At 46.2% G+C, this 245,627-nt stretch overlaps 1 protein-coding gene across 1 annotated transcript; it reads left to right on the top strand.

The window, feature by feature from the left end:
• The first annotated feature begins 12,000 nt into the window (after positions 1 to 12,000).
• On the top strand, positions 12,001 to 240,923 carry LOC144689342 (NHS-like protein 1). Its single transcript, XM_078556375.1, has 9 exons — positions 12,001 to 13,009; positions 193,894 to 194,046; positions 218,234 to 218,361; positions 220,275 to 220,334; positions 223,108 to 223,300; positions 226,544 to 226,675; positions 232,658 to 235,834; positions 236,954 to 237,071; positions 238,838 to 240,923. The coding sequence occupies exons 1-9, from the start codon at positions 12,604 to 12,606 to the stop codon at positions 239,631 to 239,633; spliced, it is 5,163 nt and encodes a 1,720-aa protein (XP_078412501.1). The 5' UTR covers positions 12,001 to 12,603; the 3' UTR covers positions 239,634 to 240,923.
• The last annotated feature ends 4,704 nt before the right edge of the window (positions 240,924 to 245,627 follow it).

The raw sequence follows: 245,627 nt of genomic DNA, 5'->3' as shown, positions 1-245,627 counted from the left end.
CCCCTGTTCTTCTTTGAAATTGTACATCTACTTGAGATGGAAAATGGGGCTTCAATTTAAAGTCTTATCTGAAAGATGGCACCTCTCACATTTCTGCACTGGAATGTCAACATAGATTTTATGCTCAGCTCTGGAGTAGGACTTGAACCCACAACCTCCTGCTACCTTTCAGGTGCAAAGGAACGCAAGCTCCAACAACTCATCGACACCAATGCCCATCCAGGACCCTCCACCCCTGCCCGTCCCTCTGTCTCTATCAAGTCTTCCAATCCCAGCCCCGGCCATGTATTCGCCATACCCCCTGACCTTCCCCTCTCTGATGCTGAACGTTCAGTGCTCAGCAAAGGACTCGGTTTCATACCCTTACGCCGTCATCTCAATGAATTTCGGGCTCGGCACGATGCTGAACTCTTCTTCTGCCGCCTTCATCTCCGTGCTCACTTCTTTGGGCAGGGCTCCTCTCCCCGATCAACAGATCCTTTTACCCACCTCCAATATTCTCCCTCCACCTGGACCCCTCCCTCTGGATTCTTACCTTCTCTTGATCTTTTAATTGAGAATTGTCGGTATGACATTAGTCGTCTCAATTTCTGTGCTCCTCTCACCCACTCTAACCTGTCTCTCTCTGAACTTGCTGCACTCTGTTTTCTCAGGTCCAACCCTGACAACCTGCTGACAAGGGTGGTGCTGTTGTTGTCTGGCACACTGACCTCTACCTCGCAGAGGCTGAGCGTCAACTTGCAGACACTTCCTCCTACCTCCCCCTGGACCATGACCCCACCACTGAACATCAAGCCATTGTTTCCAGGACTGTTACTGACCTCATCTCCTCTGGAGATCTTCATTCCACAGCTTCCAACCTCATAGCCTCCCAACCTCGGACGGCCCACTTCTACCTCCTACACAAAATCCAGAAACAGGACTGTCCCAGCAGACCGATCGTGTCAGCCTGTTCCTGCCCCACGGAACTCATTTCTTGCTATCTTGACTCCATTCTCTCTCCCCTTGTCCAGTCTCTTCCCACCTACATCCGTGATTCCTCTGACACCCTACATCATATCAACAATTTCCAGTTCCCTGGCCCCAACCGCCTCCTCTTCACCATGGACGCCAATCCCTCTACACCTCCATCCCCCACCGGGATGGTCTGAGGGCTCTCCACTTCTTCCTCGAACAATCCCCATCCACCACTACTCTCCTCCGTCTGGCTGAACTTGTTCTCTCACTGAACAATTTCTCCTTAAACTCCTCTCACTTTCTCCAAATAAAAGGCGTGGCTATGGTTATCCGCATGGGCCCCAGTTATGCCTGTCTCTTTATGGGGTATGTGGAACATTCCTTGTTCCAGCCCCCTCCTCCAACTCTTTCTCCGGTACATTGATGACTGCTTCGGTGTTGCTTCACGCTCTCGTCTGGACCTGGAAAAATTTATTAATTTTGCTTCCAATTTCCACCCCTCCATCATTGTCACATGGTCCATCTCTGACACTTCGCTTCCCTTCCTTGACCTCTCTGTCTCAATATATGGTGATAGACTGTCCACCAATATTCATTACAAGCCTACCGACTCCCACAGCTACCTCGACTACAGCTCCTCACACCCCGCTTCCTGTAAGGACTCCATCCCATTCTCTCAGTTCCTTCGCCTCCATCGCATCTGTTCTGATGATGCCACTTTCAAAAACAGTTCCTCTGACATGTCTTCCTTCTTCCTTAACCGAGTTTTTACACCCACGGTGGTCGACAGGGCCCTCAACCCTGTCCGGCCCATTTCCCGCACATCCGCCCTCACACCTTCCTCTCCCTCCCAGAACCATGATAGGGTCCCCCTTGTCCTCATTTATCACCCCACCAGCCTCTGCATTCAAAGGATCATCCTCCGCCATTTCCACCAACTCCAGCATGATGCCACCACCAAACACATCTTCCCTTCACCCCCCCGGCGGCATTACACAGGGATCATTCCCTCTGGGACACCCTGGTCCACTCCTCCATCACCCCCTACACCTCAACCCCCTCTCACAGCACCTTCCCATGCAACCACAGAAGGTGCAACACCTGCCCCTTTACTTCCCCTCTCCTCACTGTCCAAGGGCCCAAACACTCCTTTCAAGTGAAGCAGCATTTCACTTGCACTTCCCTCAATTTAGTCTACTGTATTTGCTGCTCCCAATGCGGTTTCCTCTACATTGGAGAGACCAAACGCAGACTGGGTGACCACTTTGCGGAACACCTTCGGTCTGTCCACAAGCATGACTCAGACCTCCCTGTCGCTTGCCATTTCAACACTCCACCCTGCTCTCATGCCCACATATCCGTCCTTGGCTTGCTGCAATGTTCCAGTGAAGCTCAGCGCAAACTGGAGGAACAGCACCTCTTCTTCTGACTAGGCACTTTACAGCCTTCCGGACTGAATATTGAGTTCAACAACTTTAGATCATGAACTCTCTCCTCCATCCCCACCCCCTCTCTGATCCCCCTTTTTTCCAATAATTTATATATATTTTTCTTTTCCCACCTATTTCCATTATTTTTAAATGTATTTCCATCCATTGTTTTATCTCTACCTTTTAGCCTATTTTGATCCCTTCCCCCCACCCCACCCCCACTAGGGCTATCTGTACCTTGCTCGTCCTGCTTTCTACCCTTAATGTCATCTATTAGCACATTTCTTAGCTAATATCACCACCGTCAACACCTCTTTGTCCTTTTGTCTATGACATCTTTTGGCAATCTCCACCTATCACTGGCCCTCTATCCAGCTCTACTTGTCCCACCCCACCTTGAACCAGCTTATATTTCACCTCTTCTATTTTTCCTTAGTTCTGTTGAAGAGTCATACGGACTCGAAACGTTAACTGTATTCCTCTCCGCAGATGCTGTCAGACCTGCTGAGTTTTTCCAGGTGTTTTTATTTTTGTTTTGGATTTCCAGCATCCGCAGTTTTTTGCTTTTACCTCCTGCTACCCACTGAGTCAATTAATGTTAGCTAATTAAGCTCTGGAAGTCTCCAAGTGCTGGCCCTTTCTAACCTTGTGCCCAAACACCCTCGATTTAGGTGGGTATACGAAATGCTGTATTTCGCATTGGGCAGAAACCTGTCTGGATGACTCAGTTGCTTGATTTGGAGACTTACAAGTATGATGACTTGTCAGAAATAAAAAAATATAAAATGCTGGATGACTTGTCAGACCCTTGTTGAAACATGTTGGAGCACTGCCCTATTGCTGCTGGGAACCCTCCACCACCCCTGCCTGCCTGGCCATCCTTAACATGGGCCCAAAGAGACTGTTTGATTGAGGGTTGACCATTGAGCCCGACCATGTCCTCACCTGGAATCAACGTATGTGTAATTTTTCGTACTGACCATTGGATAGTGATCAGGAGAAGGAATTTTGGCTACTTTTCCTCCACTGTCCCTCGAGACACTGAGGGCTATTGTAGTCCTTGTACCACTGTCCTGATTAAGGAAAACAACGAAGAAATGGACTATCATTGTTTCCCGGTGAATTTAGCCGCAATATCTAACGATGGTAAATGTATCAAAAATGTTCATTTGCAGGAATACGTAGTGAATAAATGCATAGGCCTCAATTTTCAACTGCGAGTCAGGTGCGCAGAATCAGGAGAATTCCTGGCTCCACGAACCCAACTTCTAAAAATGGCTGTCTGAACTTCTGATTTTCAGTCCGGGGGGTGGGCTAGGTTAGGAATCAGGCAGGTGACCCCGGAAGAAACGAGGAGGCTGTGGTGTGGAGGCAGGTTGGATGAAAGACCTGCCTCGGAACTCTGGCACTGTGCCCGAAAATAGAAAGAAAGAATAAAACAGCCCTCACCCCCTACACACTCCCCATGCTAACCTGTGCCACCTCATGCCCTGTACCCACCACCCATGGCCCTTTATAGCCCCCATGCCAACCTATGCCCTTGCACCCAACCCAAGGCACTTTATGGCCCCTATGCCATAGTGCCAACTCATGACAACCCATGCCCCCCCCATCCACCATTCTTTGCTGTTATACATACCATGCCAACTCACCCAGTATCTACCATGGGCAGACAACATGACCCATGCAGAGATTAGATAAAGTTCTGTAAAATAAAGTTCTGTCTATTGCAGACTTTACTATATTGAAAAAAAAATCTCATTTCTGAAAACCCATTTACTACATTTATATTCCTTCAACTATGTAAAGCCTTATAACAACAAGCATTTTATTCAAGTGTACAATCCCTTATAACAATAAGTATTGGAAATCATAGTCCCACTTCAAAGAGTCTATAACCACTTGTAGCTGTCAATCAAACTACATACATCCCATTGTGATAATGGATGATTGTGAAATCAGTCATGCAGCACTAATCCAGTCATGGAAATCCTCAGACTTAAGTGAGCAGACAGAATGAAATAGCAAACAATAATTTTCTCTGAACACTGCAGACATTTTTTTCAAAGATTTAGGAGCAGGACTTTTAAATGCTTTGACAGTTGTGACAGGTCCTCTTGATACTTTTTACAAGTCCTATTGACCAGTCCTCTTCGTAGTTTTGGCAGGTCATTTTGACAGATTTGTTGATAGTTCTAATGAGCTTGACAGTTAATAAGTTTATGCACATTTTACGCACACTCATGCTGACTTTTAACACTTTTACAGGGCACCTGACCTCCGTCAAAGGTGTCCCGGGAACACATTCGGCCATCCAAACAAATCTACCAAGTTCAGACTTGCTCTTACCAGGTCCACTCTGCAACTTTGGGTTTCACACTCCTGAGACCACAAAAATCCCACTTCACTGGAGGCATCTGATGATTTAAGTGGCCAGCTGCTTCTGTACACAGCGCATACGCGAAATGCAAACCGCCTCCAAACCCACTCCCACGAAAATGGGAATAGGAGATCTCTGATCATGGTGAAAATCTGGGCCATACTATCAATTGTGGGTGAGTGGGCAGTGCTCTTGCCTCTGAGTCAAAAGGTTATGGGTTCAACTCTAGAGTCTTGAACACACAATGTTCGCTGGCACTTCAGTGCAGTACCAAGGGAGCACTGCACTGTCAAAAATGCTGTGCTTCAAATAAGACGTTAAACCAAGACCACATCTGCCCTCTCAGGTGGACACAAAAGTACCCACAATGCTGTTTTGAAGAGCAGCAGAGTTTGTGGGAACTCACTGTGCGCAAATTGGCTGCCACATTTCCTACATTACAACAGTGACTGCACTTCAAAACATACTTCATTGGCTGTAGGGCACTTTGAGATCCCAGAGATTGTGAAGGTGCTATATGAATGCGACTTCTTTCTTTTCCTAAACACACAAATTAACCCAAAATATTAACCAGAAGTAAATCATCTTGTTTTAGGTCTCTCCTTTTATCCCACTTCATCACTGTGGGAAATTAATTCTCAATCACTTGAGCAAAAATAAATCAGGTAAAATACATAAAGGTTAATTTTTATCTGGTCCTTGAGACCGCAGTACAAAATATATTAAATTAAACATTTGGCCTAACTAATTACAAATATAATGGACCAGATGCACACATGGATTTTTAAAAATTCTATCTACCCAATTATACTGTAAAACTCCCAGGGTAGTGTGGTTAATGATGACACTCGTTTTATCTGATATCTTTTTGCTGCCTTATTATTAGTACAAGAACTCATTAGTGGTGTTAAATTTCTCCAGATTAATTATATTATTTGTCAAGCTTCATTTTGAAGAACCCTGTTTAAAATGGCTCTGCCCACCAAGTAATCTATCTGCAAGCAATATATCAGATGATGCCTTGCTGGAAGCATTAGCATATTCATGACGTTTTTGTATCAGCTTTATGATGCGCTACTCCCCAGATTTGAACTCCCATCCACTCTTGTGTCATATTCAGGCCTGGTTTTTCCACTCTTCTGCTCACCAGCCTGTTGAAATGTGTCCTACATCAACTCATTCAAAAATCTGCTGTCCTAAGTTTGCCACAGAATCATACAGCATGTAAGGAGGCTGGGTTTTCTTATTCTTTCATGGGATGTGGGCTTTGCTGGCTAGGCCATCATTTATTGCCCATCTCTAATTGCCCTTGAGAAGGTGGTGGTGAGCTGCCTTCTTGAACCGCTGCAGTCCTTATGCTGTAGGTACACCCACAGTGCTGTTAGGAAGGGAGTTCCAGGATTTTGACCCAACGACAGTGAAGGAATGGCGATATAGTTCCAAGTCAGGATGGTGTGTGTTCCCATGCATCTGCTGCCCTTGTCTTTCAGGTTTGAAGAGGTTGCAGGCTTGGAAGGTGTTGACGAAGGAGCCCTGGTGAGTTGCTGCATTATATTTTGTAGATGGACTGCTGCCAATGTACATTGGTGGTGGAGGGAGTGAAAGTTGAAGGTGGTGGAAGGGGTGCCAATCAAGCAGGCTGCCCTGGATGGCGTTGAGTTTCTTGAATGTTGTTGGATCTGCACTCATTCAGGCAATTGGAGAGTATTCCAGCACACTCCTGACTTGTGCCTTGTAGACAGTGGCAGGCTTCGGGAAGTCAGGAGGTGAGTTACTCACAGCAGTATTCCCAGCCTCTGAGCTACTCTTGCAGCCACAGTATTTATATGGCTGGTTCCGTTCAGTTTGTGATCAATGGTAAGCCCCCAGGATGTTGAGTGGGGGATTCAGCGATTGTAATGTCATTGAATGTCAAGGGGCGATGGTTGGATTCTCTCTTGTTCGCGATTGTCATTGTGTGGCGCTTGTATGGAATAAATATTATTTGCCACTTATCAGTCCAAGCCTGAACGTTGCCCAGGTCTTGCTGCATATGGGCACGGACTGCTTCAGTTCCTGAGGAGTCACGAATGTTGCTAAAGATTGTGCAATCGTGAGCAAACATCCCCACTTCTGACCTCATGATGGAGGGAAGGTCATTGATGAAACAGCTGAAGATGGATGGGCCTAAGACACTGCCCTAAGGAACTCCTGGGACTGTGAAGATTGACTTCCAACAACCACAACCATCTTCCTTTGTACTAGGCATAACTCCAGCCAGTGAGAGCTTACTCCCCTATTCTCATTGACTTCAATTTTGCTAGGACTCCTTGAAGCCACACTCGCTGCCTTGATGTCAAGGATGGTCACTCTTGCCTCACCTCTTGAGCTCAACTCTTTTGTCCATGTTTGGACCAAGGCTGTAGTAAGGTCAGGAGCTGAGTGGCCCTGGCGGAACCCAAATTGAGCATCAGTGTTTATCTCAACGTACCTGTGCCGGCATCCAATTAGTTCACTGCCCTGCTCCATTACCCTTTCCCCATTGCCCTGTGAATATCCCCCTTTCAAGTATATATCAAATCCCTTCTAAGCATTACTATTGAACCTGCTTCCACTATCCTTTCAGTCAGTGCATTCCAGATCATAACTTGCGGCATAAATGTTTTTACCCTCATCTCTCATCTGGTTCTTTTGCTAATTACCTTGAATTTGTATCTTCTGGTTACTGACCTTCCTGACAGCAAAAAGTGTTTTTGCTTATTTACTCTACCAAAACCTTTCAGAATTTTGGACACAATATTCAATCTCCCTTTATTCTTCTCTGCTTTAAGAAGAACAGTCCCTGCTTCTCTGATCTCTCCACATAACTGAAGTCCCTTATCCTTGGTACCTGCCCTGCTCACTCATCACCCCTGACCATACCAATGACGCGCTTACCACAGTCACACTAATCTCTCACTTACAAATCCTTCCATGACCTTGAAGCACTCTGCAACCTCCTCCAGACCTGCATTTCCCACTTCAAATGCTGGTCTTCTACCTTTGTTCTACTTACCATCGGTGGCAGAACCATCTCATTGGAATTTTCTTCCCAAATCATTCTATCTTGCTACATCTCTCCTCAGCTTCAGAATCCTCTCTAAAACCTACTCATTCATTTTGCCTTCATCTCTCTTACCTGCTCAAGTCTGATGTCCAACTCTCTGAAGCACCTCTGGTCAATTTGGCTCTAATAAAGGAGCTATTTAAATGCTAGTTCTTCTTGTTCTTTCTTGGTCTGTGTTGAGCTAGCTGACCTTAGCTTGGACTGGTTGGCAGTAAATTGGTAATCCCGGAGAAAACTCAAGAGTGGAATTTGTTAAGTCATAATGGTGCAGTAGTAGGTGCTTTTTCATTTTTGGAATTAAAGCACTTAAATGGAGCAGAGGTAAGGGCTCTTTACAATTGTCAGCCATGGCTCAGTAGGTAACACTCTCACGTTAGGTTGCGGATTCAAGTCCCAGACATAAGAATTCAGTGCAAAATCTAGACTGACCCCCTTCAACAATTATTTAGGAAGTGCACAGTTGGAAGTGCTGGCTTTTGGCGGATACATTAAACTGAAGCCCTGTTAGCCCTCTCAGGTGGATGGAAAAGACCCCATGGCACTAATTTGAAAAAGAGCAAGGGAGTTATCCTTGGCGAATATTTATTCCTTAACCAACCTGACTAAAAAACAGATTATCTAGTCATTCTCACATTGCGCACAGCAAACTGGCTTCAATGTTTCCTACATTACAACAATGACTAAACTCCAAAAGTGCTTCATTCACTGTAACACACTTTGGGGCATCCTGTGGTTGTGAAAAGCACTCTGTAAATATAAGTTATGTCTTTCTTCGCTAATTTAACGCATATGATCAAACAATGCCTGATAGTGACACTAATGGCACAGTGTGGAAAGGCTACACCTTGCAATTGAAACATTAGTGTCCACCTTGAGTTGACAACATCATTTTATCTCTGAGTAGACATGGACAGAGGCTAACTCCGCTGATTTAGGTAGATGTTAAAGATCCGGTTAGTCAAAAAGAATGGAGTTCTTTGGATCTTCTGGGCAACATATCACCAAACCAAAACTGCTATTTGTCTTACTGTTGTTTATGGGACCATGTTGTGTGCTGCTGTGTTTGCCCATTGGACTTCAAGGTAACTCAATGTACGCAAAGTGTTTTGAGATGTTTCTGTGAGGGGTGATGAGGTTCTATATGAATGTGAATATTTATTACAAAACAAACATGGACTTGTGCATCATCAAATTAAAATGACTGCCCTTCCATTGTATTTGCCATAGTCTTATCACTCCCAACAATAGAACAGATTTACTGTTTTAATTGCATAAAAGCCAATTAAACTTTTTTCTCAAATTTCTGCCAGTCTGTCGTAAAAATAGTGCGAATCTGTGACAATCATCCCATGACAGTGCTGACACCTTAGGTAAATTGCTTCATATATTGCATACATCTGACCATTGTGAGGTCAATATATTATACAGGATCAGGAAATGCTGCTTTTCAGCCAACAATCACAATCCACTCGTCAGTCCTGCAATGTCTGGATGTTTTTTAGAAGGTCACCTTGTGCAGCTTTATAAATGGTTAAATTTCCTGCATAAATCGTGAACATTAAAAAGTCCACAAGCTGTGAGGCCTGTGAGCAAGTGCTGAGTTTTCAAGTTTCGGATGGATGAAGACTAATCTTGATCCAGTTATTTTACCCCACAAATGATGAGGTATGCAGCAGCCAGTAACACGTTTTGCTATGCTCCAGAAATGAAATGTCTGCAAGGCACTGGAACAGACAGGATATACCCTGCAATTGTTAAGGACTTGAGTGAGGAAATAGGCAAAGCTGTGACAGGAACGTCAAGTGACAAGTGCACAATAGAGAATGTTATCACAATATTCAAAAGAAAAAACAAAACAATCATGAAGCATGAGCCTGGAAATAATGAGCCACATAGCTGCAAAAAGCGAGATGTCAACCATATTTGTGTGAATAGCACAGCAGCCATATAGGGAATAGTCAACGTGGATGCAGAAGCATGCGGTCATAATGATTTACTGCATTTCTTTTGGGAAGGTAACTGAACTATGCATGAGGATTTAATCTACTTATAACTTTTGAAAGCATTCCACATTCTACCCTCCATAAACTTGAGTCATCCAAAACAGCTGTCCATGTTCAAACTCACACCAAGAACCATTCATCTATTATAGATAAAAGCAAAATATTGCGGATGCTGGAAATCTGAAACAAAAACAGAAAATGCTGGAAAAACTCAGCAGGTCTAGCAGCACCTGTGGAGGGAGAAACAGAGTTGATGTTTCAGGCCCACATGACCCTCCATCAGAGCTGAAAAGAATTGGAAATGTGATGAAATTTATACTGTTTAAGGGGGCACTATTAGCACCTTTTTCAGCACTAACTACTACCATCAACACTCCCGTTGTCCTTCAGCTCATGACATCTTTGTTAATCCCTCCTTTACCTCCACCTATTGCTGGCCTTCTATCCAGCTCCACCTGCCCCACCCATTTGATCTCCTGGTGGATAGCTCCAAGTAAAATTTCCTGACTCCCCCAAAAGTTAATTTTAGCTGCTTTATAATTTGAAGCAAACACACGTTAGATCATAAGAAGACTGTAAGAAATTCGGTCCATCAAGCCTGCTCTGTCATTCAATAAAATCAAGGCTGATCTGAATGTGACCTTAACTCCACTTTCCTGCCTGCCCACCCCCCCATAACCATTGACTTCCTTGTAAATCACAAATCTGTATAACTCAGCCTTGAAACTATTCAATGACCTAGCCCGCACTGCTCTCTGGGGAAGAGAATTCCAAAGATGACTGACCCTCTGAGAAAACAAATTCCTCTTCATCTCTGTTTTAAATCGGAGACCGCTAATTTTGAAACCGCGCCCCTTAGTTCTGGATTCCCCATGAGGGGCAACCTTCTCCCAGCACCCACCCTGTCAAGCCCCCTTAGAATCTTATATGTTTCAATATGATCACCTCTCGTTCTTCTAAACGTCAATGAGTATAGGCGCAATCTGCTCAACCTTTCCTCATAAGACAACCCCTTTCTCGCAGGAATCAGCTTAGTGTACATTTTCTGAACTGCTTCTAATGTAAGTATATCTCTCCTTAAGTAAGGAGACCAAAACCATCTTTAAAAGCCTCACATGTGAAGCTTTAACAAGTGTCGATCAAAAATCTATCTAACTCAGCCTTGAATATATTCAATGACCCAGCCTCCACTGCTCTCTGGGGAAGAGAACTCCACAAACTAATGACCATCTGAGAGAAAAAAATTCTCATCTCACTCTTAAATGGGAAACCCCTAATTTTTTAACTTTATCCCCTAGTTCTAGACTTCCCCACAAGGGGAAACATCCTCTCAGCATCCACTCTGTCAACTCATCTCAGGATCTTGCATATTTTAATAAGATCATTTCTCTTTCTTCTAAACTCCAATAGGTTGCTATAGATTTCTGTTGTTTTCAATGTTCTGACTGATTCTGATTCCTCTGCTGGGTTCAGTTACTAATATTACCAGTTTTCTCACCAGCTCATGGATCCTCATGTTGAGTTTGATTGAACTTGTTCTCAGATTTCTTAATGGGGCTGATCCCTCGTGTTGAGAAATTAAGTTGCTTGGAAAGACTTGGAAAAACACGAAGGAGAGAAGACCTCACTGGTTGACGAGATATTTAATCAGTTCAATGTGGTAAATCCCCTGTATAGAGTTCAGGTCGCTGTTCACAAGATAGTTATAGATGAGGAAGACATATGTTAGTTCATCCACCCGGAAAGATCCTAAAGTTCCACCATTTTGGAATCTAATTGTTTCTGTACAAATTCCAGAGTCTTTGCCTATTCCTGGGATTTTATTCCATATGTTAGATCCCTATGATTATAAGAGACAGCTCTATGTCTTCTCCAATTTCCATCGATCCCTCAAGCATGACTGTGCTGCCAGACTACACCACTTGTGTCAATTTGTAGAGAAAAGCTTTTTCTTCAACCTAACAATAGGAGGATTGAAGCCATCATTTTTGGTTTACTTTATAAACTATGTTCTCTTACCAGCAACTCAACTCTCCTCTTAGTCACTTGCCCAGGCTGAACCAATCTTCTGTTTAGCCCATAGTTGAGCTTCAAGCTCCATGTCCTATACCTCACTAAGACCTTATATTCCCACCCCCACAACATCTCCTGCCCAAAGGCTAATCCCACTGAAACCTTATACATGCCTTTGTCACCTTTGGGTTTGACTTGTCTAATGTTCTTTATGCCAAGCTCTCATCTTCCACTATCCATAAATTCCAACTTGGTGAAAGGCAGCTCTGTATATCCTACCCTGCTTTGTCCCTTCCCGCCCCATGTGAATTGCCTCGAGGAATGTTCTGTGTTGAACTAACTACAAATGCCAACTATTGAAGTTATTCCTGGTTTTCCCAGTGACAGTCCGATCCTCGTGTAGGAGTTCAGGTTGCTGTTGTTCCTGGTTTTCTGAACGTCTCTGCTCACTCACTGTGTTTGAACTCAGGTTGCTGCTGTTCCTGGTTTTCTGGAGCTCTCACTCCCTCCTTCCTATGTCTCTGGCAGTAAAGTGAGTGGAGTTTTCTTTCGGTTTGTGTGGCTTTTATTTCTGCAGTGGCTCTGTGCAACATTAAGTCTAAAAATATGGCGGATGTGGCTGTGGAGGGAGTCCTATTGGAAAGTTGGAGTTGCCCAATTCATCTTTAAAAAAAAATCTGTTTTATTTTAAAAACCAAAGCTGTAGCAAAGAAGTGGGAAGGAAAGTTTCAGGAGATGCCTTTCTACAAGAGGATAGTGGAGCCCAGGCTGGTGTCTAGGTTCAGAAGTGAAGACTTGGGAAGAGTTTGGGAAGACGGTGAGGATGAAGAGGGGGTCGAGGAGGATGGACATGGGCTGCAGAGGAGGAAGAGGAGGAGGAGGAGGAGGAGGAAGAAGAAGCTGGAGCAGGAGCCCCCGCAGCCAAGTGCCTTCCTCTTCGAGAGCCTGCAAGACGTGTCCGGTCACACGCTGATCTCTCTGCTCCGGCAGCTGGCCGACCTCAGCCGCCTCGCGAGCGGCATCTTCCAGGAGCTGGAGGTGGAGGCGAACTCGCTGTCTGTCCGCTGCAGCCACCTCCACAGCCGGCTGCACAGCGTGCACCACCGCACCCTGCGGCTCGACGCCAAAAAAGTCGCCGTCCGTAAGTGTACAAAAAACTGCATTCAAACACGAGAGAGCTACTTGGTACAAAACATTGCAACATCTGTTTCTAGTGTGTTTTGCTGCTTTCCTTTTGAGTTAACGTGTGTGCTTTTAAAAAGTTTCAAAATAGCTTTGCTCGGTTCTTGGCCAATCCCTTATAAAAGTTTATAATTTGGGATGTCGCATGTTTAGTCTGTCATTTAACTGCAAACGCGTTTATTTAACTGTAAACACATATAACTGCAAACATACCAGACACTCAATTCTAAAATTTAATAGGAAGCAGTTCAGGGATTATTAACATTCCCTTTTTAATTCATTTGGGGCAATTCCCTTCGGACTGTGAGGCCTGGGCGCTGTGTTTTGGTTTAAAATAAACCTGTTTGAGAAGCTAGGGAATATTCAAGGTGTCATCAAGCTCTGTTTTTGTACTGGGAATTTGAACGATACACACGTTGCATTTTTAATGTGACTGGTTTGTTGGGGATGGTCTGGGTGCAGTCTATATCAACACTAGGTAGACTTGACTAGTGACAAACATCACTTGTTTTTGACTTCATGTAGTCTGTAGTGTTTTTAAATACATTTTTACTGGGCAAGAAAGCTGTAATTTTGTGTTGTGATCTTTGGTTTCCCTGGTTGAAGCCTATGTTTATTGTACTAAATAACATATCATTTTAAACTTATTGTTCTTTTTCCACCCATAAGTTTGGGTTCAAGAGTGACACTTGTGTTTGTTTTCTTTTAAGCCTTGTAACTTTTTGGTTATTTTGTCTCTTTCTCAGGTAGTCAGTGTAATGAAAATGTTCTTGAATAGTTGCTAGCAGAATGCAGCATCTAATTTTGTTAAATCTTTGAAATTAAGTATCTCATATTGGCTCCGAGTGTTAGCCATTTGTGTACCTAAGGCATCCAGACTGAAGTGATCCCATGGTCAATCCAGATTGTTGCCACCTTTGATCCCCAGTGCTCTGTAGCCATATAAGCATTTCAGTATAGAAGGAGGCTACTCAGCCCATCAAGTCCATGCTGGCTCTTTGTTGAGCAATCCAGTCAGTCCCATTTCCCTTGTAGCACAACAAGTTTATTTGCCTCTAGTGTCCATCCATTTTCCTGTTCAAATCATTGGTTGTCTTTGTTTCCACCACCCTTGTAGGCGGAGAGTTTCAGGAGTCATGGAGGAGAGAATTATCCAGGAATCCCGGATGTGATTATCATCCACTGACCTCTACTTGTACATGAGTGTGAGGGATCAGTCTTGGGGTGTGCTGCCTCATCTTGACACACAACCTGCCGACTTTCATTGATGAGGCTGCACTTGGGATGTGCCTCCCAAGTTGGAGGGCCTTGCAAAGAACCAAAGCCTCCAGGATAGGGGAGGGGAGCAAATAAGTAATTTTTCTTGTATTGTCTCCACTTATTTTAAAGTTGTCTAATTTCTGGATAGTGTGACTTTTATTTCCCTGCAAAAAATCTAGACTAATCAGACATTGACCATGTTTGAAACCAGTTCAGTGTTGTCACCAGGATTTCACTTAAAAGGAGAATGGCGATTAAAAATGTTTGGATCTTTCCACTTACATGGTACATAGAAATGTACTATTATGGAATTTGCTGTTCCAAATATGTGGAAATGTTTTGAGTAACTTAGGGAGAAGGTACTGGTGATTACAGTTCTGTCATGGGGAGGCGGATGGTGTTTGGTGCTGTTGGTTGGAGGGGGGGTGTGCGAGGGTTGGAGAGCTAGGATGTTTTGCTAAATGTATTTGCATAGGTAAAAGAGCTGTGAGCACCTAAGCACCTGCCACTCAGCAACTCCCACCTGGGAATGTTTGTTTGTGTAGTGTAAACAGGGTTTGAGATGCGGATTCATAATTTTGCATCTGGATTGAAGCATTAGAGCTCCCCTTTAACTCTTTTATTTCAGTATTGATGTGCAAACTAAATTATATCCTACTTTCAATTTTAATCTACATTTCTCTTTGCACTGGATGGCTCATTAATTAGAAATTCCTTGACTTAATAACTTTTGCACCTGTGTGACAATCAGAAAATTCTCATACCGTTAAATCCACTCCTGCCTGCTTGATTGGCACCCCATCCACCACCTTAAATATTCACTCCCTGTATCACCGATGCATAGCAGCAGCAAGATGCACTGCAACAACTCACCAATGTTCCTTTGATAGCATCTTCCAAACATGTGATCTCTATCGCCTAGAAGGGTAATGGGAACGCTGCCACCTCCAAGCCACACACCATCCTGACTTGGAACTATATCGCCGTTCCATAACTGGGTCAGAATCCTGGAACTCCCTTCCTGACAGCACTGTGGGTGCACCTACACCACATGTACTGCGATGGTTTAAGAAGGCAGCTCACCACCACCTTCTCGAGGGCAACTATGGATGGGCAACAAATGCTGGCCTAGCCAGTGACACCCACATCTTGTGAAAGAAGAAACGTTTAAAAATCCAAGTCTATTAGAAATCCACTCTGCTTTAAGTGCCTGATTTGTGAATGTTTGGGATGAGAGACCTCAGTTGTGTGGAGAGATTAGAGAAACAGGGACAGTTCTCCTTGGAGTAGGGAAGGTTAAGTGGAAATTAATTGTTTTTATACAGCATTGCCCAAGGGGTGGTGCAAGCAGATTCAATAATAAAAGGAAAAAAATTGTAGAGCTGTGGGGAAATAGTGGGAATAATTGGATAGCTCTTGTATGGAAGGAGGTATTCCACACTCAGAGATGCCAGCACTGCCCAGAAATTGATGGACTTGGCCAATACTGACGATTCTTGTTGGTTGCCTACTTCTAGAATTCCCTATTGAACCTATTCCTTGACGTGAGAGGGAACCTGAAACAGCTCCCCTGCAACAGAACACAACAAAATGAGTACCTTAGGATGACAGCACAGACAGAGGCCATTTGGCTCATTGTGCCTGTGCTGGCTCTTTGAAAGAGCTATCCCAATTAGTCCCACTTCCCTGTTGTTTTCCCCATAGCCCTACAAATGTTTCTTTCTACCCATTGGCACTAGTTGCTAAATTATTTTTTGGCATTACTTGAATATGAGATGGGGGGTGGTGGGTGCGCAATACTTTACAGCATTCTTTTAAAGAGGGGGGTATCATTGTGGTGAGGGCAGGTTCTGCACTGAAATTCACCAAACCTAAAATACTTGCTCAAACAAACTTGCTAAGCTCCTTTTGATGATATATTCCTCCTCGCCTTCACGTGACACTATTTGAAGAAGAGCAGGGGAGTTCTCACCAGTGTTCTGGCTAATCTTTATCCCTCAATCAACCATCACTTTAAAAAAACACCTCCAATGATCTGTTCATTATCACTGTCAGACATTTTTGACTTTTCAGCTTGTCGCTCAGTTGGTAGCACTTTTGCCTTTGAGTCACAAAGTTCCAGGTTCAAGTTTCAGTCCAGGATTTGAGCAGAAAATTCAAAGTCACCAGGCAATGCGACACATGGGTGCTACCTTTTGGATGAAATGTTAAACTGGGGACCTATCTTCCCGCTCAGGTGGACGTTAAGAATCTTGTGACACTATTTCATAGAGGAGCAGAGGAACTATTCATGGTTTCCTGGCCAATATTTATCCCTTAATCAACATGACGAAAGCAGATTATCTGGTCATTATCACATTGTTGTTTGTGGGAGCTTACTGTGCGCAATTGGCTGCTGTGACTACACTCAAAAGCACTTCATTCACTGTAAGGTACTTTGGGATGTCCAGTGATCATGTCAAGCACTATGTAAATGCAAGTTTTTCTTTGTTTTTTTCTTTTAAATTGGTTGCCAAGATTCCTATGTTAAAATAGTGACTGCACTTCAGAAAGTACTTCATTGCTTGTAAAGTGCTTTGGGACACCCTGGGGATGTGGAAAGTGATATATAAATGCATGTCTGTCTGTCTTTCAATGGAATATGTTTGAAGTGTAGCCTCTGTTGTAGAGAAAATTACGGGGTAAGCTTCGCCAAATGCAGGCTGCAGGTTAGTTCCCTGCCTTTGCTATCTGTAAATCTGTGCCTGCTAACTGTACGACTTTGTACAGGATGTGGATTTTCTCCGCAATTAACTGCATGCTATTTCTTGATGTTATTTAAAGGTGACAGTAATTGCTCGGATAAATGATTTTGTTGTTGTTCAGATCTGTGCAGAAATGGGTATTTTCAATGCCTCCACGACTTCCTATATGTAATTGTGGTACTTAGCTGGCAAGGCATGCGGTGTATTCAAACCCGTGGGGTCCTCTGCTCGACATTAAAAGTTCAGGCGTTTTGAAAAAGTAGATAAGACAAAATTGTTTCCACTGGCAGGAGGGTCAGTAATCAGAGGACACAAATTTAAGATAATTGGCAAAACTTAGCGAGTTATGATTTGGAAAGCACTGTCTGAAAGGGTGTTGGAAGCAAATTCAATAGTAACTTTCAAAAGAGAATGGATAAACAATGGAAAGAAAATAATTGCAGGGCCATGGGAAAGAGCAGAGGACTGGGATTAACGGGGTAGCTTTCCAGGAACTGCACAGACATGATGGGCCAAATGGCCTCCTTAGTTTTTCAGCTTGTCTGCTTTGAATAGCAGAGCTTTGCTTCTGCTGCAAGAGTCTTCAAGTATAAGAGTCAACCTGAGGAAGAATCAAGGCAGTAGCACTTGAGACAAGACAAAGCAGAGACCAAATTTGTTTTTTTATGATGTGTGGAACTATGTCAGAAGACCTTCCCAGTGTGATCAGCTGGACAGTCCAGAGAGCTCATTAATTAAGAATGAGAGATCAGTGTTAAGAGCTGGCCATTGATCAGTTTTTAGTTAAGATTTGTCTCCTGGGTCTACAAACAGCAATGGCCTTTGAACCACTAATTGTTTGTCTCAGCACCTCTTCCAGATGCGTTTTTCTGTCCTGTAGTGTTTTTGTTGTTTTGTGATGCTGGTTTATTAGTTTGTTTAATTGTTTACTAATACAGTTCATCTACTTCAATGATTCACTTTACTATTCAATGTATTAGATGTAAATGGGCATAGAAAAGGTGGCCCAGTGTTAATGTTGTACATGAAATTTAATGTAAAGGCTAGCTGTGATACAGTGGGTGGTACTCTCACCTCTGAGTCAGAAGGTTGTGGGGTCAAATCCGCTTCCAGGGACTTGAGCACAAAATCCAGACTTTCAAGTCATTGCAGTACTGAGGGAGTTCTGCACTGATACAGATGCATCTTTTGGGAAAGACACTGATGTGAGGCCCTGTCTGCTCACTAAGGTAACATAATAGATCCCATGACATGATCGTGAAGAAGAGCAGGGAAGTTCTCCCTGATGTTCCGACCAATCTTGGTTTCTATTACTGTACAGCTTCTCAAATCCGGCTGTCCGAAAACCAAATATTTTGAGAATGTGCCAAGCATCAATTTTAATTGAGCAAAATAAAAAACTTAGCTGGACAATTTGGCAAGAGGCTGCATTGGCACAATGTGGTGTCTGACTAATTATCCCTTTCGCTGCTTGCACGCTGGTCTATTCCTGTGCTCCGAGCAACCCTTGACCCCACCCAACCCGGCTTGACCCGAACCACCCAAACCAAAATCTGGCAAGATCTGATATCCGGCATGGCCTAGGACCCGAGGTTGCCAGCTCTGAGATACTGTACCTGTAATGGTTTATCTGGTCATTATCGCGTTTCTGGTTGTGGTTGTTTGCTGTGTACTTTGCTGCTGTGTTTCCTACATTTTTAAAATTACACACCAGAATTAACTTAGTTGGCTGTGTAGTGCTTTGGATCGTCATGAAGTTATGCATCTAATGTAAATCTTTCTTCATTTCCCCCTTCATTTTTTTTTTCCTCGCAACCATTCTACACATGAGCTTTGATGTACACCAGTGGCTATTTAACCACAGAACACATTACAGTCTCCTATTCAATCAGTGTGAATGAGGGACACTTTCCAACAGGAGGAAGAGTTGGATCAGAATCAGGAACAGGAGCTCTGTTTGATTGTTCTCTTCCTAACTCGGGAGGCTCTGCGGCCAATTGAAGCCCCACCCCCACCCAAGATTGACTAACTTATAAACAATGACTTTTACTTCTCATTGGGATGACCAGATCTGACCAGGTTTTGAAAAAAAAAGTAATATTGGAAAACTAAAAATTGTAATACCTTAACTATTTTTAAACTTCTGAAACAAGCTAGCGTACGATATTCTTTTGCAACTCATGATGGAGAAATATTCTTGTTTGCCGACCCTAAACCCTGGAACTCTCTCCCTAAACCCCTCAGGCTCTCTATCCTCCTTTTAAAACACTCCTTAAAATCCACCTCTATGAACAGGCATCTGCCCTAATACTTCCTAATGTGGCTGTGTGTCAGTTTTCGTCTTTTAATGCTCCTATGAAGTGCCTTGGGGGCAGTTAACTACTTTGAAGGCGCTATGGAAATGAAGTTGCTGTGATGAAAAGAATTTGGTTGTGAACTTGACTGATTGTGAGATGAATATGGTATTGTTTGCGTCACCAGCACTACAGCTTGAAACGTGTCAAGGTTACAAACGAGTTCTGTCATTGGAGGGCGAGGGATTGGAATATTGGACGACATCATCAACTTGGCCCAGGCGTCTTGGGGGGGGGGTTGTGGGGTCTTTGGGGGGGGGGGGGGGTGGATAGGGACGTGGTATCAAAACTTCCGTGAGATCTATTTTAAACAGTTTTTAATATGGGGAAAGAGAACACAGAATATTGTTTTCACACAGACATCTTAATTTAAAGTCTAAATCAGATTTTAATCCTCTGTTTTAAATGGGTTTCTGTTGTGGGCGGGAAAGCTTTGTTTGTGATCGTAGGCCAGTGGAGATACAGTCCTCCTCCCACCCTGCCTATTCTGCCTGTGAAGTGACGCTCATGTTAATACCGATGCTACCAAACAGATGGGGCTCTCCATTTGGGTTTAACCCAGCAGGAACCAGCCACCCTTGTACTTTGTGCCTCTGAGCAGTGCGTTATGCTTTGCGTTCCCACAGGGATGAGAGCACAAAAGGCTTTAACAAGATGTGGCCTGATTGTGACTTCAGATGTGTAATGTTTTAAAAAAAAAACAAAAGGAGAACAGACTCGCAGATGCTTTTTGAGATGAGGGAATAATAATTACAAGTTGAATAAAAATAGGCGGTGTGGAGTTTATTTTTTTAAAGACAAGTTTTCAGAGAATACATTGGGACAGTACTGTGCAAACAGCACATTGAGGCAGCTGGAGATCTGACCAAGGAGGCATTTTCATGACTTTCATTCAGCCACTGGTTCTTTATTGCCAGTCAATGAGGTTTGAACATTTCAGCCTGTGTTCTGTGTTAGATGCTGGTGGAATATTTGTATTTTGGGAATTCTGGAGCTTTTTCTCCCTATCTCTGTAACCTCCTACAACCCTGCTGGATTTCTGTGCTTCCCCCAATTCCAGACTCTTGCACACCCGCTACCCCCCCCCAACCCCAATTTAATTGCTCTACCTTTGATGGCCATGTCTTCAGCTGCCTAGACCTGAGTTCTGGAATTCATTCCCTCAATCTCTCCTCATTTTTCTCTCCTTTTAAGATGCTCAAAACTTACTTCTTTGACCAATCTTTTGATCACCTCTCCCATTATGTGTCTAAGTGTCAAAGTAATGCACCTGTGGAGCACCGTGAGATGATTTTATTGTATTAAAGAAACTGTACAAATGCAAGTTGCTAGGTGCATCTTTTGAATTTCTTTCTTAAAAATGAATCCTTGGCTGGAAATGATTTGGCCATGGTGCCATACTTTTGGGCTGTGAATTCCCAAATCATATGTTTCAATCTGAAGGGTTTCCTGCAATGGCTGAACCTTCGAGTCTCTCAGAGTAAAGGCCAGACACTGCTCAAATGGGACAGTGTGCTCAGATGTTGTCATCCTTTTTCTGGTCTTTTGCCTTTTTTTTTCTTTATTCCCTTTTGGGATGTGGGTGTTGTGGGGAAGGCCAGCATTTGTTACCCATTCTTAATTGCCCTTGAACTGATTGGATTACTAGGCTATTTCAGAGGGCAGTTAAGGATCAACCACATTGCTGTGGGTCTTGGGTCACATGTAGGCCAGACTAGGTAAGGATGGCAGATGTCCTTCCCTAAAAAACGTTAATGAACCAGATGGGATTTTACGACAATCGATGATAGTTGTCATGGTCACCATTACTGAGACTAGCTTTCAACTCCAGATTTATTAATTGAGTTAAAATTCCATCAGTTGCTGTGGTGAGATTTGAACCCATGTCCCCAGACCATTAGCCTGGATCTCTGGATTACTAGTCCAGTGACATTAACACTAGGCCACCATCACCCCCCCCCACCAAATCTGAGGTCACACAAATCTCCCCCCAATCACAGCCTTATTTAAATCAAATTTCTTTAACAGCAGTGTGCCTGTAAGGTGGGTATGGAAATAAGATATGGCTTAATGTACATCAATACAAAATGCTTTACAATTACACCTGGATTAGAATGGGTTGGAGGGAGATATAGGCAAGTAGTTTGCAGTTATATAGAAGTGATGTGGGATACCTTGCCACATCTTAAGAAAGAAAGAACTCGCATTTATATAGCACCTAGATGAGGTTGGTGTACAGAACTTGGTCTGCTTGGCAGGACTCTTCCAGAGAAAACAGGCTTCAAGGCTTAGACTTAATGCAGGCTGTTGGTCAGCCTGGAGCCCTAGAGCTTTGATGTTTGCAAGCTGGAGTTTAAAACTAAGCAAAATATCTATGACGAAGCTGTGTTGTTCTCCGTCTGCTGGTTTCATTTCTTTAGTCGCAGGTTGTCTTTTGGATTAGACGGTGTTAGTTGACCATATAGCAGTCAGAGAAGGGAAGGGGCCTTTAGAGCTGAACCCAGTACATTACTTGGTAGTGATTCACATGGAGGAGTTGAGAGCTGAAACAATAGTTTTCTCTTTTTCTGCTCTTGTTCTCATGCTCTCTCTCTCTCTCTTGATCCTGCACCCTCTCCCAAAATCCCTGGAGCTCTTGGACTCAACCTAAATCTTGAGCAAGGCCAAGTGGGTATGTACGTGACAGGCCAGAGCCTCGAGCTTGTATTGCTGGGTGTATAAGTGAGCCCTGTTAGGCTGGTAACTATCTGGGACTGAACAAACAGAAGGCAACTCAGTGGCCCCCACATGTGCTGACCCCAGCAGTACACAAGCAACTATTTCACTGGGAAATGTTGTGCTTGGAGCAAGGTTCTGCTGGAATCAGCTTTTCTGTGAACTGTAGATTAAAAAACAGCCAAATGTGCACATTCTTTGTTTCACCCCAGCCTGTTAAGTCATTCATTCAATCCAAACACAATCACAAAATGCTGATTAAAGATCTCCTTTACACAGAGGAAAGCCCTTTTTCTTAATGGAGGTAAATTTTATTCCTTTCCTTTCCTTCCCCTTTTTGCTTGTGCCATCCATTACTGGGTGTCGGGCCTTGGCATCTGTAGAATTCCACGAGCTCCAGTTGTTCTCAGGTACCTCATTCAATTAACTATTCACTGTGCCAGCTGTGGATTAGTGCGCTACATGAGCGTCTCTGAGTTCGCAGGCCGTGGGTTCAAGACCCACTCCAGGCACTTGAGCATAGGATTTAGATTGATACTCCAGTGCTGTGCTGAGAAAGCTGCAATTTTGGGGTTATGCCTTTCGGATGGACGTAAACAACCCAATGGCACTATTTCAGAGAAGAGCAGGGGATTCCCCTCTGATGTCTTGGGCAATATTTATCCCTCAACCAATATTATGAACACAGATGATCTTGCTGTCTGTGGGATCTTGTTGTGTAGACTGGCTGTCACATTTCTGACATTGCAAAGGTGGCTACACATAGCCAAGCCAATAGCCATCAACTAACTCTGTTTCTCTCTCCGTGGACACTACCAGACCTGCTGAGTATTTCCAGCATTTTCTGTTTTTATTTCAGATTTCCAGCATCTGCAGTGTTTTGCTATAGTGGATGCTTTTCTTATTTGACCCGCTCAGTTATTCACATTAAGCCACGGTGTTGATAACAATTCAATTATTCACATGTTACCTCTTCTGCTGTCATTTTGTTTTTCATTTCTGACATTCTTTGGTTGGGATACTTAGTGCATGTGATTCTCTCAATGGCTCAGAATTGTAGCTCAGTGGGTTGAGGGAGTCCATTGCTGAGATCGTGTAAGTTTGAAAAGTCTTGACGCTTTGCTAAATTAACTGGTTTTGGCACCACAATTATTCCTCCTGGATGAGGGAAGAGGAAGGATTGTTGTGTGTCTGTTGGGTGAAGATGGTTTCAAAGCTTATATAGTGATGGTTATATAATTGCTAGTACTCACTGTTTAGGATCAAACATGTATCGGCAAGGTACTGCTGGGTGATAGCACACATGGGACTGAACCCTATCGAGGTGTAGAGAACCCTATCGAGTGTTCAGGAGGAGGAGAAAGAAAAGAGCGTGGAATGAAAGACTAATTGTAACAAACTACAGAGCAAAGGAATAATGTTATTACGTTAGTTAAAACCTCGCTATTGAACCTAATACTTTGGGTGAACCCAGAATTTTTCTCCAATGCCTCTGATGGTGAAACCCTGAATACGATGGTTCTAATCTGATCTAAGATGAAACCGTGGGTGCTGCTACAGCCCATCCACTATCCTGCTGAAACAGTGCACGTTGGATGCCAATGGAACCATAACCCAATGTTGAGTTTGCACTTTCAAGGGAGCAATGAAAGGACATCTTTAGAATTTGAGGAATGTTGGAGAAGTGAAAAGGAAAGTGTCCTTAAATTATTCAGTTATCCAATCATTTTGCTTGAAGTTGGAGAGCTATCTCACTGCGTTGATTCCTGGGATGAGAGACTTGTCCCTTTTGAGATGAGATTACATAGAATGGCTTCTATTTTCTGGAGCTTAAAATGATGAAAGATAATCTGATTGAAACATAAATGTCTTAGCGAGCTTGACAGGGTAGATGCTGAGTGGCATTCCCTGGTTGGAGAGTCGAGAACTGAGGATCCTAGACTCAGGATAAGGGGTCGGCCATTTGGGACTGAGATAAGGAGAAATGTTGAGACCACATCTGGTGCACTGTGTACAGTATTGGTCTCCTTATTTAAGGAAGGATGTAAATGCGTTGAAAGCAGTTCAGAGAAGGTTTACTAGACTAATACTTGGAATGGGCGGGTTGTCTTATGAGGAAAGGTTGGACAGGCTAGGCTTTTATCCACTGGAGTTTAGAAGAGTAAGAGGCAACTTGATTGAAACATATAAGATCCTCAAGTGACTTGACAGGGTGGATGTGGAAAAGTTGTTTCCTCTTGTGGGAAAATCTAGAACTAGGGGTCACTGTTTAAAAATAAGGAGTCGCCTATTTAAGACAGAGATGTGGAGAATTTTTTCTCTGGGGGTCGTGAGTCTTTGGAACTCTTTCCCTCAAAAGGTGGTGGAAGCAGAGTCTTTGAATATTCTTAAGGCAGAGCTAGATAGACCCTTGATAAGGGAGTGAAAGGTGGGAATGTGATGGTGTTACAATTAGATCGGCATGGAATGGCAGAGAGGCTCGAGGGGCCAAGTGGCCATCGTCTCCTAATGCGTTTCTAACTTCTTTACTCAGAGGGATGTGAATCTTAGGAATTTTCTACCCCAGAGGGCTAGGATGTTCAGTCTTTTAGTATATTCAAGACAAATGGATAGATTCTTTAGGCACGCAGGGAATCCAGATAAATGGGAGTAGGACAAAAGAGGAATTGAAGTAATAGATTAGCTATGATTTTATTGAATGGCTGAGTAGTGCGAGGAGCCATGTGGCTTATGTTGTTGGGTACTATAAGCTACCCCTGGATGTTTCAAGGGAAGGTTAGTCCCCCACATAGTCAAAACAATCACTCACTATCAATCACACTTTTGATTGTTTTCCAAACACTTAATGACGTTGGTAAGTGGTGGCTGCATAGAAAATGTGAACTTTTCTTGACAACCAGTTCATATTGCCCTGATGTTCCTGGGGTGGGGGTGGGGGTGGGGGGGGGGGGGGTGGGGTCTGGGAAGGGGCAGTAAATTCCACTCAGTGTGAAATTTTTAATTTAAATTAAGAAGCTAAGGCGAATGCCCAAGGCTGTGGCCACTGGATGCTGCCAGAATTGAAATGGATAAAGATGAGGCAAATTAGTCAGGAGTGAGACGAGCTCAATTTCTAAAAGCTTAGGGAGCGGCGGAAGCTAAGTGTGTAAGAAATTTTGAGGTTGAGAAAAAAAATAGGTTGGACGAACTTTTGATTTTACCAAACAAGATTTGGGAAGAGATTGAATGTCACGTAGCGTGTCGTATCAAAAGAATCACAGAAAAGTCTAAGTGACCACAGTAATATCGGCACAATAGAGAGAGATTGGCTCTAATGACAATATTGTTTCTCATTGTATTACATCAAATGAATTTAGGAAATGTGTTGTATAGGCTTTATTTTTAAAAGCTGTGCAAACATAATTTCTTGGCTGTTTTTGTTTCTTCCTCCTGGCAACCCAGCCGAGACAGGCAGAGTCAGCCCCTGGGACAAGTTCAATTGTTGCCTTGGACCCAGTCCACCCCTGCGGTTGAGTTCAGCAGTCTGGTTTTTGCAGTCATAAGTTTATTTTTCTTACTCCCCTGACTGTCCTTGTCTTGGAGCCAATTGGGTGGATGGTGAACCTACTCTCCGGCCTCCACTGGTACTGTTCTAAGCTGGCTGCTAAGAAAATGTTCTCAGCAGAAGCTGCACTGTGGCTCTGAGCTTTCATTGAGAACAACTCCACTCCCCTTTCTGTAAGGTGTTACTGACTCTTTAATATAGGAGCTATATTATATGCTATATTATGTGTATAAAATAGTGCCATAGAGTCATTTATGGCTACCTGAGAGGGCATATGTAAAATGTGTAGAAATGTACATAATGTGAATAGAATCGTTAGTGCACAGAAAAAGGCCTTTCGACCCATTGTGTCCGTGCTGGCCCTTCTAAGGAGCAATTCACATGCTGCAATTCCCCTGCCCTCTTCCCACATCCTTGCACATTCATCCTTTTCAAATCTTTGGAAAATTTAGAAAATGTGGAAACATTTACAGCACAGGAGGCGGCCACTCTGCCTATCGTGTCTGTGCCAACCTGAAAAGAAGCCACCCAGTCTATATCATCCATAGACTCCCCCTGTCCATCTCAAGAGTGAAATCCTGAAAAAAATCAACCTGATAATTGCAGATGAGTTACCTTTACAAATCCCCAGTGACTGATCAGGTCATATTTGATCGAATGCTTACTTTGTCTCTAAGAACAGACTCCAGTCAGTTCTTCGCAACTGACATTAAACAGACAGGCCTGTTAGTTACCTGGTTTCTTTCTCCCACTCTAATTAAATATCGACAGATTAAGTGAGTGGGCAACAAAGTGGCAAATGGAGGTTATTCTCTTTGTAAGTGTTGATGTTCAAAGGAACCTGGGTGTGTTTGTACAAGGAACGCTGTTAGTATCAGGAACAGCAAGCAATTAGGAAAACAAATGGCATGATGGCCTTTATTGCAAGGGGTTTAGGGTACAAGAATAAAAAAGTCTTGCTACAATTGTACATGACTTTGGTGAGACCAATTCTGCAGTACTGTGTACAGTTTTGGTATCCGTATTTAAGGAAGGATGATATACTTGCATTGGAGATGGTATAGAGAAGGTTCACAAAATTGCTTCCTGGGATCAGGGGGCTGACTTATGATGAGAGGCTGAGTAAACTGGGTCTGTCTTCGCTGGAGATTAGAAGAATGAGAGGTGATCTCATTGAAACAAACAAGATTCTGAAAGGCTTAAAAGGGTAGATACTGAGGGTTGTTTCCCCAGCTGGGTAATGTGGAGGCACGGTTTGTATTGAATGGCAGAGCAGGCTCAACAGTCCCAGTGTTTTCTCCATTACCATTTTGACACATATATTGAATCCGACATATATTGAATCCAGTAAGTCCCTCTCTTGATTTATTTTGAGTTCTTGATAGATGGTACTTTTTCTCTTTCTCTGCTGTGAAAACAGTTACAGAGTACTCATTTAATAAATCTACCATTCCCTTATCCATTACAGTATCACCTGCGAATGTCTTTAAATGAACTTGGATCACCCTTATTGGGATACTCGTTTTAATATCAATTTTATACATACATATAAATAATATGCATTTATATAGCACCTTTCACACTCCCAAGACCTCCCACTACAGCTTATGAAGTACTTCTGAAGTGCAGTCGTTGTTGTAATATAAGAAAACCCTGCCATCAGTTTACACACAGTAAGCTCCCACAAACAGCAATTAAATAAATTACCAGATAATCTGTTCCAGGTGTTGGTCAAGGAACGAACATTGATCAGGTCAGGACACTAGGAGAACTTCCCGATTGCTCTTTGAAATAGTGCAACAGGAACTTTTATTTTCTGGGAGGGCAGTGAGGCCCTCGATTTTAAAGTCTGAAACAAAAGACAGCAACTCCCCCATTCCCTTAGTGCGAGGCAGAAGTGTCTGCCTAGATTATGTGCTCAGGTCCACAGAGTGGGATTTAAACCCACACCCTATATTGCAATGCAACTGTCTGGATATATTTATATCTTCTGTGCTCATGCACACACACCCTTTGACAGCAGCAGGCCGTACGTTTCAAGATTCGAAATCCCCAGGTAATACTTGCCTTACAGTAGCTAATTAGTCTGGCTTGTATGGAAAAATTTAACTCTTAACCTGCCTCGGGTCATTTTTTTGGATCATTAGCTAACAGCAGAATTTTTAATTCCTTCATGGGATGTGAGTGTCGCTGGCTAGGACAACAGTTATTGCTCATCCCTAACTGCCCGTGAGAAAGCGATGGCGGGCTGCCACCTTGAACCACTGCAGCCTATGTGGTGTAGGTACACCCCCAGTGCTGTTATCAAAAGACTTTGTCTCCGGGCGTGATGTCCGGTGGAGGCAAAGGCGGACAAGGTCTCGGCAAAGGTGGTGCTAAATGGCACCGTAAAGTCCTCCAAGATAGTATCCAGGGAATCACCAATCCCGCCAGTTGCCACCTTGCTCGATGTGGAGGCAGTAAACGCATCTCCAGCCTCATTTACGAGGAAACTTGCGGTGTTCTCAAGCTAGTCTTGGAAAATGTTATCCGGACTTGGTCACCGACACGGAACACGCCAAACACAAGACTGTTACCGCCATGGATGTGGTCTATGCCCTGAAACGCCAAGGGCAAACTCTGTATGGGTTCAGTGGCTGAGAACTGTTAACAAAAACATCTCTCAGTGCTGTTAGGGAGGGAGTTCCAGAATTCCGACCCAGCAGCAGTGAAGGAATGGCGATATATTCCACGTCAGGATGGTGTGTGGCTTGGAGGGAAACTTGCAGGTGTTTCCATGCATCTGTTGACCTTGTCCTTCTAGGTGGTAGAGGTAACATGTTTGCAAGTTGCTGTCGAAGGATCCTTGGTGAGATGCTACAGTGCATCTTTTAGATGGTACACAGTGCTGCCACTGTGCTTAGGTGGTGGAGGGAGTGGCTGTTGAAGGTGTTGGATGGAGTGCCAATCAACGAGCTGATCTGTCCTGGATGGTGTCAAGCTTCTTGAATGTTGGAGCTGCACTCATCCAGGCTAATGGAGAGTATTCCATCACACTCCTCACCTGTACCTTGTAGGTGGTGGACAGTCTTTTAGGAGTCAGGAGGTGAGTTACTCTCTGCAGAATCCCCAGCCTCTGACCTGTTCTTGTAGCCACAGTATTTATATGGTTGGTCTAGTTCAGTTTCTGGTCAATGATAATCCGCAGGATATTGATAGTGGGGGCTTCAGCGACGGTAATGCCATTGAATGTAAGGGGGCGATGGTTGGATTCTCTCTTGTTCGAGATGGTCATTGCCTGGCACTTGTGTGACGTGAATGTTATTTGCTACTTGTCAGCCCAAGCCTAACTGTTGTCTGGATCTTGCTGCATATGGACATGGACTGCTTCAGGAGGAGTCGCGAATAGTGCTGAACATTGTGCAATCATCAGTAAACATCCCCACCTCTGACCTTATGATGGAAGGAAGGTTAATGATAAAGCAGCTGAGGACACTACCCTGAGGAACTCCTGCAGTGATGTCCTGGGAGTGAGATGATTGACCTCCAACAACTACAACCATTTTCCTTTGTGCTAGGTATGACTCCAACCAGCGGAGAGTTTTCCCCTAGATTCCCATTGACTCCAGCTTTGTTAGGGCTCCTTGATGCCCCACTCTGTCTTACCTCACCTCTTGAGTTCAGTTCTTTTGTCCGTGCTTGGACCAAGGCTGTAAAGAGATCAGGAGCCGAGTGGCCCTGGCGGAACCCAAACTGGGTGTCGGTGAGCAGGTTATTGCTGAGTAAATGCCACTTGCAGGCATGTTGGTGACCTCTTCCATCACTCTGCTGATGTTCGAGAGCAGACTTATGGAGCGGTAATATGCCGGGTCCTGCTTTTTGTGTACAGGACATAACTGGGCAATTTCCCACATTGTCAGCTAGATGCCAGTGCTGTAGTTGGTACTGTAACAGCTTGACTAGGGGCGCAGCTAGTTCTGAAGCACAAGTCTTCAATACTATTGCCAGAATGTTGTCAGTGCCCATAGCCTTTTCAGTATCCAGTGCCTTTAGCCGTTTCTTCACGTGGAGTGAATCGAATTGGCTGGAAACCAGCATCTGTGATGCTGGACACCTCAGGAGGAGGCTGAGATAAATCATCCACTTGGCACTTATGGCTGAAGGTGGTTGCAAATGCTTCAGCCTTATCTTTTGCACTGATGCGTTGGGTCCCTCATCATTGAGGATGAGGATATATGTGCAGCCTCCTCCTCCAGTTAGTTGTTTAATTGTCTATCACCATCCATTACTGGATGTGGCCGAACTGCAGAGCTTAGATCTGATCCATTGGTTGTGGAATTGCTTAGCTCTGTCTATCGCATGCTGCTTCAACTGTTTGGCGTGCAAGTAACCCTGGGTTGTAGCTTCACAGGTTGACACTTCATTTTTAGGTGTGCCTAGTGCTGCTCCTGGCATGCCCTCCTGCACTCTTCATTGAACAGGTTGCTTCTCCGGCTTAATGGTAATGGTAGTGTGGGGGATATGCTAGGCCATGAGGTTAAAGATTCTGGCTGAGTACAGTTCTGCTGCTGATGGCCCACAGCACCTCATGGATGCTCAGTTTTGAGTTGCTAGTTCTGTTCGAAATCTATCCCATTTAGCATTGTGGTAGTGCCACACAACACAATGGATGGTATCCTCAATGAAGACAGGTCTTTGTCTCCACAAGGACTGTGTAGTGGTCACTCCTACCAATGTTGACATGGACAGATGCATCTGCAACTGGTAGATTGGTGAGGACGAGATGAAGTAGGTTTTTCCCTCTTGTTGTTTCCCTCACCACCTGTCACAGACACAGTCTAGCAACTATGTCCTTAAGAACTTGGCTAGCTAGTCAGTAGTGGGGCTACCAAGCCATTGAAGCCCCCACCAGAGTACATTCTGTGCCTTTGTCACCCTCTGCTTCCTCCTAGTAGTGTTCAACATGGAGGGGTACCGATTCATCAGTTGAAGGGGTGGGGGGGGGGGGGGGGGGGGTGGGGGGGGGGGGTGGTGGGGGGGTGCGGGGTTGGTAGGTGGTATCCAGCAGGAGGTTATGTTTGACCTGAAACCATGATATTTGACGGGGTCCAGAATCGATGTTGAGAACTCAAAAGGGCAACTCCCTCACTCCTGACTGTATACCATTGTGTTGCCACCTTAGGTGAGGGATGATGATGGTGGTATTGGGGACATAGTCATACTTGCGGAATCACATTTTAAAGACATTGTCAGGCTGTTGCTTGACTGGTCTGTGGTGCAGCTCTCCCAATTTTGCCACAAGCCCAGATGTCAGTAAGGAGCACTTTGCAGAGTCAACAGGGCTGGGTTTGCCATTGTCGTTTATGGTGCCTAGGTCGATGCAGTGTGACCCGTCCAGTTTCATTCACTTCTGTAGACATTGTTGTCTGTTCGACACAAGTGAGGGGCTTGCTAAGCCATTTCAGAGGGCACTTAAGATTCAGCCACATTGCTGTGAAAGGCAAGGGGAAGTAGGATTGGATGGTTGTAATCATGCATTGATTTGCGCAAGGTGCTCAAGTGAAAAAATAAACAGATCAGATAAAAATAGTTTATTTCCACTGAAAGAAAAATTGGCAACAAGAAGTCATGATCACGAGATAAACTTGATACATAAAGGGGGAAAGTAGAAGAAACTTTCTCCTGCAGAATGTTACCAGTATGTGGAATGCTCTGCTATAATTGATCAACATTAAATTGGCTACAACTTTTCAAAAGCTACTATCTAATTGAATAAAACATGTAGAAGGGAGTAGGGAGAAAGCAAGAAATGACTATTAAAATTAGCCCCAGAGATCATCTTTACTTTAGTGCAGGTATTTTAGTTTCAGGGTTTAGTACAGAACCAAAACTTTGGGCAACTTCCGTTTACTATTTACTTCTGTCCTTTTGTGGGCCAATTTAGCAAACCGTGGCAGATGAGCATGGGCACGCACAGGAAGCCTACTCTCTCTGCTTTCTGAATTAGCCTTAAAGGATCGCTAGGTGATTGGAGGCCAACAATCAAATATATGAAGGCAAGCACCTGGATATAAATTCTAAGCTATTTACTTGCGTGCTAGCGCAATGTTAGTGTATGACACAAGTGTTCAAACATGCTGAACTGGCTCACCATGTGTAGTAGGCTAATGAGAGGAAGGGATGTAGGGTATGTAGGGTTGCCATCCCACTAGGATTGCCCTGGAGTCTCCAAGAATTAAAGGTTAATCTCCAGGACAATGCAGGAGAAGATCATAGGGTCATTAAAAAAAGTTGTAATTTTGGAAATGAATTCTTTTAATACATTAGCTATAAAAATGTTGGGATAAAAACAAAAAACTGCGGATGCTGGAAATCCAAAATAAAAACAGAAATACTTGGAAAAACTCAGCAGGTCTGGCAGCATTGGCGGAGAAGAGCAAAGTTGACGTTTCGAGTCCTCATGACCCTTCAACAGAACTAAGTAGAAATAGGAAAGTGGTGAAATATTTATGCTGCCAGACCTGCTGAGTTTTTCCAGGTATTTCTGTTTTTGTTATAAAAATGTTGGGCATGGGGGTGGAGATAAGGCTGTTTGAGCTTTGAGCCTTGCCAGTGTCCAAGAAAGGAAAAAGATCTCAGCTCTTGGCAAGCACGATAGTAAAGAGTTATCCAGTTGGGTATCGGAGCATCTGTAAAAGACTTTGGTGTGGGAAGGCAGGGCACCATGAGGTGGATATGTCAGGTGACCAATAGTTTTGATTGGATAGGTTGGCAGCAGGAGGTCATGTAATGAAGCCTCTGGGAATATGTCCAACCAGAATTGGCAACCCGAAAGGCAGTGGTGTTCCAGGTCACCAAACAAATGGGATCACTCCACCTTTAGTCAAGTGGAGCTTATGTTTACCTGTGCTTTGAGCTGCACAATGCTTGCCACCAGCAGTAAACTGTGCCTAGCAAGATATAAGGCTGCTGTAACAATCCTGAAGTGGTGAGGTGATGAGGATGGAAGAAAACAAAAAAGCTAGTCCTGTGCCTCTAACAAATTTGATGTCTTTCTAAGCAACTTTGGGAATTGCACAATGTGACTAACTGTGGGAAGGTGACTGAGCTTTGAGCTAATTTGTTTGAAGTCCAGTGGCATTGCTCAAAAGTAGCAATTCACACGTATACAGTGAGGTCAATTGGACAAAAGTATTCATTAGGTTTCACAAAGTTGGCAGGTGCAGTAAAGAAGAGGAAGGGAAATAGATACTGAGCAGTTTGAGAGTCCAATTTTAAAAAAAAGTCCAGTTTCAAGAGGTTCAATGCTATGCTTTTGGGCAGGAAACCTGCTGTCCTTATCCAATCTTTCCTGCATGTGATTCCAGTCCCACAGCATCGTGGTGAACTCTTAACTGTTCTTTAAAGAGGCCAAGTGAGCCACTTGGTCACATCAAACCACTTCCAGCACCTTCCCCAGGCACAGACTGCAGTGGTTCAAGAAGGCAACGAGGACATGAGCAATCAATGCTTGGCCTTGCCAGCGATGCCAATGTTCCAAGAAAGGGAAAAAAAAATCTGTTCTCAGCAAGCACAGTTGATGCAGAGTAGCTAAATAAGCATTAGAATATAAACTGGTTAGCCTTCCAAGTGAAAGCCTTCAACAGAACTGCCAGGCAAGAACTTTATCTGCTGTCTGGCATGATCTACTGGGGCCTAGGGTAAGGTTTACTGTGTGATGCAGTGAGATGGCATGCTACATTTAGTGGGTAGGGGAGGGATGTCAGTCCCCAATGGAAGTAAGTTCAAAAGCCAGTGGCAGCCATCTCTTGGCTCTGTATTATTCTCCTTGGCCCTTAACAGCCTTCTGAACAGAAGCAGGAGTAAGCCATTTTTCAAACTCCCCCCTCACCGCACCACCCCCCTCCACCCCAGCCACACTGCCGTGATGACCAAGTCTTTCAAAATTTCTAATGGAAGCAAAAATCTCCAAGTGTGAAGTTATGCAAGGAGAGGAAACCTGCCTTTAGCAAAGGGCGACCATTCCTACAATCAACCTTTCTTCCTGAACTATGCGGCAGCCTTGTGTCTATGCTACTGTCTGCTCTGTTTTAAAGAAGTTACATTTTGTGCCTCCCTTTCTTACCCTCCATCTGCTACCCCTCACCAAATAATGACCTTAAATACATTGTTTAGTGTAATGTACCCTTATTTGGGATGTTACTGTGTTCCAATCCTCAATTACCTGCTAGGGCGTTTTGCCAAGAGATGGGATTAGGGAGGGCTTGCTTTGGATAAGGCACGCAAGTAGTGCTGCCTGTATTAGCATGATTATCCAATAGCAGCACCCAGTTGGGGAAACTACAGTGACCCAGCTGAATATGAGGAATGAAAGTTAGGGTTGCATCATCGCTTGTTGAGGCCTTTATATTTGTTTAGATTTTTCCTCACTGGCTCTCTGGCCTGGTGTCTCCACACTTGGTCAAGGTTAATTATAGTTAACATTAAAACCTACGTCGGTTTTTAGTCTCGTGATGGTAGCCATCCTCTGAACAGTTGGTCAGAAAGAAGGAAAGAACTTGCATTTGTATAGTGCCATTCATGACCTCAGGATGTCCCAAAGTATTCTATGGCCAATGAAGTAAAGTTGAAGTGTAGTCGCTGTTGTACTGTAGCAAACGCAGCAGCCAATTTGCACACAGCAACCTCCCACAAACAACAATGTGAGAATGTCCAGATAGTTTTTCCAGGTATTTTTATTTTTGTTTTGGATTTCCAGCAACCGCAGTTTTTTGCTTTTATCTTAGTGTTTAATTGACTGCCACTTCTCTTCAAGGAATGCCTACCTTGAAGAAGTATTGCTCTTCTCTCCGACAGGATTTCCGTCTCTCTCTTTTGCCTTGTTCACCTTCATTGCTTTCCATTGCTGGTGTTTGCTACTTGCTCCAACCCCCTTAAACCAGCTTATATTTCACCTCTCTTCTATTTTTCCTTAGTTCTGTTGAAGAGTCGTACAGACTCGAAATGTTAACTGTGTTCCTCTCCGCAGATGCTGTCAGACCTGCTGTTTTTGTTTAGGATTTCCAGCATCCGCAGTTTTTTGCTTTCATCTTAAGTGTTTTTTTTTGGACTGAGGTTGGTTGAGGAATAACTATTATTAATAATAACTATTACAGGGATAGCTCTCCTGCTGCTCTTAAAAATAATGCCGTGGGATCTTTAACTTGCATGTGAGAGGACACTGGTTTAATGTCTTATCGAAAGCCAGCAAACCTGCAGTGCAGCATTCACTCTGTACCTCACTGGCGCATTAGCCAAAGTTCAAAGTTATGTGCGGAGGTTCCTGGATTAATTCCTGCCAAGTCAGAGTTCCGAGTAAAGCAGTTGCTTTGGAAGTCTGGCGTCAGGCATATGAATGACATGTCCCACCCAGAGGAACTGTTTTTTGGGTGGTGAGCCAGCTTGGCATTTCATGGCTACCATTTCTTTATATTCATACGGTTTGAGTTTGGCCATTTCGCCAGCTGTGTTTTGCGTTCTAATCCCTGTATGGTGGTCAATATAAGCTATCCAGGTCCTGTAATCCCCGGTCCAGTCCCTCTGTGGCTTATGGCTCTGCTCCTTGCATTTAAAGTGTCTGACAAGCTGAGGCTGTGATATGTGCTGTAGTTTCCCATTCTTTCTGACCAGATGACTAAGCTCATCTTTACTGCTTCACATAATGAAATGTTTTCCTCTAATGAAGCATACTTATTCAAAGAATGAGAGAGTACTTCCAATTTACACACCAGCCTAGTTTGGATATATAAAACTGGCCCTTCAATCAGGAGGCTTTTTTTTTTAAATGTTGAGGCTGGTCCTTTGTAATTCTACTTGATTATGTTGCAGACTTAGGGAAAAAAATAGCTCAATGATTGGGTGATTGGGCACATTATTTATATCTGTCATCTACCCTATTCTAATCAGTATACAAAAGCAACAGTCTTACCTATTGTAATGGCTCTGTGGTTTCCACCTAGTAACGTTAAATATTAATACCCTGTTCACGAGAGCATGTCGTGTCTAAAGTGCATTTTTAATCTTCCCCCTTGTGACAATGTTTATATTGAATATATCAAAAGCTGTTTAGTACGGTCAGACTTATCTTATGCGTTGAATCCAAATCCTTAAATACGCCAGTTTTTGTTTCCCCGGATACTTCTGGGGCTGAAACCTATAGGTTAGATGACTGTGTTGTACTTAGTGTGAAGTTTTCTTGGGTAGGCTTGCCTCCTGGCATCCTGCAGACTGTGTTTCGGTGAATGCTTCCTGTGGTTCAGTGCACCCTGTTCCCAATCCCTTTTTCCTTTCTGTCCTGAACGCTGATCTGTATTGGGTGGCTTCAGCATTTCAGCAAATTTGGACAATAAATGATTGCAGTTGGATTTAATCCTGCCCAGGATTATGTTTTCTGGCAGGGCTTGTTGGCTAGGATTCAGGATTGGCCATATCTCTTGTTCCTAAACCCAGGAGTGCTGACACCAGTTCTGGTTTCCAGGCCAGGCTCGTTTCATGTTCCACTAACTCAGTATGGAATGTGAATTGTCCCTTCCCCTGGGAAGTGCCACCATGGAGATTCGGTTTTTCTTAAATTAGAAATCGCAGTGGTATTAGGACTGTTTGCTTGAATCAAATTGCTGAGTAACAAATGCCAGCTGTTTCCTATTTGGATTGTATGGGTTTCAGGATCTGAAATGTTTAACGAGCAATTCTCATTAAACAAACTGTGAGCATAATCCCTGGAATTAGTGCGTGGCCAGTTTTTCATTGCAGAGTAATTTGCTGTGTTGTTTAGAGAGCGTGGACTAGCCTGAATGCACCAGAGGGGCTGCAGCCTGAGCGAATTCAGCAGGGACACCACAGGAAGGGAGGCTGTGTGTCCAGCAGTTTGTGTTTCTCTGGAGATTGATGGCTGAAAAGCCTCCTGACGGGAACCCGGCCTGTGTCTGGCTGTCATGTTCATGTGGAGAGTGTGCAAAAGCTGCTGCCTTCGAGGGTTTACAATTGTTTAATCGCACAGGTGCAGCCATTGTTTACCACCCCCGCCCTGCCTTGTCTGCGTTCTCGATCCAACCAATTTTGATTATGAAGTCCAGTTTTTACTCAGTGATAGAAACCACCTTATCACTGCCAGCACATTTACAGTAAGTGACTGTGTAAAGTTCATCAACAGCTCCAAACGCTTAGTTAACTTTCTTTTAGATCAACCTCACTGATGTTTCTGCCCCCTCCTCCCCATCGTCACGCATTTTCTTTAATCAGGATTTTCCTGCTTTGTACCTGCCACCAGTGTGGAGGGTTGCACTTGGGTCTTTTCAGTGCACCTTTGAACTAACCCCAGGAACTCCCTGATGAGGAAAGCAAAATACTGCGGATGCTGGAAATCTGAAATAAAAACAGAAAATGCTGGAAAAATTCAGCAGGTCTAACAGCACCTGTGGGGAGAGAAACAGGGTTAACGTTTCGAGTCAGTAAAGAGAAGTAGAAATGAGATACTGTTATACTATTTAAGAGGGGGTAGAACAGTTGTAGCAAGATAGAAGGTCAGGGATAGGTGGGAGCAAAGGAGAGTGTCAGTCTCTCCTTAGCTCCCACCTATCCCTGACCTTCTATTTTGCTCCATCCCCTCAGGTTTTTCCAGCATTTTCTGTTTTGATTCCAGGTAACTCCCTGCTGGGTTTTAACTTCTACTCTTCTCACAGAATAATGTGAGGGCACATCCTTTCAGCTTCACCCACACCGCAGCAGAAGATTGTGCGTTTGGAGTCCCACTCCAGAAATGTGAGCACAATCCAGCTTGATGCTCCCGTGCAGTTCTGAGGGAGTGCTGCACTTCGGGAGGTGTCTCCCTCTGGACGCGGCATTAAGATGAGGCCCTGTCTGCCCTTTGATGTGGACATAAATGATCGCACAGCACTATTTTGAAGAAGAGCAGGGAAGTCCTCCCAATTGGCCTCAATAATAATTATCATGAAAGCAGATTATCTGGTCATTATCACATTCTGCTTGTGGAAGGTTGCATAGGCAAATTGGCTGCCACATTTCCTACATTACAACTGTTTTAGAAGCACTTGATTGGTTGTAAAGCACTTTAGGTCAACCTTCTGATATGAAAGGTGCTATATAAATGTATGTCTAAATTCTTAGTTCAAAATTGAACATTGAATGTAAAATCTACATTATAACAGTGACCATACTTCAAAAGCGCTTAATTAGCTGGAAAGTGGTTCGGGACGTCCTGAGGTTGTGAAACATGATAGGCAAATTTGTTCATTCTAGTGTGAACTGGAGTAAAAAGGTTGTCACTGTCAACCACGGGCAGGGAGCCAAGAAGAGCAGCAACACCTACAATTAAGACAATTATGAGGAAGTCAAAAGTCTGAGAATAAAAGGAGGACAAGAGGCAGGTGGAGCTCTCTCGCGGCATAGAGCTGCCATCCCCTGAGCATGTCATAGGAGCTTAACTGTGATCCTGGGAAAACCATCCTGTTGCTTTGGAACTGCAGAATAACGTCTTAAGCTAGGTTGAGCCCTGCTCAGTGCTTCGAGTGGATCCTCCAGGCTGTATATATCTAATTTGTTTGGATCTCATTTGAGCCTCAATGTGCTTTTGTTTCCCTCATCCTCCTTCAATGTCGTTCTTTAGCAATAAGTGACGTCTACTTTTTTTTTTCAAAAATAGTGGGTAATATTTAGAGCACCGCCAATTAGATTTTCACTGGGGGGAAAAAATGTGTCCTCTTAAAATACTTGCAGTTTACAATGACCAGTTACCCCTCTTGCAGTGTCAAAATGGTGACCTTTGGGTGTGGCAGCAGAGAGCTTTAGGTGTTCCTTAGAATTAGATCAGTTTTAAAGCAACAAAAACAGGCCATTCGGCCTAACTAGTCCATGCTGCTGTTTGTGCTCCACATGAGCCTCCTCCCATCCTGTTACATCTAACCTTATCAGTGTAAGCTTCTATTCCTTTCTCCCTCATATACTTACCTAGCTTCCTGTTAAAGGCCTTTTGCCAAAGTGCCCTTTCCTTTTCCGAACACTCCTGAGTTCTTTTTGGATTTATTAGGAACTCTTTTAATGTAAAGAATGTAGAGGGGATTTGGGGGTAAGGGGGCGGTATTGGTGGTGGGAAATTAACCAAGGGCCCATCTCCTTCCCACCTTGGGTGTCTGTGATAGCACAACTTTGTGAATGTCTGGATGAGGCCAGTGGAAGTCTTGTATTGGGTCACCTGTCAACCTTCTCCATTCATTCTACAACTCATCACATGTTGCTTACAGAGGGATATGTTGGGATGATCAAGTGTTGACCACACAGTGGTAATGGAGTGCTCTTTGAAGGTTGGGGTTATTTGATCATGGTCCTTGGGATTTGTCTGTGTCATGAGTTATTGAGTCTGAAATATCATGCTGGACTTCGTAGAGTTTAGGCATTGCCCACTGTGGAGTGCTAGGATGGAGTGGTGGAGTTGTTCATAAGTTTATGGCGTGAGCTGGTTATTATGAGCTGATTTCTGGTAGTACTACTGGCAATGCAAGTCAACAGCTCTGGTCACTCTAGATGGCTATCATTATAATGGACCTTGATTTCACTACCTCATGTCTGCTTGAACAGGAAAATGCCCCAATCAACACAGGAGGATGATGAAAGAGCCAATGCCATGCTTCAAGTATAATCTTTGGAGTGAAGTTGAATTTGCCCAGGAGCAATTGGCTCAGGATTCAGAATAACTAAATTAAGGGTAACTAGAGCAGATTTGATTCCCGCCCCCAGTCTGTTTTTAGTTTGCCTCTCGCAGCAATAGAGGGCCTCTAGGTGAGGAGTGGGGAGGTCAGCCAGATGCCTCCTCGTGGTCAAGTAGTTTGATGACCAGGTACAGGAAGGCACTCAGCACCTGTTGCCCACAATCCAAGAGAAGAACCCAGGACTTTGGAAAGGGCAGGGCAAAAACTGTGATTTTTGTCTTTACAGCAAAGTCTTCTACAAATACTGATTTTTGTTTGTGTGTGTGTGTGTGTTTGTATGTGGAGGAATCCTTTCCCTTGGCACAGTAACTAAATAATAGTTTTCCATGTATTGTAAACACAATAATCCCTTTAGTGTGTGAGCTGAAACCTGTAGCAGCAGTGTGACCATGAGCTGACTGGGTGACAGGACTTCCTCACTTTGTTTTATCTGCTGAAGTGATGCCAGAAGCAGTGGCAGGTCCTGACAGAGCATACCGCTTAATCCATGAAGGGCTAAGGGGAGGGAAGCTGGGAACTTGGTCAATAGAAAGACGGTGCTGGAAATGTTCATCAACATTGGAAAAGAGGAAAGGCAGGGTAATTCTGAGGTCGGTAAAAGAAGGCAGCTCGTCACCACGTACCCCAGGGTAACTAGGGATGGGCAATAAATGAGGCCTGATCACCGTCACCCACATCCCACAAACAGACGATTCGGCCTCCATTCCTGAAATGTCAGCCTGCCTTCCTCTAGTCCAGTGGTTCCCAAACATTAACATCTGTGGAGCCCCTTTCAAGAAAATGCCGAATCTCACGGACCCCCCTTCCTTTTATTAATTATTTATTTAAAATTTTTTTTTAGGGATTTTCTCCCTTGCCTGTGAATAAATTATAAAAGCATTGATCTTGGAAATATAAATTATAATATAAAATATAAATTATAATTATAATATAATGTATTTTGGATATACATTCAGCCACTTGTCCATTGTGGGGTGTGAAACAGTTAAAATAAAATAAAAAGCGTGAAGGAACTAGAAAATGAGAACATCCACTCCCATCTCACCGGAGCAAACCATGACACCACCCAGAGTGACTGAAGGACTGCGCCCACTGTGGCCTCCGGTCCTCAAGGCGCCAAAACAGTTGTCTGTTATCGAGTGTATTCGCTTATTTGGTGGGCGCCAAACCGACAGCTATTTTTAAACGCGTGAATGAAAACCCAAGTAGCTTGGTTGTGCTGGTGTTACTTTTATTAGGGCTTCTGTAGTCGTGTTTAATTAGTTATTTACTAATGCACATCAAATTAATTGTATCCGCAATGTCCGTCAATCCCTTTTATGCTCGGTGAAACAAAGTGCCAATTGGCGCTTTCCTGTAAATTTGGAATTTTGCTGCGCAAACACTTCTGGATCCGCCATTACCTCTCTGACCAAGCTTTGGGCACCTACCCTAATATCTATTACTGCGACTCAGTATCAGTTTCTTTCAGTTTGATAATGCTTCTGTTAAGTGCCTCGGGACCTTTTATTGCATTAAAGTTGCTTTATAAATGTAGCTGGTTGTTGAAATGGACAGACAACTATACTTGTCACACCTGGGGATTGCACTCACTGCCGTGATCCAGCAAAGTTGTTGCTGTTTCAGTGATACCATTCCCTTTTTGTCTGCTGTGGGGGAAGATGTTGATTGATGACGGTGTACAGTTGTGTGACAAGGTTCTGGCCTTACTTAAGTGGACATGCTTCATGTGTTCGGCAGTGAGTTATTGGCACTCTGCTCTACCTTGGGTAGGGTTCAGATGCAGGGGACGTCACCCGAGCCAGACCCAGTACTGTACAGATGCCTAGCCCACTCTAGTAAGGGACACTAGGTTTGCAATCAAGAACAGTAATTTTTGCTGCTCCCCTGCCTGAATCAAGCTTTAGGTTTTGCGAACGCCTTGTTTCTGGCCAGGCAGAGATCCATTAATTTAACAAAAGCCATCATGCTTCATTATTGCATGGCGGGTAATACAATTACTCATGCAGTGGGAGGGTTGGGGAAATTCCACTTTCAATCTTACACCAAAATTGCTCACCACAGCAGAACCGTCATTTGCAGGTCCAGATTGGACACAGCTCGTTGGCTGGTGGTTGGAGGGAGGTCGCTCTGTGGCCTCTTCACACCTTGTCTGCGCTCCAGGCATCTGCCAGTATGCTTGAGGCTGTCACTGAGTAACAGGCACCACAGGGGCTGGTGGGCAGAGTGGATACCCAGAATGATACTGCCATTGAGTTTGTTTACTTGTGTCATCTTGTCTAAGTTCTGTTCTTAGTTGTGCCTTAGTTCGAGAGGGGCCCCCTTCATTTATTTGGCTTTTAGTTGACACTGGGGACAGCCCAGGGCATCCGCTACTAACCTGGCAGCAGCGGCTCTGTTGGTAGCACTTCTGCTGCTGAATCACGAGGTTCCGGGTTCAAGTCCCACTTGAGGGCTTGAGCTCAAAGATCAGGGCTGACGTTCCGGTGCGGTACTAAGGGAGCGCTGCCCCATCTTTCAGATGAGATGTCAAACAGAGGCTCCATCTGCCTGCTGGAGTGGTTGTAAAAGATTGCCTTACATAATTTTGAAGAAGAGCAGGGGAATTATCCCCAGTGTCCTGGTCAACATTTATCCTGCCACACCGCATTGCTGTTTGTGGGAGCTTGCTGTGCGCAAATAATCTAATGTTTCTTACATTGTAACCACACTTCAAATGTACTTCATTGGCTGTAAAGTGCTTTGAGACTTCCGGTGGTCGTGAAAAGTGCTGTATATAAACACAAGTCTTCCTTTTGTTTTTGGAAAGTCACAAGAATGAGCTGAGTTTTTGTTTGGATGGCAGTGAAGTATTAAAATTGCAAGACTAATTCATGGTCTCCTCCCGACTGTTCAGGTGAACCGTTCCACCCAAGAGCAGGTTTCCAGCCTTCCGTCTGTATTACTCCATGAATGAGCTGCTGGGAGACGCACAACAGCAGCAGCGTGTGCACTGATCCTTTTAACCTGTCTCGCTTTATATTGTTTGCACAGTTCCAAGTAAAAAAAAAAATCTGAAACAAGTGGCTATTGTATTTTAAATGGACATTTTAAAACCAATCAATTTCCGTTATCAGTGCTTAGTATTGACCAAGACCACGGTGCTCAGATTAATAGCCACTTAAAAAGTCAAATAAAGGAAAAATGGTGCCAAACTGGGTATTGAATCTCCCTGGTTACAGTGAGTCACAGCACGAGACAGGCTGAGGATTTATAGTCTGTTGCTGACTGAAGTGGCACCTAACTTGGGGGCTTGAGTGCCCATAGCAAATGCACTTTTGCGCCAGAACAGTGCCTGAGTCCCAGGTTGGCATCTTTTTTTTTTGGGAGTATATTGAAAGCAGCCACGCTGAAGCCAAAAGCTTTAATTTTGTTTGATGTATTACTTGTGCAGCCCAAGAGAGTGAATTAGAACCACAGGGAGCAGTTGAGATGAATAGCGTAGATGCATTTAAAGACGAGTGTTATGATCCTGGACCAGACGCCACCGTTTTTGGCGAGATCCAGTTGGGGACCGATAATTTTTTTGTTTAAAGTGGACAAAGCCTGAGATTCAAGACACTTGCTAAGAGAGCCTTAACTAAATCAATTTTACTGTGCAAGATCAGAAAGTTTTCGAGCAGTCTTCTTCTTGCGCAGGTGCACTGGGCCCATCTTGGGGGAATTACAAAAACGCTGGGGTACGCGCTGCCTGTTTCCGGCCCACACATGCGCAAAACTTCCAAGGCATGCTGGGTGCTGTAATTCCTGGCCTTTGGCCTTGATGAAGTTTAGATCTCAACGCAACCTAGTTAACCACATGAAGGAAGAAAGAATACAAACAGTCGCTTGGTAGTCCAGAGCTTGAACATTGCTGGAAAGAGAGAAAGAGAGACATGTTGGCAAAGCTTTTTGTCTTGCATCATCAGGACAGACGCAAGAATGTCAAATTTTAAGCAATCACAAATTATCCTGCTATACAAATTATAAAAGGGCGCTGATTTGTTGGCAAGACGACCCTGGCTGAGGTGTTGCCATGGATACAGCAATAGGCTCCCCAAACTCCTGGGTAATTTAAAAAAAGGCTTGAACATATTCCTTTTGTTTGCAGAGAGCCCTGCTTGTGAATGTATGTCACTTCTAGCAAGCGCAAATGAGCCAAGTTACAAGCTTGACTGATTATGTTAAATTGGTTGTTAATGTAGCTATTAGTGCACTCAGGATTATTCAGCAAGTGCTGTCCAATTACAGAATCACATATGACAGGTGTTTTGATTTGGGCTTTGCAAAAAAGGAATCGAAAGCTGAACAGGATGGCACAAAATAGAGTCACAAGAGATTAATGTGGAGCATAAACGCCTGGATAATCCATTTGGGCCCCATGACCTGTTTCTGCTGTAAATTCTGTGAATGTAATCTTAATTCGTCACATCAGATTGCTCAAGCCACCTTTTAAGAGAGCTGCATCCATCAGTACTTCAACCTAGCGTTATACCACTCAACATTCTCTCTCCAAACGCAATCCAGGCTTGGAATAAAAAGAAAAACTTGCACTTGTACATTGCCTTTCACAACACTGGATGTCTCAAAGCCCTCTCCGGGCAATGAAGTATTTTTGAAATTAAGTCACTATTGTAGGAAACATGGCAGCCAATTTGCACACAGCAAACTCCCAAAAGCAGCAATATGATAATAACCAGGTCTTATTTCTGTGATGTTGACTGGGGGATATATATTGGCCAGGACACAAAGGATAATGCCTCTACTCTTCTTTGAAGTAGTACATGGGATCTTTTACATCCACCTGAGAGAGCCTTGGTTTAATATCTCATCTGAAATGGCATATCTGACCATGTAGTACTCCCTCAGTACTAGAGTGTTAGCCTTAATTCTTAGAGTGGGACTTGAACTCACAATCTCCTGGCTCAGAGGCGAGAGAGCTGTTTACTGAACCATGACTGACATTGGACAAGGCAAGAGCAAAGTTGACTAGGGTCCCCATTCTTAAAAATTATACAGCAACCTCTGCTAGAATGTGTGCGAACAGGTAACTGCAGAAGGACCTGATTAAGTTTAACTGTGACACCCTTCACAGTTGAATAGGTTTATATTACTCACTCACTGTCCAAGCTCCTACATGAAAGACAGTTTCTTACGCTGAGGGCTTTGGAGGGCAGTCACTGCCTTAATAACTGTTTCCGCATGAATGACCACCTTCAGGAAATGGTCCACGAAGTGTGAACATTTGGTTATGGAATGGACAGACTAAGAAAAGGGCATCTATAGAAGATTGTAAATCGTATCATATCACTGACTACCGTTGTGCTGTAAAGTTTTTATTGGGATATGAAGTCCCTTCAGTGTGATTAGATTGAGGACGATGACCTCATCATACAGCAGAAACTAAAGTAGGGTAATAGAAGATTGTCTTCACAACAACGATAGCAACAACAACTTGTTTTTATATAACACCCTTAGCGTAGTAAAACATCCTGAGCACTATCAAACAAAATTTGGCACTGATCAGGAGACATTAGGCTAGATGACCAAAAGCTTGGTCAAAGAGGAAGGTTTCAAGATGTGTATTAAAGGAGGAGAGGGAGCTGAACACTTAGACTGATGTTAGGGCCTTTGGAAGCAAACTCTGAGTCACTTTTTGAATCAGTGTCAATCATACATTGATTTCAAGTTTCGGTGCATTGTATATGGGCTTTAGCCATTCATGAATTGAGTCATTCATTTCTTGATACAGACAAATGCCACAGCAGCTGAGATATCATTTGCGAAGCTTCACTGCACAATGGACAGACCTTATAAGGTATTGGAAAATCCTGGACACCTGGGTACTGAAGGAAGTGACAGCATCTGGCACTTAGTTCAAGTCTTTTAAATGTAGACAAAACAAATCACAGGATTTCACAGGAGTTGTGTGGAGCAAAGTGCTGAGGGAAGTGACACAAAGTGTAGAGAGGAGGTGGTAAGGCAAGTGAGTGAGACGGCTGAATGTTCTGCATTGGTAGCAGAAAGGAGGGAGGTGCAAAATTTACAGATTTGGAGAAAAAAAAGAGGGTGCGAGTGGGATAAAATGGGTTCAAGGAGGTTGCAAAAATAGGTTGGGGTACAGCAGAGGAGAGATTTGCAAACCAGAACAAGAATTTTGAAATCCATGCACTGAGGAACAGATGCCGGTGGGCATTATCAAGGATAGGATAATGAGTAGGCTTTGTGTGGCACAAGGTGAATGGGCAGTGGAGCCTTAGATGATTTTAAGCTTTTTCAAGAGGGAAGTTCAAGGAGGCAAGAGAGGGAACTTGGAGATAGCAAGCTGGAGGTGGAGTGTCTCATGGTTTTAGCTATGGTGAGAGGTGTGGTGTGGATGCAGGCATTCCAAAGGCCAGTAGTTTTGACGATGTACTCTTTATGGGTGTGGAGATCAGTTGCCGGTTGAATGGGACATCAGCGTTGCACGTTGTTGGGTTCAGCGTGAATGGGGAGCCAGGGAGAAGGTTGGATTTATGACGGCGGGCTAAGATGTAATGGCTTCAATGTTACCAGCCCCTGGGTGGCCAGAACGGAGACATGGGTCCAGTTAATCAATGGGTTTGCTCCCAGATGCAGCCCCGTGCCAGGCAGGTTTCCCAACAGCGGGCAGGAGATGGGCTGGGGCACAGTTCAGTTGTCCACTCCATGGAGGCAGGCAATGCATTTGCGTAATTAAGACCCCCGTTAGGTGCCAGGCTGCGAGCATTTTGCTGGCAATGTGGCAGCCGCCCTGCTGTGTGGGGAGGCTGCCAGCTTCATGGAGGCAGCCTCCCTGTAGTAGCATGGTTGGGGGGGAGCAGTGGTGTGGGGCATTGGATCCATATCCCCCAAAGAGGGGGCCGCATGCAGAAAAGGCATCCCCCACAGCTGCAACGATTCTCTGATTGAGAGGGCCTTTTGCCCTCTGCCATCCTGAAATTATCATTTGTACTGACCTGTCCGAGGGTGCCTCCACACTGAGGTGTCCTCGCTGTCTCGGACCTACCCCAGCAGCGCCCATCTCTTCTGCTGCTGAGGCTTCAGAGCTCTGTGCCCTCTGATTGGGCCGGCAGCATCGGGTGCCTACTCACCAACCGTAATTCGGACAACAGGCCCGGCGATGACCAATTAGAGCCTCCTGTAAGATTGCCAGTCAGGTTTCACTGCAGGTGCCCGGGCCCTGAAGGCTAGGTAAAATTCAGCCCAGTGTTTCTGCTAGAAATTCAGCAGGATGGCTCTGCTCTCCTGTTGCTGAGCTGCGGAGAGTTCTGACTCGTTGTGTGTTTGATATTGCACAAGCAGCTGGATAGCATAACAAAATCAATGGAATGAGACACTTTGAACTGTACTAGTTCACCCAACAGTTAAACACGCCACCCGTGTACTATTTCAGATGTTTAAGTAGTTCTCCCACTAATATTGCTGCAGGGGCCTTGTCATTTCAGGCCAGTTAATAAGAGAAGGTGGAAAGAGAAAAGGCCGTTCGGCATATGCCCTAATACAATTATGGTTGGGGACCTGTGATTCGATGCACTTCAAATTCCACCATGCACCATTGTTTGGGATGGGGGCGGGGGAGGGGGTTGCTGTCCGAATACTTCTGCAGCCTGTGTTACTCGGCTGTGCGAGGGCACTGTCGGACTGCCTTTGGGAGTATAGTTTGCACAGTCACGAATGTAAAGTGAGGCACTAAAATAGGCTTCACTCAATTTGACATGAGAGACTGTTAAAGCTTCTGCTACCGTGGCCTTGCTGTGGAGGAAGGCCAATACTACTGATAGAGTCAGCGTTCACTGTGGAAGCTGGCAGAAAATCACTGTAGTTTATGGATGTTTCATAAATACAAGTGCCTGTTCTGTTTTGCTTTAAAAAGATAAGTCCTTAAGTCAGTGCTGGAGATTGACAGTTGATCAGCCGAGCGCTGATTAATACCCTGGATAATGCAGCGGCGCTCTGCCAGTGAAAGGCTGTTTTGTGCTGGGAGCAGCAAGCATATCCTTCAAGAGTTTGCAGGATGGGATTGTTGGAAAAACAAGACATTCTTAATTGTCCTACGAAATTCCATCTTTGACTGCCTGGTTTGTTTGAAGGGACAATGTATACAGGCAATTTTTCTAGCCATTAGCGAATCCTTAATTTAAAAAAAAAACTTTATAGATTAATCCTTTCTGCTAATTGCAATGTGCCTGAAGTGCAATGTTTGTCTAAACGAAAGAATTGACTGGATTCCTGATTTTAATGTATTGATGTTGGCTCGTAACTTCCAGGCTCCCAGGCCTTCTTAACTGTGGTGGGGGGTAACCCCAAAGAGGCACTGGGGAACCCTCCCTGGATGTCCCCAGGTAAGAATTGCCCAGAAGTTCAAATTGCAATTGGGCAATTGCCCTGCGATCGGAACCATCTGAAAATACAATTTAAATCGCAAACTTCAGATAGTTCTGACTGTCTTATAGTAACAGTTACCCAGGAAAAGTTAGAATTAAAACCACTTCTAATATAGTACTGAGCGCACCCCCGCCTCAAAACCACCTGACTGACCTTACACCACTGATCACCCAACCCCCACTGACCATCTGACACACACACCCCCACCCCCCACCTGACCCAGCGACCTCCCCATGACCGACTGACTGGTTGCTGTTGTGAACTAGACAGGATCTGGGCTCCAATTCAGCCTGGATTGATGCTGTGAAAGTCTCCTTGTCCATATGGGTCCTAAACAAATTAAATTTAAGGAGCCTCAATCTTGTTTCTAGTGGATATAGACCGACAGTAAAATACTGTGATGCTGATGGAAATGCAAAAAGCTAGTGAGCAAATTGGCTGTGGGGGTGGGGTGAAGATTGATGCAATTTTAATATTTCTGTAAGAACAAGGGACCTGGGGGGGGAAAGTCAAGTACTTTTCTTGTAAAATTTAGTCCTTTAATCATCTTTTTGCAAAGACCCATAAGTTACCATCATGAGGTCAGAAGTGGGGATGTTCACTGATGATTGCACAATGTTCAGCACCATTCACGATTTCTCAGATGCTGAAACAATCTGTATCCATATACAGCAAGATTGGGACAAAATTTAGTCTTAGGCTGATGGCAAATAAAAGTCATGCCACACAAGTGCCAGGCAATGATCATCTCCAAAAAGAGAATATCTACCAGCCCATCTTGACATTCAATGGCAGTTCTATTACTGAATCTCCCACTATCAACATCCTAGGGGCCACCATTCACCAGAAACTCAACTGGACCAGCCGTATAATTATTATGTTTACAACAGCACATCAGAGGCTGGGAATTCTGTGGAGAGTAACTCACCTCCTGATTCCTGAAACCTGTCCACCATCTACAAGGCATAAGTCAGGAGTGTGATGGAATACTCTGCATTTGCCTGGATGAGTGCAGCTCCCACAACACCCGAGAAGCTCAACACCATTCGGGACAAAGCAGCCTGCTTGATCGGCATCCCACCTTCAACATTCACTTCCTCCACCACTGACCGAAGCGGTGTATACCAATTACAAAATGCTCTTCAAAAATTCACCAAGGCTTCTTAGGCAGCACCTTCCAAACCTGTGACTTCTACCACCTAGAAGGACAAGGGCAGCAGATGCATGGGGACACCACCACCAACAGGTTCCGCTCCAAACCACATACTATCCTGACTTGGAACTACATCTCCGTTCCTTCACTGTCGCTCTCTTCCTGCCACCATTGTGGGTGTACCTACACCACATGGACTACAGTAGTTCAAGAAGGTGGCTCACCACCAGCTTCTCAAAGGCAATTAACGTAGCCAGTGATGCCCACATCCCATGAAAGAATTTTTTTAAGTGTAAAAGCATTTGGTGCAACTCGAAGCGTAATTTTGGACAGTTGGCCATGTGCATTAGGAGCTGGATTGTGACCATTCCAGACTTTCTCATCTCGGATTATTTCACACAGCAAAGGGGAGCCTTTCAATCAGCCTGGCCTGCCTTTGAATACATAGTTGAAAGGTCAAGCGTGTTAACCGGTGGTTCTGAAAAGGTGGTCCACAGACAACTGAAGCCCCGCCAGGCGGTTCACGGGCTGATCAAAAATTCAAGTCACTGCCGTGCAACACCACAGCTGAAGCCATACGAGACAAGAAGCCCGAATCCTCATTCCCACTGCTTGCATAATGTCACACAACCAGACCGGCTCCCGCTTGTGTGGCACAAGTCATCATGAGCATGACAACAACAATGCAGTTTTATGAGCAAGAGTTAGTTTACTGTTACAACATGCAATTGCGATATCAGATTTACAACACTTGTGGGGCTGAAACAAAGGGAGAACCAACTGAATGTGGAGCCTGAGATGAGACTGATGCTCTCCAGCTTGGAACCTGACATCACCTCATTGGTGTCTCATCGAAAGCAGCTCCGTTTTTCCCATTTTGCGAAGAAAAGTGGAAGTGGCTGGGGTAGGACCGGTAGGTGGTCTATGGGGTCTTTTGCCCAGTCTAAATGGTCCACACATGAAAAAGCTTGAGAAACATTGTGTTAACCCACTGTGCCATTGAGCTTGCTACTGTAAGGCCCTATTGCTCAAGTATCATGCCAACAGCCTCTCATTAGTGGTCACTGACTGAGGTGCCTGAATGGCGCTACCACATGTGAAACCATATCCCTGCACCAGTAGTTGAACTCTGCAGAGCAGGGGTAGGAGGGAGGATTACTAAAGGAATAGAGTGAGAAAAAGGAAGGTAAACTGTAAGTATCATCTAACTTCTTTGAGAGTCATTACAGCATTGATGTAGGCCATTCACCCTATTGAGTCCATGCCAGCTCTCTGTAGAGCACTCCAGTCAGTCCCGTTCCCCTGCTCTGTCCCCGTAGCCCTGCAAGTTGGTTTCCCTCAAGTGCCCATCCAATTCCCTTTTGAAATCATTGATCTCTATTTCCACCACCCTCGTTGGCAGCGAGATTCAGCTCAGTGCCACTTTGTGTAAAAGAGTTCTTCATATTTCCCTTGCATTCCAAAACATTAAACCTGTGTCCACTAGTCAATTTAATCCATCATGACATTGTTTGACCAGTTGAAAGAGCATTGTAACCCAGTAAGATCTGGTTTTGCCGGCATACTCACGAAAATGCACTTTCTGTCATAGACAATACATAGTGAGCAGAAGGCGGGCCCTTGGCTAATTTCTCCTCCGGCACCCCGCCCCCCCCTTTACATCTTGTAATCGAAATATTCTAGAAAGGGCTGAGGGTAACCTAACAGAGGTCTTCACTATTATGAAGGGATTCCTTGGGTTCGAAGTTGAGAATCTGTTTTCATATGCAGGCAAGACCAAAACGAAGGGTCATAACCATAAGATAATAAATCCAATAGGAAACTTGGGAGAAACATCTTTACCCAGCAAGTGGTGAGAATGTGGAACTTGCTGCCACATGGATGGTTGAGATGAATATCATAGATGCATTTAATAGGATGCTAGGTAATTACGTGAGGGAGAAAGGAACCGAAGGCTGTGCAGACAGAGCTAGATGAAGGTGGAAGGAGCTTGGTGTGGATCATAAGCACCATCACAGATCATTGGCTCAGTGGCCTGTTTCTGAGCTATAGGTTTCCCACAATACAGTACACATCACAGACTGAACCCGAGGCCTGCCTGTTCTGAGTGGCCCAGTGCAACAATGCATGGTGCCCTTACACTGAAACATCAGTGAGCCCCACTTATTCCATTTCTTAAAATAATTAAAATGACTGTGGTTTAATCAATTGCTATTACTCACAGTCTGCAGATTTGGGTTTCAGTGCTTAATTGCAGCACCTGACACCTGGTGAGGTATTAACCGACCCTCGCTCACCAATGATTCACCTTTGTCTGCATTCTTGAGGAATGCTGGAATGTCTAAGACACCACTGCATGCTCTGGGGGCTTTCTGTGGAATGAATTTTACTGCAAAGATAAGTTCTGTGTCTCGAGTTTTTTTTTTGAAGCTTTGCCAGTGCGAACAATTTGCAACAGTTTTATTAAAATCATTTCACTTCAATGAGCCGTGCATAGTACATTTGAACATCCAAGAAGTATCAAAGCTAATGCATCAATTTTATAGCATGGCCACTGTTAATTGGACAAACACAAGCACTGACAAACAATAAATGGGAAGCAGGCCCAGTTAATTTGCTCTTGGTGCTGTTGGTTGAGAAGAATGTTGGTTATTGGAGTTCTAGGAACGTTCCCTGCTCTTTGAACAGTGGTACTGGATCATCCGTGTCCACCTGATTTGGCAGCCGGGGCTTCAATTTAACATTATCTTCGAAGGACGGCACGCCCCCAACAACATGGCAGGACTGCATTGAAATATCCCCCAAGATGTTGTGCTCAAGTCCTGGAGCAGTGCTTGAACACAACCTTCTGACTTCGAGGTGAGAATCCAAGTTCAGTTGATAATTTAATATATATGCAGATAACTGAATATTGATGCTTTCACGACGAGCTCCTTATCTTGGGTGAGCTGCCTGGCAGCCATCAAGTACAACGGGGGCATTTTTTTATTAAACAGGGCAATGGCAGAGTTGGGGTGAGCCAGCCAAAATATAGCATGCTGGATTTCTGAGCTGGAAGCAAAAAGAATTTTAAAATGGGAAGGAGAAAATAAAGGGGTGGGGAAAGAGATGAAAGTCACCAACGACGTATAAAACATGTCTTTATGAACACATAATGTGGATTATGGTGAGTGAATTGTAGCTAGAGGATGGGTTAATCTGCCCCCTTCATAAAGGGAAGCAATGGGATGTCACGTCTCCATTGCGGTCATCATCAATGAAAGAAGCTCCCCAACCCTTTCAGATTCGGAGCTCTGATTAATAGGAACAGGAAGAGGCCATTTAGCCCCTCGAACCTGTGCCATCATTCAATGAGAACGTGGCAGATCTGTGACCAAACTCCATGTACCCGCCTTTGTTCCAGACCCCTTAATACCTTTTAGTTATTAAAAGTCTAGCAATCTCAAATTTAAAATTAACCACTCCTTGTAATTGCCAAAATGAAGCACGCAATCCAGGGTGATTGATGCAGTACTGAGGGAGTGCTGCACTATCAGAAATACTACCTTTCAGTTGAGATGTTAAATCGAGGTACTGTGTCAAAGAAGAGCAGGGGAGTTCTCCTCAGTATCCTGTCCAATATTTATCCCTCAGCAGTACCTAAAAACAGATTATCTGGTTGTTATCACATAGCTGTTTTGGAGACATCAGTGACCGCACTTCAAAAGCCCTTCATTGGCTCTAAAGTGCTTTGGGAGGTCATGAGAGGTGCAATATAAAAGCGAGTATTCTACATCTTTTCCTCTTAATTTTCTCTCTTCTTCTGATGGTGTGAATTTGCAGTGAAGTTATTGTACTTTTCAGCAAGGGTGACTGAATAGGAACCCAGAGGCGGAATTTTCTCTTCCAAATATTAAGTCTGTTAGGGCCAATTGTCATGGACTACTGCCATCCCTAGTTGACATCAGCAAACTTGGCACTCAATAAGGGTTGAATCAGAGGGACCTTTGTGATGGGCACTGCTCAGAACCACAACTGACCCTGCATTCACCAAGCCATTTGTGGGGTCCTGGAAATTTCTTTGAATTATATGTAAACTCTCAGTCAAATCAGCAGCCCATTTCAAAGCTTGTTTGGAGTAATAATGCAGTGAGTCACTCAGTGTTTGTATGCTGCTGGAAATGTCTATCATCTTCTCATGTGCCAACTTTTCACTGGCAAGGAATCAAGAGTGGGAGGAACATGTTGAAGAGCAAATAAATGAGGCAAAACCTGTGGAGGCTGTGCTCTGAGTCAACAGTCTGTGTTTGCAGAGAGTGGGAGATCAGGTTGTTGCTGCTATGACCTTGAGAGGGTGAGATGAAAACCCAGAGCAAACCAGTGAACACAATAGACAGGAACTTGCATGATTTCCTCCGGTGACGACATTTTGTGAAGGCGAGGCCTTGACCTGTGTGATCACTGAGAATGTGATCTTGTTAACTCGTTGTTCGTTGTGGAGAAAACAGAATTTTCCCTCTGCTCTCACCCGGATCATAGCATCTAGGAACTGCAGTGTATAAACTCTCTTTTTGCATGAGAATTAGTTTGAATCAGTAAATGGGGTTTTAATGATTCTCGCTTCCCCTAGATGTGCTCACTAGTTGCAAGACATTGTCTGTTACAATCACCTGTGTCGACTCAATTCAATACATAATCAGCTGAACTTGTAAAAAAAAATTAAGTCTTGTTAGCCAGACATGAACTACCCTCACCAAACTTTTGTCTGTGGGACAACTTCAATGAAGGAACAGAATATTGTATATCCACGTTTGCAGGGGACACAAAGTTAGGAGGAACATTTAAGATGCCTGGTAAAATAACCTTTCAAGACTGAGTATTTAAATAAAAACTGGTTTTGATAATTGAACAATGATGTAAGCCTCAGATGCTCTTTCAGAGTCTCTGTCTCCATTAGAGTGGTGTACCGTACCCCATCACAACAACAACCTGCATTGATATAGCACCTTTTATATAGTCATAGGTGTTTTAAAGGGGTATCACAAAGCAAAGTTTGACATCATCAAGCCACATGAGATATTAGAACAGGCAACTAAAAGCTTAGGCAGGAACGCAAGTTTTAAAGAGCGTTTTAAAGAAGGTGAGAAAGACGGGCAGGTTTGGAGAAGGAATGCCAGAGTTTTAGATTTTTGCCAATGGTAGAATGATAAAAAAAAAATCACACGTGTAGGCGGCTAGAGTTAAAGGAGCGCAGGTATCTCAGAGGGTTACGGAGCTGGAGGAGATTACAGACATAGGAAGGGGTTTGGCAATGGAGGCTTTTGAGAACGAAAATGAGATTTTTTAATATCAGTTAAATCACAGTGTTGTACAGCCCTGGCACAGTGCAATGTTCATGAGAATATGGGGAAATTCAGGTGTGTGGTTGTTCCATTGCCATTTGTTAAGTGTCCAACTTGCCACTGTTTTTCCTCTGTTATCCATGTTTGGGATGGAACCATTCAGCTCATATCATTGAGTTAGCAAAACTTGGTGGATGGGTTCAGCACTGAGGTGTAGTGCCCTGGAAATGGTATTGAGCTGGTTGAGCTGGCTTAGGTTATCCCGAGCATCCGACTGCTGTTTGATTACCTGGGTGTGGTGTAACTTATTCTTGACGTTGATCGTGTATCTGTAAGCATTTCAGAATCTATACTAATTCCCTTTCATACTGAAACTGCAGTGTGGCAATATTTTGGTTTTAATTCCATTGCTTGTTGTTCTCCAGCGTGTGGTTAGCTCCCAGCTCTGTGAGGAATTTTGGGAATGAGCGAGAGAGCTCATTTGCATGGATGGTAGCGCAGTGGTGGACTAGCAATCCAGAGACATGAGTTCAAATTCTACCATGGCAGCTTTGATCAATTCAGTTCATTCAATAAATCTGGAATAAAAAGTTAGTCTCAGTATTAGTGACCATGAAACTACTTTTGTAAAAACTCGTCTGATTCACTAATGTCCTTTAGGGAAAGAAATCTGCCATCCTTACCCAGTTTGGCCTACACGTGACTCCAAGCCCACAGTTATATGGTTGACTCTTCACTGTCCTCTGCAATGGCTTGGAAAGCCACTCAGTTATCAATGAGGTGGCTCACCACCACCTTTTTCAAAGGGCAGTTCAGAATGGTCAATAAATGCTAGCTTTGCCAGCAACACCTATGTCCTGTGAATGAATAAAACAATGTTAGAGGAGAAGACTATTTAATATACCACCTTCACAATGGACAAATGGATATGGGGGTGGTGGGGGGTGCAAGGCAGAATGAAGGAGGAGTTGGCCAGTCAACCTTGTGAAGAGTTTATTTAAAACTTGCAAGCCTTTATGACAGTACCACACTGCCCATTGCATTAGCAGCTGACAGACTTGTTGGGAGCCCAATGCTTTTGAGCCCTTGTCTTCCCAATTCAGGGGTCAGCACTAATGTGTTGTGCTGTTTGCCTGTTCCTGGTCCCTGATGATTGAACTCGGGCAAAGCTCACTTTTATGTGCTTTTCTTTTCCAAAAGCTTTGTCTATTTGACAGCTCAGGGCTGAATTGATGGACTTGTTGTCCTGGCATTTGTTCTCAAGTATCATGTGACTGACGTCTTGCTGCTCTCATTAAAATTGGTTGTGCTAAGTATTGAATGGTTAGAATTTATCAACTTCAGTGTGGAATCTGACATTGTGCTGCCTGGGGTCGTAGGGGTCCAACAGGTTGAAATAACTGTGATGTGAAGCTCTTCAGGTTAATTTTAATTTAAATCTTCTTTGTTCATACGGTTTCTCCCACTCCCCCCCTGTTTGTTTTGCTGAAGGTGATGATTTATACTGGGCTAATTTCATGGCTGCTTTTGGCGATTTTCCAAAACTTGGGACCCAGGTTGTGGTTCTTAATAGATGAGCCCACACAGTAGTGGTTTGTTCAGCTCAGATCTGGGAGCAGTGCAGGGGCAACATAAACCGTGTGTTCTCACACAAGACCTCCTCGCAGGGAGCATTCACCGGATATGGATAGGTTGAGCAGATTTTTGAAGGCGGGGCTCTGAGATGATTGACACGTTGGGTAACCAATGGCAAGAGTCTGAGGGAAGGGCAGTTGAAGGTTGTGGGGGGGTGGGTTTATGTGATGACATCTCCCAGAATACGTCCAGCCAGAATTGGTGACCCAATGCTGTAGACTATTTAAAAGGCGTCATCAGCAATGGCACCATCTGTGCCAAAAGGTTGGTGGCACCTTTCTTGCAGAAGTTAAGGGGCTGGTAGGGGTGGGATACAGGTCAGCCGCGTGCACTGCAATGCAATGTGATGGATGTTTACAGGAAGAACCATATCTCTCAGATTCGCTCCCGTCCCAGGTCCAGTCTATATTTGGCAGTAAAGGGAAAGGTGAAAACCCGGGACATTTGAACTATTTTTAGGAAACTGTCAGGACACTGGGACGTTTAGTGCAAAACCAGGACTGTCCCGGCACAATCAGGATATGTAGATATCCTAGCTGTGGATCACCAGGGGAGCAAAACCTGGTCAGAGTTCTCTCCCCCACCCACCCCGTCAAAACTCACTCCCGCCCCGGTGTTCGCTGTTGTCTGCCGCAGTTCTGCACTCGTAGAAGTGAGTTCAGTCCCAGTGCAGATTGAGACAACGATCGGTAAAGGACAATACCAGCAGGCAGCAGCGTCTGCTGCCGTTTATACTCTCTACTGGGACAGATCACAAAGTTCAGTTCTTGTCCAGTTTGTTGTCAGTGCCACAGTTTCAGCTTGACGCACGGAGGGATATGATATGTGAGCTCGCCTTCTGGCCCCTGTTGTCATTTGTGATGACTTGAGTTATCATTAGGCATATTTGCATTTATTGATAGATCTCCATGGAGTCCAGCTGTTAGTTTTAGGTTCTGGATCGAATCCTCTGTACATTATCTGTACTGAACAGCTGAAGAAGAAAGAACTGGCATTTATATAGCACCTTTCATGATCTCGGGGCGTCCTGAAGCACTTTGCAGCCAATTTACTGACTTTTGAAGAGTAGTCATTGTTGTAATGGAGAGTAAATGAGTGATGCCTCACCTTGTACAGACTGCTGGTCAGTTTTCTGCTCCTGCAACAATCAGTTTACACACAGCAGAGTTCCACAAGCAGCGGTGATATAAGTGACCAGATCCCCTTATTGCTTGCTGGCCTTAAAAGGACTGCAGCAGTATTCCCACACCCAAGCTTTGGGGATTCTGTAGATTTTGTAATGTTTAATGCTTGTTTATTAGTTTACTTAATAAAGAAACAGCCAGCTTCCCTTGGGTCCCAGTGGCTGAATGCCCTGTGTTGTAAAACTGAAGTTCCCAAGTTTAACTTTTGGTTTTTGGTGAGCTAACAGATTTCACTGGGACACTGTAATGGAAGGAAATAAGCAGGGACCCTGCTTCCTGGCTCCAGCAGCTTTCAGCACTGATAACAAAAATCTATAAGAGGCCAGAATTAGAGGAGCACAGATATCAGAGAGTTGTGAGGGGGGGGGTGGGGGGAGTGCTCGAAGAGGTTACAGAGATAGGGAGGGGTGAAGTCATGGAGGAATTTGGAAGGGAAGCTGAGACTTTTTAAAACCAAGGTGTTGCTTAACTGAGCGTCATTGTAGGTCAACAAGCACAGGGATGGATCAATGGGATTTGTGGCGAGTCAGGATAGAGGCAGACAGCAGAATTTTGGATGAACTCAAGTTTGCTGGAAACCATGTTTTAAGCCACGATGAAGCTGATTGACTTTCCCATTCTCTGCATTTGATTTTTAGTTAAGCGCCCAAAAGCAAGCAGTGCAATCGTTGGAGTACATTGACCTCTTTTTGGCCTTTTTTCTAAACCTTCTTGCTGAGGGCTTTACCTTTTTAAAAGAGTCAGGTCTCCAGGGACTTCACACTTCAAAAGATGCGTGACGGCAATTGGCTCATGTTTTCGAAAGGAAATGATAAACATTTCCTGCTGCTGTATTCTTTCCTCAACTTCAGTGGGAATATCGGCCATCCGATCAGGCAGAGTGGCGGCGGGGAGTGCAATTTAATAAGGCCGAAAATTGCAGTAACGCCCGAGGGACCAATAACAAACTATCTGCGCAAGAGATGAAAAGCTGAGCAGTAAATTTTCACCCTGAAGGACGATTAGTTTGGAAGCTGAGCTGTGAAGAATCACGCTCGTTTAAAAATTAAACTGGAATTCGGTTGTGCTGATGGCCTTCCACTAAGATGTGTTTGCGCAGAATTCATTGGTGTTCAGAGGAAAAACGACACCGTCAATCACTGTCCTCTGCCAACTCCGCCCCTAAACCAACATCTACTACTTTCATTTATATAGCACTTTTAATGTAGAACAGCATCCAAATGTGTTTCAAAAAGGTGTGATCAGTAAAAAGGAAACATTCCCTTTTGCCACCACCACCTCAGAAAACAGGGTCTTTGACACCCACTCCTGTCTGTCCATCCTATTTTCTTTTTTGCCCCTCCTGCCTGTCATCCCACATTTTTTCCTTCTCTATGTAAAGTACGATGGAGGCCTTGTAGCACAGTGGGTAGCCAGAAGCTGCAGGTTCGAACCCCACCCCAGGACTTGATGGCCAAGGAAGGTGCGTGCCTAACACAGCCGAACGGTATCGATCTGCAAATCCTTCCCAACATAAGCCACTGGTAGGCTGGGTAAGAGCAGAAGAGATTCCTGGTCAGCCGTGTGATGGAAAGAAAGTTGGAGACTCTACCATCACTACCCATAGTTCCAGACCATAACATGCATGTGTAGCAGTGCATGTTGCCACAGCAACTCTGACTTCCTGAGTGACCTGTAAAACACCACCACCATGTAAAGTATACTACATATACGCATTATGTAACAGCGAGAGGAAGAGAGAAAAGTTAATGCTATGTGGCCTGGACACCCTGGGCGGATGGCTAAAAACCACCTCCCCGACCCGACCCTATTCCCTCAACTCTCAAATGGCCAACATTCCAAGAAGGACAAAAAAAAAACATTTAAAGACACTCTGAAGCTCTCCTTGAAGTGTGGCAGCATTTACCTTAATGACTGGGAGGAGCTCACTACCAATCATTCAAAATGGCGACCACTTGTCCATCAAGCTGCATCACGCTTTGAGTCCAGACGTAGTAATGGTGAGGCAGAGCGATGACAGAGAAGGAAGGAAAACAAAGCAAATCCTGCAGTCCAGATTCCACTACCTCATGAGCCTGCCCCATGTGCCCAAAGGTCCGTGGGTCAAGAATTGGCCTGTTCGGTCACATGGCAGAAACTCGCAGCCTTGAGTTGATGTCGTTATTGAATTGAAGGAAAGCCACACGACTATGTAGCATTGAAAACAAATTGAAGGCAACTCTCTGAGAGATGAGTGAAGTATACTTTTCTGCATAATTGCTGTAAGGAATTCCTGTCATTGAGTAAGCTGATTTCAGTCTGGGTGTTGGTTTTTGACTATCAAGAATTCCTCCCCACCCCTCAACCGCCCCACCCCTCAACCACCCCACCCTAAAATCCTGATGCGCAAGCAGTCTGTTAATTTGATTTTGTTCTTTGTCAAACCCCAGAGAAAAGGCATCAGGAGGGTGGCCCCAGTTTGTGCCACTGATTTTCCACTTCTCCCACTTCCTATGGGGAGAAGCTAGTTGCATCTTACAATGGTGCAACGACAATGTGGTGGGGATGGGTGGTGGGAGGGTGGGAGGGTGCTCTAGATTGGGAGTTAAGCAAATCCCCTATTGCTCTGCGGCAAAGTGCCATTTTCTCTTTTTTTTAAAGACTCTCCTTAAAACAATTGGTCACCTGTTTGGTGTTGCACTTGTGAACCGCTTTGGGACATTTGACTACGTGAAAGGCGTAACATACATTCAAGTTGTTGTTGCTGCACGGAATGTACAATTTGTTCCTTGTGCTGTAAGATGACAAATGAAATGAAATCAATCCAAGGATCATTGATAATGATGGCCAGGGTGAGCACAGGATTTTTTTTAATACTTGTTCTGGGGATGCGGACACCACTGGCTTGGCCAGTATTTATTGCCCATCCCTAATTGCCCTCGAGAAGGTATATTTAGTATTGATAAAAGCAAAATAATGTGGATGCTGGAAATCTGAAACAAAAATAAAAATAGCTGGAAAAACCCAGCAGGTTTGACGGCATCTGCGGAGAGGAATACAGTTAATGTTTCGAGTCCGTATGACTCTTCATCAGAACTGAGCTATTTTTTTCCTCAGTTCTGATGAAGAGTCATATGGACTCGAAACGTTAACTGTATTCCTCTCCGCAGATGCTGTCAGACCTGCTGGGTTTTTCCAGCTATTTTTATTTAGTAATGAGTTGATTTGGGCGCCAAAACCTCCCGGGATAAATTGTATGCTAAACGACCATCACAACTTGAAACTTTATTTTCCTGTGTTCATCTCTCAAAATGTTACAGCCAGGACAGTGGCTTGCATGGATATAATGTCTGGGTCATCTCAGTTTGTCTGGGTCAGTGCAAGGTTGCATTTGCTATGCAAAAGACCATTTATACTCCTCATTGTTACTGTATGCAAATTGTTTTCTATGAAATGCCTTGAAGTTTCTCACTTCCCTAGCACCTAGAATCATTGAATTATCAAATGATACAGCGCAGAATGAAGCCATTTGGCTCCATCAACCTGTGCTGGCTCTTTGAAAGAGCTATTCAATTATTTCCATTTTCCTGTCGCCTTCCCCATATGCCACCAAATGTTTTTCTCCAAGTGTTTATCCAATTCCCTTTTGAAAGTTGCTATTTCATCTGCTTTCACCACCCTTTAAGGCAGCGCGTTCCAGATCACAACAATTCACAACATTTAGAAAAAAATCTTGTCATCTTGCCTCTGATTCTGTCAGTGGAAATAATTTCTCCTTATTTACTCCATCAAAACTCCTCAAGATTTTGAATGTTTCTATCAAATCTCCCCATAACCTCCTCTGCTCGATAGGAGAACATTTTTTTCTTCTTTTCCCTCCCAGGACAGTAACGTATCCTTGAAAACCCGCTGGTACTCTGTCTCATTGTGGTGATTGGCTGTCCAAGGGTCAAAATTGTGATCCTCCTGTGCTGTTGTGCCTCACAATGTGATGCACTGAATGCTCAATACCCACTGAACAAGACAGCTGTTGATTGCATAATTTCCCCATTCCCCCTTCCACCCACCTTCCCTGCCCATAAACACTTATGCTTTTCTTACAGTGTAGGCTTGAACTGTCAGGGAAATGATCTGGAGCACCCCCCCCAAACCGTGCACCCGGGGCTGTTTTTTATTGGGAAAGCATTTCAAACAAACCTTCTGTTTGAATGATAGACATCTGTCTTTTGCCCCAGCGGAGTATGGTCTGAAAATCTGTATGCCAGCTCTCCCAAATTAGCTACATCCTTCAGATGTCATTGCAAGATTTTAAAAAATTAAACAAATTCTTGATGGCCAACAGCTGCCATTAAACTAAGAATAGATCTTGTTTTTATCCTCCTGGAAGAAGGAAACTGTTCACAGATGCTGTATGTAGTCACGTCTATAGTGGTCACATTTTCTTTGCTTTAAACCCCCTGAATTTGTGAGCAGGCTATGGAGATATAGGAGGTAACATATTGGCATGAATAGAAGTTTGGCTGGCTAACAGGAAGCAGAGAGTAGGCATAAATAGGTCTTTTTCAGGTTGGCACGATGTAACGAATGGTGTGCCATAGGGATCAGTGCTGGGACCTCATCCATTTACCGTTTATAAAAATGACTTGGATGAAAGGATTGAAGCGATGGTTGCCAAATTTGCTGATGACACAAAGATAGGTAGGAAAGTAAGTTGTGAAGAGGACATAAGGAGGCTACAAAAGGATATAGATAGGTAAAGTGAGTGGGCAAAGATCTGGCAAATGGAGTATAATGTGGGAAAATGTGAAATTGTTCATTTTGGCAGGAATAATAAAAGACAGAAGCATATTATCTAAATGGTGAGAGATTGCTGAGTTCAGGTGCAGGGAAACCTGGGTGTCCTAGTGCATGAATCACAAAAGGCTAGTATGCAAGTATAGCAGGTAATTAAGAAAGCTAATAGAATGTTATCATTTATTGCGAGGGGAATTGAATACAGAAATAGGGAGATTATGCTTCAGTTATACAGGGTACTAGCGAGACCACATTTGGAGCACTATGTACAGTATTGGTCATCTTATTTAAGGAAGGATGTAAATGCGTTAGAAGCAGTACAGAGAAGGTTTAACAGACTCATACTGGAATGGGTGGGTTGTCTTATGAGGAAAGGTTGGACAGATTAGGCTTGTATCCACTGGAGTTTGGAAGAGTAAGAGGCGACTTGATTGAAAAATTCAAGATCCTGAGGGGTCTTGACAGGGTGGATGTGGAGAGGATGTTTCCTCTTGTTAGAGAATCTAGAACTAGGGGTCACAGTTTAAAAATAAGGGATCGCCCATTTAAATCACAAATGAGGTGAAATCTTTTCACTCGGGGTCGTGAGCCTTTGGAACTCTCTTCCTGAAAAGGTGGTGGAAGCAGAGTATTGAATATTTTTAAGGTGGAAGTAGATATATTCTTGGTAAGCAAGGGAGTGATAGGATATTGGGGGTAGGTTGGATGCAGGTTTCAGGTTACTGTCAGATCAGCCATGATCTTATTAAAAGGCGGAGCAAGCTCAAGGAACTGAATGGCCTACTCCTCCTTGTGCGCATGTTCTTCAGTCTTGGTTTCTTGAATATTCCCGACTTTAATCACTGCGCCATTGGTGGCCTCGCTTTCAGCTGCCGAGGCCCTAAGCTCTTGAATTCCCTCCATAAACCTCTGCTCCTCTCCCCTTTTAAGGTGTTCCTGAAATCCGACCACCTTGACTCATATTTTTAGCCATCTGTCTTTATGCGATTTGGTGTCAAATCTTGTTTTATAATTGCTCCTGTGAAGGGCCTTAGGCGATTTTATTACATTAAAGTCACTATATAAAGACAAGTTGTTATTGTTGCCAGGATTCACTTCCCAAACCATTTGTTGCTCCTCGGTATTGTCTCCCCTCTTCAGGCAGTTACATTCTGGCACGTCACCCGAAAGACCATTAATTATGTATAAATCTTGACTAAGGGTCAGTTGAATGTTTGGGGAGGACATCACGAATGAACTCGATTGTGTTTTCATACATCTACATATTGGAGAGGGTGCTGATTAGTGAGCATCATGGCTGATCCTACTGCCCCAAATCTAGCTGTTTTTTTTCCATATTCCACCCCCACCCGCACTCGGCATCTCTCCTGCTTTATATGACTTGCCCTTTATAGCTAAGGCTTTAAAGTTTCTGTCGGTTGGAGTAAGACTAAGCTGCTTCAATCCTGCTCCCATCCACCCACCCCCACTCCTGCCCACAATCAACATGGACTCAGCCAGCTGTAACAAAGATGTCCTTTGTTTGGCACAGGCACTAGAGAGGCTTGTGTTGCCCGAATCCCCAGACACTGCACTCTTTCTGTCTGCGTAACCGAGATGTTATTGGTGTTTGCATTAGTGTTCCACTGAATTAAAGAGGGCCTTTCGGAACAAAGTCTTGGAATGCTGGCAAGTGGCAGATTGAAATCTGAGCTTTGTCAGGCTAGAGAAAATGTTTTCATTTGGGCTTTTGCTGTTGATGTAAATGGACCTTGGCTATGTGTTTGTGGTTTTATTATGATGTTAGTTTTCTCCTTTCCCCTCTCTGAGCGAATTTACAGCACAGAAAAAGGCCTTTCGGCCCAGCTGATCCATGCCTGTGTTTATGCTTCACCTGAGCCTCCTCCCACTCCTCTTCATGTCACCTTATCAACATAACCTTCTATTTCTTGCTCCATCTTTGGTTTCTCTAGCTTCTCCTTAAATGCATCCATCTACTCCTTGTGGTGGTGAGCTGCATAATCCAACTGCTCTCTAGGTAAAGGAGGTTTTCCTGAATTCTTTATTGAATTGGTTACCGCCTGTCTCATATTTATGCAGCAAAGAGTCATACGGACTTGAAACATTAACTCTGTTCCTCTCTACACAGATGCTGCCAGACCCGCTGAGATTTTTCCAGCATTTTCCATTTTTATTTCAGATTTCTGGCATACGCAGTATTTTGATTTAATCACCTTAATGCACCTTAGTTTTGGTCACCCCCACTAATGGAAACATCTTCTCTACATCTACCCTAGCAAAGACCCTCATAATTTTAAAGATCTCTATCAGGCCACTGTTCAGTCTTTCCTGGTAGTTGTTATTATTAGTTCTAGTATAACTGTAAATATTTCTTTAATACGTTTTCTTGTGCCTCTATATTCTTTTTATAACATGGAGACCAGAACTGTGCAAGTGAAGTCTAACCAAGGTTCTATACAAATTTTTTGTATTATCCTCATTGATACCCCTCCATCCCTCCTCCTCAATGTCATAAATTGCCATTCTTGAGGCCTGGGTAGCAAATCCTGGTGGCAAAGTCAACCTTAGAAATACTGAACCTGAGTTCATCCCCATACGTGTCTGTACATGTTCTACATCTCTCTCTTTACATTGTTTAATCCCTTTTTCTCTGCCTCTCTCGCTTTCACTCTTTCTTCTTTCTACTTCTTTCTTTCTTTCTCTCTCTTTCTCTCTCTCTCGCTCTCTCTTTTTCTATTTCTGTTGTTCCCTCTCCTAATTTCTATCAGGAATTGGCTAGCTTGGAAACAGCAGCAAGGTCTCTGATTTTATTTTTTTTCTCTTCCTCTGGGATGCTGGGTCGATTGTTTTGTCCCATTCACTGTCTTGGTTGAGGTTAGCATTGCACACTTTAATTCTGAGGCTCAGTTGATAGGACTCGCGCCTCTGAGTCAGAACGTTGTGGGTTCAAGTCCCACTCCAGAGACTTGAGCACAAGAATCTAGGCTGACACTCCAGCACAGTACTGAGGGAGTGCTGCACGGTTGGAGGTGCCGTCACTCGGATGAGATGTTTCAAGGCCTCGACTGCCCTCCCAGGTGGACATAAAGGATCTCATTGCACTATTTCAAAGCGGAGTTCTCTCTGGTGTTCTGACCAACATTTTTCTCTCAGTCAGTGCCATAAAAACAGATTATCTGGCCGTTAATCACATTATTGTTTGTGGGAGCTTGCTGTGCACAAATTGGCTGCTGTTTTTCCTGCAATACGATAGTGACTACACTTCAAAAAGCGCTTCATTGGTTGTGAAGTGCTTTTGGATGTCCTGAGGTTATGAAGGGGCTATATAAATGCAAGGCTCAGCATGTTTAACATCCCAATCCCTCACAAGAAAAGCAGTTTAGCTTTGACAGTCAATTTTCCTGCCGGACATTTTCCACTACTTGTGTACACTTTGCAAATGCTCAGATGGAGGTGGCAAAATCTGTGACAGGATCATTGACATTTATTGATCTCTCAATATTACATGGGAATTGCCAAACCTCCAGATGTTCCCATCTGTGGCTGTTCTAGGAAACAAGTGCATCGCTCACAGGCTTTTCCATACTTTGACACCTTAGGCCAAATCTGTCCACACTTGGTATTGAATGTGATTTGTGACATAGTACTCACATACAACATACTCCAGGCGTGTACTAGCTCATCTCTCGGTTACGCCATGTTGTTGAGTTCGGTCCTTTTGGGCTTTGAGGGCTGGGGAGGAAATCAGTCAGGGTTCCTGCTCCTGTATTTTTTACACATATATTCTTTCATGGGATGTGGGCATTGCTGGAGAGACCAGCAGCTGTTGCCTATCCCTACTTGCCCTTGAGTGGCTTGCTAGACCATTTCAGGGAGCAGTTAAGAGTCAACCACATTGCTGTGTGTCTGGAGTCACATGTGTGGCAGACCAGGAAAGGGCGGCAGATTCTCATTCTTAAAAAGGACGTCAGTGAACCAGATGGGATTTTACGACAATCGATAGTTTCACGGTCACCATTACTAAGACAAACTTTATATTCCAGATTTATTAATTAAATATAGATCCCACCAGCTGCCGTGGTGGTATTTGAACCCATGTCCCCACAGCATTGCTGTCCTGCAATGGCCTTTAACTGGAACATGGATATGAGGTGAGGGCCTTGTTGGACTGGATTTGAATTTCCTTGCCTTTGGTAGAATGGCTCCTTGGATGAAGTACTGTAGGACTTCTTGCATAAGTGCAGCTCCAAGCCTTAAGCAAGATGAAAACTTTTCTTAAAAGCAAATTGTCAGTGTCGGCCGCAGACTCGCCTCTGAATCATAAAGCCTCAGGTTTAAGTCAAGCCCAAAAATCAAGGCGGACACTCCAGTGCAATACTGAGGGAGCATTAGCCTGTTGGAGGTGCCATCTTTCCGATGAGACGTTAAACTGAGGCCCTATCTTGAAGAGGAGCAGGGGAGTTCTCCCTGGTATCCAGACCAATGTTTATCCCTCAATCAACATCACAATAAACATTACCTGGTCATTATCACATTGCTGCCTGCTGGAGTTTGCTGTGTGCAAATTGGCTTCTGCATTTCCTACATTACAACAGTGACTACACTTCAAAAAGTACTCCAATGGCTTTTAGTGCTTTGAGATGCCTACTGACCATGAAAAGTGCTATGTCAATACAGTTTGTTAAACTGAATGCTCTGAATAAATCCCCTTTTCTCCCTTGCTCTCACAAAGCAGGGGCCAAAGCGATGGACTCATTCTCCTACCTGCCAGTCATGTTAATTTGTGCCCATTATGTACCCAGGGTTGCCAACTCTTCAGGATTGGCCTGGAGTCTCTAGGAATTGAGGATCAATCTCATGGACAATGTTGCGAGTAACCCTGGAGGGAGATCACAGAAGCATCTAACAACATTATGCTTCCTTTTTGTTTTCTTTGGACATTTTCTTTCTTTCATCATAGAAATATTGGCGATCGGCGGAGGGGAGGATAAAGGCTTGCTTGGTGATTCTTAACTCGTCAGTCAGTTACATAACGGAAGTGTTTGCTATCTAATGGGCAGGGGTAGATGGGGCGTCGTGAGATTGGACATGTTGGGGGAAAGAGGTCATGTGGCTAAAACTCCAGGAATGCATTGAGCCAGGGTTGGCAACCCTATGTGCCCCTCCATGCCAGTTGTACTAATGGGTGATGGCTGAGTGCTTCATAGCAAAGAGAAAACATGAACAGACAAGTCACCTCGAGCTATTGTCACAAAGGCTCCCAGCATCTTAGTCCCCTGGTTAGTAGAGGCAGGAAAGGATCTTGCCCATTGAATGATGCAGGGAGAAACTAGAGGAAGGAGAGAAGTCCCTGCAGTTGCCCCAAGATTCACCCCTTTCATGTGTTGTTGCTTCTGCTCTCAGCTGGATGCACAGTGCTCTACAGTTGGCCTGAGTGTCTCTGAGTTGCGATGTCTCATTCCATTCTCTCACCTTACCTCGAACTCACTCCCCGCCATTCCTCCCTTCCCAATTTCTCCCTCCAACATACACAGCCTAATTGCCCTCCCAGTGAGTCACAGCCACTTCAGCAATTTCAGCGATAAGTACCCGTGGAGCTGCACCCCAGATATCATCTTCAGGAGACAAGGGGGATGTCAGAAGGTGTACCCACCCCCCAAAAGAAAGTAAATAAACTGGCATTAAAGACATGGTGGGTAAGATAGCTCAACACACTCTTGTCCGCTATAAAAAGCGTGATAATGAAGGAGTTCTCAGCCTAAGGCTTAGACAATGCAGTAGTAATCACAAGGATGACAAATGAGCTGAGTGAGGGGGCCTGCCCACATAATCAGACCCCCGCCTGGCCTGATTACCAAGCTGCGCTGCAGAACTTCAGATGAAAGACAACTGCCTTTCACCGACCCACTGGGCATTGGTGTAAGGAGCTGTACAATGGCAACCCCCACCCAGCCTGTCCCCGTGCCTCGAGAGATTAATTAAAAAGAGCTATTATCAGGAATCAGAAGAGTGATGGCTTGCTGAAAGGTTCCCTTGTGATCAGTGCATTGCAACGTCCTTTCTCATTACCATCCAGCAATTTGGTTGAAATCTGCTGCAGAGCCATTAAAAGTATTCGAAGGGTTTCCCTCCCTGCTTCAACTCCGAAATGACTTTCTCCAGAGTCAGCTGTTCACAGGTGTAGAAGTCAGCCAACAAAGAGCTAGTCTCTTCATAGAAAAGGTATTTCCACTGAAGCAGCAATACACCTGGAACTATTCGGAACAAGAACAAGCACACCATTATTTTCCAGAAGAGTCAAATTTCCTCCTAACCACACCGCAGTTTATTAGCCTGCTACTGTGTGTGAGTGTCTGTGTATATGTGTGTACGTACGCGCGTCAATAGGGGTTCCAGTGGCTTTTGGTGGATATATACATTCTCTGGTTGTAGTTCTGGAACTGTGTCTCACTGGATAGCACTCTCGCCTCTGAGTCAGGCAGTTGTCGTTTTAAGTCCCCACTCCGGAGGCTGAAGCATGAAGATTGAGGCTAACACTGCAGTGCAGTACTGATGGAGTGCTGCACAATCAAGGAGCCGTTTTCACAATGAGATGTTGAACCGAGGCCTTGTCTGCCTACCTAGGTGGATGTAAAAGTAGACTGGGAACAGTTACCTGTGGGGAAATCTACAGAGGAGCAGTGTGGGGGGGGGGTTCAAAAAGGAAATGGGGAGGGTACAGGCTCAACATGTTCCCTCTAGGGTAATAGGAAGGAGTAACAAGCCCAGAGAACCATGGATGACCAGAGATATTCAGGTTATGCCTGGTGCCCTGGTCAATGTTTGTCCTTCCACCAAGGAAGCTGACCAGCTCATTATCTTCGCGCTGTTTGTGGGATCTTACTGTGCATATATTGGCTGCCATGTTTCCTGCATTAGAACAGTGACTACACTTCAAAGAAAAGTGCTTAATTGCCTGTAAAGTGCTTCATGATGTGTCCCATGGTGGTGAAAGGTGCCATATAAATACAAGTTCTCGTTCTTTATCATAGGGAACTCTTGTCTCGCACAGTGTTTCATCTCAGTCACATAATTGCATGTGCGCTTCCCGACCGGGATGATGGATTGGCTTTTTGTAACCCTCTTTGGGAGAGCTGGGATGGAGGATGGAAGGAAGCAATAAGCCTTCGTAAAACGGTACCACTCAAAACTGCTGCCCGTGGAGCTGAAACAGTTTAATGAAGTTGCCTCTATGCTCATGTACGGCAATTAAAAATTAAACAAAGTTCTCTGTTGGACTAGAGCCACGTTTCTGCTCCTCTGTGGGACTGCTTCACGTCTCCAGCTTAGTGCTGTTCAGCTCACTTCCTGGTATTATCTCCACTGTCACAGCTCGCTCATAAAGGGTGATTGGCTTCACATGCGCTGAGACTCTGAAGTGCCGGAGATAAGGGGCTGAGTGAGCTTCAGGTTTTTGGCAGTGGCTGCGCTTGAGGGCAGGTTGCTGCAGGCCTGCGGTGGTGCACAGGCAGAGGATAAGGTGGCAGCTTGCTTGGATGCAGTTGAGGCATGGGAAGAGGAGATACAAATTTATTTCCCACTTAAACACTATCAGATTCTTGTTCCATTTGAAATCTGAGTGTGGTCTTCGCTTTGATTTTTATGAATGCCGGAGCCACCCAAAGAATGGGGAATGCATCCTGGCAGGTACAGGCTGCACCGCTCAACTGGCTGAAGAAGGGACTTCCTCCCCTCGCCTCGGAGGGAGCCCCACCTAATTGGCCAGCAGCTTTGTAGCCCCAGCAGTGGCCAGGACTGTGACTGCAGACAGCCCCTAGAGTCTGTTCAGGAGTCCAGGACCAGGTAAGCGTGGGTGGTCTCATGGCAGGAAGGTGAGGCCCAAGGAGGGGGTGGGGGTCTTAATGGAGAGGCCAGGGGAGGAGGAAGCACCTGCAAGGGGCAGACTCCATTGAGGGACTGAGGTGCCCAGTGTGGAAAGGAGACGGTTGAAGGGTGACCCCCTCTCCCCCAAAGGCCCAAGACTTTCCAGGCTCAGCCCCTGCTCTTGAACTGCTGACAACTTGAAAATTGAGGCCGGGCATGGTCATGAATTGGGGCAGGATTGGGCGGGCCGGCTTAAGCCTTGCCTGCCCAATTAGTCCTGCTCTTTCCTGCCATCCTGCAAATGTTTTCCTTTTCAAGTATTTATCCAATTCCCTTTTGAGTTGCTATTGAATCTGCTTCCACCATCCTGTCAGGCCGTGTATTCCAGATCAGAATGACTCATAGCATAAAAGAATACTTCCTGATCTTGCCTCTGGTTCTTCGGCCAATTTCCTTTATCCTGTATCCTCTGGTTACTGACCCTTCTGCCATGAGTGGAGGACTGACTTGTACCAGGTTATCCTTTGTCTCAGCCACATGCTTCCTGCACCAATGTTGCACAGCACCGTCCAGGCCATCAGTAATCCTGGCACCCTGAGGCTCATTCGCATGTTCAGGATGTAAAGGGGGAACTGGTTTCATAACAAGCTGCACACGTGGGTTTGCCCATTACCTTTCTGCCAGCTTTCCTGTGCCGGCCCAGAGATGTTTGAGGCCAGTTGTAGCATCCCTTGCCACATGACTGAGAGCAGACAACTCAGCACAGACTCTGGATCGATCCTGGAAGCCACCTTAACCGTTGCAGCTTTGCTACTCACCTGATACTCTCGGGGCTATTAGGAGAAGCCAACGTTATAATTCCCAAAACAAATTCATCCTGCTGTTGTGTTGTCACACATTAACTCTTGCATTTCAGTGTCGTAGTGCCACCTATCATTGACGCAGGCTGAGAGAACGAGAGAGTGAAAGAATGGACAGAAAGAAAGACTTGCATTTCTTTAGTGCCTTTCGTGATCTTGGGACATCCTGAAGTGCTTCACAGCCAATGAACTAAGCTTTGAGTGTAGTCACTGTCGTAATGTAGGAAACACAGCAGTTGGTTTGCACATAGAAAGCTGCTACAAATAGCAATGAGATCCTGGTCAGATAATCTGATTTTAAATGTTGGTTAAGAGATAAATTTGCAAAACCAAGGATAGCATCTCTTTCCAAAAGAAAAACACTACGAAGTGTTTGTGAAGGTTGGCAGTGAACTGTGACTAATTAACTCCTTACGGTGTGCCTTAAAAAATACACACACATACATACCCTCTCTGCTGGTGCAGCTTCCTAATATAATGACATTGACACAATGCCAAAATTGATAGCATGCAATTTCTTATAAATAGCTTCTCCTCTCCCCCAGGAATCTCATGGGGTCTTCATGTGCAGCCAGGCAAGATAAGAGGCAGAATTCTGGGATGCCGGAGTCTTATTAGTGTTTGAACAGAGAGTGGTGTTGGAGGGGCAGGGGGGTGGTGTGTATGTGTGTGTGTATGGTTTGGGGGAGGGAAACAGCTAAAGTGGGCAGGGGCGGCAGTGGTGGGCTTCAGTGTGCTATGGCAGTGGAGGAAGTGTGAGCGATGCCAGTGAGTGGAGTTCGCAGATGGAGCTGCAGAGAGATGAAAAGTCAGTATTGCCTTTACAGTTTAACTGGTTTTACTCACTCATCGAGTGCTTCTTTTGTATTGCTGTTCTTTTAGCTGAATTTCTTTCTGGCAAAGATGTACATCGAGAGAGAGGGAGAGAGAGATAGTGAGCTTTAGCAACAGTCTCTGGAGCTTTTTATCCCAAATGTTTGTGCGCGAGTACTCAGTGAACGGCTAAGCAGAAGGGGGAGTGGAGCCTGCCCTTGTGTTCTGTGGAACCTTGTCTCAGTCCGAGGTTCATGATGCAGAAGCTGGAGAACTCTCACTGGTAACTGTGGTGGAAATCTGGCCTGACTTACATTGGAAATGCACTTTCTCTTGTTATTGTCCATTTCACTTCAAACACCCGTCAGTGAGCTTCATTGCTATCGGGTGGAGGGGAGGGGAAGCAAGGAGTAGATTGTGTTTCAGTTGTGAAGAGTGGCTGGAGCTGGATTGTGGTCTTATAGGAGGCAAAGGGTGCCACTGAAAGCGAGCAATTCTGAACCTTGGATATAATGGACATAAATCACATTCTTTCACAAGAATAATGTTTTGAGAGGGCGCGAGTGGATCATACCATCTTGTATCTCATAACTGCCAAAATGATGTTAACATTTTATAAAAAATAATTCTTGCCTGTCCAACTATTCCTTTCCCCACCCTTGCCAATCTGACTCTTTGCTTCTTACCTGTCCAATTCTTACTTCCATTCCTAGCACCCCCCTTTTCCTACATCACCTGGGTGGCACTATGCAGTGTTGAGGGGTCAGTGTTGGGATGATGCACAGTTTGACTCCTTGGGCTTTAACTCAATCTGTTGCCAGTGGTCACACATGCAATTCTGAATCATTTCTATTGAATTTTCTCCATGCAGAATATTTGAGTTTTTGGCTCCCATAGAATCTCCATTTATCAAAATCCAGAAGCCTTCAGTTATAATGCACTCCAAGTATAACACCCAACCTCTAAACTGGAATACGGTCGTACCTCTGTGTAATGACTTCCTCCCGGTTTGACCTGAGAGCTGTTAGCTTGGACATATTTGGTTAGGTGCTGTCATTTGGACTATGTTAAGTGGTTAAGTACACTGAGGCACACTACAGCAGGGCTACCACAGAATTAAGTTTGTAGGACTAAGGGGAAAGACCAGGGGAGTGGGACTAATTAGCTTTTGCAGATTGCTGGTGCAGACACGATGGGCCGAATCCAAGCACCTTCTGCACTTTATCACCCTGTGACTTGGAGGGTTCTAGGTGAGTGGAGCCAATGTTTAGCTTTGGCAACGTTCCAAATAAAACAGAGGCTGAATTGAAATGCAGAATGATACAACATTTAATTTCAATCATATACAAAGTAATTATGGAATCTTAACCTCTGGATCATGCTTTGTTCTAAAAAAAAAAGCACCCATGGGGCGTGATATAAATAGGGAAGAAATTTAGCAGCTTGACAATCTCGCTGCTTCTGAAATGTACTTTTTAAAAATAATAAATGGGTCGCCAGCGACTTAAAGACTTGTGGTGGACATCAGAAAATAGAGCAGAACTAGTCTTGATCCAAGGAGGGAAAGTAAAAAAGCAAAGGTAATAATCTGCTAAACAGGGGGGGCAACAGTTTTTTGAAATACAGGTGATTGTAGTAATCTTTCAAAAAGCAAAGGTAGAAGTTGGTTATTGGTGAAATGTGCCAACATTTATTTGCAGTCTACCCCTGATTTAGTGAGCACCTTGGGATGTTTTATTGTGCTGTACGCATTATATAAATGGCAGACTTAATTCAGGCATTTTTCAACTCAGAACGTTATTTGAATTTTTTTTAATGTTTCGAAAAGATTGAATTATCCACTGATTTAATAAAGCAACATAAATAACACAGCAAAGTGGTAATTTAGTGTAGAATTTTAAAAATTTAAATGATCGTGTAATTTGAGTTAAATGACAGTGAATTAAGGGGAGCAGACAGTGATTTAATTACCATTATTTTCTGACATGTTTCTGAGGCATCTGATGAAACTCCTGGAAGCTGACATTTTGCTACGTTTACCTACATCAAAGGTGCTCTTTAAATACAAGCTTCTTTTTACAGAATGATTTCTCACTTCTGAATTCCTGTACTGAGTTCATGCAGTAGTTAACTTGTCCAAAATGAATTAGCCCATAAGACGTAGGAGCAGAAATTAGGCCATTCGGCCCATCGAGTCTGCTCCGCCATTCAATCATGGCTGATAAGTTTATCAACCCCATTCTCCCGCAATTGCAGCCCTCAATTTGTCTCATCAAATGTGGTGACTCTGCTCAAACACTCCTGTCCTCAATTAAAGTCTCAAATGGGAGCTATTCCAGTCTGCAGCAGAACACTGCTCTTCATTCCTTTAGGAGATAAGTGTTGATTGGCAGTGAGGCACAAGACACTCTTTCAATTCCAATAGCTCAAACCATCAACGATTTCATTCCCATCAGTGGAACCTGGCGATTGAATTATATCCCTGCAGCTGTCTAGTTTCTCTATTGAACGGTGGATTCTAACATTCTGTCTTGCCCTGTTTTTGTAGCAAGCACAACAAGTAGATTAGGCGTAAGTCAGAAGGGTAAGAAAGATGTAAATAGTGCCTTTCCCAACCAACAGCCAAAGAAATATTTTTGAAATGCAGTCCCTGTTATACTGTAGGAAATAAAGTGGCTAATTTTTGCACAACAAGTTACCAAAAAGAGCAGTGTGAAAATGAACAGACAATATTTGAGCGACGTTGGCTGAGGGATGATTATTGGCCCGGGAACTGGGTAGGGGGAGTACTTCCCTGCTCCTCTTCAAAATAATGTTGTGGGATCTTTTACATCCTCCTGAAAGGGACCCCGCTTTAATGTCTCATCTCAAAGATGGCACATCCAACAGTGCAGCACTCCCTCAGCACCACAATGAAAGCAATGTGATTGGGATGCAGAACCTTAAGCTGTGTGGCAGATTGCATCCCAGGATGTTCACAAGCACCCTTCCAGTTACAGTTTTCACATTGCAATCAGTAGCAGAAACCCTGGCCAAAATTTCCCTCCCTTAACCTAGGATAGTCGAGGTCAGTTGTATCACCACCTGCATCGCCACAGCTAAGAGCATCCAACTTGACTAGAACCTCGTGCTCTGCACCGCTCACCTGTTCACTAGATAATCTCTCTGAGCCACTGAGGAAGCCTGTCTTTTATTTTCAATAATGAAGTGATCACAGTAGTGTGCAGAACTCACCCACTCTGCAATGTTCACCCAATACCTTGAGAGTGACACTTCCTGAAATGTTACTTCCATTCTGCTTTCAATTATTTGCAGTGCAAATGTAGGTGTCAACTGTGGCTCAGTTGGTAAGTACTCTTGCCTCTGAACTGCAAGGTTTGGGGCTCAAGTCCCACTCCAGGACTTGAGTGCACAAAAACTGCGGGGAGCACTGCACTGTCGCAGGTGCACTCATCTTTTGGAGTAGTTGTTAAACCGAAGTTCCATCTGCCTGCTCGGGTGGATGTATAAGATCCCATGGCACCATTTTGAAGAAGAGCAGTGGAGTTATCCCTGGCGTCCTGGCCAATATCTGGCCGTCAGTCACATTACAAAAACAGATTACCTGGTCATTCTCACATTGTTAACCATGTTTGAATAAGGATGTTAGTCTGTGATTCTGACACAACCAAAAACAGAAGCCACAGAGAGATTGTGGGCTGTTATTCCAGCCTAAATCTGCCAGGTATGAAGTAGCTATTTCTAGCTGAGCATGCTAATGTGCCAAATCTGTGTGAAGAAATCATGTCTGGTTTCTAGATTTGAATTTCATTAAGATTTCCCATACGTATTAAAAAGTGATGGTTAGCGAGGGAGCTATAGTTAGCCACGGTTCCTGCTCCTGATGGCTATCTTGTGACCCCTCGCGTTCAGGTTCCTGAGCGTTGGAAGCTATCACAAAGATCGCCTATTTCTACCTCCATAATATTACCAGAATTTATATCCTACAGAAGCTTAGTTCTTAAAGGGACCATCACCTCATCACAAAATATAAGCTCATCCCCCAAAGCACATGGGCTATCACCATAAGAGATTTAAAAATTTTGAATGGGTTCTGTGAATGGGAAGTTTTTTTCACTATCAAATGTGTAAGAGTGAGAGCTTTATTGGATTGTTAGAAGTTTATTTTTCTTCACCTCTATATGGCTTCTGAGGTCTGTCCATGGTAGGTAACAGGGTGTTTTTTTATTCATTCACGGGATGTGGGCTTCGCTGGCTAGGTCAGCATTTATTGCCCATCCCTAGTTGCCCTTGAGAAGGTGGTGGTGAGCTGCCGCCTTGACCCGCTGCAGTCCATGTGGTGTAGGTACACCCACAGTGCTGTTAGGGAATTCCAGAATTTTGACCCAGTGACATTGAAGGAACAGCGATATATTTCCAAGTCGGGATGGTGAGTGACTTGGAGGGGAGCTTCCAGGCGGTGGTGTCCCATGTATCTGCTGCCCTTGTCCTTCTAGATGGTAGTGGTCGTGGGTTTGGAAGGTGCTGTCGAAGGAGTCTTGGTGAATTCTTGCTTCGCATCTTGTAGATGGTACACACTGCTGCTACTGTGGAGGGAGTGAATGTTTGCAGATGGGGTGCCGGTCAAGTGGGCTGCTTTGTCCTGGATGGTGTCAAGCTTCTTGAGTGTTGTGGGAGCTGCACTCATCCAGGCAAGTGGGGAGTATCCATCACACTCCTGACTTGTGCCATGTAGATGGTAGACAGGCTTTGGGGAGTCAGGAGATGAGTTACTCGTCGCAGAATTCCCAGCCTCTGACCTGCTCTTGTAGCCTCAGTATTTATTTAGCTAGTTCAGCTCAGTTTCTGGTCAATAGCAACCCCCAGGATGTTGATAATGATATCACTGATGGTAATGTCATTGAATGTCAAGGGGTGATGGTTAGATTCTCTCTTGTTAGAGATGGTCATTACCTGACACTTGTGTGGTGCGAATGTTACTTGCCACTTGTCTGCCCAAGCCTGGATATTTTCCAGGTCTTGCTGCATTTGGACATAGACTGCTTCAGTATCTGAGGAGTCGTGAATGGTGCTGAACATTGTGCAATCATCATTGAACATCCCCACTTCTGACCTTATGATGGGAGGAAGGTCATTGATGAAGCAGCTGAAGATGGTTGGACCGAGGACACTACCTGAGGAACTCCTGCAGGGATGTTCTGGAGCTGAGATGATTGACCTCCAACAACCACAACCATCTTCTTTTCTGCTAGGTGTGACTCCAACCAGTGGAGAGTTTCCCCCCTGATTCCCATTGACTTCAGTTTTGCTAGGGCTCCTTGATGCCACACTCGGTCAAATGCTGCCTTGATGTCAAGGGCAGTCACTCTCACCTCACCTCTGGAGTTCAGCTCTTTTGTCCATGTTTGAAATGGCTATGGAGGTAGCATGGAGAGTTTGAGGGGCCATTGGGGTGGGTGGGGGTTGTCATTGAATTGGCATGAAGGGTATGAGGGGCCATAGGGTGCCTTCTAACCAGCCTGCCATGGCACCTGCCTGCCCCCATCAGTGCCTACATTCTGACTCCAGGTTTGGTGGGCACAACTGAACCCTGCACCCGCACCGTGCCCTGAAGTGTTAACCTGGATATTTTTGCACTAGTCTCTGTAATCAGCTGCGACTTGAACCAACAACCTTGTGACTCAGTCGAGAGAGTGCTACCCACTGAGGCGTGACAAGCAGAAGGCCAGCGGTCTGTTTTCTGAATGAGCATAATCAATGTGGGAGAGTCGAGGCACAGGACAGCCTGTTAAGTGTCCTTCTTTATAAAAGTAAAACTAGTTTTGTGGTTTTGGAGAAAGGCACTGAGCTGACTAAGTGTGTCAGGGTGCTTGACTTGTGCAATGTTTGTCATGTGTTGACCCATTACAGCGCTTATAAGGCCAATTTGGGAACTCTGCAAATACCAACAGGAGGCGGAGAGATCGAGGACAGACTGGGTCCACATGTCTAACATTGCAGTAATGGAAAATTCCTTGGTTCCTCTCCAATGCTGTGCTGCTGGTATTTCCATCAAAGACGTTGATTCCCATTCCTTCTAGATTTCACCAAAAAAACAAGGAAGAGCTGTTGGGACATTCCAGAGGCTCTGACATGAGTCAAAAATCAGTAAAACTGCCTGTGTAAACATCTCTGGTTGTAAATTTGCTGAGTGCTGCCATTCCCACTCTTCAGGGATGCCTGTAGGGCAAGTACAAGTGTCCAGCTATCATTCTCTGGTGGCACTACAGTGATGCTGACCACCTTGTTGCTGTAGTTAACGTGCAACCCTGGTCATTGTTGGAAGCATGCTGGAGATTGCATTCACTTTACCCAACACCATGGCTCCAAGCAGCAAGTTAACCCCAGGGGACATTGGGAAAGCAGGATTAAGTAGACGTGGAGTGAGAATTCTGGAGTGGCAGAGAAGGTGGGAGGGAGGAGATCTGTATGTCTTGCAAACGGGCACCTGTTATCCTGATGGGAAAGTATGAATTAATGTAGGCTCCGCTGTTTCTTCCTTCCATAGTTTGCAATGGAGGAAGAAGGTGGCAGGTCAGTCAGTCACTTTCCGAAGCTCTTGTCAGTGGTACTGATGCTGGAGCTGGCGAGAACACTTGGAAGTGAGACCTTTCACTTTTCCATACCTGCCCAACTCCTATCAAAAACAGGTTGTGAATGTGTCCCATACGGGAATGCAGGGCACTTCTCCGCAGGCCCAATCTGTTGGTTCACCAACCTGCCCCACAGTAGGGACAACATTCTTGTGGAATGATTCATGAGGACCTGGTCAGCTTTGTGAAGATGGGTAAGCCGCCAGGGTGTGAGATTCCCCTAGTGTCTTTTTAATTCTTTCACGGAATGTGAGCGTCGCTGGAAAGGTGGGATTGCCTTTGATGAGATTCAGGAGGCTTTTTTTTTTTGGCTTTCTCCACCCTGCTCCCGACCACCACCACCTCCCACCAAGCAGTTAGTGTGAGCAGGAATTGCTGCTAATTTCAACAAACTAATGAGCACATGTTTGATGCAGTATCATATTATTGGCCGAGTGCTCTTCTAGTTTAACCCTTAGCTCCTTTCTCCCTCGCTTCCCTTTAAGTGGCACATTGCCATCCTCTTCATGATTTCACCTGGCACATTTAAGCAAATATATGGAATTGAAAAAAATAAATTCCTTTAATGGTTTTCACAAAGATGACTTGGCCAAGGATTAAAGCACCAACGAGGCTGTGCTGTGCTGTGCAAGTGTATGCCTGTGTTCAATACTTGGCTGCTCTGTAAAAGCCACAGGACTGTGCTATAAGAGCCCCTTAGTTTAGTAGCTCTCAAACTTTTCTGATTGAAGCACCCCTTTTCAAATGGATTAGTGACCATGTACCCCCACCTCTACCCCTCCAATCTAAATTACAATGGCACCCTGGGCAAACTTGTATTTGGCTCCCTTTCTTTGAGTTTAGTACTTAAATTTTTTTTTAAAGACTCCCCTCTCTTGAACAAGGCTGAACTCACCTTGTCAGCCTTGGTAATTGCATAGCTACATGAAAACTTACATGCCCCTCTCAGTGCGCCTCCATGAGACTGCCAGCCTACTTTGCGCTGCACGTGTAGTGGCCGCACTTTGCTCCCGTTTCCCGGCTCATTCATGGCTGTTGCATGTTCACGTACTGCTCAACTGTTTTGTGGACACCTGGAAAGTCTCTACAGATCCCAGTCTGAGACCTCCTGCATTCATGTATATAAAGTAGTATATTCTCAATAGACTAGCCATGAATACAAGGTCCAATTGTTGAATAATTTTTGTACATTAACTTACATAGAATGCACAGCACAGAAACAGGCGCTTGAGCCTAAATGATCTATGCTGGTGTTTATGTTCCACATGATCCCAAATTACTTCATCCAACCCTGACAGCATACCTTTCCATTCCTCTCCTTTCTCTTCCTTTCCCTTAAATGCACATATCCAATTTGCCTCAACCACTCCACGTAAGTTTCACATTCTCTCCTCTATCTGGGTAAAAGAATTTTTCCTGAAATCCCTGTTGGATTTGTCATTAACTTCTAGATACTTCCTCCATAAGTATAAACGCCTTCCCTGTGTCAACCCTATCGAACCTCTTTAAAATAAATTTTCATCTTACTTCCTGCCCCCACTCTCTTGATGCCTGAAAGCCCACGCCCTCGCTCCACGGCCAGATAGAGATTTGTGGCTGTTCCTGTTCATGTTGTCCCACATCTCACGGCTCAGAGGTGTACAGCGTGTCTGGGACACAGGTTGAGAGGTGAGGGCGGGTTTGACAGACCTTGTGTGCTCCTTAGCTTATCTCTGCCTGCTTTCGGTCTATATGGAAACAGCTGAGATTGGACCTGTGAACAGTACTGAGGGAGTGCTGCACAACCAAAGTACCGTTTTTAGGATGAGTCATTAAACCGAGGGCCCATCAGCCCTTTTCAGGTGGATGCAAAAGATCCCATGGCCCTATTTCAAAGAGGAGCAGGAAGTTATATCTGAAGCCCCGGCTAATATTTATCCTTCAATCGACATTGCCAAAACAGATTCTCTGGTCAGGAAACATTATTGTTTTTGAGAGTTTGCTGTGTGCAGATTGGTTGCCAAGTTTTCTACATTACAATGGTGACTACATTTCAAAAGTACCTCATTGACTGCAAGGTGCTTTGAAACATCTGATGTTATGAAAAATGCGACATCAATGCAAGTCTTTCTTGACCGGACTGTGCCTCTGATTGGTGCTCACTGAGATTGCACATGTCGCTCACGAGATCAATACGAACAAGGAAAGCCTTTAAGTCCATTACAGCTCCCTCAGAAAGAAGCTACAACTTCCCCTGTTGTAGTCGGTGACTACAAATGTTTTAAGTGATTTGAAGGTTTTTGTCCCCCATGACACGACTTGGAAGCCCATTCCACATTTTAAGAGCTCTTTGAGGAAGAGCGCCCTGACAGCAGTCCTGCAGTTAAAGGTTTGAATCTTTGTCTCCTGGCGCACTGTCAGTTTAACTTGAAGAATCATTGCAGATTTATTTTTCTGCTCAGTATTGTGTACTTTCTCAAGTACTTCAAAGGTGCCTTCTCTTTTGGAGTGCTTCTTCCTCCAGTGCAGTCAGCAATTGGTTTGACCCAGTTCTGTGTGAGGGTAGTATAAGAGAAAAGTGCTGCCAAATTAGTAAGTGAGCTGTTCTGGGGAGGAAGCCAGGCAGCCTTGGGTCTGTGAGCAAATAAGGGAAACTGATGAGAATCGACAAGCAAGGGCCTGGTAAGGCAGAGTTCAACTGCTTTGAAGCTATGTATGTAGTGCATGGATTGGCACTTGGAGATTATCTGTTGGACCGAAAATTTTCAGTTTTCAAGAAATGAACTTCTCTGGGCCCGAATCGCTTCGTCCCGAAGACTGTGGAGTGAGTTCACAAAATTTGCCACTGGTTGAGGTAGCAGTGTTGCTGAGTTTGGCTTGCGTATCAGACTGCAGGCTACACTCCGGAATGCTGAACAGCTCCAATCAACATGCTAATATCCGACATACCAAAAACCTCTTCAACTTTGTGCAAGTTGATTATTTTTTCACCAGTTACCAACTGCCACCCAGTATTGAGTTACACCTTGTTTAAACCTGTTACATCTCCTAATTTATCCCAACTCTGATGAAAGATCACAGACTTGAACTCTGTTCCTGTCTCTGCAGGTGCTGCCAGACCTGTTGAGTATATCCAGCATTTTCTCTTTGTATTTGAGTTACACCCTGTGTAGTTTGCCCTTACGTTGGGTTCATCACCTCAGACTTTCAAATCTAGAAATTTAAAAATAACGAACTGGTAAGAGTGACCATGAAATCGTCAGCTTGTCGAAAGACTTAGCTAGTTCGCTAATGCCCTGTGGGGAAGGAAGCCTATCACCCTTGCCCAACTCTAGATCCGCATAATGTCTTTGACTCTTTAAGTGCTCACGGAAGTATCTTAACAAGTGAACTGTGGTTCAAAAAAGCAGCTTGGGATGGGCCGTAAACGTTGGTTTTGTCACAACACCCACATCCCAAGAGTAAGAGGAAGATATGCTCCCCATTATTGAACAATATCTGGACTTCAGTTGCTTTCTCCCTGTCACCTTTTCTGATCTCCTGATGCGCAGGCTCTCGCTGGGATACTTTCACATCCATTCGCAGGTAGATCTTCCTCTTAGAGCTCAGACAGTGAATGTTGGCTGGCTATTCTACACTGACAACCAGGTGGGAGTGACTGCCCTTGACACCAAGGCTTAATTTGACAGAGTGTGGCATCAAGGAGCCCAAGCAAAACTGGAGTCAATGGGAATCAAGGAAAACCCTCCGCTGGTTGGAGTCATACCAAGCACAAAGGAAGGTGGTTGTGTTTGTTGGAGGTCAGTCATCCTGGAACTCCCTCCCTAACAGCACTGTGGGTGTACCTGCACCACATGGACTGCAGCGGTTCAAAAAGGCGGCTCACCCACCACCTTCTCAAGGGCAATTAGGGATGGGCAATAAATGCTGGCCTGGCCAGCGAAGCCCACATCCCGTGAATGAATAAAAAAAAACTCTGTCCCATTGTTGAAGGCATTTACACATGTATGATTCAGTGTTATTGCAATCTGCTATACCACAACTGCAAAGGCCCTAAATAAAAGCTTGAGAGAATGCTTTTGAAATGCCTTTTAAAATCGTTTGTGGTGACGCCATCTTCATCAGAAATAACAACTTCTTCTGTGAGGAGAACTGTGGAAAGGGTCGGAGTGTTGCAACTTCCCACTGTTTCCTCTGTACACAGGGCATTATTCCCTTGAATACAAACTCAGCCATTAATCGCCGTGGGGGCTGGTTGGAAGGCTCCAGGGCTCATTCATTTCTCAACTCAACACTTTACCCACTGGGTCCTGTCAATCATAACTGGCCCTGAGAGTAGCTGAATTGGTGTTACTTAATTCCGCTTAATTGGACCTCTTTGCTCATAACGTATAATGAGATCGGCAACCCTGTTATATGCTTACTGCCTTTGTGTCGCTCTGTTCACCATTGGCGGCTGTGCCTTCAGCTGCAGAGCGCTAAGATTTAGAATCCCCTCCCTAAACCTTTTTGCCTCTCTCTCCTTGTTTAAGATGCAGCTTAAAACCTACCTCATTGACCAAACCTTTGGTCACTTGTCCTAATAACTCCTTATGTGGCTTGGCCTTAAAATTTTGCTTGATAACACTCCTGTGAAATTCCCCGGGACCAACATTCCCTCGAAGCTGCGCGCACGCGGAATGCAGCAATCAGAATCTGCCGGCCGGGAGACAAACAGGCCACTTGCAGGCTGTGGTCCCTTTAAGACGGGCACATGCGCAGCGACACGGCAATTTTAAAGCGTTTTGAGCCTGTGTGACTCTTCAAAGCTCGGAATAAGAGTCATATGAACTCGAAACGTTAACTCTGTCCCTCTCTCCGCTGGTGCTGCCAGACCTGTGGATTTTTTCCAGCATTTTCTGCTTTCATTTCAGATTTCCAGCCTCTGCAGTATTTTGCTTTTATCTTAATGTTGCTTCCCCCCTCCCCCCTTCCCCTTCCCCATTGCACCATAACACACTCCACATTGGTGTTTCCCCCTACTTCTTGATCACTGAAAGGGACAGACTGTTGCTGGGGTGCAGTTTTGCTATGGGTCATGCAACCCTTGCATCACCCCTCATGCTAAGATCTGGGGCTCAGCTGACGTGACAACACATCAGAAAATGCTGGCAGGTGCGTTTAAAGATCCCTAAAACTCATACTCTGCCTCTTGATTTTGTAAAAAGCAAAATGTGGATGCTGGAAATTTGAAATAAAAATAAAAATGCTGGAAATACTCAGTGAATCCGGCAGCATCTGTGGAGAGAAACAGGGTTAGTGTTTTTAATGTTTCAGACTGATGACCTTTAGTTGGAATTTGTAGAGATTTAACTGCGAATAAGCAAGTGCAAGAGCCAGGGATGACGGGGGCAGGCGGAGAAAACTAAAAGGCACATTTGTGATCGGATGCAAGCTTCCAGTGTTTAAATGACAGGGGGGCTGACGGTGCAAGACAAAAGGGGATGGTAATGGGACAAGTATGGTAACAGAAGATGGGTCTTGAGAAGGTGAAAATGACAATTTTAAAGCTTTCACCGGCAGCACTGTGCAAGAAAATGGGAGCCGTGGTTATGATCTGAACTTGCTAAACTCATTTTTGAGTCTGGAAGGCTTGTAAAGTGCCTCATCGAAAGACAAGGTGCTGTTCGTTCCTCTTGCTTACGTTACCAAGGCGACTATCGGCAACTCTTGTCATCGGCCAATCGCTGTACACCCAATCTCCTGACACTCCAGCGTGCATTCCTGTTTAGTTGCAAGCTGAAATCTGACTTGGGTTCCGAATGACATTGTGCAGCCTCACTCCATTCCTTCCACAATGTCCTCAAGGCCAATCCTAAAATCCTCTCTGATTCCTGCCTGCTCACCGCATCGCAGTAGGGAATACAAGCTATAGAGCCATTAAGGCACAGTGTACTCGATAGTTTCCCACACATGCCACATTAAAACCAATCAATTATCACTGAATATTCATTCGAAATCGTTAAAAAGAATCCGCTCCCTCATTTTCCCCCACATGCGCTTTATTTAGACGTTTGTTCTTCATCTCGAATTGATGGACACACTGAGGGAGCCCCAGCTGCCTCAGTTTCATTTAATACAAATAATAATTGGCAAGCAAAAGGCACCAGGGATCACAAATGTGTTGCTGTGGGGTTTTCTCATTATGATTTCAATTCTAAATTAGATTTGTCCCTTATGTCAGATCTTGCTTGGTCTGGACCTGAATGGTTTATGTTCAGCTACTTCTCTGGTTAGCCAGCTGGTGATAGACTGGTGAGAAAGAAACTGTCTTCAACAACAATTTGCATTTATACAGCACCACACCTCTAACATCCACAAATTTACTTAAGGGAGCGCCTGAAAGGACAAGGAAGAAGCAGAGAGGTTTCGGGAGGGAATTCCAGAACTAGAGGCTGAAGTGGCTGAAGGCATGGCCACCAATTGTGGACCAAAGTTGGATGAATGCGAAGATTCTGTAGGGCTGGAGAAAGCTTCAGGAATATCACCGTATTCATTGACGCAAAAGCAAAACTCTGTGGATGCTGAAATAGAAAGTGCCGGAGACACTCAGCAGGTCAGCTGTATCTATGGAGAGTGAAACACAGTTAATATTTCAGGTTGATGACCTTTCTGGGAAGAGTGTCCTGCAGTCAGCATCTCAGTGAAGCAGTCTGGGAAGAGTGTCCTGCAGTCAGTATCTCAGTGAAGCAGTCTGGGAAGTGTGTCCTGCAGTCGGTTCTTGTTGAAAATAACAAGAGTGACATCACAAGACAGCGCGAGAGAGCAGCAGAGAGATCAGAACTAGCACGAGTGCAGGGAAGCTTCAAAAAGCGATGTCAGCAAAAAGGTGATTGGTGAGTAGTGGCTCCAGTTTAAAATAGATTAAGCTAAGGAAAGGTAAGAGTTCTAGTTTTTATTTAAAGTACATAAATAATTTAACTTTACTGTATTTAATTTAAAGTAGGGTTTTTTTTTCAACTAGAGGCATGGCAAGGCAGCTCATTCCCATGTTATGTACCGCCTGCAACATGTGGGAAGTCCTAGACGCTCCTTGCGCTCTGACTGACCACATGTGCAGGAAGTGCCACCAGCTGCAGCTACTTGAGCTCCGAGTTTCGGAGCTTGAGCGGCGGCTGGAGGCACTGAGGTGCATCCACAAGGCTGAGAGTTTTGTGGATAGCATGTTTTTAGATGTGGTCACCCCACAGCTTACGGAAGTGCAGACAGAGAGGGAATGGGTGACCAGTCAGTAGAAAGGTGTCAGGCAGGTAGTCAGGAAATACCCAGGGTGCATCTCGCTTGAGAACCATTTTTCTGTGTTGGAAAATGGTGAGAGTGAGGGTTCCTCTGGGGAGTGCAGCCACACTCATGGCACTGAGAGTGGCTCAGCTGCAAGAGGTGGGGGGTGGGGGGGTGGGGGGTGGTGGGGAGGAAAAAGAGGGGGAAGAGCAATAGTGGTAGGTTACTCGATAGTAAGAGGAACAGGCAGGTGTTTCTGCAGCTGTAGACGTGACTCCAGGATAGTGTGTTGCCTCCCTGGTGCCAGGATCAAGGATGTCACTAAATGGTTGCAGGGCATTATAAAGGGGGAGGGCAAACAGACCGAGATCGTGATACATATTGGTACCAAAGGCATAAGTTGAAAGAGGGATGAGGTCCAGCAAGCAGATTAAAAAACCTTAAAGGACCTCAAAGGTAGTAATCTCTGGATTACTTCCGGTGCCATGTGCTAGTGAGTATAGAAATAGGAAGTTAATCCAGATGAATGCGTGGCTGGAGAGATGGTGCAAGAGGGAGGGCTTTAGATTTCTGGGACATTGGGACCGTTTCTGGGGGCAGTGGGATCTGTACGGGTTGCACCTGAACTGGAATGGGACTAACATCCTTGCGGGGAGGTTTGCTAGTGCTGTTGGGGAGAGTTTAAACTAACTTGGCAGGGGGGTGGGGTCCTGAGAGGAGGTTCAGCAGGGGGAGATGCACAGCCAAAATGAGAAGAGAGAGCAAGTGAGTCTGGAAGGCATAGAAATTATAGGCCAGTTAAGGCACAAGGGAGTTTGGCAAGGTTGGATGGTATTTATTTTCATACAAGGAGTCTGACGAATAAGGCAGATAAGTTGAGGGCACAAATTAACACATGGAAGTATGATGCCATTGCTGTCACAGAGACATGGTTGAGAGAGGGGCAGGATTGGCAGCTCAATATTCCAGGATATAGGGTCTTCAGGCGAGACAGGGAAGAAGATAAAAGAGGAGGGGCTATCGCAATATTGATCAAGGAATCAATTACAGCAGTAAGGAGGGATGACATCTTAGAAGGCTCCTCAAATGAAGCCATATGGATAGAACTCAAAAACAAAAAAGGAGCAATCACATTGCTGGGAGTGAACTATAGGCCCCCAAACAGTCAGAGAGAAATAGAAGAACAGATATGTAGGTAAATTTCAGAAAAGTGTAAAAGTAATAGGGTAGTAATAGTGGGGGATTCTAACTTCCCCAACACTAACTGTGTTAGTAACAGTGTGATAGGTTTAGAGGGAGCGGAATTCTTAAAATGCATTCAGGAGAGCTTTTTAAGCCAATATGTAGAAGGTTGTACAAGAGAGGGGGTGGTCCTGGACTTAATTTTAGGGAATGAAGCTGGGCAAGTGGTAGAGGTATCAGTGGGGGAGCATTTTGCAGATAGTGATCATAACTCCGTTAGATTCAATGTTGTTATGGAAAAGGACAAGGATGGGCCAGAAATCAGAGTTCTAAATTAGGGGAAGGCTGATTTTAATAAGACCAGATATGATTTGGCCAGAGTGGACTGGGAGCAGCTAATTTTAGGTAAATCTGCGTCAGACCAGTAGGACTCATTCAAGAAGGAAACAGGGAGAGTACAGGGCCAACATATTCCAGTAAAGATAAAGGTAAAGATAAAGGCCAACAAGCCCACGGAACCCTGGATGTCGAGGGATATACAGGATTGGATAAAGAGAAAAGGGGAGCCTTATGATAGAAACCGAGGGCTCAAAACAGTGGAAGCCCTGAGGAGCATAGAAGTGTAGGGGGGAACTTAGAAAACGAAATTAGGAGAGCAAAAAGGGGGTATGAGAAAACATTGGCAGGTAAAATAAAGGAAAATCCAAAGCTATTTTACAGGTACATTAAGAGTAAGAGGATAACTAGGGAAAGAGTAGGGCCTTTTAAGGACCATAGTGGTAATTTGTGTGTGGAGCCGGAAGACGTAGATAGGGTTCTAAATGAATTCTTTGTGTCGGTGTTCACAAGTGAGGGGACAATGTGGATATGGAAATCAGGCAGAGGGACTGTGATATAATTAAAGAAATTAGCATAGAAAGGGAGGAGGTCCTAAGTGGTCTGGCAGGCTTAAAAGTAGATAAATCTCCAGGCCCGGATGAAATGTATCCCAGGCTGTTGAGTGAGGCAAGGGAGGAGATAAGGGCGCTGGCAATTTTCAATACCTCTCTGACCACAGGAGAGGTGCCAGAGGACTGGAGGACAGCAGATATGGTACCATTATTCAAGAAGGGAGGAAGGGATAAACCAGGGAACTACAGGCCAGTCAGTCTAACCTCAGTGGTGGGGAAACTATTGGAAGCAATTCTGAGGGACAGAATTAATCTACACTTGGATAGGCAGAGATGAATCAAGGACAGTCAGCATGGTTTTGTTAAGGGGAGGTCATGTCTGACCAATTTGATTGAATTTTTTGAAGAGGTGACCAAGCATGTAGATGAGGGCAATGCATTTGAAATAGTCTACTTGGACTTCAGCAAGGCTTTTGATAAGGTCCCACGTGGGAGACTGGTAATGAAGGTATGAGCCCATGGGATCCAAGGCAATTTGGCAAATTGGATCCAGAATTGGCTGAGTGGCAGGAAGCAGAGGGTGATGGTCGAGGGGTGTTTTTGTGACTGGATGCCTGTGTCCAATGGGGTTCCACAGGGATCAGTGTTGGGTCCCTTGCTGTTTGTGGTATATATAAACAATATAGACTTGAATGTAGGAGGGTTGATCAGTAAGTTCGCGGATGACACAAAAATTGGCGGGGTGGTAAATAGTGAGGAGGATAGCCTTAGATTACAGGAGGATATAGATGGGCTGGTCAGTGGCAAATGGAATTTAATCTGGATAAGTGTGAGGTGGTGCACTTGGGCAGGACAAACAAGGCACGGAAATACACGATGAATGATAGGACCCTGGGAAATACCGAGGATCAGAGGGACCTTGATGTGCATGTCCACCGGTCCCTTAAGGTAGCAGGACAGGTGGTTAAGAAGGCATGTGGGATACTTAGCTTTATTAACCGAGACACAGAATATAAGAGAGGGGAGGTTATGCTGGAACTATACAAAATGCTGGTTAGGCCACAGCTAGAGTATTGCGTGCAATTCTGGAATCCGCGTTATAGGAAGGATGTGATTGCGCTAGAGAGAGTGCAGAGGAGATTTACCAGGATGTTGCCTGGGCTGAAGAGTTTTAGTTATATGGGGAGTTTGGGTAAACAGGGGTTATTTTCCCTTGAGCAGAGGAGATTGTGGGGGGACATGATTGAGGTGTATAAAATTATGAGGGGCGTAGATAGGATAGGCAGGGAGGAACTTTCCCCCTTGGTGGAGGGATCAGTAATCAGGGGGCATAGATATAAGGTAAAGGGCAGGAGGTTTAGAGGGGATGTGAGGAAGAATTTTTTCACCCAGAGGGTGGTGGGAATCTGGAACTCACTACCTGAAAGAGTGGTAGAGGCAGAAACCCTCATAACATTTAAGTAGTATTTGGATGTGCCATGGCATACAATGCTATGGGCCTAGTGCTGGAAAATGGGATTAGAATAGTTAGGAACTTGTCTGACCGGTGTATATGTGATGGGCCGAAGGGCCTTTTTCTGTGCTGTAGGCCTCTATGACTCATCAGAACAGTTTATTGAATTCTGTTTCTTAACTTGTCATTTTGGAGTTTGAAACTCTCACCCTCTGGGTTGATCATCCAGTTACTTAACCACTGCACTACGATACCCTGTATTTACTGTTTATCTCTTTAGATAGCAGAACATGAACAGGTGCCCACTGCTATGTATATAAGTGTGGCCTGATAATGAGTCAATGATAAGCCTTAAGGTTCTGTTGTGTCTAATGGGCGTGGGTTGGAACTCCCAGGTGTGTCAACATTTAAGGCACTGCAGTACTAGTTTCCAGAGACTGTTGGAAACATCCCAGGGCATTTTGGAGCTGTGGGGGAAAAAGCTGATCCCAGGCCAGGAAACAAAAATCTTTACAGGGGATAATAAACAGGGCTAAATCGGCTACATTATACTTGGAGGTGCAACCAGAAGTAGAGAATTGTCAGCTGCAGTTTCAGCTGCAGTTTTGCAATGTAAAAGAACCTTACAAACACGCTCGTCGGGTGAGTTTGAGCAGGTTGCAGTCTCATTATGAGAGTCCAAGGTATCTCATTTCCAGAGAGTGTGCATTGACTGTCTGGGTAGGCCACAAATAGAGTACTGTGTCCAGTTCTGGGCACCGTACTTTAGGAAGGATGTGAGGGTGCAGAGGAGATTTACCAGAATAGTTCCAGAGATGAATGATTTTAACTCCAAGGTTAGGTTGGAGAAGCTGGGGCTGTTCTCCTTGGAGCAAAGGGGATTTGAGGTGAAATTTGGTGAAGTTGTATAAGATTATGACAGGATTGGATAAATGTAGACGAAGATAAGCTGTTCCCATTAGCTGATGGTACAAGGACTAGGGGACACAGATTTAAAATTTTGGGCAATAGATGCAAGGAGTTTGTGAGACCAGACTTTTTTTTACACAGTGAGTGGTAATGCGCTGGAACTCACTGCCCACGAGGATGGTGGAAGCGGAGATGATCAATGATTTTGAAAGTAAATTGGATGGGCACTTGAGGGAGACAAGTTTGCAGGGCTTTGGGGAAAGAGTGGGGGTGACTCTGTAGGTTGTTCCACAGAGCCAACATGGACTTAGTGGGTCAAATGGCCTCCATCGGCACCCTAATGACTATGGCTTGACTTGTGCTGCCCTCTGGCTGATGAGAGCTGAAAATGATCAAGTCAGCCAACTGGCCTAGGGTGAATTTTGGGTAAACCTCTTAGTCGAGGGAATGGGAAGGAAGGGAGAGAAAACAAAAATTCCATCACCCAAAAAAAAACAAGACCATTCACTTGTTGTCATTTAAGAGATGCAGTAGCACCTTTGTGGAGTTACTTTTTGAGTCATTCCCATTGAATAAAGGGTTTGTCTTCATGTAGTTTATGCCTTTGAAGAAATGCTACTAAACCCCAAAGAGTGCGAGAGAACTTAATGTCATCTTGTGTAAACCTCGATATGTGTGGATTATTGTATTTGGTGTGATGGAAACTTGCTATGCATGGGCTGAGCTGTTTGATAAATCGTCATTATGTCTCACACTCATTTTGTTTAAGGATTATCCTGTTGTAAATCTTTCATCATTGGAGAAAATTGAAAAGCTAGGCAGCGAGAAGGCATCTTGCCAAGTTCAGCTTGCAGGGTTACTTCAGGCTTAATGTATTCTGATGTCTTGAAATCTTTTGAAGTTTACTTGTAGCACTGAAGATGTTTGCACAGATTGGCTCAGACCACTGTCTGGAGTGGTGTTCCTGATCTACAAATGGGAAGCACGATAAAAACAGCAAGTGCTGGAAATACTCAGCAGGAGAGGCAGTATCTGTGGAATGAGAAACACCTTTGGTCAGAACTGGAAAACAGAGATGTAACAGGTTTTAAGCAAATGCAGAGGCAAGGAAGGTTTGGGGGTTAGGGGAGAGCAAATGGGAGGGGTCTTGCACCATCGTCCCTTTTGTCATTTAATATCTCCTGACTTCCAGCTTATCCTGGGACGTTTTACTGCGTTAAAGGTGCTATGTAAATGCAAGATGATGTTGTTGTAAAAATGAAAACCTGAAGTTTTCCATGGGGCCTGCGAGCTATTTCCTGTTTTCCCAATCTCCAAATATCTGAAAATACATATTGGTACCACCTGGTGAAAGGCCATTGACCTGAAACGTTAACTCTGTCTTTCTCCACAGGTGCTGCTAGACTTGCTGAGCACTTTCAGCATTTTCTGGTCGCCTGTTTACCTGCCTGGCTTTGGGCTGGGCAGTCTAACATTTGGGCAGGCCATTCAGAAATTCATCAAATATATGCTGGAAACCAACAGACTTTTTTTCCAATTTGAAAAGTTTCTATTTTGCCACTTCCTTCTGAATGTGATGACCTGGAGGCAAAAATGACTTCAGGGTATAATCATGGTTTCTAAAGAATTCAAATCAGCAAAACAAACAACTTGGGCTGTGAACATATTTCCCTCTCGTACATTCAGCCTGTTCCCTGCCCCTTTTCCCCTGTAGCTCAACCCTATCCCCTTAACCCTTTCTCATTTCATTTCTTCCCATGCATCCCGACTCCCAAACCCTGTCACCTATTGGACTATGAATGCACACACTCATGGCTTGAGGAAATATTGTTTTGTTTCCCTTTTTGGGGGGAAAAAATGTTTTATTGTTGTTGAACTTGCTTGTTTTGCCCATTTGTTAGTCTAGTCAGGAGGTTGTGCATTTGAGCCCCTCACCAATCATAGAACAACACCGAAAGAGTGCAACATGTTGGGCAAGACGTTAACCCAAGATCTTTTGCACTGTTCGGATGGACATTAAAGATCTTTTGACGTCATCTGTTCTTCTCGTGCTTTAGGTAGACAAAAGCAGCTGAACTGATTGTTTCCCAAGCTGCCATTTCGGGGATCTTGCTCTTTACCGCAGTGTAAGATGACAGTGACCTTCGAGCAACTACAATGGACCCAAAGTGCCTCAGCATGGTTAGGTTTGCAATGACCACTGTGTGAACACAAGTGTTTTGATTTCCAAGGTTCCTCATTTTCATCAACTGGGATCATTCAGAAGCCTCAGTTGGTATGCTGGGAATATCTTAAATCTGTCACAAGAAAAACACCCGCTTCTATTGTTACAAGCAACTATTACCCTTTGCTGGGAGGTATGACAACTTGAGTAGTGTGGTTTGATTGCTGTTTTATGTAGGGAGACTGTCTGCTTACCTTGTGGCTTTACTTGATGTGGTGTAATATTTGAGGAAGTCAATTGCTCTGTGGTTTTCTTGAGTGAGTTTCATTGATAGGAAAGCAGCCTTTTATGAAGCAGGATAGAAGGTTTGCAGAAGAAAGAGGGAGTGCGAAAGGAAGGGGGGGGGAGGGGGGGGAAAACAATTTGCGCACAGCAAGGTCCCACAATCATTAAAGTGATAATGACAAATCATCTGATTGTAATGATGGCTGAGGGATAGATATTAACCAGGACACTTCATCACAGCTTATGGTGAGAGCTGGTGCTGCGGCTGGGGTTTAGTGAGTGAACTTATGCTGCAGTTTGACTTTGTCACTGGACAGCTCTAAAATTGCATTTGTAGTTTATCTCCTGTTTCTCCCCCCCCAACCTCCTTTTGACGTACAGATTTCTGGTGGTTGCAGTTCTGTGGTTCCTGTTCCCCTCTGGTCCTCACCCTCATGCCTGCGTCAGAAAAAAGTTGGAGTTGCACTTATATAAAGTGACCTCAGGACATTCCAAAACACTTTTTACAGCAAATGAAGCTCCTTTGAAATATGGGAAACATGACGGTCAATTTTCAAACACCAAGCTCCAATAGTACTAATGTCTAGAGCATTTGTTTTTTTAGTGATGTTGATTGAGGGACAAATATTGGCCAGGACACCAGTGTTAGCTCCCAAACAAAAACAGAAATACCTGGAAAAACTCAGCAGGTCTGGCAGCATCGGCAGAGAAGAGCAAAGTTGACGTTTCGAGTCCTCATGACCCTTGAACAGAACTAAGTAGAAATAGGAAAGGGGTGAAATATAAGCTGGTTTAAGGTGGGTGGGGGGGGGGAAAGAAGTGGTGGGGGGGTTGTTGGGACAAACAAGCAGTGATAGGAGGAGATAACCAAAAGATGTCACAGACAAAAGAACAAAGAGGTGTTGAAGGTGGTGATATTATCTAAGGAATGTGCTAATTAAGAGTGGAGGGCAGGACAAGCAAGGTAGCTCTAGTGGAGGTGGGGTGAAATAAACGATGGATGGAATACTTAAAAATAATGGAAATAGGTGGGAAAATAAAAATCTATTTAAATTATTGGAAAAAACAAAAGGGAGGGGGAAGAAACGGAAAGGGGGTGGGGATGGAGGAGGGAGTTCAAGATCTAAAGTGGTTGAACTCAATATTCAGTCCGGAAGGCTGTAAAGTGCCTAGTTGGAAGGCGAGGTGCTGTTCCTCCAGTTTGCGTTGCGCTTCACTGGAACAATGCAGCAGGCCAAGGACAGACATGTGGGCAAGAGAACAGGGTGTTAAAATGGCAAGCGACAGGGAGGTCTGACCGAAGGTGTTCTGCAAAGCGGTCGCCCAGTTTACGTTTGGTCTCTCCAATGTAGAGGAATCTGCATTGGGAGCAACAAATGCAGTAGACTAAGTTGGGGAAATGCAAGTGAAATGCTGCTTCACTTGAAAGGAGTGTTTGGGCCCTTGGACGGTGAGGAGAGAGGAGGTGAAGGGGCAGGTGTTGCATATTTTGCGTTTGCATGGGGAGGTGCCATAGGTGGGGGTTGAGGAGTAGGGGGTGATAGAGGAGTGGACCAGGGTGTCACGGAGGGAACGATTCCTACAGAATGCCGCCGGGGGGGGGGGGCGAAGGGAAGATGTGTTTGGTGGTAGCATCATGCTGGAGTTGGTGGAAATGGCGGAGGATGATCCTTTGAATGCGGAGGCTGGTGGGGTGATATGTGAGGACAAGGATACCGGTGTTAGCTCCCTGTTCTTCTTCAAAATAATGCATGAGGATCTTTTATTGTCCATCTGAGATGGCAGACAGGACCTTGGGTTGACATCTCATTCAAAAGATAGCGTCTCTGACAGTGCAGCACTCCCCTTGTATTGCACTGGAATATCAGTCCAGAGATGATGGTCAAGTCATTGAAGTGGGACTTGGGGGCAAGAGTGCTATGCACTGAACAAGTGCTATCATCCTGTGTGCTGGGATACTCACCTGGATTGGGTGAAGGTGCACAATGCTTGTAATGCGACTCCAGGAGCTTGACCAGTGCCCCAGCTGTAGGATTCACTATCCGCCTCTCCATCACCAGCGCGTTTTTGCTTCTTGAATGTTACTGAAAAGAGAGACGCAGTGCTGAAGCTTTTCATCTAGCGGTCATCAGGACAAATGTAGGAATGTCAAATTTTCAAACAATCACAACAATTTATACTACGGGAGAAAAGGGTGCTGATTGGTTGGCAGGTCAACTCTGGGTGAGGTGTTGCCTTGGAGTGAGCAATGGGGAACTAAAGGCACCTTGCCAACCAATCAGCACCCTGATGAGTGCAAGACGAAAAGCTTCAGAAACATGTCTCTCTCTTCAGAAAGATTCAAGTTCTGTTCTACCAAGCGATTGTTGCTTCTGTATGTAGGAATTTGACATGGCATCCTGCAATTGTTCCCACCCAAAACCATCATGGGAGCACCATCAACAGCCAGAGTTGCAGCAGTTAGAATCAGATAGCACAGAGAGGTCTTTGGCTTCATCTTGCCTGTGCCAGTTTTTTGAAAGAGCTATCCAATTAGCCTCACTCCGCTTCCCTTACCCTCCAACTTGCCAATACATCCCTTTTCAAGTATATATCGAAACTCCTTTTTGAAAGTTACTATTGGATTTGCTTGCCTTCAGGTAGTGAATTCCTGATCACAGCAACTCGCGGAGCAAACAAAATTTCTTCCTATTTCCCTTCACTGCCAACTAGTGATGAGCAGCAAATGTAGTCTTACCAGCATTGCCCATATCACATCAACACATTGTTAAAGCACAGTGTTTGGGCATTGACTGTGGGGAGCGTCCCATCAAGCCACATGCTGTCACCAGATGTCCGGCATCCTCATTTTCCAGACAGGGTAGTTGAGTACTCCCCCAAAAAAACCAGAAGCCCCAGCTCCCTGCCTTCTACCAACTTTTCCTCTGTAGCTCCGAGAACCCCTAAGATTCTCTCCCCGCCAAACCCCCTCCGCCCCTCCCACCAATTGCATTGTGTTTAATGACCTCTCAATCCATGTATGGTTAAGAGGAAGGAGACTTGAGCTCTTTTGTCAGCTGCCAGCTTACACTGGCAGGTGGCCTATTTGGCAGTGATGTGGGACCTACCTCTGAGACTGGTTGTTGCTGATTGCAAGTCACTGTTGCAGCTTTGACACTGGTAATGATTTAACGCTTCAGAATTAGGGCTGCTTAACATCACAAACAGCGAGTGTCAGGTTTCAGGATTTGTTTGCCAATGTAAACAAATATTTCCATCTAGTTTTCATAAAGAAAAAAATTGCTGTTGCAAAGTTAGTGCAGCTGTCTATATTTATCCCTGTACAATCGTATTCAAGCAGGTCTTGGTGGAGTTAACTGATCTCTATCAGGGGCAGTGCTATGGGCCTATGTAAAGGATTATATTTTACCCATAGAATAATAACCACACAGGAGTGCTGGGTTTCCCCCCGCCTCGATCTGCGCACCAACTCTCCCCTTGGAAGTACGTGAGTTGCGAGCACCAGGTGAAACAAATACGGGGCTCAATTGTGATGCCCTCCACTGTCAAATAGGCGTGCGCGCGCGCGCACACACACAGTCAAGTTGCAAGTAAATAATCAACACTTGAGCAAGTGCCTCATGTGGAATACGCCTTCTAGGAAAAGGAAGGAGCTATAAAAGCAGAAGTATCACAAGGTTTTATTTTCCTGTGCTGCAAGTACAGTCCCAAAAGCGGTTATGACTCCCAACAAGGAGGAGGTGAAGCTAAAGTGGAGCTTGCCTCCCCACTTCTCACCTTGCCCCAGTTCCAATAACCCAGTACTGATGCTGTGCGTCTTCCATTAGTTGTCAGCTGTGGCTCAGTGGGTAGCACTGTCACTCTGAGTCAGAAGTTTCCATGTTCAAATCCCCACCTCAGGGCTTGAGCACAAAAATCTAGGCTGACACTCCAGTGCAGTACTTGGTGAGTGGTGCACTGTCACAGGTGCTGCCTTTCAGGTGAAACGTTAAACTGAGGCCACATCTCTGTCAGATGGATATGAAAGCTCCCCACAACGTTATTTTGAAGAAGACCAGAGGAGTTCTCCCTGGTGTCATGCCCAATCTTTATCTCTCACTCAACATCACAAAGATATTATCTGGCCATTGTCTCACAGCTGTTTGATGAGTTTTGTGCGGAAATTGGCTGTTGCATTTCCTGCATTACAACAGGGACTACACTTCAAAAGCGCTTCATTAGTTGTAGAGCGTTTTGAGATGCCCAGTTATCATGAAGGATTGTGTGGAAATGCAGGTTTTTCTACTCTAGAAATGGAGCTAGGAATGAGTGCTGCTCTGTGCTCCTCCGTGTCTGGGGTGTGCTACAAGGTGACGCAGAAACTGAATCTCACATGATGGAGTATTGCAGAAATTATACCTGTCTGTCAACAGTAAAACATTTCAACATGTTGCCTAGTCATTAAAACAGAATTCTAACCATTTGGGTTTTCCCCTCACACAGAGACTGAATATCCCCTGTGTTACAACAGTGACTACACTTCTATAAGTGTTTCATTGTCTGTGCAATAAGTTGGGATATCCTGATGTTGTGAAAGAGCGCTATATAAATGCATGTCTTTCATTTCCTGCCTTCCTCTGCAAATTAATGAAGAAGGGGCAGACTCAAATTAACCCTGCGCTATTTTAAAAACACTGCAGGAAATAAAGACGGCTTCTTGTTCACGTCAGCTGGCTATAGGATACCACAGGAATGGGACGCACAGGAAATCTGGGGGGGGGAAATATACCCACAAAAATCCTTCCCACATTTATGCAGGGCTGAAAAAGTCAGTTGAGAATTTCTAACCTGTGCTATTGGTGTAGTCATCTGAGCTCCTGCTGCATCACAGGGCAAGGCTTTTCAAACAATCGCTTTGATTTACAATATTCAGACTCTGATGCATGCGCTAGTCTGCAAGGAATACATCACCCATAAATCAGAAACCTCCCCTAATTGATCAGCAGAGTCAGCCTGAAGCACTCTTCTTATTTCTCTACTCTCTTTCCCCCATTGTCAAAACCAACCCGTATTCCATTAAGTAATATTTACTTTTCTACATGATGGAGCGCCCATCAGTCTTGCAAGCACTTAATGACTGTGTACAGTCTGAGCCTGATGTATTTGGTTGGCTGCTGATAAGTGAACTCTATCACCGGTGCCCTGCCTACTCACCTAGCAGTGGGGTTGCTGTGGCAATCTTGGTGAGTGATGCATGAAGATACAGGCTCTCACCAGGATTTGCATCTCGATGTTCTGACGCTGCTCCCTCAGTTGTTTGTCTCTTGCATTTCTGATTGTATCTGAGATCTTTAATCGTAGTGTTTTATGTTATAGAACTGGTAATCCCGAGACCAATACTTTTCATCATGAGTTCTAATCCCCTCCATGACTGCTTAAAAATTTGAATTCTTTTTTTAAAGATCTGTGAATAAAAGGTCGGTATGTAAAAAGCGCCCGTGAAGCTGTTGGGTTATCATTCAGAAAAGCGTACGTCCTTTATAGAAGGAAGGAGCGTCCTTTATGTGACTTCAGTCCCAAGAAAGCGGTTGAGACTAAACCGTGCTCTTAACTTTTGGACTCTGAAGGAATCGAGGGATTATGGGGATAGGATGTGAACGTGAAGTTGAGTTGGAAGATCAGTCATGTTGTGAGTAGGATGACGGAGCAGGTTCGAGCTGCCTCCTGGCTCCTATTTCTTAAGTTCTTCTGGTTAGCCGTTTAGTCGTGCAGAGCCTGAGTATGGCAGAGAAAAGAGACACGCTGTCGAGTGCGAGGCTAAAAGCTTCAACACCGTGTGTCTCTTTTTTTTCAACACTACTTATGTTCTTAACCATCAGGCAAAGTTTAAGCTTATCTTTGGAGATGAGAGGGTAGCTTGCTGTGCATTTTCACTCCTTTTTAAATGCCTCAAAAGTAGTATATAACCGCTGGCTGCTGCTGAGTCAAAGTCCATGATGGGATAACAGTAAATTGAACAACATCCATAGAAGGGAAGGGGCTCGAGGGTCCCCAATAACCTTTCTGTCATTCCATACTTGCTTGGGTTTTTGTACTTTTGTTTATCCTGTATGATTTAGGATAGAAATATATCTGTTAGACATTTCCTCCACCCATATCCCTGTATGATTTAGGATGGAAATATATCTGTTATACATTTCCTCCACCACCCGCACCACGCCCCCGCCATATCCCCTGATGAAGTTCAGTTAAGCAATAAAAAGAATCAATCATCACCATTAGTCTCGTTGAAAGCTTTGCCGTGCTAACAACCTCGTTAATGGGCTTTACTGAGGATCCGCTGGAAAATTTGTCAGGTAAACATTGCTTGTTTCGGCAGCAGATGCCGCTTTAAAAACACTAGAGGAGCTGACACAACAGAGGCAGGCAGATCCAACGCCAGAGAAATTGGGCGGCTCCAGTCGAAATGTGGAGCTGCTTTTTGGATTTGGTGTTAATGGAGTGCCTTTCTACCCTGGCCTCTCGTTGAAGAACCCCAGTTTGTGATGCAGGTTTTCACATCCTGTCCAACTGAAATAGCTCCAAATTGTCCCTTTAAATCGGTTACGGCGACGGCTGATGCCTGTGACTTTCTGATAACTTGGCCGACGAAGACCTTTCTTCACGTGTGATCCCAGACAGTGATTTGGATATTCCACCAAGGAGTGGGGGGGGGGAGGCATTGCAGTGCAAAAGACAGGTCAGATCACTTCCACATTCAAACATTTCCTTCAGCGATAACTGAATGAGCAGAAACTCTGACTGATAACTCCCCTCCCTCCCTCAGAGGGAGGGCACTGAAGGCAGCTGCTCCCTGATTCATCGAATTGTATCTGGATTAGAGGTGGTCCGTGAGTCAGTATCACAGTGCAGGAGACATTAGCCAGTGAACCATCAGGTCATGGTATCTAAAGTCCATCTGCGCAGGGAACAGTTATTGGATCTCCCATTACACATCATTAACAAATGGCTGGAATGCTTCTTGCTTGTTTGTATCTGTTCATCTTCTGAGTTTGCTGGCCAATTTGCACAATAAAACCAGCCCATGACATTAACACGTCATTATTTATATAGCACAGTCCGGCCTGATGTGTCCGCTTGTGCTGAGACCAGAACTAGGAGCCGTAAATATAAGATAGTCTCTAATAAATTCAGTAGGGAATTCAGGAGAATCTTCTTTCAGAGAGTGGTGAGAATGTGGAACTCACGACCACAGAGCAGATGAGACACACAACATCGATTCATTTGAGGAGAAGCTCAACAAAATCATGAGGGGGGAGAAAGGAATAGAAGGATATGTTGATCGGGTGAGATTAAGGGAGGAGGCTCATGTGAAGCATAAACAATGAATGATCAGTTGGGCTGAATGGCCTGTTTCTGTGCAGCAAAATTCTTCATAATTCTGTATAACATTTCAACAACTTGCAAGTAATAGTTTGAGTAATGTTAAACGGGATTTAGCTGCAGCCTGTTGGTTGTGAAGAGCAGTCACACACCATCCTGACTCAGAAGCATATCACCGCTGGGTCAAAATCCTGGAACACTCTCGCACACAACACTGTGGGTGTACCTACACCAGCAGGACTACAGTGGTTCAGGACAGTGCCTCACTGCCACCTTCTCTAAGGCAACTGGGGCTACATAATAAGTCCTGGCCTTGCCAGCACCACCCACATCCATGAATGAAGGGAAAAAAGCCTACTTAATTATACCTTGGCGCTGTGCTTCAGGATGAGTAGAATGTTTTATTTAGACACCAGTTCTTCATGTAGTTAATGGCTGGGGTTGTGCTTATCATAGAATCATACAGCACAGGCGGAGGCCATTCGGCCCACTGTGTCTGTGCTGGCTGTTTGCAAGAGCTATCCACTTAGTCCCACCCTCTTGCTCCTTAACAATAGATTTAACATTTTCTCCTTTTCAAGTATAAATAAAAGCATTATAAATAGAAGCATACGATACAAAGCACGGAGGTTATGATGAACTTTTATAAAACACTGGCTCGGCCTCAACTGGAGGTTTGTGTCCAGTTCTGGGCACCACACTTTAGGAAGGATGTGAAGGTTTTAGAGGGGGTGCAGAAAAGATTTATGAAAATGGTTCCAGGGATGAGGGACTTTGGTTGCATGGATAGATTGGAGCATCTGGAGCTGTTCTTCTTGGGGAAGAGAAACTTGAGAGGAGATTTGAAAGAGGTGTTCAAAATCATGGGTCTAGAGAGAGTAGATAGAGAAAAACTGTTCCCATTGTAGGAGGGTCGAGAAGCAGGGGATCTAAGTGAATGACAAAAGACCCCCGGGCGACCTGAGGAAAGCCTTTTTACTCCGCAAGTGGTTAGTATTTGGAATGCACTGCCTGTGTGTGTGGTGGAGGCAGCTTCAACTGGGGCTTTCAAAGGGAATTGGATAATCATGGAAAGAGAAAAACATTTACAGGGTTACAAGGAAAACGTGGGGGGATTGGGGTGAGCAGAGTTGCTCTTATATAGTACCATCATGGACGTGATGGGCTGAATGGCCTCCTCTGTATTATAACCATTCTATGATTCTTTCTATCCATTTCCCTTTTGAAATATTGAATCTTCTTCCACTGCAGTTAGGGTAACGCATTCCAGATTACAACTTGGTATGTAAAAAAAAAATGCTGAATGTTAATGCATGGAATGATGGAAATAAGGATATACTGTCTATACTGTAAGGATACACTGTTCATTCTTCAACATATTCTTGGGGAGTATCGACTACCAGTGAAAAGATACTTAAAATTGGTGCATGGAGGGGAACAGAATGAAAAGTGTAACGCAGAGGGTTGTTCACTGACGTTAGATACAGTTCAGCTGTGTTGTCTCAGGGTTTGTTGTCTGTTCCACAGACATCTGCTTGATCGGCACAGCATTGGATATGTTGCACAAATGAATTTCAAAGTGATTTCATTCAAAGGCAACCCACCCCATGTTTAATCATTTATATATAAATAGAACTGTCATCAACTTCAAATGGTAAAAGCAAAAGAAATGCAGGTTGCCCACCACTGTAATAGTGTTCTTTTTTAATAAATATACTTTATTCATAAAATATCTGGAAGAACATTCCAAAACATTTCAAAATCACATAAGTACAATCAGATTCAGCTTTTACACATGTATCACGAGGTGCATCAATACAATCAATGAATATTACAATCATTTCAATATGGTCAATGTAGACAATCAGACAATGGTATTGGAGTTATCAACATACATCATGTTGCACTCTGAGGTGCTTCAATACAATTATACTACAATTAGTATTCACTGCATACATTCATTGTGTGCCATACAGCCCGAGTGGTCTATACAATTCCCAGTCCCTCGGTGCACTGTGGCAGAAAGGTCTTAGACAGCGACCTTTCCCCATTGCGCCTTTGCGGTGGCTGCCCCAAGCTTTAGTGCATCCCTCAGCACGTAGTCCTGGACTTTGGAATGTGCCAGTTTGCAACACTCGGTCGGGGACAACTCTTTGCGCTGGAAGACCAACAAGTTTCGGGCAGACCAAAGAGCGTCTTTCACCGAGTTGATGATCCTCCAGCTGCAGTTGATGTTTGTCTCGGTGTGTGCCCTTGGGAATAGCCCGTAGAGCACAGAGTCCTGTGTCACAGAACTGCTCGGGATGAACCTCGACAGAAACCACTGCATCTCTCTCCAGACCTTCTTTGCAAAGACACAATCCACAAGGAGGTGAACAACGGTCTCCTCCCCACCACAGCCACCTCGAGGGCAACTTGCAGAGGGGGTGAGACTCCTGGTATGTTGGAAGGATCTGACGGGGAGGGCCTTTCTCACCACCAGCCAAGCTACGTCTTGGTGCTTGTTGGAAAGTTCTGGCGATGAGGCATTCTGCCAAATGACTTTGACAGTCTGCTCGGGGAACCATCCAACAGGATCCACCCTCTCCTTTTCCCGCAGGGCCTCTAAGACATTACGTGCCGACCACTGGCTGATGGACTTGTGGTCAAAGGTGTTTCTCTGCATAAATTTTTCCACGAGGGACAGGTGGTACGGCACAGTCCAACTACTTGGAGCGTTCCGCGGCAGCGTGGCCAGACCCATCCTTCGCAACACTGGGGACAGGTAGAACCTCAGCACGTAGTGACAGTTGGTGTTTGCGTACTGAGGGTCTACACACCGCTTGATGCAGCCGCACACAAAGGTGGCCATCAGGATGAGGGCGATGTTGGGCACGTTCTTTACCCCTTTATCTAGAGGCTTGTACATCGCGTCCCTGCAGACACGATCCATTTTCGACCTCCAGATAAAGCGAAAGATGGCTCGGGTGATCGCCATCGCCCAGGAGTCTGGAATGGGCCAGACCTGCGCCACGTACAGCGACAGTGAGAGTGCCTCACACCTGATGACCAGGTTCTTACCCGCAATGGAGAGGGAGCGTCGCTCCCACATGCCCAGTTTTCTTTGCACCATAGACACTCACTCCTTCCAGTTTCTAACGCATGCCCCGGTCCCTCCGAACCATATCCCCAGCACCTTCAGGCCGTCAGCCCTGACAGTGAAGGGGACAAAGGATCGGTCAGCCCAGTTCCCAAAGAACATGGCCTCGCTCTTCCCACAATTTACCTTGGCTCCCGAGGCCAGTTCGAACTGGTCGCAGATGTTGATCAGTCTGCGCACCGACAGCGGATCCGAGCAGAAGACGGCGACATCGTCCATGTATAGGGAGGCTTTGACCTGAGTGCCTCCAATGCCTGGGATCGTCACTCTTCTTATGCCCGGATCCTTCCTGATGGACTCAGCAAAGGGTTCTATGCAACATACAAACAGGACAGGGGAGAGAGGGCAGCCCTGCCTGACTCCAGATTTAATCGGAAAGCTATCTGTTTCCCACCCATTGATTGAGACTGCGCTACTGATGTTAGTGTAGAGCAGTTGGATCCAATTGCGAATTCCCTCCCCAAACCCCATTTTGGAGAGCACATCCACCATGTAGGTGTGCGATATTTTGTCAAAGGCCTTCTCCTGATCCAGGCTGATGAGGCAGGTGTCCACCCCCCTGTCCTGCACAGAGGCAATCGTATCCCTGAGCAGCGTGAGGCTGTCAGAGATCTTCCTGCCCGGCACAGCGCAGGTCTGGTCAGGGTGGATCCCCAATTCCAGAGCGGACTTGACCCGATTGGCGATGACCTTGGACAGAATCTTATAGTCCACATTCAACAGTGAAATGGGTCGCCAATTTCTAATTTCCTCCCTTTCCCCCTTGTGCTTGTAGATGAGGGTGATGATGCCTTTCCTCATGGATTCTGACATGCTGCCGGCCAGGAGCATACTCTCGTACACTTCTAGCAGGTCTGGGCCCATCCAGTCCCACAGAGCCGAATACAACTCAGCTGGCAAGCCATCGCTTCCGGGAGTTTTACTCTTCTCGAAGGACTCCAAGGCCTTAGTCAGTTCGTCAGGAGTTTGTTTTTTTTTGTAAAAATATACTTTATTCATAAAATATCTTCAATCACATTCAAAACCATTTCAAAAACAACATTACAAGGGTACAATCCAGGTTAAACTTTTACAAAATGTATCACCAGGTGCATCAGTACAAACAATATTACAATCATTTACAGCCTTTCATTTTGATCTGTACAGCCCGAGGGGCTCTAAACAGTTCCCAGTCTCTCGGTGCGCTGTGGTAGAAAGGTCTTAGACAGCGACCCTTCCCCATTGCGCCCTTGCGGCAGCTGCCCCAAGCTTTAGTGCGTCCCTCAGCACGTAGTCCTGGACTTTGGATTGTGCCAGTCCGCAACAATCGGTCGGGGACAACTCTTTGCGCTGGAAGACCAACAAGTTTCGGGCAGACCAAAGCGCGTCTTTCACCGAGTTGATGATCCTCCAGCTGCAGTTGATGTTTGTCTCGGTGTGTGTCCCTGGGAACAGCCCGTAGAGCACAGAGTCCTGTGTCACAGAACTGCTCGGGATGAACCTCGACAGCAACCACTGCATCTCTCTCCAGACTTTCTTTGCAAAGGCACAATCCACAAGGAGGTGAACAACGGTCTCTTCCCCACCACAGCCACCTCGAGGGCAACGTGCAGAGGGAGTGAGCCTCCTGGCGTGTAGGAAGGATCTGACGGGGAGGGCCTTTCTCACCACCAGCCAAGCTACGTCTTGGTGCTTGTTGGAAAGTTCTGGCGATGAGGCATTCTGCCAAATGACTTTGACAGTCTGCTTGGGGAACCATCCCACAGGGTCCACCCTCTCCTTTTCCCTCAGGGCCTCTAGGACGTTACGTGCTGACCACTGGCTGATGGACTTGTGGTCAAAGGTGTTTTTCTGCATAAATTTTTCCACCAGGGACAGGTGGTACGGCACGGTCCAACTACTTGGAGCGTTCCGCGGCAGCGTGGCCAGACCCATCCTTCGCAACACCGGGGACAGGTAGAACCTCAGCACGTAGTGACAGTTGGTGTTTGCGTACTGAGGGTCTACGCACCGCTTGATGCAGCCACACACAAAGGTGGCCATCAGTATGAGGGCGATGTTGGGCACGTTTTTTCCCCCTTTATCTAGAGGCTTGTACATCGCGTCCCTGCGGACACGATCCATTTTCGACCTCCAGATAAAGCGGAAGATGGCTCGAGTGATCGCCATCGCGCAGGAGTCTGGAATGGGCCAGACCTGCGCCACGTACAGCAACAGCGAGAGTACCTCACACCCGATGACCAGGTTCTTACCCGCAATGGAGAGGGAGCGTCGCTCCCACATGCCCAGTTTCCTTTTCACCATAGCCACTCGCTCCTTCCAGTTTCTAACGCATGCCCCGGTCCCTCCGAACCATATCCCCAGCACCTTCAGGCCGTCAGCCCTGACAGTGAAGGGGACAAAGGATCGGTCAGCCCAGTTCCCAAAGAACATGGCCTCGCTCTTCCCACGATTTACCTTGGCTCCCGAGGCCAGTTCGAACTGGTCGCAGATGTGCATCAGTCTGCGCACCGACAGCGGATCCGAGCAGAAGACGGCGACGTCGTCCATGTACAGGGAGGCTTTTACCTGAGTGCCTCCACTGTTTGTTCACCTTGCTCGGACCTAAACTTCTGATAGTATTCAACTAAGTTTGCACTACTTCCGGCTAAATGTTTATACTTACCTTACTTACATCATACTCAATGTGACTTTTGGTTGGATCTGTCCTCCACAAGCTTTCTTAGGTTAGGACTCGGGGATGTGCAGACGCCTCGCAATTCAGCGCTGAGGCTTCCATCCATTAATCTGTTGTGCTTCTTGCATTTGATATGCCCCATAGCAGAAATAGTCTGCTCGCATGCAGCGCTTTGATTGGGCGCGGATTGGACAATGTTGTGTGCAATCAGCATGCACCTCACTTCACTTCAAGGGTCAACAAAATGTCTCATGGGTCACACTCAGAACTCTGATGGGTCACAGGTTGCCCACCACTGTAATAGTGTTCACCTTGCTCGGACCTAAACTTCTGATGTTCAGCCAAGTTTGCATTACCTCCGGCTAAATGTTCCTTGCTCCAGCCTAGTCTTTTGAGCACCCATCCTAATCTCTTCCTGGCTTGGGGTCCCTTTTCCTCATACCTATTAGTGAAATCCTTTGAGAAGCCAAGGGCTTTCTGGTGTTAAACGTCTGTCAGTGATGGGTGGGGAAGGATGGATGAAAGCAAACCAATACAGAAGAGAATAACCCATGAACATGGCAATTCTGTTCAGGTTAGCATAAAGTCTTAGCTTTATCAGGCTACAAGCTTTAAAAAAAAAGTCTTACTTAGAAGAAGCTGAGACTTAGATTGTGACAAAAACAAAAATAGCTGGTTAAAACTCAGGTCTGACAGCATCTGCGGAGAGGAATACAGTTAACGTTTTGGATCAGTATGACTCTTCATCAGAACATTCTTTGTGAAAGTGTTTAGATTGCAGCAGTGGGCCTTGGATTCGAGATCTGGCACCTTCCTGAAGAAAATATTGCCCGAGCAAGTATCTTGTAACAGATTTACTTAAATATAGGTAGTACTTATTATTCAAGCTTTTAAAAAAAAACCACTTATTTGTGAATTATAGGGATTGCCTAGATGCCAGTAAATGTGGTAATCCTGTTGCCCAGGCCTGGACGGAATGTGAGCGGAGCAATTGAACTGATTGGCATGAAAGGTAACAAAGTACTTTGGGCAGTCTGTGTTTGAGCTCAGGACGTACAATAATCTCCAGCTCTCAGTGGAATTAGAAACAACAGCTTTTTGAAGATCTGATGCGGTTGAAAGCTTAGAAATCACTGACTTCAAAGCGGTGGCCACATCTGTTAGAAAAATAATAAATTAGGAAAAGGTAGCAAGATTGAATGTTTCACACGAGCTACTGCCTTGAAATGTTTCAGCTCCCCTCCTCTTCTAAAGGCATTGAACAGTGGGCTATCCTCAGGGCTTCTGGTAGCTCTCTCAATCCTCATTCAAGTGATTCTTTTTCATGAGTGAGTCTCACCAATGAGTGTTTGGCAGGGTATCGAACCATGAAATGCATCACAGCCAAGCCCTAATAAGTGTACATGAGATGGAGATTGATGCACACGGACTTTCATACAGGCGTCGCTGATTAATGAGGGGAGGGTTAGAAACTTACCCATTTCTCTCTGAAAGTGCCTCCCACCCTCCTGCATTGCACTGATTAAAACCCCCTAAAGGAAAATACCACTTTGAGTCCCAGGTCGTCTTCTCCTCAGCTAACCATCACAAGCTTTGAACCATGGTTTTTAAATCTGCAACTTTTAAATTGCTTTCCTTTCTCTCTCCGTCTGTTCCCCATCTTGCCCCTGCCACCCCACTAACCCTGCGTTCCCGCAAGATCATTTGGTCAAAGATACAACAATGACAGACTTTTGAAGTGTAGTCACTGTTGTAATGTCAGAAATGCTGCAACCAGTTTGGACACAGCAAACTCCCGCAAACAACAAGATAATCTGTATTCTTAGTGGTGTTGGTCAAGGGATAAGTATTGATCTAGGACACTGGGCAGAATGTCCCTAATCTTGAGTACTGCTGAAAAAAGAGACGTGATGTTGAAACTTTTTGTCTTTATATTCATCAGGACAGATGCAAGAATACCAAATTTCAAAGGGAACGCCAATTTTCTACTGCATGAGAAAAAGGGTGCCGATTGGTTGGCAAGTTGGCTCTGATTAGGCAAGACATTGCCACAGCGAATGAACCGAAGACCTATTATCCCCTATGCTTTTGTTTATTCATAAAAGGTGCAATTTCTGGGAATATCCCTTTTACCTGCAGAGGGCAGGTCCCTACATATGAATATATGTAGCTTCTAGCAAGCATAAGTGAGCCACATTGCGAGCCTAACTGACCTTAAATTGGATGTTTGTGTAATTCTTAGCACACTCGGGATTGTTCAGCAAGTGCTGCCCAATCTTAGAATCATCTCTAACATTAGACATTTTATTCTGTATCTTGCATGCACGAGCTGGTTGGGTAAGGTCTGTACTCTGCCTACTGTGATCAGCTGGAGAGACATGCTGTTTCCTACAATCCTCCCATCATTGGAATGTACAGCCTATGTACCTGGCATTGCACTGGCACTTGCTAGAAGCCACATGTATTCTTATGCAGGAACGTGTCCTCTGCAGGCAAAAAGGAATATGTCCCCACATTGTACCTTTTTAGAATAAACAAAAGCATGGGCGGGAGAGTAGCTCCCCAGGGTGCATTTGCCAGGGCAATGTCTAGGCCAATCAACTGACTTACCAACCATTCAGCATTTTCTCCCTTTGAAATTTGGCTTTCTTGCAATTGTCTTGATGAGTGCAAGACGAAAAGCTTTGACCTTTTTTTTTTAGCAAAGCCCTGCTTTTCTTCAAGACAATAACACGGGATCTTCTACATCCACCTGAAAGGACGGATAGGGCTTTGACTCAACGTCTCACCTGGATTTGTGTGAAAGATATTTGAGGAGCACACAGGAAAGTGTCTAACACAATCTCCGATGTAGACACTTTCACACAAAGCTCTGCCTTGCTGCAATGCAAGTTAAACCCCAGCAAGTATAACTGGAAACTAGGATCTGGAGCATGATGTGCTCTTTAGGAGTTTTGATGCCTTTTTTTTTAATGGATTCTCCTCACCCATCAATCCCTCTCTACTCCCTGTGATTCACACTATGGAATTCACAGATGGTGCCGGCAGATTATTGATGCCTGCACCAGTCCCACTCCATTAATCGTGGAAGGGATAGGGGCCCGAGAGGAGAGTGCATGCCTGTTCACTTGCATCAATATCATTTCTCCTCCAGCATAAAACATTGCAGGTCAATGATTATCTCTTTTAGTGAGACAATTGTTTTTAAGAATGGAGCTTTTACTACACGCTACCACTTCCTGTGTTGGTCCACGGTTTTGCACCATTTACTCTGCGTGCGACTGTACCGTAACCTCATGGAGCTGAAGTTTAAGGAGAGCTGTCGCCATTGGCTGAAAGGTCAAGAGCCAGAGGACACTGATTTAAGCTGAATGGCAGAAACATCAAAGGCGACATGGGAGAAACTATATTTTTACACAGTGAGTGGTTAGAAGCTGCTATGCACTGCCTGAGTGTGTGCTGAAGACAGATTCAATCTTGGCTTTCAAAAGAGAATTGGATAATTATCCGAAGAGATGAGACCTGTAGGGGTACAGGGAAAAGGATGGGGAGTGGGACTAGGTGAGTTGCTCTTGCAGAGAGCTGGCATAGACATGATGGCCCGAATGGCCTCCTCCTGTGCTGTACCCATTGTATTATTCCTGCAAGGCACCGTTAAACAACGAACAGCTTAGGGTGAGACAGTTACGTAAAGCTGATGAGGGATGCTTGTTGGCTTGATCGTTGTAGCCTTGGTGCCCAGTGTTACCCATGTTTCCTCCCTCAAGCTGTGGACTCATGTGAATCTATAGATACTGGCAACATCCCCTCCCCCACCTGCAGAACCTTGCTCATTGAATATTTTCCGTGAGAATTTCAGCAGCCACTGCCAGGGACCTGTTGATCACCAAAACTTATTAATTTTTTGAAATGCAAGTTCCTTTCTGAAGGTCTTGTCAGCTAAGTGTGTATTCTGTATCAAAAACAAAAACAAAAATACCTGGAAAAACTCAGCAGGTCTGGCAGGATCTGCGGAGAGGGATACACTTAACGTTTCGAGTCCGAATGACCCTTCAACAGAACTAAGTAAAAATAGAAGAGAGGTGAAATATAAGCTGGTTTAAGGGGGTGGTGGGACAAGCAGAGCTGGATAGTCCGAGGAGCGTTGTATGTCCCGGAGATACCTGTAATCCTGGGTGGGTTTGAAACATGAGGGATGGAACTTCAGTTGAAATCCACGTGGGGTAAGTCGGAGACGGAGACAGTCACTGAGGAAGGAAATATGGCTGTGAAAGCGGGTTTTAGTAAACACCTTGTCAAACACCAGGAGAGAAATGGAAAGCAATGAAGGTGAACAATGCAAAAGAGAGATACGGAAATCCTGTCGGAGAGAAGAGCAATACTCCTTCAAGGTAGGCATTCCTTGAAGAGAGGTGGCAGTCAATTAAACACTAGGACAAAAGCAAAAAACTGCGGGCACCTCATCTTCCGACTAGGCACTTGACAGCCTTCCGGACTGAATATTGAGTTCAACAATTTTAGATCATGAACTCTCTCCTCCATCCCCACCCCCTTTCCGATCCCCCTCTTTTTTCCCCAATAATTTATATAGATTTTTCTTTTCCCATCTATTTCCATTATTTTTAAATATATTTCCATCCATTATTTTATCTCTATCTTTTAGCCTTTTTCGATTCCTTCACCCCACCCCCACTAGGGCTATCTGTACCTTGCTTGTCCTGCTTTCTACCCTTAATTAGCACATTCCTTAGATAATATCACCACCTTCAACACCTCTTTGTCCCTTTGTGACATCTTTTGGTTATCTCCACCTATCACTGGCCCTCTATCCAACTCTACTTGTCCCACCCCCCCTTAAACCAGCTTATATTTCACCTCTCTTCTATTTTTACTTAGTTCTGTTGAAGGGTCATTCGGACTCAACGTTAACTGTGTTCCTCTCCGCGGAACAAAAACAGAAACAGAAATACCTGGAAAAACTCAGCAGGTCTGTCAGCATCGGCGGAGAAGAGTCTCTGCTGATGCTGCCAGACCTGCTGAGTTTTTCCAGGTATTTCTGTTCCTGTTTTTGCTTTGGATTTCCAGCATCCGCAGTTTTTTTGTTTTTATTCCTCTCCGCAGATGCTGCCAGACCTGCTGAGTTTTTCCAGGTATTTTTGTTTTTGTGTATTCTGTATCGCCTGAAATGGAACTTTTGCCCTTTAATTCTAGTGAAAACAGAGTTATCAGTTCCTATTATAATGGAAATTCCTGGGATGCCTAGGAATAGGAGGTTAAAGGTTTGATGCTTATCGAAAGTTGTCATGTGCCCTATACTCTCTCAGCTGCACAGCTCCCTGCTTGTGTGTGCTGAGGAGCGTGTGGCTGAATGGTTTTAAAGCACCACACTGTGGCAGGTCAGAAAAATACATCAACATATCTCAGCTCTTTTGAAAAATATAAAGAGTCCACATGGTACAAACCCTCCTGGCCAACATTTATCCCTCAATCAAACAGCATCACTAAAACATGACCCGGCCGTCATCACTCTGCTGTTTGTGGGAGTTTGCTGTGTGCACAAGTTTACTGACTTGACATGATTCCCTACATAACATCAGTCAAAAAGTACCTCAGTGGCTGTAAAGCACTTTGGGATGCCCTGAGGTCATGAAAGGCACTATATAAACGTCATTTTTATATTTAAACACATAGATGCCCATTGGCATGAAGAAACTGTTGAATATTCTGAATTGGAACTTTTATTAAATGTACTGCAATAACTCTTGACGGAATTGAAAGTGGCACCGTTTTTAGTATTTTACAGGGTTGACCTTCCTCCTTTATTAACCCTGAACTAACAGTTGAGCATTAGTTGAAGATTGATGCTGACATGGTTGTTGTCAGTACTACAATGGTGCACACACATTGTACCCTGTAGACCAGGGATCCCAAAACTGTGGGCCATTGAGATTTTGGAGTTGTGAACTCTGAGGCAGCAACTTCCCCGCCCCGTGGAGCTCAGACTGATTTCTGACAGCTGCCTGGTCCCTTTAAATCCTTGTGGTTTTTTCCTATTGGTGGGTGCGGCCTAATGGATTGCTCTGAGGCCTGATTGCGACTGGCAAAAATAGCCTGTGCAAAGGTAGGCATTTTGTTCTTTATTGGAGAAAGCCTATGTTTTCATCAACTTCTCTGATGCTCAGTCCCTTGCCCTCCCTTTCTGTCCTCCCCCACCACCCCCCCTTTTAAGAACTAAAGCCCCCACTGGCTACCCCACTTAACAACTCTCATACTCCCTCTCCTCATTTTTACTCAGGGGTCTCACAAAGTCTGAGGCATTAAAGTTTGGGAAGCACTGCTGTAGACCCCTCCACATGGCACAGATTGTGTTTTTGCAGAAACACAGGAATCCTTCCTCCTGGCCAACGACACTCTCAACCAAAACCATCCAAAAACAAACCTCATGGTTCACCACACTACTGCTTGCTGCTGCTACATTTGCTAGCTAAACAGTAATCCGTTGTCTCTGGGGAGGTTTATAGATGATGATCTTTCGTGATATTATACCAGTGGTTCCTAGACTTTATCCCACTCTGACCACTTTTTCAGACTTGAAAGTTCCTGTGACTCCAGAGTGAGAGCCAACTTGTTTTGGGGGTGGGGGTTTGGATCTGTGAGGACAGGGTAGGGCGAGAGTGGGGAAGGAAGGGAGAGCTGAAGGAGTGGTGGTGGAAGAGCTGTGAGAGCGGGGAGGGGGAGAGCTGAGAGAGTGAGAGCCATCGCTATAAGAGCGGAAGTGGGGGAGCCAACCGTGAGGGTGGGGGGTGGTGTTTAAACTGCTGATTTTTTTTTTTTTAAATCACCTATCTTTTCACTGGCATTTTTGGGGCAGGAGTCAGACCTCAAAGATCGGTCAATTGAGCCCCGAGCGCCATTCGGAATAAAAACGCTAGGATTTAAGGAGGCCTAGTAGCTGTTGGCACTGAGTCCGAGCTCTGCGGCAGGCCCAAAATCTCGTCTCTCGGCCCCACTGGAGGCCATGAGCCACAGTTTACGAAGCCTGTATTACACCTTCTGTTGATCCAGGACGCTCTGACAAGTGTTGATTCACATCTTGCCTTTTGTCCAATTTGATTTTTATTAAAGCCTGTGTGATAATCACACAGACTTTACTTATCCATTTCTCTGATGACTTTTGTTTTTGTTTTTATCGCCACCTTTTCACTCAGTTCTCCTTCTTCTCCTCTGCCAGCCCTCCTTCCCACCCCCCTCGGATGCGCTGTGTTTTTACTTTTCAGTAGTTTAATGCATTGCGACGTGAGTTTTTTTTTTCTCTGTGCCTGAGCAGGCTTAAGACTGGTTGGGAGTGTTGTTGGGGGATGCATTGTGTTGTGGGGGGGGTGGAAGTTGTAGTGAACAGTGTTGTGGGTTTGGGGGCAAGACATTTGACCTGGCTACATGTTTCTTGGGTTAACGTAGGGGCACTGACGTTTTCTCATGATCCCCGCTGCAAGGCGACAGTTTGTGCAAGTTGACTGAGAATGGGATTGGGCACGGATTGTGATGCCTCTCATAGCCAACAGGCCTTCTGCATGAAGCAATACTGGGGTGGGGAGAGAGTGCAACTAAAGCCTATGATGGGGGGGGTGAGGGAGGAAAGAGTAAATGAACTAGAGGAGAGCATGCAATGCATTGGGAATTCTAAGATCTGGAATCCCTCACTAAACCCAATCCTTAGTGTTAGTTGTGGCTCATTTGGTCGCACTCTCGCCTCTGAGTCAGAAGGTTCTGAGTTAAAGTCCCGTACCAGAGCTCGACCACAAAAATCGAGGCTGATACATCAGTGCGGTACCAAGGGAGTGCTGCACTGTTGGAGGTACAGAACTGAGGTAGTGCTGCACTGTCTGGTGTGCCATCTTTCGGATGGAACATTAAACCGTCTGTTCTCACGGGTGCGTATATAAGATTACATGGCACTATTTCGAAGAATAGCAGGGAAATTACTCCGTGTTTTGGTCAACAGTTATCTCTGAATCACTATCACAAAATCAGATTATCTGCTCAGTGTGCACAGCAAGCTCCCACAAAAGGCAAATTGGCTGCCACATTTCCTACATTATAATGGTGACTACACTTCAAGCTTACTTCGTTGACTGTAAAGCGCTTTGAGGTGTCCAGTGGTTATGCCAGGTGCTGTTATGAATGCGAGTCTTTCATTTCTAAACCTCTCTATTCATGTCTCTTCTTTTAAGAAGCTCCTTAAAACCGACCTCTTCGGCCAAACTTTTGATCTTCTGACCTCATGTCTCCTCATGGCTCGGTGTTAAAAATGTTTTTGGTGGTATCCAAACGCTTGTTTGGCGCCTTGGGACGACTTGCTACATTAAAGGTGCTATATAAATCCAAGTTGTTGTTGTTGGATGGATGGCAGCACCATTTGACACGTGTAGACACTTTGTCTTGGCTGGGGCCCCCAAATTAAGGATGTTCTCCCTGTGTCCTGGCTAATCTTTATCCCTCAAAAACTGCTGAAAACAGATTATCGAGTCATTATCGCATTACTATTTATGGGAGCTTCTTGTGAACAAATTGGCTGCTACTTTTCCCTACAATACTTCGAAAGCAATTCACTGGCTGCTAAACACTGTGGGGCATTCTGCGGTCGTGAAAGGGGCTATCTAAATGCAATTCTTTCTGTAATGAACTGTAGATAAAGTAGTTAGCTGATTTGGAGGGAGCCCAGAGAAGTCGGAACATTCTAATGACCCCTCATTAGGAGGTACTCACCTCTGGCTCTTTTTCTCTTCCGGAACTCGCTAAGAGGTTGAGGTAGTTTAAGGGCTGAGATTGACTGGCAGTACTGTTTATCCAGTCTGTTGTGACAGCGTCCGTGGAGCCGCTGCCTGTTGTCTGCTCTTCCGCCCCCACCACCAAAAGGCTGATGAAAGGTCGTGTGCTTTTCCTGTTGAGTGTGTTCGTCGTTGTCTTGTGTATCCTTCTGAGTTGCTGGCAGCCAAGGTACTTTCCACCAGTATCAGCTCCAGCTTGACCCTAACCCTACCGAATCTCCCTGAAATAACAGGAAAGTAAAGCATTGGACCAGCAGCTGAGGGCTTTCTTTCACAGATGACTTGGTGAATCTCTGGATTTTAAACCTTTCCCATCTCTTTCCATGACCCCGTGCCAACCTCATTGCCTGCCCCTCCCCATGGTGACTGTACTATAACCAAGCCTGCGGGCATTCAGCCATTTTCAAGCTCTGCCTGTAATGGAGACCACCCATGGTTTGACCCCTTGCTGAGCAATGAAGTATTCCCTCCAGTTCCCTCCACCCCTCTCCACGTGCACTCTATCTTCCTTTGCCCCTCCTCTGCCCCTCCCCCCCCCCCCCCATGTGCCATAATTGCAGGATGATGACTTGTTCATGATTGGGATCAGGATCATCGACTGCTTTTGCCCTCACTCGGTCAGGGCATTGGAACCAGTGCTATAGTCTCGAACCTCACTCACCGGAGATCGATTAACCCAGCACAGGTGGAGGAATCAGATCTCGTATCTTCAGTACCACACACGGCAGTGCACTTAATGCTGTGTTTCTGGTGCTACAACAACAACCTCCTGCAATTTTATAATGCCTTTTAATGTAGGAAATGGGAATAACGATTTCCTCTGATTTAAGTTTGATATACTTTTCAACTGAAGGATGCGCGTACATTTCAGTTTAAACCCTCCTTAAAGCCTATCACTTTCACCAAGGCTTCATGTGCCCTTTCTGCCCAGCTGCCTCTTTGCCTTTGTGCCCATTTCCTCCCCCCTGCTGGCCCTCTGTTAAGTGCATTGGACCATTTTCTATGTTAAAGGTGCAAGTTGTTGTTGCAGCACCTTTACTGCTTCACTAAACATATCATCATTGCTCACACAGCCCTACGTAGTGCTGTAGACCCGAGGCTTGACTTGGCTTCTAATTTGCACCATGCGTTCTTGACTCTTTAACAGTCGCATTTTCAGTCAAGGCAAGTCAGGTTCTACCTCTGAATCACCAGGGCAGAAAGGGATTGTTGTGTGCGCTGACCCTTCACATGGGTCACTGTAGTGCTCGCACCTTAAATCACTTTGGCTTCATTCGAGCAGTATGAATGTACTGGATGGAAAAAGCGCTACTTCTCCGCCTTTTTCCCTCCAGCAGGCGACTCACGGCTGCAACTCCGGTAAATGGAGTCAATGAACGATTGCTGCTTACACAAAAGGCGCAGAATGATTTAGTGCCAGATCCGGGAACTCCCAACAGGGAATAATTTACGAGAGGAGAGCGGGAGAGACCGGCATGTGCCAGACAATGAAAAGCATTGAGGAGGCCAGGGTCAGATAAACCCTTCATCTTATCAGGGGGTGGGGTCAGAGGTGCTGGGCTGTTGGACAAATTGAAATAGAATAGGGCCTACAATTTAGGTCAAATCTCCAGTCAGACTGACCAGAGCTGGAACTGTTTTATCACCCTGTCCCACACTTGTAGGCTCACTCTAGGGTAGCTTACGACCCTGTACCCAGTAACTGCTTACAAGTCAGGTCGGTGCAATGATTCCCATTACAAGGCAAGTGAGAAGTGCCATTAATCTTTCTGACAGCGGCAAACAATTCATTTCTGTGCAAGAGCGCTGAATGTTCGCACTGACGTGCTTGAAATTTCAGGAGAGTGCCCTATCTCCTCCTGGTATCTGATATAATGACTTGGAGGTCTTGCAGCCAGGTGTCCCACAAAGGCAGGGAAGAGTTGTTGTACATACCTGAGGTCTAACATCTTGGCCAATAGAGCAAGGTTACCTGCAAAGGCTCAGAAGGGGATGCAATACATGTGAAAGTATTCAATTAGGATCATCAAAAGAACAGAGAGAATCTTATTTCACACAGGGGGTTGTAAAGACAAGAAATGACCTTCCAGAAACAATGGTGGAAACACAATCCGTAACAGCTTTTAAAAGGGAATGAATAAATATTTAACATAATTAGAAATAGGAGCTGGAGCAGGCCATCCAGCCCTCGAGCCTGCTGTGCCATTCACTAGGATCACGATTAATCTACTACCTCATCTCCAGCTTCCCGCACTATCCCTATATCCTTTGATTGGTGTCCAAAAGTCTGTTTTGGATGTGCTCAATGACTGAGCAGCCACAGCTTTCGGGGATAGAGAATTCCATAGATTCATAATTCTTTGAAGAAATTTCTCCTCATCTCGCCCTAAATAGCCAACCCCTTGTTCCAGCCTTGAACGTATTCAATTCTCTACCCTCTGGGGTAGAGAATTCCAAAGATTCACAACACTTTGAATCAAGTAATTTCTCCTCATCTCAATCCTAAATGATCGGTCCCTTATCTGAGACTGTGCCCCTGTGTTTTCGATTCCCCGACCAGCAGAAACAATCTCTCTGCATCCATCCTATCAGGCCTCTTCTGAATTTTGTAGGTTTCAATGAGATCACCCCTTATTCTTCTAAAACCCAGACAATATATGCCCAATTTACTCCTCCTCACATCATAGGACAATTCCCTCATCCCAGGGACCAATTTAGTGAACCTTCGCTGTACCACTCCCAATGCAAGCATATCCTTTCTTAAATGTGGAGACCAAAATTGCACACACTACTCCAGATGTGGTCTCATCAAAACCCTGTACTACTGTAGCAAGACCTCTTTACTCTTGTATTCCAACATGTTATTTGCCGTCCTAATTGCTTGCTGCACCTGGATGCTGACTTTGTATTCTTTCTATGAGCACACCCAAGTCTCTTTGAACATCAACACTTACAAGTTTATCGCCTTTTTAAAAATATTTTGCTTTTTTGTTCTTAGCACCAAAGCGAATAACTTCACACTTCCTACATTATAGTCTACCTACCATCTTGTTCCCCAGTCACTTAACCAGACTATATCTTTTTGCAGCCCCTGTGTCCTCCCCACAGCTTACCTTCCCACCTAGCTTGGCGGTGTCAGCGAATTGCGTGAAAAGTTTGCATTGCCTATTGTTCCATGACAGGTAAAAACAACAATGGTCACTGAAGGTGGAATGAAGAAGATTGGGGCTGCAGAAAAGGCCAGAATTGGAGGGGTGCAGAGATCTGGGCGGCTTGTTTGGCTGGAGGAGATTACAGAGAAAGGGAGGGGAAGAGACCATGAAGAGATTTGAGAGCAAGGAAGGGGATTTTAAAAACAAGCAATACTGTACCGTAGCAAATAATGACACATGTATTTCAAGGCATTCCTAGATGTGGAGTTTGTGCAAAACCAGTTATTTGACAAGAATTAGCCTTTTCATTCAGATTTAAGTCGAGTGTGAAGTTTTCGCACTGAACTGTGAACCGGCCAACAATGCAGGAGCTGCTTATGTCCTTTTAAACTTAACAAGTTGTTTGGAGAGAGAGTTTTGAGCTGTGTGATGCAAAGTTGCACTGGCAATGGGAGTACTTTGAGCTGATGAGTTAAGAAATCCTTAAGTGCAGTTCCAAGGAAATTAGATGAATTAAATTGCCGAGGCTGGTCCTTGCCGCTGAGTGAAGGATCAATAAGATGTCTTTGCTTCCTGGAGCACTGGTGCTAGTAATGGAATTGGTCCTGAATGCACTGTCGGATGGGGATTGATTATTGAATGCCTCCCTTTAAGCTCCTCACGTCAGAGCGCTGTGGCATAAAATGTGAAAATCGTGTGCCTGGATTGTGGGGTGAGGGTTGGGGGAGGTGAGCCTGTTTTGGGGGGGGGGGGGGGGGGGGGCGGCGGGGAGGTGTTGAGATTGGAAACCCTTAGAGACCATCGCCATAAAGGTCAGGAAATTCAAGAATGATTAAACTGCACATAAATGGATCAGGACTGATGGTTATTGTGTTTACTATTGTGGAACCGGAAAAGACATCAGACACATGGACTTGAGGGGGTGGGGAAGAAAGGAAGGCTGGGAAAGATCTGTAAGGACTCGAACTGAGGCTGCAAAAAGACAATGGCTGTAATTACTTTTAACAGTTTGCTAACTTGAATTCATCCAAAACTCTGCTGCCCTGTATCCTAACTGCAAGTCCCATTCCCTCCTGCACTCGCTGACTTACGTTGATTCCTGGTTATTTTTTTTTAAATTAAAATATGGGATGTGGGTATCGCTGGCTAGGCCAGCATTTATTGCCCATCCCTAATTGCCCATAAGCAACACCTCAAGTTCTGGTCCTTGTTTTCAAATCCCTCCATGTTCTATCCCCCTCCCTATCTCTAGTAATCTGCTCTAACCCTCTAAGATATATGCACTCATCTAATCCTGGCCTCTTGAGCATCCCCGATTTTAATCACTCTACTATTAGTGGTTATGCCCTCATTAGCCTTGGCCCTACGCTCTAGAATTTCCTCTTTAGGTTATAACTGAGGTGTGAAGTTGATGTTAACAAAAATGGATAATAGTTGCTCTTTGGCCAGTGTAAGTGATTTTAAACACGGCTGTTTTTAGTGATTGGAATTGGACAGGACAATGCACTGTAAGATCTGGTTCCTGAAGGGCCTAACCTTCATCCAATATTATTAAAAACCAAAATACAAGGATGAGGTTCTTTCTCTTTCAGCTGCACAACTTCAGATAAACAAATCTTCTGGTCAGCATTACAGGCAATACTGAAACTGAAATCTACGCCACCAACTCTTTAGTCCACCAGTGACAGCCATGCCTTCAACTGTCTATGAAATTTGGAACACTCTTATTAAACCTCCCCTCCTCTCTATCTCTCTTTCTCTCTTCTCCTCTAAGACACGCCTTAAAACCTATCTCTTTGACGAGGCTTTTGGCCATCTGCCTTAATTTCTCCTTATCTGGCTCAGTGTCAAATTTTGTTTGATAACGCTCCTGTGAGGCCATTGGCATATTTTAGTATATTAAAGATGCTACAATGCAAGCTGTTGATGTCATGAACAAGCTCTGATGAAGCTTTATAAAACACTGGTTCGGCCGCAGTTGGAGTATTGTGCCCAATTCTGGGCACCACACTTCAGGAAAGATGTGAAGGTTTTAGAGAGGGTGCAGAAAAGATTTATGAGAATCAGCTACGTGGATAGATTGGTGAAGTTGGAGTTGTTCTTATTATAGAAGTTTGAGAGGAGATTTGACAGAGATGTTCAAATCCGTGAGGAGTCTGTTCAGAGTAGATAGACAGAAACAGTTCCCATTGCCGAGAAGATTGCAGACCGGAGGTCACAGGTTAAAGAGATTGGCAAAAGAGCCAAAGGCAACCTGAGGAAATTTTTTTTACACAGCAGGCTAGGATCTTGAATAAAAACAAAAATACCTGGAAAAACTCAGCAGGTCTGGCAGCATTTGCGGAGAGGAACACAGTTAACGTTTCGAGTCCGAATGACCCTTCAACAGAACTAAGTAAAAATAGAAGAGAGGTGAAATATAAGCTGGTTTAAGTGGGGGGTGGGACAAGAAGAGCTGGATAGAGGGCCAGTGATAGGTGGAGATAACCAAAAGATGTCACAGACAAAAGGACAAAGAGGTGTTGAAGGTGGTGATATTATCTAAAGGAATGTGCTAATTAAGGGTAGAAAGCAGGACGAGCAAGGTACAGATAGCCCTAGTGGGGGTGGGGTGGGGGGAAGGGATCGAAATAGGCTAAAAGGTAGAGATAAAACAATGGATGGAAATACACTTAAAAATAATGGAAGTAGGTGGGAAAAGAAAAATCTATATAAATTATTGGAAAAAACAAAAAGGAGGGGGAAAATTGGAAAGGGGTGGGGATGGAGGGGAGAGTTCATGATCTAAAATTGTTGAACTCAATATTCAGTCCGGAAGGCTTTGGATCTTGAATGCACTGCCCTGAGAGTGTGGTGGAGGGCAGATTCAATCATGGCTTTGAAAAGGAAGTTGGATAAGCACATTGAAGAGAAAAATCCACAGGGCTGCAGGGAAAGGTCAGGAGAGTTGTGTTCGGAAATAGAGATAGTTTAAGCAAGTTATATTGGTATTTGTGGGTGTTAGGAATGAGTTTTAGCTTTAAAGTTTAAGTTTGATTTGTATTTCTGGGTCTGTGTGTTAAGAAAGGTCAAATTGAGTTTTAGTTTCACTTTAAAAGGTGATTGCGTTTCTAACAAAAGTTTTATGACTTAAGTTAAACAAGTAGAATAAAACAATGCTGTTGCCTAGCCCAGAGAGGCAGGTCCCTCCCACAGAGACACACAGAACAAGAAAAGCAGCTTTGAGTTCAGTTTTGAAGATAGCTGCCAGGCAGAAGCAACCTAGAAGGGGCAGATAGCCAGTCCCAAGCCAAAGTTGGCTGAAAGTAGCGGCCAGAGAGAGACTGGAGCAAAAGGGACAGATAGCAAGTCACAGGCTAAAGAAAAAACTCAAAAATCCAGGGGAGTGGAACAGGAGAAAGTCCCAAGCAGACCTTCGAGTCAAAGGAAGGACAGGAACCTGGAAAAGATCCTGTTGACTTTAAGAATGATGGGCAAAGAGAAAGGCTCCAAGTTTCAGATTTAAAGATACAAAAGCCTCAGAAAGCAGATTTAAAGCAAGAATAGCTTGCAAGAGGCAAGAAAATTGAAGAGACGGCTGAAGGTCTAACTCTTTGCTACGGACATGTGAAGCAGTGGTACTGTTGATGGCTGAGTTGGTGAGAGAGAGCACGTGAAAGACAGTTTCGATGCATGTGATGACCCGGGGAGAGGAACATCGGAAGGAGAGTTTGAAACCCTGGAGGTGAACCCTTGCAGAAGGTATCTGAGAGAAAGTGTCGGTTTGGGAGAAAATTCCAAAGCGAGTCTTTGGAGAGTGGAGATTAGAAACCCTCATGTGAAAGACTGAGCTCAATGAGACTGGTTGGCTCACTGTGTGACAGGCGTCTGGTGGGGGGGAAGTTGAGGAGCGACCCATAGCACCTGGTTGAGGTGGCACCTGTTACTTGGTTTCGGAGTGTAGTGTGCCTGACCACAGGTTGCCATAGGTTTACACGGACTGTGTACTTACTGCAAACATTAGAGTATAAGATAGCTTTTGTAACTTGTGTTATCCTTACAAATCTGTATATGTCTGTAAAGGTATAGTTATGGGTGAAGGCGTATTGCAATATAGTTAATCTTTTCTTGTTAAATAAATGTTTTATTCTTTTGTTAAATACTCACAAGCTGACTCCTGTGACTCTGTTCTCTAATCTCCATGTACCTGAAGAAACAAATTGAAAGTTAGGATCTGTCAAGCTGGATTCCACTCTGCGATCAGGCTTGTCCAGGGGCAATCTCACCTGGGGATCATAGCAGTTATACTAGCTGAATTACTCCCGCAGATAGGCAGCACAGTCACAACAGGTCAAAAGGCCTCCTCCTGTGTTGTAACCATTCTTTGATTCTGAGTAAGTCCTCGGGTGTCCCGTGAATTGTGTAACCAAATTACATCATCAGTGACACAATGGATACCCAAAGATAGCCGGGACTGAGTCACCAAGGAGGAAACCTGACTGAGAGAGTACGGTGACATCATCAGCTCGACAGAGTATAGAATGTTTATCAACATCATTTGAACCTTATCGAACCCGATAGCCTGAAGAAGATGGATCAACATAAGTCGAGACAGATAGTGTAAAACCGGGTGTGTTTATCAGTGTGGCAAATTGGCTGCTCTTATTCCTACATTACAATGGTGACTATATTTCAACAGTACTTCATTGGCTGTAAATTGCTTTAGGACATGCTGAGGTTGTAAAATGTGCTATAGAAATGAATGTCCTTTCTGTTTTCTCTTTGCCTCCTTAGGCTCAGTAACTGCTATTTCTCTGCCTTCCCTCTTTGTGTGTGCACACACTCACTTGCAAACTCTCTCACATGCGCTTGCAGGCACACCCACACATGCTTACTCAAACACGCATACTCCCTTGCAGGCACACACACTCACTCAGACACACTCACTCGTAGGCGGTGCGTGTGCGCACACGCACGTGTGCTTCCACAGGCGCACACTCATTCACCCACACGTTCACTCAGTCACACACTCGCTCACATTCACTCACTCGCAAACTCCCACATTAATATACTCACTCACTCATAGACGCATTCACTTAATAATCACCTGCCCTCATGCAGCCGCTCGCGCATACTCACAGTTGCGTACACTCACTCACACAAGGCATACACACACACCTCACCTAGACACTCGTGTACAAATACACGGTTCTCGTTCTCTATTTGAACAAAGGCATGATCAACATTGGGAAGGAGGATTGTAAAATTAGTCTGAATACTCTGACAATTTGAAGAGGAACATCAAGCTGGAGGCTTCCTCTTTCACTGCAGTGGATGTGTCTGACACCACACAGTGATTGAGTCATCATGGGAAAAGCACTGGTGATCAGCCTGGCACGGAGATGTCAGGAAGCAGCACCTTACATTCATATTCCAACTGTAGCCACCCCAGTGTAGTCTACAGAGGAAAAATGGACAGCGAGTAGTAGCAGGACAGTTAAGGGTTAAAGAATTGAAACCAATGGAAATGCCAATAAGTGGAAGTGGGCAGACAGAGGTGAGAATGGGCAGCTGCAGATTCACCATCTCCAACTTTACATTGCTACACTAAGTCAGAATTGCCCCAACAGGACAGCTTGGTTTTGGGGAGGGATTGGGGGCAGAGGGGCAGCAGGGAGTGGAGGCTGGAGGGAGCAGTCTGAGGAGTGAACACAGACCAGAACGGGACAGATAGCAGCGTGTTGGGGGGGGACGACAGACCAGCGATGCTTACATTGGTCACAACAGTTGTCAGACTAGCCAGTTCCCGGGGCAAGCCTCTGAAAATCGCTGCTCAAGCCTTAGCAACAGTGGGCAATTCTAGTTTCACATTTGGCTCACATACTGAATTATTTAGTGAGGTATCGCTAGTGGATACACCCTTTTTTTTTTACAGCACTTTAGGAGTCAGGGGTCAGTTGGAACTGGCTGCTTCATCCTGGCAGTAATCTGATCAGACTTTGTTCCTCTCTGGATTGTGAGAGAGTGGACTCTCTGCTTTCATTGTCAATTAGCGTATATAAAAAAGAGGAGGAGCTGGAGGAAAGCTCAACCTCTGGAAATTTAAAAGAAAACATCCATGTGTAAAGCTGGCTTGTGATTCAGGAAAGTGAGATCCAGCACAACAACCAGCCAGCTATTCAAACGGAACTTGTGCGGTTATTATTAACCGCTGTAGCTTTATTCAAGAGTACAGTTGTTGCACTGTTGACCAGTTAAGCATGACTGTTCCAGAGAGAGAGAGAGAGAGAGAGGGGGGGGTGGAGGGGTGGAGTTTGTTCAGAGACAGTTACTATGACTTTAGAAGCCTGCATATCAGGTTTCATTAAGAGCAGTCGCTCTCCCCTGTCTCTCTCTCTCTCTCTCTCCCTCTCCTGTTCTGAATAACTATTAGATACAGCTCACTTGGGATAGGTCTTCCCTGTGTGCGTCTCGCCTACTAAGCCGGTAGCAGCAGCTGGGTGAAGGTCTTCACCTAAAGAGAAAAGAGGAGCCAAAAAATCACAACTGCCGTCGGCCGCTTGCTGCTACCGATTTAAAAAAGGGAAAATTTATTTGAGGCGTTTTGTTTTGGGCTGTGGTGCTGAGCAGTGAGGAGGGAGATAGCCACAAACTGTGAACCACTTCACTCCAGTGTCAGGACGCTTGGATGTGTCTGTTGTTTGCACAGTGTAGCAGGTAGAAGTGGATCATTCATCGGTCACTCGGGGAAGTCCCAAAGGAGAGGCAGGGACTGACTGGTTACCCTGCTGTTAGATCCTGTTACACTCTGTGTGCTGACCCCTTACACCCTCTACTTGTGTGTCTGAATGAGAGTGCCCGTTTACCTGTTGAATATGCATCCTGAGAATGAGTTCTACAAGGGTTGTGAAGCCTTAACTGCTCGTATTGTACGCTGATTCAGGCTGACTCAACAAGAGACTTCCATGGTTCAGCAAACTGAGTGCCTGGCTCCAAGTCTGGATCATTCAGGTTGGATGACATCTTCACCGCCCTGGCAGGATTTTGGAAGCTTAACTTTTTCTCAAGGCATGCACGTGCATCACTGATTTTCGGCCAAAGCGATGAAGAAGGATTGTGTCTCGGGGTCGCTCCAGAAGAAAGCACATCCCAGTTCCATCCCTCGCACCTTGAGCTTTCTTCATTTTACCTCGCTAACGAAGCAGACCAAGCGGCTGTTCCGCAGCGATGGCGAGCTGGCATCTGTTTGCGCACGGCAAGCCAGCGACGAGGATAACTGGACTTACACGCCACTGCATAGAAACGGTAAGGGCAGCGCGCTAACCATATGGCTTTCTTAATAATAAAAACAAAGTGCTGGGAAAAACTCAACAGGTCTGGCGGCATCTGTGGAGAGAGAAACAGAGTTAACGTTTCGCGTCCAATACGACCCTTCTTCAGAACTGAGGAGAGGTAGGAATGTGATGGGTTTTATGCTGTTGAAAAGAGGGAGAACTGGCAGGCGGGGCAAAACAAAAGGTTGGAGATAGTTTAGAGGGTGGTGGAGATTTAATTACAAAAATGTCGTGGAACACAAGGCAAAGGGAGTGATAATGATAGTATTAAAGACACAAAGCATTGGTCCAGAGTAGATGTTAATAGCAGAATAAATGTGAGTACTTCCTGAAAGCAAAACAGCAGAATGTGTTAATAGCAGAATAAAGGTCAACACTGTTGGAAAGCAAAAACATGAAAACAAGATACAGACTGGTACTCGGGGGTGAGGGGGGTGGTGGGGGGGGGGGGGGGGGGGGGGGTTGTGTGTGTGTGGCGGGGGAGGGGGGGGGAGGATTCAAAATGGAGGACAGAGTGCATGGTCTGAAGTTGTTGAAGTCAATGTTGAGTCCAGAAGGCTGCAGAGTGCCTAATTGGAAGATGAGGCACCGTTCCTCCAACTTGTATTGGGCTTCACTGGAATATTGTAGCAGGCCAAGAACGGATACACGGGTAAGATGGTGAGTTGAGATGGCAAGCAACCGGAAGGTCAGGGTCGTGCTTGCAAACTGAGTGGAGGTGTTCTGCAAAGTGGTCACCCGGTCTGCGTTTAGAGGAAACTGCATTGTGAGCAGTCTTGGCTTTTTTACTCTGTCTTCAGTTGTCACACGTCATCTTCTTGTGTCATTGTCTCCTGGCAGTTCCAGCCATGGCTCAGTTGGTAGGACTCTCACCTCTGAGTCAGAAGGTTCTGGGTTCAAACCCCACTCCAGATGCTTGAGCACAGAATCCAGAATGATGACCAGTACTCCGAGTGTTGTAGGTGCCTCTTTTGGATGAAACATTGAACCGGGAACACTTCAAAATCGTGCCATGTGATCTTTTATGCCCACTTAGAGGGCAGATGGGGCTTTGGCTTAAGATCTCACCTGAAAGATGGTAGCTCCAACAATGTAGCACTCCCTCGGTGCTGCAATGGGAGCGTCAGCCTGGAGCATGCACCTCTGAGTTCCATCTCAGCCACGCATCAATCTGCAATATACCATGCAGTAAGACAAACAGGTCGCACACAACCAACGCTCCCTTTAACTTGTGCACAAGCACAGCTGCGCAGCAATCTTAAAGGGAGCATGTTGCACAACAGATTTTAAGTAAAACAAAGAAAAATTAGAGGGAACGTTGAGTCTCTGGAGTGGGTCTTGAACCCGCAACTTTTTGTCTTTGAGTTGAGAGGGTGAGAGTGCTGCACACAGGCACTGCTGGCACGCAAAGGCCCAGCTTATAAATGAGGCAAGCTGTGCTGTTTCTGTCACATAAACCCTGTGCTTATTGTAAAGAGCTGTGGAAACTACTGCTGAGTGGAAAGTATGTAACTTTCAGACCTCCTCCATCTGCTCTTCCAAAATTTCTGGTTTTTAGATGGCCCACGTTGCACATGTTCAGACAGAGCCGGAGCATTTGCAGCATTCTTCAGCCAGAAGTGTCATGCGGATGGTCCATCTGGGCCTCCTCCCTGAGGGCCACAGATGCCAGTCTGCAGCCAATTCAATTCACTCCACACGATATCAAGAAATGGCTGAAAGCACTGGATACTGCAAAGGCTATGCACCCTGACACATCCCTGCAGTAGTACTGAAGACTTGTGCTCCAGAACTAGCCGCACCCCTGGCCAAGCTGTTCCAGTGCAGCTACAACACTGGCATCTACCTGTCAACATGGAAGATTGTCCAGTTATATGTCCTGTCCACAAAAAACAGGACAAATCCAATCCAGCCAATTACTGCCCCATCAGTGTACCCTCAGTTATCAGCAAAGTGATGGAAGGTGGTATTGTCAGTGTTATCAAGCAGCACTTAGTCAGCAATAACCTGCTCAGTGATGCTCAGTTTGGGCTCCTCCAGGGCCATTTGGCTCCAAATGTCATTACAGCCTTGGTCCAAAAGAACTGAATTCCAGAGGGTGAGGTAAGTGTGACTGAGTGTAGCATCAAGGAGCCCCAGCAAAATTAAAGCCTGGAGCACAAATCTCCAGTATTACGGCTAGGATATTGTCAGGGCCCATAGCCTTTGCTGATGAGGAGAAACTGTTCCCATTGGCGGAAGGGTTGAGAACCAGAGGACACTTATTTAAGGTGATTGGAAAAGGAATCAAAGGCGACATGAGGAAAAGCATTTTTATGCAATGAGTGTTTAGGATCTGGAATGCACTGCCTGTGTGTGATGGAGGCAGATTCAATTGTGGCTTTCCAAAGGGAAGTGGATAAGCACCTGAAGAAAAATAATTTGCTACTGGAAGAAGCGGGGAAATGGGACTAGCTGAATTAATCTTGCAGGGAGCTGCCACAGACAAGATGGGATGAATGGCCTCTTTCTGTGCTGTAACCATTCTATGATAACCACTACACTACTAGGCCTCGTATGAATAAGGAGCAATGCGTCCAGATTCAGAAGAATTTAGGTAACAAAACCAATGCAGTGCTTATGTGGTGTGTATATATAGCGGTTAATGCAAATGCAGTCTATAATTTGAGAAAAATTCACAAGGTTGATTTGTTCCTGTGGAGCAGTTGACTTCAAACAATGCAGGCTCTTGCACATTCGCCGGTTTATGCTCCAGATCACATTCCCCCCTCTCCCCCCCCCCCCCCCCACCCGCTGCCTCAACCTGTTTATAGGTGTATGAAAGCCTTTATTTCCCCTCTGTTTGTTGCTCATCCTTTGAGGTGAAGATGACCATGTTCTTCATCTGGGGTGTTTTGGTAGGGTCCCAGTGGGATTGTCGGTGAGTGCTTAAGGCCGATCTGCAGCCTGAAGGTTCTGCTGAAAGTGGGACAGGATACCACAGACAGTTAAGTTTTGGATGAGTTGCTGGCTCAGGATTTCCTCTCCTTGGGTTTTGCCTCTGTCTCTGATGTGCACTTGCTTTCGAAGGATGCTGCACAGTTTTTTATTTGGGATGCACCTGGTGCAGTGATCATGGGTGCACTTCTGCCAGGACATGGGGGTTTGATATCAAACTCCTAAGTGAAGTCTTCAGAGTGCCCTCGTAGTGCTTCCTTTGAGTGCCATGAGAGTGCACTCCAGACATGAACTCTCGGTAGAAGGATTGCTTTGGCAAGTGAGTGTCAGGCATTCTGACTACTTGACCAGCCCCACTCTCTGTTTCCACATCAGCTGATATTCTGTTCCCCTTTGTGTTCAGGTGATGTTGTTGTTGCTTCCATATCAGCATTTACAGTTCAGTGCTTCCTTCTCCCCTTGTCAATATTAAAAGGATGACTTACAAAATTGCTGGGCTGAAAAAAGTAATTCATTGTGTGAAGCGCTTTGAGAAATTTCAATGTGATGTGGTGCTGTGTGAACCCAGGGATTTAATTATTTTCCAAAGCTATTCAGTGAAACCAGCCTTTTAGTAATCCTAGAGCCCTTTGTACAGTGTGTATTTATTTACCCCTGCTCGGCAGAGTTATGAGCTCATCCATTCCTTATTGTCCTCCGCTATCAGGCTCACTACATTGCAACAAGCGGGTTGTTGAATGATTCAAACTGTCAATGCACAGCCCTGGTTGACCAAAGTTCAGAAGACGCCTGTCCAGTGCTGCGTATTTATGATTTATGAAGCTGTGTTGACCTCGGGCAGAATGGGGGCAGGGTCATTGTGGTAGAATTGACCCCTTGCTGGCCTTTGAGGCCCGAGTGGTCAGTGTGGGACCCAGCAAGTTTTTAACAAATTATTAATTCTCAGGATCCGGTGCATTGCTTGCAAGGCCAGTATTTATTGGCCTTGAGAAGGTGGTGGTGAGCTGCCTTCTTGAACCACTGCAGTCCATGTGGTGTAGGTACACCCACTGTGCTGTTAGGAAGGGAGTTCCAGGATTTTGACCCAGTGACAGTGAAGGAATGTTTTATGTTTCCAAGTCAGGATGGTGTGCAGCTTGGAAGGGAACTTGCAGATAGTGGTGTTCCTATGTGCCTACTGTCTTGTTCTCCTAGGTGGTAGAGGTCGTGGGTTTGGAAGGTGCCATTGGAGGAGCCTTGGTGAGTTTCTGTAGTGCATCTTGTGAATGGTACACGCTGCTGCTACTGTGTGTTGGTGGTGGAGGAAGTGAATAAGGTAGTGGATGGGGTGCCGATCAAGCGGTTGCTTTGTCCTGGATGGTCTCGAGTTTCTTCAATGTTGTTGAAGTTGCATTCGTCAGGCAAGCGGAGAGTATTCCATCGCACTCAGCTTGACAGAAGGCACCGGAACTGAGCCATAAACTCAATCTCGTGCACATTTAACCAGTCGGTCTCGCTGAAGAAGAATAGAAGTGTTGACTACTTTCCTCCCTAGTTCAGGAAATGCTGGTACTGATTGTGTTGTGCCTTAATGTTGCCTCTTGCTGGGCTACAGGGGCTGATTTTGTTCTAGCACCTTACAAAAACAACAAATTGCCAGTGTGAACCAAGACAGGAATGTTGACATGCTATTTTTGGGCACATCGCAGGCAAACCTCTCTCTCTCTCTCTCTTTTTTCTCTCCTCTTTTTCTCTCTCACTCTCCGTCCGTAACACTCGCTTGCTCTCTCTCTCGCGCTCCTCTCTCCCCCCCCCTTCTATGTCTACCCCTCTCTCCTCTTTCTCCTACTTCCCTCCCTCCCAGTCATTGTGGAGACATAGCGAGCAGGATCATTTCCATTAGTCAACTGCTTGAGGGGTTTTTCTGTGGATGTGAACTGTTCGTACAAAGTACAGAGAGTTTCTGTGAACAGGCTCTGGTCAGAACTCACTGCAAACCCACAGGAGAACAAACAACATGAACTCCAGTCATAATGACCCAAACTGAAGGGGACCTCATGTAGGGCCATGACATTCTAATCACTTATGAAATACAACAGCAAATTAGAATTACATAGCGCCTTTAACATAATGAAATGTACCTTCACAGGAGGGTTATAAAGCAAAGCATGACGCCAAGCCACATGAGATATTACGTCAGGTGACCAAAGCTTGGCTAAAGAGGTAGGTTTTAAGGGCTCTCTTAAAGGAGGAAAATGAGGTAGAGAGGCGGAGAGGTGTAGGCAGGGAATTCCAGAGCTTTGGGCCCAGGCAGCTGAAGGCACAGCCATCAGTATTGGAACAATTAAAATTGGGAATTCACAAGAGACCAGAATTGGAGGAGTGCAGATATCTCGGAGGGTTGAAGGGCTGGAGGAGATTACAGAAAATGGAAGGTACAAGTCCGTGGAGGGATTTGAAAACAAGGATGAGAATTTTAAAATCAAAATGTTGCTGACTGGGACCCAATGTAGATCAGCGAGCACAAGGGTGATAGGGGAATGGGACTTGGTGCGACTTAAGACTCAGGCAGCAGAGTTTTGGATGACCTCAAGTTTAGAGAGGGTAGAATGTGGGAGACCAGCCTAGAGTGCGTTAGAACAGTCAAGCCTAACGAAGGCATGAATGAGGGTTCCAGTACCAGATGAGCTGAGACAGGTGCGAAGTCAGGCGATGTTACAAAGGTGGAAATAGGTGGTTTTAATGATGGCACTACTAGACGAAGAGCTGCTGCTTTTTAATTTCTCTCTCAATTCTCTCATTTTTTCTTTGCCAGCTGCAAATATGCAACATATTGGAAATGAGGTGGTAACTTTTTTTGAGCTGACCTTGAGTTTGTTGGTTGAAAATGAGCCGTTTATTGAGTGTGTTCCAGATTTATGTCTCACCCCCAAAGTTTTCCTTTCCCCCTCCAATTTTCCTGCTGAAGGTGGGCGCTCAATAAGGTGTGAACCCTGTCTTCACCCAGTGACTGTGTATGACACTACCACCTGGGGTTAAGAGGAGGGGCCCTATCTTACCATCTCCCCTCCATTTCTGGTCAAGTTTGCTAATGTCAATCTGATTCTGACTAGGACCTCATTCAAGTGTCCTGGTCACCCTCTAATACCTACCCATCCCGTGCGGCCATTTTTGCCACATGTTAACCAGTGCGAATGTGGGCTATTCCACTTAGGGAAGCATCACACCCAAGCCTAATTCTGATCCTGGCCCATTCTGTGTCCAGACAGACATTCTACCTGTCAGACAGATGTCACTAGGTATCAGCCAGGTATGAGAATATCATGTTCCACCCTGCCGCTCCATAGCCAGAAAGGAACTGAGGGCAACGTTGGTCTCCCAACTGTTGGCTCAGCAGAGATCAGCTAACTGGCTGTAGACTGGGGATTGAATCTGGCACCATTCTGGTGGATATTGTGAATGATGTTAATTATATTGTTAAGGTAGACAGGTGAAGGGCATTGCTTAATGAAGTGCCTGGAGCGCGATAGTTTGGAGCTTGGCCTCTGTGTGCGTACCCAAGCATAGTCAGCGTACTGCAGCTTGATGACAGAAGTTGGGGTGACCTTGGTTCTGGACGCGAGGCGGAGTAAGTTGAATAGTTTCCAGCTCATCCTGTGGAGTAGCTCCACACTGGCGGGGAGATTCTTGGAGATGGGGTGGAGTGTTGCGGCGAGGAAGATGGAAAAGAGTGTTGGTGCGATGGCACAGCCTTGCTTCACCCTAGCTTGCACTCATATTGAGTCTGTGGCGGATTCATTGGTATGGATCACCGAGGTCCAAGCTGTTGTTGACACATTCACAGAGGCACATGAAAGGATAGGCTAAACATCCGGAAGACAATGGGCCTCTACCAGCCTGCTCCCACTGCACAACACTGCCCCCCACAACTATCAAGATCCATGGCAAGCCATCGGACAGCATGGATCATTTCTCCTCCCTTGGGAGCCTCCTCTCAGCAAGGGCAGACATTGATGATGGAACTCAACATCGCCTCCAGCGTGCCAGCGCAGCCTTGGGCTGACTGAAGAAAAGAGTGTTCGATGACAAAGACCTGAAACCCGGCACCAAGCTCATTGTCTGCAGTGCTACCTGCCCTCCTTCATGCATCAGGGACATGGACAACATAAAGCAGACACCTTAAATCCCGGGAGAAATATCATCTGCAATCCCTCCTCAAAATCCTGCAAATTCAATAGTGGGATAGGCACTCCAATATCAGTATCCTCTCTCAGGCCAACATCCCCAGTATTGAGGCACTGGTTATGGCTAATCAGCTATGTTGGTCAGGCCACATCGCCCTCATGCCTGACACAAGACTCCCAAAACAATCTCTCTACTCCAAGCTTCGTCACGGCAAGCGGTTACCAGGAGGCTAGAGGAAACGTTTCAGGGACGTCCTCAAAACCTCCCTGCAAAAAGGCAACATCCCCTCCGATATGTGGGAATCTCTTGCTTGAGGCCACCCAAACTGGAGAAGGAGCATCCGCTAAGGTGCCAACCATTCTGAACGTCTCCGTCAGACCCCAGTGGAAGCCAAGCGCAAACAGCGGAAGGAGCGGAACAAAATCCAAGCATCCCACCCACCCACCCACCTCATCAAACACGACCTGCTGGTGGGATCCAGCATTGGACTTGTTAGTCAGCTCAGGACCCACAACCCTAGAGTGGAAGAAAGTCATCCTCGGTCCCGAGGAACTGCCTAAGAAGAGAAAAAGATCTAGAGCACTTATAAATAGAAACTGCTGGGACATTGGGGTGGTATGTAGAAGGCAGACATGTATAATGTTGTATTCTGTAAACTAACTATTATCGAGAAAAAGATTGGCGTCTAGTTTCGTTCTTCACCGTCTTGTTTGGTATCCATTTTAACAGAAATGGCTGAGTACTGCATTTGCCCTCAACCACGTTGATGAAGCTCTTTAAGGGAGGTGCTTTGTCCTGGGTTATGCTGACCATCAGATCGCCAGAATAGCTGTTGGACCATGAGCCTCCCGTTGGCAGTGTAGAGCTACTTTTAGTGGCCGCTGCTGTGTGTATTTTAAGTAACTCGCTGGCAGTCTGTCTGAATCCAGAGACAGAGTGCCCTGCCCTCAAAGCCACAATTGAAAGTTGCTAAAAGCAGATACAAATCCACCTCATGCACTCACAGAATCACAGAAGCCACATTTCATAATATGTTTGAAAACGGACATTCACTCTCAAGAAACAGTTTAACTGATTATAAAGAGAGGGAAAGACTTGGGGTTCTTTAAAGCAATGTTTTCTAAAGCTCCTTTTAAACTCCTCTGAAGGAACTATTGACAATCCCAGCACTGAAACTTGTTCTGTTAAAAATCCTATAAATGTCACCGATTGTTAGCTTTAAATAAGGAAATGCCTGCATTTATAGAATATCTCACCAGTTCTTTGAAATGTAGAAAAGTTCTTCACATAGTAAATCAGTTTTGAAGTACAAAGGCTTGTTATGTTGGCCAATTTGTGCATAGCAAGATCCCACAATGAGTAAATGAGATGAACGACCACAAAGCTGTTTTGACTGAGGGTAGAATGTTAGCCCTGGACCACTGGAGCTTCCTGCTCTAACTTGAATATTGCTGTGGGATCTTTACATGCACCTGAAGCGTTTAATGTTGCATCCAAAAGACAGTGCAGCACTCCCTCGGTACAGCAGTGAATGGTTGACCTAGATTAGTGCAGTCAAGTGGCTGGAACTTGAAACACAATCTCCTGACTAGGACGAAAAAACAAGCTCAGGATGGTTTTGGTTTTGAATGGTTCAAAAATACATTGAGGTCTTGATAGGAACAGTCTCGGTGGTGATTTGGGAGGGTTTTTTTTGCTAAAATCTGGTAATTGAGAGAGTATCTCAGTTTTATAGAAGTGGTCTGGAATTGCTACTGCTGCAGTAACTTTCATTTCCAGTCACACTGGGAGCTGCCTCAATTAAAAGCTGCAAAGATATGGTGGAGGAGAGGAGAAGGGAACAGTGGTGGTGGCTGGAAGGAGATCGGGACATGATCAAAGACAAGAGTTCTGAAGGGGCGGGGAGGTAGCAAGACAGAGGGAGTGCGCTAGAACAGGGGCATTGTGTCTGCGCTATTGACCATTAAGCTGGAGCAGAACCAAAGGTCAGAAGAGAAGAGGGCGTGCAGGATCTGTGTGGGCTGTTTGGAATGAACTATAACTAATAGCACAGGTAAGAAGGTGCCTCCGGAAGCTGAATCTCCAAAACACAGTGAAATGTGGCCCACTATCATCATTGCAAGGCACTGCCCCACGTCTGCATAAGGTCTAAATGTATTTCCTGAATCGGCATTGTAAATGGCAGCCGGTTCCTGAACCCTCGTCTGATTGACTTAATGACAAACACGTTGTGCCTGGTTCCCAGATAGAGTTCACTGTATCCTGGACTCTATGATACACTTCTGTTGTTGAGCTACAACTGTTGACCATCCTAAGAGAAGCATCCAGGCTCCCCGAGTATCTCAGCAAGTCTGACGTGCTATTTCTGCAATTCCAGTGGAATGCCAGTGGGGGGATTTCTCAAACTTGTTATCTTACATTCCAACTCGTGGGAGGGTCCCGAGCCATTCCTCCACAGTGTCAGTGGCACAGTCTGTTTCTGTGGTTTCCACCCCAGCCAACATGCACTCCCCACCTAAGCCAGTATAAATCAGCTTCTGTCTTACTTATTTCAAAATCATCAGCGTTAACAATCCTGTCAGCAGCATTTAAAAACTGCAGTGTCTTAAGAACATAAGAAATGGGAGCAAGATTAGGCCATTCAGCCCATCGAGCTTGATTGCGGCCTCAACTCCAGCTTCTTGCCTGTCCCCATAACCCTTGACTCCCTTGTCAATCAAAAATCTGTCTAACTCAGCCTTGAATTTATTCAGTGATCCAGCCTTCATTGCTATCTGTAGGAGAACTCCAAAGGCTAACAACCCTCTGAGAGGAGAAATCCCTCCTCATCTCCATCTTAAATAGGAGACCCCTTATTCTGAAACTGTGTCCCCTCATTCTAGATTCCCCTATGAGGGGAAACATCCTTCCACCATCTCCCTGTCAAATCTGCGCAGAATATTATATATTTCAATCAAATCACTTTTCACTCTTCTAAACGCCAATGAGAATAAGCCCAACCTGCTCAACCTTTCCTCACAAAACAACCCCTTCGTTCCAGGAATCGGCCTAGTGAACCTCCTCTGAACTGCTGAACAGAGTGAAATCTTTTTTCCTGTGAACTGTGCCAATCAGGAGGCCTCAAACTTGATGCCTGGTATTTACTGATTTAAGCAGGGAGAAAAATGACCTGGTAATCTATTTTTGTGATGTTGATCGAGGGGTAAATATTGGCCAGGGCACCCCTGCTGCCATTTGAAATGGTGCCATATGACCTTTTCACATCCACCTGAGAGGCCAGACAGGATGGCAATCTAAAACCTCATCCAAGGGACGACACCCCTGACTGTGCAGCAGTCCCTCAGTGCTCTGTGTATCCAGTTTGCATTCCAGAAGCCCAACATCCCCCAATTAAGAAGTAAAACAGAAAATTCTGTAAATACTCAGCAGGCCTGGCAGCTGAGAGAGAGAGGAATGGTTAATGTTTCAAGCCTGTGACCTTTCATCAGAACCGAGAAAAGTTAGAAATGCAATCTGATTTGGGCAAGTGAAAAGGGGAGAGGGATAGGAAGAAGGGAAATAGAAAGCAATGAAGGTGAACAAGGTAGAAGAGACACTTGGGAAATCCTGTCGGAAAGAAGAGCAGAACTTCTTCATGGAGGCCCGATTATATATCTGATTTTTCCCACTTCTGATAAAAGGTTATAGATCTCAAACGTTAGCTGTGTTTCTCTCTCCACAGACGCTGCCAGACCCTGTTGAGTATTTCCAGCATTTTCTGTTTTTATCCCAGAATTAGGTGTCAACTGTGACTCAGTGGGTAGCACTATCACTTCTGAGTTAGAAGATAGAGGATTCAGTTGCCCATTCCAGGGCTTCAGCACAAAATCCAAGTATTTCAGAGCTGTGCTGAGGGAGTGCCATCTTTCAGATGAGACCTTAAACTGAGGCCACGCCTACCTTCTCAGGTGGAGGTGGTGGTATAGTGGTATTTTCACTGGACTAGTGTTCCAGAGACCCAGAGTAATGCTCTGGGGACCCAAGTTCGAATCCCACCACAACAGATGGCAAAATTTGAATGCAATAAAAGTCTGGAACTAAAAATCTGAAGATGACCATGAAACCATTGCTGATTATCATAAAAACCTCCACAGGAAATCTGTCCTTACCTGGTCTGGCCTACATGAGACTCCAGACCCATAGCAATGTGGTTGACTCTTGAATGCCCTCTGAGCGAGGGTAATTAGGGATGGGCAATGAATGCTGACCTAGCCGGTGACACCCACATCCTTTGAACGATTAATTTAAAAAAGGGTAAAAGATCCCATTGCACTATTTTGAAGAGGAGCAGGGGGGAAGTTCTCCCTGTTGTTCTGACCAGTGTTCAATGTCCTTCAATCAGCATCACTTAAAAAACAAGGTTGTGAGTTACAATCACAGTTCTGTTTGTGGGAGCTTGCTGTGCACAAATTGGATGTTGCTTTACCCCATATTATGCAATGACTACACTTCAATGGAACTAGACTTCATTGGGACTTCACTTCAGTGGCTGTAATGTACTTTAGGACATTTTGAGGTTGTGAATAGTGCTATAGCAATGCAAGTCTTTCTCCGATTACCCAGGAACTGGCCACCACTCTTCACTCTGTTCAATCCATTTTCTATAATTTGCCAGCAGATTTGGACTCCATGAGCCTATTGGGGTTGTAGAACACTGATATAGCAACAAAGAAACCAGGAGCTGCCTGCCAGAAACCCAATTAATAGAACAATATACAAGCAGCTTTTACTTATTACCCAGTTCAAGAATGAATAAACTGCAATTATTTATGCGCCTCCAGCCTTCACTGAGACACTTTGTGAAGAAATTTTAAGTTGGGTTGCAATGGAGTTTCTTCAGATCCATTTACGCGCGATCGAGTTACAGATTGCCTTTGTAAGGCAGAATTGTTGAGACACCTTTCACTACACAGCAGCGATGAGAGGTCACTCGTTGGGGGTACCTGTTCTGCCTGATGTGGATTGGGAATAAGCAGCACCAAGGTGTGAGTCAGTTGAGGAGTTCCTCCTAAAGATGCCTTTGCTGATCCAAGACCAAGATTGATAGGTAAGGGTAACAAGGGATTATTGATCAATGGTGGGTAAATGCAGTCGAAGTACAGATTCCTCATGATATGACTATTCGTGGAACAGGTTTGAAAGGCTGAATGGCCTACTCCTGTTCTTATGCTCAGCCAGTAGTCCTGGAATGGTTTTTCCTTGCATTAGAGGTGCTACATAAATCGATCCCCAGTCTGTGAGTTAGATGATAGGCCACCTAGGCCTTGCTGTCTGGAATTCCCTCCACAAACTTCTTGGACTTTTCAACACACCACCCTGCTCTCATGCCCACATGTCCGTCCTTGGCCTGCTGCAATGTTCCAGTGAAGCTCAACGGAAACTGGAGGAACAGCACCTCATCTTCCGACTAGGCACTTTACAGCCTTCCGGACTGAATATTGAGTTCAACAATTTTAGATCATGAACTCTCTCCTCCATCCCCACCCCCTTTCCGATCCCCCTTTTTCCAATAATTTATATACATTTTTCTTTTCCCACCTATTTCTGTTATTTTTAAATGTATTTCCATCCATTGTTTTATCTCTACCTTTTAGCCTATTTCGATCCCTTCCCCCCACCCAACCCCCACTAGGGCTATCTGCACCTTGCTCGTCCTGCTTTCTACCCTTAATGTCACCATTAGCACATTCCTTAGCTAATATCACCACCGTCAACACCCCTTTGTCCTTTTGTCTGTGACATCTTCTGCCTATCTCCACCTATCACTGGCCCTCTATCCAGCTCTACTTGTCCCACCCACCCCCCCCCCCCCCCCCCCCCCGCTTAAACCAGCTTATATTTCACCTCTCTTCTATTTTTTCCTTAGTTCTGATGAAGAGTCATACGGACTCGAAACGTTAACTGTGTTCCTCTCCGCAGATGCTGCCAGACCTGCTGAGTTTTTCCAGGTATTTTTGTTTTTGTTTTGGATTTCCAGCATCCGCAGTACTTTTGCTTTTATCTTAGGTCAGACAAGGCGTCAACTGATCCAAAAGCAAATACTGCAGATGCTGGAAATCTGAAATAAAAACAGAAACAACCACAGCATTTTCTGTTTCTATTAGAGCCTAGCTGAGTTGGGTTGGGAGTGCGAGCACCCAAACTGCTTTTCTGTTTTAAACCCACTGATTGTGGAGCAGGAGCTGCTTCTATGAGCGATACTGAGCGGCGAGGCAGTCAAGGCAGTGAAGACATTCCTACTTGTGCGGCAACCACCCCCCCCCAGTCTCCCCCCCCCCCCCCCCCCCCCCCCCCCCCCAGTCTCCCCCTCCCCACCTCCCCGTCCCTTCCCCACCCCCCGCACCGCCCCACGTCCCCTCCCCACCTCCCGCACCTTACCTGCCGCCGCCCACTCTATCCCCCCCACCTCACTCCATCCCCACCCTCATCCCCTCAGGCTTTCCAGCTCTCCAACAATAGGGGGTGTGAGCTCCAGGGGACAGTCAGGAGCACAGCTGGAATGGGCTGCCTTCTCGCAATAGGCTCTTGGTGCACTGAGTGGACTAGATCAATGAGCTGGAGCCCTCCCCTCCTCCCCAACTTGCAGACAGTGAGCAGCAGCAGGCCAACAAACCCGTCTGAAATCCCCCTCTCCAGGATGCTTCAGAAATGTCCTGTCTGAAAGGTAACCACGGTGCAACGTTTAAAAATATGCTTAACTTTTCTTGAGAAAGTTTTAGGAAAAATTCCTCTCTTAAACTCTTAAACGATCCAATCTGACCCCTGGAAACTTTCCCGAACCAGTCGCTGGGAAACTAATATTCCTGGCGTACGGCTAAGAATACTTTTTGTGTGTGTGTGTGTGTGTGTGTGTGTGTGTGTGTGTGTGAATTTTTAACCCAAAATGGACAAAGATATTGTGACTCCACCAGCCTGTTTTATTCAAGCATCTGGAATGCGGGACTGTGTGAGAGATTGCAGCAGGGATTTAGTCCTTTCCAGCTCCTTTGAAATGTGTATATATTCATAGAGTTATGGTGTTAAAACTGTGCCTTTCTTTTACTGGAGGGAAGCCTTTGAATCAGTGGTGAATGTGTTCAAAGCTGCAACCTGCACAGTTAATAGCTTGTGTGCAGTAAGTGTGAGACATCGTAATGTTTTACATGGGCTTGCTGTGCCAGTCCTGCAGCCTGTGAGGTATGTTTCCTAAGCACACAAGCTTTCTTTTAGTTTACTTAGTTCTATGGCCAGTTTACTCATTTCTGCCCTTCTCCCCCTCTCCCCTTCCCTGTATTCCCAACCCCTCTTTTGCCCCTTACTTCTGCCCTTCTACTAACTGGCCGATATTCCAGTGAGCCCTAACGCTCAGCTGGCTATCCCACCCTGTTGGGGTGGGAGAGAGATACGCCAACCATTGATTTTCTTCCAAAGCTTGCTGCCTCCCCAGCCACACGTCTTCACAGGGTCCACCGAGCAGTGTGCTGGAGTGGGAACTGGAAAGAAAGAACTCGGATTTATGTCACTCTTTTCACAACCTCGGGATGCCCCAAGTGCTACGCAGCCAATGAAGTAGTTACTGTTGTAATGTAGGAAGTACCGCAGCCAACTTGTGCACACAAACAGCGATGTGACAATAAAATGATTGTCTGTTTTTAATTAATATTGGATGAGGGATAGATTTTGGCCCAGGGCATTGAGGTGAGCTCCCCTCTTTTTCAAAATAATGCCAAGGGACCTTTTACATCCGCCCGACTCAGGACTGTGTCTGAGTCTGCCTTCACTGCACAAAATCATGGGTATAGTGTGTTTGGGTGGTACATGTCCCAAGTTGCAGGGAAGATGTCAGTTTTTTATTGAGTTAGAATAGACCTCTGGGTTGCTCTCACGAGTCCAATCCCAACTTCTGCAGTCTCTGCGTATAACTCAAGTCCCACATCCCTGATGCCAGCCTGGTAACTCTCCTCTACACCCTCTCCTGGGTAACATCAGCCAACTTAACCAGGTGCCGGGATTGAAGCTGGTCTCCCTGATCTTCATCGTTCAGCATCAACATCGGACAGTGCTAGAATCACTGGAGAAGTTGTGCAAGTGCTTGTTTTAAATATAATAGCATAGCGCATCACCCCCCGCCTACAGTTGCAATCCCTGGGCTCAGCTATTGCTGGCTGCAAGGCACAAGAGCATGAAACGGTGAGGGGCCTGCATGGTTCCAGATTCAGTAGAAAAAAAACCCAAATATTTTGTTTTATAGTGCAGTCAAGGATTGCAGTCTTGAGAGGAAGGAGAAGGGGATTTGTTTACATCCCACTAGGCAGTTGTGTGCAGTATGCGGAGGTTCTTGACAACATTCTTGGGATTCTGCGCTTGGCAAATATCAGACCATCCTGTGGTCCGAATAGGGAAACAGATTGTCTTTTTGCTGAAATAATAACATCGTTTAAGTTCCCCCTCTGGCTCCAGCTGCTCCAACAGATGTGCTATCGGGGAGGAGGTGTTATGCGTCATGACAGAGTTCACTTGCACAGACCACAGTAAACTCTTGGGTCTGAGCACGAATTTCACTCAGTAGGAATAACAGATGCCCGTAGGAGTTGAGAAATTCTCATTTACTTGTGAATACTGTGGATGCTGAGGAGGTCTTTTGGCACAGTGGGTAGCTGCCCCTGCCTCTGAGCCAGAAGCTACGGGTTCAAGTTCCACCCCAGGACATAATGGCCAAGAAAAGTGTGTTCATAACATGGCCAAACAGGTTCAATATTGACCTGTAAACCCTTCCGCTCATGCCAATGCCAGGTGGTGGGAATGGGAGAGTTTCCTGGTCAGCTATGTGATGGAAAGAAAATTGGAGCCTCTACAATCACTATCCATAGCTCCGGGCTATAACATGTTTGTAAAAGTTCATGTTGCCATAGCAACTCGGACTCCTTGGGGAGTTCAGTTGGCTGGAGGGCTGGTGTGGTTCAGATTGGTGCCAACAGCATAGGGTTCAATCCCCGTTCCGGTTGGGGTGGATTCAGGGCCTTCCTCCTTGCCCTACCCATGATGGAGATCACAGCGTTGTGAGTGGGACCGGCCTTCGGGCAGAGAACTGAAGAAGAGCTATGGATACTATATGGATGCTCATTGTAGAGAGAAGGAAAGGTTTCCAGGCAGTCTTGTGCAGTTCTTATATTAATAAGGGAGGTGGTGACAAAGTGTGCAGGGACTTTGTAATGCAGAGCCCCATTTATTCAGCCATGCAGTGCACATTTCAGGGGTGCTAACTGGCCTATTAAGCCTCCAAGGTGGCTGGACAGGAGGCAGGCCACATTTCTGGCCATTGACCTCTCAGAGCCCTTTACCAAGCTTGGCAACTCAGCGACCATACAGCCCTCTTCATCATGATAAGACCCAAGGTCCAATATCGGGGGTGCCTCAGGCCTCAGCATTTAGGTATCCTGCACACCCAAATGTCTAGACTACAGTGTCCTATGTAGTAGTATTTCACTCAGCGATATGGAGTCTTTGTATCAGAACAGTGTTGGTAAATTGTTATACGCAGGGACGTTATACCCAATTAGCGCAAAGGTTGTTCTATTGAGTGAAATAAATAATCTGCCGCTTAGTATTACTGTACTGTCTGTGGTAGTATCCTGATGACATGTAATGAAGTGTTATATACACAAGTGCTGCAATCCCTGAACAAATTGATGTATGCACTCCTGTACATAGCGTCTGCTTTCTCAAGTGGGTATAAAAGGGCCCATGGCACTACTTCAGAGAAACACCAGGAGAGGTGTCCCCAGTGTTCTGGCCAATATTTAATTCTCAACCAACATCACTAAAAAAAAATAGGATAGCTGGTCATTTATGTCATTGCTGTGTTTGTTGGAGCTTGCTGTGTGAAAATTGGCTGTTGTAATTCTTCTATTATAACAGTGTAGTGGTGAGGTCCTCTGCTCATTTCACCATTTCTCATGGTCCTGCACTTTCCTCTTAAGTTGCTTGTAAGAGCCTCTCATTTTAACTTCAATGAGCAATTTGACTCAGGCAAGGAATACACAAGGTCCATTACAAAGAATACAAGAGGCCCACTGCAAAGAACACACGAGTGCTTCAAGGAAACTCAAGTCCTCTTCCCCAAGGATCCTGCACCTGTGAGAAGCCTTTGTCCTTCAAGGTTCTAGCTCTTCCGCCATCACCACTGAAAATTTGCTGGTAACCCTGAGCATGGGACCCTTACCTGGGCCTGGGGTGATTCACAAAAGGGCAGGACAGCCACCCACTGAGGTCACCCTTCGACATTATAACAGTGACTACAATTCAGAAGATTATCATTGGCTGTAGAGCACTTTGGGGTAATTTGAGACTGTGAAATGCAAGTCTTTCTTTGGATGGGAGCCCCCATGCCTCTGCAATGTCTTTCTTATTCTTTTGGGATGTTTGTCTACATTAGAGGCGCATTCTAACTTTGAGTGTTATTGGAGGGAACAAAGTGGGAAGAATCAGGAGGTGAGCTACCCACTGGAGAATTCCCAGCCTCTGATTCGCTCTTGTTGCCATAGTATTTATACGGTTGGTCCAGTTATGCGTCTGGTCACTGATAACCCCCAGGATGTCGATAGTGGGGGATTCAGCTGTGAAGCTCTTTGAGACGTCCAGTGGTCATGAAAAGCGCAAGTCAATTTTTTTAAAACCCTCAATGAAACTCAGAAATTCCCACGACCAAAGGAACCCATGGAACGCTCTACGATGGGCTGGGAGGTTCTGTTTTTATTTTGAACTGTATCTGGGAATTTCTCATTCAGTTACGGATTGAAATAGAATTCCGACGAAATCACCTTCCCCCTCATGATGCTGTCCCCCATTGTTACAGCTCCGTTTCATTGTCATGTGGTATCGACACAAGTTCTGCTTCCTCCTTGGGCCTCACAATAGATCAATTTGACAACTTTTTTATTTCTGAAACTTCATGGCCAATGCCATGGTGCATTTAGAAAGTGGCTTTCCTGACCACAGGACATCCTAAAGCACCTTGTATCCAACTAAGCACTTTTGAAGTGTAGTCACAGTTGTATTATAGTACGAAGCCTCATCACTTTAAACTGGTGAAAGGCAAATTTAGGACTCATCTCAGGACATGGCTCACAAAGAATAATGGCCTCCAGATAGAGGGATGGAGGCAAAATTCCTGCCGTCATTTAAGGAATAATTTGTTGCAGAGAGGGAAGCATTCTAGCTTCTTTCCAGATGGGCCAATGGCCTTTCTCGCCTGCTGTCATTTCAAGGCTCAGGAGCAGCAGGATAGCCACCTTCCCTGACCCAGGGAGGCTGGATGCAGTTGTAGTCCCTGTGTTGGCGCCCTGGCTCCCATCAAGATTCTGCCATTGAACCTGAGCCTTTTTCTGATCACAGTAGTCTGACTATTAAACTGGCTGACCCACCAGGGAGCTGCGCATTGGCATTGCACCTGCTGGCTCACTGTTTTCGAGTCAACTCAGAAACGTGGACTGATTGCCCTTTGCTGCATCACAGGTTTTGTTTCTTCTTGGTAAATAATTTATAACCTTGCATACTGTTACTGCCTCTTGCACACCGATACAGCCCGGCATTGAAATATATCCTTCTCTCCTTTATAATTGCCTGGCGTGTGTTGTCCAGTTAATACTTTGAGAGGAAGGTCTGACTGATGGATGGTATGAATTAACCCTGGCCCAATATCTTTATCTGCTCAAAGCGTGATGCTCTCATCTGATCCTGCATGCTGTTAGCAGAAGCAACTTTTAACCGAATAAATGCTGTGCAAGGTTTCGGTGCAGATTCCTCATGGTGCAGTCTCCCAAATGATGCCAAAGCCGGCAGTGGTTAATATGTCAGCTGTGGCTCAGTGGATGGCACTCTCACCTCAGAGTCAGCAGGTCATAGGTTCAAGTCGCACTCGACAGACTTGAGCGCATAATCAAGGCTGATGCTCCTGGTGAAGTACTGCAGGAGTGCTGCACTGTCTTTTGAATGAGATGTTAAATGGAGGTCCTGTCTGTCCCCTCAGGTGAATGTGAATAATCCCATGGCACTATTTGAAAGAAGAGGAGGAGAGCTATCCCTGGTGTCCTGGCCAATATTTATCCCTTAACCAACATCACTTAACAAAAGCATATGTCCTGGTCATTATCTCATTGCTGTGTGCAAATTGACTGTTTCATTTACTACACCACAACAGTAAATAACTTGGGCCTTTGATGCTAATAAAGGGAGAATCTCACACTGCACATCACAGGATTCATAAAGGGGCACTGCATTTGCCATACTGTTAGAAGCAGACACCACACTCCTACCCTAATCCATCAAAGACAAGCTATTGTAAAAAAAAACTAGGAGCAGGGGTAGGCCACGTGACCCTTAAAGTCTGCTCTGCCATTCAATAAGATCAGGGTTGATCTGATTGTAGCCTCCTGCCTACCCCTGATAACCTTTCACCCCTTGTTAATCAAGAATCTATCTCGCTCCGCTTTAAAAATATTCAAAGACCCTGCTCCCACCACCTTTTGAGGAAGAGAGTTACAAAGACTCACGACTCTGAGAGAAAAAAATTCTCCTGATCTCTATCTTAAATGGGCGACCTATATTTTTCAAACGGTGAGCCCCAGTTCTAGATTCTCCCATGAGGAGGAAACATCCTCTCCACATCCACCCTGTCGAGACCCCTCAGGATGCTAGAGGTTTCGATCAAGTCACCTCTTACTCTTCTAAACTCCAATGGATGCAAACCTAACCTGTCCAGCCTTTCCTCATAAGACAAACTGCCCATTCCTGATTTTAGCCCAGTAAACCTTCTCTGAACTGCTTCTAATGCATTTACATCTTTCCTTAAATAAGGAGACCAGTACTGTACACAGTACTTCACTGGTGGCCTCACCAGTGCCCTGTACAAGTGAAGAATAACCTTCATACTTTTATATTCAATTCCCCTTGTAATAAACGATAACATTCTATTAGCTTTCCTAATTCTTGCTGTACCTGTATACTAGCCTTTTGTGATTCATGCACTAGGACACCCAGATTCCTCTGAATCTCAGAGCTCTGCAATCTCTCACCATTTAGATAATATGCTTCTTTTTTATTCTTCCTGCCAAAATGGATAATTTCACATTTGCCCACATTATACTCCATTTGCCAGATCTTTGCCCATTCACTTACCTATCTATATCACTTTGTAACTTCCTTACAACCTTTTCACAACTTATTTTCCTACCTATCTTTGTGTCATCAGCAAATTTAGCAACCATACGATCTGACCCTTCATCCAAGTCATTTATATAAATTGTAAAAAGCTGAGGCCCCAGCACTGATCCCTCTGGCACACCACTCGTCACATCCTGCCAGCCAGAAAAATACCCATTTATGGCTACCCTCTCTAGCCAATCTTCCATCCAGGCTAATATATTACCTCCTACACCATGAGCTTTTATTTTCTGCAATAACCATTGATGTAACACCTTATCAAATGCCTCCTGGAAATCTAAGTACAGTACATCCACCGGTTCCCCTTTATCCACGGCACATGTGGCTCCTTCAAAGAACTCCAATAAATTGGTTAAACATGATTTCCCTTTCACAAAACCATGTTGACTCTGCCTGATTACCTTGAATTTTTTGAGGTGCCCTGCTATAACATCTTTTAATAATAACTTCTAACATTTTCCCTATGACAGATGTTAAGCTAAGCGGCCTGTAGTTTCCTGCTTTCTGTCTCCCTCCCTTTTTGAATAAAGGAGTTATGTTTGCTATTTTCCAATCTAATGGAACCTTCCCTGAATCTAGGGAACTTTGGAAAATTAAAACCAACGCCATCAGCTATCTCACTAGCCACTGCTTTCAAGACCCTTGGATGAAGCCCATCTGGACCTGGGGATTTGTCAGCCCGCAGCTCCATTAATACTGATTACTGGATGCTCCTTCGTTGAATACATTTGATGCTGAGATGGACAGGTTTTCGGTATCTTGGAATTAAGGGATATGGGGAGCGGGCAGGAAAATGGAGTTGAAGCTGAAGATCAGCAATGATCGTATTGAACGGTGGAGTTGGCTCGATGGGCCGTGTGGTCCATCCCTGATCCTGTTTCAAGTGTTGTGCTCAATCTCTCTTGTGGGACAAAATATCTGGGGGAGGATTTGAGGAGAAAAGCAAATCGTTTGTACTGCAGGGTCATAAGAGAGTAGTTTCAGAGCCATCAAACAGCTAAAATGCTCATTAGATTTTTTTTTTAAAGGTTGAAAACCTGTTGACTGCCAGCTTATGAGTGTAAGATGTGTAATATGACAAATATCTCCAGTTGTGGGGCTTCATCACTCACCTCATGAGTTATTCAGCTACTGCTGAAGGTATTTAAGGTATCTTGTAGGCTGGCCTGGACAGATTTTCTATTAATGGATTAGAACGTGGCAGTAGAGATGCCTGGAATACCGCTGAAATATCTATGAGCTACTAAAAGACTTTAATACTGTACAATAAATGCCGCCTCTGCTCTTTGTAAAGCCCTCTCATGAGGATATAACTCTGGTTCGGATGCCATGAAGATTGGAATCAAGGAACGTCAGGAAGTAGCCAAGAAGCCATTCCCCTGATGGCTGGGACTGACAGCTGGCTCATAGACCCGGGGAGGGTGTGAGAGAAGATTCATAGCCAACAATCCAGTACTCACTTTGGAACGCAGTAGTTACTATATGAGAAAAGACCATGGCCCAGCTGTGCTAAGAATTACACTTACAACCAAATTACACTTATCAGTTTGGCTCACAATATAGCTTACTTACGTTTGCTAGAAGCGACATATATTCATACACAGGTACCTGTCCTCTGCAGGCAAAAGGAACATGTCCAGGCATTGCGCCTTTTTTGAATTAAACAAAAGTGTGGGGAGGCAGTAGTGACCTGGTGCATTCTCCATGGCAACGCTTCAACCAATCAAAGTCGACTTGCCAACCAATCAGCCCCCTTTTCTCATGCAGTATAAATTGTTGTTCCCTTTGATATTTGACATTCTTGCACCTGTCCTGATGAGCGCAAGACAAAAAGCTTCGACAGCATGTCTCTTTTCTCAGCAATACTCGAGATCCATCCAGTTTGTGTTTGATCAGTTTGTTTCCAACAGACTCGAACATAATACAAGGAAAACCCCAAATCATGAAACTATGGGAATCATCGGTTCAAAGTGACTGTTCCTCCGGAGCAAGCTAGACTTACTATTTATCAGGCCTCGAATTACTCATATTGATTCCCAAAATATTGTTTCCTGAAAGAAATATTTCCAATTTGAATCATTTACTGACTGCTTCTGCTATCTCCCTGGGGAGCTGGCTCTACAGATTATTCACTCGCTCACTGCAGTAATGCTTCTGCAGATTAACCTTAATTTCCACCACATGTTCTCTCTTCCATTGAGTGCTGGCCCATTATGTACAATTGCTCCTCATAACCCAATCCCTCAATCATTCTGGTTGGTCTCTTCTGTACTTTCAATGGCTGCAGTGACCAGAACTGTACACGGAACTCTAGATTGCATCCTAAATGTGACAGCAACTGGATCTAGTATTCTAAGTGAGGTTGCACCAATGATTTATGCAGTGGCAAGACTAGCTTGCCACTTTGGCTCAACATTGATCATTTAATCCATCAGTGCCACCAAGCTTTGTTATGATTGCTTCAGTTTATTGTTAATTGGGTACCCCCAGATCTTTTCCATTTCCCATGAACACTATTTTCTTCCTATTTAAGTAATAGTTCCTTCCTGGTTTTTGTGTCAAGCAATGTCTTGATTTTAAAATTCTCACCCTTGTGTTTGAATCCCTCCATGTCCTCGTTCCTCCCTTTCTCTGTAATCTTCTCCAACCCCACAACCCGCCAAGATCTCTGTGCTCCTCTAACTCTGGCCTCTTGTGCATTCCCAATTATAATTGCTCCACTATTGGTGGCTGAGCCAATAGTTGCCTAGGCCCCAAGTTTTGGCATTCCCTCCCTACACCTCCCCACATCTTACCTCACTTGCCTCCTTTCAGGCATTTCTTAAACCTAGCTCTTTAACCAAGATTTTGGTCATCCGACCTAATATCTCCTATGTAGCTGGGTGTCATACTTTCTTTTATAAGACTCCTGTGAAGCGCCTTGAGACGTTCCATTATGTTAAAGGCTCTATATAAATTTGAGTGTTGCCCCGTGTGAATTTCATATGCTACCAGTCTGCTCAATTCCCAAATATATTCCAATCTGCCTATCACTTATCCTGTTCCGCTTTGTAATCTACCACCTTCATTAGCTCTGTATCATTTGTAAGACCATAAGACGTAGGAGCAGAAGTAGGCCATTCGGCCCATTGAGTCTGCTGCACCATTCAATGAGATCATGGCTGACCTGATAATCCTCAACTCCACTTTCCTGCCTTTTCCCCATAACCCTTGATTCCCTGACTGATTAAAAATCTGTCTCTCTCAGCCTTGAATATACTTAATGACCCAGCCTCTACAGCCCTCTGCAATGAAGAATTCCACAGATTCACTACCCTCTGAGAGAAGAAATTCCTCCTCATCTCTGTTTTAAGTGGTTGCTCTCTTACTCTGAGATTATGCCCTCTGGTCCTAGACTCTCCCACAAGGGGAAACAACCTCTCAGCATCTACCCTGTCAAGTCCCCTAAGAATCTTATATGTTTCAATTAGGTCGCCTCTCATTCTTCTAAACTCCAAAGGGTACAGGCCCAACCTACTCAACCTCTCCTCATAAGAAAATCCCTCTATACCTGGGATCAACCTAGTGAAGCTTCTCTGGACTGCCTCCAATACCAGTATATCTTGCCTTAGATAAGGGAGCCAAAATTGTTCACAGTATTCTAGGTGTGGTCTAACTAGTGCCCTGCATGGTTTTAGCAAGACTTCCCTATTTTTATTCTCCATTCCCTTTGACATAAAGGGCAACATTCCATTTGCCTTCCCTATTACCTGCTGAACCTGTTTGTTAGCTTTTTGTGATTCATGCAAGAGGACTCCCAAATCCCTCTGTGCTGCAGCCTTCTGCAGTCTTTCCCCATTTAAATACTATTCAGCTCCTCTATTCTTCCTGCCAAAGTGCATAACCTCACATTTTCCCACATTATATTCTATCTGCCAAGTTTTTGCCCACTCACTTAACCTGTCTGTATCACACTGTAGACTCCCTGTGTCATCCTCACCACTTGCCTTCCCACCTGTTTTTGTGTTATCCGCAAACCTGGCGACAGTGCATTCACTTCCCTCATCCAAGTCATTAATGTATATTGTAAATAATTGTGGCCCCAGCACTGATCCCTGTGGCGCTCCACTAGTTACAGGTTGCCATCCTGAAAATACTCCCCTTATCCCAACTCTCTGTCTTTTACTAGTTAACCAATCCTCTATCCATGCTAATATACTACCCCCAACACCACGGACTCTTACCTTATTAAGTAGCCTTATGTGCGGTACCTTATCAGACATCTTTTGGAAATCCAAATATTACATCTATTGGTTCCCCTTTATCTATCCCGCTTGTTACTTCCTCAAGAACCCTGATAAATTTGTCAGGTGTAATTTCCCCTTCATGAAGCCATGTTGACTCTGCTTGATTATATTATGCATTTCTAAATGCTCTGCTATTACATCCTTCACAATAGACTCTAACATTTTTCCAATGACAGCTGTTAAGCTAACTGGCCTATAGTTACCTACCTGGCTTTTGTCTCCCTTTTTGAGTAAGGGTGTTACATTAGCAGTTTTCCAATCCTCCGGGACTTTTTCAGAATCTAAGGATTCTCGGAAGATTACTACCAATGCATCTACTACCTCTGTAGCTACTTCCTTTAATATCCTAGGATACAACCTATCAGGACCAGGGGACTTATCAGCCTTTAGCTCCATTAGTTTCCCTAGTATTTTATCTCCAGTCATATTTATTGTATTTATTAACCCCGCCCCCACCCCGCCCCCCACCACCACCTTTTGCCCCTTGATTATTTAATATTTTTGGAATGCTATTAGTATCTTCTTCCACGAAGACTGATGCGAACCTATTTATTCAACTCCTCAGCCATTTCCTGGTTCCCCATTGCTATTTCCTCAGCCTCATTGTCTAAGGGGCCTACGTTCACTTTGGCGCCTTTCTTCCTTTTGACGTATTTTAAGAAGCTCTTACTGTCTGTTTATATATTATTTGCTCATTTATCCTTTTAAGTTTATTTTGTCCCTCTTTATTATTTTTTGGTCATCTTTTGTTGGTGTTTAAAACCTGCCCAACCCACTGGCTTACCACTAATCTTTGCCACCATGTATATTTTTTTCTTTCAATTTGACACTATCCTTAACTTCCATTTATAAAATAACTTGCTCCACCACCAGCGCACTGTCACTACAGTGTGTACCATCTACAAGATACATTGCAGCACCTCCCCAAGACTTCTTGACAGTACCTCCCACAACGTTTACCACCTAGAAGGACAAGGGCAGCTGGCACCTGCAAGTTCCCCTCCAAGCCGAGCTATTGGAAATATATCGGCCGTTCCTTCACTGTCGCTGGGTCAAAATCCTGGAATTCCCTCCCTAACAGCACTGTGGGTGTACCTACACCACATGGACTGCAGCGGTTCAAGAAAGTGGCTCACCTCCACCTTTTCAAGGGCAGTGAATGCTGGCCTTGCCAATGATGCCCACATTCCAGGCATGAATGAATAAATAAGCAAATAGCCACTGTGCTTGTGACTGAGCTCTAGATCATTTCTGAAATAATAGATGTGCTAAAACAGACCTGTCATTTTAATTCTTCACCTTACTCTCTCCCTGACCTCTCTGTTCTCTGCCTCCCGCAGTGAATCTCAACACAAACTCGAGGAACATCACCTCACTTTTCATTTAGACACTTTATAGCCTTCCAGATTCAACAGTGAGTTCAACAATTTCAGACCGTAATACTTCTCCCTATTTTGTATTCGTTTCTTTGTAGATTTTGGTCTTAATCATGTTTTTGCTTTTGGACAGCAGCTGTTCACCATTCTGCCAGCCACACCTCCTCTAGACGCATCTTTTTCTTTCCTTGTCCCATTTCCACCCCCTTTGGCCCTGCACCACCAACCCTTTTATGATTTAACGTCTCTCACCTTCCGCCTTATCACTGACCTTTGGTTCTTTTCCCACCCTCTCCCATTTCACCTGCTCAAAACCTGGTACATTCATAACTTCCCACTTCTGATAAAAGGTCATTGACCTGAAACATTAACTCTTTCTCTCTCCACAGGTGCTGCCCGACCCGTTGAGTATGTCCAACATTGTTTTTATGTCAGAATTCCAGCATTAACCTGTTGATATGGCAAAATGTGCTGTTAGGGTTAGGAACAAAGGAACAGGAGGAAGCCATTCAGCCCCTCGAGTCTGTTCTAGCATTCAAGTAGATCATGGTTGATTTGGACCTCCACCCCATTTATCTGTCTAGGTTCCAAAACCCTTGATGCCACTACTCAACAAAAGTCTATCAATCTCAGTTTTAAAATTTTCAATTAACCCTCAGCCTCAGCAGCTTTTGAGGGAAAGAGAGTTGCCTCTGCATAGGTCCATGGTTGTTGGCCATGGCTACGTTGGTAGTACTCACCTCTCAGTCAGACGAAGGTTGTGGGTTCAAGTCCCACTTTAGAGACTTGAGCACATAATCCAGGCTGACACTCCCAGTGCAGTACCGAGGGAGTGCTGCTCTGTCAGAGGGGTGGGCATAAAAGATCCCACGGCACTATTTCAAAACAGAGATCTGCCTAGTGCCCTTGCCGATGTTTATCTTAGGCCAGCGTCACTAAAAAAAAACAAATTATCTGATCGTTGTCATGCTGCTGTTTGTGCGAACTTCCTGTGTACAAATTGGCTGCCGCATTTCCTACAATACAAGTTACAGTTCAAAAAGTACTTCATTGGTTGTGAAGAGCTTTGGGACGTGTGAGGCTGTGAACGGTGCTATGTAAATGTGTATGTGTGTAAATATGTAACTGCAAGTGATTTCTTTCCAAATGTTAAAAAAGTGTGGATCAAGCTGAGTCTGCCGTGCTTACCCAGCAGTTAACAATAATCCTCTGCTGGCCATACGTTCCTGAATTGTTGCTTGTGGTTTATTGGTGATTTCGCTGCATTTGGTGGGGCGGGGGGAAAAAAGCATTTTCTTCAGATCGAGGAATGGAAAATCAAATCTGCCATGCTAACAGTTTGCAGATGTAGCCAACCCAGAGCAGCAGAGCTTGGTGTAATGTTCCAATCGGCCTTCTGCCAACGCTTAACAGACAGCAACAAAACAGATGGAATAAACAGTCGTGTGAGGAGAATAGTGAACTGCTTAAAGGGGACAGGGATGATACTTTGTTGGTAACACTTTCGCTTCCGAGCCAGAAGATTCAGCTCTTGTCCTACTCCGGAGACCCGAGTGTGAGGATATAGATGAACAGTCCAGTGCAGTACTGAGGGAATGCTTCACTTAAGGAGGTGCCACCTTTTAGATGTTAAATGGAGGCTCCGTCAGCACTTGTGGGCGGACAGAAAAGAACCCATTGCACTGTTTCGAAGAAGGGCAGGGGTGTTATGCCCAGTGACCTGGCCCATATTTATCCCTCAGCCAATATTGCAAAAACAGATTATCTGGTCATCATCACATTACTGCATGTGAGAGCTTTCCGCGCAAAAATCGGTTGCTGTGTTTCCTACGTTGTAACAGTGGCTACTGCACTTCAAAAAGCACTTGATTAGAAACCATAGAAAAGTTACAGCACAGAAGAAGGCCATTTGGCCCATCTTGTCCATGTCAGCCCGAGGACACCCAGGTGCCCTTTCTAATCCCACCTTCCTGCACCCGGCCCATAGCCCTGCATCTTACAGCACTTAAGGTGCAGATCCAGGTACTTTTTAAAAGAGTTTAGAGTTTCTGCCTCTACCACCAACTTGGGCAGCGAATTCCAGACACCCACTACCCTCTGCGTAAAAAAAGTTCTTCCTCATGTCCCCCCTACACCTTCTGCCACTTATCTTGAATCTATGTCCTCTGGTTCTAGAATTCTCCATCAAGGGAAACAATTTTATCCTGTCCACTCTATCTATTCCCCTCATAATTTTTGTACACCTCAATCAAGTCACCTCTCAGCCTTCTTGGTTCTAAGGAAAATAACCCCAACCTATCCAATCTCTCCTTGTAGCTACACTTTTCTAACCCTAGCAACATTCTTGTAAACCTCCTCTGCACTCTCTCCAGAGCTATTGCGTCCTTCCTGTAATGTGGTGACCAGAACTGCACACAATACTCCAGTTGTGGCCTCACCGGTGTTTTATACAATTCCAACATTATATCCTTACTTTTATATTCTATACCTCTGCCAGTGAAGGAGTGCATTCCATATGCCTTCTTTACAACCTTGTCTACTTGAACTGCTGCCTTCAGGGACCTGTTTACTTGTACACCAAGGTCTCACACTTCACCTACTCCTCTTAGTATATTCCCATTACATTCCCACCTCAATCAAGTCACCTCTCAGCCTTCTTGGTTCTAAGGAAAATAACCCCAACCTGTCCAATCTCTCCTTGTAGCTACTCTTTTCTAACCCTGGCAACATTGGCTGTAAATCATTTTGAGATGTCCCGAGCTCATGAAAGGTGCTACAGGAATGCAAGTTTTTCTTTTTCATACTGGGACACTACTCAGGAGAGAATGCAGACAATGGACCTTCAGCCCAACCAATCCCTGTAGTTGTTTTACCCTCTATGTGAACAAAATCACATTTACCTGCTCTGTTCCCATATCCCTTAATCCTCTTTTGCTTCATCCAGTTACTAGTCCTAATCTCACAAATTGACACAGTTTCTGTCTCAACCTTTAATTCTGGAAATGAATTCCACGATCTGACCACACTCTGTGGGGGAAAAGTTTCTGCTGCCCTCTCTAACTCTGTCACCTTTAACTCTCTTATCTGCAAGCTTTCATTCTTAACCCCTCAGCTACTGGAAACAGTCAACTTCTATCTGCGTGACCTTTTATAATTTGAATCTTGATGAAAAAGAGAGACATGTTGCTGAAGCTTTTCGTCTTGCACTCAGGACAAATGCAAGAATGCCCAATTTCAAACAATTTATACTACAGGAGTAAAGAGTGCTGATTGATTGGCAAGACCACTCTGATTTGCCAAGGGGTTGCCATGGAGAAGAGCAATAATTTGAAACACTTACACCCTGGCAAAGAAAACCTACTGTCCTCGCCCAGTCTGTCTGAAATGTCCAACACTCCACAAGCTGATGCTTAACCAAAGTGGCCTAGAGAGCCTCTTGTTGGCGTGGTGTGGCTGGGAGGATAAGGCAGCATCCAACCTGCCTGTCATGCCTGCTATAGTCAAACAGCCAACCTAGGCTCAATATCTGCGTTGACGCATGATTTGGCCGAGGTGCTGAAAGACTGCCCATTACCCCAGAGAGAGATGTTATGGTGGGGTTGTGCAGTTGGGTGAGTGTGTGCGAAAAGGAAGTGGAGCAGAATACTATTGGATTTGGTCTGCAACACTCCAGCAGCTTCCATCCACGAGAGGCAAGGCAGACGTGGGGGTGGGGGGCAGGTGGACGGATGGATAGAGGGAGTGGGAGAAAGGGTCAGGAAACAGAAGCCATTGTTCCATTGCACCTGCTGATTGAGACAGTCTGAATGTTATTTTTTCTTCTGTCTGTCAATGTCCTGCCGTGGAGTCCTGGAGTTGCAGCTCACGCTCCAGTACAGTGTAAACCGATCTTAGTTACCAGCAGCTCGCTCAGGCCTCATTATTCATCACAGGCTGCGGGTCAATGAACCTCCCTCTCTCTGCGTGTTGTCAGAGGAGATGCCGTTTTCTCCCCACCTCTCTGGGAGCTGCTCGTCTGGTTTCTACGGCTGACTGACTCTTAACTTCTAGGAATTCAACTTGAAGACAATAGGACGAGTGGGCTCTTGGGGTGTTTTTCTTTAAGCCACGCAACCTTTTCCTCCTCCTCACTCTGATTCATCGACTCAGCACAAAAAAAACCCAAACGTTTATATTTAAAGATCTTGATTAGTTGACGCAAATAAAAGGGAAATTAAAAAAAAGCTCTCTATCTTGGTTCCAGACACACACAACCCTACAGCTGAGGGTTGCCAACTCTGGTGGGGCGAATTCCTGGAGGTTTTCATACATGACAATCTTGACCCCACACCCTGGCCAATTAGATTAATCTTGACTTAGTGAAGCAGCCTTTTATTCCCCCCTCTCCAGTAATTTTTTTTTTTACAACAAATAAATGTTCAAACAGGATTGAAAAAACACTTCTTTTAATGCCCCTGTGATTTCTCTCCTGAGTTTTGCTTGCAGCTCTGTCCTAGAGGTTTACCTTCAATTAGTAGTGGGACTCCAGGGGTAATCCTGGAGGGTTGGCAACCCCACCTTGCAGCAGGCCTGTCTCCTTATAGAGTCGTAGAGGTCTACAGCACAGAAAAAGGCCCTTCGGCCCATCGAGTCTTATGTTGGTGTGTAATTGTTGGATTCTAACCCTGTCGCCCACCACCCCATCACCTTATCGCCCTAACCCCCTGCGTGGTGCAGTTCACTCCAAGTGACTCAGAACTGATGATCCTTTGGTGAAGTCAAGCTCCTTTAAAGATTTCCACTTCTCTCAGCTTCTTGAGTGATGTCCCACATTTTCCACAAGGAAGGTTTTGGCTGAACTTTTCAGCCAGACTCATTTTGCCTTCGAACCCCAGCAGCATAACTCTGGGGCCAAGTTTTATGTCTTGCCGTTGACATAAAAATTATGATTTGTCTTCAACTCCCCTCAAAAAAAAAATACAAAAACACTTTTGTGCAGCCAATAACCGCACATGGATGTTTGTCTTGTTCTTTTCTTGCCATTCCCTCATGCTTACATTCTTATAAGCATGTACAGCATAGAAACTGGCCCAACAGCTCCATACCAGCGCTTATGCTGCACGTGAGCCTCCTCCTATCATCTGACCCCATCAACATCCCGTCTTATCCCTTTCTCCCTCGTGTTTAACAAATTCCTTTTACATGTATCTATGCTATTCCCCTCAGCTACTCCCCGTGGTAGCGAGTTCCATGTTCTCGCCCATCTCTGGTTAAAAGAAGTTCCTCCTGAATTCCCTATTGGATTTATTAGTAATTTTATTCTCTTCTGTAGGAGCTGATTTATGCCAGACTGGGTTCCAGTTCAGAAACTCTAGTAACTCAGTTGAATGGCTATTTGTCATGTCCAAATCTGGAGAGGCATCACAGTGATCCTTCATTGGCTTGCCACACAATGTCAGCAGTGGCGCAATGCATGGCAGAGTCCAATCTATTGTGGTGTATTGTAACATAATCTTAACTATCTCATCGTAACCAGAGCATCACCTACAATGGCTTCCCTTCCCACTCCCGCACTGTTACCTCTGGTGGCCCCCAAAGACCTGTGTTTGGCCCCTTCCTATTTCTCATCCATATGCTGTTTGTCAGCAACACCATCTGAAAACACAGCATCAGTTTCCACATATACACGGATGACACCCGACTCTACCCCATCACCACCTCCCTCGACTCCCTTCCGCCACTTCTAAATTGTCAGACTGCTCAATGGACATCCAACGCTAGATGAGCAGAAATTTCCCCCAATTAAGTGCTGAGGAGACCAAAGCGTTGTGCTAAACTTTGTTGCCTAGCTACTAACTCCATCCCTCTCCCTGTCTGAGGCTGAACTAGGCTGCTGGCAACCTTGGTGTCATTTTCGACCCAATGGTGTGTTTCTGACTTCACATCTGCTTCGTCGCTAAGGTTGCCCGACTTTGCCCCATCTCAGCTGGTCTGCTGCTAAAACCCTTATTCATTCCTTTGTTACCTACAGACTTGATTATTCCAACGCACTCCTGGCTGGTCTCCCACATTTTACCTACTGTAAATTTGAGGCCATCCACAACTCTGGTGCCCTTGTCTTAACTCTCACCATCACCCTGTGCTTGCTGACTTCCATTGCTCCCAGCCAAGCAACACCTCGAGTTTTAAATTCTTATCCTTGCTTTCAAATGCCTCCATGACTGTACCCTCCCTGTCTCTGTTACCTCCTGCAGGCCTGCAACCCTCCCAGGTCTGTACACTCCTCCAGTTCTGTCCCCTTGAGTTTCCCTGATTTTAATTGCTCCACCTTTGGTGGCCGTGCCTTCAGCTGCCTGAGCGCTAAGCTCTGGAAGTCTCCCTAGACCTCTCCACCTCTCTCTCTCCTCCTTCAAGATGTTAGTCTCTATTGACCGAGCTGTTGGTCACCTGTCATAGTATCTCCTGTTTTGGCTCGTTGTCTGGTGGAGTTTTACTCCACTATAAGTTCTATATAAATGCAGTTTTTGTCGTATTGTTCAGCTACTCAGTGAGTGAATGTGGTGGGCCAACAAGGGAACTGGCACACACATTCCTTGTGATTGGTGACTTCAGGAAAAAAAATCGGGGGCGAGATGGGGGTCTGAAAAGACAGCTAATGATGTCCCTTCAGATGAGATGAAGACTGTGTGAGTGTGAATTTTTAAAAATAGAAAATGTAATTTTAATCATTGTTAGTTTACTTGGAATTGCTAAGGGTTTTGCTGACTCTCTGCTGCTTTTTGATATCATATATAAACATAAAAATATGTGTATGTAAAAATAGCCTTCGCAAACCAAGAGACAATGCTAATTACTGCTGCAGCCTAGCCTGTTTCACCCACTGCTGCAACACAGGGTGGTTTCTTTCTAGTCTCACATCCCTCTCTCTCTCTCTCTCTGCCATGTTCCATGCACGTTCGGGATTGGCCATTTTTAATTGGCTGCATCAGTTGGACATTATGGAAATCGAATACGGGAGCATTTAACCAAATATTTTTTTTTCTAAGTTGGAAACAATTTTGTGGGGTTTGGCGGGGAGTTGGTGCGGTGTGTGGGGAGGGAGAGATTGAAGGGATAGGCAGCAAACCAGTTTGACAGTTAAACCCACATCAACTGGGACAGATTATCCTATGAACTCTAGGCCACTGCCTTGCATTTAAACTGAATTTTAGCACAACTCTCGACACTTAAGAACATAGGAAATAGGAGCTGGAGGCAGGCGTTGGCCATTCGGCCTCTTGAGCCTGCTCCACCATTCAGTAAGACCACGGCTAATCTGATTGTGGCCCTAACTCCACTTTCCTACCTGCTCCACCCTGTAACCCTTGACTCCCTTGTTGATCGAAAATCTGTCAAACTCAGCCTTGAGTACACTCAATGACCCAGCCTCCACTACACTCTGTGAGAAGACCGACCCTCTGAAGCAAGGAATTCCTCTTCATCCCCGTCTTAAATGGGAGGCTCCTTATTTTGAGATTTCCCCCTAGTTCTAGATATCACCCATGAGGGGAAACAGGCTCTCAGCACCCACCCTGTCAAGCCCCACCAGAATCTTATATATTTCCATAAGATCACCTCTCATTCTTCTAAACTCCAATGAGTATAGGCCCAATCTGCTCAATATTTCCTCATAAAACAACCCCTTCATCCCAGGAATCAGCATAATGAATCTTCTCTAAACTACTTCCAATATAGATATACCCCTCCTTAAGTAAGGAGATCAAAATTGTACACAATGCTCTAGGCTCAGTCTCACCAATGCATTGTACAGCTATAGCAAGACATCCCTATTTGATGCACCCAAGAAAGAAGCACCTCGTTTATTTTTGAAATGAGAGGCGGTTTGCTTTCTTAGGCTGAAGGGTGCATAATTCTCCTTCTGCTCCCCACCCCCCCTCCCTGCTCTGCTGGCAGTGTGGCCAACTCTGGGTGGACGTCTTCCTGGAGGTATCATCTCCCGCCCTCCCAGGCTTCCGCCATTGGTCACCTGACACGTCTTTCTTCACAGCCAATTGGAAAGCTCACAGGCTCTTAGTAGCCCGATTGGATAATGCTTGACTGTCAGCCTGTTTATCCCGCCTCCAATATTTTCATACCTAATAAATTTTCAAGGAAACAAGAAAACCCTCAATTTTCTGTAAGATTTTTCTTACCTCTGCATCACTCATGGAGATTAATCTGTCACTCTTCAACTCTCCAGTGCAATCCTGGAGTGTTGGCAGCCCTAACTCTTAAACTCTGGACTTTACCAGCCTAGTTTCAGGCTCTGTTATGCTGCTCTTAATTTATAAGGGGTAACAGGCTAACTTTTCATTTCTCTTCCTCACTGTACACACTAGAAGAGCCAGTGATACCCTGCACTTTGTGTAATTTAATAGTGTGTGATTCACTAGCATTAGCGAATGAATGAACCGTGCAGTGCAGGAACAATAACTGCTTGTCTTTATTATCATTTGTTTTTGGGATGTGAGCATCACTGGCTGGGCCAGCATTTATTGCCCACCCCTGATTGCCCTCGAGAAGGTGGTGGTGAGCTGCCTCCTTGAACCGCTGCAGTCCATGTGGTGTAGGTACACCCACAGTGCTGTTAGGGAGGGAGTTCCAGGACTTTGACCCAGCGACAGTGAAGGAATAGTGATATATTTCCAAGTCAGGATGGTGAGTGGCTTGGAGGGGAACTTCCAGGTGGTGGTGTTCCCATGCATCTGCTGCCCTTGTCCTTCTAGGTGGTGGGGGTCACGTGTTTGGAAGGTGCTGTCTAAGGAGGCCTGATAAGTTGCTGCCATGCATCTTGTAGATGGTTCACACTGCTTCCATTGTGCTGGTGGTGGAGGGGGCGCATGTTGAAGATGGTGGATGAGGTGTCGATCAAGCGGGTGTTGCTTTGTTCTGGATGGTGTCGAGCTTCTTGAATGTTGTTGGAGCTGCGCTCATCCAGGCAAGTGGAGAACATTCCATCAAACTCCTGACTTGTGCCTGGTAGATGGTGGGGTAGGTTTTGGGGAGTCAGGAGGTGAGTTACTCTGTGCGGAATCCCCAGTGTCTGACCTGCTCTTGTAGCCACAGTATTTATATGGCTGATCCAGTTCAGTTTCAGGTGATGACATCTCATTAAAAGGCCTTGTCAGGATCATCCAGGATAAAGATTAGAAAAGACAAATCAGAGACACAGGTTACTGAGGCTGGAGGGGAATCTGTTCGGAGATGACGACGAGCTGAATCAAACCCATTCCCAGTCTTTCCAGCTTTTGCCTTTTAAGCGAATCCCTTTTTTCCTAGCACATTTTTTCTTTTCAGCTCCTCATCCTAAATGTCAATATTTTGTGTGTTGGAGGAGAGGGGGAAATCTATTTTTACTTTTCCCTCGAGCCATCTTGAGTCTGTACCCTGGGCACTGAGTTGGATGGTTGAGAAGTGATTGTTCACTCTCGCACCCAACAGCAATTGAATCACCTCTGCTGTTACCCTCCCCCCACCCACCATCTCTCTGAGGAGGAGAGAGAACGTGGCAACCTCCCACTCTCACCATGATCGCCGTTAGTTACGGTCTGTCCCCGGAGCCAGTGCTGGCCAGGTGTTGGCATCGGCCAAACTGCCCTCTGTCCTATGATGACACCAACGAAGAGGAAGAGGAGCTTATCCCGCTGAATGTGGGCACAGCGGGAATCCCTCAAGCCAAAAGGTGGCGCAGGCTATTGAAGAGAAGGTTCCGGAAGAGCGAAGGACATTCTCTGTGGCATTGTAAGAGTGGTCTTTTTCTCAGCTGGCGCCATTAGCGTTCTTAGAAGCTCTTTGCCTGTTCTGTGCACGTGCTTTGATTTTCCTACTTTCACCTCTCCTTGAGGCTGTTAATTCTATCGCTGAGGTGTCCTTACTCCCCCTGGGATCACTCTCGGGTTTCTGCTATTCATGTGGCACTTGACTTTGGCGTGACTCAGAGTGGGGCTTGATGCTGTGCTTTCTAAACGTCCACCAGTGGAAACTGTTGAGTGAGGCGCAGGTTTGCTGTATCATGGTAGTAAGCAGAGTCTGTAGCTGATTTCCCACCCCCACCCCCCTCAGCCTGCTCCTGTGACACACTGCCCCAGCTGAGGTTAGCTGTGGATCAAACCTACCTGGTCTGATTTGTGTGTATTCAGGCTGAAAGGGCCAAATAGCCTCCTCCTGCTGCCACTCCTTATGTGCTGTACAATGGATAGTCCCTCCCTGACTGCTGCAGTAGCCCCCCCCCCCCCCCCAACAAGCATTGTGGACGGTGCTTTAATTTTTGTTTTGGATTTCCAGCATCCGCAGTTTTTTGCTTTTATCTTAGTGCTTTAATTAGCACTTGTTCAGACTACACGGTGGGAAACCAGTGTCTCTCTGCTCTTACACATTATCACCTACAACCATGGCTACGCACCAAAAGTACTTAATTGGCCTTAGCACACTTTGGGATGCCCTGTCAGATAATGCCTGATAATGCTCCTGTGAAAAGCCTTGGGACTTTTCACTATATTAAAGGTGCTATGTAAATGCAAGTTGTCGTTGTCCCAAAGTGGTGAAGGGCACTGTACAATGGAACTTCTGTTTTCCCGTCCTTCTGAAGCTGCTCCTTGATCACGGGGCAACATGTAGACCCAGCACTTTTCCTGGGTTTGTGTTTTTGCTGTCAGGTTGTTTGCCGTTGAAAGAAAAAATGTAATTCCTTTCCAATAAGCAGTTGAAGGATATTCCAGTTAATGAGTTCCAGTGAATTCTGTGGTTGGGAATGAAGGCGTTTGTGCCTTTTCCTTGTGTAGCCACATTCCTTGGATGACCTGTGCATAGAAAGCCTCACAGCTGTGGCTCAGTGGGTAGCACTCTCGCCTCTGAGTTAGAAGGTTGTGGGTTCAAGTCCCAGCTCGGAGACCTGAGCAAAAAAATCTCAGCTGATGCTCCAGAGGCAGGAGGAGCTTTTTTTTTTCACCGATTATGTTGAGCCAGTGCCCTGTTTGCCTGGTGGGTTGGGCTTAAAGAAAAGAGAGGCTTCTCCCAGTGTCCCGGCCGACATTGTAGAGCACTTAACTGCACATAAAACAACAGCAAGTGCACATCAGTGGTCATTCATTTGCTGTGAAGTGTTCTGGGACATCCTGGTGATATGAAAGGTGCGGTGTAAATGTAAGTTTGTCAGGTCTGTGTCAGTTCTGTATGGGTGCTTTGTTTCTTTCTCCTCTTGGGTAAAACAGGAACCTTATTTCCAGTGGGCCTCACTTCCACCAGTGCAGCCTCCTCATGCCCGACAGGGCTCTGCAGCCCCGCGAATACAGGACAAGGACTTTGCTGAACCAGTTTATTTGAATGAGCCATTGTCTGTGTGATTCGGTGGGCCATTGAGAAGGGCATATGAGAAAGAGCAGGAAACTGACCTCTCTCCACCACCCTCCCCCCATCCCTCTTAACACAAGAACCTGTTATGACACAGGAGGCTGTTGTGTTAACTTAGCTGGTGTAGTGACCAATAATCATCTTTAGTGGCTCCTCTGGACTTACCTGTTCATAGACAGGTGCGTTCTTATGATTTTATAAAGGCTCTATAGGAGTTTAACAAAACCGTTCTGCTTTTCAATTCGATCCAATAGGAATAAATGAATTGGACCTTTATTGTTCAGGGTTTAGTGCTGGTAGTGTTTAGTAGTCTCTGCTGTTTGGTGTAGCCTCAACTGGAGTATCGTGTTCCGTTCTGGGCACCACACTTTAGGAACGATGTGAAGGCTTTGGAGGGGGTGCAGAAAAGGTTCGTAGGAAGGGATGAGGGACTTCAATTATGTAGATAGATTAGAGAAGCTGGGGCTGTTCTCCTAGGAGAAGGTTGAAGGAGATTTGATAGAGGTATTCAAAGTCATGAGAGGTCTGTACAGAGTAGATAGGGAGAAACTGTAGAAGGATCAAACCAGAGGACTCCAGTTTAAGGCGATTGTGAAAAGAAGCAATGGCGACATGAGGAGAAAACTTTTTACGCAGCAAGTGATTAGGAATACGTTGCCTGACCGTGTGCTGGAGACAAACTAAATTGTGGCTTTCAAAAGAGAATTGGATTATTACCTGAAGAGGAAAAAATGCAGGGCTGCAGGGAAAAGGAGGGGGAATGCCTGTAGGTGAATTGCAGCACTGACTTGATGGGTCGAATGGTCTCCTCCTGTGCTGTAGCCATTCTAAGATTCTATGAATGAACCCCAGTGCTGTGCTTACTTTTTAAATTGGTCATCTTAACATATCGCTCCTTTTAGTGACCTTATCTCTGTTCCCTCCGATGCCTCCACTCCATTTAGGCATTAGTTGTTCAAGGAGTATGTGACTTTCCTTATTCTCCTACCAAAGTGTACCACCTCACACCTAGCGGGATTGAAATTAATTTGCCATTTACACATCCTGTGGCTGAGATGATATGCATCTGTATTTTCTCTTCCAATCCTTCCAGTGTGTCACCCCTCTGGAGGCATCCTGTTCATAACATCAGCCGCGCAGGTTGTGTCATCCGAGATTCAGTTTGGCTGTTCCATGTTACCTGACCACAAGAGGGAGCATTTTCTTTTTGGTGGCTCTAATGCCGTTCAGTGGAATAATGGAGTCAAAAGCAGGTGGTTTGTGTCCTTTACTGAACCCAGCAGGCTAGGATTGAATACTGGAGACACGTAAGAAAGAACTTGCATTTATATAGCACCTCTCATGTCTTCAGTACATCCCAAAGTACTTGACAGCCAGTGAAGTCCATTGACTACTTCAATTTTAACAGCAGCACTGTACCACAGTTACATGGTCAATGACCAAATAACCTGTATTTTTTTAACTGATGTCGGTCAAAGGATGAATATTGGCCAGGACATTTACTCTTCTTCAAGTAGTGCCATGGGATCTTTCACATTCACCTGGGTCTTGGTTTTAACAGTTCATTTAAAAGGCAAAAACAAAAAGCTAAAAGCTACTGCGGATGCTGGAAATCCAAAACAAAAACAGAATTACCTGGAAAAACTCAGCAGGTCTGGCAGCATCGGCGGAGAAGAAATCAGTTAACGTTTCGAGCCTTCATGGCCCTTCGGCAGAACTGAAGCATAGTTAGAAGAAGGGAGAAATATAAATTGGTTTAAGGTGGGGGGAGAGAGAGACACATTGAGGGTGTGGTGATTGTGGAGATGAGCAGATAATCAAAAGATGTCACAGACAAAAGGGTCAAAGAGGTGTTTTGTCTGAGAAAAGTGCTAATTAAGAATGGAGGACAGGATATTCAAAGTACAGCTCTAGTGGGGGTGGGGTGGAAAGGCTAACAAGGTTTTAGTTTTAGATTTAAAATTATTTCCATTATTTTTAAATCTAAAACTAAAACCTTGTTAGCCTTTCCACCCCACCCCCACTAGAGCTGTACTTTGAATATCCTGTCCTCCATTCTTAATTAGCACTTTTCTCAGACAAAACACCTCTTTGACCCTTTTGTCTGTGACATCTTTTGATTATCTGCTCATCTCCACAATCACCACACCCTCAATGTCTCTCTCTCCCCCCACCCCCCCCACCTTAAACCAATTTATATTTCTCCCTTCTTCTAACTATGCTTCAGTTCTGCCGAAGGGCCATGAAGGCTCGAAACGTTAACTGATTTCTTCTCCGCCGATGCTGCCAGACCTGCTGAGTTTTTCCAGGTAATTCTGTTTTCATTTAAAAGGCAATATCTTTAGCTAGTACAGCACTCCCTCTATACTGCTTCCGCAACTGTACAGCACACCCTTAATGCCTTCCCTCCAACAGTGCAGCACTCCCTCATTGCTGTCCCTCCCAAATTGCTGTCCCTCCGACAGTATAACTCTCCTTCAGTGCTGTCGTTCCAATAGTGCAGCACTCCCTCAATGCTGCCCTCCGATAGTGCGGCACTCCCTCAATGCTGCCCCTCCGATAGTGCAGCACTCCCTCAGTGCTGCCCCTTCGATAGTGCAGCACTCCCTCAGTGCTGCCCCTCCGATAGTGCAGCACTCCCTCAGTGCTGCCCCTCCGATAGTGCAGCACTCCCTCAGTACTGCCCCTCTGATAGTGCAGCACTCCCTCAGTACTGCCCCTCCGATAGTGCAGCACTCCCTCAGTGCTGCCCCTCCGATAGTGCAGCACTCCCTCAGTGCTGCCCCTCCGATAGTGCAGCACTCCCTCAGTGCTGCCCCTCCGATAGTGCAGCACTCCCTCAGTGCTGCCCCTCCGATAGTGCAGCACTCCCTCAGTGCTGCCCCTCCGATAGTGCAGCACTCCCTCAATGCTGACCCTCCGATAGTGCAGCACTCCCTCAGTGCCTTCGTTCCAATAGTGCAGCACTCCCTCAGTGCTGCCCCTCCGATAGTGCAGCACTCCCTCAGTGCTGCCCCTCCGATAGTGCAGCACTCCCTCAGTGCTGCCCCTCCGATAGTGCAGCACTCCCTCAGTGCTGCCCCTCCGATAGTGCGGCACTCCCTCAATGCTGCTCCTCCGATAGTGCGGCACTCCCTCAATGCTGCTCCTCCGATAGTGCGGCACTCCCTCAATGCTGCTCCTCCGATAGTGCAGCACTCCCTCAATGCTGCTCCTCCGATAGTGCGGCACTCCCTCAGTACTGACCCTCCGATAGTGCGGCACTCCCTCAGTACTGACCCTCCGATAGTGCAGCACTCCCTCAGTGCTGCCTCTGATAGTGCAGCATTCCCTCAATGCTGCCCCTCCGATAGTGCAGCACTCCCTCAGTGCTGTCCCTCCGATAGTGCTGCACTCCCTCAGTGCTGTCCCTCCGATAGTGCAGCACTCCCTCAGTGCTGATCCTCCGATAGTGCAGCATTCCCTCAGTGCTGCCTCTGATAGTGCAGCACTCCCTCAATGCTGCCCCTCTGATAGTGCAGCACTCCCTCAATACTGACCCTCCGATAGTGCAGCACTCCCTCAGTGCTGGATTGTGTGGAGCTTCTTGAGTGCTGTTGGAACTGCGCTCAGCCAGGCAGGGAGGGGGCAAAATTTGCCGCCATAAATATAAGGTAGCCAATAAATACAATAAGGAATTCAGGGGAAACTTCCTTTATCCAGAGTGTGGTTAGAATGTGGAACCCGCTACCACAAGGATGGTTGAGGTGAATAGTATAGATGTATTTAAGGTGAAGCTGAGTAAACAAAAGGGAGTAAAAGGAATCTCAGAATGGTTACAGTACAGAAGGAGCCCTTTGGCTTCTCGTGTTTGTGCTGGCTCTCTGAATGAGGAATTTACCTAGTGCCACTCCCTTGCCTCCTCCCTGTAGCTCTGCACGCATTCTTCATTTTCAGATAATAATCCAATTCTCTCTTGAATGCCTCGATTGGCTCTGCCTCCAGTGCACGCTCAGGTAGTGCATGCCAGACCTCAACCACTCGCTGCACGAAAATGTTTTTCCTCATATCGCTGTTGCTTCTTTTGCCAATGACCTTAAATCTGTAGATGGTTATGTTGATAAGGTGAGAAGGAGTAATGCCGGAGGAAGTTCTTGTGGAGTAATAACTCTGGCACAGACCATGTGAGCCAAATTGTACCTTTTTCTGCGCTTAAATTCTGTGTACTAAGATTTATAAACTGTCCAGTGTCCTGTTCCAGGTAGCTAGTTCTTGAAGCCAATTTTTTTTTTTCCTGGGCGTATTCCTGTTTTGAATCATCAGGAGAATGGCGTGGTCTCCTTTGGAAAGTGGAATCGATTGTTGAGTAATTGTGCAGGCCAGCCTTAATTCCAGCCTGTCATTATTCATTTAGAACGGGAGCCCGAACAGTATTTAATTGGAGTCTACAGCTGTCAGCGGGGTGATCTCACTGCTGCTGTAATCTCCTTTTATGAGATTTTGCCATGAGCCTGTCCACTGTCTGTTTCTTTGTAGAAATCCCCTGCATCCTGCCGCCTTGCTTTAGATTCCCGCAAAGAGTTTGGAAAGAAGAGGGGAAAAAACACTCCAACAGCTCGACCTCTTTTTTTTTCTCTCTATTTCTGTTTCTCTTTCTCCCTGTCTAAAGTTGACTGGGCTGAGCACTAGTCTTTAACGCCCTGGTTTATAACTTGGCGGATGAATTTGCCACCTCGACCATCTAGGCCGGGGAGGTCAAGGTTCAATCTCCGTTGGAGCTCAGTCTGGCCAATGGTCGGGCTACAAAAGGGCCTCAGCTCTTATGGATCAGGGTGGGGTCTAATCAGCCAGCGTCTCTGCCGTTCATTGTGGTTCAGTGGTTTGAGTGGGTTGTTCCTCAATACTGCGCCTCTAGTGGTTCTCATTCCCGCAGCAGCCACTGCCTCCCTGGTGACTCTGGTGAGCAAAAGAGCTGGCAGCTTTCGCTGGACACCATTTCCGCCTCCCCCCTCCCTCTTAACGCCTAAGGGGCACTTAATACCCGTGGGTCTTCCCAGAGGAGGCAACTGGGTCTGTTGCCAGCTCTCCAGCCAGCAGTGAGACCCCTGACGCCTCCATTAAAATCTCCTCCACGCAGTTATAACTCCCCCAGAAAGCCCCCCCATCTCATCACAGCACTAAATCCCCCTCGAATAAAACCCACTACAGCACTAAAATCCACCATGTAAATCTCTCACCACAGCAATCCATCCCTCCTTAAAGATCCTCACCACAGCATTAAATCTCCAAAAAACTAACTCCTCACCACAGCAAAATTCCCCAAAATAAAATAACGCCCCTTCACTATGACACTATATATCCCCAGTTAGCCCCTCACACAGTGTTAGAAACCAGGCCGGTAACATGTGGCCTCTGGTGAATCAGTGAGACTTCCCCCATCCAGGGAAGGCCTCGGGGGGGGGGGGGGGGGGGGGGGGGGGTCCACAGCTGGACTCATGGCACTGGGAGAGCATCTCCCCAGATAGCTGGATGCTGGACCCCCCCCCCCCCCCATCCCCCCTCATCGACTCCAAAGAGTGACTCCCAGGGGGCCAATCGAACCTCCCAGTTCTTGTGGCTGCCAGACAGGCCCGCGCTCAGGCCTGACATCGCCCCAGGCCGAGGCTCTTTCCCCCTTCCCACCCCCACCAAGAAAAACCCCACTTAAAAAAACATCTGCCACCAACCCTATGGATTTGACGGCCTGGAGGGATGGGAGTACAGCGATCCACCCCCCCTCGAGCTGCCGTGGGCAACAAGGCCTGTTAATACCGAGCTCAGCAGCATGTTGTTGGAGCCACCCTCCGTGGCTCTTCAGACAACTCCATAACCCGCTAACAATTATATAACACCTTTAATGTTGTAAAATGCACTGCGGGTCTTCACAACAGTTAATCACTGAGCCACATAAGGAGGTGTCAGGGCAGGTGATGGAACACTTGGTCAATGGGGTAGGTTCTAAGGAGGACAGTAAAGTGGAGAGGTTCAGGGAGGGAATTCCAGAGTTTAGGGCCCAGGCAGCTGTAGGCATGGTGCAACGAAGGAAATCGGGTTTGCACCAGCGGCCAGAAGTGGAGGAACGCAGATCTTGGAGAGTTAGAGGGCTGCAGGAGGTTGGAGAGATAGGAAGGAGTGAGGCCATGGAGGAATTTAAATTCTAAAAGCGATGTTGTCGGACTGGGAGCTAATGTAGATTAGTGAGCATGGGGATTGGTGAATGGAGTTTGGGGGTTGGTGAATGGAGTTTGGGGGTTGGTGAATGGAGCTTGGGGATTGGTGAATGGAGGTTGGGGGTTGGTGAATGGAGGTTGGGGGTTGGTGAATGGAGGTTGGGGGTTGGTGAATGGAGGTTGGGGGTTGGTGAATGGAGGTTGGGGGTTGGTGAATGGAGGTTGGGGATTGGTGAATGGAGGTTGGGGATTGGTGAATGGAGGTTGGTGATTGGTGAATGGAGCTTGGGTAGGAGTTAGGATACGGGCAGCAGGTGACCCCTTGGCTATACATGGGCCTGCAGAATCAACACGTCAACTTTCCTGCTGGAACAAAAAGTGCCTCTGATTGCTATCCAGTGACCCCCCCAACCCCTGCTGGAAATGTGTGCATGTTGAGATAGAGATTAGACATAGTGTGATTCCTCTCAGTAACTGAATAACGTGGCAGTGTTCACTGCCTGGGTTTAACACACGAGCCATGGTATGTAACTTCTACATATGAAACTTTGTCCTGCTGAGGACAGAAACTGGTGATGAGGTGGTTGAGGTTGTTAATAGCTAAAGCCAGGGGGGTGAGTTTGCCCCCTTGAGAAGAGGGGCTTAAGGGGAAAGAATGAAAAAGGAAAATTGGAGCAACAGACAAAAAGAAATACAAATAGTGTTAGATGCTCTCCTGCTGTCAGGAGAGAAACGAGCTTCAGAGTTTTTATTGAGGAATGAAGGCTTTTGTCTTCCCTGTCAAGCTGTGAGCTCAATATTGAATTGAATCCTGCTCCTTGGCAGGAATTAACTGCGGCTCAGTAATGTGCCAAGATCTATTTGATCTCATTGTCGATAAGGTATTCAGTGCCCTGTAGAATTTAGTGAGAGCAGTCCAGTATCATCTTCAAGTAGGTTCTGTCTTGAACACTGGTAAATCATTTGATTCACCCCTTAGTGTAGGCTGAAATTGAGGGCAATTAGATTAGGGCACATGTAAATGGAGTGAGAGGAGGTTCGTGTAGAGCACGAAAGAAATAAACACTTCCATTTGTATAGCACCTTTCATTCGGCCCCTCAAGCTTGCTCCGTCATTCAGCCATGATCTTAACGAATGGCAGAGTAGGCTGGTGGGGCCGAATGGCCTACTTCTGCTCCTATTTCGTATGTTCGTATGACCACCAGGTTCTCAAAAAGTACTTTACAGTCAATGATTTAATTGTCAAGTGTAGTCAAGTGTAGTTGTAATGCAGGAAACGCATCAGCCAATTTGCAGGCAGCAAGCTCCCACAAGCAGCAATATAATAATGACAAGATCATCTGGTTTTATAATATTTGATTGAAGGATAAATATTGGCAGGACACCAGAGAGAACTCCCCTGCTCTTCTTCGCAACATCGCCGTGGGATCTTTTACATCCACCTGAAAGGGCATACGGGGCTTCAACCGAAAGACAGCACCTCCGACAGTGCAACACTCCCTCAGTGCTGCACTGGGAGTGTCAGCTTCATCTTTATGCCCAAGACCCGGAGTGGGACTTGAACCCTGACCTTGCAATTCAGGGGTGCTACCACCTGAGACACGGCAGAACACCAACGTGCACCTAGTGGGCTGAACGTGCTGTAAATTCTATGTAGTGCTGTTATAGATAAATTATCAGAGTCTAGATTTAATGTTCACCCAGGTGCAGTCAGGAGTGGGGATTCAGCTCAGAGATCATATGCAGTGTCTCAATTCTTTTGTATTAGCAACAAGATTATTCATTAGAATCCTCAGCTCCCCCCTTGTATGTGCGGTGGCATTGATTGTCCTGGTGCTTTCTCGATTTGTCTGGGTCCATACCAGGTGTTCTGTTTACCCACTGAGTCACTGGGGGTGAAGCTGTCTTTATTTGCATGTCAGCTGTGGCTCACTCTTGCCTCTGGATCAGAAGGTTGAGAGTTCAAGTCTGGCTCAAAAAATTTGAGCATCGATTCTAGGCTGCCCACGCCTGCACTGCAGTCAGAGGCGCCATCTTTCAGAAGAGACATTAAGCTGAGGTTGTCCGTCTGTTCTCTCAGGTGGATGCAAAAGGGAACGTGGCTTTTCTCGAAAGCAGGGGTGTTCTCTCCGTCCTGACCAACGTTTATCCCTCTACCAACAACAGCGTAAAGCAAAAGCGCAAACACTGTGGATGCTGGAAATCTGAAATAAAAAGAGGAAACTCTAGTTATACTCTGCAGGCCAGACAGTATCTGTGGAGAGACAAACTGAGTTAATGGGCAGGATTTTTCAACAGCCTTTGGGAATCCAGCATTGGAACCAAATAGGGATCCTGTGCCCGCACTTGCTGAGAGTTAGACGGGGGAAGCTATTTTCTTGGAAGCAGCCTCCTAACTGGCTCCTATTTCCCCCAGTCAGAGGGTCAACATCTCCAGAGTCTCTGCAGCCCCGCGGGTAGAGGTGGGTGCAGCTGAGGCAGGTGGGAAACCACGAGGGTGTAAAAACAGTCAGGTATTTTAGAGGCAGGGTGAAGGTGGCAGGACCCTCATTGGAGGGGAAATCCTTCCGATGGGATCATTAGGGTTGTGGGGATTGCCTTTCCTGCCCGCAGCCTGCCCTCTCTGGGGGATGGAATCTCTGGCTCCAATAGCCCTTCCCCTCCAGACTGCCACAAGGAGCCTGGCTCCATGGAGCTGGTGCTGCCACAGAATTGCCCCTAATTGGGGCCTTAACAATGTTAAAGGGCAGCCTGGCTCCATGCAGCAGGAAGGCAATCCGCTTCCCAGGCCACCCCTGGGAAAATTCTCCATGCGAGGAGTGCATCAGGGAGTTGCCGTGGTGTGCCTCTCCCTATTTTTCTACGATGGGCAGGATGGCCACATCCCTTGAAGGAATAAAAAAAAAGTTTCATTTCTGTTTGTGAACCAATTGGTTGCCATATTTCTGACATGACGACAGTACTTCATTAGCTGTTAAGCGCTTTGGGATATCCGGAGGTCGTAAAAAGGCACTATATAAATGCAAGCACTTTCTTGCCTGAAATGGGCACGAAGAACCTAAAAAGCCTAATTGGGGTTGATGTCCAAGTGACTAATTTAGGAGCAATCAGATCAACGAGAGTTGACTTGCCAACCAATCAGCACCCATTTCTCCTGTAGTATAAATTGTTGCTCACTTTGAAATTTGGCATTCTTGCGTCTGACCTGATGAGTGCAAGATGAAAAGCTTTGACAGCATGTCACTTTTTTCAGTAGTACTCAAATTAGAACTTCACCTATGTCAGCTTATCTCTCAATAAGGTGCCAGTAGCAGGGTGCTTCTGAAAGCTGTACTGTAAAAACCCACAACCTTGACAAACTAAATTTCTCAGTGTGTTTTGAATTTAGATTTGAGATTAGCCTTTGTTTTTGTGCCGTGGGGTGTTATGTGCGTGAATTCTTTGTACCTTCGCCTGTTCCTTTTGCCTTCTTTCCCTCCTAATACTCTTTCCGCCAGTCCCCACTGCAACTTTCTACTAACCAATGCCTTAAGTTCATAGCAGTTCCCTCCTCCTCACTTGCGTGGCACTGGTTGACCGACCCCTACATTTGGTGCTACCAACCGGAAAAATGGCAGCTTCGTTGCCATAGAGTCTTACAGCACAGAAGGAGGCTATTTGGCCCATCATGCCTGTGCCAGCTCTTAGAAAGAGTTAGTCCCACTCCCCCTGCCTGCCTTTTTGGTTTCACTGTTCTCAGTTTCTCTCACGCCCTCCTTTCTATCAAAATCAATGCAGTAACATGGAACCTTGTCCAAGAGGGCATCACCCTGGATGGCCAGAATAGGTGGCCTATTCGACCATGAGGGGCATCACTGTGGAGCCTTATTCCATCCAGTAAGAATCACTGGACATTGCTTGAGTGCCCTTCGCCCAATTTCGATCCACACTGCCGCTGCACCCCACTACCCTCCGGGTTCTTTGGCTAATTGTAACATCTTCACCACAACCTCTGGTGGCTGGGATCCTTCAAGTTGACTGCCACATTGACCTGCAAAATGCCAGTGACTACCATTTCATTCGCTGTAAAGTGCATTGAGACATTGAGACATGTGCAATTCTATAGGGCTGGCTTCCATAAAGGTGCCTTAATGGTGCTTTCTTAAAGGGGCTCCGACAAAGAGACAATTGGACTTGAAACATGAACTCTGTTTCTCTCTCCACAGATGCTGCCAGACCTGCTGAGCGTTTCCAGCACTTTCTGGTTTTATTTCAGGTTTCCAGCATCTGCAGGACTTTGCTTTTATTTGTTGAAGGTGCTGTTTGAAGTCAAACTCCTTTCACCTTTACTCTTAGAGCTGAACGGGGAAAGAAAGAAAGAAAGGCTTTCATTTACGTAGCACCAGGGCCCCTCCAAGCGCTTTACAGCCAATGAGCTACTTCTTGAAGTGTAGTCACTGCCGTAATGTAGGAAAAATGGCTGCCAGTTTGTGCACAGAAAGATCCCATGCACAGCGATGTTATAATGACCAGATGATCTATGCTTTATTGACATTTGCTGAGGGAAGTCGAGCGGGCAGCTCTGTAATTGGTATAAATTGGTTTAACATGACGTTAATCCCAGAAGGGTGACCCCGAGCATAAAGCAGTGTGGAGACAGGAAACAGGAGGCTGACTGCAGCTAGTTTCTCCACAGGCCAGGCAGAAGGCACACGTCAGTGGACGTTCGGACCCCAGCACAGCTTTAATGCTTAACAGAGGGAGGAAAGAGCTTCATCGGTGGAACTGGAACCCAGGTCCCTGAGATGAAAGGCCAGTAATGCGATCAAGAACCTCACCCGTTCCCTCACATCCAAATACTTACCCCCCAGTAGCACCTGTTCTTCACCACAGTGCTGGGATGCAGTGGAATATGCGCAGACTCAGAGCAGCGACCCCCCCTAGAATCATACAGCACAGGAGGAGGCCATTTGGCCCATTATGCCTGTGCCAGCTTTTTGAAAGAGCTATCAAATTAGTCCCACTGCCCTCGCTCTTTCCCGTAACCCAGCAAACTTTTCCTTTTCAAATATTTTAACTCCCTCTTGAAAGTTGCAATTAAATTTGCCTCCACCACCCTTTTAAAAAAAATAAATTCTCATCTGCTCCTTTAAAAATGTGTATTGTACAGTATACGCCTTGTTAACATGTTACATAGTGTGTGTGTGTGTACGCGTGGGGAATTTTATCATCAGCAGCTGTTGGAGAACAGTGCAGAGAATTCCTGACAGCTGCTCATCCTAGAATTCCCGGAAGTGTAGAATGACTTAGGGAATTTTCTGCTGCTGTTAGTGAGGCTGTTGGAAACAGGACAAGCCCAGGGCGTTTGATGTCACGTGCTGAGGACTAACATGTTCCAGGGATGGGAAGGGCCTTCTGTTATACACCGACTTCCTCAAGTCCATTTGTCTCATCGCCTCTAATGAGAGCAGTTCACTGAGTCCAGACTGACGAACAAAGCTGGGTATTTGTAAGAACATAGGAAACAGGAGCAGGAGTAGACCACACAGCCTGTCAAGCCTGCTCCGCCATTCAGTACGATCATGGCTGATATTGGGCTTCCATTCCATTTTCCCGCCCACTTCCCATATCCGTTAATTCCCTGAGACCAAAAATCTGCCTATCCCAGCCTTAAATGTGTTCAACGATGGAGCATCCACAACCCTTTGGGGGTAAAGAATTCCAAAGATTCGCAACCTTTTGAGTGAAGTAATTTCTCCTCACCTCAGTCCTAAATGATCAGCCCCTTACTCTGAGACTGTGCCCCCCAGTGTTATAGATTCCCCAACCAGTGGGAACATGCTGGTAAAAAGAAATAAAAGGAGTTTTGGTGCACCTTGGACATTCTCAGCACATCCCAAAACACCTTACAACTAGTGGAGGGCATTCTGAAGTGTCATCACTGTTGTAACATAGCAAACATGGCAGCAATTTGCACACAGTAAGATCCCACAAACAGCAACGAGATCATCTCTATTTTTAGTGATGTTGATTGAGGGATAAATATTGCCTTGAAGATTGAGGAGAACTTCTCTGTTTTTCTTTGAAATAGAGCCCTGGGAATTTTGACATCCAACTGAGAGGGCGGACGAGCCTCAGTTTTAACTCTCATCCGCAAGGCGGCATTTCTGACTGTGCAGCCCTCCCTCAGTACTGTGCTCAAGTGTCAGCCTTGATTATGGGCTCAAGTCTTTGGAGTGAGATTTGAACCCATAACTTCCTGACATGAGTGCCACTCACTGAGCCACGGCTGACAGCCTATTTGACACACTAGGACTGCAAGTTACTGTAAAGCAATCAGTTGGAGGCGTTTTGAGTTAAGCCAATTCCGCACCGATTAATGACAGTGGTTGACATTTAGCCCCAGGGGTCCCAAGTATCAAATTCACAATGGCTTGGGCCACAGGAGTGAACTCCTTGGTACTTAGAAATAATGAAGCAATGTGGAGGAACTGGTTCAATTAATGTCTTGATCCTCTTGTGTCTCACGCAATAGAGGTGGTTCCATAATTTTTAAAACAAAAGATGCATTTGGTGATTTTTGCTGCTCTGTTCAGTGTAATCTGTTTAGTATAAGTAACATCTGGAGATTGAACCTTCGGCCGTCTGCACATGTAGAATCATGGAACGGTTACAGCACAGGACAAGGCCATTTGGCCCATTGTTTCCATGCCAGCTCGCTCTAAGAGCAGCTCAGCCAGTCCCATTCCCCCGGCTTTCCCTGTAGTCCTGATTTTTTTTCTCTTCAGATAATTATCCAATTCCCTTTTGAAAGCCACACTCTCCGGGGCTGCATTCCAGATCCTAACAACTCGCACGTAAAATTGCTTCCCCTCATGTTGCCATTGGTTCCTTTGCCACTTAAATCAGTGTCCTCTGACTCTTGCCCCTTCCACCAATGGGAATGCTTTCTTCCCATCCACTCTGTCCAGACCTCTCATGACTTTGGACACCCCTATCAAATCTCCGCACAACCTTCTCTTCTCTAAGGAGGACAGCCCCAACTTCTCCAAACTACCCTCAAAGTCCCTCCTCCCTGCAACTGTTCTTGGAAATCTTTTGTGCACTTTCTCTTAAAATCTTCACGTCCTTCATAAAGTGCTGTGCCCAGAACTGGACACAGGGCTCCATTTGAAGCTGAACCATTGCCAACAGTCAGCATTTATAAAGTAAGATGTGGTGAGGTGCTTCACAGCGGTGAAGGGAAAATACCATCAAACCATAAAAGGCAAGGTTAGGAGCTTGGTCAAAGAGGTGGGTTTTCTCTTGGGTTCTGAAAGGAGGAGCAAGAGATTGAAGTGCTAAGGAATCGTCCAATTCTGGCCTGTTGCACATCCCCAATTACCTTCAGCCACCCGTGGCAACTGTGTATTCAGGTGCCTGGACCCTAATTTCCTCTCTCAACTTCTCCGTGTCTCTCTCCTCCTTGATTTGCAGCTTAAAACATAGGTCTTTGACCAAGCTTTTGGTCACCTGTCTCTTTATCCCCTTATGGGATTTGGTGTCAAACGTTGCCTGATTACGCTGCTGTGGAGCCCCTTGGGACGTTAAAGGGGGAAATGTAAATGTAAGTTGTCGTTGTCAGGCAGGGATTCCAATGATTGGGATTCAGGCAGCTGAAAGCCAATGGTGAGATAGAGGGCGTGATGCACAAGAGACCGAAGACAGAAAAACAAGCAGTTTTGGTTGGGATTGGAGGATTGTGTGGCTAGAGGTTACAGAGATAGGGAGGGGCAAAGGCTGTGAAGGGATATGAAGAAGGTTGTTTTTTATTTGTTCATGGATTGTGAGCATTGCTGGCAACGCCAGCATTTGTTGCCCACCCCTAATTGAGAAGTTGGTGGTGAGCTGCTGCCTTGAAATGCTGCAGTCCATGTGGTGTAGGTACACCCACAGTGCTGTTAGGGAAGAGAGTTCCAGGATTTTGACGCAGTGACAGTGAAGGAACGGTGATATATTTCCAAGTCGGGTTGGTGTGTGAATTGGGGTGAACTTGCGGGTGGTGACGTTCCCATGCACTTGCTGCCCTTGTCCTTCTAGGTGGTAGAGGACGCTGATGAAGAAGGCTTGACGAATTGCAGAGCACATCTTACACACTGCTGCCACTGCACCGATAGTGGAGTGAATGAGTGTTTGAAGTGGTGGGTGGGGTGCCGATCAAGCAGACTGCTTTATCTTGGACATTGTCAAGATGCTTTGTTGTTGGAGCTGCTCTCATCCAGGAAGTGGGGAACGTCATGCTCCTGATTTGTGTTGGTGGCAGGTGTTGGGGAGTCGAATGCAAGTCGCTTTGGTTGTGGACCATGCTGCACGTTGAGGGGAGTGCAGTGCTGGAAATGGACTGGACTGGGGTAGAGGAGGAATTATTAGAGAGGTGAGCACTCCTTCAGGAAGGAATCAGGGAAAGCTCTCCCTCCTGAGGTAAACTCATATGAGCTTACCGTGATCCCTGGCTGTCTCCTCAGCCAGTGAATGGACATGAATGGGCAGTGCATGGAAAATGTGAAGACCTACACCTACATCTGGCCTCTGCAATGCAAGTGCTGATCTTTCTATTCCCTGGAACTCTCAGGATGGAGGCTGACTGCAAGGCAAGTGCTAATTGATACAATTGCTTCACAGCTTGAATGGGAGAAAAAGACTGCACCACAGGAACTCACTCAAGATGCAATTAGCCCGGTAAGGGTCACTTCGGTGACCCCTGGGCAGTATGAGCCTCCCACTGTCATTTTCTAATTAAATGATTGAAATGCTACATGAAACATTTCCCAGAGCCCAATGCCTTGATCTCTTCAGCTCTGGTGGCGATCTGACCATGAACACACCACTCACTGTTTAAGGATGGGAGTAGCTGAGAGAATCATTCTGCCTTGATGGATCTATTTTGCCATATAGTTGGTTCATTTGAGGCCATGTTAATTGAGGTTGAAATGCTTCGTGGTAACTCCTCAGCTCAGCTGCTGTCTCCTGATTTCCCCCTGGATTTGCTTTAAGTAATTGCTTTTCCAATTGCCTCTGCTTTTAACTGGCCGGGACTGCAACACTCCCAGGACTAAGGAGCAGATGCAGTAGAATGTCCCGTGCCAAAATTCAGCCGTAGAAGACCACCCCTGACTGTAATAGGAGGGGACCTGTTTGTTATTTGTGGCATCATCATCATCACACAGACAGATGGATAAGGAAACATGCTGATGATTGCAAATGACCAACTGAGGGAATCCCTCATTCTCCCCACCCCTCTTCTCCTCCAGGCATCCTCAGAATCTCTCTGAGTGAAGCTCAGTTATTGTTAGAATTCGCAGAGAAATGAGATCGTCATTCCTTTAGCCTGATCTATAATCAAGTTTTAACCTCAGTGTAAAATTACACTGTTAACCCATTGCACCATACAGTCCCTGTGATACTGTCTTGTTCAGAGTGCCACAAACAGCAATGTGATAATGAGCAGATAATTTGCTTTAAGCAATGTTTGTTGAGGAATTAATACTGACCAGGACACCAGGAAGAACTCCCTTGCTCTTCTTCAAAAATAACATGTGGGATCTTTTGCACACATGTGCAACACTTCAATGCTGACACTTCAGTACAATACTGAGAGAGTGCTGCACTGTTGGATGTACAGTCTCCCATTAGACTGTGTGCTATTCCTGGTAGTTCTGGTGGATGTTATCATTTGAAGGACAGCGGGGAGGATTTCTGCCTTAATCAATGTCAAAAAAAAGCCCCAGAATAGCTAGTCCTTCAACTCATTGTCATCTTTAGGGTCTTTCTTTACACCAAATGCCTGCATTGAACGCAACAGTAACTAAAATGTTTCACTGGACCAAGTGAGACGTGATAAGTAGCTTTAAAATAAAAATATTTTCTTTCATGATTGTAATTCTTTAAATAATACATGGCAGTAAATTAGAAATCAAAGATTTGCATTTATATAGAGCCTTTCACGACCTCAGGACACCCCCAAAGCTTTATGGTCAACGAAGTACTTTTTGAAGTGTAGTCACTGTTGCATTGTAGAAAACACACTATTTTTTATAGTCTTTCAGGTGAGATGTTAAACCGAGGCCCTGTCTGCCCTCAGGTGGACCTAAAAGATCCCATGGCACTATTTTGAAGAAAAGCAGCGAAGTTTACCCCTGTGCCAATGCTGATCCCTAAACAAAAAAACAATTATCTGGTCAGTAACTCCTTGCTGACTGTGGGGCCTTGCTGTGTGAGAATTAGACGCAATGTTTACTAACTCACAACGGTGACTGCACTTCAGAAGGATTTCATTGGCTGTAAAGCCCTTTGGGATACCCTGAGGGCCTGTGAAAGGTGCTATATAAATGCAAGTCTGTCTTGTTTTCAGTGATGGAATGTGTCGGCGGGCATCTTGAACATGAAGGACACAGCCTCCAACTCTGACCTGCAGACCCCACCCCAACATCCACTCATCCCGCTTCTAGTAAGGGGGCTCCTGGATGGCAAGGGATCTGGTCCATTATTTCCCCTACCTAACCCAAAGGTACTGAGGCCAGTTATAATGCCCATTGAAAATGTTCCTGCTGAGACCAGCAAACCTAGGGCAGGACTTTTGCTCCAACAGTGGGTAGGGGGGTGAGGGGGTCGAAACTGAGGTGAGCATTCGTGCGATTTTGCGCTGCTGGTTTAGCGGCACCATCCTGTCCTCAAGCCATTTTTGGGAAGGCCGCATGCAGCTGGTAGCTCATTTGGGTGATTAAAAGGCCAATGAGCAGGGATTTGCAGGCCCCCAATTGTGTAGGAAGCCTGACAGCTTCCTGGGAGGCTCCGGCCTCAAAGAATTAGCATTGTCAAATTCAGGTGAACTGGGGAGGAAGAGGAAGAAAACTAACACAGAAAGTGAACTTGCATTATAGACAGTATCATCTTCCATAGCCTCAGGGCATCCCAGAGCTCAAAGTACTTTTTTTTGAAGTGAAATCACTGTTGTAATGAAAGAAGCATGGCAGCTAGTTTATGCACAGCAAGTTGCCACCAAAACCAACTAGATACATTTAGGGGTGTTGACTAAGGGATAAGTATTGGCCACCTCTGACAATGTGCAGAGGGAGCACATTGTCAGAGGTGCCATCTTTCAGGTGAGAAGTTAAACTAAGACAGAATTACCTGGAAAAACTCAGCAGGTCTGGCAGCATCGGCGGAGAAGAAATCAGTCAACGTTTCGAGCCTTCATGGCCCTTCGGCAGAACTGAAGCATAGTTAGAAGGGAGAAATATAAATTGGTTTAAGGTGGGGGGGGTGGGGGGAGAGAGAGACATTGAGGGTGTGGTGATTGTGGAGATGAGCAGATAATCAAAAGATGTCACAGACAAAAGGGTCAAAGAGGTGTTTTGTCTGAGAAAAGTGCTAATTAAGAATGGAGGACAGGATATTCAAAGTACAGCTCTAGTGGGGGTGGGGTGGAAAGGCTATCAAGGTTTTAGTTTTAGATTTAAAAATAATGGAAATAGGTGGGGAAAGAAGAATCTATATAAATTATTGAAAAAAAAGCGGGGGGGGTGGTGGGGAAGAAATGGGGGGAGGGGGAGTTTAAGATCTAAAGTTGTTGAATTCAATATTCAGCCCGGAAGGCTGTAAAGTGCCTAGTCGGAAGATGAGGTGCTGTTCCTCCAGTTTGCGTTGGGCTTCACTGGAACAATGCAGCAAGCCAAGGACAGACATGTGGGCAAGAGAACAGGGTGGAGTGTTAAAATGGCAAGCGACAGGGAGGTTTGGGTCTTTCTTGCGGACAGACCGCAGGTGTTCCGCAGAACGGTCGCCCAGTTTGCGTTTGGTTTCTCCAATGTAGAGGAGACCGCATTGGGAGCAACGAATGCAGTAGACTAAGTTAGGGGAAATGCAAGTGAAGCAGCATTTCACTTGCATTTCCCCTAACTTAGTCTACTGCATTCGTTGCTCCCAATGCGGTCTCCTCTACATTGGAGAAACCAAACGCAAACTGGGCGACCGTTTTGCGGAACACCTGCGGTCTGTCCGCAAGAAAGACCCAAACCTCCCTGTCGCTTGCCATTTTAACACTCCACCCTGTTCTCTTGCCCACATGTCTGTCCTTGGCTTGCTGCATTGTTCCAGTGAAGCCCAACGCAAACTGGAGGAACAGCACCTCATCTTCCGACTAGGCACTTTACAGCCTTCCGGGCTGAATATTGAATTCAACAACTTTAGATCTTAAACTCTCCCTCCCCCCATCCCCACCCTGTTTCTTCCCCCCCCACCCCCCACCCCGCTTTTTTTTCAATAATTTATATAGATTCTTCTTTCCCCACCTATTTCCATTATTTTTAAATCTAAAACTAAAACCTTGTTAGCCTTTCCACCCCACCCCCACTAGAGCTGTACTTTGAATATCCTGTCCTCCATTCTTAATTAGCACTTTTCTCAGACAAAACACCTCTTTGACCCTTTTGTCTGTGACATCTTTTGATTATCTGCTCATCTCCACAATCACCACACCCTCAATGTCTCTCTCTCCCCCCACCCCCCACCCCCCCAACCTTAAACCAATTTATATTTCTCCCTTCTTCTAACTATGCTTCAGTTCTGCCGAAGGGCCATGAAGGCTCGAAACGTTGACTGATTTCTTCTCCGCCGATGCTGCCAGACCTGCTGAGTTTTCCCAGGTAATTCTGTCTTAGTTTAACTTCTCACCTGAAAGATGGCACCTCTGACAATGTGCTCCCTCTGCAGAGCACTGGAGTTCAGCATTAACTTGGAACCCTGGAGTGAGATTTGAACACATGAGCCCCTGATCCAGAGGTGAGAGTGCCACCTGCTGAGTCTAGGTTGATGCCGCATATAACAAAAAAAATCTCAATTCATTGCTGTGTATTTGGAAGAGGCCCCCAGGCAGTTGTTGTTATCTATGTTTAACTCGGATTATGTACTGTACTATACTCTGAGCTAGATTTTATGGGGTGCCGTGGTCCCTGCCCCTCCCAGCTAAAATGTCAGTGGCAAATCCGCCCATGACCCTGATGGCTGCCCCCCCCCCCCATCAAATTAACATTGGGAGCAGTGTTAATGCTTTAAGGCGAGGTTTCCGCCCCTCTTCTCAGGAGGAAGTCCCGCCTCAGAGAGCTTCCTGCCAATTGGATGACCAGCAGCTCTGTAGTGCCAGCCAGGATGGGTGGCCACTGCTGGGATTACAGGCTGTCCGGATGAAGAGGAGTCCAGACTCGGAGATAAGTCCGAGGTATTGGCGGGGGCATAACCAGGCTGGGGCTGGAGGGTAAATGACCTTGGGTGGGGGGGGGGGGATGCCTCCGATAGGCCCAGGGTACCCGAAAGAGGTCTGCACCGCACCCCCCCAACCTTTGCTGAACATCCGCTCATGCAGCTGACGCTGCCAGGCTTCCCATGGGTAAAATACTGGTGGGGGCAGGATTAGTATCTTAATGGCCACTTAAGGGCCTCAATAGGCCCAAGGGCGGGCAAGTTGCCCTGATGACTCCCCAATGCTCCCTTGAAATTTCAGACGGGTGGGTGGGTGGGTAGGTGGGTGATAAGCCCTCAGAGGGTTGTGGATGCTCCATCATTGAATACATTTAAGGCTGGGTAGACAGATTTTTGGGTCTCTCAGGGAATCAACTGATATAGGGAATGGGCAGGGAAGTGGAGTTGGAGCCCAAGATCAGCCATGATCGTATTGAATGGTGGAGCAGGCAGTGGAGTCGGGCCATGTGGTCTACTCCTGCTCCTATTTCTTGTGTCATTGTGAAGGCCACTCCCTGGGTTTTATGTGCCCCCCCCCCTCCCCCCTTGTTTTCAGACCCACCAGCAGGGCAGTGTAAAATCCTGCCCAATATCCCTGTCTGTGGTTCTGGATAAGCAATGATAATCTTCAGCCTGGTGCCGCATTAAGATCCTAAACTGGAATACACTTTGCGAGTGTAATATTATTCTCTCAGGCACGGATTTGACAGGTGGCTGGGGATTGGGTGTTTCCTCTCTCGATTTTCACCACACAGCTCATCCTTTCTCATTCATTAATCATTGCTGAATTATTGTGGCTAATGAGGGCAAGAAGAACGAAATTGAGAACGCAGTTTGGTACAATATAGCTCGGTTCACCAGGCTGGTGGGAAAACTCGCAAAGACATGTACAGCACTAAATTATGGTTCACCATGACCTGAAACCATAATTTTAGCCAGTTAATGAAGTGCAACTGGCTAACCTCATCAATGTGCAAAGTTAATATTTCTGATAATAAGGGTAGGGTCGGTGGAACAGTATGAACTACAGTCTGGAATCTAGTCGAGGGGTTCAGATGGTTTATATACAGGATAATGGATACCTGGGCAGTGGGTTACAGACTGGAATCTAATCATAGAGATTCAGATGGCTTATTTATAGAATAATGGACTCCTGGGAGTGAGTTCCAGGCTGGAATGTGTGTGTCGGTAGCTGCAGCTAGTGGGCGGGGGGGAATGGCAGTGGGTGAATAACTATGACCATCAGGGTCTATTGATTAGCAAGAGCTATTCAAAAGAGAAAATCTTTCTGCTTTAATTTAAAAGGAAAGGCGGGGGGGAAAGTGCTGGAACGACACAGCAAGTCTGACAAGCATCATTAAAAAGGGAAGATAGGTTAAGGTTTGCAGCCCCGAATCGCTAACCTGGCCCTTTCTTTCCCTTGAGACTTTATTGTTGAACCTGCTGTGCATTTGCAGCTTTATGCTTCATTTTCAGATTTGCATTGTTTTCTAGATATTGTATTTGTCTTAAGGGTGAAACGTTTCAGATTAACTTCGGACTGACTCTGGAGTCGGGACCTGGAGAAACCGGGCGCAGTTTTTAATAAACTGTTGATTTAAGAAGAGCCGGAACCTTTTTTTTAAAAAAAAATAAAAGTTAAAAAATGTTACATGCAAAAGCTAACACAACAGACAGCTCAGGCTGGACGGACTTTATCGGTTTCTACCTCTCGGCTATAATTACAGCCACTTGCAAAGGGATCCTTGAGGAAGTGAGAGTCCGCTGAAGGGAACAAACACACAAGGGGGGCTGGAGCTGATCAATCTGGTGCTGGGGAGGGGGGGAAATGCAGACTGCATTAGCAATTCCACAGAGGTCCCTTTGTAAAGATCCAGCTATTGCCTGCTGTGAGGAGGGGGGGTGGGGGGGGGAGGTTGGGGGGTGTGTGGACAGAGAATTGCCAGCCAGACAATGACCCTCTTTGCTGACAGGAATGAATCAGGTTGGGCTTTTTTTGGTTCACTTCACGTGTAGGCTCGCACAAGGTGGGTTTTTGGGTGGGTGGGTGGGTGAGGAGGAATGAATGCTTTTGCGAATCTTATCGCCTAGCAACACAAGGAGGGGGAGGAGCATGAGTGAGTGTGGCCAGGGGTGGGTTGGGAGGGGTTGGGGGGCTGGGAAAAGCCCACTTCAGGCTGTTATGTTATGTGTTTGCCTTAAGTCTTCAGACGCAGAGGACTAGAGAGCAGGTGGACTTTTAAAGGGAAGATTACAACTCATTCCTCAACTTGTGGTTCCTCTGCTTTGGAGCTGATGCTTCAGAACTGAGTTTGCAAGAGGACACTCCTGTGGGAAATCCATGCGTCCCAGTTGTGCTGCACCCTGTGATGTTTTGATGCACTAAGTGGAAGGGATAATGTTTCTTTTCTCGACTTACTTCAGCTGAGAGAGAGAGAGAGACTGCTTCTAACCCCAGCTTATTGGGTTACAAACCTCTTTTTTTTTCAAAGAAAGCAAATCGCTTTCTACTTCCTCCCCTCCCTCTCCGCAGAAAAAGAAAATCCATCACATATCAAGTTAACGACTGCAAGCAACCGTTTTTGGCCAAAGAAAAAGGGACCCTTTCTTCCCGAGTGTGGGTCTGTGGAAGGCTTTGTGAAGGGGACAGACAGCATGTTTCTGGCAAACCCTCTGCTTTGCAACCTGCTATGATGCTACAAAGACTTTGGAAAGGCAAGGATATTAGTTTAAAAAAGAAATGGTGGTGTTTATAAACAGCAAGTTGGAATCCTTCATTAAGCTCTTCAAGAAAAAGGGTGAGTGGAACTTTCCGAAGTTTTGCTTGGTGCTGGTGTCATGTGACAGTGCAAAAAAAAGGCTGGTAGTGAAGGAATTTCTATTGTTGCCCTGGGACACTGTTGAAATTTCCTTCATTATTCCACCACTTGCAAGCTCAGAAGGGCCATAGAGCACCACTGAGGGTGGAAAGAATTCTTTCTATACATAAGAAAAATTTGGGAAGTGTGGGGCAAGGGGTCGGAGGAGGGAGGAGTTCCATGGTTTAAGGTTCAAGAAACCATCAAGGACATTTTTTTGCTTTATAGCTGTTCAACCATTGTTGGCTGCACTCTATAGGGCAAGGAGGAATGGGTTTTACATTCCGCGTTCAGATTTGGGGAAGGCAAAATGCTGAGAATTAAATCTTAATAAACAGTTCACCCCATAGCTATTCCTGCCATTGTAAGTACTTGAGATGTAACCAGAGGGTTAACTAGAGGAGGTACAGGGGGAAGGCCCTGAGCCTTTGTGCTCTGGGTGTCCATGGTAACAGCTCAAGCCCAACAGCTCACTCTGGTCACTCCCCTGGAACTGGTTGTAAAAAAAAGGTTTTGTGCGCTAGAGCAGGAGGTGGTTACTTTTGTCTGGATGGGAATGGAAGAATATTGTGTTGATCATTGTTTTTAGAATTTACTTGAGTTCCTTTTTCTCCAGAAATAGCAAGTTGGGCTGAGGGGTTAAGAGTGAGGGGCCGCAGATCCAAACCAAAATGCAAGTAATTGAGAACAGAGACCAGGAAGAGTTTCAAACACACAAGAGTTGTCAGGCTGTGGAATTCACATTCAATGTTACAGATTGAGGCAAGGTATGTCAACAGTAGAGATGGAGAAATGAAATAGAGATTGAAGGAATATGGAACAGGCCTTGGAACTGTTGTTTGTATGGTGGATAAACACCAACACAGGGTTGGTAGGCTGAATAACTTCATCCTATGGAACATGTTCTCCGTGTTTCTGCACATGAAGACCACTATGCATAGCAATACAGGGCGGAATTGTCCTTGCCCGCTGGCGTCGGGCATGTTTGGTAGCGTGAGCAGACAACTTGGCGAGAAGGCCAAAAATCGGTTTCACGATGTCATTCGCAATCGTTCGCTCAGCCCACTGATGGCAGGCCGCATTCCCTGCCATCGGACATCGGAGCATCATTGTAATATATCAGCGTATCATCATAAGGCCAGCCCGCCAGACTCATTTCTCCCCCCCCACCTCCACACAGCCCCCCCCCCCCCCCTTCCTCTTGAGACCTCCATACGCGCATACGCGGGCACCACTTCATCAGAGAGCAGGCGGACGCACTCCTCCAAATTGTGTGCCACTCAGCTCAGGGCTTCCAACTGCTCTGCGTGATGTTCCCACGCCTTCTGCTAACTCTCCATGATGAATCGGAAGGCCAAATCTAGACATCACGACATCTGACTCAGACCTCACGGAAGCCTGATCTGCAGCGGTCCTTTGAGTGCCAGGGAGCTCGGCTGAACCTGCCTCCTGCTGCTGCGGACATGTGTCCGTGCGGTGACCACCAGATTGTGAACCTGAGCCTGCACTAAGGTGTGTGTCTCTGCGTTGGTGGAGGGTGTGGGTGAGTGCTATGATGGGCCTTCCAGGCTGCTTATTTCCAGCTGTTCAATGGAGGAGGTATCCTCTTGGCTGGAGGAGAGGATGTGGATGGAGCTGAGGGAATGGCTGACTGAAGGTGTCGGTCGCTTGGCAGAGCTCCCTGTGAACCAAAGTAGAGATGAGCAGTGCATGGCAGCAGAGTCAAAAGCAGGAGAGAGCGCACTCACATTTGCATTGAGAGAGGGACGATGTGGTGCAGGATCTTTACGAGGGTGTTCACAGCCGACCTCACCATCTCCATGCCCTTACCAGTCAGCAAGTTGGCACACTCCTCAAAGTGAGTGGGGGGCCAAGTGTGGGCCTTCCACCTCCGTCCTGGACCTCTCCATGCTGATGTGAGCCAGCTTCTCCTGCATGGAACCAGATGGAGGGAGTGTGAGCAGGACACATGGCACTGCGTGGAATGTTTGTGTGGTGAGCGGAGCCATGGACAGGATGAGGACGTGAGCTCAAGAGGATATGAGCCTGATGGAGATGTGAGGGTGTGTGTGAGAGTTAGTGGTGTTGTCCCTTAAGGTGTGACATCGCTGTGAATGTGTGATGGGTTTGTGAGTGTGTGAGTTGAGAGTGATGAGAAGTGTGACTTACCCTGGCGAAGCGGATGAGACCATTTACCCTTTCTCGGCACTGCGTGGCTACCCTCTTTAGCAAGGTATTGGCGCTGACCACCACTGCCACTGCCTGCCAAGCCGGATTAGTGAGGCTGCTGCCCATCCTACGGCAGGGCAGGGGCTAGAGGACATCACGGTGAGAGCCTCCACTGTGTCCAAAAGGCACTGGAGGGACACGTCATTGAACCTGGGGGCTTCAGGCTTTTTGCCTTTTGGGACCATCTTGTCGTCTTTGCAGTAGTCGTGGGCCGGAAGCTCTGAGAGGTGCACACACGGCTGGACTTTAAATATGGTGCCTGGCATGATGAAGCGGTGAGGTGACGGAGTGGCGGGCGAATCGGAGCCCGCCTGCCATGGAAACGGCCTGTTTCCCGGGAATGCATAATTAATACCGCGGGTTTGGGACAATACAGCGTGAAAAGCCGCCAATGCTGTTAAAACACTTTGTGCAAATCTGGGACGATTCTGCCCACAGAGTCTACAACATAGAAACGGGCCATTTGGCCCATCGTGTCAGTGCTGGCTACTTGAAGGAGCTAACCAATAGCCCCTCTTTCCCCATGAAAAGAAAGACTTGCATTTATATAGCACCTTTCATGACCACCAGATGTCTGAAAAATGCTTTACAGTCAATGAAGGACTTTTTGAAGTGTAGTCACTGTTGCAATATGGAAAATGCAGCAGCTAATTTGCATACAGGAAGCTCCTCGGGCAGCAATGTGATAATGGCCACTTCTTTTGTGATGCTGATAGAGGGTTAAATATTGGCCAGGACACAGGGGAGAACTCCCTTGCTTTTCTTCAAAATAGTGCCAAGGGATCCTTGACATCTACCCGAGCAGGAAGGTGAGGCTTCAGTTTAATGTCTCATCCAAAAGATGGATAATGCGCTAGAGTGTCAGCCTTGATTTTTGCGCTCAATCCCTGGCTGAATCTCCGTCCATTCTCCTTTCAGGCAGTGCATTCAGATAATTCCTCATCCTCCCCAATGTGCCTTAGACAGCATTACAATGAGGAGAAAGGGACTCGCATCTGTTGCGCACTCTCGGGCGCAAGGCTCTGCACACACTTGGATAACAGACTCTTTAAGAAGTGCACTGTCACTGGAGCTGCCCCTCTTGAAGAGTGCAGTCGAAAAGCAGTTGACAGAGAAGGTGTTCTCCTGGACCTGTGCTGGATCTTGATCACCCTGATCAAAAATCTTTAACTAAGGCAGGGGCACAGTCAGTTCAGAGTTTGCAATGTGCTTGGTTTGGTGGAGAGAGATTGATAACAACAGCTTCTCAGTCAGTGACAGAGACACCATGAAATCTACTGATGCTTGGTTCCTTCACAGTGTCCCACTGCCTAACCCTCTTTCATTTAAGCAATTTGTCTTTTTGCATTCGCCACTTGTATAATACTGGGCGTGCTGAAGGCTGCCATTTACTGATGAGATTGATAGCTTCACCAGGGATACAAGCTGCTGTGAGGGATCTTTGTGCTACCTTTGCTTTGTTTAACTGTTTTGTGTTGTGTCCATGCATTGCAATCTTATTCTTGACCTTAGAATTCAGTGCACTAAATACTGCAAAGGACTGGATCTCAGCACAATTTACACAATGCAGATACTGTAAGAACTATGTCAGCACAGTTTATGTGGGGCAGTACATACAGTAAGGACTGTAACACAGTCCTGATTGATACAGTGCAGTATTTACAGAGTATACATGCGCTGGTTTATGCAGCACTACTGTGCTGCTGATGCTTTGTAGAATGGGGGCAATTTCTACATATTAGTGAACACGTTTGAAGGGTAAGTCAGTGTCACTTCTGCAGGAATGGCATCCCTTGCAGTTATTTTCCTGAATTCTCAACAATGTTCCCCACCCTCAAATGTCATGCAAGCCCAGCTGTTGAGACACATTCTGGGGGTGTTGTGGGCTCTAGTGTCTGACAGCTAATTCTCGAAGGCTCAATAAGTCCCAGAGAGTATTCTAGTAATGCAGCTCAGTGCAGTGCAGAACTGAAGTATGTATCATTTTCCTCCTCTTCATATCCTGGACGTACTGACTCCTTCTTGGATATGATTCCTAAGGATAATTAGTTTGCACTCGATCTGGCGGAGAAGATGGCATAGTGGTAATATCGGACTAGTAATCAAGAAGGTAAGGCCAGGCCTTACCTGGCCTAGCCTACATATGACTCCAGACGCACAGCAACGTGGTTGATTCTTGATTGCCCTCTGAAATGGCCTAGCAAGCCACTCAATTCAAGGGCATTTAGAGGTGGGCAGCAGATGCTGGCCATACCAACAACACCCACATCCCATGAAAGAATAAAGAAAAAAGAACTTGTAGTGTTAGAGGAGGGTGTAAACCTCCGCACACCAGCAGCTGAAGTTATACCGCAGGCTATCATGGAATCATAGAATGGTTGCAGCACAGAGGAAGACCATTCAGCCCACAGCATCTTTCACATTCATCTGAAAGAGCAGACAGGCCTTGGTTTTTTTAATGCCTCCTCACAAAAATGGCACCTCTGACAGTACAGCACTCCCTTTGTACTGCAGCAGGAGTGTCCACCTGAATTTTTGTGCTCAAGTCCTGGGATACGACTTGAACCCACAGCCTTCTGACCTCAAGGCACAAATGCTACCAACTGAGTCAAAGCTGATATTATATGATACTTCCTTATTTATAAAACAGCATCACTTCCAAGCAACCCCCCACCACCCGGAAGCAATATTTAAGCAAGTTGTAAATGCTTTCCTGTATTTCTGTGGCTTTACCTATCTTGATGATCAAACATTTCGTCACCTGTCTTACTGCCTCCTTATTTGGCTCGATGTCAATTTGTGTCTGCTTATGCGCCTGTGAAACTCCTGGGGACATTTTACACTATTAAAGGCACTATATAAATGCAAGTTGTTGTTGAGCCCTTCAGAGTGTTGCTGGAGACGGATCATGTTTTCTGACAATATCATGTTTCGTTTGACTCAGGGAATGAGTAATATGCAGTTTTTAAAATAATGCCTTACTGGAAGCTGATTTAGGTGGCTGGATTAGGAAATAAAAAGGAAATTTTTTAAAAAGTGGTTGGTCACCATCTGAAAAGAGAAAAGCCAGCTTGTGATGTTTAGGGCAAGAACCCTTCACTGGAATTGACTTCAAGGATGGGCAGTGTGGACAGAAATTGCTGTACACTGGTTGTTCTGAGAAGGAGGAACTACATTTAGAAAGAGAGAAAGAAAGAAGAGGAAAAAGACTTGCATTTATATAGCACTTTTCATGACCATCTTAAAGTGCTTTACAGCCAATATGAATGACTTTTTTTGCAGTGTAGTCACTGTTCATAATGTAGGGCACGCAGCAGCCAATTTGTGCTCAGCAAACAGCAATGTGATAATAATCAGACAATCTTTTTTTGATGTTGATTGAGGGATAAATATTGGCCAGTGGATAACTTCTTTTTATATTTGTTCACGGGATGTGGGCGTCGCTGGCTAGGCCAGCGCTTATTGTGCAATTGCCTTGTCCAAGGGGGCATTTAAGAGTCAACTACATTGCTGTGGGTCTGCAGTCACATGTAGGCCAGACCAGGTAAGGATGGCAGATTTCCTTCCCTAAAGGACGTTAATGGGAACCAGATGGGTTTTTGCAACAAAAGGCAATGGTTTCATGGTCAACATTTATTGAATTCAAGTTCCACCGGCTGCCATGGCGGGATTCAAACCCGGGTCCCCGCAGCATTACCCTGGGTCTCTGGATGACCAATCCAGTGACAATACCACTATGCCACCGCCTCCTTCGAAAAAGTGCGTGCACCCATCCGTCTCATCCAAAAAGCAGCCCATCCAGCAGTGCAGCATTCCCTCAGTACTGCACTTGAGTGTCAGCCTTGATTTTTGTGCTAAAAAGCTGGAGTTGGACTTGAACCCAGAACCTTGTGACTCTGAGGTGAGACTGACACAGCTGACACTTACATTGATGTAGTTCTATTCTAGTGATGTTGGTTGAGAAAGAACTATTTGACGACACTGAGGAGAACTCCGCTGCTTTTCTTTGAGGTAGTGGCCATGAAATCTTTTATGTCCTCCAGAGAGGGCAGATGGGGGTTTTACATCTCATCTGGAACCTGGCAGCTCTGACAGCGCAGCACTCCCGCAGTACTACACTGGGAGATTCAGTCTGAGTTCTCTCTCTGCTCGAGACTCTGGAGTGGGACTCAAACCCACAGCCTTCTGACTCAGAGGCGAGAGTGACACCGAGTTTGGATTTAGTTTGGGGCCAGAATCTGGCCATTTGTGTGGTTGGATCGGTTTCTGGAGCCCAGCAGGTGCCATAGACACTGGTAACACTGAGCTCCCTGAATCTGCCACTCGGATAAAAGGGCCCAGGAAGAGCAGCATCAATTCTCACAGGCTGAGGAATCAGCTGGATAAATACAGCTGGGTGTTTGCTGTGCAGAATTGATTTGCTCAGCTGGGAGAGGGTTACAAAGCTCGTGTGTGTGATGATCCTTCCATAAAGAGAGTGAGATGAGATGGTCCCCAGGGCAGCAGCATTTTAAGAGGAAAAAGTACCTGACACAAATAATGGGCTGACACCAGAACAAAAGGGAGGGCAACGATCATTATCACAGCAATGCTGGGCTTGTGTCAACTGGAGACGAGCTGTGTGTTCAGGTGCTGCTTGCCTTATTGCCCAGTTTATGAGCTTTATCATTAAGCCTGTGATAAAGTTACTCCTCCTTCTTCCAACATTAGGCAACTTTAACATTGCCTGCAGTGCCCATGTCCCAATCCACACGTCTTGACGCTGCCAAGAAGCTTCCCAGCATCTACTCAGGCGATGCCTAGGCCTTGGCAACCCTGCAGAACTCTCTTGGAGACTCCAGGACTTAAAGATTAACCCTTGGACACTGCTGTGAGCACTGAGGGGAATGGCGATGGCGTAGTGGTATTATCGCTGGATTAGTAATCCAGAGACCCCAGAGTAATGCTCTGGGGAGTCAGGTTCGAATAGTGACCATGAAAACATTGTCGATTGTCATAAAAACCCATCTGGTTCACGAATGTCCTTTAGGGAAGGAAATCTGCTGCCTTCATGGGGTCTTTACATGTGACTCCAGACCCACAGCAATGTGGTTGGCCCTCTGAACAAGAGCAATTAGGGATGGGCAATAATGCTGGCCTAGCCAGCGACACCCACATCCCATGAATGAATTTTTAAAAACTCAGAGGAAAAGAAATCAGAGAAAGGTTAGAGCACAGAAGGAGGCCATTCAGCCCATTGAGTCCATGCCCACTCTCTACAACAACAGTTTAGCTAGTCCCACTCGCCCACCTTTTGCCTGTAACCCTGCAATTTTTTTTTCTCTTCAGATAATTACCCAATTCCCATTTGAAAGCCATGATTGAATCTGTCTTGACCACACTCTCAGGCAGTGCATTCCAGATCCTAACCACTCACTAACAAAAATGTTTTTCCCCACATCGCCTCGGATTCTTTTGCCATTCATCATAAATCTTTGCCCCCGGTTCTCCATGTGGCTCAGTTCATAGCACCCTCGCCTTTGAATCAGAGGGTTGTGGGTTCATGTCCCACTCCCGGAAACCAAGAACTGTGATTGTACTCGTAAAGAGTTGCAATCTGTGACTGTTGATAACTCGAAAGAGTATCCTTCCACCAATGGGAGCAGTTTTTCTCTAGCTAACAGTCCAGCGCCCTCATGATTTTGCACACCTCTGTCAAACCTCTTCTCTTCTGTAAGGAGAACGGGCCCAGTTTTTCCAGTCTGTCTGCATAACCAAAGCCCCTCATCCCTGGAAGCCATTCTTGTAAACCTTTTCTGCACCCTGTCTAAAGCCTTCACATCCTTCCTAAAGTGTGAGGCCCTGAACTGGATGTGATACTCCATTGGAAACCAAACCAGTACGTTACAGATATTTTAGAAAAGTTTTTTTTTTGCATTTCCTTTTGAATGTTTTTTTTTATTGGTTATATGAGTGTTGGAATGAGATGGAAAGGCCATTCAAGACATGTAATGATGCCTTTACTTGTATGTCCAACCAGTATTGGTAATCCTATTACTGGCAGATGGGTGGCATTTTAATCTGGCACCGACTGTCAGTGTTCCAGCATGAGTCAGCACATTTTGAGTGCAGTGTATCTCCTCTTTCATGTTCATGTTGCAATGTACAATTTATTGGCACAGGTGCCACTTTTTAGCAATAGGTCAATGCGATTGTGATAGAACTGGGTTGCCTTGGGGACAATCAGGTGGCTTGGCAAACCCTAGCTCCTGTCTCTGGTCTCCACACGGTGAGCTATTGCCGAGCCAGAAGCTTTTGCACAAAGAGGAAGGAGGGAAAATAGTCGGGAGGGATATCTGAGGCCATGTTCGTCCATCTCATGGAGGTTGAGTTTACAGTCGTGGGGCAGCTAGTGTGAGATCTCATGGCCAGTGCCAACTTTTGCTAGCCCGAGCATGGGAATCAGAGGTAGGATTGTAGAACTGTTTGCACTGATTGAGTGGCCATGTTCACAATTGGTTGCGGTTCAGTGTTTGCTGTGGAGCCTCGCGATTCCAAGTCATTCTGAGATAAGGTCCCACAGGGGAGGGAAGGGAAATAACATTCAAGCTGAGACCCTCATGTGCCTACCCTCTCCCCCCACTCCTCTCTCTCTCTCTCTCTCTCTTCCTCCTCCCAATTTGCTTTTTCCAGCCTAAGAGCATGAAATTCCTGGGAATGGTGGCAACAGTTTTCCAGTCCCCTCTGCCTGTTACTTTTGTCCCACTGACGTTAGCAAAAAAGTAGAAATTGCACCTCGGGCTCACAAAGGTTCTTTTGTTCTGCATTGAGGCCACTCTGAATGGACTGAACTCCACCCAGAGCAGCTCACTATATCTCAGGTGTGCGTGGGACATTCGATACAGCAGTCAGACTGTCTGAAATTAGGCTTGTGATGTCTGGCATTTCCTGACGCTCGGTTGCCTTATGTTATGCGTCTGATGCATTTGCAATGTGGATGGTGCAGGGCAGACACCCTCCCAGGGAAGTGATTACAGTTACTCTGCTCCTGACCCCTCTCTCCTTGCTTGTCCCATTAATATTGCATTGTACAATGACAGGTGTTGAAATTGTTTAGAACTGAACAACAGCTCAAAAAAAGATTTCCAGGAAAAATGGTTCAGATTGCGACAGTGGAATTGTAACAAATCTCTAGATGCTGCAATGGGAAGATGTTTGGGTCAGGTCAGGATGAGTTGGGTTTGACAGGTATGGGGAAAGGGTAGAGGAATGAGATTAATTGGACAGCTCTTTCGATGCGATGAGCCAAATGGCCTCCTTTTGCTCTATGTGATTCTAAGTCAGCCAGACTGAAACGGTTCCCTCTTTCTTTCTAGCCGTCTCGAACCTGGATGAAGAGAGTAAATGGACAGTCCACTATAAAGCATCGTGGCACCAGCAGGAGAACGTGTTCCTCCCATCGAGCCGCTCGCCATGTGTAGAGGATTTGCACCAGCAAGCCAAGGTTAATCTGAAAACCGTGCTGCGAGGTAAGGGCTTTTTGCCTTTCTTCCCTCCTCCCTAATCCCTCCCTGGTTCTCTCTCCCCACCCCCCCCACCCCACCCACCAAAACCCCCCAACCAGCCCCATGTGCAGAATTTGCTGTCCTTTTGGCCCAGACTTTTCAATCCATGTTGAAAAGACCAAAATCCTTCTACAGAAGCATGGAGACTTTAAATAGAGTGAACTAATAGTGAAACATAGCGAATCAGCAACCACATTTTACGCATCATCCTATTTCCAATTGGAAAGGACAATCATGCGCAGTATACAATGGGCTGCCCATTCACCGTGAGTCCATTCCATTCTACCAGCTTGGACCAACTTCATCCCCATCAGCCTAGTTAGGGCTAAGGCCAGGACTTGGTTTAAGGGGAAGCTGGATAAACCCATGAGGGAGAAAGGAATTGAAAGATGAAGCAGGAGTTGGATGGAGATGGTTGGGAGGAGGCTTATGTGCAGCATAAACACCAGCTTGGACCAATTGGGCCAAATGGGCTGTAAATACTCTATAATACCATTAGTAACTAAATTGAAAGATGCTTAAATGAAACAGCAAAGTCCCGCTCCAACAAAAGAAACATGAGAGAACAACATCATAGTGTTGCTGCGTATGTCTATCAGACACTCTACTCCCTGTGGAGTTCAGAATGACATGTGAAACTGGGAAAGATGGAAAATCTGAGGGCCAGGTGTGGAGTGATAAATTAAGATAAGTTAAAGTCTGGCATTACGGCTGGGTTAATTTGCTGTGGTTTAACCTGTGTGTAAACTTACCCTGGGACAGTTGGTGGGCGGTTCACGGACTGCAGCAGTTCAAGAAGGCAGCTCACGTCCACCTTCTTAAGGGCAATTAGGGATGGGCAATAAATGCTGGCCCAGCCAGCGAAGCCCACATCCCATGAATGAATAAAAAAGTAACATCTGCATTTTTAAAGAATTATTCTTTCACAAGATGAGGGCATCTCTGGCTAGGCCTGCACTTATTGCCCATCCCTAATTGCCCTTGAGAAGGTGGTGGTGAGCTTCCTTCTTGAACTGCTGCAGTCCATGTGATGTAAGTACACCCACAGTGTTGTTAGGAAGGGAGCTCCAGGATTTTAACCCACTGATACTGCCACCCACACATAAGCACTTCAGGTGATACCAACAGGATGGAAGGACCCAGGAACAATCAGTGTGGCCCAGAAAATTTCCCAGGGGCTAGAGTCATTGAGTCTTTGTGGCACAGAAGGTGGTTATTTGGCCCACCGAGTCCATGCTGGCTCTCTGTAGTGCAATCCAGTCAGTCCTATTCCCCTGCTCTTATCCCCGTAGCCTGCAAGTTTATTTCCCTCGAGCACACACAATTTCCATTTGAAATTCTTGATTTGTCCTGCCTTTTTTGGACAGGACATGCCTGGGCAATTCAGAATTAGAAGTAACATTTACCTTGTGGGCCTAGCCGCACCACAGTGCCAAAGACATTGGCATTCCTGGTAAACCTGCCTGTGTGGTAAGTCTGCAACATAAGTGCTGGTGGGCACTCCCTAGGAGGCAAGAGGACGAACATAAGAAATGGGAGCAGGAGTAGACCACACGGCACATCGAGCCTGCTCCGCCATTTAATCTGATCATAAGACCATAAGATGTAAGAGTAGAAATAGGCCATTCGGCCCATCGAGTCTGCTCCACCATTCGATGAGATCATGGCTGATCTAATAATCCTCAACTCCACTTTCCTGCCTTTTCCCCATAACCCTTGATTCCCTTACTGATTAAAAATCTATCTCAGCCTTGAATATACTTAACAACCCAGCCTCTACAGCCCTCTCCGGTAAAGAATTCCACAGATTGACTAACCTCTGAGAGAAGAAATTCCTCCTCATCCCTGTTTTAAATGGGCATCCCCTTACTCTGAGATTATGCTCTCTGACTCTCCCACAAGGGGAAACAACCTCTCTGCATCTACCCTGTCAAGCCCCCTAAGAATCTTATACATTTCAATAAGGTCACCTCTCATTCTCCTAAACTCCAATGAGTACAGGCCCAACCTACTCAACCTCTCCTCATAAGAAAATCTCTCCATACCCGGGATCAACCTAGTGAACCTTCCCTGGACTGCCTCCAATGCCAGTATATCTTTTCTTGGATAAGGGGACCAAAATTGTTCACAGTATTTTAGGTGTGGTCTAACTAGTGCCTTGTATAGTTTTAGCAAGACTTCCCTATTTTTATACTCCATTCTCTTTGAAATAAAGGCCAACATTCCATTTGCCTTCCCTATTACCTGTTGAACTTGTATGTTAGCTTTTTGGGATTCATGCACAAGGACCCCCAAATCCCTCTGTGCTGCAGCTTTCTGCATTTTAATAATATTCAGCTCCTCTATTCTTGCCGAAGTGCATAACCTCACATTTTCCCACATTATATTCCCTCTGCCAAGTTTTTGTCCACTCACTTAACCTGTCTGTATCACACTGTAGACTCTTTGTGTCATCCTCACAACTTGCCTTCCCACCTATTTTTATGTCATCCGCAAATTTGGCAACAGAACATTCACTTCCCTCATCTAAGTCATTAATATGTATTGTAAATAATTGTGGCCCCAGCACTGATCCCTATGACACTCCACTAGTTACAGGTTGCCATCCTGAAAATGCCCCCCTTGTCCCAACTCTCTGCCTTCTATTAGTTAGCCAATTCTCTATCCATGCTGATACACTACCCCCAACACCTTGTGTCTTAACATATTAACTAGCCTTATGTGTGGTACCTTTTGGAAATCCAAATATATTATGTCCACTGGTTCCTCTTTATCTATCCTGCTTATTACCTCCTTAAAGAATTCTAATAAATTTGTCAGGCATGATTTCCCCTCTATGAAGCCATGCTGACTCTGTTTGTTTATTATGTATTTCTGAATGCTCGGCTATTACATCCTTTACAATAGACTCAAACGTTTTCCCAATGACAGATGCTAAGCTAACTGGCCTATAGTTACCTGTTTGTTGTCTCCCTCCCTTTTTGAATAAGAGTGTTACATTGGTAGTTTTCCAATCCTCTGGGACTTTTCCAGAATCGAAGAATTCTTGGAAGATTACTACCAGTGCATCCACCAGCTCTGTAGCTACTGCCTTTAATATCCTAGGATGCAACCTATCAGGTCCAGGGCACTTATTGGCCCTTAGTCCCATTAGTTTCCCTAGTACTTTTTCTCTGGTGATGGTTATTGTATTTATTTCCCCCCTGCCCCTTTGCCCCTTGACTATTTAGTATTTTTGGAATGCTATTAGTGTCTTCTACTGTGAAGACTGATGTGAAGTATTTATTCAACTCCTCTGCCATTTCCTGGTTCCCCATTATTATTTCCCCAGCTTCATTTTCTAAGGTGCCTTTGTTCTTCACTTTTTATATATTTAAAGAAGCTCTTACTGTCCATTTTTATATTACTTGCTAGTTTACCTTCAAAGTTTATTTTCTCCCACTTTATTTATTTTTTGGTCACCTTTTGTTGGTTTTTAAAACTTTCCCAGTCCTCTGGCTTACCACTAATCTTTGCCACATTGTATGTTTTTTCTTTCAATTTGATACTGTCCATAACTTCGTTGGTTAACCATGGTTGGTTTATCCCCTTCCTTGAATCCTTCTCCCTCACTGGGGTATGTCTTTGTTGTGAGTCATGAACTATTTTCTTAACCATCTGCCATATTTCATCAACCCCCTGTCTCTTCTGCTAAACTGCTTTCCCGGTCCATTCCAGCCAACTCTGCTCTATTGTAATTACCCTTATTTAAATTTAGCACAGCTGTTTCCAACTCAAGTTTCTCACTCTCAAACTGAATGCTAAATTCTACCATATTATGGCCACTGTTTCCTAGGGGATCCTTTACTCGGAGATCATTTATTAAACCTGCCTCATTACACATTACCAGATCCAAAATAGCCTGAACCCTGGTTGGATTCACAACATATTGTCCCGAATACATTCTATGAATTCTTGCTGGTGTCTACCTCTGCTATTTTGATTTTCCCAATCTACATGAAGATTAAAGTCACCCATGATTAATGTACTGCCATTTTTATATGCCCTCATTATCTCCTGATTTATTCTCTGTCCTACAGTATAGCTACTGTCAGTGGGCCTATAGACTACCCCCACCAATGTCTTCTTCCCCTTGTTTTTTCTTACCTCCATCCACATGGACCCTACATCTTCTGATCCAAGATCCTTTCTTGCTATCGTACTTATTCCATCTCGTACTAACAAAGCTACCCCACCGCCCTTTCCTTCCTGCCTGTCCTTTTGAAAAGTCACATACCATTGAATATTTTGTTCCCAGCTTTGACCTCTTTGTAACCACGTCTCCATAATGGCTATAAGAATATACCCATTAACCTCTATTTGTGCTGATCTTGGGCTTCAACTCCACTTTCCCACCCCCTCCCCATATCCCTTGATTTCCTGAGAGACCAAAAATCTGTCTACCCCAGCCTTAAATATATTCAATGATGGAGCATCCACAACCCTCTGGGGTAGAGAATTCCAAAGATACACAACCCTTTGAGTTACGTAATTTCTCCTCATCTCAGTCCTAAGGAACAGGCTCCTTATTCTGTGCCTCTGTGCCCCTAGATTCCCCAACCAGAGGAAACAAAGTCTCAGTATCTTCACGATCAAGCCCCTTCATAATCTTGAATGTTTCGATGTGATACCTCTCATTCTGCTAATCTCCATAGAATATAGACCCAATTTACTCAGCCTCTCATCATTGGACTGCCCTCTCATCCCAAGGACCAATCTAATGAACTTTCACTGTACTGCCTCCTATGCAAATATATCCTTCCTTAAATATGGAGACCAAAATTACACACACTATTCCAGCCACGGTCTCACCATAGGCCTGTACAATTGAAGCAAGACTTCCTTATTCTTGTACTCAAATCCCTTTGCAATAAATGCAATTTGCTTTCCTAATTGCTTGCTGTGCCTGCAAGCTAACTGTTTTTGTTTCTTGTACAAGTACACCCAAGAACTTAGGTCCCATATCCGAGACTCAGGCTACAGTATAACTGTTGGGAGAATGGATGGCTTTAGATGTGTAGAAAGGTGGGAATGTTGTCTCAAATGTTTGCTCTCTGCAGGTCTCTGTGCACAAATGGAGAAAAGTGCAACCAAGCAAACTTGCTGTGTAACCCAAATGTCAGCTGGGGCTCAATGGGTGTGGCGCACTTGCCTCTGGGTCAGAAGGTTGTGGGTTCAGGCCTCATACCAGAGACATGAGCTGATGCACTCTGCAGCACTCCCTCAGTACTGAGCTAATGTTGGAGGTGTTGACTTTCGATGTTACCTTGAAGCGCCAGTGAACGTATAAGATCCCATGACATGATTTGGAGGAAGATCAAGGGAGTTCTACCTGATGTCCTGGCCAATATTTATCCCTCAATCAACACCACAAAAACAGATTATCTGAGCCATGTTCTCTGTTTGGGTTCCACCAGGGCCACTGAGCTTCTGACTTCATTATAGCCTTGGTCATGGACAAAAGAGCTGAACTCTCTGCAGGTCTCTGTGCATAAATAGAGAAAAGTGCAACCAATGTCAGCTGTGGCTCAATGGGTGACACTCTTACCTCTGGGTCAAAAAGCAGAATTTGACTGAGTGTGGCATTAAGAAGCCCTAGTGAATTGGGAATTGGGGAAAACTCTCCACTGGTTGGAGTCATACCTAGCATTTAGGAAGATGGTTGTGTTTGTTCGAAGTCAGTCGTCTCAGTTCCTGGACATTGCTTTAGGAGTTCCTCAGGGTAGTGTCCTAGGTCCAATCATCTTCAGCTGCTACATCAGTGATCTTCCTTCCATCATAAGGTCAGAAGTGGAGATGTTTGCTGATGATTGCACGATGGGCCATATAATTACCCTGGCTACAAGACCAGGTCAAGAGGCTAGGATTCTGTGGTGAATAACTCACCTCCTGGCTCCCCAAAGCCTGTCCACCATCGACAAGACTCAAGTCAGGAGTGTGATGGAATACTCCCCAATTGCCTGGACGAGTGCAGCTCCAACAACGCTCAAGAAGCTCTACACCAGCCAGATCAAAGCAGCCCGCTTATTGGCACCCCATCCACCACCTTAAACATTTACTCCCTCCACCACTGATGTGCAGTGGCAGCAGTGTGTACCATCTACAAGACGCATTGCAGCAACTCACCAAGACTTCTTCAACAGCACCTTTCAAACCCACAACATCTACCACCTAGAAAGTCAAGGGCAGCAGATGCATGGAACACGCCACCTGCAAGTTTCCTCTAAGTCACTCGCCATCCTGACTTGGAAATATATCGCCGTTCCCTCACTGTCGCTGGGTCAAAATCCTGGAACTCCCTCCCTAACAGCACTGTGGGTGCACCTATGCCATGTAGGCTACAGCAGTTCAAGTGGCAGCTCACCACCACCTTCTCAAGGGCAATTAGGGATGGGTAATAAATGCTGACCTAGCCAGTGATGCCCACATCACGTGAAAGAATTTTTAAAAATGAATGCAGTGCCTTTAGCATTATAGCATCCCAAGGCATTTCACAAGAGCATTATCAAATTAAAATTGAAACCAAGGCACATCAAGACAGATGAGGATGTAGATTTTTTAGGAGCACCTTTAGGAGGAGTGAGAGGCAGAGAGGCATAGGGAGGGAATTCCAGAACTTAAGGCCAAGGCAGCTGAAGGCATGGCTCCCAATGGTGAAAATTAGGCATGTGCAAGAGACCAGAATTGGAGAGAGATAGAGATTTCAGAGGCTTGCAGGGCTGGAGGAGGTAACAGATATAAGGAGGGATGAGGACATGAAGGGATTTGAACACTGAGGTGAGAAATCATTCGCTTCTATTGGTGGACACTCTAGCCAATATCCATGTCAGCTGGCTGCACAGTGACTCGATCTGTAGCACACATTACCAGTTGGCCAGGAGGAACCAGAGGACTGGTGTGGAGTATGAACATTGTGACTTCAGCCAGGACTTGGGGCTTGTCTAGAAAACAGAGTGTTGTGGACGGACAGAGAATGTGTGTCTGCCATCAGCTAGATTTGTCATGTAACAGCACCAAGATCAAGTACCTCATTACAGCAAGGTTGTTGAGACTGTCAATTGATAGGACTGGTGCACTGCAGCTTTAAAGGAGTTGGTGTGAGGTATTATAGGCCCATCATTATGGAACCAAAACTATACGCCCTGTCAATTCTTGAGTAATGGCGGAAGGGTCTTTGAAGTAAGCTGTGGGAGTTGTCGGGTCACCGGAGAAACCATTCAGTCATTGAGTTGCTTTCCTCTAATTTCCTGTCAGGAAGCTACCTTTGTTTTATGAGTTTTCAGAGCAGGTTAGCTGATGTGACAAAGGGAAGCTGGTGGGATTGGTGGGGAAAGTCAGGGTAAGGGGGACATTCCACATGACAGTAGGGGGCGAGGGACAAGGAATGTGAGGCCACACCAGCCCTTTCCTATGCTAATTGGTTGACCTGATCATTGGAATTTGTAGTCAGTGCTGTGAAGTCAAATGGCTAGATGCCGGGAACCTCCTCCCTTGACTTACGTGGTTCATTCTCTGTCCGTCCACCTCACTCTGTTTTCTAGACGAGCCCCAAGTCCTGGCTGAAGTCATAATGGCACATCAGCCCTCTGGCCCATCCTGGCCAACGTGTGCTCCAGGTTGGTCATTGTGCAGCCAGCTGACATGGAGATTGGCTGCTGTGTCCACCAATACAAGTGAACGATTTCTCACCTCCGTGTTCAAATCCCCCCCATGTCCTCACTCCTCCTTTTCTCTGCAACCTCCTCCAGCCCCCTCTCTAGCTATCCTGTAATCCTTAGGTTTGGTGTTCATGTGCCCACGACTGGTTGTTTGATTGAGCATGCCCTGTCTCTGTACACTTCCGCCCCGTCGGACCATCCCCAATTACCCATTTACGCCATCCTTGTTTCTGCCCTCAGATTTTTCTGTTCTTTCCCCTCAGAATGGTGATCCGTGTGGCCCCGTTTATTTTTCTTTATTCTTTTGTGGGATGTGGGCATTGCTGGCCAGACCGGCATTTATTGTCCATCCCTTGAACTGAGAGGCTGGCCCATTGCAAAGGGCAGTTAAGAGTCAATTGCATTGTTGTGGATCTGGAGTCATATGTAGGCCAGGTTGGCAGATCCATAAAGGACATTAGTGAACCAGATGGGCTTTTATGACGATTGATGATAGTTTCATGGTCACCATTACTGAGATTAGCTTTATAATTGAAGATTTATTAACTGGATTAAATCCCACCAGCTACCATGGTGGGATTTGACCCATGTACCCAAAGCATTAGCCTGGGTCTGTGGATTGTTAGTCCAGTGACATTACCACTATGCTACCATCTCCCCAGTGTTGTTAACCTCCCGGTACAATCAGCAAGTTGTTCAGCTGAGTTAGGAATCACCTTCACCACTGCTCCCCCCGACTCCTGTCCTCCCCGATACTCAATCCTCTGTATTTTCACCATTGGAACACAGGGCTAGGCCATTTAGCCCCTCCAGCCTGTTCCACCTTTCAATAAGACCAGGACTGATCTGCATCAGAGGGGGAGCTGTGGCCACTGTGCCCAATTATATTGTCCTCTCCCGCTCTCACTCCCACTCTCACTGTGATTCTGCTTCAGTAATCTCGAATGAGAATCAATCTTGAAATTATTCTGCTCTGTACAGAACCATATAAACGCAGTTCATTCACTCACTGAGCCACCAGCATACTTTCTGCGTGTGTTTTTTGGTAGACAGTATCTCAGAAATCAGTTCAGCTATTAACAGAAACGATGCGAGACCTGTCGACTTTACAGCTGAAGTGGCACTGAGCTCAGTAACATCCATCATTGAAATGTAGTTAGATCCTTTCATGCGCATTAATTGGTTAATGAATTTGACCTGTTAATGTTGCTGTCTGTCGCATCTCCTGATGTCTGTTTTCATGGCCGATCTTCTCCCTGTTGCCAGTCTTTGCAAGATTTCCTAGTGCTCTTCTGTAGACTGTTCCACTACATGAAGCATCGCCATTTATCCGAACTTTAACCTGAACCAAAGTCAACAAACATTTAGTTTAGAATCTTAAGAATGATTCATTACAGAGCAAGGTTATTTAGCTCTTTGGTAGAACGATCCAATTAGTCCTATTGCTCAGCTCTTTCCCCATTGCCCTATAGATTCCTCTGCTTCGAGTATTTATCCAGAGTTGAAGGATCTGCTTCCTCAGCCCTTTGAGGCAGCGTGTTCCAGATCATAAGAACCCACAAGATAAATATATATTTTCCTCTGGTTAAGAGACAAACTGTCTTCAATGTCTGTGTAAAGAACCAGCTGATGATTTTCACACTCAATGTCTTCAGTCTGTGACCCTTCACAGACACCGAGAATAAGTCTCTCCCAATCCCAGACATCAGGAAGAGCGCGTCTCAGTCCCAGACATCAGGAAGAGCGCATCTCAGTCCCAGACATCGGGAGCAGCGTGTCTCAGTCCCAGACATCGGGAGCAGCGTGTCTCAGTCCCAGACATCGGGAGCAGCGTGTCTCAGTCCCAGACATCGGGAGCAGCGCGTCTCAGTCCCAGACATCGGGAGCAGCGCGTCTCAGTCCCAGACATCGGGAGCAGCGCGTCTCAGTCCCAGACATCGGGAGCAGCGTGTCTCAGTCCCAGACATCGGGAGCAGCGCGTCTCAGTCCCAGACATCGGGAGCAGCGCGTCTCAGTCCCAGACATCGGGAGCAGCGTGTCTCAGTCCCAGACATCGGGAGCAGCGCGTCTCAGTCCCAGACATCGGGAGCAGCGCGTCTCAGTCCCAGACATCGGGAAGAGCGTGTCTCAGTCCCAGACATCGGGAAGAGCGTGTCTCAGTCCCAGACATTGGGAAGAGCGTGTCTCAGTCCCAGACTTCGGGAGCAGCGTGTCTCAATCCCAGACATCTGGAGCAGCGTGTCTCAGTCCCAGACATCGGGAGCAGCGTGTCTCAGTCCCAGACATCGGGAGCAGCGTGTCTCAGTCCCAGACATCGGGAGCAGCGCGTCTCAGTCCCAGACATCGGGAGCAGCGTGTCTCAGTCCCAGACATCGGGAAGAGCGTGTCTCAGTCCCAGACATCGGGAAGAGCGTGTCTCAGTCCCAGACATCGGGAAGAGCGTGTCTCAGTCCCAGACATCGGGAAGAGCGTGTCTCAGTCCCAGACATCGGGAAGAGCGTGTCTCAGTCCCAGACATCGGGAAGAGCGTGTCTCAGTCCCAGACATCGGGAAGAGCGTGTCTCAGTCCCAGACATCGGGAGCAGCGTGTCTCAGTCCCAGACATCGGGAGCAGCGTGTCTCAGTCCCAGACATCGGGAGCAGCGTGTCTCAGTCCCAGACATCGGGAGCAGCGTGTCTCAGTCCCAGACATCGGGAGCAGCGTGTCTCAGTCCCAGACATCGGGAGCAGCGTGTCTCAGTCCCAGACATCGGGAGCAGCGTGTCTCAGTCCCAGACATCGGGAGCAGCGTGTCTCAGTCCCAGACATCGGGAGCAGCGTGTCTCAGTCCCAGACATCGGGAGCAGCGTGTCTCAGTCCCAGACTTCGGGAGCAGCGCGTCTCAGTCCCAGACATCGGGAGCAGCGCGTCTCAGTCCCAGACATCGGGAGCAGCGCGTCTCAGTCCCAGACATCGGGAGCAGCGTGTCTCAGTCCCAGACATCGGGAGCAGCGCGTCTCAGTCCCAGACATCGGGAGCAGCGCGTCTCAGTCCCAGACATTAGGAAGAGCGTGTCTCAGTCCCAGACTTCGGAAACAGCGTGTCTCAGTCCCAGACATCGGGAGCAGAGTGTCTCAGTCCCAGACATCGGGAGCAGCGTGTCTCAGTCCCAGACACCAGGGAAAAGTCTGCCCCAACCCCAGACATCAGGAGCAGCATGTCTCAGTCCCAGACATCAGGAAGAGCGCGTCTCGGTCCCAGACATCGGGAGCAGCATGTCTCAGTCCCAGACATCGGGAGCTGCGTGTCTCAGTCCCAGACATCGGGAGCAGCGTGTCTCAGTTCCAGACACCGGGAGCATCGTGTCACAGCCTGGGTTAGCCGCACAAGTCTCTGGAGTAGTACTCCAACCAAAACGTTCTGGCTGTGAGACATGAGCACTACCCGCTGAGCCATGTCCAACAGCTATTCCTATAGCTGAAAATTCCTTTAGTGGCAAAAAGGGGAAGGTTGAGGGGTATGTGAGACTTCAGTTCGAAGGGTAGATGTGCAGCTGCTTGTGTGCTTTTCAGCCTCACGTTGCACATTTGTTTTTGCATTAAGACATGTGTCGGGCTTTGGGCAAAAGGTCACCATGAGTCTGTCTGGCTCAATTCTCTGAGCGCACTGGCCCAGCTGTCACCCTGCAAAGCAGCTCCCAGTCTATTTTCCTTCCTTTCTCTAGCGTCTGCACAAAGGAACTGTTTGAAGAAGGCCGTGTGTCGGCATTCCCCAACTTCGCCATATGCCCGAGATAAGTGATGGTGGTGGGGGGAAGGGGTCCTGATGTAACGCAGCTTTACCTCATACAGACAGCAGCTGGGTGTGAAAGAAAGGTCATAAATCCACTGCCAGATCTGCTAATTGTATCTGAGCAGTCAGCCCTGCGTGTGCAAGTCAAGAGGGTCCTGTTTCGGGTATCCAAAAAGAGAGTTGTCACATTATGGTACTGGCTTCAGGAGAACGAGAGTTGTGCCCACTTCTCAATGCAGCTCTCAGACAATGGGAGCAACTCATGCCTATAGAACACTTCTAGGTAATAAAATACCTCCAGGCGCTTCACTGGAGCATTATAAAACAAAATATGCCATCAAGCCACTAAAGGAGATATTAGTCAGATGACCAAAGTTTTAATTAGCGCCTAAAAGAAGGAAAGTGAGGCAGAGAGATGTGGGAAGGTAAGCAGGCTGAGTTATCTCTTTCTTGCAGTTTAGACAGGGTGAACTCACTCTCAGCTGTAGGAGCTGAGTAGTTAATTAGCTACCTGGTTACTGTAGCCCCAGTTCAGTTTACTATAGGTTCTCAGGGCTCTTTAGTGCGGCCGACTGACTGAGTGAAGACTTGGAGTTTGGTGAGACGGGAGTTCAGGGAAGGGGGAGGAGTTGTTCGTTTCCTCTTTCTATCTTTCTCACCCCTTAGAAATTGGTTCTTGCTCTACTACTGGGAAAGGAGGTAGCTTTCTGGTGAGTATCTGATAAGTGGGTAAGTTCTGTTCTGTCCCTAAGGTTTAAAATAGTACACAATTTGGTGGTAAAGTTAATCAAATATATGAGAAAGCAACATTAAATAAGTGATTAATATAATCAATTATTTAAACCACAATAAGGATGGCAGGACAGGTGATGTGTCAAGGCTGCAGCATGCAGGAACTCCTGGATAACGTTGTGATCCAGGGCAAACACATCTACAGTAAGTGTTTGTGGCCTGAGGAACTTCAGCTCAGGGTCGTTGAGCTGGAGGCTGAGTTGTAGACTCTGCGACACATCAGGGAGGTGAATAGTTACCAGGATGCAGTCACACCCCTTAGGATAGGGCCTTCTGATTTGATCAGTGGCTAGGGACAGGAGGGTGTGACTGCGAGTGAGGCAGGTAAAGGGACCCAGAGGGCAGGAGCAGTGCACGAGTGTGAGCCCCTGCAGTCGTCCCAACAGGTTTGAGGCTCTCAGCTTGTTTGGGTGAGAGTGGGGGCTGCAGGGTGGATGAGCAAGCTGACCATGACACCGTGCTACAGGGAGCCATCCAAGTGGTGGGAGCAAAGAGGAATGTAGTGGTTGTAGGGGACAGTATAGTGAGGGGGATTGACACTGTTCTCTGTAGCAAAGAGCGAGAGTCCAGAGGGTTTTGTTGCCTGCCCGGTGCCAGAGTTCGGGACATCTGCTCAGGGCTGGAGAGGAACTTGCAGTGGGAGGGGGAGGATCCAGTGGGTCGTGGTCCATGTAAGTACCAACAACATAGGCAAGATGAGGAAGGAGGCTCTGCATAGTCAGTATGATGAGCTAGGCCCCAAATTAAGAAGCAGAACCTCAAAAGTAATAACTTCTGGATTAATACTTGAGCCACATAGGACAAATAAGATTAGAGAAATGAATGCGTGGCTCAAAGACTGGTGTTGGAAAAGTGAGTTCCAGTTTGTGGGGCACTGGCACCAGTATTGGGGAAAGTGGGATCTGAACGGTGCTGGGGTTGGTGTCCTCGCAAACTGCCTAACTAGGGAAGTAGAGAGGTTTTAAATTGAATAGTAGGAGCAAGGGATCAAATTTGGGGAGATGTGGTAAACCGAAGAGTAAAGACAAGGCAAGAGAGTCAGGTATTAATATGGGAAATGATAAACGGACTGTGACAGGAAGGGACAGAGAGTACAATTCTAAGAGTTATTCAACGGATAAGGCTAGACGCTACAAAATAATAATAAGAGGACAAAACTAAAGGCTCTGTATCTAAACACAAGTAGCATTCAAAACAAAACAGATGAACTGATAGCACAAATAGAAATAAATGAGTACAATCTGATAGTCATTACAGAGACATGGCTACAGGATGACATAGATTGGGACCCGAATATTGATGGGTATGTGACATTTAGGAAGGACAGGAAATTAGGAAAAGGTGGGGGGATGGCTCTGCTAATTAATGATGGTATTAGCACATTCGAGAGGGGTGACTTCAGTTTGGGAAACCAGGATGTAGGAGCGGTTTGGGTTGAGATGAGAAATGATAAAGGCAAGAAGTCACTAGTAGGAGTGGTGTACAGGCCTCCTAATTGTAACTACACTGTAGGACAGAGTATAAAAGAGATAATGAGACCTTGCCAGAAAGTTACAGCAATAATCATGGGGGGTTTTAATCTACAAATAGACTGGAAAGATTAGCTGGGCAAAGGTAGAGTAGATGAGGAGCTCATAGAATGTTTTCAAGAGAGTTTCTTAGAACAGCACATTCTGGAGCCAACCAGAGAGCAGGCTATACTAGACCAGGTATTGAGCAATGACATAGAATTAATTGATAACCTCCTAGTGAAGGCACCCCTAGGTAGCAGCAAGCATAATATGATTGAATTTTACATTCATTTTGAGGGAGAAATGAGTACATCCAAGACTAGTATTTTAAACTTAAATAAGGGCAATTATGAGGGCATGAAAGCAGAGGTAGCTAAAGTGAACTGGCAAATGAGGTTAAGGGATATGTCGATAGAAGTTCAGTGACGGACATTTAAAGGGATATTTCAGAATACACAGAATATCTACATTCCAATGAGAAAGAAAAATTCCAAGGGGAGTATCCACCATCCATAGTTAACTAAAAGAGTTAAAGACAGTATCAAACAAAGAAAAAGCATATAATTACGCAAAGACGAGTGGCAGGTCAGAAGATTGGAAAGAATACAAAAAGCAGCAAAGAATGACAAAAAGATTAATAAAGAGGGAAACATTAGAATATGAGAGAAAGCTAGCTAGTAATACAAAGACGGATAGTAAGAGTTTCTATAGATATTTAAATAAGAAAAAAAGTTCACATTATCACAGTATCATTACAGTGCAGAAGGAGGCCATTCAGCCCATCGAGTCTGCACTGGGTCCCTGAAAGAGCATTCCACCTAGTCCCATTCCCCTGCCTTATCTCTGTAACCTGGCACATTCTCTCTTTTCAGGTAGCAATCCAATTCCCTTTTGAATACCTCGATCGAACCTGCCTCCACCACCCTCTCAGGAAGTTTGTTCCAGACTCCAGCCACCCTCTGGGTGAAAACGTTTTTCCTCACATCACATTTACCACTTTTGCCAATTATTTTGAATCTGTGCCCTCTAGTTCTTGATGTTCTCTTGAGTGCGAACAGTTTCTCACTATTTACCCTGTCCGTACCCCTCAGGATCTTGAGCGTTGGTCCTATAGAGAGTGCGTCTGGGGAATGTGATAATGGAAAGTAGGGAGATGGCGGACGACTTAAACAGGTATTTTGCTTCGGTCTTGACTATAGAGGACACACGTGACATTCCAGAAATAGCTGTAAATCAGGAAAGAGAAGGGACAAAGCAGGAAACTCTAGGCCAGTTAGCTTAACATCTGTCATAGGGAAAATGTTAGAAGCTATTATCAGAGATGTTATAGCAGGGCACATAGAAAATTTCAAGGCAATCAGGCAGAGTCAACATGGTTTTGTTAAGGGGAGATCATGTTTAACCAATTTATTGGAGTTCTTTGAAGGAGTCACATATGCTGTGGATAGAGGGGAACTGGTGGATGTACTGTACTTAGATTTCCAATGGTTATTGCAGAAAATAAAAGTTCATGGTGTAGGGGGTAACATAATGGCATGGATAGGAGATTGTTTAGCATAATAGCTGGCATAAGTGGGTCTTCTTCTGATTGGCAGGATGTGATGAGTGGTGTGCCACAGGGATCAGTTGATGTAGCCTTGGCAAGCATTTTACAGCCAACGAAGTACTTTTGGGTGAGGTACTGTGGTGCAATGGGGAGCACCCCTGCCTCTCAGCCAGAAGCTCTGGGTTTAAGTCCCACCCCGGGACTTGATGGCCAAGGAAGGTGCGTTCATAACAAGGCAAAAACAGGTTGATTACCAACCTGTAAATCCATCCAATATGTCTGATGGCAGGTGGTAAGAGTGGGAGAGTCTAAGAATAGGAGAGTGTCCTGGTCAGCCATGCTTGATAGAGAGTGCTGCCCATGCTTGATAGAGAGCGCTGCCCATGCTTGATAGAGAGCGCTGCCCATGCTTGATAGAGAGCGCTGCCCATGCTTGATAGAGAGCGCTGCCCATGCTTGATAGAGAGCGCTGCCCATGCTTGATAGAGAGCGCTGCCCATGCTTGATAGAGAGCGCTGCCCATGCTTGATACAGGGTGCTGCCCATGCTTGATACAGGGTGCTGCCCATGCTTGATAGAGAGTGCTGCCCATGCTTGATAGAGAGTGCTGCCCATGCTTGATACAGGGTGCTGCCCATGCTTGATAGAGAGTGCTGCCCATGCTTGATAGAGAGTGCTGCCCATGCTTGATAGAGAGTGCTGCCCATGCTTGATACAGGGTGCTGCCCATGCTTGATACAGGGTGCTGCCCATGCTTGATACAGGGTGCTGCCCATGCTTGATAGAGAGCGCTGCCCATGCTTGATAGAGAGCGCTGCCCATGCTTGATAGAGAGCGCTGCCCATGCTTGATAGAGAGCGCTGCCCATGCTTGATAGAGAGCGCTGCCCATGCTTGATAGAGAGCGCTGCCCATGCTTGATAGAGAGCGCTGCCCATGCTTGATAGAGAGCGCTGCCCATGCTTGATAGAGAGCGCTGCCCATGCTTGATAGAGAGCGCTGCCCATGCTTGATAGAGAGCGCTGCCCATGCTTGATAGAGAGCGCTGCCCATGCTTGATAGAGAGCGCTGCCCATGCTTGATAGAGAGCGCTGCCCATGCTTGATAGAGAGCGCTGCCCATGCTTGATAGAGAGCGCTGCCCATGCTTGATAGAGAGCGCTGCCCATGCTTGATAGAGAGCGCTGCCCATGCTTGATAGAGAGCGCTGCCCATGCTTGATAGAGGGTGCTGCCCATGCTTGATAGAGAGCGCTGCCCATGCTTGATAGAGGGCGCTGCCCATGCTTGATAGAGGGCGCTGCCCATGCTTGATAGAGAGCGCTGCCCATGCTTGATAGAGAGCGCTGCCCATGCTTGATAGAGAGCGCTGCCCATGCTTGATAGAGAGCGCTGCCCATGCTTGATAGAGAGCGCTGCCCATGCTTGATAGAGAGCGCTGCCCATGCTTGATAGAGAGCGCTGCCCATGCTTGATAGAGAGCGCTGCCCATGCTTGATAGAGAGCGCTGCCCATGCTTGATAGAGAGCGCTGCCCATGCTTGATAGAGAGCGCTGCCCATGCTTGATAGAGGGTGCTGCCCATGCTTGATAGAGAGCGCTGCCCATGCTTGATAGAGGGTGCTGCCCATGCTTGATAGAGAGCGCTGCCCATGCTTGATAGAGAGCGCTGCCCATGCTTGATAGAGAGCGCTGCCCATGCTTGATACAGGGTGCTGCCCATGCTTGATAGAGAGCGCTGCCCATGCTTGATACAGGGTGCTGCCCATGCTTGATACAGGGTGCTGCCCATGCTTGATAGAGAGTGCTGCCCATGCTTGATAGAGGGTGCTGCCCATGCTTGATAGAGAGCGCTGCCCATGCTTGATAGAGAGTGCTGCCCATGCTTGATACAGGGTGCTGCCCATGCTTGATAGAGAGCGCTGCCCATGCTTGATACAGGGTGCTGCCCCTCCAAGCTGTAGCCTCTGGCAACAAGCCAGGGACCTGTTCCAGCAACAAGCTTTTTTTTTATTGTAAAAATATACTTTATTCATAAAAAATCTTCAATCACATTCAAAACCATTTCAAAAACAACATTACAAGGGTACAATCCAGGTTAAACTTTTACAAAATGTATCACCAGGTGCATCAGTACAAACAATATTACAATCATTTACAGCCTTTCATTTTGATCTGTACAGCCCGAGGGGCTCTAAACAGTTCCCAGTCTCTCGGTGTGCTGTGGTAGAAAGGTCTTAGACAGCGACCCTTCCCCATTGCGCCTTTGCGGCAGCTGCCCCAAGCTTTAGTGCGTCCCTCAGCACGTAGTCCTGGACTTTGGATTGTGCCAGTCCGCAACAATCGGTCGGGGACAACTCTTTGTGCTGGAAGACCAACAAGTTTCGGGCAGACCAAAGCGCGTCTTTCACCGAGTTGATGATCCTCCAGCTGCAGTCGATGTTTGTCTCGGTGTGTGTCCCTGGGAACAGCCCGTAGAGCACAGAGTCCTGTGTCACAGAACTGCTCGGGATGAACCTCGACAGCAACCACTGCATCTCTCTCCAGACTTTCTTTGCAAAGGCACAATCCACAAGGAGGTGAACAACGGTCTCTTCCCCACCACAGCCACCTCGAGGGCATCGTGCAGAGGGGGTGAGACTCCTGGCGTGCAGGAAGGATCTGACGGGGAGGGCCTTTCTCACCACCAGCCAAGCTACGTCTTGGTGCTTGTTGGAAAGTTCTGGCGATGAGGCATTCTGCCAAATGACTTTGACAGTCTGCTCGGGGAACCATCCCACAGGGTCCACCCTCTCCTTATCCCTCAGGGCCTCTAGGACGTTACGTGCTGACCACTGCCTGATGGACTTGTGGTCAAAGGTGTTTTTCTGCATAAATTTTTCCACCAGGGACAGGTGGTACGGCACGGTCCAACTACTTGGAGCATTCCGCGGCAGCGTGGCCAGACCCATCCTTCGCAACACCGGGGACAGGTAGAACCTCAGCACGTAGTGACACTTGGTGTTTGCGTACTGAGGGTCTACGCACCGCTTGATGCAGCCACACACAAAGGTGGCCATCAGTATGAGGGCGATGTTGGGCACGTTTTTTCCCCCTTTATCTAGAGGCTTGTACATCGCGTCCCTGCAGACACGATCCATTTTCGACCTCCAGATAAAGCGGAAGATGGCTCGAGTGATCGCCATCGCGCAGGAGTGTGGAATGGGCCAGACCTGCGCCACGTACAGCAACAGCGAGAGTACCTCACACCTGATGACCAGGTTCTTACCCGCAATGGAGAGGGAGCGTCGCTCCCACATGCCCAGTTTCCTTTTCACCATAGCCACTCGCTCCTTCCAGTTTCTAACGCATGCCCCGGTCCCTCCGAACCATATCCCCAGCACCTTCAGGCCGTCAGCCCTGACAGTGAAGGGGACAAAGGATCGGTCAGCCCAGTTCCCAAAGAACATGGCCTCGCTCTTCCCACGATTTACCTTGGCTCCCGAGGCCAGTTCGAACTGGTCACAGACGTGCATCAGTCTGCGCACCGACAGCGGATCCGAGCAGAAGACGGCGACGTCGTCCATGTACAGGGAGGCTTTTACCTGAGTGCCTCCACTGCCTGGGATCGTCACTCCTCTTATGCCCGGATCCTTCCTGATGGACTCGGCAAAGGGTTCTATGCAGCACACGAAAAGGACAGGCGAGAGAGGACAGCCCTGCCTGACTCCAGATTTAATCGGAAAGCTATCTGTTTCCCACCCATTGATTGAGACTGTGCTACTGATGTTAGTGTAGAGCAGTTGGATCCAATTTCGAATTCCCTCCCCAAACCCCATTTTGGAGAGCACATCCCCCATGTAGGTGTGCGATATTCTGTCAAAGGCCTTCTCCTGATCCAAGCTGATGAGGCAGGTATCCACACCCCTGTCCTGTACATAGGCAATCGTATCCCTGAGCAGCGCCAGGCTGTCAGAGATCTTCCTGCCTGGCACAGAGCAGGTCTGGTCAGGGTGAATCACCAATTCCAGAGCGGATTTGACCCGGTTGGCGATGACCTTGGACAGAATCTTATAGTCCACATTCAACAGTGAAATGGGTCGCCAATTTCTAATTTCCTCCCTTTCCCCCTTGTGCTTGTAGATGAGGGTGATGATGCCTTTCCTCATGGATTCTGACATGCTGCCGGCCAGGAGCATACTCTCGTACACTTCTAGCAGGTCTGGGCCGATCAAGTCCCACAGAGCCGAATACAACTCCGCCGGCAGGCCGTCGCTTCCGGGGGTTTTACTCTTCTCGAAGGACTCGAGGGCCTTAGTCAGTTCGTCAGGAGTTAGCGGTTTGTCTAGGCTCTCCCGCGTACTGTGGTCTAAGACCTCCGTGATAGAGGACAGGAAGGACTGGGAGGCCGTGCTGTCCGTGGGCTTCACGTCATACAGACCGGCATAAAAGGATTTGCTGATCCTCAGAATGTCGGACCGTGATGACTTTACTGAGCCGTCTTCTTCCTTCAGGCTGCTGATCACAGAGCGCTCTCTGTGTACCTTTTGGAAGAAGAAACGTGAGCACGTCTCATCCTGCTCCACGGAGCGGACTCTGGAACGGAAGATGATCTTGGAGGCCTCCGAGGCAAAGTGCGAGGCTTGCTGGCCCTTCACCTCTTGGAGCTCCTCCTTGACATCGACCCCCATCGACTGCAGCCGGAGCAGATTCTGCATCTTTTCCTGGAGTCGGGACATTTCCCTCTGTTCCTTTCTAGCTTTCTGGGTGCCTTTGCGGATGAAAAACCTCTTGATGCTTCCCTTGATCACTTCCCACCAGTGTGTCAGGGACTCAAAGAGGGGTTTCACGGTTCTCCAACCTTTGTAATCCCTCTTGAGCTCCTCAATGTTCTCTGGGGTCAGCAGTTGCACATTTAGCTTCCATGCCCCCCTGCCCACCCTCAGGTCTTCCTCCAAGTGGCAGTCCGCCAGTAGGAGGCAGTGGTCAGAGAAGAACACCGGCTTGACGTCGGTGGATCTGACTGTGAATGCACGGGACACAAACAGGAAGTCTATCCTGGAACGAATGGACCCGTCTGGCCGCGACCAGGTGTATCTACGCTGCGCTCCGTCTGCAGGGTTGCTGAAGACGTCGTGCAGCTTGGCATCCTTAACTGTTTCCATCAGGGATCTGGACGTAGCGTCCAATCTGCTTCCGGCCCTGCCGGATCGTCCAGCCGCATCGATGATGCAGTTGAAGTCCCCGCCCAGAATGACCGGCCTGGAGGTCGCCAGCAGCAGTGGGAGCTGCTGAAAAACCTCCAGCCGCTCAGCCCCTTGTGCCGGGCCGTACACGTTAATTAACCGGAGTGGAGCGTTCTTGTACATTACGTCTGCTACCAGGAGTCGCCCGCCCACCACCTCCTTGACCTCGGAGACGGTGAAGTTGCCTCCCCGCAGCAGAATACCCAGGCCGGAGGAACGAGAGTCGTTTCCGCCCGACCAGATCGATGGCCCGTGGGACCACCATCGTGACCATTGCCTGTAGGAGCTGAGGTGCGGTATCGCACACTCCTGCAGAAACAACAGGTCAGCTTTGACCTTGGCTAGGTAGTCCAAGGTCGCAACACATCGCGTAGTAGATTTAATGCTACGCACATTTATGGATACAATCTTTAAACCCATATTAAAGCATTTATTCTCCTACCAAACCCACTGTCTCTGAGATTCCCAGACCTTTAGTCTGCTCCTTCATACCCGTAGTGAGCTCAAATTCCTTCACTTTGGATGGGCTGAGGTAGATCTCCTTGGCCGTGTTCTGCTCCAGTGGCATCTGGAGGTTCACGTAGTGAGCGGGTTTTGAGATGACCTTTGCTGGAGAAGCTTCTCCAAAACTCACCCCCTCTGGGGGGTTGCTGTTCCCGGCTTCCTGGAGCTGGGGTGCGATGATTGCCTCACTGCTCCCAGATTCCAGGGGCTGTGGTGCACTGGCCTCCTCAGGTTGCAGGCAAAGTTGGGGTGCGCTGGTCTCCTTGTTGTCTCCAATTTTCTGGAGCTCGGGTGTCTCGTCCTCCAACGCCCTGGAGCTTTGCCGCCTCTTCTGTCGGTGCCGCTCTGGCACTTCATCATCCGAAGAGCTGCTGCCCTTGTCATCCGTGTCGGATGGGAGACGCCTCTTGCCGCTTCTCTGGGAAACGCCTTTGCTTCTTCTTCGCTCCCTCTTACTTTTCTTGTTCTTCACCGTCCGCCACTCCCCCTGCTGCTTTTCCACTGCTGCCTCCTCCTCCATTGATTCGCTGTCCTGAGGACTGGAAGGTTCAGGGGGTAGTGCTGTTGATTGGCTCTCTGTTGCCTCAATCTCTTTCTCCACCTTGTCTCTCTCTGTGTCCTCCTTTGTCCCGTTGAGCTCCCTGGGGGCCTTGGTGGTTGGAGTGACACGGAACCTTTCTTCTGCTTCCCCCTGGTCGGCTTTGGCTGCCTGTGCGTAAGTACGGCAGCGTTTGGGGCAGGTCCTGTAGAGGTGACTTGCCTCGCCACACAGGTTGCAGCACTTGGCCTGTTTGCAGTCTTTTGTCTGGTGCCCTTCCTGTTTGCAGATCTTGCAGAGGGAGGCGCTGCAGTTGGCCGCCACATGACCAGCCTTGCCGCATGAGCGACAATGCTTGGGTTGCCCAGCGTAGACCAGGTAGCCACGGTTTCCCCCGATAGCGAAACTGGAAGGAGGGTGGAAAATGGCTCCCTTACCATCGGTCTTTAGCGTGACCTTAAACAGGCGTTTGCCTGTCCAGATCCCCAAGTCGTCTCGAATCTCAGTGCCGCTCCCCACCTTATCGAAGTACCTGGTGAGGAAGGTGACCACGTCGGCGACAGGGACGAAGGGGTTGTACACATGCACCATCACCTCACGTTCCCGTTGCAACGGCAGAGAAAAGTGCGGCTCCGCCGTCAGGATCTTCATCTCCGGCAGGTCTCTCTTCTCCTCGAACACCCTCAGGAGCCGGACGCAGTCTGCCACTCGCTTGAACGTCACGTCAAAATAACCACCTTTGCGGGAGTCGTGCAGGGTGAAGATCTCCGTAGCTTGGAAGCCGCACGCCTTCAACAGGATCCTCCTGGTGAAGAAGCCCCGATCCATAGGTGATCCTCCTTCGTCGCTGTGGTTCACCGTGACTCGGACGGTGATAGGTAACCCACGGTATGGATTCGGATTGCGATTGGTTATCGCCCTTCCATCCCGACCTTGCCTTGGCAGGACCATGGTGTCGCCCCTGCAACACTTGATCTTAGCCAAAAGGCCGAGAGCCTGTTCCAGCAACAAGCTGCTTTGGAAACAGAGAGAAGTACCTGCTTTTTCTGCCTCGTTTGTCTCTAGACACAGAAAAGCCTCTTAAGTCTAAGAAGTACTTTTTAAGTGTAGTGACTGTTGCAGAATCACAGAATAGTTACAGCACAGAAGGAGGCCACTCGGCCCATCGTGTTTGTGCTAGCCCGCTGAAGGGGAAACTTACTCCGTGCCACTCCCCTGTCTTTTCCCCCGCAGATTTTTCAAATGACAAATTAGTAACGGAGGAAGCACAGCAGCCAATCCGCACACAGCAAACGTCCACAAACAGCAACGTGATCATGACCAGATAATCTGTTTTGTGATGTCCGCTGAGGGACGGTTGGCCCAGGCACCACAGATAACTCCCCTGCTCTTCTTCGAAATAGCGCAGGTGGAGCCCTCGATTTAACAGCACTGCCGAGAGTGCAGCTCCCTCAGTGCTGCACTGGGAGCGTCAGCCTTCATTTTTGTGCTCAAGCCCCGGAGTGGGACTTGAACCTACAACCTACTGACTCAGAGCGGGGGGGGGAAGAGTTCTACCACCTAAGCCAGTGCTGACACACCCAACAGCTTCTGGTCAATGGCTGATCTACCTCCACTGCACTTGCTGCCCTATCCTCATATTCCTCCATTCCCTGGCTACACTGGGTTAATGATATATTTTTACAAAAAGCACCCTCCCCCTTCTCCCCTGGGGTCTCGTGCTAGACAGAATGTTGTCTCCTCATCTGTAAATTAATGCAGCTTATTTCCAGTAATACCATCTGAAAGGGATTAATGAGCTTTTAAGCACCTTCTGCCACTAAATTTCAAGTTGGAGTAAGCCCGGAACCAGGAATGACCCCGCCACAGAAGTACGTAACCCTAAAAAAGACAAGTACAGTAAGGTTCATTAATTATATAGTATCACATAGAATAATCAGATCTCTCAGCCCAACAGGCCCATTCCGCTGTTTATGCTCCACACGAGCCTCCTCCCACTCCCCTTCTCCTCACCCGATCAGCATATCCTCCTATTCCTTACTCCCTTATCTGTTTATCTAGTTTTCCCTCAAATGCATCTCCGCTGTTTGCCGTGACTACTTGTGGTAGCGAGTTCTATACTCAAGTTCACTCTCAAATGAACTTAAAGCTGCTGGCTTTAAGTGTGATTGGTACCAGTGTACCCAATAAATGTGGCAATGTGGTATTCAGGCACTTCAACCCCCCCAGGTCTCTTGTGCAGCACCAAGGTCAGTTCCAGCAGTTTCATACTGCCCTGGCTCAGGAGGCCAAATCTGGGAATCTTGCATGGAATCTATGTCTGTGCCAGCAAGGCAACCTCGAATGCCAGTCTTAGTATGTTGAACACTGAATATCAGCAGCTCAGGGCCTGTTTTGGAAACTCTAGTAGCTGGTGTGTGAGCTTCTAAGTGTCACTCAGGGGGTCTCTGGACATTGATGTGAATTTTAATGAAGGGTGAATTGGTTTTGATTCTCACAGATGCTGCAATTTACACCCAGGCTGCTCTCAAACACTCTCTCTCTCTCTCTCTCTCTCTCTCTGTCTTGCAGACTGCGATAAACTAAGGAAGGATGGTTTTCGCAGTTCCCAGTACTACTCTCAGGGCCCAATATTTGCCTCGTCATCATCCCATCTCTCTGCAAGTTGCTTGGATGAGGAGGAAGATCAGGAGCAAATGGTAAGACTGACTAAAAATCTTTTCCAAGATGTCTGTTGAAAATTTTCACTCTTGCTTGCTTCTTATGGCTTCTGAAACCTAGTGAAGGATATTGTCTTGTAACATCATGTTGGGAGAGATGTGTGGGGGATGGAGTGGGTGCGTGTCAACCCGAACTCCCCGATAAAATTTTGCTTCACTTAGCTTGAACACTGGTTCCCTCAGTGGTGATGTTAAACTGAATAATTCCTGTGTTTTACTTGAGCCCTTATTCAGTTGACAGAATGTGTTGGAATATGTTTTAGATAAAATTAGATAACATTTGAACAGCACAACTAGGCTGATTGCGCCAGTTCAGCTCCTCCTGTCAGTTTCGTACAATTTCCAATTCATGGAGTCTTTTTGACCCATGATCCAAAATCAATAAGAGACTAATACCAAAGGCAAAATACTGTGGATGCTCGAAATCCTGAAATAAAAGAAAATAATGCTGGAAATACTCAGCCCGTTTGGCAGCATCTGTGGAGATAGAAAGCGAGTTACCATTTCAAGCTGATGCCTTATTGTCAGGACTCTCTGGCTCAGTTAGTAGCACTCGTGTCTCTGAGTCTGAAGGTTATGAGTTCAAGTCCCACAACCAGGGACTTGAGCACAAAAAAAAAATCAAGGCAATATTCCAGTGCAGTACTGAAGGAGGCTGCACTGTTGATGGTGCTGTCTTTCAGATGAGATGTTAAGCTGAGGCCCTGTCCACACTCTCAGGTCAGTGTAAAAGATGCCGTGGCACTATTTGGAAGAAGAGCAGGCAAGTTATCCCGGTGTCTTGGCCAACATTTATCCCTCTATCAGCATCACAAAAACAGATTATCTGGTCATTATCACAATGCTGTTTATGGGAACTTGCTGTGTGTAAATTGGCTGCTGTGTTTCCTACATTACAGCAGTGACGACACTCCAAAAGCACTGCACTGGCTGTAAAGTTTTTTGTGATGTATGGTTCTTGTTAAAGGTGCTATATAAATGCAAGTCTTTCTTTCTACTACCAGAACACTTACCTCATAGGGTAAGGTAATGTTGTGCTTATAATTCTGGACTAGCAACCCTAGCGAGTCACAAATTTAGATCTTACCCAGAGCGAGTTATGAAAGTGAATAATTGGTTCACTCCTGCCCTTCAGGGTAGGGAACCTCTCATCCATACCTGGCCTGGCCTACATCTAACTCCATTCCCACACTGTGTGGTTGACACTTAATGCCCTGAAGGCAACAAGGGATGAGAGTAAGAAACAAAAACAGAAAACGCTGGAAAAACTCAGCAGGTCTGACAGCATCTGCGGAGAGAGAAACAAAGTTAGCGTTTCGAGTCCGTATGACCCTTCTGCAGAGCAGGTCATACGGACTCAAAACGCTAACTCTGTTTCTCTCTCCGCAGATGCTGTCAGACCTGCTGAGTTTTTCCAGGGTTTGCTGTTTTCGTCTCCGATTTCCAGCATCCGCAGTATTTTGCGTTTATCCGGGGTGAGAGTAAGTGTTGCCCTGCCAGCTCATCTACATCACAGGATCGAATAGGTTTCAGGTTGGCTAGGATTATCATTAAACCTCCTTCACATCCGTCATTTCTGAGGGCAGAGTACAAGCATTTTCTCACTGCTAAAATCAAACTATTTACAATTCTAAAGCCGCATTTAAAATCCAACTAGCCCTAAGCTGACTGCCACTCCCTTGTGGTGTACTTGTGCGATAGTAATGCTAACGCATTCAATAGGGCATTATCGAGTTCTTTACCAAGAGACTGGCCAGTTTAAAAAGATGTGCTTATCTTAACAGCACTCTGTCCAACAGAGGGTTTTAACTGCACTTTTGATCCTTTGTCTGCAGTTATTTTAGTCACTTTTTTTTGTTCTTTCTTTCCTGTGTTCTGTTCTTTCACTCCAGCAACATAACTTCTTAAGTTGCCTTAGTCTCTGCTGCCATTTGACTTCATGGAATAATCAGGTACAGAGACAACACACACTAATTCAGCAAAACTGCTTTGCTTGTCTCAGCCATGTCTGCAGTCCCCTCATCCCTCATAGACCCTGATCCCTCTGTCACCCGGTTCCTGCAGCCTCGTCTGTTCCGTTGTACTGCACCGTACTTTGTGCACCTGTCAATGAGAAGACGCTGCTGTTTCCTTTATGTCTACTTGCAGCAGCAATCACAACTTGCTTGGCTTGATATTGTATTTTGCTTGTCAAACACTGCCCACTGCTGCTACCGTATTCCATCGATTGCTTTTAACCCCTGCCTACTACCACCCCCGCCCCCAACCCTACCCCCGCTTCCATTTTGTCCTTGAAGCCATTGGTTCTTGCTGAGGTGATGTTCCATGGTGGCCAAACATTTCTTTCCTTGGCTGAGTGCCCAGATGGGCACTCCACATGAATTAGCCTCAGTGGGGAGTGTCAGCAGGTCAATTGACCCTAATGTCCTCACACGTTATGCACATCCACCTATCTTCTGCTGGGACTGGGACTGGGAGTGGGAGTCATTGGGTAATGATCAGGAGTGTCCAACTCTAGTTGATTCTCCCCATCCTAATCCTTGAGCACTGAGGCCAATGATATCACCCCTAATGCTAACCTGGCTGGCGATTAGCCTTGTCAGCTGTGGCTCAGTTGAAGCACTCTCACCTCTGAGTCAAAGGTTCTGGATTCATGTCCCACTCCTGGACCTGAGTACACAAGTCAAGGCTGGCACTCCAGTGCGGTACTGAGGGAGTGCTGCATTGTTGGAGGTGCTGTCTTTTGGATGAGGAGAGGCCCTGTTCGATGGATGTAAAAAAAAAAACCCTGAAACTATTTCGTAGAAAAGCAAGGGAGTTATCCCGGTGTCCTGACCAATATTTATTCTACAATCTATATCATAAATCATTATCACATTGCTGTTTGTGGGAGCTTGCTGTGCACAATTTGGCTGCAGTGTTTCCTAAGTTGTAACAGCGACTACACTTCAAAAAGTACTTATTTGGTGTAAAACATTTTGAGTCTTTCGGATGAGGATTCAGTGCTGGGTTCGTTGCTGTTTCTTCTCCTTCTCCTTCTTCTCCTCTTTCTGTCCATTGGAGAGAACAAAAAGAAAGAAAGACTTGCATTTATATTGCGCTTTTCAAAATCACTAAATGTCTCAAGGCGCTTTAGAGTTAATGAAGTACTTTTTGAAATAGAAACTTGGCAGCCAATTTGCACACAGCAAGCTCCCACATACAGCAATGTGATAATGACCAGATATTCTGGAGCTACTTCCCTAACAGTGGGTGTACCTACATCGTATGGACCACAGTGGTTCAAGAAGGTGGCTCACCACCACCTTCTCAAGGACAATTAGGGACGGACAATAAATGCTGGCCCAGCCAGCGACACCCACACCCTGTGAAAGGATTTTTAAAAATGCACGGTGTGGTTAAGGATCACACTCACTGTGCAGAAATCATTTGTCAGATGCTTACAGCCCGATGCTTTCAGAATACAGGCTGTGTGTGTGTGTGTGTGTGTGTGTGTGTGTGTGCGCGCGTGCCCACCCGTGTGCCTGGTTCACATCTGCTTGAAAGGTTTCTGTCCGTTGGGGAGTGGAGAGTGACAGGGTTTCTGTGTCGCTTGTCACATTCTTCCCTTTTACTGCCTCAGATGCTCTTAACCTCCTCCTTCCAGCCGCTTGCTGTGATGTGGAACTGTGTAGAACAACAATGATTGAACTGAACAACTGTGTGGCAGCTAGCTGGGAGTGAGACGAGGAACACATTGGTGGGTTAACAAGCGTTAAGTTGTGAGAAAAATACAGGAGAGATGTGTGATTTTCAACCTGGGATGGAGATATCTAGACAAGGGTGTTTCAGAGAGGTGTAAGATGGTTAAGGGAATGAAAAGGTAAATGTTGCTTTCCAAAGATTCAAATGAGTACATGGTAGATTTTAAGGCTGAGGTCAGGCTCTTCACACCAAGGATGACCAAACATCTGGAATAAATTCCAGGAAGAGCAGTGGAGATAAAAACTTTTAAGAGATAATTGGGTGCTGAAATTTGGGCAACTTCAGGATTTTCCTGGATGGTTGAATTAAAACGGTCTTAACCCTCACCAGCCCCAACTCTGAGGGGAGATGGTGGCATAGTGGTAATGTCACTAGACAAGTAATCTAGGCTAATGCTCTGGGGACATGGGTTCAAATCCCACCATGGCAGCTGGTGGAATTTAAATTCAATTAATAAATTTGGAATATAAATCTGGAATATAAAGCAAAAATCCATCTGGTTCGCTATTGTCCTTTAGGGAAGGAAATCTGCCATCCTTACCGGGTCTGGCCTGCATGTGACTCCAGACCCACAGCAATGTGATTGACTCTTAAATGTCCTCTGAAATGGCCTGGCCAGCCACTCAGTTCAAGGGCAATTGGAGATAGACAACAAATGTAGGACTTGCCAGCAATGCCCACGTTCCATGAAAGAATTTTTAAAAACTCTCTCTCTATGAAAACGTTATTTAGGCCGAGGGTGTCAATTGAAAACATCAAAATAGATTGATAGATTTTTGTTGGTATAAGTATTTGGTGTTACAGAACCAAGGCAGGTTAAGACACAGGTCAGTTGAATGGCGGAACAGCTTGGAGGAGGCCTCCTCCTGTCCCTACGGAAGAAGAAGGGGCTTGAGGAGCATAGTGGGGATGGTGCAAAGAATGGTATATGTTTGCTGGACCAATCCTCTTCCTAAAAATGCCTTTTGTCTCTTCTTGAAGTCCACAGTTTCATCTGCTGATGAGGAAAAGCTGTACTATTCTAGGAGATCCAAAACCCCAGTGTCTAGTGACCTCTCCGAGATTGATGTCCAGACCAACTGGACCAAGGCCCTTCCACTGCCCACTCCAGAGGAGAGGATGCGCCAACAAGCCCAGGCGGTACAAAGTGACGTCGTCCCAATAAATGTAACAGGTACGTGGGTGGGGTCGTGGAACAGTTCTTCATAAAACGGTGGAGAATGGGAGAGGCTGGAAGATTGGCAGCATCAGTACTTTGTAGCTAGCAGTGAACGTAGCCATTTTAATTAGATTGCATCATTTGGCCTTCTGATCTTCCAAAAGCTGTGCTTAACAATCATTAACAACTTTTCAAAAGGAATCTCCGGGCTAACTCTAGAATAGTGGATTCAGTAAGTTACCAGTAACAAAATAGAGACGCTGTATATGTGGAACTTGCTGCTACAAGGAGTAGCTGAGGTGAACAACATAGGTGGGTTTAAGAGGAAACTGAAGAAGCACAAGAGGGAGAAAGGAATAGAAGAATATACTGATTAACTTGGATGAAGTAGAATGGGAGGTGGTTCATGTGGAGAATAAAGAGCAGCATAGACTAATTGGATCAAATGGCCTGAATCTGTGCTGTAAATTCTTTGTAACTTTATGAGTATTATAAATAAAACACTAATATGGGACAGAGTAGATAGGGAGAAACTGGTTCCCTTAGGTGGGAGGGCTGAGAACCAGATTTAAGGTGATTGGCAAAAGATGCAAAGGTGACATGAGGAAAAACCTTCTTTCACACAGCGAATGGTTAAGGTGTGGGACGCACTACCTGAGAGTGTGATGAAGGCAGATTCAATCATGGGTTTCAAAAGGGAATTGGATAATTATAATTGAATAATTGAAGAGAAAATACTTGCAGGTCTACAGGTAAAAAGTTGGGGGGTGGCTCTTGCAGAGAGCTAGCATGGACACAACAAGCCAAATGGCCTCCTTCTGTGCTGTAACCATCCAATGACCCTATTGTATGAATGATGATAGCACAAGACATCCAGAGGAGAAAAGATATGTTCAAAGTGACATCTTTCTTTCACAATAGTTCTGGTGAAGAGTTCCACACATACATAACTAGCGGAAAGAGTGAGAAATACCATTTGACCCACCTAGTCCATCCTTGCTGATAAAGTCTACAATGTCCTCTCCCCATCACAACAACTACAATATCCCTGTTTCACAGCTTATACAACACAGGAACAGGCTATTCGGCCCAACTAGTCTATGTCGGTGTTTCGGCTCCACATGACCCTCCTCCTGCCTCTTTTCATCTCAGCCCATCGACATATCCATCTATTCCTTGCTCCCTCATGTGCTTAACTAGTTTCCCATCTATGCCGGACCAACCATGTCTCAACCATGCCTTGTCGTAACGAGGTCCACATTCTAACCACTCTCTGGAACTTGCTTTTTCCTGTTCACCTTTCCATAACGTGTGCACAGTGACTGAGCCCATGGCAGCTAACAACAAAACTCAGTGACTCACTCTCCCTCCACAGTAAGAAAGTGGGCCAATATTTAGAGTTGAAGTTCTGGTTGGACGTTTTTCTGGGGGATTCTTCACGTTACCTTCCACCACCACCACCCCAGTCCAGAATGAATTAGTCTGCTGCCCCCCTGCTTCTACCCCATAGCTCTTCAAGTCTTTCTTTTGCAGAGATCTAATTCCCTTTTGAAAGTTACTATTGAATCTGCCTCCACCACCCCTTTCAGACAGTACCTTTTATATTTTAAAAACAAGCACCTTCTCTTCGGGTATGGTCTTCTTTGATTCCGCTGCTCCTAATCTCCTTAGACCCTGTTCGTGCTCAACAGTAAAATCACTAATAATGAATCCACGTCGACTCCAGTTAGATCCCTTTTTTACTTCCCAGTAATTGGCTGATCGAATCAAACAACGTGTTCCTTCAGCTGTTCAGAATAGGCAGAGCACAGACCATACTCAACAGCCCGGGTTCACAAAACCCAAAGCAAAATGTCTACTCTCAGATTTGATTCCGCGATTGGGCAGCACTCGCTGAACAATCCTGAGTGCACTAACTAATAGCTACACTAACAACCAACTTAAGATAATCAGCTCATTTACGCTTGCTAGACATGACATACATTCATATGCAGGGACCCATCTTCTGCAAACAAAATGAATATGTTCAATATAATATAAAAGCAAAATGCTGCAGATGTTGGAAATCTGAAACAAAAGCAGAAAATGCTGGAAAAACTCAGCAGGTCCAACTGCATCTGTGGAGAGAAAGACAGAGTTAATGTTTCGAGTCTGTATGCCTCTTCTTCAGAGCTGAGGAATATGTTCAAGCCTTGCACTTTTTTTGAATTACCTGGGTCTATAGTCACCTGTTGTTTTCTCCATGGCAACACCTCGGCCAATCAGAGTCGACTTGCCAACCAGTCAGCATCCTTTTCTCCTGTAGTGCAAATTGCTGTGATAGTTCGAAATTTTACATTCTTGTGTTTGTCTTGATGGGTGCAAGACAAAAAGCTTCAGCAACATGTCTCTCTTTTCAACAAGATCCCTTTCTCTAATAACTATTATATCAATTGCCCTCCTTCCTTTGAAGCTGTGTATTAACAAGTGGGTCGCCATGCTTAATTGATAAGTTTAGCTCTTTCAGGCTTGAAGTGAATCCCCTCTATCCCCTTTGGGACAAAGAAATAAGTGTCACCTTGGCAACATTCTCACCTCTAGGTCTGAACATGGTTAATGAAAGGCGCTGCATTTCTGTAACGCCTTTCACAATCTCAGGTCATCTCAAAGCGCTTTAGCCAAAGAAGTACGTGTTTGAAGTGTGGTCACTGTTGTAATGTAGGAAACACTGAAGCACAGCAAGATCCCACAAGCAGCAACGCAGTGACACAATTTGTTTGTGGTAGTGTTGGCTATTTGCCAGCGCAAGCCTCTGTCATCCAGTAACACAGCCATTACGCTGTAAAATGCTTAGAGGGCTGGGCAGGGTAAAGGACAAAAAGCTGTTTCCTCCTCTGGTCCCTGTGTATGAATGTTACTTCTATCAAGTGTAAATGAGCCACATTATATTCTTGTGCTGTATGGTACCCCAATGTACAAGGCATTCCAGCCTGCATTCATTGGCCATTGTATATGGAGTTAAATCACAGATCAGCCACGATCTCAGTGAATGTCGGAACCGGCTCAAGAGGCTGAATGGCCTCCTCCTCTTCCTATCTCTCTCATCATTAGTTGAGCTCAAGAATAGTAGTCTGATAAAAATTGCTCAATTGGCAACCAAGTTGTTGTGGAATCACTTAGCGGCCCAGACCAGCTGAGGACGGCGGGCTTAATGACTCAATTGGGCGATCGCTGTGAGTAGTAACGGTTTGCCTTACTTGCTCTGCTGCTTCTTACCAGGCGAGAGCTTCGATCGCCAGGCGGGCACCAGGCGGTCTCTTGTCCGCTCAGACACCGCGCTGAGGCGGCCAACGAGAATCAAACGGAGAAAGACAATCACCGGGTTGCCTGACACCATCCAGAAGGAACTAGGTATGGCTAATCAGTACTGTATTCACAGCCCCTCCCTCTCCCTTCTCATCAGTCGTCATGTCTGTGTGTAGTCTGTGTTCCTGTGTGTGTGTGTATATATTAACCAGTAGTTTTCATCCATCTCCTGCCAATACAGTCTGATAGCCAGCAGTAAAAGGTTCCAGGGAGAATGGTGTTGTCTGGACAGGGATGGGAAGTGACCGAGAATGTCTCAGGCTCTTTGCGGGCTTTTCTCAGACCTTCATCTCCCTCGTCGACAGCTCAGTCAGTTAAGCTCCGCCCTGAGAGGTACTGAGCCAAATGGCATAGTAGGATCCCAGGTTCAGCACCTGTTCTGTGCTGAGTTAGTGGGAAGGGGAAAGCGTTGCAGTTGGCCTCAACACCCAAGGATTCTTAATCGCTATCCAGATTCCCCCCCACCACCCAAAACCCCCACTGGAAAGGATTAGTGTGAGGCAAGATTAGACTCGGGCAGGGGATGCTCCAACAGCCTTGCCAACACTCAGTGTTTTGGGCTGTATTCTGTTGTGACTCTGTAGGGGAGAGAGAAAAAGAGAAGTTGAGACAGGGAGAGAAAGAGATATGAGAGAGAGAAGGAAGAGAGTGGGGAGAGAGTGAAACAGCAGGGGAGTAAGACAGAGTGAAAGAGGGTGAGAGAGAGAGAGGGAGCTGGGGGAGAGAGGAAGGTTGGGAAGAGAGCAGAAAAGAAAGGGGAGAGAGAGGAAGATGGGGGAAAGAGAGGGAGAGGAAGAGAGTTGGGAATATAGAGTGAGGGGGAGAGAGGTGAGGGAGAGAAGGGTGAACAAAGTAAATGATAAGCAACTAATTTCCCTCCTTTTAGTTGAAGTATTGTCAATGATGAAGTCTTTTTCTGCTCAGTTCTCAATGTTACTGAAAGATGTTTTAATCCACTACAGTATTTGGGAATATTCATCAGTTGTAGCTAAAGTGAGGAGGAGCTTCATTCTCTATGGACAGGACAACCTACTGGGGTTTCTCCACAATAAGTGCTTTTAATGCCTGTCACTGGTTTAGTTTGCACGGCCTGGTCTGTGCATCAGCTCCCCCTGTGTTTACATCATTTTTTTTTATTCGTTCACGGGATGTGAGTGTCGCTGGCTGGTCCAGAATTTATTGCCCATCCCTAGTTGCCCTTGAGAAGGTGGCGGTGAGCTGCCTTCTTGAACCGCTGCAATCCACGTGGTGTAAGAACACCCACAGTGCGTAGGTACACCCACAGTGCTGTTAGGAAGGGAGTTCCAGGATTTTGACTCAGCGATAATGAAGGAACAGCAAGATATTTCCAAGTCTAGATGGTGTGTGGCTTGGAGGGGAAATTCCAGGTGGTGGTGTTCTCATGTAGGTGCTGCCCTTGTCCTTCTAGATGGGAGTGGTCGTGGGTTTGGAAGGTGCTGTATTAGAAGCCTTGGTGAGTGTCTGCAGTGCATCTTGAAGTTGGTACACACTGCTGCCACTGTGCATCAGTGTGGAGAGCGTGAATGTTTGTGAATGGGGTGCCAATCAAGCAGGCTGCTTTGTCCTGGATGGTGTCAAGCTTCTTGAGTGTTGTTGGAGCTGCACTCATCCAGGCAAGTGGAGAGTATTCCATCACACTCCTGACTTGTGCCTTTTAGATGGTGGACAAGCTTTGAGGAGTCAGGAGGTACGTGACTCTTTGCAGGATTCCCAGCCACTGACCTGTTCTTGTAGCCACAGTATTTATATGGCTAGTCCAGTTCAGTTTCTGGTCAATGGCAACCCCCAGTATGTTGATAGTTGGGGATTCAGTGATGGTAATGCCATTGAACGTCAAGGGGCAATGGTTGGATTCTCCCTTGTTGACGATGTCATTGCCTGACACTTTTGTGGCGCGAATGTTACTTGCCGCTTGTCAGCCCAAGCCTGGATATTGTCCAGGTTTTGCTGCATTTGGACATGGACTGCTTCAGTACCTGAGGAGTTGTGAATGTTGCTGAACATTGTGTAATCATCAGCGAACATGCCCACTTCTGACCTTATGATGAAAGGAAGGTCATTTATGAAGCAGCTGAAGATGGTTGGGCCTGGGACACTACCCTGAGGAACTCCTGCAGTGATGGTCTGGAGCTGAGATGATTGACCATCAACAACCACAACCATCTTCCTTTGTGCTAGGTATGACTCCAACCTGCGAAGAGTTTTCCCCCTGATTCCCATTGACTCCAGTTTTGCTAGGGCTCCTTGATGCCACACTCAGTAAAATACGGCCTTGATGTCAAGGGCAGTCACTCTCACCTCACCTCTGGAGTTCACCTCTTTTGTCCATGTTTGAACCAAGGCTGTAATGAGGTTAGAAGCTGAGTGACCTGGGCAGAACCCAAACTGAGCATCAGTGAGCAGTTTATTGCTAAGCAAGTGCTGTTTGTTAGCATTGTCGATGACCCGTTCCATCACTTTACTGATGATCGGGAGTAGACTGATGGGGCGGTAATTGGCTGGGTTGGATTTGTCCTGTTTTTTATGTACAGGACGTATCTGAGCAATGTTCTACATTGCCGAGTAGATGCCAGTGTTGTAGCTGAACTGGTATGGCCTGGCTAGAGTTGTGGCAAGTTCTGGAGCACAAGTGTTCAATACTTTTGCTGGAATATTGTCAGGGCCCATAGCCTTTGCAATACCTGTGTGTAAATGTTTGTTGGTGAGTGCCCGTGTGTGTGTGTGTTGGTGAGTGTCCATGTGGATGATCCATCCCAGGGTCCAATCCTGGTCCAAGATATCATCAGTAAACAAAGCTGCACTAATGTGGTGTCAGTGCCCCCTAGAGGCAGGGAGGACCAGCTAGGCACCCCCCCCCCCCTTCCCCCCCCACCCCGCTTTCCCCTTTCCCCTCTCCCCACTGACCACAAACTTCTATCGGCTATGCAGGGTGCTAGAAGGAGGACACAGCAAGGCTGCAAAGAGATACAGACAGGTTAGGTGACTGGGCAACAAGATGGCAGATGGATTATAATGTAGGGGAGTGCAAAGTTATTCACTTTGGTCGAAAGAGTAGAAGAGCTGAACAGTTTTTTAAAAATGAGAAACTTGAAAGTGTTGATGTTCAAAAGACATGGATGTGCTTGTACAAGGAACGCAAAAAGTTAACATACAGGTCTAGCAAGCAGTTAGGAAGGCAAATGACATGTTGGCCTTTTTTTGCAAGGGTATTGGAATATAGAAATAAGAAGTCTTGCTACAGTTGTGCAGGGTTTTGTTGAGACCACACCTGGAGCACTGTGTGCAATTTTGATCTCTACATTTAAGAAAGGAAATGCATGCATTGGAGGTGGTACAGAGAAGGTTCACTAAATTGGTCCCTGGGATGAGGGGGTTGTCCTGTGGTGAGAAGCTGAGTAAATTGGGCCGATATTCTCTGGAGTTTAGAAGAATGAGAGTCGATCTCATTGAAACGTACAAGATTCTGAGGGGGGGTTTAATAGGGTAGAAGCTAAGAGATTGTTCCCGCTGGTCGGGGAATCTAAAACACAGGGGTGCAGCCTCAGGATAAGGCCCGATCAATTAGGACTGAGCTAAGGGGAAATTACTTCATTCAGAGGGTTGTGAATCTTTGGAATTCTCTACCCCAGAGGGTTGTGGGACGCTCCATCGTTCAATAGAGTTAAGCTGGGATAGACAGGTTTTTGGTCTCAGGGCAATGAGGAATTGGCAGGGAAATGGAGTTGAAGCCCCAGATCAGCCATGACCATAACGAATGGCGGAGCAAGCTCGACAGGCCGTGTGATCTACACCTGCTCCCAGTTCTTGTGTCCTAGAACATGCTGGTGTGTAAAGTTTAGGAGAAGACAAGACCAGGATTAGGCTCTGAGGCCAAACAGCCTGCTGGCATTCATTGTCTGGGGGCACACATGAGTAACCGAGTAAATCATAGAGAGCAGGATCCCAGGTTGAGTCCCTGCTCACTGCTAGGAACCAGTCACAGCCAGCACATTGGTGCAGGTGCTGTATTGGCCTCAGCATTCCTGAGCGTGCGTGTGTGTACGTACTGGGCTCTTCGTAATGATGCATTCCATAGCTGAGCAGCCTCAGAGACACTTACTAAATAGGCTGATGCATGAAGGAACAAACAATTTGGCATGTCAATGGGCAGCCAGAACCGATGGAACAGGCTCTCGAAAGGAGAAGGGGGAGTTAATGGGATGGAATACTAACCTCACGTTGTCAGACTGACTGACTCCACGTTACTGTGTGACAGAGATTTGAGAAGGACTGTTTTCTATCACTGTGGAGAGGCAACATTGGGCGAACTTGCCAAATTCAGTGGCCAGAAAAACCTGTTCTTTTCTCTCCTTGTGATGTAGGCGTCAATGATAAGGACTTCATTTTTTGTCCATCCTTCAATAGTGTGGATTGATCATATGAATTAGGAGCAGGAGAAGGCCATTCGCCCCATCAAGCCTGTTCCGCCATTCATTAAGATCATGGCTGATCTGATTGTGGCCTCAACTCCACTTTCCTGTCTGCAGCCCCCCCCATAACCCTTAACTCCCGTGTCAATCAAAAACCTGTCTAACTCGGCCTTGTATATAATCAACGACCAATGCTCTCTGTGGAAGAGAATTCCAAACACTAACGACCCTTTGAGAGAAAATAACTCTTCCTCATCTACATCTTAAATGGTAGACTCCTTATTTTTAAACTGTGTTTCCTAGTTCTAACTTTTCCCCCGTGGGGAGACATCCTCTCAGCATCCACTCTGTCAAGTCTCCTCAGGATCTTATATGATTCAATAAGATCACCTCTCATTCTTCTGATTCCAATGACTGTAGGCCCAGTCTGCTCAACGTTTCCTCATAAGACAAACCCCTTCATCCCAGGAATCAGCCAGTGAACCTTCTCTGGACGGCTTCCAATGCAAGGATATCCCTCCTTAAGTCAGGAGACCTAAACTGCGCACAGTACTCCAGGTGCAGTCTCACCAAAGCCCTGCACAGTTGTAGCAAGACTTCCCTACTTTTATACTCTATCCCCCTTGCAATAAAGGTGGCTTGCTACTTTGAGTCTGTCACATGCAAAGGCAGACAGGCTGACACTTAAATGAACCAGTTGGGATTTTACAGCAATCTGACCATTTCCGAGGTTATTCTTCTGGTACCGTCCCACAAATGAGCAGACTTTATTCTATTTCGTTTCCACAACTTGCCATGATGGGATTTGAACTTTTAACCCCTGAATTACTCATCCAGCACCATAAGCATCCCACCTACTGCACCTCGAGTCTTATCGGCCTTTGGAAGTTTAGCTAGTTTTTTGTTGGCTTCCAGCCCCATATCCTCTCAATTACCCAGCACAACGACTTCCATTTCCATCTATCTGCAGCTGTGATCCTCGTCCATGCCTTTGTCACCTGTAGATTTGACCATTCCAATGCTCTCCTAGCCAGCCTCTCACTTTTCACCCTCCATTAACTTGAGTTCGTCCAAATTTGAGCCTATGTCTTAACTCTCGCTAAGTCCCATTCACACATCACTCCTGTGCCCGCTGATCTACACTGGATCCCTCAGAGGCAGCACCTCCATTTTTAAATTCTCAGTCTTGCCTTCAAATGGCCTCGCCCGTCTTTATCCCTGTAATCTCCGCCAGCTCCATCACCTTCCAAGATATCTGCGCTCCTCCAATTCCAGCCTTTTGAGAATCACTGATTCCCTCCGCTCCACCCTTGGCGGCCTTGCCTTCAGCTGCCTGGGGCCTGAGCTCTGGAATTCCCTCCCTAAACCTCTCCATCTCTCTACCTCTCTCTTCTCCTTTAAGACACTCCTTAAAACCTACTTCAACCAAACTTTAGGTCATTTGCCCAATGCCCCATGTGACTTGGAGTCAGTCTTTGTCTGACGGTGCTCCTGTGAACTGTATTGAGATGTTTTATTACGATAAGGTGCTATATAAAGGCCAAATTGGCAGCACTTTTGTGCTATTCTCAGCTATATTGATATTTGTATTTGACAGGCTCTGGGCACACGCAGGTCAGAGGTCACTCCGTTATCCTCCCTGGTCAGTATTCCACCATGAGTCGCCTAGAAAGCAGCAAAGCCAGCAGGGGGCAGTCAGCGACCAAGGACTCCTCCTGCCAGACGGAAGAGGTCAAGGTGGTACCACCGTCGGTCCGGAGGATTCGGGCGCAGAAAGGACAGGGCATCGCGGCCCAACTCTCCAACTCGTCAGGTAACATGTCGACTGCCAGCGATGGGACCGACACTCTGCGTGCCAGCGGAGAGCTGCGTTTCCACAGCCTGCCCCGACCTGGAGCCAGGGTCTCGCTGCACGAGCTAAACGATGCCCGCCACACCCTGCGCAAGCCGGAGGAGTCGTTCGGCACGCTGCCCGGGCGGGTGGGCAAGCTGCGAGTGGACGGCTCGGCAACCCAGCTGCAGATGGCCACGCTGCCCAGACCGAAGTCCCAGGAGATTCCCGGCCTTCAGGCCGCCGGGGAAGAGCCCGCCGCGCTGGCGCGCACCGCCTCACCCAGCGCAGTGCGCCCGACCCAGATCACCGCCCACACCACGCTGTCCTCGAAGGCCGAGGTGGTGGCCATCCGCACGTCCCAAGCCCTAGTGGGCTGCTCGCTGCCGCCAGGCTCCGCCGCCCCCACGCCCCTCACCGCCACGGCCCTGAGCGGCGCCGGCGGCCTGCGGGAGGAGAACCGCTCCTCCAGCGGCAACTGGAGCGGCAGCAGCGGCGGCAACGGCTGCAGCTCGGGCCGGCACTCGCCCACCTCCGACACCGCCCTGCCCCCTTCCCGCTGCGACTCGGCCGTCTCCCTGGCGCTGGGCCTGCGGGCCGAGCTGGTAGAGCCTCAGCGTGCCCGGGAGGGCGGTGGGGTGACCAGCGCTGCCCGAGGGGGCCAGCCGGAGAGCGGGAGCATGACGGAGCGTTCCGCCGGCGAGACGGCTCTGACCCCCGGCCCCCCCCAAGCGGAGACGCTGGCCGTGAGCTCGGGCCCTCGGACCCCCGCCCGTCACCCGTACAAGAACCCGGACCGCCCTCTCTCACCCCCTCCCACCGAGGTGGACTGGAACTCACTGTACTCGGAGGTGCAGCTCGCACCCGCGGAGGTCACTGCCGGGTCGTGGGGTGAGGGCAAAGGTCGGCGAGGCCCGGAGAACCAAACTGGCTACAGTGACCGGTCCCTGGGCCGCAGCATATCCCTGAAGAAAACCAAGAAACCCCCCCTTCCTCCCGCCCGCACGGACTCTCTCCGCAAGAAGCCCAAGGGTGCCCGGCCCGTGCTCAGTGAGTCGCTTATCGCCACCCTCCAGCGCTCGCTCGAGGTCAACCTCAAGGGCCAGGATGGCCCCCCGGCCTCCCCCAGCGAGGGTCGTGACCCCTGGACCATGCGCCCCCGCAGCCAGAGTAGTGCGAGTGGCGGGGGCGGCAGCAGCAACAGCAGCGGGCGCTCCACCGCTGCCAGCAACGCCTACTCCAGCGCAGCCACACCATCCCAGAGTGAGACCAGCAGCCTGCGCTCCGAGTACAGCGACCCCTGGGCCTATTACACTGAGGGGGGAGGCGGGAGAGCCCAGGAGGAGGGTCCCCAGGCCAGCGCCTGGGACTACGTGCAGGACGAGCTGCCGCGGTCCTGCCCGCCGCTCGTGGCCAACAGCTCGGCCAAACCAAAGAGCTCGTCCCCAGACAAGTCCCATGGCGTCACCTCGCCCTCGAGTGGCTACTCCAGCCAGTGCAACACGCCCACCATGCTGAACCCAGCCCCCGTGTTCTCCCGCCAGACATCGCCAGGGCTCGCCAAACCAAAGCCAAAGCCAAAGCCGAAAGTCCCCGAGCGGAAATCTTCACTGCTGTCCTCCGTATCAGCCTCGTCGTCGTCTGCATCCCTTTCCTCAAATGCCTCCGATTCCCGGCATCAAATGGCAGAGGCCAGAGCCGCTCCCTCAGATACACCTGCATCATCCCTGGGTCCTGACCTGAGCCCTCCTCTTCCTCCTCCACCACCCCCACTGTCCACCTTACCCCCTCCTGCTGCCCCTCTGGCCCTGCTGACCCCTCCATCTCCCCTGCTGACCGCTCCTGCTCCCCTACTGACCCCTCCTGCTCCCCTGCTGACCCCTCCTGTTGCCCCTCTGCCCCCTCCTTTCCTTCCTGTACCCACCGTCCCCCCTCCTGCACCCCCACTACCCCCTCCTGCTCCTCCCCTGCCCCCCCCGGCCCCACTCCTGGACCTGAAGATGATGAACTGTGCAAAGCCCCCGCTCTCGTCCACCCGCCCCTGCAGAAAAGAGCCTAAGGCCCCAGCCGAGCAGGCTGAGGCCTGTAAGCCAGGCCTGGGCCTGCCCCTCATTACACCCAGTGCTCTGCAGATGGTCCAGCTGAGGTCGGTGAAGAGGAGTGACCGGGCTGACCCACCGAGGCAGGCGGAGGAGCAGTGCCCCTGGTTGAAGCTGCGGCTGGAGCAGCCGATGTCGCCGCCGCCCAGGAAACCGGCTGTGCTGCAACGCCCTTCCTCCCTCTGCAGATTCGCCAAACATCACCACGAGGCCAGCAACCTTCCTGGCAGCGGCCTAGCCCTCAGCTCTGAAAACAGGACCGCTGGCACGGATAGGCCTGAATCGTTTGCCCTCGGGAACAGGCCTGAGTTAGGGGCTGGAAATGAGCTAGAGCCCACGATGGAGCCACCCAGCCCTGCTCCCACAGCTCAGAGCAAAAGGATCGATACAGGGAAAGATCAAGAGAGGGTGTCACCGCCTGAAAACCCCAATGCCAAATTGGCCAGCAAAATGCCACCTCCCATTGCCAGGAAACCCAAATTGGGTCTACTTGTCCCACCACCTGCCTGGAACATCCCCCTCCAGGAGAAACAGGTGTCGGTCCCCTCGGGATCTGTAGCAGAAGTCACCACCACCATCACCACCACCACCACAGCATCTACTGAGACCAACAGAGACCAGCCCTTAGCTCAAAGTGTGGATGTGACAGAATCTGACAGCTCCCATACAGCCAAGGGACCTGAGGACACGGTGCAGCACAAGGCCTGGGAAGCCCACGTGGAGAACCTGTTCGACGAAAGCCGGGAAAATCCAAGTGTGCATGGAGAACTGGCAGCAGATACACCAAACACTTGGGATACCATGGAAGAGAGCAGTGCAATAACCTGCCAAGATGATGAAATGGGTAAGGTTAAGAACAAAAAAAAAACATTTTCCTGTTCTTCCTCATCCCCTTCTATTCCTCCTCCTCTCCACTTTGTCCCTTCTCCCGTCCTCTCGTTCCTTCATCGTGCATTCCACTTGTCCCTTGCTCTCCCAATTCTTTCCCATCTCCCCCCTTTTCACCCCGCCCCCATCCATCCAATTGCTCGCCCATCCATTCCTTTCCCACCCCTTCAGGCTCCTCACCCCTCCTTGGGGTGGACAAATATGAGGGGGTGTAACAATGTTGCGGGGTTGATGGAGGGTATCAGGGACAGCCTACTGTTACAAAGATAAGCCAACACAAGAAGAAATGCAAGTGTTTAGAAAGTATGTTAGGGTGTAAGAATGTTACAGGGATTGGGATTATAATGGGGTTTAAGAATGTTATGGGATTTGGGATTATACTGATGTTTAAGAATGTTATGGGGGTGTAACAGTGTTATAGAGTTTGCAGAGTGTGTAACCGAGGGTTAGAGTTTACAGGGGATGTAACAGAGGGTGATAGAGTTTACAGGGGATGTAATAGAGTGCTATAGAGTTTTGAGGGGGGTGTAACAGGAGGTTGAGTTTACAGGGGGTTTTTTAATTCATTGATGGGATGTGGGCTTCACTGGCTAGGCCAGCATTTATTGCCCATCCCTAATTGCCCTTGAGAAGGTGGTGGTGAGCTGCCTTGAACCGCTGCAGTCCCTGTGGTGTAGGTGCACCCACAGTGCTGTTAGGAAGGGAGTTCCAGGATTTTGATCCAGCGACAGTGAAGGAACGGTGACATATTTCCAAGTCAGGATGGTGAGTGACTTGGAGAGAGTGTAACAGAGGGTTATAGAGTTTACATGGGGTGTAATGGAGCATTAGAGAATTTTGAGGGGGTGTAACAGAGGGTTGTAGCATTTACAAGGGATGTAACAGAGTGTTACAGTGTTTACAGGGGTATAACAGAGGTTATAGAGTTTACGGGGGTGTAACAGTATTATAGAGTTTACGGGGGTGTAATAGAGTTTTGAGGGGGTGTAATAGAGTGTTGAAGTTGACAGCTATCTGGTATTTTACGATGCTTCCTCCACCTTTCAATGACTGGAGTTTAACTGCTCTTTGGCAGGTGATGTGTTTGAACCCAGTTCCCCCACCTTTGCTAGCAGTAACGGTTGGAGTATTGAAGATCCTAGCACTCCCAGCAGGCCCAGGACAACTGAGGACTTATTTGCAGTGATTCACAGGTAGGAACAGGAGTGAGAACTCTTTGAACTGATTCCCTGGTGAGCGGACATGGATCAGCCTGAGACTGATAGGAAAGATATTATACTGTTCATTACTTGAGCTGGGCTGATGTCTGATTTGATGCCTATCCTGACCTTGTGCTCCGAGGGCCCTTGGGACGTGTAGAGGGCGGGGATGCTCGTTAAATATGGCTGATGACTTGTCTGGAACTTGCATGGTTGTCTCAGGATTGAGATGGGTAAGGGGCATTTAAAGGGTTAAATACAGTTCCTCTCTGAGGAACCTTCGACTGAGTCCAGCCTCTTTGCTCTGCTTAGGAACTCTCACACTAGGGGAGGTTCCCGAACAGCTGCCTTAACTGCAGCAGAAACGGGGGGTTTACTTTGTTAATGATGGCCGCTCAGCAGGAAAAAACCCCACATCCAGTATCTCCCGATCAGAAAACAGCCTTTTCCCTCTCTCCGGCCTTGAAGGAGATGAAACTTCCAAGTCTTCAGACTGGAGAGGAGGAAGGAAAGACCTGGGGATGTGGCCTTGGATTTATTTTTTGTTTTTGGAGCCTCAATTCTGTCACTTGTGGGTTGTGAATCCCTTTCGTTTTTCTGGGAGTGAGGAGTCTCACTTTTGTATCTACATGGGGTTCCTGTTATTGGGTGACTGTATGTGGCCTCGCTGCATAAAAAAGTTTTTCCTCATGTCGCCTCTGGTTCTTTTGCCAATCACCTTAAATTGGTGTCCTCTGGTTCCATCAATGGGAACAGTTTCTCTCCGTCTACTGTTAACAGATCCTGCATGATTTTGAACGCCTCTATCAAATCTCCTCTTAACCCCCTCTTCTCCAAGAAGAACAATCCCGGCTTCTCCAATCTATCCACATGAAGTGGTTCAGATGAAAACCATGGATACATTTAAGGTGAATCTAACTAAACACATGAGGGGAGAGTGAAGGGTAGGAGGAGGCTCATGTGGAGCATATACACCCGCAGGGACAAAGTGGGCCAAAGGGCCTGTTCTGTGCTGTAAATCTATGTAATTCGAAAAAGGGTAGTCTGATTCTCAGCTAGAATTATAAAATGATAGAGCAAAGGCGCTGATCGAGTTATCCAATTCGTCTCACTCCCCCCACTCCTTCCCCACAGCCCTGCAAATTTTTCCTCAAATATATAATTGATATTAATGTTCGTATCTTTGAATGGTGATCACTTATAGATTCCTTTTTTTATTCTTTCATGGGAAGTGAGCGTCACTGACAAGGCCAGTGTTCGTTGCCCATCCCTACCCAATTGCCCTTGAACTGTGGCACTGCCAGGCCATTGCAGAGGGCAGTTAAGAGTCAATCACATTCATTGTAGGTCTGGAGTCACGTGTAGGCCTAACCGGGTAAGGATGGCAGATTTCCTTCCCTGAAGGACATTAGCGAACCAAGATGGGTTTACTCGACAATCGATGAAAGGTTTTTTTTTATTATTCTTTCATGGGGCATGAACATCGCTGGCTAGGCCAGTAAAGGTTCTCACTATCTGTCTCTCCCTTCATGTCTAACTATCGGGACCAGAAATTCCTGCTGGAAGTCAGTGGACATTTTGCTGGGTCCCCCAATTTTCCATCCCGCCCACGACAGGTCCCACCCAAAATCCCGGTCTGTGTCGCCAATTGTCTTCCTCTGTCTACTCAATCTCTCTATCCCCTCTCTCTCTCTCTCTCTCTATTTTTTTTTTGTATAACGATTAGGAGAAAATGTTAAGATTGTGTTTCTCACCTTTAGGTCCAAAAGGAGAGTCCTGGGCCGGAAAGATTCCGAGGACGAGCTCTGTAAGACTGTGTCCCCTTCTCCTCCCGTCACCCCCACGGGGAACATCTCCAGCCCGGGCAGCTTCAAGCAAGTTGGCTCCATCCAGAGGAACCTGCGGAAATCCAGCACCAGTAGCGACAGCTTCAAGGCCCTGCTTTTGAAGAAGGGCAGCAGGGGAGAGGCAGGCTGTCGCATGTCAGCGGCTGAAATGCTCAAGAGCACTGACCCCCGGCATCGGCAGGCTGAGCCGCCGCAGGCCGAGGCGGCCAGGACCAACGGCTGGAGTCCGGCCGAGAGCCGCTCACCGGGACACCGGGGGCGGAACCCCCGCGAGGAGTGGGCCTCACAGGAGGGGCCCATGCCCCGGGGCGCGGGGCTGGTGGGCATCCGGCACGGGCGCTCGCGGACCCCCCCCTCGGCCGCCAGCAGCCGGTATGGCGCCCGGCACCTTCACCTCCACCGGCTCCACAGCAGCCCCATGACCGTCATCTGCGAAGGGGAGGCCGAGAACGCGGAGGCGGCCGAGGGTCCGGGCCCAGGCAACGAGGGGCGGCGGCACAGCGAGGGCGACATCGTCAGCAGCAGCGGCCTGGGGGACATTCGGGGCAGGCAGGAGCCCAGAGGCAACAGCGTCTTCAGCCACCCAGACTCAGCCCCTGCCTCACGGGACCCTCCGGACTCAATGTGTGGGGCAACAGACATTCACCCGGCCCAGAACGGCTCCACTACTTTAGCAGAAGAAGGCGTGAACCAGGACTGGGACTCGTGAAAGACGAAAAGAACAACAGAGAGAGACTGATTTTAGTACCCCACGTTTTAATTTTCGTTTAAAAGTCAATTGCAGTGCAAAGGGCAAAAAACCCACCGAGGAAAAGCCTAAAAGGTGAAGGCCTCGGCCTTTGCCCCCCCCCTTATCCTGTCGGATGTGCTGAGCTGTGCAAACGTGGGAGGTGTCAGCCGTGCACTGAAAAGAGAGACTTGCATTTAAATAGCGCCTTTCACAACCTCAGGAATTCCCAAAGCGCTTTACAGCCAATGAAATACTTCTCCAAAGTGTTGGAAAGCAGGGGAAAAGAGCTCCTTTGCATTCAGTGGGAAAGAGTCGCGGAGGGCTTGAGAGAAAGAGGTTGTTACATATTGACTGTAGCGAGCGCCACTGTTGTGTCTTTCTGAGATTAAGGCGGGTTTCAGGCCGCTGGATGGAATAGAGACTGTCGGGAGAAGCTGAGAGATGGCAGGAGGAAGGTGACTTTGGAATCTGGAGTTGATGGAAGAGGAAGAGAGCAAGAGCACAAAAGAAAGACAAGGGGGAGAGGACAAGGAGGATGAGAGGTTTTTGAAAGTTCTTTTTGTGGCAAAAGTTTATTTCCCTGGAGTTGAATTTCTCAGTGGAACTGAGGTAGAGAGACTTGCACTGTTGGTGCCTGGGCAGGTTCTGGGAGAAAGGAGCAATTCATGGGGATCGAGGTCTAAGCTCTGACATTGGACAATGTAATGGAGGGTTGGAGTTTTTAGCTGGTTGATACTTCCATCCCTTGGTGAAAGAAGGAAATAGTAAGTACTGTAAATGGAAGAGTCGGCATTGGACAATCCGTGTCGTCTTGACATTGGAGAATTATCAATTTCAAATATGTTGTAGCACTAGAATGCAAGCAAAGATCCAGCCTTTGTGCCGTTAATGGTTAGGTGTGTCACCCAGCACGACACCAAGCTGTTCAGACCAGGAGGGTTCCAGTTCGATACCCAGTCTGTGTTTAGCTAACCTAGTCGGAACTGGTATAGTTGGCTTGTTTTCCCCAAGAGGGGTCAGGTGCTGAGTGGGGGAAGGTCGGTGGGGGAAAACACTCAAGCTGCAGTTGCCACTCTCCCGATTGGGACCCTGTCTGGAAAGGACAGCAGGGTCAGAGGCCTGTCCACTGGGCTTCCTACCTGCCAGAGAGCCTCACCTTGTATGGCAAGGCTGCATAAACCCAACAAGGGGGTGAGCTACCCACCGTCTGTGAGACTGTATCTACAGACTGAGTCCCTCACTACCTTCAGGAGAGGAGAGGAACTCAAGGAGGGGAGAAAGTGAAGGGTGCACGAAAGTGCTCTTGTTGGGATTCAGATGTTCCTGAATCCATTCAGTTTAACACAAATAATTTTTGACGTTTTTTTTTCTTCTCATTTGTCTCTCTTTTTCCCGGTTGTCACTGAGTTAGTAGAATTAACCAACTAAATTAGCAATGAACTGAAGAAAGCCGTTTGACTCTATGCTAATTCAATCTTAACACTCTCCTGACTTCAGCTGAGTAGTCAGAGAGCCCCATGTGATGCCATCCTGACTTAGTGGCACAAGGTCTCACTAGTGTAGGTGTGTCCTTAACACCATCCCTAATCCTCAACCAGAGCCACGGAACCCAGTCTGACCTCTTCTCCCCCCCCCACCCTTCCCAGTTGACGCCTTTACCTGTGCTGGGCGATATTAATAGAGTTTTACATGGAAAGAGGCTCTTCGGCCCATCGTGTCCGTGCTGGTCATCAAGCCCCTATCTACTCTAATTCCATTTTCCAGCACTTGGCCCATAGCCTTGTAAGCTATAGTGTTTCAAATGTTTATCTAAATACTTCTTAAGTGTTGTGAGGGTTCCTGCCTCTACCACCCTTTCAGGCAGTGAGTTCCAGATACACCCCACCCTCTGAATGAAAAAATGTTTCCTCAAATCCCCTCAAAACCCCCTGCCCCTTATCTTAAATCTATGCCCCCTGGTTATTGACCCATCCACTAAGGGGAAAGGTTTCTTCCTATCTACCTTATCTACGCCCCTCATAATTTTGTATACCTCAATCAGGCCCCCCCCCTCAGCCTTCTCTGCTCTAACGAAAACAACCCCAGCCTATCCAATCTCTCTTCATAGCTGAAACGCTCTGGCCCAGGCAACATCCTGGTCAATCTCCTCTGCACCCTCTCCAGTGCAATCACATCCTTCCCTACAGTGTGGCGACCAGAACTGACACACAATACTCCAGCTGTGGCCTAACTAACGTTTTATACAGCTCCATCATAACCTCCCTGCTCTTATATTCAATGCCTCGACTAATAGAGGCAAGTATCCCATATGTCGCTGCCTTTTTCAGTCCTATGCACAATGGCTGGTTGAATCTCTAATTGAACCCTGCAGCAGTTGGAAGCTAAGCCACATATCTATTGTAACTAAGTTTGGTTCAGCACTGGTGTTGTTCCGTCACACAATTACAATCAGTCTGCTACAATAAGACTAGACACAGACTCCGCACTGCTCCCTCCTCCTGCAAATCTCTGCGTTACGATCATTCCTTGATTAAAGTGTTCTGTACAAATCTCAACGCATCCCAGCTTTCACCTTCCCTTGAGTTATTTTCCAAGCTGACCAGCATTCTGACAAGTTCCCAGCGTTCCCAGTTAAAGCTCAGGCCGTGGCAGGGACAGAAGCCGCTCCTTGTCTTTACTACTCCCGGCTGACCACCCCTGACCACTACCCCCTTGCACAGCGCCCAATCCCTGTGCAGAAGTCCTGACTGGGCAGTTGCCTGGCGGCACCCATCCAGTTAATTTCCGCCCCCCCCCACAACGTCTGCTGAAAAGGCTTTCCCAAGTCCAGCATCCCAATCCCTCTCGACCCGCTTCTCCGAGTCCAGATTCCCAGACTCCTCCTGCTGCGTCCGAACATCACAAACTGAGGCCGCTGCTGACTTCTAGTGGCCGAACACCAGTACTGCATTAATCTCTCCCCTTACCCCCCTCCTCACCCCTGCTAACACAGTTCCATCAAACTCCCAAGGAGGTTGGTGCTGAGCTGCTGTATTCACAAGGCCACTGGCAGGGCAAAGGCAAACCATCCAGCAGCTTGGGGCAGATCTCAATTCACAGCGTATCTCTATCTCGCTAGAAATTGCAGAACGATTTACACACTAATAACAAGTGCCATTTTACTCGTTAAGACTTTGGTAGAAAAATTTGGGCCAGCGATTCCATGTTTGTCCGATATTTAGATCCCTGAAAGGTTCCAGAGTCCTAACTCTGCCAACAGTGGGTATCGCATAGAAAGTGAAGTCCTTGATGATTTAGTGGGCAAAGGGTGTGATGAGAAATGGAGATGGCCGCTATACGATGGGGTGTGCTATAGTTAGCCTGAGTGGTGTCCCCAGCATCTGTAAGTGGAGCAAACAAGGCAGGATTCCTAACTATTAGCCCAGCGCGTGTGTGTCTGGACGTTAGCTGAGGTGGAAAAGGGTGCAGGATTGCGTTGTGATGCCTCTCAAGTCAGACAACACACTGGTACACTTAAACGTCTGACTACTTGGGTACAGTGAAGAAGAGAGACCAATGACAGTGGAATAATTACTAATGTGTGTCAGTGAAGAGGAGGAAATGAGAGAGGGAGGCGGGGAAGAGAGTGAGAGGCAGGGGAGATGTTTAGATGTTTAATTACTGTTCGAGACAATATTACAGATATATATATATATGACTTGAATATTCTAAATCCTGTAATACTTGCTGACAACATTCAGTTACCAAAGAGACGGAACCTTTCCTAAGAAGAAAAACTGCCTACAGTATTTTTTTGAGAAACATTCAGAAAGCTTTTTTTTTTAAAAAAAAACAATTTTTCTTTCTGCATCCTGCCACACAATTAAAGCCTTACATATTAAATTAAAACAAAGCACACTCACTCATAATTGATATCGGCACCGAAACCAGGAACCAATTGGACTTGTCGAAAGGAAGAGGTGTTTCTTCCTTGCGTTCTGAGCTTTATAAATGGTTTGTATGTGTACAGAGATTGTAAAATGGCCTTTTTTTTGGGATTCCCTTTGTAAACTTAAGTTTTGAAAATTTGTACATTTTAGCATTTCTTGTTTTTACATTGGAAGCTTGTAGATTATTTATTTTAGTACGGAGAGTGTGTGAGGGGCTTCCCGCTTTCCTTCCTGTCTTTAACTTGTCTGGTATCTGCTTTTACTGGGGATGCGAGAGGGGTGAAGGGCCCTTTCTGTTCTGGTGGGCATATACTGGAAACACTGAGGCCTTCGAGGATGCCTGTTTTTTGTAGATGGAAAGATGTTAACGATTGCTGTGTTTTCACACTTCAAATAAAGCAAGATTTTCAGCTGATCTGCAAAACTCTCAAACTTTCTTACCAATAAATAACCGATTACCAAAGGTGTTCCCCCTCGTTAAGCTTTTCAATGTCATTTCTGTACATTCCAAAATTCACAAGGATTCTGTTTTTCACACGTAGCTCACATGGTAAGTATTGTTCAGACAGACTTTCATTTGTATAGCACCTTTCACAACCTCAGGATGTTCCCAAAGCACTTTACAGCCAATTAAATACTTTTGAAGTGTAGCCACTGTTGTAATGTAGAAAACACAGCAGCCAATTTATGCACAGCAAGCTCCCACAAAGAGCAATGTGATAATGACCCAGGAAATCTGTTTTTTTAATAATGTTGATAATTATTGATACAGGGAAAAGCCACCTGCTGTTCTTCAAAGTAGTGCCATGGGATCTTTTATATCCACCTGAGGGGACAGGCAGGGCCGTGGTTCAAATTCTCTGCCAAAAGATGTCAATTCTGACAGTGTTCCGACAGTTAAATTACATGCCAGTGCTCGCTGTCTGGCTCACGTGAATAATGGCCAGCTGAGTAGCTGTCCCTGCATTCAACCAAGATCACCCAATTCCAACCTCATAACATTATTCACTTCTCCCTCAGTGCAGCCGCCCTGAAACCCTCATCCATGTCTTCGTCACCTCCAGACTTGGCTATTCCAATGCACTCTTTGGCCTGCCTCCGCCATCTGTACACCTCAGCTCATCCAAAATCCCAGCATTCACTGCCCGGCTTTGGTTCCCAACTTCCCAATGCCTTGCACTTAAAATCCCTCATCCTTGTTTTATATTCCATTGTTGCTTCTCCACAGCATCACTCTGTAACTACTCCCAGATTTACTAATCCTCCCTCAAACTCGGCGTTCCTCTGACTCAGCTCCCCTCTCCCCAAAGGCAGCCATGTCTACAGTCATCTAGGTCCTAGCTTGGAAAATTCCTGCTTAAACATCTTCCAGCCCTTTCACTCCCCTCCTGCTATTATATCCTTCCTAAAACCCCTCCTCATATCACTCCCTTTTGGCTAGGTGCCCATATCTTGACCATGACTTTGAGGCATTTTTTTCTAAATTAAAGATTAAATAAATTGCATGCTGTTATGATGAGACACCCAATTATTAAAATGTACAGCTGCGATGCAAACTCAGACCCTGACACGTGATCTGGCAGTTTCTATCCACCTTGCCCTTCAGTTTGGGGTTTTACTAAAAGTTGGTGACCCCATATAACAAGGTCCTTGGGTAAAGTCTGCAGAATGTGTACAATAAGCACAAACCTTAAATGCAGGTTGCATTCTATATAAGTTATTGTTGCTGTAAAGGCAGAGTTTTAAATGACTGGCATAATTGATTTCACCATTAAGACTATAATCAATCTGCACAGGGCAAATGAATTATGTTCTGCACAAATGGACTGCTGAAAACAGGAGCACAGTTTATGTTCTGGTGAGGTCCACTGGCTTTGGAGATGGAGAACGCTTCTTACACCATTTAGTGACTCAGAATGTGTGCGAGCGAGGACATGGTGCTGGCAGTCAAGTTGAGTTCATTGCTGCTGGTGACCTCCAGTGCTGATCCAACACGTGCTGTGTTGGGGGTGGGGGGTGTCTGATTATTCTCTGGGGCCCAGGA

Source organism: Cetorhinus maximus, chromosome 14 (genome assembly GCF_964194155.1).
Source record: "Cetorhinus maximus chromosome 14, sCetMax3.hap1.1, whole genome shotgun sequence".
Taxonomy (NCBI): Eukaryota; Metazoa; Chordata; class Chondrichthyes; order Lamniformes; family Cetorhinidae; genus Cetorhinus; species Cetorhinus maximus.
Note: the sequence above shows the minus strand (reverse complement) of the source record. Positions and strands in the feature narration are given on the sequence as shown.

Bases quoted from the DNA above. Each gene is read 5' to 3' on its own strand.
- LOC144689342 (XM_078556375.1), top strand. From the start codon at position 12,604: ATGCCTTTCTACAAGAGGATAGTGGAGCCCAGGCTGGTGTCTAGGTTC. The intron at 218,362-220,274 runs GTAAGACTGACT...CTTTCACTCCAG, and splicing joins AGGAAGATCAGGAGCAAATG to CAACATAACTTCTTAAGTTG. The intron at 226,676-232,657 runs GTATGGCTAATC...TGTATTTGACAG, and splicing joins CACCATCCAGAAGGAACTAG to GCTCTGGGCACACGCAGGTC.